Raw genomic sequence first — 288,358 nt, forward strand, 5'->3', positions numbered from 1 at the left:
CAGTTACCTGTGACCACACCCTGCTCTCTCACACCGTTACCTGTGACCACTCTCCGCTCTCTCAAGCAGTTTCCTGTGACCACTCTACATCTCTCTCCCACAGTTACCTGTGATCACTCCCTGCCCTCTCACACAGTTACCTGTGACAACTCCCCGCTCTCCCACACAGTTACCTGCGACCACTCCCCACTTTGTCCCAAACAGTTACCTGTGACAAATCCCCACTCTCACCCACACAGTTACCTGTGACCACTCCCCGCCTACCACACAGTTGCCTGTTACCACTCCCCACTCTCTCCCACACAATTACGTGTGACCACTCCCCACGATCTCACAGACAGTTCTCTGTGACCACTCCCCACTCTCTCCCACACAGTTACCCGTGACCACTCCCCACTCTCTCACACACTTACCTGTGACCACTCCCCACTCTCTCCCATACAGTTACCCGTGACCACTCCCCACTCTCTCCCTCACAGTTACCCGTGACCATTCCCCACTCTCTCCCACACAGTTCCCTCTGACCCCTCCCCAATTTGTCCCACACAGTTACCTGTGACCACTCCCCACTCCCTCCCACACAGTTACCTGTGACCACTCCCCACCTTGTCCCAAACAGTAACCTGTGACCACTTCCTGCTCTCCAACACAGTTACCTGTGACCGCACGCCGCTCTCTCCCACACAGTTACCTGTGACCACTCCCCACTCTCTCACACAGTTACCTGTGACCACTCCCCACTCTCTCCCACACAGTTACCCGTGACCACTCCCCACTCTCTCCCACACAGTTCCCTCTGACCCCTCCCCAATTTGTCTCACACAGTTACCTGTGACTACTCCCCGCTCTCTCACACAGTGACCTGTGATCACTCCCAGCTCTCTCACACAGTTGCCTGTGACAACCCACCACCCCCTCTCACACAGTTGCCTGCGACAACCCACCACCCCCTCTCACACAGTTACCTGTGACAACCCCCTACTCTCTCCCACTCAGTTATCTGTGACCACTCCCCACTCTATCCCACACAGTTACCTGTGACCACTCCCCACCTTGTACCAAACAGTAACCTCTGACGACTTCCTGCTCTCCAACACAGTTACCTGTGACCGCACGCCGCTCTCTCCCACACAGTTACCTGTGACCACTCCCCACTCTCTCACACAGTTACCTGTGACCACTCCCCACTCTCTCCCACACAGTTACCCGTGACCACTCCCCACTCTCTCCCACACAGTTCCCTCTGACCCCTCCCCAATTTGTCCCACACAGTTACCTGTGACTACTCCCCGCTCTCTCACACAGTGACCTGTGATCACTCCCAGCTCTCTCACACAGTTACCTGTGACAACCCACCACCCCCTCTCACACAGTTACCTGTGACAACCCCCCACTCTCTCACACTCAGTTACCTGTAACTACTCCCCACACTCTCCGACACAGTTAACTGTGACCACTCCCCACCTTTCCCAACCAGTAACCTGTGACCACTCCCTGCTCTCCCACACAGTAACCTGTGACCACTTCCCACTCTCCAACACAGTTAACTGCGACCAATCCCCGCTCTCCCACACAGTGACCTGTGATCACTCCCCGCTCTCTCACACAGTTACCTGTGACCACTCCCACTCTCTCCCACATAATTACCTGTGATAACTCTCCGCTCTCTCACGCATTTACCTGTGACCACTCCCCGTGCTCTCACACAGTGAGCTGTGATCATTCCCCGCTCTCTCACATTTATCTGTGCTCACACCCCACTCCCTCCATGTGATGACGTGGTGCTGTCTAACAGGTACGTCTGATCACGTTGCACTCTCCCACAGTTACCTGTGATTACGTGGTACTCTCCCACACCCACCTCTGATTATGTAGCACTCTCCACGGTTACTTTTGATTACATGGCGCTCTCTAACAGTTACCTGTGATTATGTGGCACTCTCCCACAGTTACCTGTGATTACGTGGCACTCTCCCACACCCACCTCTGATTATATAGCACTCTCCACGGTTACTTGTGATTACATGGCGCCTTCTAACAGTTACCTGTGATTACGTGGCACTCTCCCACAGTTGCCAGTGATTACGTGGCACTCTCCCACAGTTCCCTGTGATTATGTGGCACTCTCCCACAGTTACCTGTGATTACGTGGCACTCTCCCACAGTTACCTGAGATTACGTGGCACTCTCCCACACCCACCTCTGATTATATAGCACTCTCCACGGTTACTTGTGATTACATGGCGCTCTCTAACAGTTACCTGTGATTACGTGGCACTCTCCCACAGTTGCCAGTGATTAAGTGGCACTCTCCCACAGTTCCCTGTGATTATGTGGCACTCTCCCACAGTTACCTGTGATTACGTGGCACTCTCCCACAGTTACCTGTGATTACTTGGCACTCTCCAACAGTTACCTGTGGTTACGTGGCACTCTCTCACAATAATCTTGTCCTCAGGTGAGAAAGAATCATTCCAACAGCTCCACAAACGCTTGCTCCAAAATGTCTATTAAATATTCTCTGATATCTTGAAGATAGATGGAGATGTCCAGTATATTTTTGCATACTGCTTAAATTGACTTAAATCAAAGTCTTGATATCATTATGTCACTGGTCTTATCTCAGTCACAGTTTGTATTGGAAATTTGGGGCACTTTAGTAATTCAATGTTATTAGTATTGTCACATTGCAGTCTAATCATCAGCATCATCATAGGCAGACCCTCGAAATCGAGGAAGACTTGCTTCCACTCTAAAAGTGAATTCTCAGGTGACTGTACAGTCCAATACAGGAATTACAGTCCGGTCACAGTTGGAACAGTTGAAGGAAGGGGTGGGTGGGACTCGATTGCCGCACGCTCCTTCCGCAGCCTACACTTGATTTCTGCATGCTCTCAGTAATGAGACTCGAGGTGCTTAGCGCCCTCCAGGATGCACTTCCTGCAATTAGGGCAGTCATTGGCCAGGGACTCCCAGGTGTCAGTGGGGATGTCGGGTTTTATCATGGAGGCTTTGCGAGTGTCCTTGAAACATTTCCTCTGCCCAGCTTGTGTTCGCTTGCCGTGTCGGAGTTCAGAGTAGAGCACTTGCTTTGGGAATCTTGTGTCAGGAATGCGAACAATGTAGCTCACCCAGCGGAGCTAGTCGAATGTGGTCAGTGCTTTGATGCTCGGGATGTTGGCCTGATCGAGGACGCTAACATTGGTACATCTGTCCTCCCAGGAGCCTTTGAGACTTCCAAGCACGAGGGACAATGGAGCGACCTCTTTCATTTTGGATTCCCCAAAAGTTTGTCACCATCCTCTGCCTGCTCCACGACGACATGCAGGCTGTGATCCTGAACAATGGATCCATTACAGATCCAATCCACGTCCGGACCAGGGTCAAACAGGGCATTATCATCGCCCCAGCTCTGTTCTCGATCTTCCTGGCTGCAATGCTCCATCCCACAATCAGCAAGCTACCCGCTGGAGTGGGACTAAACTACAGAATCGGGTCGAACTTGTTCAACTTTCCTCGCCTCCAGGCCAGATCGAAGATCACCCCAATCTCTATCATCGAGCTATTATGTGGAAGGCGCCTGTGTCTGCACATATACAGAGTCTGAAATCCAAGTCATAGTCAACATCTTCACCGAGGCGTACGAAAGTATGGGCCTTACACTAAACATCTGTAAGACATCGGTCCTTCACCAACCTGACCCCGCCACACAGCACTGCCCCCCAGTCATCAAGATCCATGGCACGGCCCTGGACAACCTGGACCATTTCCCATACCTCGGGAGCCTATTATCAACAAGTGCATACATCGACGATGAGATTCAACAATCTGATCAGGTTCTGATTATCAATCATTGCCGATTACTGCTGACCCCCTCGGCTAATGTTTTCTCCTAATACTCTTTAATTTCCTTCTTGGTAATTTTTATGTTTTTATTTATGAAATATAAATCATCACAGTTTGGAAATGATTCAATTATTTAGTGACTATTACATTACCATTTATTGAAAACGCAATGTACAACCACACCAATCCTAATGATAATAAATATTCAATGACTCTATCCTTCCACTCACTGCATTACACATCACTGTCTCCGAAAATAAACTATTGTTTGTCTGTCATGGAAATTTTGAACAATGCAAATGCGTAATTGATTTAAAAAAGTAAACAATACGACTTTAATTTATATAGCGCCTTTCAGGACCACCGGAAGTCCCAAAACGCTTTGCAGCCAACGCAGGACGTTTTGGAGTGTTTTCATTGTTGTAATGTGGGAAACACGGCAGCCAATTTGCGCACAGCAAGCTCCCATAAACAGGAATATGATAATGACCAGATAATCTATTTCAGTGATGCTGATTGAGGGATAAGTATGTGCCAGGACACCAGGGATAACTCCCCTGCTTCTCTTCGACAAAGTGCATTTGGATCTTTTATGTCCACCTCAGAGAGCAGGCGGTGCCTCGGTTTAATGTCTCACCCGAAAGACAGTGCAGCACTCCCTCAGTACTGCCCCTCTGACAGCACAGCACTCCGTCAATACTGTCTCTCCGTGAGTGCAGCACTCCCTCAGTACTGCTCCTCTGACAGTGCAGCACTCCCTCAGCACTGCCCCTCCAGCAATGCAGCGCTCCCTCAGTACTGCCCCTCCGACAGTGCAGTGCTCCCTCAGTACTGCACTGGAGTGCCAGCCTGGATTTTTGTGCTGAAGTCTCTGGAGTGGGTATTGAATCCTTGACCTTCTGATTCGGAGGCGAGAGTGCTGCCCACTGAGCCACGCCTGGCACTAACTGAGTTTTGGCAGAAAGCCAATATCTGTTTGAAAATGGAGCAGACTTATTATCTGGAGCAGTAAGTGCACGGCCTAATGCCGACTGAAGAAGTCAGACCAGCATGTTCCCAGGTCTGTACTCGATGAACTAATGTTGGCTTGGCAGCATGATAACTGGCCTCAAAGTCAATAGTCTGTGACTGGGAAAACTCCTGATCTCTGTCCAATATGTGGCTTGGTGACAACTGAGCACAGGATCAATTTTGCCTGTCCTTCTATCAGAGGTGGGTTTATATACAACTCTCACATTCCAGGCCCCAAGAATGTCCACGCAACTATATCTGAGTAAGAGCCAGAAGATTCATCCTGACCATCCTGGTCTTCCCGCTTGCTGTGGCTTTCGTGTCTTTGTATAATGTGGTGTCCAGCACTGCACTCAATCTCCAACTGTGATCTGAACATTGGTCTGTATAATCTGGTATACTCCGTTTATTGCTCACGATTGTCGTTTCCTCTGCATTGAGGAGACCAAACGTAGGTTGGGTGAACGCTTTGCGGAAAACCTTCGTTTGGTCTGCAAGTTTGACCCTAAGCTTCCGGTCGCCTGTCACTTTAATTCTCCACTCCACTCCCACTCCGACATCTCCATCCTCAGCCTCCAACATTGTTCGAATGAAGCTCAGCATAAGATCAAGGAACCGCACCTCATCTTTGCCTTAGGCACTTTACAGCCTTCTGGACTCAACATCGAGTTCACTAATTTCGGAGCATAACCACTGCCCCTATTTTTTTTAATTCTGTTTCCCACAACAGCTGTCGATGATTCTGCCATATCCATTTAAAACCTATCCAGACTAATTTTTTGTTTCTTTTCTTATCTCATTTCCATCTCCCTTTTGCCTTGCACGATCATACATTTTGTCTCTTAATCTCTACTGCCTGCCACCCTATCACAGACCTTCCCTTTTCATCTTTCCTCCCCTCCCCCCTTTCCTCCCCTGCTTAAAAGCATGTTTCAGCCCTAAGTAAGACAGTAAGAGCATCTACGTATACGATCAGGAATAGAGTGGCTAAAGTAAGTGTCGGTCGCTTAGAGAATGAGACAGGAGAATTAATATTGACAAACAAGGAGATGGCAAAGACGCTGAACAAATATTTTTAAATCTGTCTTCATGGTAGAAAATAAAAGCATCCCAATAATAGTCGAAAATCAGGGGGCAAAGGGAGGGACAAAATTAAAACAATCACTGTCAATGGAGAAAAAGTACTCGACAAACTAATGGGACTGAAGGTTGACAAGTTCCTTGGATTTGACGACCTTCATCCGAAGGACTTAAAATGAGTGACTGCAGAGATAGTGCATGCATTGGTTGTAATCCACCAAAGTTCCGTTTATTCTGGAGATGTCCCAGTGGATTGGAATCCTCAAATGTGTCTCACCTATTTACAAAAAGCGTGGAGAGAGCAAGCAGGAAACAATAAGCCAGTTAGCCTACTATCTACCATTGATAAAATGCTGGACTCCATTATTCATACTAGCAAGACATTTGGAAAATCATGATATAGTCATGCAGAGTCAGTATGGTTTTATGAAAGGGAAATCGTGTTTGACAAATTTATTAGAGTTTTTTGAGGTTGTAAAGAGCAGGGTGGATAAAAGGGAACCAGCAGATGTAGTGTATTTGGATTTCCAAAAGGCATTTGATAAGGTGCCACGTATAAGATTATTATACAAAATAACAGCTCTTGGGGTTGGGGTTAATATATTAGCATGCATAGAGGATTGGCTAACTAAATGAAAACAGAGAGTCGGGATAAATGGGTAATTTTTAGGTTGGTAAACAGTAACTACTGCGGTGCCACAGGGATCGATTCTGGGGACTTAAATATTTACAATCTATATTAATGACTTGGATGAACGGACCGAGTGTAGTGTCGCCAAATTTTCTGACGATACAAAGATAGGTGGGAAACATAGAAACATAGAAAATAGGTGCCGTAGTACGCCATTCACCCTTCGAGCCTGCACTGCCATTCAATATGATCATGGCTGATCCTCTATCTCAAAACCATATTCCCGCTTTTCCCCCATACCATTTGATATCTTTAGTTTCCAGAAATCTCCTCCATCTCCTTCTTAAATATATTCAGGTACTTGCTCTCCACAGCCTTCTGTGGTAGAGAATTCCAGAGTTTCACCACCCTCTGAGTGAAGACATTTCTCCTCATTTTGGTCCTACATTTCCTACCCCGTATCCTGAGACTGTGACCCCTTGTTTTAGACTTCAAGGCCAGGGGAAACATCCTCCCCGCATCCAGTCTATCCAAACCAGTCAGAATTTTATATATTTCAATGAGATCCCCTCTCGTTCTCCTAAACTCAAGTGAATACAGGCATAGTCGATCCAATCTCTCCCTTACGACAGTCCTGCCATTCCAGGAATCAGTTTGGTGAACCTTTGCTTCACTCCCTCTATGGCAAGGATATCCTTTCTGAGGTAAGGAGACGAAAACTGCACAACATACTCCAGGTGCAGGCTCAACAAGGACCCGTATAACTGTAGTAAGACATCCTTGCTCCTGTACTCAAATCCTCTTGCAATGACGGCCAACATACCATTTGCCTTGCTAACACTTGCTGCACCTGCATGTTTGCTTTTAATGATTGGTGTACAAGGATTTGTACCATCTACCAATTTAAACCATCTACCAATTAAAATAAATGGTAGATGGTTTAGAGGGGATTTGAGGGGAAATGTCTTCACGCGGAGGGTAGTGGGGGTCTGTAACTCACTGCCTGAAAGGTGGTAGAGGCAGAAACCCTCACCACATTTTAAAAGTATCTGTTTGTGCACTTGAAGTGCCATAAGCTACCAAGCTACGGACCTAGAGAAGGAAAGTGGGATTAGGCTAGATTGCCTCTTGTTGGCCGGCGCGGACACGATGGGCCGAAATAGCCTCCTTCTGTGCTGTAAACTTGTGTGATTCTATGATTCCATGACATCCAGGTCCCTCTGTACATCGATACTTCCCTAACCATCACCATTTAAATAATACTTTGTCCTTATATTTTTCTTCCCAAAGTGGATAACTTCACATTTATCCACGTGAAATTGCATCTGCCATGTGTTTGCCCACTCACTCAACCTATCTAAATCGCCTTGCAGTGTCTTTGCATCCTCCTCAAAACTCACAATCCCACCTAGTTTTTTGTTGTCAGCAAACTTGGAAATATTACATTTGGTTCCCTCATCCAAATCATTTATATATATTGTGAATAGCTGGGGCCCCAGCACTGATGCCTGTGTTACCCCTCCAGTCACTGCTCGCCACTCCCTAAAAATGCCCGTTAATTCCTACTCTCTGTTTCCTGTCAGTTAACCAATTTTCAATCCATGCCAATACATTACCCCCAATCCTATGTGCTTTTATTTTGCACACTAATCTCTTATGTGGGACTTTATCAAGGGCCTTCTGAAAATCTAAATACACTACATCCACAGGTTCGCCCTTATCTATTCTATCAGTTACATCCTGAAAACATTTCAGTAGGTTTGTCAAACATGATTTTCCTTTCATAAATCCATGTTGATTTTGTTTAATCCAGTTGATATTATCTAAGTGTGCCGTTTTCACATCATTTATAATTTTTTCGACTACAGATGTCAGGCTAACCGGTCTGTAGTTCCCTGTTTTCTCTCCCCCCTTTTTTAATTAGTGGGGTTACATTTGCCACCCTCCAATCTGCAGCAACTGATCCATAATCTATAGAATTTTGGAAGATCACAATGCATTATCTACTATTTCCATGGCTACAGCTTTTAGTACTCTGGGATGCAGATCATCAGGCCCTTGGGATTTATCGGCCCTCAGTCCCATTAGTTTGTCCAGCACTATTTTCTTACTAATAATCATGTCCTTTAATTCCTCTTGCTCACCAGATCGTTGGTTCCCGAGAATTTCTGAGACATTATTTCTGTCCTCTTCCGCGAATGCAGAACCGAAGTATTTATTTATGGTTCTGCCATTTCCTTGTTCCCCATTATAAATTCTCCCATTTCTGTCTGTAAAGGACCTACATTTGTCTTCAGTAATCTTTTTCTATTTACATACTTGTAGAAATTTTTGCAGGTGTTTTTTATTTTCCTTGAAGTTTACTCCCATACTCCATTTCCCCCCTCTTAATCAATTTGTGAGGAGGACACAAAGAATCTGCAAAGATATAGAGCTAGGTTAAGTGTATGGGGACAAATTTGTTAAATGGAGTATAATGTGGGAAAATGTGAGCTTATCCACTTTCGTTGGAAGAATAAAAATGTAAAATATTAATTAAATGGAGAGAGATTACAGAATGCTGCGGCACTGAGGTATCTGGGGGTCCTTGTATATGAAACACAAAAAGTTAGCATGCAGGTACAGCAAGTGATCAGGAAGGCAAATGGAATGTTGTTCTTTATTGCAAAGGGGATCAAGTATAAAAGTAGGGAAGTCTTGCTACAACTGTAGTGCAGTTTTGGTCTCTGTATTTAACGAAGGATATACTTGCAATGGAGACAATTCAGAGAAGGTTCACTTGGTTGATTCCGTAAATGAAGGGGTTGTCTATGAAGAAAGGTTGAGCAGATTGCGCATTTACTCATTGGAGTTCAGAAGAATGAGAGGTGATCTTAATGAAACCTATAAGATTCTGAAGGGGCTTGACAGGGTAAATGCTGAGAAGATTTTTCCCCTTGGGGGGAATGTCGAACTAGGTGGCAGAGTTCAGAATAAGGGATCGCCCATTTAAAACTGAAATAAGATGGAATTTCTTCTCTGAGGGTCATAAATCTGTGGAATTCTCTGCCCCCAGAGAATTGTGGAGGATGGGTCATTGAACATATTTAAGGTGAAGATAGACAGATTTTTGACCGATAAGGGAGTAAAGGGTTATGGGGAGCGGGTGGGGAAGTGGAGCTGAGTTCAAGATTAGATTAGCCATGATCTTATTGAATGGCGGAGCATGCTCGAGGGTCCAAATGGCCTACTCCTGATCCTATTCCTTATGTTCTTATGTTTTGCACACCTCCTCGTCATACACCCTCCCCTCACACCCCTCACCCTCACTCCCCCTCACGCTCACACCCGCTCACCCTCACACAAACTCACACCCCCTCACCAATCACGCCCCCTCTCCCTCATACCCCTCACACCCCTGGCCCTCACACTCCTCGCCCTCACACCGCTTCCGTCACACTCCCTCACCCTCACAACCCCTCCCCCTCACAATCCTCACCCTCACACTCCTCACTCTCACACACCTCCCCCTCACACCTCTCAACGTATCACGTCCCTTAGAAGATGAAAAGGGGGATTTAATAATGGGAAATGTGGAAATGGCTGAGACATTAAACAATTATTTTTCTTACGTCTTCACAGTGGAAGACACAAAAACCATGCCAAAAATTGCTGGTCATAGGAATGTGGGAAGCGAGGACCTTGAGATGATCACTATCACTAGGGAGGTAGTGCTGGACAGACTAATGGGACTGAAGGTAGACAATTCCCCTGGTCTTGATGAAATGCATCCCAGGGTATTAAAATAGATGGCGGAAGTTATAGCAGATGCATTTGTTATAATCTACCAAAATTCTCTGGACTCTGGGGAGGTACCAGCGGATTGGAGAGAAGCTAATGTAACGCCTCTGTTTAAAAAAGGGGGCAGGCAAAAGGCAGGTAACTATAGGCCGGTTAGTTTAACATCTGTCGTGGGGAAAATGCTTAAAACTATCATTAAGGAAGAAATAGCGAGACATCTGGATAGGAATAGTGCAATCAAGCAGACGCAGCATGGATTCATGAAAGGGAAATCATGTTTAACCAACTTACTGGAATTCTTGGAGGATATAACGAGCATGGTGGATAGAGGTGAACCGATGGATGTGGTGTATTTAGATTTCCAAAAGGTATTCGATAAGGTGCTACACAAAAGGTTACTGCAGAAGATAAAGGTACACGGAGTCAGAGGAAATGTATTAGCAAGGATAGAAAATTGGCTGGCGAACAGAAAGCAGAGAGTCGGGATAAATGGGTCCTTTTCCGGTTGGAAATCAGTGGTTAGTGGTGTGCCACAGGGATCAGTGCTGGGACCACAACTGTTTACAATATACATAGATGACCTAGAAGAGGGGACAGAGCGTAGTGCAACAACATTTGCAGATTACTCTAAGAGTAGTGGGAAAGCGGGTTGTGTGGAGGACTCAGAGAGGCTGCAAGGAGATTTGGATAGGTTAAGCGAATGGGCTCAGGTTTGGCAGATGGAATACAATGTCGGAAAGTGTGAGGTCATCCACCTTGGGAGAAAAAACAGTAAAAGGGAATATTATTTGAATGGGGAGAAATTACAACATGCTGTGGTGCAGAGGGACCTGGGGGTCCTTGTGCATGAATCCCAAAAAGTTAGTTTGCAGGTGCAGCAGGTAATCAGGAAGGCAAATGGAATGTTGGCCTTCATTGCGAAAGGGATGGAGTACCGAAGCAGGGAGGTGTTGCTGCAACTGTATAAGGTAATGGTAAAGCCGCACCTGTAGTACTGCGTGCAGTTTTGGTCACCTTACTTAAGGAAGGATATACTAGCTTTGGAAGGGGTACAGAGACGATTCACTAGGCTGATTCGAGAAATGAGGGGGTTACCTTATGATGATAGATTGAGTAGACTGGGTCTTTACTCCTTGGAGATCAGAAGGATGAGGGGTGATCTTATAGAAACATTTAAAATCATGAAAGGGATAGACAAGATAGACGCAGAGAGGTTGTTTCCATTGGTGGGGGAGACTAGAACTATGGGGCACAGCCTCAAAATACGGAGGAGCCAATTTAAAACCGAGTTGAGAAAGAATTTCTTCTCCCAGCAGGTTGTGAATCTGTGGAATTCTCTGCCAAGGAAGCAGTTGAGGCTGGCTCATTGAATGTTTTTAACTCGAAGATAGATAGGTTTTTAAGCAATAAGGGAATTAAGGGTTACGGGGAGAGGGCGGGAAAGTGGAGCTGAGTCCACGACCAGATCAGCCATGATCTTATTGAATGGCGGAGCAGGCTCGAGGGGCGAGGTGGCCTACTCCTGTTCCTAATTCTTATGTTCCCGTCACACGCCCTCACCCTCACGCCCCCTCTCCCTCAAACCACACCCCCTCACACACCTCCCCCTCACACTCCGTCCCATCACACCCTCCCCCTCACATCCCCGCACCCTCATGCCCCCTCTTCGTCACACCCCTCCCCCACAAACCCCTTCCCCTTACACCGCTCCCCCCAAACACCCTCACACTCACGAACCCTCTCCCACACCCCTCACCCTCACGCCCCCTCTCCCGTACATCTCTACCGCTCACACCGCTCCCCCTCACACGCCTTCCGCGTCATACCCCTCACACACCTTCCCCCTCACACTCCTTCTCCCTGACACACACATTCCCCCTCACACCTCTCACCCCCCTCACCCTCACACTCCTCACCCTCGCACCGCTCAACCTCACACCCTTCTCCGTCACACCCCTCCCTCTTAAACCTCCTCCCCCTCACACCCCTCCTCCTCACACCAATCCCCCACGTCGCACCCACCCCTCACCCTCTGACTCCTCACACTCACACTCTTCCCAGTTACACCCCTCCCTCTCACGCCCCCGCACCCTCACACACCTCACCCTCACCACCCCCTCCCCTCACACCTGCTCGCCATCACACTCCACCCCTCAAACCCCTCCCCCTCACATCAGTCCCAATCACACACCTCCCCCTCACCCCCTCTCCCTCATACCCCTCACATCACCTTCCCCCTCACAACCCCACATCACACCCCTCCCGCTCACACAGAATTCCCCTTCACACCCGCACCCCCTCACAATACTCACACTCACACCCTTCCCCATCACACCCCTCGCCCTCACACGTCCCCTCACACCCCCTACCTCTAACACCACCTTACACCCCCTCACCCTCACACTCCTCACCCTCACCACCCCCTCCCCACACACCTGCTCCCCATCACACACCAGCACCCAAAACCCTCCCCCTCACATCGCTCCCAATCCCACACCTCCCCCTCACCCCACTCTCCCTCATACCCCTCACACCGCCTTCCCTCTCACAACCCCCCATCACATCCCTCCCCCTCACACAGAATTCCTCTTCACGCCCGCACCCCCTCACAATACTCACACTCACATCCTCCCCATCAGCCCCCTCGCCCTCACACCTCCCCCTCACACCCCCTACCTCTAACACCACCTTACATCCCCTCACCCTCACACTTCTCACCCTCACCACCCCCTCCCCTCACAGCTGCTCCCCATCGCACTCCACACCCAAACCCCTCCCCCTCACATCCCTCCCCATCACACACCTCTCCCTCACCCCCCTCTCCCTCATACCCCTCACACCGCCTTCCCCCTCACAACCCCCCATCACACCCCTCCCCCTCACACAGAATTCTCCTTCAACTCCTTACACCCCCTCACCCTCAACCCTCCCCTCACAGCCCCTCCCCTTCTCAGATTCACATCCCCTCCCCCTCACACCCCCTCCCCCACTCCTCTCCCCTCACATCCCTCCCCATCACACACCCTCAAGCCCCACCCCCTCACACCCCTCACACTCACATCCCTCCCCATCATACACCCTCCCCCTCGCGCCCGTTCCTCTTACACCCCTCCCCACCACCCCTTCCTGCAAATTCTCCGCAACACCTTCAGCAATGGACGGCAGGAAATATAACTTTTTGATATGTTGCCAATTCTTAAAAAAGCAAACCAGTTTTATTGATAATGGGATTCATCCCTTGATGATACTTCTCTTACCTCAGTCTCCCATCAGCCCGACACAGTCTATTGACACATCAGTTGTGGATAATCAGCAGTTACTGTTTAATTGCTGGTTATTCATATTCTCTCAGCTCTGGCCCGTGATAAGCAACAATCATCTTATTTAATATTAATTTCAGAAGCACAAAATACAAAACTGATTCGATACATGATTGTAAGTTGAACAAATGCTTCTCCCTGACTGGACCAGTAATGGACAACCATAACAATTGACAATTAACTTCATAAATTATATACATGCATAGCACGTTTCAGGAGGTGATCACCCCGCAGCATAAAGGTGTGCAGGTAGAAGGGAAGTGGCTGACCACCAGACGTAGTAAGTGTGCTAGGCAGGTAGCGCAGGAGTCCACCTGTGAGTCCATCTCGCTTTCATATCGATATTCACCTGAGCAGCGGTGAGGGTAGCAGTCCCTCTGGTGAGTGCAACCAGAGCCAATTCCAAGGCAACTTGGGTGGCTCAGCTGCACAGGGAGGAGGGACAAAGAACAAAAGAGCCCCAGAGTTAGGGGATTCTATAGTAAGGGGAACAGACAGACGTTTCTACGGCCGTTGACGTGACTCCCGAATGGTTTTGTGCCTCCATGATGCCAGGGTCAAAGATGTCACAGAGCGAACACAGGGAATCCTACCGGGGGAGGGTAAACAGCTTGAGGTCGTGGTCGATATCGGGACAAACGACATAGGTAAAATACTGGATGAGGTTCTACAGGAAGAATTCCGTGAGCTGTGAAGAAAATTGAAGGGTAGAACCTTAAAGGTAATAATCTCCGGGTTACTACCGGCAGCACGTGCTAATCAGTACAATAATAGAAGGGTAGAGTGGATGAACACATGGCTGGAAAGTTAGTGTAGGAGGAAGGGTTTTAAATTCCTCAAGCATTGGTACCGCTTCTGGCGGAGTTGGGGGCTGTACAAAGTGGATGGGTTGCACCTCAACAGCGCCGGGACCAATATCCTCGCGGGGACTTTTACTAGTGCTGTTGGGGAGAGTTTAAACTAGCTTGGCAGGGGGATGGGAACCTGAGAATGAATTCAATAGGGAAGGAAGTAAAGTAGAAATTGGATAGCTAGTATGTAGAAAGCGAATCTGTAAGGCAGAGGAAAGTAGTTATCGAAGAGGTCTTCCTGTGCTGAATGGTACATACTTTAAAGCAAGGAGTATAGTGAATACAGCGGATGAGCTAAGTGCAGAGGTGTATACTTGGGAATATGACATTATAGCTATTGCAAAACATGGCTGAAAGAGGGGCAGGTTTGGCATATCAATATTACTGGTTACAGGATTTTTAGACAAGACAGCGAGGGGGTAAAAAGGGGTGAGGGGGAGTCACGGTATTGATTAAATAAACTATTACAGTGGTGAGGAGGGATGATATGTTAGAGGAATCATCAAATGAGGCGATATGGGTCAAATAAAAAAATAAAAAAGGGGCAATCACACTGCTGGGCGTGTATTATAGACCCCCAAACAGTGGGAGGGAGATGGAGGAGCAAATATGTAGACAAATTGTTGTGGAGTCCAAAAGCCATAGGGTAGTAATAGTATCCAAACATTGATTGGGATAAATATACTGTGAAGTGTATAGATGGGTGTGGATTCTTAAAATGCATTCAAGAGAATGGTTCTAATCAGTATGTGGCAAGCCCAACAGGAGAGGGGGCGGTCTTGGAATTAGTTTTGCGAATGAAGCTGCGCAGGTTGAAGGGGTATTAGTGGGCGAGCACTTGTGTGCCAGTGACCACCATCAGTCAGATTCAAGTTGATTCTGGATAAGGACAAGGATAGACCTGGAATTTAAGATCCGAATTGGGGAAAAGCTAAATGCTGAGGAGTGATTGGGCCACAGTGGACTGTAAACAGCTACTTGTGGGTAAATCAATGTCGGAACTGTGGGAGGCATTCAAGGAGGAGATCTGGAAAGCTCAGGCCAAACATGTGCTCTTAAAAAGAAAGGCTGGGAATACAAATTCTACAGCACCCTGGATATCTAGGGACTTACAGGGGAGGATAAAGAAAAAAAAGGAAGCGTATGTCATATACCAACAGCTAAATACAAAAGAATCTTTGGAGGAATATAAAAAGTTAAGAGGCAAAAAAAAAGGATATTAGGAATGCTAAGAGAGAGCATGAAAAATTTTCCGCTAGTAAAATTAAGGAAAATACAAATATGTTCTTTAAATCTATTAAGAGTAAGAGGGTAACTAAAGAAAGGGTAGGGCCTATTACAGACCATGAGGGTAATCGTTGTGCCGAGGCGGAAGTTGTTGGTAAGGTTCTTAATGAATACTTTGCATCTGTTTTAACAAAGGAAAGGGACAATGCTGTTACTACTATCGAGGAGGAGTGTGATATTCTGGATTACATAAATATAGTGAGAGAGGAAGTATTAAGTTGTCTAGCAGCTTTGAAATTAGATAAATCTCCAGGCCCGGATGAAATCCATCTCAGGCAGTTGAGCGAGGAATAGCAGAGGCCTTGACCATTATTTTCCAGTGCTCTTTGGATCAGGGCATGGTGCCGGAGGATTGGACGACTGCTAATGTAGTACCCTTGCGTAAGAAGGGAGAACGGGATAGGCCGAGTATTTACAGGCCTGTCAGCCTAAATTTAGTGGTGGAAAATTATTGGAAATTATCCTGAAAGACCGGTCAAATCCAGATTTGGAAAGGCAAGGATTAATTCGGGACAGTCAGCATAGATTTGTTCAGGGAAGATCCTGCTTGACTCAATTGACTGAATTTTTTGTGCAGGTAACCAAGAGGGTCAATGAGGGTAGTGCATACGATGTAGTATATATTGACTTTCGAAAAACATTTGATAAGGTCCTACATGGAAGAGTAGTCAAGAAGGATAAAGTCATGGGATCCAGGGCAAATACTGACACGCTCCAGGCGACCTTCTGTAAATACTAACAACACTCCCAGGGACCACCTGTGGATACAGACACAATCCCAGGGACCCCCAGTAAATACTGACACACTCCCAGGGCCCCCTGTAAATACTGACATACTCCTAGAGACCCCCTGTAAATACTGACACACTCCCAGGTACCGCCTGTAAATACCAACACACTCCCAGGGACCCCCTGTAAATACTGACACACTCCCAGGGACCGCCTCTAAATACACTCGCGGGAACCCCCTGTAAACAATTACACAATCCTGGGGACAAGCTGTAAAAACTGGCACATTCGAGGGAAGCTCATTTAAATACTGACACAATGCCAGGGACACCTTGTAACTAATGACACACCCCCGGGATTCCCTGTGAATACTGACACACTCCTGGCAACACACTGTAAATATTGTCACTCTCCCGGAAACCTTATACGTAATGACACATTCCAGGGGACCCCCTGCAAATAGTGACACACTTCCAGAGACAACCTGTAAATAATGATACACTCCCCGCGACCCCTATGAATACTGACACACCCCCGGAACCGCTGCAAACACAGTCTTACTCCCGGGAACCACATGTAAATACTGACACAATCCCAACGACCCCCTCTAAATACTGATACTCTCAAAAGGACCCCCTGTAGATGCTGACACACTCCCGGGGACTCCCTGTAAAAACGAACAGACTCCCGACGACACCCTGTAAATACTGACCCACTCCCGAGGACTGCCTCCGAATACTGACACATTCCCAGCGACCCCCTGTAAATACTGACACACTCCCAGGGACCGCCTGTGAATACTGACACACTCCCGGGGACTGCCTGTGAATACTGACACACTCCCGGGGACCCTCTGTAAAAACTGACACAATCCCAGGGACACCCTGTAAATACAGACATACTCCCAGGGTCCACCTGTAAATACTGACACAATCCCGGGGACTGCTTTTAAATACTGACACTCTCCTGGGGACTGCCGGTGAATAGTGACACACTCCCGGGGACCCCCTGTGAATACTCACAGACTCCCGGAGTCCTCCAGACAATATTGACAAACTCCCGGGGACACTGAAAATACTGACCCACTCTCGGGGATCCTGTAAATATTGATACACGCTGGGGGACGCCTTGTAAATACTGACCCACTCACGGGGACCCCTGTAAACACTGACACACTCCCGGGGCCACCCTGTAAATACTGACACACTCCTGGGGACGCACTGTAAAACTGACACACTCCCGGGAACTCCCTATGAATACTGACACACTCCTGGGGACCCCTGTAAACACTGACACACTCCCTTTGACCTCCGTTAAATATGACACACTCCTGGGGCCGCCCTGCAAATACTGACACACTCCCGGGGACTCCGTGAAAATCCTGAGACACTCGCAGGGACTCCCTGTAAACACTGAAACACTCCCGGGGACCCCCTGTAAATTTTGAAATGCTCTGGAACTCCTTGTAAATAATGACACACTCCCGGGGACACCCGGTCAATCCTGACAGACTCCCGGGAACCCGCTATAAATAATGCCGCACTCCTGGTGATCCCCTGTAAATATTGACACACTCCTTGGGACTCCCTGTTAAATGACACACTCCGAGGGAACTCATGTAAATACAGAGACAATGCCGGAACCCCTGTAAAAACTGACTAACTCCCGCGAACATCCTGTAAATACTCATACACTCCCCGTGAACTCACTGTATATATTGACATTCTCCCTGGGAACGCATGTAAATACTGAAACACTCCCAGGAACGCCATCTAATTCATAACATATTCCCGAGAACCCGCTGTATATATTGACACACTCCCAGGGATCCCCTGTAAATACCAACACTCCCAGCGACTACCTGTAAATACTGACACACACCCGGGGTCACTCCGTAAATACTGACACACTCCCGAGGACCACCTGTACATACTGACACACTCCCAGGGACAACCTGTAAATACTGGCACACACACGAGGACCCCCTTTAAACACTGACACACTCCCGGAGACACCCTGTAAATACTGAAACTCCCAAGGACTACCTGTAAATACTGACAGATTCTCAACGACCCCCTCTAAATACTGATACTCTCAAAAGGACCGCCTGTAAATACTGACACACTCCCGGGGACTACCTGTAAAAACGAACGGACTCCCGGCGACACCCTGTAAACACTGACATACTCCGAGGGACCGCTTGTGAATACTGACACACTCCCGGGGAACCCTTGTAAATACTGACCCACTCCCGGGGACTGCCTGTGAATACTGACACACTACCGGGGACTGCCTGTGAATACTGACACACTCCCGGGGACACTCTGTAAAAACTGACACACTCACAGGGACCGCCTGTGAATACTGACACACTACCGGGGACTGCCTGTGAATACTGACACACTCCCGGGGACACTCTGTAAAAACTGACACAATCCCAGGGAAACCCTGTAAATACAGACAAACTCCCAGGGTCCACCTATAAATACTAACAGAATCCCGGTGACTGCTTTTAAATACTGACACAATCCTGGGGACTGCCGGTGAATAGTGGCACACTTCCGGGGTCCCCCTGTGAATACTCATACACTCCCAGAGTCCTCCAGACAATATTGACACACTCCCGGGGACCCTGAAAATACTAACCCACTCTCGGGGATCCTGTAAATATTGATACACGCTGGGAGACGCCTTGTAATTACTGACACACTCACGGGGACCCCTGTAAACACTGACACACTCCTGGGACCCCCCTGTAAATACTGACACACTCCTGGGGACGCACTGTAAAACTGACACACTCACGGGAAACCCCTATGAATAATGACAGAATCCTGGGGACCCCTGTAAACACTGACACACTCCATTTGACCCCCATTAAATAATGACACACTCCTGGGGCCGCCCTGTAAATACTGACACACTTCCGGGGACTCCCTGAAAATACTGACACACTCGCAGGGACCCCCTGTAAACACTAACACAACCCCGGGAACCCCCTGTAAATTTTGAAATGCTCTGGAACTCCTTGTAAATAATGACACACTCCCGGGGACACCCGGTCAATCCTGACAGACTCCCGGGGACCCGCTATAAATAATGCCGCACTCCTGGTGATCCCCTGTAAATATTGACACACTCCTGGGGACTCCCTGTTAATTGTAACACTCCGAGGAAACTCATGTAAATACAGACACAATGCCGGAACCCCTGTAAAAAATGACTAACTCCCGCGAACATCCTGTAAATACTCACACACTCCCCGTAAACTCACTGTATATACTGACAATCTCCCACTGTAAATAATGGCACAATCCCGGGGACCCCCAGAAAATACTGACAAACTCCCATGAGCCCAAGTAAATATTGACACATTTAGGGGTCCGCTGTCAATATTGACACATTCCTGAGAATCTCCTCTAAATGCTGACACTGTCCCGGGGACACATGTGAATATTGACAGATTCCAGGTGACCCCCTGTAAATACTGACACACTCCCGAAACCTCTGCAAATATTGACTCACTCCTGGGAAGCGACTTTAAATGTTGACACATTCCTGCCAACCTCGTGTAAATGCTGACACTCTCCCGGGACCAACGTGAATACTGACACACTCCCGGGGACTTCCTGTAAATACTGACACACACACGGGGACCCGCTGCAAATTCCGACACACACCCGCGGACACCCTGCAAATACTGACACACCCCCGAGACCGATTGCAAATAATGAGAGACTCCCGTGGACCGCTTGAAAATACTGAGATACTCCCGGGACCCCCTGTAAATACTGACACACTCCCAGGGATCCCCTGTAAATACTGACACATTCCCGGAGACTCCCTGTAAATACTGATACACTCACGGAGACTCCTGTGAATACTGACACACTCTCTGAGACCTCTTGTAAATACTCACACACTCTCGGGGACCTCCTGTGCATACTGACACACTCCCAGGGACCCCCTGCAAATACTGACACACCCAAGGGGACCCGCTGTAAATTCTGACATACACCCGCGGACACACTGTAAATACTGACACACTCCCGGGGACCCCTTGTAAATACTGACACACTCACGTGGTCCCCCTGTAAATTCTGACACACACCCGCGGACACCCTGTAAATACTGACACACTCCTGGCAACAAACTGTAAATATTGACACTCTCCTGGAACCCCTATAAGTAATGACACATTCCAGGGGACCTCTACAAATAGTGACACACTCCCAGGGACAACCTATAAATAATGATACACTCCCAGGGACCCCTATGAATACTGACACACGCCCGGAATCCCTGTAAACACAGTCACGCTCCCTGGAACCCTATGTAAGTACGGACACACTCCCAACGACCCCTTCTAAACAATGATACTCTCACAAGGACCACCGGAAAATACTGACACACTCCCGGGGATTCCCTGTAAATACCAACGCACTCCCGGCGACACCCTGTAAATACTGACTCACTCACGGGGACCCACTGTAAATACAGACACAAACCCAAGAAACACCTGTCAATACTGATACACTCCCGGGGACCACCTGTAAAAACTGACACTCCCGGAGACACCCTGTAAATACTGACACTGCTGGGGACGGCCTGTAAATATTGACACACTCCCGGTGACCGCCTGTAAATATTGACACACTCCCCGGGACCGCCTGTAAGTACTGACACTCCCAGGGACTACCTGCAAATATTGACAGACTCCTGGGGACACCTTGTAAATACTGACACTCACAGGGACTACCTGTAAATACTGACACACTCCCGGGCACACCGTGTAAATATTGAGACACTCCCGGGGACTCCCTGTAATACTGACACAATCCCGAAATCCATGTAAATATTAACTGGGGAAGCCCTGTAAATACTGACGCACTCCAGGGGACACACTGCAAATGCCAACACACTCAAAGGGGCCACTTGTATGTACTGACACATTCCCAGGGCCCACTGTAAATACTGGCACAATCCCAGTGACCCCCAGTAAACACTGACAGACTCCCATGAACCCATGTAAATATTGACACATTTCGTGGACCGCTGTCAATATTTACACATTCCTGGGAATCTCCTCAAAGTGCTGACACTGTCCCGGGGATGCATGTGAATATTGACAGAATCCAGCTGACCCCCTGTAAATACTGACACAATCCCGAAACCCATGTAAATATTAACTCACTCCTGGGAACAGACTGTAAATACTGACACACTCCTGGCAACCTCGTGTAAATGCTGCCACTCTCCCGGGACCAACGTGATTATCGACACACTCCCGGGGACACCCTGTAAATACTGAAACAGTCAAGGGGCCCCTCTGTAAATTTTGACACACACCCGCGGACACCCTGTAAATACTGAGACACTCCCGGGGATCCCTTGTAAATACTGACACACGCCCGCGGACCCCTTGTAAATACTGAGACAACCGCGGGGACCCTCTGTAAATACTGACACACTCTCGGGGAACCCCTGCAAATACTGACACACTCCCGGAGATTCCCTCAAAATACTGATACACTCCCGGGGACCATTGTGAATACTGACACACTCCCCGAGACCCCTTTTAAGTACTGACACAATCCCGGGGACCACCTTTGAATATTGACACACTCTCAGGGACCGCCGGTAAAAATTGACATGCTCCCAGAACCTATGTAAACACAGACACACTCCCGGGAACCCTCTGTAAACATAGACATAATCCCGGGGACCGCCTGTAAATACTGACACACTCCTGGGGACCAGCTGCAAATACTGGCACACTCAAAGGAAGCTCATTTAAATACTAACAGAATCTCGGGGACCAACTGTAAATGCTGACAAATTTCCGGGAACACCATGTAAAAACTGACACACTCCTGGGTACCCCTTGTAAATAATGACACATCCCCGGGAACTCTGTGAATACTGGCACAATTCTTGCAACACACTGTAAATATTGACACTTCTCGGAACCCCTATAACTAATGACACATTCCAGGGGAACCCCTTCAAAGAGTGACACACTACCACGAACAACCTGTAAATAATGATACACTCCCTGAAACCCCATGTAAATACTGACACACTCCCAACGACCCCCTCTAAATACTGATACTCTCAACAGGACCCCCTGTAGACACTGATACACTCCGGGGGACTCCCTGTAAATACGAACGGACTCCCGGCGACACCCTGTAAATATTGACTCACTCATGGGGACCCGCTGTAAATACAGGCACAATCCCAAAAAACACCTGTAAATACAGATGCATTCCCAGGGATCAATGTACATATTGACACACTCCCCGAGAACCCCCCTCAACACTGACACACCGGGGGACTCCCTGTGAATACTGACAAACTGCCAGGGACGCCTGTAAATACTGACACAGTCCCGGGAACCTCCTGTGAATACTGACACACTCCCAGGGACCGCCTGTAAATAATGGCACACTCCCGGAGACCCACTGTAAATACAGAAACGCTCCCGGGAACAGCCTGTGAATACTAACACACTCCCAGGGACTGCCGGTAAAAACTGACAAACTCCTGGGGACACCCTACAGATACTGACACACTCCTGGGGACGCCTGTAAGTACTGGCACACTCCCAGGGACACACTGCACATACAAACACACTCTCGTGGACCCTTTGTATATACTGACACACTCCTGAGAACCATCTCTAAATACTGACACACTCCCGGGGACACCCGGTAAATATTGACACACTCCTGGGGACGCCCTGTAAATACTGACACACTCCCGGTGCCACCCTGTAAATACTGATACACTCTTGCGGACCCCATGTAAACACTGACACACTCCCGGGCCCTCTGTAAATACTGACACTTTCATGGGAATACCATGTAAATATTAACACTATCCGTCTGACCACCTGTAAATACTGACACACTCCCGGGGACACCCATAAAATACTGACACACACCTGCAGATGCCGTGTAAGTACTAACACATTCCAGGGGATCCCCTGTAAATACTGACACACTCCCGGGGACACACTGGACATACAGACACACTCAAAGGTGCCGCTTGTAAATAATGACACATTCCGAGGGTCCACTTTAAATACTGGCACAATCCCGGGGACCACCAGTAAATACTGACAGACTCCCATGAGGCCTTGTTAATATTGACATATTCCCGGGGACCTCTGTCAATATTGACACATTCCTGGGAATCTCCTCTAAATGCTGACACTGTCCGGGGACCCATGTGAATATTGACAAATTCCAGGTGACTCTCTGTAAATAATGGCGCACTCCCGAAACCCCTGTAAACATTGACTCACTCCTGGGAACCGACTGTAAATACTGACCTTCTCCCGCCAACCTCTTGTAAATGCTGACACTCTCCCGGGACCAATGTGAATACTGACACATTCCCGGGGACCCCCTGTAAATATTGACACACTCACGGGGGCCCCCTGTAAATTCTGACACACACCCGCGGACACCCTGTAAATACTGACACACACCCGGGGACCCCCTGTAAATACTGACATACGCCCGGGGATAACCTATAAATACTGACCCACTTCCGGAGACTCCCTTTAAATACTGATACACATCCGAGGATGCCTGTGAATACTGACACACTCCGGGACACCCCCTGTAAATACTGACACACTCCCGGGGACCCCTTGTAAATCCTGACACAGTCCCGGGACGCCATGTAAATATTGAGACACACCCGGGGATTCCCTGTGAATACTGACACATTCCCAGTGACCGCCTGTAAATACTGACACACTCTCGGAGACCCCCTGTAAATACTGACACACTCCCGGGGACCTCCTGTGAATACTGACACATTCCCAGGGACCGCCAGTAAAAAGTGACTTACTCCCGGGGACACCCTGTAGATACTGACACACACCTGGGTTCGCCTGTAAGTACTGGCACACATCCGAGGACACACTGTACATACAAACACACTCTCATAGACTCCTTGTATATACTGACACGCTCCCGAGAATCACCTCTAATTCCTGACATACTCCCCGTGAAATCAATGTTCATACTGACATTCTTGCTGGGATCCCATGTAAATACTGAAACACTCCAGCTGACCCTATGTAAATCCTGACACACTCCAGGGGACCCCCTGTATATATTTGCACACTCCAGGGGACCAGCTGCAAGTAGTGATACACTCCTAGGGACCGGCTGTTAATACTGACATAATCACAGGGACTCCCTGTTAATACCGACTCACTCCCGGTGACCTCTGTAAATACAGACACACTCCCGGGGACCTCCTGTAAATACTGACACATTCTTGGGGACCGCTGTAAACACTGATACACTCCCTTGGACACCCTGTAAATACTGACACACTCCCGGGGACCGCCCGTAATACTGACATACTCCCGGGGACCACTTGTAAATACTGACACACTCCCGGGGACACCCTGTAAATACTGAAACACTCCCGGGTATCTCCTGTAAATACTGACGCACTCCCGGAGACTCCCTGTAAATACTGACACACTCGCGGGGACACCCTCTAAATACTGACACACTACCGAGGACCCTCTGTAAATAATGACACACTCCCGGCGACTCCCTGTAAATACTGACACACTCCTGGGGACCGCCTGTAAATACTGACACACTCCCGGAGACCCCTGCAAATACTGAGAAACTCCTGGGGATCCCCTTTATATACTGACACACTCCCGGGGACACACTGCACATACAGACACACTCAAAGGTGCCGCTTGTAAATAATGACACATTCCGAGGGTCCACTGTAAATACTGGCACAATCCCGGAGACCCCCAGTAATTACTGACAGATTCCCGTGAGGCCTTGTTAATATTGACATATTCCTGGGGACCGCTGTCAATATTGACACATTCCTGGGAATCTCCTCTAAGTACTGACACTGTCCGGCGACCCATGTGAATATTGACAAATTCCAGGTGACCCTCTGTAAATAATGACGCACTCCCGAAACCCCTGTAAACATTGACTCACTCCTGGGAACCGACTGTAAATACTGACACACTCCCGGGACTAATGTGAATACTGACACATTCCCGGGGACCCCCTGTAAATACTGACCCATTCACGCGGGCCCCCTTTAAATTCTGACACACACCCGCGGACACCCTGTAAATACTGACACACACCCGGGGACCCCTTGTAAATACTGACACACACCCGGGGACCCCCTGTAAATACTGACACACTCCCGGGGATGCCCTATAAATACTGACCCACTTCCGGAGACTCCCTTTAAATACTGATACACATCCGGGGACCCCGGTGAATACTGACACACTCCCGGAGATTCCCTGCAAATACTGACAAACTCTCGGACCGCCTGTGAATACTGACATACTCCCAGGGAGCGCCGGTAAAATTTGACATGCTCCCAGAACCTATGTAAACACAGACACGCTCCAGGGAACCCCCTGTAAACACAGACACAATCCCGGGGACCCCTTGTAAATACTGACACACTCCTGGGGACCAGCTGTAAATACAGGCACACTCGAGGGAAGCTCATTTAAACACTGACACAATCTCGGGGACCACCTGTAAATGCTGACACACTCCTGGCAACAAACTGTAAATATTGACACTCTCCCGGAACCCCTATAAGTAATGGCACCTTCCAAGGGATCCCATGCAAATAATGACACACTCCCGCGGACAACCTGTAAATAATTATATACTCCCCGCGACCCATATGAATACTGACACACCCCCGGAACCCCTGTAAACACAGTCGCACTCCCGGGAACCCCATGTAAATACTGACACATTACCAACGACCCCGTCTAAATACTGATATTCTCACAAGTACCCGCTGTAAATACTGACACGCTCTCAGGGACTCCCTGTAAATACTAACGCACTCCCAGCGACATCCTGTAAATACTGATTCACTCATGGGGATTCGCTGTAAATACCGACACAATCCCAAGAAACACCTGTAAATACTGATACACTCCCGGGGACCACCTGTAAAAACTGACACTCCCGGAGACACCCTGTAAATACTGACACTGCTGGGGACGGCCTGTAAATATTGACACACTCCCGGTGACCGCCTGTAAATATTGACACACTCCTCGGGACCGCCTGTAAGTACTGACACTCCCAGGGACTACCTGCAAATATTGACAGACTCCTGGGGACACCTTGTAAATACTGACACTCACAGGGACTACCTGTAAATACTGACACACTCCCGCGGACACCCTGTAAATACTGACACACTCCCGGGGACCCCTTGTAAATACTGACACACACCCGGGGACCCCCTGTAAATACTGACACACTCCCGGGGATGCCCTATAAATACTGACCCACTTCCGGAGACTCCCTTTAAATACTGATACACATTCGGGGACCCCTGTGAATACTGACACACTCCCGGAGATTCCCTGTAAATACTGACAAACTCTCGGACCGCGTGTGAATACTGACATACTCCCAGGGAGCGCCGGTAAAATTTGACATGCTCCCAGAACCTATGTAAACACAGACACGCTCCAGGGAACCCCCTGTAAACACAGACACAATCCCGGGGACCCCTTGTAAATACTGACACACTCCTGGGGACCAGCTGTAAATACAGGCACACTCGAGGGAAGCTCATTTAAACACTGACACAATCTCGGAGACCACCTGTAAATGCTGACACACTCCTGGCAACAAACTGTAAATATTGACACTCTCCCGGAACCCCTATAAGTAATGGCACCTTCCAAGGGATCCCATGCAAATAATGACACACTCCCGCGGACAACCTGTAAATAATTATATACTCCCCGCGACCCATATGAATACTGACACACCCCCGGACCCCCTGTAAACACAGTCGCACTCCCGGGAACCCCATGTAAATACTGACACACTACCAACGACCCCGTCTAAATACTGATATTCTCACAAGTACCCGCTGTAAATACTGACACGCTCTCAGGGACTCCCTGTAAATACTAACGCACTCCCAGCGACATCCTGTAAATACTGATTCACTCACGGGGATTCGCTGTAAATACCGACACAATCCCAAGAAACACCTGTAAATACTGACCCATTCCCAGGGAACAAGGTATATACTGACACACTCCCGGAGAACCCCCTTAATACTGACACACCCGGGGACTCCCTGTGAATGCTGACACACTCCCAGGAACCGCCTGTAAATACTTACAAACACCCGGAGAGCCCCGGTAATACTGACACCCTCTGGGGACCTACTGTGAATACTGACACACTCCCAGGGACCGCTGGTAAAAAATTGACACACTCTCGGGGACCCCTTGTATTACTGCCACACTACCGGGGACCCGCTGTAAATACTGACACACTCCCGTGGATCTCCTGTAAATACTGACGCACTCCCGGAGACTCCCTGTAAATACTGACACACTCCCGGCGACCCCTGTGAATACTGACACACTCCCGGAGACCCCCTGTAACTACTGACACACTACCGGGGACCTCCTGTGAATATTGCCACACTCCCAGGGACCGCCGGTATAAAACCGACATTCTCCCGGAACCTATGTACACACAGACACACTCCCGGGAACCCCATGTAAACACAAACACAATCCCGGGGAACCCCTGTAAATCCTGACACACTCCTGGGGACCAGCTGTAAAAACTGGCACACTCGAGGGAAGCTCATTTAAACACTGACACAATCCCGGGGACCACCTGTAAATGCTGACACACTACCGGGAACACCATGTGAACACTAACACACTCCTGCGGAACCCCTGTAAATACGGACACACTCCTGGCAACAAGCTGTAAATATTGACACTCTTCCGGAACCCCTATAAGAAATGACACATTCTAGGGGACCCCCTGCAAATAGTGACATATTCCCGGGGATAACCTGTAAATAATGATACACTCCCCGGTGATCCTATGAATACTGACACACCCCCGGAACTCCTCAAAACACAGTCACACTCCCGGGAAACCCATGTAAATACTGACACACTCTCAACGACCCCCTCTAAATACTGATACTCTCACAAGGATCCCCTGTAAATACCGACACAATCCCGGGGACTTCCTGTAAATACTAACGCACTCACGCCGACACCCTGTAAATCCTGACACACTCCCGGAGACACCCTATAAATACTGACACACTCCTGGGGACGCCCTGTAAATACTGACATACTCCCGGGGACACCCTGTAAATACTGATAAACTCCCGGGGACCGCCTGTAAATAATGACACACCCTCGGAGACCCCTGTAAATACTGACACACTCCCGGGACCACCTGTAAGTCATGACACTCCCAGGGACTACCTGTAAACACTGAAACACTCCTGGGGGCACCCTATAAATACTGACACTCCCAGGGACTACCTGTAATTAATGACACACTCCCGGGCACACCCTGCAAATACTGAGACATTCCCGGGGACCCCCTGTAATACTGACACACGCCTTGGGATGCCCTGTAAATACTGACACACTCCCGGGGACACATTGCACATACAGACAAACTCAAAGGTGCCGCCTGTAAATAATGTCAAATTCCCAGGGCCCACTGTTAATATTGGTACAATCCCGGGGACCCCCAGTAAATACTGACAACCTCCCATGACGCCAAGTAAATATTGACACATTCCCGGGGACCACTGACAATATTAACACATTGCCGGGAAACTCCTCTAAATGCTGACACTGTCCCAGGGACGCATGTGAATATTGACAGACTCCAGGTGACCCCCTATAAATACTGACTCATTCCCGAAACCCCTGTAAATATTGACTCATTCCTGGGAACCGCCGGTAAAATCTGACACACTCCTGGGGACACCCTGTAGATACTGACACACTCCTGGTGACGCCTGGTAGTACTGGCACACTCCCGGGGACACCGTGTATATACAAACACACTCTCGTGGACCCTCTGTATACACTGACACACTCCAGAGAAGCATCTCTAAATACTGACACACTCCCGGGGATCCTTTGTAAATATTGACACACTGCTGAGAACAACCTCTAAATCATGACGCACTCCCCGTGAAATCATTGTACATACTGACATTCTCACTGGGATCCCATGTAAATACTGAAACACTCCCGTGGACCCTATGTAAATCGTGACCCACTCCAAGGGACACCCTGTATATATTGACACACTCCAGGGAACCCGCTGTTTGTAGTGACTCACTCCTAGGGCCGGCTGTAAATACCGACAAACTCCCAGTGACCCTCTGTAAATACTGACACACTCGCGGGTACAACCCGTAAATACTGACACACTCCCGGAGAACCTGTAAGTACTGACACACTCCCGGGGACCCCCTGTAAACACTGACACACTCCTGGGGACCCCTGTAAAGACTGACACACTCCTGGGGACCCCAGTAAATACTGACACACTCCTGGCGGCGCCCTGTAAATACTGACACACTCCCGGGGATTCCTGTAAACACTGACACACTCCCGGGACCACCTGTAAATACTGACACTCTCTTATGGACCGCTGTCAACACTGACACAATCCAGGGGACCCCCTATAAATACTGACACACTCCTGGGGATGCCCTGTATATACTGACACACTCTGGCGAACAACATGTTAATATGAACACACTCCCGCGGCCCTCTGAAAATACTGACACTTTCATGGGGATACCTGTAGATATTAACACTCTCCATGAGACCCTCTGTAAATACTGACACACTCCCGGGGACACCCTCTACATACTGACACATTCATGGAGACTACCTGTAAATACTGACATACTCCCGGGGACCCCTGAAAATACTGACACACTCCCCGGGACCCACTGTAAATACTGGCACACTCCCGGCAATCCCTTGCAAATACTGACACTTCCAGGGACTACCTGTAAATATTGGCACACTCCCGGGGGCACCCTGTAAATACTGGCACTGCAGGGGACTGCCTGAACATAGTGACACACTCGCGGGGGCACCCTGTAAATACTGGCACTGCAGGGGACTGCCTGAATATAGTGTCACACTCGCGGCGCCACCCTGTAAATACTGACACATTCCCGGGGACCGCCTGTAAATACTGACACACTCCCGGGGACGCCGTGTAAATACTGAGGCACTCCCGGCGACCCCTGTAAACACTGACACACTCCCGGGGACCCCCTCTAAATACTGACACACCCCGGGGGACGCCTGTAAACACTGACCTACTGCCGGAGACCCACTGTATATGTTGACATAACCCTGGGGACCCCTGTAAACATGGACACACTCCCGCGGACCCCCTGTAATCACTGACACACTCCTGGGGATGCCCTGTAAATACTGACACATTCCCGCCGACCCACTGTAAATGCTGACACACCCCTGGGGACCGCTGTAAACACTGACACACTCCCGCGGACTTCCCAGCAAACACTGACACACTCCCGCGAACCACCTGTAAATACTAACACACTCACGGGGACCTCTGTAAATACTGACACTTTCAAGGGGATACCCTGTAAATATTAACACTCTCCGTGTGACACCCAGTAAAAACTGACACACTCCCGGGGTCACCCTCCAAATACTAACACACTCCTGCAGATGCAATGTAAGTACTGACACACTCCCGGTGACAGCCTGTACATATTGACACATTAATGGGGACCCCTGTAAATAATGACACACTTCCAATGAGCCCTGTAAATACTGACACACTCCTGAGAAACCCCTGTAAAAATTGAAATGCTCCGGAACTCCTTCTAAATAATGACACACTCCCCGGGAGACCCGGTCAATGCTGACACACTCCCAGGGACCCTCTATAAATACGGCGGCACACCGATGACCCCCTGTAAATATTGACGCACTCGCGAGGACACCCTGCAAATACTGACACACTCCCGGAGACACCTGTAAATACTGACACACTCCCAGGGACCCCTGTAAATACTGACACCCTCCTGGGGACCCCTGTAAACACTGACACACTCCCGGGGACCCTCTGTAAATACTGACTCACGCATGGGGACGCCCTGTAAATACTGACACACTCCCGGGGACCCCTGTAAACACTGACACATTCCCGGGGACCCCCTGTAAATACAGACACACCTCGGGGGACCCCTGTAAAAACTGACACAATGCCGGAGACGCCCTGTAAATGTTGACACTCCCCTGAGGACCCCTGTAAACACAGACACAATCCCCCGGATCCGCTGTAAACACTGACACACTCCTGGGGATGCCCTGTAAATCCTGACTCAATCCTGGGGACGCCCTGTAAATACTGACACACTCCCGGGGACCCCTGTAAACACTGACACACTCCCGCGGACCCCCTGCAAACACTGACACACTCCCGTGAACCAGCTGTAAATACTAACACACTCACGGGGCCCTCTGTAAATACTGACACTTTCAAGGGGATACCCTGTAAATATTAACACTCTCCGTGTGACCCTCTGTAAAAACTGACGCACTCCCAGGGTCAACCTGTAAATACTGACACACTCCTGCAGATGCAATGTACATACTGACACACTCCCGGTGACACCCTGTACATAATGACACATTAATGGGGACCCCTGTAAATAATGACACATTCCCAATGAGCCCTGTTAATACTGACACACTCCTGGGGAACCCCTGTAAATATTGAAATGCTCCAGAACTCCTTCTAAATAATGACACACACCGGGAGACCCGGTCAATCCTGACACATTCCCAGGGACGCTCTATAAATACTGCGGCACACGGATGACCCCCTGTAAATACTGACACACTCGCGGGGACACCCTGTAAATACTGACACACTCCCGGGGACCCCTGTAAATAATGACACACTCCCGGGGACCCCCTGTAAATACTGACAAACCCCGGGGGACCCCTGTAAACACTGACACACTCCCCGGGACCCCCTGTAAATGTTGACACACCCTGGGGACCCCTGTAAACACTGACACACTCCCGCGGACCCCCTGTAAACACTGACACACACCCGCGAACAACCTGTAAATATTAACACACTCACGGGGCCCTCTTTAAATACTGACACATTCAAGGGGATACCCGGTAAATATTAACACTCTCCATGTGACCCCATGTAAATACTGACACACTCCCGAGGACACCCTGTAAATACTGACACACTCCTGCAGATGCACTGTAAGTACTGACACACTCCCGGTGACACCCTCTACATACTGACACATTCATGGGGACCTCTTGTAATTACTGACACACTCCTGCAGATGCACTGTAAGTACTGACACACTCCCGGTGATACCTGTACATACTGACACATTAATGGGGACAACCTGCAAATACTGACACACTCCCAATGAGCCCTGTAAATACTGACACACTCTTGGGGAACCCCTGTAAATATTGAAATGCTCCGGAACTCCTTCTAAATAACGACACACTCCCCGGGAGACCGGGTCAATGCTGACACACTCCCAGGGACCCTCTATAAATACTGTGGCACACCGATGACCCTTGTAAATACTGACACACTCGCGGGGACACCCTGTAAATACTGACACAATCCCGGGGACACCTGTAAATACTGACACACTCCTGGGGACCCCTGTAAATACTGAGACCCTCCTGGGGATGCCCTGTAAATACTGACACACTCCCGGGGACCCCTGTAAACACTGACACATTCCCGAGGACCCCCTGTAAATAATGACACACCCCGGGGAACCGCTGTAAACACTGACACACTGCCGGAGACAACCTGTAAATGCTGACACACCCCTGGGGACCCCTGTAAACACTGACACACTCCCGCGGACCCCCTACAAACACTGACACACTCCCGTGAACCACCTGTAAATACTAAGACACTCACGGGGCCCTCTGTAAATACTGGCACTTTCAAGGGGATACCCTGTAAATATTAACACTCTCTGTGTGACCCTCTGTAAAAACTGACGCCTCCCGGGGTCACAATGTAAATACTGACACACTCCTGCAGATGCAATGTAAGTACTGACACAATCCCGGTGACAGCCTGTACATACTGACACATTAATGGGGACACCTGTAAATAATGACACATTCCCAATGAGCCTGTTAATACTGACACACTCCCCGGGAGACCTGGTCAATCCTGACACATTCCCAGGGACCCTCTATAAATACTGCGGCACACCGATGACCCCCTGTAAATACTGACACGCTCACGGGGACACCCTGTAAATACTGACACACTCCTGGGGACCCCTGTAAATAATGACACACTGCCGGGGACCCCCTGTAAATACTGACACACCCCGGGGGACCCCTGTAAACACTGATACACTCCCCGGGACCCCCTGTAAATGTTGACACACCCTGGAGACCCCTGTAAACACTGACACACTCCCGCGGACCCCCTGTAAACACTGACATACACCCGCGTACAACCTGTAAATATTAACACACTCACGGGGCCCTCTTTAAATTCTGACACATTCAAGGGGATACCAAGTAAATATTAACACTCTCCATGTGACCCCATGTAAATACTGACACACTCCCGAGGACACCCTGTAAATACTGACACACTCCTGCAGATGCACTGTAAGTACTGACACACTCCCGGTGACACCCTCTACATACTGACACATTCATGGGGACCCCTTGTAATTACTGACACACTCCTGCAGATGCACTGTAAGTACTGACACACTCCCGGTGATACCTATACATACTGACACATTAATGGGGACAAGCTGCAAATACTGACACACTCCCAATGAGCCCTGTAAATACTGACACACTCTTGGGGAACCCCTGTAAATATTGGAATGCTCCGGAACTCCTTCTAAATAATGACAACTCCCCGGGAGACCGGGTCAATGCTGACACACTCTCAGGGACCCTCTATAAATACTGCGGCACACCGATGACCTCTTGTAAATACTGGCACACTCGCGGGGACACCCTGTAAATACTGACACAATCCCGGGGACACCTGTAAATACTGACACACTCCTGGGGACCCTTGTAAATACTGAGACCCTCCTGGGGACCCCTGTAAACACTGACACACTCCCGGGGATCCCATGTAAATACTGACACACTCCCGGGGACCCCCTGTAAATAATGACACACCCCGGGGAACCCCTGTAAACACTGACACACTGCCGGAGACAACCTGTAAATGCTGACACACCCCTGGGGACCCCTGTAAACACTGACACACTCCCGCGGACCCCCTGCAAACACTGACACACTCCCGTGAACCACCTGTAAATACTAAGACACTCACGGGGCCCTCTGTAAATACCGACACTTTCAAGGGGATACCCTGTAAATATTAACACTCTCTGTGTGACCCTCTGTAAAAACTGACGCCTCCCGGGGTCACAATGTAAATACTGACACACTCCTGCAGATGCAATGTAAGTACTGACACAATCCCGGTGACAGCCTGTACATACTGACACATTAATGGGGACACCTGTAAATAATGACACATTCCCAATGAGCCTGTTAATACTGACACACTCCCCGGGAGACCTGGTCAATCCTGACACATTCCCAGGGACCCTCTATAAATACTGCGGCACACCGATGACACCCTGTAAATACTGACACAATCCCGGGGACACCTGTAAATACTGACACACTCCTGAGGACCCCTGTAAATACTGAGACCCTCCTGGGGATGCCCTGTAAATACTAACACACTCCCGGGGACCCCTGTAAATAATGACACACCCCAGGGAACCGCTGTAAACACTGACACACTGCCGGAGACAACCTGTAAATGCTGACACACCCCTGGGGACCCCTGTAAACACTGACACACTCCCGCGGACCCCCTACAAACACTGACACACTCCCGTGAACCACCTGTAAATACTAAGACACTCACGGGGCCCTCTGTAAATACTGGCACTTTCAAGGGGATACCCTGTAAATATTAACACTCTCTGTGTGACCCTCTGTAAAAACTGACGCCTCCCGGGGTCACAATGTAAATAATGACACACTCCTGCAGATGCAATGTAAGTACTGACACAATCCCGGTGACAGCCTGTACATACTGACACATTAATGGGGACACCTGTAAATAATGACACATTCCCAATGAGCCTGTTAATACTGACACACTCCCCGGGAGACCTGGTCAATCCTGACACATTCCCAGGGACCCTCTATAAATACTGCGGCACACCGATGACCCCCTGTAAATACTGACACGCTCACGGGGACACCCTGTAAATACTGACACACTCCTGGGGACCCCTGTAAATAATGACACACTGCCGGGGACCCCCTGTAACTACTGACACACCCCGGGGGACCCCTGTAAACACTGACACACTCCCCGGGACCCCCTGTAAATGTTGACACACCCTGGAGACCCCTGTAAACACTGACACACTCCCGCGGACCCCCTGTAAACACTGACATACACCCGCGTACAACCTGTAAATATTAACACACTCACGGGGCCCTCTTTAAATTCTGACACATTCAAGGGGATACCAAGTAAATATTAACACTCTCCATGTGACCCCATGTAAATACTGACACACTCCCGAGGACACCCTGTAAATACTGACACACTCCTGCAGATGCACTGTAATTACTGACACACTCCCGGTGACACCCTCTACATACTGACACATTCATGGGGACCGCTTGTAATTACTGACACACTCCTGCAGATGCACTGTAAGTACTGACACACTCCCGGTGATACCTATACATACTGACACATTAATGGGGACAACCTGCAAATACTGACACACTCCCAATGAGCCCTGTAAATACTGACACACTCTTGGGGAACCCCTGTAAATATTGAAATGCTCCGGAACTCCTTCTAAATAATGACAGACTCCCCGGGAGACCGAGTCAATGCTGACACACTCTCAGGGACCCTCTATAAATACTGCGGCACACCGATGACCTCTTGTAAATACTGACACACTCGCGGGGACACCCTGTAAATACTGACACAATCCCGGGGACACCTGTAAATACTGACACACTCCTGGGGACCCCTGTAAATACTGAGACCCTCCTGGGGACCCCTGTAAACACTGACACACTCCCGGGGATCCCATGTAAATACTGACTCAATCCTGGGGATGCTCTGTAAATACTGACACACTCCCGGGGACCCCTGTAAACACTGACACACTCCCGGGGACCCCCTGTAAATAATGACACACCCCGGGGAACCCCTGTAAACACTGACACACTGCCGGAGACAACCTGTAAATGCTGACACACCCCTGGGGACCCTGTAAACACTGACACACTCCCGCGGACCCCCTGCAAACACTGACACACTCCCGTGAACCACCTGTAAATACTAAGACACTCACAGGGCCCTCTGTAAATACTGACACTTTCAAGGGGATACCCTGTAAATATTAACACTCTCTGTGTGACCCTCTGTAAAAACTGACGCCTCCCAGGGTCACAATGTAAATACTGAAACACTCCTGCAGATGCAATGTAAGTACTGACACACTCCCGGTGACAGCCTGTACATACTGACACATTAATGGGGACACCTGTAAATAATGACACCTTCCCAATGAGCCCTGTTAATACTGACACACTCCCCGGGAGACCTGGTCAATCCTGAACCATTCCCAGCGACCCTCTATAAATACTGCAGCACACCGATGACCCCCTGTAAATACTGACACGCTCACGGGGACACCCTGTAAATACTGACACACTCCTGGGGACCCCTGTAAATAATGACACACTGCCGGGGACCCCCTGTAATTACTGACACACCCCGGGGCACCCCTGTAAACACTGACACACTCCCCGGGACCCCCTGTAAATGTTGACACACCCTGGGGACCGCTGTAAACACTGACACACTCCCGCGGACCACCTGTAAACACTGACATACACCCGCGTACAACCTGTAAATATTAACACACTCACGGGGCCCTCTTTAAATACTGACACATTTAAGGGGATACCCGGTAAATATTAACACTCTCCATGTGACCCCATGTAAATACTGACACACTCCCGGGGACACCCTGTAAATACTGACACACTCCTGCAGATGCAATGTAAGTACTGACACACTCCCGGTGACAGCCTGTACATACTGACACATTAATGGGGACCCCTGTAAATAATGGCACATTCCCAATGAGCCCTGTTAATACTGACACACTCCCCGGGAGACCTGGTCAATCCTGACACATTCCCAGGGACCCTCTATAAATACTGCGGCACACCGATGACCCCCTTTAAATACTGACACGCTCGCGGGGACACCCTGTAAATACTGACACACTCCTGGGGACCTCTGTAAATAATGACACACTGCCGGGGACCCCCTGTAAATACTGACACACACCGGGGGACCTCTGTAAACACTGACACACTCCCGCGGACCCCCTGTAAACACTGACACACACCGCGTACAACCTGTAAATAATAACACACTCACGGGGCCCTCTTTAAATACTGACACATTCAAGGGGATACCCGGTAAATTTTAACACTCTCCATGTGACCCCATGTAAATACTGACACACTCCCGGGGACACCCTGTAAATACTGACACACTCCTGCAGATGCACTGTAAGTACTGACACGCTACCAGTGACACCCTCTACATACTCACACATTCATGGCGACCCCTTGTAAATACTGGCACACTTCCAGGGAGCCCTGTAAATACTCTTACACTCCCGGGGCCACCACGTAAATATTGAAATGCTCATGAACTCCTTCTAAATAATGACACACTCCTGGGGACACCCGGTCAATCATGACACACTCCCGGTGACCCACTATAAATACTGCCGCATTCCCGGTGATCCCCTGCAAATATTGACACACTCCTGGGGAATCCCTGTAAATATGACACGCTCCTCGGGAACTACTGCAAATACAGACACACTCCTGGAACCCCTGTAAAAACTGACACACTCCCGCGACCATCCTGTAAATACTGACACACTCTCCGTGAAATCACTGTATATACTGACATTCTACCTGGGAAACAATGTAAATACTGAAGCTCTCCCGGGGACGGCATCTAAATCCTCACATATTCGCGAGATCCCGCTGTATATATTGACACACTCCCAGGGATTTTATGTAAATACCAACACTCCCAGGGACTAGCTGTAAATACTGACACACCTCCGGGGACACGCTGTAAATACTGGCACACTCCTGAGGACACCCTGTATATACTAACGCAGGCCCGGAGACAACCTGTCAATACAGGCACACCCCCGAGAACCCCCTGTAAATATTGACACACTCCCGGAGATACCCTGTAAATACTGACACTCTCCAGGGGATCCCCTGTAAATCGAGTAACATTCGCGGGGACTCCCTGTAAAGCATGACACACTCCCGGGGACCCCCTGAAAATACTGACACATTCCCGGGGAACCCCTGTAATTACTGGCACACTCCGGGGAACCCGCTGTAAATAGTGAAACATCCAACAAATTGTAAATACTGACAAGCTCCGGGGGACACCCTGTAAATACTGACACACTCGCGGGGACCCCCTTGTAAATACTGACACACCCAGGGACTATTGCAAATACTGGTACACTCCTGGAGACACCCCGTAAATACTGACACTCCCAGGGACTACCTGTAAATACTGACAAACTGCCGGGGACCCCTTGTAAATATTGATGTGCTTCCGGGACCAACTGTAAATACTGACACACGCCCGGGGAACCCCTCTAAATACTGACGCATTCCCAGGGAACAATGTACAAACCGACACACTCCCAGAGAATCCCCCTAAACACTGACACACCCGGGGACACCCTGTAAATACCGACAAACTCCCAGTGACCCCCTGTAAATACTGACACACTCGCGGGGACACCATGTAAATACTGACACACTCCCGCAGACCCCTTGTATAAACTGACACACTCCCGATAACAATCTCTAAATACTGACACACTCCCGGGGACCCTCTGTAAATATTGACACACTACAGACAACAACCTCTAAATCCTGACACACTCCCCGTGAAATCACTGTACATACTGACATTCTCCCTGGGATCACATGTAAATACTGACACACTCCCGGTGACACCCTGTACATACTGACACATTCATGCGGTCCCCCTGTAAATACTGACACACTCCCAGTGAGCCCTGTAAATACTGACACACTCCTGGGGAACCCCTGTAAATATTGAAATGCTCCCGAAGTCCTTCTAAATAATGACACACTCCTGGGGACACCCGGTCAATCCTGACACACACCCAGGGACCCTCTATAAATGCTGCGGCACACCGATGACCCCCTGTAAATACTGACACACTCCTGGGGACCCCTGTAAAGACTGACACACTCCCGGCGACTCCCTGTAAATACTGATTTACTCCTGGGGACGCCCTGTAAATACTAACACACTCCCGCGGACCCCTGTAAACACTGACACACTGCCGGAGACCACCTGTAAATGCTGACACACCACTGGAGACCCCTGTAAACTCTGACACACTCCCGCTGACCCCCTGCAAACACTGACACACTCCCGTGAACCACCTGTAAATACTAAGACACTCACGGGGCCCTCTGTAAATACTGACACTTTCAAGGGGATACCCTGTAAATATTAACACTCTCCGTGTGACCCTCTGTAAAAACTGACGCCTCCCGGGGTCACAATGTAAATACTGACACACTCCTGCAGATGCAATGTAAGTACTGACACACTCCCGGTGACAGCCTGTACATACTGACACAGTAATGGGGACCCCTGTAAATAATGACACATTCCCAATGAGCCCTGTAAATACTGACACACTCCTGGGGAACCTCTGTAAATATTGAAATGCTCCAGAACTCCTTCTAAATAATGACACACTCCCCGGGAGACCCGGTCAATCCTGACATATTCCCAGGGACCCTCTATAAATACTGCGGCACACCGATGACCCCCTGTAAATACTGACACACTCGCGGGGACACACTGTAAATACTGACACACTCCTGGGGACCCCTGTAAATAACGACACACTCCCGGGGACCCCCTGTAAATACTGACACACCCCGGGGGACCCCTGTAAAAACTGACACACTCCCCGGGACCCCCTGTAAATGTTGACACACCCTGAGGACCCCTGTAAACACTGACACACTCCCGCGGACCCCCTGTAAACACTGACACACACCCGCGTACAACCTATAAATATTAACACACTCACGGGGCCCTCTTTAAATACTGGCACATTCAAGGGGATACCCGGTAAATACTAACACTCTCCATGTGACCCTATGCAAATACTGACACACTCCCGGGGACAACCTGTAAATACTGACACACTCCTGCAGGTGCACTGTAAGTACTGACACACTCCCGGTGACACCCTCTACATACTGACACATTCATGGGGACCCCTTGTAAATACGGGCACACTTCCAGGGAGCCCTGTAAATACTTTTACACTCCCGGGGCCACCCCGTAAATATTGAAATGCTCCGGAACTCCTTCTAAATAATGACACACTCCTGGGGACACCCGGTCAATCCTGACATACTCCCGGTGACCCACTATAAATACTGCCGCATTCCCGGTGATCCCCTGCAAATATTGACACACTCCTGGGGACTCCCTGTAAATATGACACACTCCTCGGGAACTACTGTAAATACAGACACACTCCTGGAACCCCTGTAAACACTGACCCACTCCCACGACCATCCTGTAAATACTGACACACTCTCCGTGAAATCACTATATATACTGACATTCTACCTGGGAAACCATGTAAATACAGAAGCACTTCCGGGGACGCAATCTAAATCCACACATATTCGCGAGTTCCCGCTGTATATATTGACACACTCCCAGGGACCCCCTGTAAATACCAACACTCCCAGGGACTAGCTGTAAATACTGACACACCTCCAGGGACACGCTGTAAATACTGGCACACTCCCGAGGACAACCTGTGTATACTAACACAGGCCCAGGGACAAGCTGTCAATACAGGCATACCCCGGAGAACCCCCTGTAAATATTGACACACTCCCGGAGATACCCTGTAAATACTGACACTCTCCACGGGACCCCCTGTAAATCGAGTAACATTCGCGGGGACTCCCTGTAAATCATGACACACTCCCGGGGTCCCCCTGAAAATACTGACACACTCCCGGGGAACCCCTGTAATTACTGGCACACTCCCGGGAACCCGCTGTAAATAGTGAAACTCCCGACAACCTGTAAATACTGACAACCTCCCAGGGACATCCTGTAAATACTGACACAGTCGCGGGGACCCCCTTGTAAATATTGATGTACTTCCGGAACCACCTGTAAATACTGACACACTCCCGGGGAACCCCTCTAAATACTGACGCATTCCCAGGGAACAATGTACAAACCGACACACTCCCAGAGAATCCCCTTAAACACTGACACACCCGGGGACTCCCTGTAAATACCGACAAACTCCCAGTGTCCCCCTGTAAATACTGACACACTCGCAGAGACACCTTGTAAATACTGACACACTCCCGGGGACCCCTTGTATAACCTGACACACTCCCGATAACCATCTCTAAATACTGACACACTCCCGGGAACCCTCTGTAAATATTGACACACTGCAGACAACAACCTCTAAATCCTGACACACTCCCCGTGAAATCACTGTACATACTGACATTCTCCCTGGCATCACATGTAAATACTGACACACTCCCGGTGACACCCTGTACATATTGACACATTCATGGGGTCCCCCTGTAAATACTGACACACTCCCAGTGAGCCCTGTAAATTTTGACACACTCCTGGGGAACCCCTGTAAATATTGAAATGCTCCAGAAGTCCTTCTAAATAATGTCACACTCCTGGGGACACACGGTTAATCCTGACACACACCCAGGGACCCTCTATAAATACTGCGACACACCGATGACCCCCTGTAAATACTGACACACTCCTGAGGACCCCTGTAAACACTGACACACTCCCGGGGACTCCCTGTAAATACTGATTCACTCCTGGGGACGCCCTGTAAATACTGGCACACTCCCGGGGACCCCTGTAAACACTGACACATTCAAGGGGATACGCTGTAAATATTAACACTCTCCGTGTGACCCCATGTAAATACTGACACACTCCTGGGGACACCCTGTAAATACTGGCACACTCCTGCAGATGCACTGTAAGTACTGACACACTCCCGGTGACACTCTGTACATAATGGCACATTCATGGGGACCCCTTGTAAATATTGACACACTTCCGAGGAGCCCTGTTGATACTGACACACTATCGGGGACACTCTTTAAATATTGAAATGCTCCGGGACTCCTTCTAAATAATGACACACTCCTGGTGATCCCCTGTAAATATTGACACACTCTAGGGGACTCCCTGTAAATATGACAAACTCCTCGGGAACTACTGCAAATAAAGACACACTCCTGGAACGCCTGTATAAACTGACACACTCCCGCGACTATCCTGCAAATACTGACACACTCTCCGTGAAATCACTGTATATACTGACATTCTCCCTGGGAAGCCATGTAAATAATGAAGCACTCCCGGGGACGCTATCTAAATCCTGACATATTCGCGAGGACCCGCTGTATATATTGACACACTCCCCGGGACTCCCGGTAAATACTGGCACTCTCCACGGGACCCCCTGTAAATCGAGTAACATTCGCGGGGACTCCCTGTAAATCATGACACACTCCCGGGGACCCCGTGAAAATACTGACACACTCCCGGGGAACCCCTGTAATTACTGGCACACTCCCGGGAACCCGCTGTAAATAGTGAAACTCCCGACAACCTGTAAATACTGACAAGCTCCCGGGGACACCCTGTAAATACTGACACACTCGCGGGGACACCCTTGTAAATGCTGACACACCCAGGGACTACTGTAAATACTGACACACTCCTGGAGACACCCCTTAAATACTGACACTCCCAGGGACTTCCTGTAAATACTGAAAAACTCCCGGGGACCGCTTGTAAATATTGATGTACTTCCCGGACCACCTGTAAATACTGACACACTCCCGGGGAACCCCTCTAAATACTGACGCATTCCGAGGGAACAATGTACAAACCAACACAGTCCCAGAGAATCCCCCTAAACACTGACACACCCGGGGAGTCCCTGTAAATACCGACAAACTCCCAGTGACCCCCTGTAAATGCTGACACACTCGCGGGGACATCCTGTAAATACTGACACACTCCCGGGGACCCCTTGTTTAAACTGACACACTCCGGATAACCATCTCTAAATACTGACACACTCCCGGGGACCCTCTGTAAATATTGACACACTGCAGACAAAAACCTCTAAATCCTGACACACTCCCCGTGAAATCACTGTACATATTGACATTCTCCCTGGCATAACATGTAAATACTGAGACACTCCCGGTGACACCCTGTTCATACTGACACATTCATGGGGTCCCCCTGTAAATACTGACACGCTCCCAGTGAGCCCTGTAAATACTGACACACTCCTGGGGAACCCCTGTAAATATTGAAATGCTCCCGAAGTCCTTCTAAATAATGTCACACTCCTGGGGACACCCGGTCAATCCTAACACACACCCAGGGACCCTCTATAAATACTGTGGCACACCGATGACCCCCTGTAAATACTGACACACTCCTGGGGACCCCTGTAAACACTGACACACTCCCGGGGACTCCCTGTAAATACTGATTCACTCCTGGGGACGCCCTGTAAATACTGGCACACTCCCGGGGACCCCTGTAAACACTGACACATTCAAATGGATACCCTGTAAATATTAACACTCTCCGTGTGACCCCATGTAAATACTGACACACTCCTGGGGACACCCTGTAAATACTGGCACACTCCTGCAGATGCACTGTAAGTACTGACACACTCCCGGTGACACTCACTACATAATGGCACATTCATGGCGACCCCTTGTAAATATTGACACACTTCCAAGGAGCCCTGTTAATACTGACACGCTACCGGGGACACTCTGTAAATATTGAAATGCTCCGGGACTCCTTTTAAATAATGACACACTCCTGGGTACACCCGGTCAATGCTGACACAGTCCCGGGGACCCTCTATAAATACTGCCGCACTCCCGGTGATCCCTGGAAATATTGACACACTCTACGAGACTCCCTATAAATATGACAAACTCCTCGGGAACTACTTTTAATAAAGACACACTCCTGGAACGCCTGTATAAACTGACACACTCCCGCGACCATCCTGCAAATACTGACACACTCTCCGTGAAATCACTGTATATACTGACATTCTCCCTGGGAACCAATGTAAATACTGAAGCACTCCCAGGGACGCCATCTAAATCCTGACATATTCGCGAGGACCCGCTATATATATTGACACACTCCCAGGGACTCCCGGTAAATACCAACACTCCCAGGGACTAGCTGTAAATACTGGCACACCCCCGGAGACACGCTGTAAATACTGGCACACTCCCGAGGACCCCCTGTATATACTAACACACTCCTGGGGACAACCTGTCAATACAGGCACACCCCCGAGAACCCCCTGTAAATATTGACACACTCACGGAGACATCCTATAAATATTGACACACACCCGGGGACACCCTGGAAACACTGAGACACTCCCGAGGACCCCCTGCTAATACTGACACTCTACCGGGGACTCCCTGTAAATAGAGTAACATTCCCGAGGACTCCACATAAATCATGACACACTCCCGGGGACCCCCTGAAAGTACTGACACACTCCCAGGGAACCCCTGTAATTACTGGCACACTCCCGGTAACCGCTGTAAATACTGATGCTCACGACAACCTGAAAATACTGACACGCTCCCGGGGACATTCTGTCAATACTGACACTTATGCGGACTGCCTGTAATTACTGACACACTCCCGGAGACCCCTGTAAATACTGACACACTCGCGGGGATCCCCTGTAAAGACTGACACTCCCAGGGACGACCTGTAAATACTGACACACTCCTGGAGACACTCTGTAAATACTGACACTCCCAGTGACTACCTGTAATTACTGACACACTCCCGGGCATCCCCTATAAATACTGACGCATTCCCAGGGAACAATGTACATACCGAGAATCCCCCTAAACACTGACACACCCGGGGACTCCCTGGGAATACTGACACACTCCCAGGGACCGCCTGTAAATACTGACACACTCCCGGGGACCTCCAGTGAATGCTAACACACTCCCACGGACTGCCGGTAAAAACTGTCACTCTCCCGGGGAAACCCTGCAGATATTGACACACTCCTGTGGACGCCTGTAAGTACTGGCACACTCCCGGGAACACCCTGTACATACAAACACAATCTCGTGGACCTCTTGTATATACTGACACACTCCCGAGAAGCATCTCTAAATACTGACAAATCATGGGTACCTTCATTAAATATTGACACACTGCTGAGAACAACCTCTAAATCCTGACACAATCCCCGTGAAATCAATGTACATGCTGACATTCTCCCTGGGATCCCATGTAAATACTGAAACACTCCCGCGGGCCCCATGTAAATCTTGACACCTTCCAGGGGACACCCTGTATGCATTGAAACACTCAAGTGGAACCGCTGTAAGTTGTGACACACTCCTCGGGACCGGCTGTAAATACTGACATAATCCCAGAGACTCCCTGTAAATACCGACAAACTCCCAGTGACCCCCTGTAAATACTGACACACTCACGGGGACACCCTGTAATTACTGACACACTCCCGGGGACCCCTTTAATATACTGACACACTCTCGAGAAGCATCTCTAAATACCGACACACTTCCGGGGACCCTCTGTAAATATTGACAAACTGCTGAAAACAGCCTCTAAATCCTGACACACTCCCCGTGAAATCACTGTACATACTGACATTCTCCCTGGGATCACATGTAAATACGGAAACACTCCTGCGGACCCTATGTAAATCCTGACACACTCCAGAGGACCCACTGTATATATTGACACACTCCAGGGGACCCGCTGTAAGTAGTGACACACTCCTAGGGACCGGCTGTAAATACGGACACAATGCCTGGGACTCCCTGGAAATAGCGACAAACTCCCAGTGACACCCAGTAAATAATGATACACTCACGGGGACACCCTGTAAACACTAGCACACTCCCGCGGAACCCCTGTAAATACTGACACACTCCTGGGGATGCCCTGAAAATAGCGACACATTCTCGGGGACACCCTGTGAACACTGACACACTCAATCGGACCCCGGGAAACACTGACACACTCCGGCAGCGAGAACCAAGGCAGCGATCACAGGCAGCGAGCCCCGAGGCAGCTAAACCCTGGGTAGCGAAAAGCTATGCATCGAGACCGTGGGCAGAGAGATCCTCGGCAGCGAGAACCTAGGCAGCGAGACCCTTGGCAGCTAGTCCCTGGGCAGCGAAACCCTGGGCAGCAAGAGCCTGGGCAGCGAGTCCCGAGGCAGTGAGTCGCTAGGCATCGAGACCCCTGGGAGCGAGACCTTGGCAGCGAGACCTTAAACAGCGAGAGCCTCGGCATCGAGAACTGGGGCAGCGAGAACCGGGGCAGCGAGGCCCAAGGACTCGAGACCCGGAGCAGCGAGACCCTGGGCAATGACACCCGAGGCAGATATAACTTGTACCCGAGACCCTCGGTAGCGAGACCGGAGGCAGCGAGACACTAGGCAGCGAGACATTAACAGCGAGCCCAGGCAGCTAGAACCTACGCAGCTATACCCTGGGCAGGGATACCCTGGGCAGCAAACCCTCGGCAGCTGGACCCTGGGCAGTGAGACACTGGGCAGCGAGACCCTTGGCAGCTAGTCCCTGGGCAGCGAGACCCTGGGCAGCAAGAACCTAAGCAGCAAGACCCTCGGCAGCGAGAATCTGTGCAGCGAAACCCTGGGCAGCGAGAACGTGAGCAGTGAGACTCTCGGCAGCGAGACCTTTGGACACAAGACACTAGGATCGGAGAACCTAGGAAGCGAGAGGCTGGGCTGTGAGTCCTTACGACCGAGATCCGAGCAAATGAATTCCGATGCAGCGAGACGCTAGTCAGCGAGAGTCTAGCAAGCGAAAATTTAGGACTCGAGACCCTTGAATTCATCACCCTTGCAGCGAGAACCTGGGCAGCGAGACGCTCGGCAGCGAGACCCGAGCCAGCGACTTCCTGGGCAGCGAATGCCTGGACAGCGAGACGCTAAGCAGAGATACCCTCGGCAGCGAGACCCTAGGCAGCGGATCCCTGGGCAGCGAGAGCCTGGGCAGCGAGACCCTAGGCAGCGAATCCCTGGGAAGCGAGAGCCTGGGCAGCGAGACGCTGGGCAGTGAGACGATAGGTAGAAATACCTTAGGAAGCGAGACCCTAGCCAGCGAGAACCTGGGCAGCGAGACCCTTGGAAGCGAGACCCTGGGCATCGAGATCCAAGGCAGGGAGAACCTGGGCAGCGAGACTCTGGTAGCAGCGATAACTTGGGAAGCGAGACCCTCGGACTCGAGATCCTAGGATCCGAGACTAGAGGCACCAAAACGCTGGGCAACGAGACCCAAGGTTACGAGACCCTAGGACCCGAGACATTAGCACCCGTGATCCGAGGCAGTGAGACACTAGGCACAAAGACCCTAGGCAACGTGACACTAAGCATCGATATATTGGCAGCGAGACCCTGGGCGGATAAACCCTGGGCAGCAAGATACTAGGCAGCGAGTCCCTGGGCAGCGAGAGCCTGGGCAGCGAGACGCTAGGCAGAGATACCCTCGGCAGCGAGAACCTAGGCAGCGAGTCCCTGGGCAGCGAGTGCCTGGGCAGCGAATACCTGGGCAGCGAGACGCGAGGCAGAGATATCCTAAGCAGCATGACACTAGGCAGCGAGACCCTGGGCAGCGATGCCCTAGGCAGTGAATCCCTGGGCAGAGAGTCCCTGGGCAGCGAGACGCTCGGCAGAGATACCCTAGGTAGCGAGACCCGAGGCAGCGAGTCCCTGGGCAGCAAGAGCCTGGGCCGCGAGTCCGTCGGCAAAGAGTTCCTGGGAAGGGAGTGCCTCGGCAGCGAGATGCTGGACTATGAGACGATAGGTAGCAAGACCATAGGAAGCGAGAGCCTAGGCAGCGAGGCCTTAAGCTGCGAGACTTGGGAAGTGAGACATTAGGCAGTGAGACCTTGGACAGCGAGACCCAAGGCAGCGAGACCCTGGGCAGCGAAACCCAATGCAGCGAGACCCTGGGCAGCTAGGCCCTAGCATCGAGACCCGGGGCAGACAGAGCCAAGGACTCGAGACCTTGGGCAGCGAAACCCTTGGCAGCGAGACCTTGAGCAGCGAGACCCTGTGCAGCGAGACCCTCGGTAACGAGACACTGGGCAACGATATGCGGGCAGCATGACATTTGGACTCGAGACCCTGGACAGCGAGACGCTCGGCAGTAAGACCTGAGGCAATGAGGCTTTAGGGAGTGAGACCTTGGCAGCGAGACACTATATAGCGAGAGCCTCGGCATCGTGATCTGGGACAGCGAGAACCGGGGCAGTGAAACCCAAGGACTCGAGACCCAAGGCAGTGAGACCCTGGGCAGTGAGACCGTAGGCAGAGATACCTTGGACCCGAGACCCTAGGCAGCGAGACCCGATGCAGCGGGACCCTCGGCAGCGAGACCCAAGGCAGCGAGACCCTAGGCAGCGAGACCGGATGTAGCGACCGCAGGAAGCTATAACCTGGGCAGGGAGACCCTGGGCAGCAAGAACCTAGGCAGCGGGACCCTAGACAGGGAGACCCCAGGACCCAAGACACGATGATACGTGAATCTGGAAAGCGAGACGCTGGGCAGCGAGAGTCCAGGTAGCGAGACACTGTGCAGCAAGACCGTGGGCAGCAAGAACCTGGGCAGTGAGACAATAGGCAGCTAGACCCGAGGACCGGAGAACCTAGGACCCGAGACTCAAGGCACCAAGACGCTGGGCAGCGAGACCCTAGGTAGCGAGACCCAAGGACTCGAGTCCCAAGCACCCGTGACCCTAGACAATGATACACTCGGCACTGAGACCCTAGGCAACAAGACCATAAGCAGCGAGACCTGGGCAGAGAGACCTTGGGCAGCGAAACCCTTTGCAGCGAGACGCTAGGCAGCGAGACGCTAGGCAGTAATACACCAGGCAGCGAGACCATGAACAGCGAGTCCCTGGGCAGCTAAAGCCTGTGCAGCGAGATTCTGGGCAGTGGGACACGAGGCAGCAAGACTGACGAAGCGAGACCATAGGCAGCGAGACACGATGCATTCAGACCTGGGCAACGAGACCCAAGGAACCGAGACATTGGGCAGCGAGACACTAGGCAGCGGGACCCTAGGTAATGAAACACTTGGCAGCGATATGCGGGCAGCGTGATCCTAGGACCCGAGACGCTGGGCAGCGAGACGCTCGGCAGTTAGACACTAGGCAGTTAGACCCTCGGCACCGAGACTTGGCAACGAGATCCAAGACAGCGAGAGCCTAGGCATCGAGAACTGGGACAGCGAGAACCGGGGGCAGCGAGACCCACGGACTCGAGACCCTGGGTAGTGAGACTGTAGGCAGCAAGACAATAGGCAGCGAGAAGCTAGGCAGCGAGAACCGAGGCGGCGAGTCCTGAGGCAGCCAGAAACAAGGCATCGACAAACGGGGCAATGAGAACTGGGTCAATGAGAACTGGGGCAGCGAGACGCAAGGAAGCAAGACGCTAGGTAGCGAGACCCTAGGCAGCGAGGCCCGGGACAGTGAGACACTAGGCAGCGATACGTTCGGAAGTTAGACCCGAGGCAGCGAGACCCTAGGCAGCGAGACAGTAGGCAGCAAGACACTAGTGCGTGAGAGCATAGGGAGTGAGGCTCCTGGCAGTGAGAACCTGTGCAGCGAGTCCCGAGAACCGAAGACGCTTGGCAGAGAGAGCCTAGGCATCGAGAACCGGGGCAGCGAGTAACGAAGGAGTGAGGCCAAATGACTCAAGACCCTGGGCAGCAAGACCCTGGGCAGCGAAACCCTAGGCACCGAGATCCTAGGCAGCGAGACGAGGGCAGCATGACACTAGGACACGAGACCTGAGGCAGCGATACTCTGGAACATGAGACCTTAGTTAGCGAGACCCTAGGCAACAAGACCGTCGACAGGGAGACGCTTGGACGCGAGATCCAAGCAGGCAAGAGCCTGGGCAGCGAGAACCAGGGCAGTGCAACCCGAGGCAGAGAGACACCGGGCAGCGAGACCCTAGACAGTGAGACCCTAGGCAGCAAAACACTGGGCAGCGAGACCCTAAGCAGCGAGACCTCGGCAGCGCGTCCCTGGGCAGCGAGTACTTGAGCAATTAGAACCCAGGACCCGAGACCATGGACAGTGTGACACGAGGATCCTAGATCATGTGCAGCGAGATCCTAGGACCGCGACCCAAGTACCCGTGATCCTAGGCAGTGAGACACTAGGCACAGAGCCCCTGGGCAACAAGACCCTAAGCAGCGAGACCAGGCAACAAGACCCTGGGCAGCGAAACCCTGGGCAGCGAGAACCTAGGCATCGAGACCGAGGTCCGGAAACCAAGACCAATGAGCCTGGGCAGCGAGTGCCCGGGCAGAGAGCCCCGAGGCATCGAGACCCTGGGCAGCGAGACCCTGGGCAGCGAGGCCATGGGCAGCGAGACCCTAGACAGCGAGATCTTGGGCACCGAGACCCTGGGCAGCGAGACCTTGGACAGCGAGAACTGGGGCAGCGAGACCCAAGGACTCAACTCCCTGGGCAGCAAAACCATGGGCAACGGGACCCTAGGCACGGTGACACTTGGACCCGAGACCCTGAGCAGCGAGACCTCAGGCAGCGAGACCCGAGGCTGCGAGACATTGGGCAGCGAGACCTTAGGCAGTGAGACGCTGGGCAGCGAGAAGTTGGGCAGCGAGAACTTAGGCAGCGAATGCCTGGGCAGCGATACCCGAGGCAGCAAGACCCTAGGCAGCGACATCCAAGGCAGCGAGACATTAAGCTGTGAGGCCCTAGCATCGAGAACTGGGGCAGCGAGAAAAGGGGCAGCGAGACCCAAGGACTCGAAACTCTGAGCAGTGAGACCCTTGGCAGTGAGACCCGAGGCAGCTAGAGTGTAGGCAAGGAGATCCTAGGGAGCGAGATGCGGGCAGCATGACTCTTTGACCCGAGATGCAAGGCAGCAAGACGCTCGGCAATTAGATCCGAGGCAACGAGACCAAAGGCAGCGAGACCATAGGCAACTAGATCATGGGCAGGGAGACCCTGGGCAGCGAGAACCTGGGCAGCGAGAAACTGCGCAGCGAGACCCCTGGTCAGCGATACCCAAGGACCCGTGACGCAAGCAGCGTGACCCTCGGCAGCGAGATCCTAGGTCCCAAGACACTGGGACCTGAGATCCAAGGAAGCGAGACACTGGGCAACAAGATCATAGGACCGAGTCCCGAGGACATGAATCCCTAGGCAGCGAGACGCTGGGCAGCGAGACGCTAGGCAGCGAGACCCTAGGAGCCAGGACCCGAGGACCAAAAACTCAAGGCACCAAGATGCTGGGCAGCTAGACATTTGGTAGCGAGACCCTGCCACCCGAGAGCCAAGGCAGCAAAACCCGAGGCAGTGAGACGCTGTGCAGCGAGACACTGTGCAGCGAGAGACCAGGAACCGAGACACTAGCACCCATGATGCTCAGCAGAGAGACATTAGGCACAGAGACCGTGGACAACGAGACGCTAAGCAGCGAGAACTGGCAGGGATACCCTGGGAGGCGAGACCTGGACAACGAGACCTCGGACCCGAGAGCCTTGGCAGCGGGACATTAGGCAGCGAGACCTGGACAAAGAGACCTAGGAACCGAGAGCCTAGAAAGCGGGACACTAGGCAGCGAGACCTGGACAACGAGACCTGCGACCCAAGAGTCTATGCAGCGGGTCACGAGGCAGCAAGACCTGGACAGCGAGACCTAGGACCCAAGAGCCTAGGCAGCAAGACCCTAGGCAGCGAGACCCAAGGACTCAAGACGCTTGCCAGCAAGACCCTAGGGAGCGTGACCGTGGGCAGCGAAACCCTGGACAGCGAAACCCTAGACAGCGAGACTTTGGGCAGCGAGACCCGAGGCAGCGAAACCCTGGGCAGCGAGATCGAAGGCAGCGAGACATTGGGCAGTGAGACACTAGGCAGCGAGATCCTGGGCAGCGAGTCTCTTGGGCAGCGAGACCCTGTGCAGTGAGACCCTGGGCAGCGAGACTCTAAGCAGTGAGACCCTGGGCAGCGAGACCCTGGGCAGCTAGAGCCTGGGAAGCGTGTCCCTCGGATCTGAGACCTAGGCAGCAAGACCCTGGGAAGCGAGGCAATGAGATTCTAGGCAGCGAGTGTCTTGTTAGCGAGAGCCGGTGCAGTGAGACACCAGGCAGCGAGATCTTGGGCAGCGAGACCCCAGGCAGCGGGACCTTGGGCAGCGGGACCTCGGGCAGTGGGACCATAGACATCGAGACCCGAGGCAGCGAGACCCTGTGCAGCAAGAGCCTAGGCAGCGAGACCCTAGGCAGCGAGACCGTAGGCCGCGACCCCAGGCAGCGAGACCCTAGACAGCTAGACCCTGGGCAGGGAGACCATTTGCAGCGAGAAGCTAGGCGGCGAGTCACGAGGCATCGAGACCCTAGGCAGCGAGACCCTAGGCAGCAAAACCTTAGGCAGCGATACTCTGGACAGCGCGACCCTGGGCAGTGAGACCTTGAGCAGCGAGACCTTGGGCAGCGTGTCCTTGGCCAACGAGAACCGAGGACCCGAGACTATGGGAAGTGAGACACGAGGACCCGAGACACTGGGCAATGAGAACCTTGACAGTGACACACTTGTCAGCGAGACCCTGGGCAACAAGACTCTTGGGCAGCGAAATCTTGGGCAGCGAGATCCTGGGCAGAGAGACCCTGGGCAGCGAGACGCTGGCAATGCGAATCCCTAGGCAATGAGATGCTAAGTAGCAATAGTCTCGGTAGCGAAAGACTAGGCAGCGAGATCCGAGGCAGCGAGACCCTGGGCGGCGAAACACTGGGCAGCGGGATGCTAGGCAGCGAGGAGCTAGGCAGAGCTACGCTATGCAGCGAGACCTTAGGCAGTGAGACCCTACGCAGAGAGACCCTGGGCAGTGAGACCCAAGGGAGAGAGACACCGAGCAGCGAAGCCCTAGGATGCGAGATCCTAGGCAGAAAAACCATGGGCAGAGAGACCTTAGAACCCGAGATGCTCGGCAGCGATACCCTAAGCAGCGAGATCCTGGGCACCGAGACACTGGGCAGCGAGTCCTTGGACAGCGAGACTCTTGGGCTGCGAGATCATGGGCAGCGAGACAATGGGCAGCGAGATCCTAGGCAGCTAGACTTTGGGCAGCGAGAACTTAGTACCAGAGTCCATAGGAAGCGAGAGCCTAGGAGGCAAAACTCAGGCAGCGAGAACTCGGGCAGCGCCACCCCGGGCAGCGAGACCCGGGCACCGAGACCCTGGGGAGTGAGACTCTCGGCAGCGGGACTCTTGGCAGCAAGACGTTGGGCAGCGAGATCTTAGGCCACGACAGCTTAGGCAGAGAGACCCGAGGCAGCGAGACTTTGGGCAGCAAGACCCAAGTCCGCGAGGCCCCAGGCAGCAAGACCTTAGGCAGCGATACCCTGGACAGCGCGACCCTGGTCAGTGAGACCTTGAGCAGCGAGACTCTGGGCAGCGTGTCCTTGGGCAACGAGAACCTAGGACCCGAGACTATGGGAAGTGAGACACGAGGACCCGAGACACTAAGCAATGAGAACCTTGACCGTGCCACGCTTGACAGCGAGACCCTGGGCAACAAGACTCTTGGGCAGCGAAATCCTGGGCAGCGAGATCCTGGGCAGAGAAACCCTGGGGACCGAGACGCTGGCAAAGCGAATCCCTAGGCAGTGAGACGCTAAGCAGCAAGAGTTTCGGCAGCGAGAGCCGAGGCAGCGATATATTGGGCAGCGAGACTCTGGGCAGCGAAAAACTGGGCAGCGAGATGCTCGGCAGCGAGAAGCTAGGCAGAGTTACGCTAGGCAGCGAGGCTCTTGGTAGCAAGACGTTGAGCAGCGAGGACATGGCGGCGACAGCCTGGGCAGCGAGACTCGAGGCAGCTAGACCCTAGGCAGTGAGACCCTAGGCAGCGAGACGGTAGGCAGCGACACCAAGCAGCGAGACCCTAGGCAGCTAAACCCTGGACAGCGAGAACCTATGCATTTAGACCCTGGGCAGGGAGAACCTGGGCAGCGAGAACCTAGGAAGAGATGCCCTAGGCAGCGAGAACCTGGGCATCGAGAACCTGGGCAGCAAAACCCTGGATAGCGAGACGCAAGGCAGTGAGAGGCTAGGCAGAGATACCCTAGGCAGCGAGACTCTAGGCAACTATACCGTGGGCAGTTAGACCCTGGGCAGCGTGACCCAAGGCATCGAGACCCTGGGCAGCGAGAAACTGGGCAGCAAGAACCTGGGCAGCGTGACCCAAGCATCGAGACCCTGGGCAGCGAGAACCTGGGCAGCAAGAACCTAGGCAGCGTGACCCGAGGCAGCGAGACCCTATGCAGCGAAACCCTGGGCAGCGAGAACCTGGGCAGCGAAACCCTGGGTAGTGAGACGCAAGGCAGCGAGAGGCTAGGCAGAGATACCCTAGGCAGCGAGACCCGAGGCAGCTATACCCAGGGCAGTGAGACCCTGGCAGCATGACCCAATGCATCGAGACCTTGGGCAGCGAGAAACTGGGCAGCAAGAACCGAGGCAGCGTGACCCGAGGCAGCGAGACCCTATGCAGCGAAACTCTGGGCAGCGAGAACCTGGGCAGAGATACCCGATGACCCAAGACACGAGGATACGAGAACCTAGGAAACGAGACGCTGGGCTGCGAGACCATAGGACCGAGAGCCGAGCACATGAATCCCTAGGCAGTGACACGCTAGTCAGCGAGAGTCTCGGCAGCGAGAACATAGGACCCGAGACCCTAGGACTCATGACGCTGGGCAGCGAGACCCTGGGCAGCGAGACCCTGGGCACCGAGACCCGAGGTAGGGAGATCCTAGGACCCGACACCCTAGCACCCGTGATCCTAGGCAGTGAGGCACTCGGCACAGGGAGCCTAGGCAACAAGACCCTATGCATAGAGACCTGGATAGCGAGACCCTGTGCAGCGAGATGTTAGGCAGCGAGACGCTAGGCAGCGAGTCCCTGGGCAGCGATAGCCAGGACAGCGAGACGCTAGGCAGAGATGATCTAGACAGCGAGTCCCTGGGCAGCGAGAGCCTGGGCAGCGAGACGCTGGGCAATGAGATGCTAGGCAGCAAGACCCGAGGAAGTGAGACCCTAGGCAGCGAGACCGTAGGCAGCGAGACCCTAGGAACCGAGATGCGAGGACCAATGAGCTTGGGAAGAGAGCCCCTAGGCATCGAGACCCTGGGCAGCGAGACATTCGGCAGCGATCCCTTGGGCAGCGAGCCCCGAGGCAACGGAAGCCTAGGCAGTGAGACCCTCGGAAACGACACCCTCAGCAGCAATATGCGGGCAGCGTTACCCTAGGACCCGAGATGCTGGGCAGCGAGACGCTCAGCAGCGTGATCCTCGGAAGCGAGACCTTGGCAGCGAGATCCTGGACAGCGAGAGCCTAGGCATCGAGAACTGGGGCAGTGGGAACCGGGGGCAGCGAGAACCAAGTACTCGAGACCCTGGGCAATGAGTCCCTAGACATCGAGACCTTGGACCCGAGACCCTAGTCAGTGAGACCTCAGGCAGCGAGACCCTAGGCAGCGAGATACTAGGAAGCGAGACCCGAGGCGGCGAGACCTGAGGCAGCGTAGCCTAGGCATCGAGAAACGGGGCAATGAGAACCGAGGCAGTGAGAACCGGGGCAGAGAGACCCAAGCAATCAAGGCCCTGGGCAGCGAGACCCTAGGCAGCGAGGTGCGGGACAGTGAAACGCGAGGCAGCAATACCTTGGGCAGCGAGACCCTAGGCAGCGAGACCCTAGGCAGCAAAATCCTGGGCTTCGGGACTCTAGGACTCGAGATCCTAGGCAGCGATACTCGAAGCAGCGAGAGGCTGGGCAGCGAGAACCTGGGTTGCAAGTCCTTGGGCAACGAGACCTTAGGTCCCGAGACCAGGGGCAGTGAGTAACTAGAACTCGAGACCTTGGGCAACGAAACCCTTGGCAGTGACACCCTAGTCAGCGAAACCCTGCGCAGCGAGACTCTTGGACAGCGAGACACTGTGCATCGAGACCCTAGGAAGCGAGACCCTCGGACGAATGAGCGTGGACAGCGAGACCAAGGCAGTGCCGCCTTGAGCAGTGACACCCTAGGCAGCGAGACCCTGGGCAGCGTGACCCTACGCACCGAGACTCTTGGCAGGGAGACGCTCGGCGGTTAGAACCTAGGAAACGAGACCCGAGGCAGGGAGAACCTAGGCATCGAGAAACGGGGCGGCGAGAACCGGAGCAGCGCGTCCCATAGACTAGTGACCCTGTGCAGCGAGACCCTAGGCGGCGAGACCATGGGCAGCGAGACACTAGGCAGCAATACCCTGGGCAGCGAGACCCTAAACAGCGACACCTGGGCAGCGAGATGCAGCGTGACACTAGAACCCGAGATGCGAGGCAGCGAGACGCTCGGCAGTTAGACACTCGGCAGCGACACCCCGGGCAGCGAGACCCTGGGCAGTGAAACCTTGAGCAGCGAGGCGCCGGTCAGAGGGAACCTGGGCAGTGAGACACAAGGCAGCGAGACCCTAGTCAGCAAACCCTGGGCAGCGAGACCCTGTGCAGCAAGACCCTAGGCAGCGAGACCCAAGGCAGCGAGATCTTAGGCAGCGAGACCCTGGGCAGCGAGAACCTAGGTAGCGAGACTCTGGGCAGCGAGACCCTGGGTAGCGAGACTCTGGGCAGCGAGAACCTGGGCAGCGCGAACCTGTGCAGCGAAACCCTGGGCAGCGAGACCCTAGGACCCGTGACACAAGAACACGAGAACCTGGGAAGCGAGACGCTGGGCTGTGAGACCATCGCACCGAGACCCGAGCACATGATATCCTACGCAGCGAGATGCTATGCAGCGAGAACTTAGGCAGCGAGAAATTAGAACCCGAAAGCCTCGGCAGCGGGACACAAGGCAGCGAGACTCTGGGCAGTGAGATACTAGGACCCGAGACCCTAGGACCGGAGACTCCAGGCACCAAGACGCAGAGCAGCGAGACCCTGTGACCCTGTGAGCGAGACCCTTGGACCCGAGAACCTAGCACCCATGATCCGAGGCAGAGAGACACTAGGCACAGAGACCCTTGCCAACGGGACCCTAAGCAGAGAGACCTGGGCAGCGAGACCATGGGCAGCGAAACACTGGGCAACAAGATGCTCGGCAGTGAGACGCTAGGCAGAGATAACCTTGGCAGCGAGACCCTCGGAAGCGAGACTCTAGGCAGCGAGACCTGGGCAACGAGACCTCGGACCCGAGAGCCGGGGCAGCGGGACACAAGGCAGCAAGACACTGTGCATCGAGACCCTAGGAACCGAGAACAGTGGAACAATGAGCGTGGGCAGAGAACCCCTAGGCATCGAGACCCTAGGCAGCCAGACCCTGCGCAGCGAGACCCTAGGTATCGAGCCACTGGACAGCAAGACCTTGGGCAGCGAAACCCTGGGCAGCGAGACCCTCGGCATCGAGATCCTGGGCAGCGTGACCCTCGGCACTGAAATCCTAGGACCCAAGACAAGTGAACACGAGAACCTGGGAAGCGAGACGCTGGGCTGCGAGACCATCGGACCGAGATCCGAGCACATGATTTCCTAGGCAGCGAGATGCTAGGCAGCGAGACCCTAGGCAGCGAGAACTTAGAACCCGAAAGTCTCGGCAGCGGGACCCGAGGCAGCAAGACCATGGGCAGCGAGATACTAGGATCCACGGAGACTCCAGGCACCAAGACACATTTGCAGCGAGACCCTGTGAGCGAGACACTAGGACCCGAGACCCTAGCACCCGTGATCCTCGGCAGAGAGACACGAGGCACAGAGACCCTTGGCAACGAGGCCAGAAGCAGAGAGACCTGGGCAGCGAGACCCTGGGCAGCGAAACTCTGGGCAACAAGATGCTCGGCAATGAGATGCTAGGCAGAGATAACCTTGGCAGCGAAACCCTCAGAAGCGAGACCCGAGGCAGCGAGACTTGGGCAAAGAGACTTAGGACCCGAGAGCCGAGGCAGCGCGACAATAGGCAGCAAGACACTGTGCATCGAAATCCTAGGAACTGAGACCAGAGGAACAATGAGCGTGGTCAGAGGGCCCCTTGGCATCGAGACCCGAGGCAGCGAGATACTGCACAGAGAGATCCTAGGCAGCGATACCTTGGGCAGAGAGACCATAGCCAGCGAAACCCGCGACAGCGAGACCTTGGGCAGCGAGACCCTAGGCAGCAATACGTTGGGCAGCGAGACCCCTGGACAGCGAGACCCAAGGATCCGTGATGTTAGGCAGCGTGACCCTCGGCAGCGAAACCCTAGAAACCAAGACACTCGGACCCCAGAACCTAGGAAGCGAGACGCTGGGCTGCGAGACCGTAGGACTGAGAACCGAGGACATGAATCCCGAGACAGCGAGAGTCTAGGCAGCGAGGCCTTAGGACCCGAAAGCCTAGGCAGCGAGACCCTAGGCAGCGAGACACTGTGCAGAGAGACCCTAGGACCCGAGACGCTCGGGCCCATGATCCTTGGTAGTGAGACCCTCGATAAATGAACCTAGGCAGCGAGACCCTAGAGGAATGAATCTGGGCAGCGACATCCTAGGCAGTGAGACGCCGGGCTGCGAGATGCGAGCCATCGAGACAAAAGGCAGCGAGACCCTGGGACCCGAGACCCAAGGCAGCAAGACGCTGGGCAGAGAGAGCCTAGGTAGCGGGAACCTACCACCCAAAAGCCGAGGCAGCGAGAACTTGGCAGCGAGCCCCTGGTCAGCGAGACCCCAGCACCGGTGATCCTAGGCAGTAAGATACGAGGATGAGTCACTTGGCAAAGAGACCGTAAGCAGCGAGACCTGGGCAGCGAGACCCTGGGCAGCGAGACCCGAGGCAGTGCGTCCCTGGGCAGCGAGAGCCTGGGCAGCGAGACTCTAGGCAATGAATCTCTAGCTATCAAGTCCCTAAGCAACGAGACGATGAGCAGCGAGACCCTGGGAAGCGAGACGCTAGGCAGCAAAACGCTTGGCAGAGATACCTAGCCAGCGTGACCCGAGTCAGTGCGTCCCTGGGCAGCGAGAGCCTGGGCAGCGAGACGCTAGGCAGTGAGACCCTAGGTAGCGAGTTCCTAAGCAGCGAGATGCTGGGCAGCGAGAGCCTTGGGCAGCGAGCCATTGAGCAGCAAGACCCTTGGCAGCAAAAAGCAAGGAAGCGGCACCATAGGCCGCGAGACCCTAGGCAGAGAGACACCGGGTAGTGAGACCCTTGCAGCGAGACCAAAGGCAGCAAATCCCTGGGCAGCGAGACCTTAGAACCCGAGTCCCTGGGCAGCGAGTCACTGGGCAGCGAGACGCTAGGCAGTGAGGCCTTAGGACCCTCGACCCCGTGCAGTGAGTCCCTGGGTAGCCAGACCCTAGGCAGCGAGACCGTAGGACCCGAGACCCAAGGCAGAAAGACCCTTGGCAGCGACACCCTAGTCAGCGAGACCCGAAGCAGCGATATCTTTGGGCAGCGAGACACTGGGCAGCAAGACCCTAGGCAGTGAGAACCTAGGCAGCGAGACCCAAGCACTCGAGACCCTAGGCAGTGACACAATATGCTGTGAGACGCTGGGCAGCAAAACCCTGGTCATCCATAAGATGGACACGAGACACTGGGACCAGAGACCCTCGGCATCGAAACCATAGGCCGCGAGACACTGCGCAGTGAAATCCTCGTGAGCGAGACCCTCGACAGCGGGACCCTGGGCAGTTAGGCACGAGGCAGCGAAACTCTAGGCAGCGAGACCGTGGGCAACGACACACTAGGACCCGAGACCCGAGTCAGTGAGAACCTTGGCAGTGAGACCCTGGGCAGTGAGACCCTGAGTAGCGAGACCATAGGCAGCGAACCCCTCCGCAGTGAGACCTTAGGACCCGACAACATAGGCAATGAGACCCTCGGCAACGAGATCCTAAGCAGTGAGACCCTGGGCAGCGAGATCCTAGGCAGCGAGAGCCTCGGTAATAAGAGCCTTTGCAGCGAGACACTGGGCAGCGAGACATTAGGACCCGAGACCCCGTGCAGTGAGACTGTGGGCATCCAGACCCTAGGCAGCGAGCACCAGGGCAGTAAAACGCTAGGCAAGTAGACCCTGGGGAGCGAGACACATGGCAGCGAGACCCTGGGCAGCGAGACACTTGGCAGCGAGATCTTGGGCAGCGAGCATCTGGGGAGCGAGACAATTGGCAGCGAGAACGTGGCAACGAGAGCCTAGGCAGCGAAACCCTAGGTTGTGAGAAGCTAGGCAGCGAGAGCCGAGGCATCGAGACCCTGGCCAGTGAGACCCTAGGCAACGAGAGGCGGGCAGCGAGACACTGGACAGCGAGATGCTAGACAGCCAGAGGCGGGTAGCGAGACCTTAGGACCCGAGACCGTAAGCAGCGAGACCCCGGGCAGCGAGAACCAGGGCAGTGAGAACCAGGGCAGCGAGACCCGGGGCAGCGAGACCACGGGCAGCGAGATCATAGGTAGCGAGACGCTAGGCAGCGAGATCCCAGGCAGTGAGATGTTGGGCAGCGAAAACTTAGCCAGCGACACCCGGGGCAACGAGACCCGAAGCAGCGAGGCACAAGGCAGGGAGAACCTGTGCCGCGATACCCTATGACCCGAGACCCAAGGCAGCGAGGCCCTAGGCAGTGAGACCCTCGGCTGCGTGACACTAAGACCCAAGGCGCTCGGCAGCAAGATCCTAGGTAACGAGACACACGGCAGCGAGACTCTAGGCAGAGAGACCATAGGATCCAAGATGCTAGTCAGTGAGACCCAAAGCAGCGATACGCTAGGCAGCGAGACACTCGGCCGCGAGTTCCTAGGCTGCAAGACCCTGGGCAGCGAGACTCTGTGCAGCGAGACCCTAGGCAGCGAGACACTAGGACGTGAGACCATCGGGAGTGAGAGCGAAGGCACTGAGACCTAAGCAGCGAGACCCTGTGCAGCAAGATTCTCGGAAGCGTGACCCTAGTCAGCGGGATCTTGGTTGCGAGACACTAGGCAACGAGACCTTGGCAGCGACACCCAAGGCAGCGAGACCCTATGCAGCGAGACACTAGGACGTGAGACCATAGGGAGTGAAACCAAAGGCAATAAGACCCATGCAGCGAGACGCTGTGCAGCAACATCCTTGGAAGCGTGACCTTAGGCAGCGAGAACTTGGTAGCGAGACACTAGGCAGCGAGACCTTGGCAGCAACATCCTAGGCAGCGAAACCCTGTGCAGCGAGACCCTGGGCTGCGAGACCCTAAGACAAGAGACCCTGGACAGCAAGACCCTAGGAAGCGAGATCCAGGGCAGCGAGACACGAGGCAGCGAAAACCTAGGCATCTAGAAACGAGGTAGCGAGAACCAGGGCAGCGAGACACAAGGACTCGAGACACTGGGCAGTGATACCGAGGCAGCGAGATACGGGCAGCGTGAACCGGGCACCCGAATCCCTAGGCAGTAGGATACTGGGCAATGAGACCCTAGGACCCGGGACTCGAGGCAGCCGGACCCTAGGCAGTGAGACACTCGGCAGCCATACCTTGGGCAGCGAGACAATATGCAGCCAGAACCTAGGACCCGGGACCCGAGACAGCAAGACCTTACGCAGCGAGACGCTAGGACGTGAGACCATAGGGAGTGAGACCCGAGGCAGCGAAACCCTGGGCAGTGAGACACTAGGCAGCGATATCTTGGGCAGCGAGACCTGACACAGCGACACCCAAGGACCCGGGACCCTAGGCTGCGAGACCATAGGCAGCGCAACACTAGGACGTGCGACCATAGGGAGTGAGACCCTAGGCAGCGACACCCTTGGCAGTGAGACGCTGGGCTGCGAGACCATCGGACCGAGATCCGAGCACATGATTTCCGAGGCAGCGAGAAGCTAGGCAGCGAGACCCGAGGCAGCGAGAACTTAGAACCCGAAAGCCTCGGCAGCGGGACCCGAGGCAGCAAGACCATGGGCAGCGAGATACTAGGAGCCAAGACCCTAGGAGCGGAGACTCCAGGCACCAAGACACATTTGCAGCGAGACCCAGTGAGCGAGACACTAGGACCCGAGACCCTAGCACCCGTGATCCTCGGCAGAGAGACACGAGGCACAGAGACCCTTGGCAACGAGACCAGAAGCAGAGAGACCTGGGCAGCGAGACCCTGGGCAGCGAAACTCTGGGCAACAAGATGCTCGGCAATGAGATGCTAGGCAGAGATAACCTTGGCAGCGAAACCCTCAGAAGCGAGACCCGAGGCAGCGAGACCTGGGCAAAGCGACTAGGACCCGAGAGCCGAGGCAGCGCGGCAATAGGCAGCAAGACACTGTGCATCGAAATCCTAGGAATTGAGACCAGAGGAACAATGAGCGTGGTCAGAGGGCCCCTTGGCATCGAGACCCGAGTCAGCGAGACACTGCACAGAGAGATCCTAGGCAGCGATACCTTGGGCAGCGAGACCCTAGCCAGCGAAACCCTCGACAGCGAGACCTTGGGCAGCGAGACCCTAGGCAGCAGACCCTGGACAGCGAGACCTTGGGCAGCGAGACCCTAGGCAGCGATACGTTGGGCAGCGAGACGCTAGGCAGCGAGACCCTAGGCAACGAGAGGCGGGCAGCGTGGCACTAGGACCCGAGAGACGAGGCAGCAAGACACTAGGCAGCAAGACAGTAGGGCGTGAGAGCACAGGGAGTGAGAACCCAGGTATTGAGAATCAGTGCAGCGAGTCCCGAGGACCCAAGACGCTAGGCAGAGGGAGGCTCGTCATCGAGAACCGGGGCAGCGAGAAATGAAGCAGTAAGGCTCAAGAACTCAAGTCCCTGGGCAGCGAAACCCTAGGGAGGGAGACCCAGGGCATTGAGATCCTAGGAAGCGACACCCGAGGCAGCGAGACGCGGGCAGCGTGACCCGAGCACAGGATACCCTAGGCAGCGAGACCCGAGGATCTGAGACGCTAGTTAGCGAGACCCTAGGCATCAAGATCCTAGACGGGGAGGTGCTAGGATGCGAGACCCTAGTCCGTAACAACCTGGGCAACGAGATCCTGGGCAGCGCGACCCGAGCCACAGAGAGAAAGGGCAGCAAGAACCGAGGTAGCGAGACCCTGTACAGCAATACTCTGGACAGCGAGACCCAAGGACCCGAGAACCTAGGCAGCGATACCCTAAGCAGCGAGGGCCTGGGAAGGGAGACCCGGGGCAGCGAGTCCTTCGGCATCGAGACCCTAGGACACTAGACCATGGGAAGTGAGGCCATAGGACCTGAGACCCTATGCAGTGAGAACCTACGAAGCGAGTCCTTGGCAATGAGATGCAAGTCAGCGAGAGTCTCGGCAGCGAGAGCCGAGGCAGCGAGATTCTAGGCAGCGAGATCCTGGGCAGCAAAACCTTTTGGCCCGAGACCCTTGGCTGCCAGACCCCGGGCAGCGAGAAACTGGGCAGCAAAACGTTGCGCAGTGAGAACTTAGGCAACGAAAGACTGGGCAGCGAGACCCGAGGCAGCGAGACCCGAGGAAGCGAGACGTTGGGCAGCAAGACACGAGGCAGCGAGACCTTGGGCAGCGAGACCCAGGCAGCGAGACCCCAGGCAGCGAGACGCTAGGTAGAGACACCCTGGGCAGCGAGACCTTGAGCAACGAGACGCCGGGTATCTAGACCCTAGGCAGCGAGTGCATAGGCAGCGACCCCAGGCAGCGGAACGCTAGGCAGCTAGAACCTGGGCAGGGCGATCCAGGGCAGCGAGAACCTAGGCAGCGAGACCCGAGGCAGCGAAACTCTGGGCAGCGAGAACCTACGCAGCGAGACCCGAGGCAGCGAGACCCGAGGAAGCGAGACGTTGGGCAGCAAGACACGAGGCAGCGAGACCTTGGGCAGTGATATTCTTGGCAGCGAGACTCTGGCCAGTGGGAACCTGGCCAGCGACACCCCTGGACAGCGAGAACTTAGGACCCACGACGCGAGGCAGCATGACCCTCGGACGCGTGACCCTAGCACCCAAGACACTAGGATCCGAGATCCTAGGACCCATGACCCTCGGCAGCAACACCAAAGATGAATGACCCGAGGCAGCGAGACGATGGGCAACCAGACCCTGAGTCTCGAGACCCTACCACCCGAGAACCTAGGCAGGTAGACCCGAGGCAGCGAGACCCTGTGCAGCTTGAATCTAGGACCCAAGACCCGTGATCCTCGGCAGTGAGACACTAGGCACAGAGACCCTGGGCATCAAGACCCTAAGCAGCGAGAATGGCCAGCAAGACCCGGGGCAGCGCAACACTGGGCAGCGAGATGCCAGGCAGTGAGTCGCTGGGCAGCGAGAACCTAAGCATCGAGAACTAGGACCCGTGACACAAGGCAGCGTGACACTAGGCAGCAAGACTCTAGGACCCAAGACACTAGTACCCGAGATCCTAGGAAGCGGGACGCTGGGCAACGAGACCATAGGACCGAGACTCGAGGACATGAATCCCTCGGCAGTGAGATGCTCGTCAGCGAGAATCTAGGCAGCGAAACTTTAGGATGTTAAAGCATAGACAGCGAGTAACTACGCAGCGAACCACTGTGCAGCGAGACCTTGCACCCATTACCCTTGGCAGCGAGACCCTAGGCAGCGAGACCCTGGGCAGCGAGACCTGGGCAGGGAGACATAGGGCAGCGAGACACAGGGAAGCGTGACCCCGGGCAGCGAGACACTTGGCTGCGAGATCCTAGGCAACGAGACCCGAGGCAGTGAGTCCCTGGGCAGCTAGACCCTAGACAGTGAGATCTCAGACAACGAGACCCTGTGAAGCGAAACCCGAGCACTCGAGATGCTGGGAGGCGAGACACTAGGCAGCGCGACCCGATTCCGCGAGACCCGAGGCAGCGAGACCCTGGGCAGCGAGACACTGGCAGAAAGACCTTGGGCAGCGATGCCATGGGAAGTGAGTCCCTCGGACCTGAGACAACAGGCAGCGAGAGCCTACCAACCGAGTCCCGAGGCAATGAGATACTCGGCAGCGAGAGTCTTGGCAGCGAGAGCCGAGGCAGCAAAATCCTAGGCAGCGAGACCCTGGCAGCGAAATCTTTGGGCCCAAGACCCTTGGCAGCTAGATTCCGGCAGCGAGACACAGGTTAGAAAAACGTTGCGCAGTGAGAACTTAGGCAGCGACAGCCTGGGCAGCGAGACCAGAGGCATCGAGACTCATGGAAGTGAGACCTTAGGCAGCAAGACCCGAGGCAGCGAGATCTTGGGCAGAGAGACCCAGACAGCTAGACCCCAGCAGCGAGACCATAAGTGGCGACACCCTGGGCAGCGATACCTTGAGCAATGAGACGCCGGGTAGCGAGACCGTAGGCAGCGAGTGCGTAGGCAACGACCCCAGGCAGCGGGACGCTAGGCAGCTAGAACCTGGGCATGGAGACCCTGGGCAGTGAGAACCTAGATAGCGTGACCTGAGGCACCGAAATCCTGGGCAGCGAGAACCTAGGCAGCGAGACCTTATGCAGCGAGACCCTAGGCAGTGAGATTCTGGGCAGCGAGACTCTGGGTAGCGGGAACCTGGGCAGTGATACCCCTGGACAAATGGGACCTGAGGACCCGCGACGCTAGGCAGCGTGACGCTCGGTCGCGAGACCCTGGGACCCAAGACACGAGGATCCGAGATCCTAGGACCCATGACCCTTGGCAGTGACATCCAAGATGAATGACCCTAGGCAGCGAGACTATGGGCAGCGAGAATCTAGGATCCGAGACTCTAGTACCCGTGATCCTAGGCAGTGAGACACTAGGCACAGAGGCCCTGGGCATCAAGACCCTAAGCAGCGAGATCTGGGCAGCAAGACGCTGGGCAGCGAAACCCTGGGCAGAGAGATATTAGGCAGTGAGTCCCTGGGCAGCGAGAACATAGGCAGCGAGATCCGAGGCAGCAAAACACTGGGCAGCAAGAACCTCGGCAGCGTGACCCAGGCAGTGAGACTCTGGGCAGCGAGACTCTGGGCAGCGGTAACCTGGGCAACGACACTCCTGGACAGCGAGACCTTAGGACCCAAGACACCAGGTCCGAGATCCTAGGACCCATGACCTTTGGCAGCGATACCCAAGATGAATGAACCTAGGCAGCGAGACTCTGGGCAACGAGAACCTGGGTCGCGAGACCCTACCACCCGAGAGCCGAGGCAGGTTGACCCGAGGCAGCGAGACCCTGTGCAGCGAGAATCTAGGACCCGAGACTCTAGTACCCGTGATTCTAGGCAGTGAGACACTAGGCACAGAGACACTGGGCATCAAGACCCTAAGCAGCGAGACCTGGGCAGCAAGAGCCTGGCCAAAGAAACCCTGGGCATCGAGATGCTAGGCAGTCAGTCCCTGGGCAACGAGAACCTAAGCATCGAAACCTAGGACCCGTGACACAAGGCAGCGTGAGCCTCGGCAGCGAGACCCTAGGACTCAAGCCACTAATATCCGAGATCCAAGGAAGCGAGACGCTGGGCAACGAGACCATAGGACCAAGACTCGAGGACATGAATCCCTTGGCAGTGAGACGCTCGGCAGCGAGAGTCTAGGCAGCGAGACTTTAGGACGTTATGGCCTAATCGGTGGCACTATGCAGCGAGCCATGGTGCATCGAAACTCTCGCACCCATGACCCTTGGCAGCGAGACCCAGGCAGCGAGACCCTGGGCAGGGAGACACAGTGTAGCGAGACACGGGGCAGCGTGACTCTGGGAAGCGAGACATTGGCAGCGAGACCCGAGGCAACGAGATCCTAGGCAGTAAGTCCCTGGGCAGCGAGAGCCTGGGCAACAAGACCCTGTCCTGCGAGACCCTAGGCAGTGAGATCCCAGGCAACGAGACCCTGTGCAGCGAAACCCTAGCACCCGAGAAGTTAGTAGTCGAGACACTGGGCAGCGAGACGCTATGCAGCGAGAGCCTAGGCACCGAGACACTGGGCAGCGGAACCCTAAGCAGCTAGATGCTGGGCAACGAGACCCAAGTCCACGAGACCCTAGGCAGCAAGACCCTGGGCAGCGAGACCCTGGGCAGAGAGACCCTGGGCAGTGATTCATGGGAAGTAAGTCCCTAGGACTTGAGACCCGAGGCAGCGAGACCCAACGAAGCGAGTCCCTAGGCAATGAGATGCTAGGCAGCGAGAGTCTCGGCAGCGAGATCCTGGGCAGCAAAACCTTTGGGCCCAAGACCCTTGGCTGTTAGACACCGGACAGCGAGACCCTGAGCAGCAAAACGTTGCGCAGTGAGAACTTAGGCAGCGACAGCCTGGGCAGCGAGACCCGAGGCAGCGAGACCCTCTGAAGTGATACCTTGGGCAGCAAGATCCGAGGCAGCGAGACCTTGAACAGTGAGACCCAGGCAGCGACACCCCAGGCAGCGAGACCCGAGGTGGCAACACCCTGTGCTACTAGACCTTGAGCAACGAGACGCCGGGTAGCTAGACCCGAGGCAGCGAGTGCGCAGGCAGCGACTCCAGACAGCGGGATGCTAGGCAGCTAGAACCTAGGCAGGGAGACACTGAGCAGTGAGAACCTTGGCAGCGAGACCCGAGGCAGCGAAACACTGGGCAGCGAGAAACGAGGCAGCGAGTCCCTCGGCAGTGTGATTCTGGGCAGCGAGACTCTGGGCAGCGGGATCCTGGGCAGCGGCACTCCTGGACAGCGAGACTTTAGGACACGCGACGCTAGGCCGCGTGACCCTCGGCCGCGAGAACTCAGGACCCAAGTCACTAGGTCCGAGATCCTAGGACCCATGACCTTTGGCAGCGACATCCAAGATGAATGAAACAAGGCAGCGAGATCCTGGGCCACGAGACCCTGGGTTGCAAGATCCTACCACCCGAGAGTTTAGGCAGGTAGACCCTTGGCAGCGAGACCCTGAGCAGCTAGAATCTAGGACCCGAGACCCTATTACCCGTGATCCTAGGCAGTGAGACACAAGGCACAGAGACCCTGGGCATCAAGACCCGAAGCAGCGAGACCTGGGCAGCAAGTCATTGGGCAGCAAAACCATGGGCAGCGAGATGCTAGGCAGTGAGTCCCTGGGCAGCCAGAACCTAAGCATCGAGAACGAGGACCCCTGACACAAGGCAGCGTGACCCTCGGCAGCGAGACCCTAGGACCCAAGACAGTAATATCCGAGATGCTAGGAAGCGAGACGCTGGGCAACGAGACCATAGGACCGAGACTGGAGGACATGAATCACTCGGCAGTGAGATGCTCCGCAGCGAGAGTCTAGGCAGCGAGACTTTAGGACGTTAAAGTCTGGTCGACTAGACACTATGCAGCGAGCCACTGTGCAGCGAGACCTTAACACGCATGACCCTTGGCAGTGAGATCCCAGGCAACGAGACCCTGTGCAGCGAAACCCTAGCACCCGAGGCATTAGTCGTCGAGACACTAGGCAGCGAGACCCTAGGCAGCAAGAGCCTCGGCACCGAGATACTGGACAGCAGAACCCTAAGCAGCTAGATGCTGGGCAACGGGACTCTAGTCCGGGATACCCGAGGAAGCGAGACCCTGGGCAGCGAGACCCTGGGCAGAGAGACCCTGGGCAGTGATACCATTGGAAGTGAGTCCCTAGGACCTGAGACCCGATGCAGTGAGACCCTATGAAGCGAGTCCCTCGGCAACGGGATTATAGGCAGCGAGAGTCTCGGCAGCGAGAGCCGAGGCAGCGTGATCCTAGGCAGCGAGACCTTGGGCAGCAAATTCCGAGGCAGCGCGACCTTGGGCAGCATGATCCAGGCAGCGAGACCCCAGGCAGCGAGACCTGAGGTAGCGACACCCTGGGCAGCGAGGCCTTGAGCAATGAGATACCGGATAGCGAGACCCTCGGCAGCGAATGCGTAGGAAGCGACCACCGGCAGCGGGATGCAAGACAGCTAGAACCTGGGCAGAGTGACCCTGGGCAGCGAGAACTTAGGCAGCGAGACCCGAGGCAGCGAAACCCTGGGCAGCGAGAACCGAGGACCCGATACCCAAGTACCCTTGATCCTAGGCAGTGAGACACTAGGCACAGAGACCCTGGGCATCAAGAACCGAAGCAGCGAGACCTGGGCAGCCAGACCCTGGGCAGTGAAACCCTGGGCATCGAGATGCTAGGCAGTCAGTCCCTGGGCAGCGAGAAACTTAGCATCGAGACCTAGGACCCGTGACACAAGGCAGCGTGACCCTCGGCAGCGAGACCCTAGGATCCAAGACACTAGTACCCGAGATCCTTGGAAGCGAGACGCTGGGCAACGAGACAATAGGACCGAGACTCGACGACATGAATCCCTTGGCAGTGAAATGCTCGGCAGCCAGAGTCTAGGCAGCGAGAATTTAGGACGTTAAAGCCGAGGCAACGAGACACTACGCAGCGAACCACTGTGCAGTGAGACCCTAGCACCCATGACCCTTGGCACATAGACCCTAGGCAGCGAGACCCTGGACAGCGAGACCCTGGGCAGGGAGACAAAGGGCAGCGAGACACAGGGCAGCGTGACCCCGGGCAGCGAGACACTTGGCAGCGAGACCGTAGGCAACGAGACCCTAGGCAGTGAGTACCTGGGCAGCGAGAGCCTGGGCAACGAGACCCAGGGCAGCGAGACCCGAGGCAGTGAGATCTCAGGCAACGACACCCTGTGCAGCGAAACCCTAGCACCCGAGACACTGGGAGTCGAGACACTAGGCAGCGAGACCCTCGGCAGCGAGAGCCTAGGCACCGAGTCAATGGGCAGCGAAACCCTAAGCAGCTAGATGCTGGGCAACGAGACCCTAGTCAGCGAGACACTCGGCAGCGAAACCCTGGGCAGCGAAACTCTGGGCTGCGGGTCCCGAGGACCCGAGGCCCAATCAACAAAACACTAGGCAGCGAGACCGAGGGCAGCGAGACTCTAGGCAGCGAGACCCTAGGACCCGGGACCCTTGTCAACGAGACCCTTGGCAGCGAGATCCTAGACAGTGAAACTCTAGGCAGCGAGACCTGAGAGATCGAGACATGGGCAGCATAACCCCATGTACCGCGATATTATTCAGCGAGACAATCGGCAATTAACCCTCGGCAGCGAGACATAAGGCAACGAGACACTAGGACCTGAGACTATAGGGAGTGAGACTCTACTCAGTAGCACACTAACCAGCGAGACCTGAGGCAGCGAGACGCTCGGACACGAGACGCTATGAAGCGAGACCCTCGGACCCGAGACACAAGCTTCGTCACCCTAGGCAGCGAGACCCTGGGCAGCAAGAGGCTAGGACCCGAGACCCTTGAAAGCAAGACCATAGGCAGCGAGACCACGTGCAGTGAGACCCCGTGCAGCGAGACCCCGTGCAGCGAGCCCTGAGGCATCGAGACCCTAGGCAACAAGACCCTAAGCAGCAAGGCCCTAGGTAGGAAGACCCTAGGCAGACAGACCCTGTAGAGTGAGATCGTAGGACCCAAGACACTGGGTAGTGAGTTCGTGGGCGGCAGCGAGACCCTATCCAGCGAGACGTTGGGCAGCAAGAACTTGGGCAGCAATATCCTGGGCAGCGATACCCTAGGTAACGAGAACCTGGGCAGCGAGAACCTCGGACCCGAGACTGTAGGCAGCGAGACCCGAGGCAGCGAAACTCTAATCAGCGAGACCCGAACACCCGGAACCTTAGACAGTGACATGCTAGGCCGCGAGACCCTGGGAAGCGAGACCCCGGGGAGCAAGACTCGAGGCAACGAGACACCGTGTAGCGAGATCCTCGGCAACGAGATCCTAGGCAGCGAAACCCTGAACAGCGAGACGCCAGTACACGAGACCCTAGGCAGCGAGACCCTGGGCAGCGAGTCTCTAGGCAGCGAGACGCACGGCAGTTAGACCCTTGGCTGCGAGACCCTAGGCAGCGAGATCCGAGGCAGCGAGATCCTAGGAACGGAGACACAAGCATCGTGACGCTCGGCAGCGAGACCCTAGGCAGTGAGACGTGGGCAGCCTGACCCTAGGAGCCGAGATTCTAGGCAGCGAGACGCTCGGCAGTTAGACCCTAGGCAGCGAGTCCGAGGCAGCGAGACACGAGGATGTGAGACCATAGGCAGTGAGACCCTAAGCAGCAAGACCCTAGGCAGCTAGACCCTGGAAAGTGAGATCCGAGTACCCAAGACACTGGGCAGAGAGTTCGTAGGAAGCTAGAACCTGGGCAGTGAGACCCTAGGACCCGAGACCTTAGGCAACGAGACCCTAGGCAGCGAGACACTATATTGCGAGACGTTGGGCAGCGAGAACCAGGTCAGCGAGAACCTAGGAGCTGATAACATAGGCAGCGAGACCAGAGGACCCGGAACCTTAGACAGTGACACGCTAGGCCATTAGAGCTTTTGCAGCGAGATCCTAGACAGCGAGTGCCTGGGCAGCAGGATCTTAACACCCGACACCTAGGCAGTGAAACCCTAGGCTGCGAAACCCTGGGCAGCGAGAACCTGGGCAGCGACACGTTGGACAGCGAGACCCTAGGCAGCGAGACGTTGGTCAGTGAGGCACTGGGTAGCGAGCCCCGATGCATCGAGAACCTGGACAGCGAGACCCGAAGCAGCAAGACCCTAGGCAGCAAGAAACAAGGCAGCTAGACCCTGGGAAGCGAGATCCTAGGACTCAAGACACTGGGCCATGAGTTACTGGGCAGCTAGAACCTGGGCAGCGAGAAACTAGGTAGCGAGAACCTTGGGACCCGAGACCTGAGGCAGCGAGATTCTGGGCAGCGAGAGCCCAGGCAGCTAGACTGGGGGCATGAAGACCCTGGGCTGCGAGTCCCTGAGCAGCGAGACCCTAGTCAGCTGGAACCTAGGCAACGGGACCAGAGGCTGCGACACCTTGGGCAAGGTGACGCTAGGCACAGAGACCATGCGCAGCGAGACCCTAGGCAGCTAGAACCTAGGTAAACAGACCCGAGGCAACGAGACCCAAGGCAGCGAGACCCTGGGCAGGGAGACCGGAGGCACGAGACCCTAGACAGTGAGACACTGGGCAGAGAGACCCTGGGCTACGAGACCCTTGTAACCGAGACCCTTGTCAGCGAGACATTCGGCCACGAGACCCAAAGACCCGAGACCCGAGTCAGCGACAAGCTAGGCCGTGAGAGCCTGAGCAGCGAGACCCTAGGCAGCAACATGCTAGGCTGCGAGACCCTGAGCTGTGAAACAACAGGCCGCGAGACATTGGGCAGCGAGACCCAAGGCAGAGAGACACCGGGTAGCGAGACTCTGGGCAGCGAGACCCGAGGCTGTGAGAATCTAGGCAGCGAGACCCTAGGCAGTGAGATTCTAGGACGCGAGATGCTAGGCAGCTACTCCATCGGCCGCGAGACCCTGGGCCGCGAGACCGTGGGCAGCAACACCCAAGGCAGAGAGACATCGGGCAGCGAGACCCTAGGACCCGGGACCTTAGGGAGTGACACCATAGGCCACGAGGCCCTGGGAATCGAGAACAAGGGCAGCGAGACCCTGGGCTGCGAGACTCGAGGCGAGACACTGGCCAGCGAAACCAGAGGCTGCAAGATCCTAGGCAGCGAAACCCTGGGGAGCGAGACCCTAGGACCCGAAACCCGAGGCAGCGACACCCTATTCAGCGAGACTCGAGGCAGCGAGACGCTGGGCATAGAGCCCGTGTGTAGCGAGACACTGGGAAGCATGTCCCTGGGACCGGAAACCCTAGGCAATGAGACCCTCGGCAGTGAGAGCCGAGGCAATGACAGCCGAGGCTGTGAAACCTGGGCAGCGAGACCCTAGGCAGCGATAACCTGCTCAGCAAATCACTCCGCAGCGAGACACTGGGCAGTGAGATCCTGGGCAGTGAGACCCTGGGCAGCGAATCCCTGGGACCCAAGACATCAGGCAATGAGACCATAGGCAGCGAGAGCCTAGGCAGCGAGACTCTGGGCAGCAGGACATTAGGACCCGAGAGTCGAGGCAGCGAGACCTTAGGCAACCAGAACAGGGCAGCGAATCCCTGGGCAGAGAGAACCTAGGCAGCGAGACCCTGGTCAGCGATATGTTGGGCAGCGAGAACATGGGCAGCGAGACTTTGGGCAGCGAGGCGCTGAGCAGCGAGTCGCTCGGACCCGAGACGCTAGGCAGCGAGTCCCTAGGCAGCGAGACCCAGTGCAGCGAGACTATAGGCTGCGAGACACAAGACAATGAGACCCTAGGCAGCGAGACCCTAAAACACGAGACCCTGGGCAGCGAGACCCTGTGCTGCGAGAATCTAGGCAGCGAGACCCTCGGACCCGAGATACAAGCAGCGATCATTAGGCAGCGAGATGCTCGGACATGAGACCCTAGGATGCGAGACCCTGGGCAGAAAGACACTGGGCAGCAAGTCCTCTGGGTGACAGTATTACTCGACAGTATTACCCCTCTGGGTGACGGTTTTACTCCTCTGGGTGTCGTTATTGCTCCTCTGGGTGTCGCTATTACTCATCTGGGTGACGGTATTACTCATCTGGGTGTCAGTATTACTCCTCTAGATATCTGTATTAATCCTCTGGGTGACAGTATTACTCCTTTGGGTGTCGCTATTACTCCTCTGTGTGTCGGTATTACAACTCTGGGTGAAAGTATTAATCATCTGGGAGTCGGTATTACACGTCTTGATGTCGGCATTACTTCTCTGCGTTGGTATTACTCGTCTGGGTGTCAGTATTACTCCCCTGGGTGACAGTATTAGTCCTCTGATTTATGACATTATTCATCCAAGGGTGCCGGTATTACTCGTCTGGATTTCGGTATTACTCCACTTGGTGACGGTATTACTCCTCTGGATGTCGGTATTACGCCACTGGGTGACAGTATTACTCCTCTGGGTGACGGTATTACTCCTCTGTGTGTCGGTATTACTCCTCTGGATGTCGGTATTACTCCTCTGTGTTACTATGTTACTCCTCTGTGTGTCGCTATTACTCATCTGGATGTCGGTATTACTGCTCTGGGTGACGGTATTACTCACATGTGTGTCGGTATTACTCCCATGGGTGTCGGTATTACTCCTCTGGGTGTCGGTATTACTGATCTCGATGTCGGTAATACTCTTCTGGGTGGCATTATTACTAGACAGTATTACTCCTCTGGGTCACGGTATTGCTCCTGTGGATGTCGGTATTACTCCTCTTGGTGTCGGTATTATTCCTCTCGTTTCGGAATTACTCATCCGGATGTCGGTATTACTCCTCTCAATGAAGGTATTACTCATCTGGGTGACAATATTACTCCACTGGGTGACAGTATTACTCGACAGTATTACTTCTCTGGGTTACAATATTACTCCTCTGGGTGATGGCATTGTTCTGAGCTTCGATATTACTCCTCTGGGTGAAGGAATTACTCCTCTGGATGTCGGTATTACACACCTGGGTGACAGTATTACTCCTCTGGATGACATTATTGCTCCTCTATGTGACGGCATTAGTTTGGGTGTCGATATTACTCCTCTGGGTGACGGTATTACTCCTCTGGATGTCGGTATTACTTAGCTGGGTGTCGGTATTGCTGCTGTCGGTGAGGGGCTAACTCCCCTGGGTGACCGTATTACTCCTCTGGATATCGGTATTACTCCACTGGGTGAAAGAATTACATGTCTGCGTGTCGGTATCACTCCTCCGGGTGACGCTATAACTCCGCTGGATGTCGCTATTACTCGTCTGGCTGTCGGTATTACACCTCTGGGTGAAAGTATTACTCATCTGGGTGTCAGGATTACACCTCTGGATGTCGGTACTACTCCAAGGGTTGATATTACTCGTCTTGAGGTTGATATTACTCCTCTGCTTGTCGGTATTACTCCTCTGGTGACGGTATTCCTCTTCTAGGTGTCGATATTACTACTCTGGATGTCGGTATTACTCCTTTGGATGGCGGTAGTTCTCCTCTGGCTGTCACTATTACTCCTCTGGGCGAATGTATTACTTATTTGGGTTTCTGTATTCCTCCTCCGGATGAAGGTATTAATCCTCTGAGTGAACTTATTACTCCTCCGTGTTTCGACATTCCTCCTCTGGGTTCAGTATTACTCCTCTGCATGTCGGTATTACTCCTCTGGATGTCGCTACTACTCCTCTGGGTGTCGGTACTACTCATCTGAGTGTCGGAATACGCCTCTGAGTGTCAGTATTACTCCTGTGGATGTCAGTATTACTCCTCTTGGTGCAGGTATTACCACCTTGGATGTCGGTTTACTGCTCTGGGTGACTATATTACTCTTCTGTCTGCCGGTATTACTCCTCTGGATGTCGGTATTACACCTCTGAGTGACGGTATTACTCCTCTGGGTGTCGGTAATACTCCCCTGGGTGTCCGTATTAATCCTCTGGGTGCCAGTATTACTCCTCTTGGTGAAGGAATTGCCCCTCTGGGTGTCAATATTATTCGTCTGGGTGAAAGTATTACTCCTGTGGGTTTCGGTATCACTCCTCTGGATAACGGTATTAATCATCTGGATTTCGCTATTACTCCTATGGATGTAGGTATTACTCCTCTGGGTGACAGTATTACTCGACTGTATTACTCCTCTGTGTTACAGTATTATACCTCTGGGTGTCGGTATTACTCGTCTGGGTGCCGGTATTATTCCTCTGGTTTCGGAATTATTCATCTCGATGTCACTATTACTCCTCTCAGTGTCGGGATTAATGCTCTGAGTGACGGTATTACTCCAGTGGTGACAGTATTACTCGACAGTATTACACCTCTTGGTGACGGTATTACTCCTCTAAGTGTCGGTATTACTCCTTTGGGTGACGGTATTACTCCTGTGGATGTCGCTATTACTCCTCTGGGAGACAGTATTAATCGACAGTATTAACCCTGTGGGTGACGATATTACTCCTTTGGATGTCGATATCACTCCTCTGGTGACATTATCACTCCTCTGGGTGACGGCATTACTCTGGGTGCCGATATTACTCCTCTGGATATCGGTATTACTCATCTGGATGGCGATATTACACGTCTGAGGTTCGGTATTACGCCTCTGGATGACGGTATTACTCCTCCGGGTGTCGGTATTACTCCTCTGGTTGACGTTATTACTCCACTGGATGTCGGTATTACTCCTCTGGGTGCCGATATTACTCCTTTGGATGTCGGTATTACTCCGCTGGGTGACGGTATTACTTTGCTGGGTGTCGGTATTACTCCTCTGGGTGTCGATATTACTCCTCTGGACGTCGGTATTACTCCCCTGGGTGACAGTATTACTCATCTGGATATCGGTATTACTGCTCTGTGTGACGGTATTACTCAGCTGGGTGAAAGTATTACTCCTCTGTGTGTCGGTATTACACCTTTAAATGTCGGTATTACTCCTCTGGCTTGGTATTACTCGTCTGAGTGTCAGTATTACTCATCTGCCTATCGGTATTACTCCTCTGGGTAGCGGTATTACTCCTCTGGGTATCGGTATTACTCATGTCGATGTAGGTATTAATACTCCGGATGTAGGTATTACTCCTCTGGATTTCGGTATTCCTCCTCTGGGTGTCAGTATTACTCCTCTGGGTGAAATTTTGCTCCACTGTGTGTCGGCATTGCTCCTCTGGGGGCCAATATTACTCCTCTGGGTGAAAGTATTACTCCCCTGGGTTTCGGTATTACTTCTCTGGATGGCGTTATTATTCCTCTAGACTTCCCTATTAATCCTCTGGGTGTCGGTATTACTCATATGGATGTCGGTATCACTCCTCTGGGCGACAGCATTGTTCTGGGCGTCGATATTACTCCTCTGGGTGACTGTGTTATTCCTCTAGATTTCGGTATTACACACCTGGGTGACAATATTACTCCTTTAGGTGGCAATACTACTCCTCTTTGTGACAGCATTGCTCTGGGTGTCGATATTACTCCTCTGGGTGATGGTATTACTCCTCTGGATGGCGGTATTACTTTGTTGGGTGTCGGTATTACTCCTGTCGGTGACGGTATAACTCCCCTGGGTGACCGTATCACTCCTCCGGATCTCGGTATTACTCCACTGGGTGACAGTATTACTCGACTATATTACTCCTCTGGGTTACAGTATTATACATCTGGGTGTCGGTATTACTCCTCTGGGTGTCGATATTACTCCTCTGGACGTCGGTATTACTCCCCTGGGTGACAGTATTACTCCTCTGGATATCGGTATTACTGCTCTGTGTGACGGTATTACTCAGCTGGGTGAAAGTATTACTCCTCTGTGTGTCGGTATTACACATTTAAATGTCGGTATTACTCCTCTGGCTTGGTATTACTCGTCTGAGTGTCAGTATTACTCATCTGCCTATCGGTATTACTCCTCTGGGTGGCGGTATTACTCCTCTGGGTATCGGTATTACTCATGTCGATGTAGGTATTAATACTCCGGATGTAGGTATTACTCCTCTGGATGTCGGTATTGCTCCTCTGGGTGTCAGTATTACTCCTCTGGGTGAACTTTTACTCTACTGGATGTCGGCATTGCTCCTCTGGGGTCAATATTACTCCTCTGGGTGAAAGTATTAGTCCCCTGGGTTTCAGTATTACTTCTCTGGATGGCGTTATTATTCCTCTAGATTTCCCTATTAATCCTCTGGGTGTCGGTATTACTCATCTGGATGTCGGTATCACTCCTCTGGGTGACAGCATTGCTCTGGGCGTCGATATTACTCCTCTGGGTGACTGTGTTATTCCTCTGGATTTCGGTATTACACACCTGGGTGACAATATTACTCCTTTAGGTGGCAATACTACTCCTCTTTGTGACAGCTTTGCTCTGGGTGTCGATATTACTCCTCTGGGTGATGGTATTACTCCTCTGGATGGCGGTATTACATTGTTGGGTGTCGGTATTACTCCTGTCGGTGACGGTATAACTCCCCTGGGTGACCGTATCACTCCTCTGGATCTCGGTATTACTCCACTGGGTGACGGTATTACTCGACTATATTACTCCTCTGGGTTACAGTATTATACCTCTGGGTGTCGGTATTACTCGTCTGGGTGCCGGTATTATTCCTCTGGTTTCGGAATTATTCATCTCGATGTCACTATTACTCCTCCCAGTGTCGGGATTAATGCTCTGGTTGACGGTATTACTCCAGTGGGTGACAGTATTACTCAACAGTATTGCACCTCTTGGTGACGGTATTACTCCTCTAAGTGTCGTTATTACTCCTTTGGGTGACGGTATTACTCCTGTGGATGTCGCTATTACTCCTCTGGGAGACAGTATTAATCGACAGTATTACCCCTGTTGGTGACGATATTACTCCTTTGGATGTCGATATTACTCCTCTGGTGGCATTATCACTCCTCTGGGTGACGGCATTACTCTGGGTGCCGACATTACTCCTCTGGATATCGGTATTACTCATCTGGATGGCGATATTACACGTCTGAGGTTCGGTATTACGCCTCTGGATGACGATATTACTCCTCCGGGTGTCGGTATTACTCCTCTGGTTGAGTTTCTTACTCCACTGGATGTCGGTATTACTCCTCTGGGTGCCGATATTACTCCTTTGGATGTCGGTATTACTCAGCTGGGTGACGGTATTACTTTGCTGGGTGTCGGTATTACTCCTCTGGGTGTCGATATTACTCCTCTGGACGTCGGTATTACTCCCCTGGGTGACAGTATTACTCCTCTGGATATCGGTATTACTGCTCTGTGTGACGGTATTACTCAGTTGGGTGAAAGTATTACTCCTCAGTGGGTCGGTATTACACCTTTAAATGTCGGTATTACTCCTCTGGCTTGGTATTGCTCGTCTGAGTGTCAGTATTACTCATCTGCCTATCGGTTTTACTCCTCTGGGTGGCGGTATTACTCCTCTTGGTATAGGTATTACTCATATTTATGTAGGTGTTAATACTCCGGATGTAGGTATTACTCCGCTGGATGTCATTATTGCTCCTCTGGGTGTCAGTATTACTCGTCTGGGTGAAGTTTTACTCCACTGGGTGTCGGCATTGCTCCTCTGGGGGTCAATATTACTCCTCTGGGTGAAAGTATTACTCCCCTGGGTTTCGGTATTACTTCTCTGGATGGCGTTATTATTCCTCTGGATTTCGCTATTAATCCTCTGGGTGTCGATATTACTCATCTGGATGTCGGTATCACTCCTCTGGGTGACAGCATTGCTCTGGGCATCGATATTATTCCTCTGGGTGAATGTTATTCCTCTGGATTTCGGTATTACACAGCTGGGTGACAATATTACTCCTGTAGGTGGAAATACTACTCCTCTTTGTGACAGCTTTGCTCTGGGTGTCGATATTACTCCTCTGGCTGATGGTATTACTCCTCTGGATGTCGGTATTACTTTGTTGGGTGTTGGTATTACTCCTGTCGGTGATGGTATAACTCCCCTGGGTGACCGTATCACTCCTCTGGATCTCGTTATTACTCCACTGGGTGAAAGTATTACTCGTCTGGGCGTCGGTATTACTCCTCTGGGTGACGTTACTACTCCTCTGGATGTCACTATTACTCCTCTGGCTGTCGGTATTACTCTCTGGGTGACGGTATTACTCATCTGGGTGACAGTATCACAAATCTGGATGTCGGCATTACTCCTCTGGGTGACGGTATTATTCCTTTGGGTGTCGCTATTACTCCTCTGGGATCGGTATTACTCCTGTGGGTGAAAGTGTTACTCATTGTTGGTGTCAGTATTACACCTCTGGATGTCGGTATTACTTCTCTGGGTTGATATTAATCGTCTCGATTTCGATATTAGTTTTCTGCGTGTCGGTATTACTCCTCTGGTGACGGTATTCCTCCTCTGAATGAAGGTATTACTTCTTTGGATGTCGGGGTGACGACATTACTCTGGGTGTCGCTAGTACTCCTGTGGGTGACGGTATTAGTCCTCTGGATGTCGGTAGTGATCCTATGGGTTTCAGTATTACTCCTCTGGGTGTCGGTATTGCTCCTCTGGGTGTAAATATTACTCCTCTGGATGTCGTTATTAATCCCCGGGTGTCAGTATGTCTCCTCTGGGTGAAAGTATTGTTCCTCTGGGTTTAGGTATTGCTCCTCTGGTGTCGGTATAACTCCTCGGGACGTCGGTATTACTCCCCTGGGTGACAGTATTACTCCTCTGGGTGACAATATTACTCCTCGGGGTGACGGCATTGCTCTGGGCGTGGATATTACTACTCTGGGTGACGGTATTACTCATCAAGATGTCGGAATTACACACCTGGCTGACATTATTACTCCTCTGGGTGACTGAATTACTCCTCTCTGTGACGACATTACTCTGCGTGTCGATATTACTCCTGTGGGTGACGGTATTACTCATTTGGGTGTCCCTATTACTCCTTTGGGTTTCGGTATTATTCCTCTTGGTGAAAGTATTACTCATCTTGGTATCAGTATTACACCTCTGGATGTCGGTATTACACGTCTGGTTTGATATTACTCGTCTGGATATAGATATTACTGCTCTGCGTGTCGGTATAACTATTCTGGTGACGGCATTCCTCCTCTTGGTGTCGGTATTACTCCTCTGGATGTCGGTATTACTCCCATGGATGTCGGTAGTGCTCCTATGGGTTTCAGTATTACTCCGCTGAGTATCGGTATTGCTCCTCTGGTTGCCAATATCACTCCTCTGCGAGTAAGTATTACTCCTCTGGGTTTCGGTATTACTCCTCTGGATGAAGGTATTACTCCTCTGTGTGAAAGTATTGCTCCTCTGGGTGTCGGTATTACTCCTATGGGTTTCGGTATTACTCATCTGCATGTCGGTATTACTCCTCTGGTGACGGTATTCCTCCTCTGGCTGTCGGTATTATTCCTCTGGGTGTCAATATTACTCCTTTGGGAGGAAGTATTACTCCTCTGGGTTTCGGTATTACACCTCTGGATGAAGGTATTACTCCTCTGAGTGAAAGTATTACTCCTCTGGGTGTCGGTATTCCTCCTCTGGGTTTCGGTATTAGTCCTCTGTGTGGCGGCATTACTCCTATGGATATCGGTATTACTCCTCTGACTCTCGATATTATTCCTTAGCATGTCGGTTTTACACCGCTTGGTGACTGTATTACTCCTATGGATGTCGGTATTACTCCTCTGAGTGTCGATATTACTCCGCTGGACGTAGGTATTACTTCCGTGGGTGACAGTATTACACTTATGGATGTCAGTATTACTCCTCTGGGTGAAAGTATTACTCCTCTGGATGTCGATATCTCTCCTCTGGGTATCGGTATTAATCCTCTGGATGGCGGTATTACTGTTCTGGGTGTCGATATTACACCTCTGGATGTTGGTATTAATCCTCTGGTTGCTATTACCCGTCTGGGTGTCAGTATTACTCCTCTGCGTATCGATATTACTCATGTGGCTGACGGTATTACTCCTCCGGGTGTCGCTATTACTACTGCCGAAGTAGATATTACTCCTCTGGATGTCGGTATTACTCATCTGGGTGTCGGTATCGCTACTCTGGGTTCCGGTATTGCTCCTCTGGGTGTCGGTATTACTCCTCTGGGAGACAGTATTAATCGACAGTATTACACCTGTGGGTGACGATATTACTCCTTTGGATGTCGATATTACTCCTCTGGTGCCATTATTACTCCTCTGGGTGACGGCATTACTCTGGTGTCGATATTACTCCTCTGGATATCGGTATTACTCATCTGGATGGCGTTTTTACACATTCTGAGGTTCGCTATTACGACTCTGGATTACGATATCACTCCTCTGGATGTCGGTATTACACCTCTGGCTGCCGATACTACTCCTTTGGATGTCGGTATTACTCCACTGGGTGACGGTATTATTTTGCTGGGTGTCGGTATTACTCCTCTGGGTGCCGATATTACTCCTCTGAACGTCGGTATTACTCCCCTGGGTGACAGTATTACTCCTCTGGATATCGGAATTACTCCTCTGTGTGACGGTATTAATCTGCTGGGTGAAAGTATTACTCCTCTGGATGTCGCTATTACACCTCTGGGTTGGTATTACTCGTCTGGGTGTCATTATTACTCATCTGCCTATCGGTATTACTCCTCTGGGTGGCGGTATTACTCCTCTGTGTATCGGTATTTCTCCTGTCGACATAGGTATTAATACTCTGGATGTCGGTATTACTCCTCTGGATGTCGGTATTGCGCCTCTGGGTGTCAGTAGTACTCCTCTGCGTGAGATTCCACTCCACTGGGTGTCGGTATTGCTCCTCTGTGTGTCAATATTACTCATCTGGGTGAAAGTATTACTCCACTGAGTGTCGGTATTACTCCTCTGGATGGATTTCTTATTCCTCTGGATTTCGCTATTAATCCTCTGGGTGTCGGTATTTCTCCTCTGGATGTCGGTATAACTTCTCTGGGTGACAGCATTGCTCTGCGCGTCGATATTACTCCTCTGGGCGACTATATTATTCCTCTGTATTTCGGTGTTACACAACTGGGTGACATTATCACTCCTCTAGGTGGCAATATTACTCCTCTTTGTGACAGCATTACTCTGGGTGTCGATATTATTCCTCTGGGTGACGGTATTACACCTCTGGATGTCGGTTTTACTTTGCTGGATGTCGGTAATACTCCTGTCGCTGACGGTATAACTCCCCTGGGTGATCATATTACTCCTCTGGATCACGGTATTACTCCACGGGGTGAAGGTATTACTCCTCTGGATGTCGCTATTACTCCTCTGGCTGTCGGTGTTACTCTCTGGGTGACGGTATTACTCGTCTGGGTGACAGTATTACAAATCTGGATGTCAGCATTACTCATCTGGGTGACCGTATTACCCCTTTGGGTGTCGCTATTACTCCTCTGGGTTTCGGTATTACTCCTCTGGGTGAAAGTATTACTCATTTTGTTGTCAGTATTACATCTATGGATGTCGGTATTACTCCTCTGGGTTGTTATTACTCGTCTCGATGTCGATAATACTTTTCTGCGCGTCGGTATTATTCGTCTGGTAACGGCATTCCTTCTCTGAATGAAGGTATTACTTCTCTGGATGTCGGTATTACTCCTCTGGACGTCGGTAGTGATCCTTTGGGTTCCAGTATTACTCCTCTGGGTGTCGGTATTGCTTCTCTAGGTGTCAATATTACTCCTCTGGATGTCGTTATTAATCCTCTGGGTGTAGGTATTACTCCTCTGGGAGACAGTATTAATCGACAGTATTACACCTGTGGGTGACGATATTACTCCTTTGGATGTCGACATTACTCCTCTGGTGACATTATTACTCCTCTGGGTGACGGCATTACTCTGGTGCCGATATTACTCCTCTGGATATCGGTATTACTCATCAGGATGGCGCTATTACACCTCTGAGGTTCGGTATTACGAATCTGGATTACTATATCACTCCTCTGGATGTCGGTATTACTCCTCTGGCTGCCGATACTACTCCTTTGGATGTCGGTATTACTCCACTGGGTGACGGTATTACTTTGCTGGGTGTCGGTATTACTCCTCTGTGTGCCGATATTACTCCTCTGGATATCGGTATTAATCCTCTGTGTGACGGTATTAATCTGCTGGGTGAAAGTATTACTCCTCTGGATGTCGATATTACACCTCTGGGTTGGTATTACTCGTCTGGGTGTCAGTATTACTCATATGCCTATCGGTATTACTCCTCTGGGTGGCGGTATTACTCCTCTGTGTTTCGGTATTTCTCCTGTCGACATAGGTATTAATACTCTGGATGTCGGTATTACTCCTCTGGATGTCGGTATTGCGCCTATGGGTGCCATTAGTACTCCTCTGCGTGCGATTTCACTCCACTGGGTGTCGGTATTGCTCCTCTGTGTGTCAATATTACTCATCTGGGTGAAAGTATTACTCCACTGAGTGTCGGTATTACTCCTCTGGATGGCGTTCTTATTCCTCTGGATTTCGCTATTAATCCTCTGGGTGTCGGTATTTCTCCTCTGGATGTCGGTATAACTTCTCTAAGTGACAGCATTGCTCTGCGCGTCGATATTACTCCTCTGGGCGACTATATTATTCCTCTGTATTTCGGTGTTACACAACTGGGTGACATTATCACTCCTCTAGGTGGCAATATTACTCCTCTTTGTGACAGCATTACTCTGGGTGTCGATATTATTCCTCTGGGTGACGGTATTACACCTCTGGATGTCGGTTTTACTTTGCTGGATGTCGGTAATACTCCTGTCGCTGACGGTATAACTCCCCTGGGTGATCATATTACTCCTCTGGATCACGGTATTACTCCACGGGGTGAAGGTATTACTCCTCTGGATGTCGCTATTACTCCTCTGGCTGTCGGTGTTACTCTCTGGGTGACGGTATTACTCGTCTGGGTGACAGTATTACAAATCTGGATGTCAGCATTACTCATCTGGGTGACCGTATTACCCCTTTGGGTGTCGCTATTACTCCTCTGGGTTTCGGTATTACTCCTCTGGGTGAAAGTATTACTCATTTTGTTGTCAGTATTACATCTATGGATGTCGGTATTACTCCTCTGGGTTGTTATTACTCGTCTCGATGTCGATAATACTTTTCTGCGCGTCGGTATTATTCGTCTGGTAACGGCATTCCTTCTCTGAATGAAGGTATTACTTCTCTGGATGTCGGTATTACTCCTCTGGACGTCGGTAGTGATCCTTTGGGTTCCAGTATTACTCCTCTGGGTGTCGGTATTGCTTCTCTAGGTGTCAATATTACTCCTCTGGATGTCGTTATTAATCCTCTGGGTGTAGGTATTACTCCTCTGGGAGACAGTATTAATCGACAGTATTACACCTGTGGGTGACGATATTACTCCTTTGGATGTCGACATTACTCCTCTGGTGACATTATTACTCCTCTGGGTGACGGCATTACTCTGGTGCCGATATTACTCCTCTGGATATCGGTATTACTCATCAGGATGGCGCTATTACACCTCTGAGGTTCGGTATTACGAATCTGGATTACTATATCACTCCTCTGGATGTCGGTATTACTCCTCTGGCTGCCGATACTACTCCTTTGGATGTCGGTATTACTCCACTGGGTGACGGTATTACTTTGCTGGGTGTCGGTATTACTCCTCTGTGTGCCGATATTACTCCTCTGGATATCGGTATTAATCCTCTGTGTGACGGTATTAATCTGCTGGGTGAAAGTATTACTCCTCTGGATGTCGATATTACACCTCTGGGTTGGTATTACTCGTCTGGGTGTCAGTATTACTCATATGCCTATCGGTATTACTCCTCTGGGTGGCGGTATTACTCCTCTGTGTTTCGGTATTTCTCCTGTCGACATAGGTATTAATACTCTGGATGTCGGTATTACTCCTCTGGATGTCGGTATTGCGCCTATGGGTGCCATTAGTACTCCTCTGCGTGCGATTTCACTCCACTGGGTGTCGGTATTGCTCCTCTGGGTGCCAATATTACTCCTCTGGGTGAAAGTATTACTCCCCTGGGTTGCAGTATTAATCCTCTGGATGACGTTCTTATTCCTCTGGATTTCGCTATTAATCCTCTGGATGTCGGTATTACTCCTCTGGACGTCGGTAGTGATCCTTTGAGTTCCAGTATTACTCCTCTGGGTGTCGGTATTGCTTCTCTAGGTGTCAATATTACTCCTCTGGATGTCGTTATTAATCCTCTGGGTGTAGGTATTACTCCTCTGGGAGACAGTATTAATCGACAGTATTACACCTGTGGGTGACGATATTACTCCTTTGGATGTCGACATTACTCCTCTGGTGACATTATTACTCCTCTGGGTGACGGCATTACTCTGGTGCCGATATTACTCCTCTGGATATCGGTATTACTCATCTGGATGGCGCTATTACACCTCTGAGGTTCGGTATTACGAATCTGGATTACTATATCACTCCTCTGGATGTCGGTATTACTCCTCTGGCTGCCGATACTACTCCTTTGGATGTCGGTATTACTCCACTGGGTGACGGTATTACTTTGCTGGGTGTCGGTATTACTCCTCTGTGTGCCGATATTACTCCTCTGGATATCGGTATTAATCCTCTGTGTGACGGTATTAATCTGCTGGGTGAAAGTATTACTCCTCTGGATGTCGATATTACACCTCTGGGTTGGTATTACTCGTCTGGGTGTCAGTATTACTCATATGCCTATCGGTATTACTCCTCTGGGTGGCGGTATTACTCCTCTGTGTTTCGGTATTTCTCCTGTCGACATAGGTATTAATACTCTGGATGTCGGTATTACTCCTCTGGATGTCGGTATTGCGCCTATGGGTGCCATTAGTACTCCTCTGCGTGCGATTTCACTCCACTGGGTGTCGGTATTGCTCCTCTGGGTGCCAATATTACTCCTCTGGGTGAAAGTATTACTCCCCTGGGTTGCAGTATTAATCCTCTGGATGACGTTCTTATTCCTCTGGATTTCGCTATTAATCCTCTGGATGTCGGTATTTCTCCTCTGGATGTCGGTATAACTCCTCTGGGTGACAGCATTGCTCTGCGCGTCGACATTACTCCTCTGGGCGACTATATTATTCCTCTGTATTTCGGTTTTGCACACCTGGGTGACATTATCACTCCTCTAGGTGGCAATATTACTCCTCTTTGTAACAGCATTACTCTGGGTGTCGATATTATTCCTCTGGGTGACGGTATTACACCTCTGGATGCCGGTATTACGTTGCTGGGTGTCGATAATACTCCTGTCGCTGACGGTATAACTCCCCTGGGTGATCATATTACTCCTCTGGATCTCGGTATTACTCCACGGGGTGAAAGTATTACTCCTCTGGATGTCGCTATTACTCCTCTGGCTGTCGGTGGTACTCTCTGGGTGACGGTATTACTCGTCTGGGTGACAGTATTACAAATCTGGATGTCAGCATTACTCCTCTGGGTGACCGTATTACCCATTTGGGTGTCGCTATTACTCCTCTGGGTTTCGGTATTACTCCTCTGGGTGAAAGTATTACTCATTTTGGTGTCAGTATTACATCTATGGATGTCGGTATTACTCCTCTGGGTTGTTATTACTCGTCTCGATGTCGATATTACTTTTCTGCGCGTCGTTATTATTCCTCTGGTGACGGTATTCCTCCTCTGAATGAAGGTATTACTTCTCTGGATGTCGGTATTACTCCTCTGGACGTCGGTAGTCATCCTTTGGGTTCCAGTATTACTTCTCTGGGTGTCGGTATTGCTTCTCTAGGTGTCAATATTACTCCTCTGGATGTCGTTATTAATCCTCTGGGTGTCGGTATTACTCCTCTGGGAGACAGTATTAATCGACAGTATTAAACCTGTGGGTGACGATATTATTCCTTTGGATGTCGATATTACTCCTCTGGCGACATTATTACTCCTCTGGGTGACGGCATTACTCTGGTGCCGATATTACTCCTCTGGATATCGGTATTACTCATCTGGATGGCGTTATTACACCTCTGAGGTTCGGTATTACGACTCTGGATTACGATATCACTCCTCTGGATGTCGGTATTACTCCTCTGGCTGCCGTTACTACTCCTTTGGATGGCGGTATTACTCCACTGGGTGACGGTATTACTTTGCTGGATGTCGGTATTACTCCTCTGGGTGCCGGTATTACTCCTCTGAACGCCGGTATTACTCCCCTGGGTGACAGTATTACTCCTCTGGATATCGGTATTACTCCTCTGTGTGACGGTATTAATCTGCTGGGTGAAAGTATTACTCCTCTGGATGTCGATATTACACCTCTGGGTTGGTATTACTCGTCTGGGTGTCAGGATTACTCATCTGCCTATCGGTATTACTCCTCTGGATGGCGGTATTGCGCCTCTGGGTGTCAGTAGTACTCCTCTGCGTGAGATTTCACTCCACTGTGTGTCGGTATTGCTCCTCTGGGTGTCAATATTACTCCTCTGGGTGAAAGTATTACTCCCCTGGGTTTCGGTATTACTCCTCTGGATGGCGTTCTTATTCTTCTGGATTTCGCTATTAATCATCTGGGTGTCGGTAGTTCTCCTCTGGATGTCGGTATAACTCCTCTGGGTGACAGCATTGCTCTGCGCGTCGATATTACTCCTCTGGGCGACTATATTATTCCTCTGTATTTCTGTATTACACACCTGGGTGACATTATCACTCTCTAGGTGGCAATATTACTCCTCTTTTTGACAGCATTACTCTGGGTGTCGATATTATTCCTCTGGGTGACGGTATTACACCTCTGGATGTCGGTATTACTTTGCTGGGTGTCGGTAATACTCCTGTCGCTGACGGTATAACTCCCCAGGGTGATCATATTACTCCTCTGGATCTCGGTATTACTCCACGGGGTGAAAGTATTGCTCCTCTGGGTGTCGCTATTACTCCTCTGGCTGTCGGTGTTACTCTCTGGGTGACGGTATTACTCGTCTGGGTGACAATATTACAAATCTGGATGTCGGTATTACTACTCCTCTGGGTTGTTATTACTCGTCTCGATGTCGATATTACTTTTCTGCGTGTCGGTAATATTCCTCTGGTGACGGTATTCCTCCTCTGAATGAAGGTATTACTTCTCTGGATGTCGGTATTACTCCTCTGGACGTCGGTAGTGATCCTTTGGGTTCCAGCATTGCTCCTCTGGGTGTCGGTGTTGCTTCTCTGGGTGTCAATATTACTCCTCTGGATGTCGTTATTAATCCTCTGGGTGTCTGTATTTCTCCTCTGGGTGAAATTATTGTTCCTCTGGGTTTAGATATTGCTCCTCTGGTGTCGGTATTACTCCTCTGGACGTTGGTATTACTCCCCTGGGTGACAGTATTATTCCTCTGGGTGAAAATATTACTCCTCGGGGTGACGGCATTGCTCTGCGCATCGAAATCGCTCCTCTGGGTGATGGTATTACTCATCTGGATGTCGGAATTACACACCTGGGTGACATTATTACTCCTCTGGGTGACTGAATTACTCCTCTGTGTGACGACATTGCACTGGGTGTCGATATTACTCCTCTGGGTGACGGTATTACTCCTCTGGATGTCGGTATTACGGTGCTGCGTTTCGGTATTACACCTGTCGGTGACGGTATAACTCCCCTGGGTGACCGTATTACTCCTCTGGATATCGGTATTACTCCTCTGGGTGTCGGGATTACTCCTCTGGGTGACGCTATTATTCCTCTGGATGGCACTATTACTCATCTGGCTGTCGGCATTACTCCTCTGGGTGAAGGTATTCCTCATCTGGGTTACTGTATTACTCCTCTGGATGTCGGCATTACTCCTCTGGATTATGGCATTACTCCTTTGAGTATACCTATTACTCCTTTGGGTTTCGGTATTACTCCCCTTGGTGAAAATATTACTCATCTGGGTATCAGTATTACACCTCTGGATGTTGGTATTACACGTCTGGTTTGATATTACTCGTCTGGATGTAGATATTACTGCTCTGCGTGTCGGTATAACTACTCTGGTGACGGCATTCCTCCTCTTGGTGTCGGTAGTACTCCTCTGGATGTCGGTATTACTCCCATGGATGTCGGTAGTGCTCCTATGGGTTTCAGTATTACTCCTCAGAGTATCGGTATTGCTCCTCTGGATGCCAATATTACTCCTCTGCGAGAAAGTATTACTCTTCTGAGTTTCGGTATTACTCCTCTGGATGAAGGTATTACTCCTCTGTGTGAAAGTATTACTCCTCTGGGTGTCGGTATTACTCCTCTGGGTTTCGGTATTAATCATCTGCGTGTCAGTATTACTCCTCTGGTGACGGTATTCCTCCGCTGGGTGAAAGTATTGCACCTCTGGGTGTCGATATTACTCCTCTGGGTGACGGTATTGCTCCTCTGGGTGTCGGTATTGTTCCTCTGAGTGTCAGTATTACTCCTTTGGGAGAAATTATTACTCCTCTGTTTCGGCATTACTCCTCTGGATGAAGGTATTACTCCTCTCAGTGAAAGTATTACTCGTCTGGGTGTCGGTATTCCTCCTCTGGGTTTCGGTATTATTCCTCTGTGTGGCGGCATTACTCCGATGGATATCGGTATTACTCCTCTGGCTGTCGATATTACTCCTTTGGATGTCGGTATTACTCCTCTGGGTGACTGTATTACTCCTATGGATGTGGGTATTACACCTCTGAGTGTCGATATTACTCCTCTGGACATAGGTATTACTTTCCTGTGTGACAGTATTACTCCTATGGGTGTCAGTATTACTCCTCTGTGTGACGCTATTACTCCTCTGGATGTCGATATTTCTACTCTGGGTATCGATATTACTCCTCTGGGTGCCGGTATTATTCCTCTGGGTGATAGTATTACTCCTCTAGATGTGGGTATTTGTAGGAGCGGATTTTTGGTCAGAAACTGGACTAGTATACGGGACCAAACATTTGTTTTATATTCCCCTATAATGAATTTTGTAAGGTTCAATACTGATGCATTATGCTTTATATAAAAAAACAGTTAGACTTCAAGGTATGCTGGCCTTGAGTTATGGAGATAGGAAAGTGAGATTATGAACACTGGAGAGTTAATTGCTGGGTATGTTTGTTTATACCGGTGCCAAAAGACCTGCTCTTGTTTATACTGCCCTGTCACAATGCAGAATGGTTTATATCAAAAGCTCAGACTTCGATAGTAAAAGCTTTGTAGTGCTAAAGCATGTGTTGTAAAGTGACATAATTTGTAAGATAGATGAACTTCACTGGAGATAACAATTTGAGAAGCTGGTTCGAAGACAGGGGCCTTTAACACTTCTCCCAAAGTTTTGTCTCCGATTTCATAAACCTCTCTTTATACATTATACAGTCTCGGAAATATTTTTCCACAACAAAATGGCGTCACTGGAACAGGATACTGTCCGATCGGACGTGATCACTTAAGACAGTATCTGGAACCTGGTGTTAGAGACTGAAAAGAGAGGTGTACGGAACTACGGGATAGTGTATAAGATATGAGTAAGTAGATAGCGGGAAGAGGCAGACTAACCAGTTTGAGTTGTTCCTTTAGTAAATAAGGTCGGTGCGGAAGGGAACTGATCATTCCAACCTAGAGCCGAAAGCTCCGGTGGTAAGGAAACACGCTAGCTTTGCTGCGAAGACAAATGGTCTCCACAGAGTAGTCGTGGCTGTGAGTATTGCAGAAACAAAGGGACGCGTCCGAGACTGGCGAACATCGAAGGTAAGGAAGGGAATATAAAACGCGGATGCCCGGGTCATTAATTAATTCCTATCATTAATTGTAACTTGCGTAAATACGTAATTCCATAAAAAAAAACTGATAGTGACTATCTTAAGTGACATATCGATCCAGACATAAGCTTTGTTGAATGAAGAGAGATTTTGAGAGTGTCTATTTTGAATGAAGAGAGTACTCGAGTGATTTTGACTGTGGGATGAATGAAAGCCTGCTTGGGAAGGTGTGGAGTTGCCTGCCTGTTTTAGCTCCACCCACTCTTTCCAAACAGAGTAAAAAATAATTAACCCTTCGTAGTGTTGTCCTGTATGTGGGAAGTTTAAGAAACTGTGAACCTTATGGTATTACATTTTAAGTTAGAAACGAAGGTGTGGATATATTCGGATGATAAGTTATGGAGCTAGGAAATGCACAAAGGGTAGGTTTGTTAAGTAAAAGATAAAAAAAATACATGCTCCCGGTAGTAAAAAAAAAGAAGAATTTATTTGACACGTTCACTTACTTGTCGAAAGAAAACATGCAATTGTGTTGAAAGACATAAATTTAGTCCATGAATGAGATAAAGTATGCCTTTTAAAACGCTCCCATTTTCCTTTGTGTAAAACCTTGACACGAAAGCTTCTAGCTCAGTAAAGAAAAAAGAGTTTTAAATTTAGAAATACCTTCAGGGATCAGGTCAACCTCCTGGGGGAGTGATGAGCTATTTGTGAAGGTGTAAAAGGGACATTTGAAAAAGGCTGAATCAGCAAGCTTTAGCAGTTTAGAAAATAAAACGACAAGGCAGGAAAAGGTCTCTGCCACGGGAACAGAAGGAGGGCAGAATAGGGAGACTTGCCATAATTGTGGAAAACCGGGCCATTTTTGACATCGAATGCAAAGGGAAAGGCAGTGAAAAGCACTGTACGTATTGTGGTAAGAAAGGGCACCTGGAAGCGACATGCTATAGTAAAAATGGCTATCCGAATAAGGCAAGGACGCTGTCAGAACAGGAATACCAGAAGTGGCAGGCATACAAAGCCACCCGGTGATGTCCGGCGGCCTCTGTACAAAGTAAAAAGGAGGGAAGGATATATGTGTCTGCACTAGTAGGGGGCCGACAGTGTGAGATGCTAGTGGACACGGGAGCCTCAATATCCATTACCAATATGTCCCTTCCCGTCACCGAGAAGAAGGCTCTGATAAACAGAATAGATGGACGGCCAACACTGGCCTACCTGAGCATCACCCAATTGGTGGAAATTGATAACTTATATATACCCATGAGATTTTACGCATGCAAGAATCGTGAGGGAAAAATACTGGGCGGTAAAATTTAAGCGAGCCTGTGGTGATGACTGGAAACATCATTCTACACACTAAACACACATTGGTAGAAATGTTCAACACAGGAAAACTGAGAACCATATCTAATATGAAACGGGCAAAGTGGGAAGCAGTCCTCTTAACACCCAACAAAGCGGTAACCATAATTAGGGATATCAGAAACAACCCCGCAGAAGGTATGATGGGTGAAGGGGAACCCCACTTTTGTGAAGACGTATGTGAGGATATGGAAGAGGATAGAATAAAAGACGCCCCCCTTCAAACCGCAGAACAAACCTTGTTTGTGGACGGCTCACGAAAATACGTAGAGGGACTACCTCGTTCCGGATGGGCCGTAGTTAACCAGGATATAGAGACAGTTGAATCAGGGCGAATTAATGGGGGGTCGTCAGCTCAAGTGGCAGAATTGGTAGCCCTCACCCAGGCACTCGAATTATCGGAAAATAAGATTGTTAATATCTATACGGACAGTAGATATGCATTCGGGGTCGTACACGATTATATGACAGCATTGGGGAGATGGTTTGTTTGCGATGGATAAAGCCATAACTTACTAAATACCAGTTGATATCAGCTGTGAAAAAGATATTGGTTTAATTGAAAAAAAAAGAATTTGAAGAGGTAAAAAACACTCTCCATTGATAATGATTTTAAATTATTAAAATTAAGTCAGTGCTGCTGGGACCCGAGACAAACAGATAAGTATTGAGAAACTACACCAGGACACTTCTGAGGAGGAAATAGGTATGTGAACAAAGCAGGGCGCAACGCAAGGGAAGGATAATGTTTGGAGACGAAACGACAAGGTAATGGCACCTGAATGCATACAGAATACCTTATCGGAGTTGTATCATGGCCTGTCTCATTCAGGCTGAGAGGCCATGATCGGAAGTGTTGGGAGAGATTGGTGGTGGAAAGAGATGGGGAAAGATATTGCCATCGGTGCGTTACGTGCGCACAATATAATCCAGGCAGGCCCATTAAAATTAAAATGAGACACCAGCCCCATCCACGGGTGCCATGGGAACACGTACAAATTGATTTCACAGGTCCTTTGCCTCCATCCCATGGAAAAATATATTGCCTAGTTATTATAGATCAATTTACCCGGTGGGTGGAAGCTTTCACCACACGTGATTGCACTGCCTCAACAGTAGCAAGGATATTCTGACCAAGGCACCCACTTCACCGGAAAAATTGTAAAAACGATATGCCAGCTGATGGGCATAAAACAATAATTCCACATCCCCTACCACCCGCAGAGTTCTGGAATGGTAGAGCGCATGAACCGTACCCTTAAGAATGCCCTGGCAATTGCATGCAAATATTCGGAAAAACGTGGACAGAAATATTACCCATTATATTGATGAAGTTAAGAGCCACGACAAACCGGACAACCGGATTAACCCCTTATGAACTAATGACAGGAAGGGCGATGCAATTACCAGAGAACATCATAACAGGGGGGGGGGCGATGTAGGGCCATTAAAAGACAAAATAAAACAGTATGTTGTGGAATTAAGTACTCAATTAAAAGGGATGCGTAAATTAGTTAGGGACAATCAGGAAGAAAGAGACGCGGAAGCAGAGCTTACAAAGCTCATTGAAGTCCCGTTGGCGGGAAGTCGCGGTATGGTAAGGGTCCTGCCGGGAAAACCGGGATTTGCCCCAATAATGGATAGGACCGTATGAGGTTACAATCAGCAGGGACCAGGGACACTTGTGCCTGCATCGATGTTAAAGGGAACGGACAATGGAAGCATCAGACCCAGCTTAAGGTTTTTGAACCAGCCGTTTAGCACACGTATTAGTTGTTGTTGTTTGTCTATTTACAGATTGACAGCGAGAGATTCTTCAAGCAAGCCATACGGCCATTTTGCCTTTGACTATTTGTTAATTATAGGGTAATAAGATGAAACTATATATTGCGATCGGTGCGATTATCATAGTTCGTGTTAGGTCCGGCCTGCTAGCTAGACCGAAACGAGAGTTACATGTAAATACCTTCTTGTACATGTCTTATGTTTATGCGCAAAATGAGAACTTTTCCAGTTGCTGGGTATGTTCGCACATCCCCATACATAGCAAAGGAGGCATCCCTTTGAGGTCAACCTCCCTTAACATTTCGGAAGTAGCAGAGTGGGTAATGCGACAAAACGGTACAGGGGAAGTAAATGATACTTGGAACCAGAGTGGGAATAAGGAAACGTGGAAATCGGGGGGTTACCTTTTGGATGCATTTGACGGATGGTACCCGCCGGAATACAGTAGGTCGGTACGAACCCCGTTCCTGGTTTTGAACAACACCTCAGTAGTTGGAAGGCCCACTGCTGACATTTGGTTCACTAGAAACCTGACTGGTGAGGAAACAGGTTTTGTAGCAGGATACTTTAACCTCACCAGGAGGAACATAATAGCCAGCGGAACAACAAACCAGGGGTTCTTTGAAATAGAAGGTTTGAAGAATCAGGCAAGTAGCCAGCACTGGGACACTAAGATTAGGTGGCGACGGAGGCTGAGAGAGACTGGGATCGAATCTAACAGCATACAATGGCACTTATTTTGTGTGCGGGCACATGGCCTACCCCTGGTTGCCACAGGACGGAGGGGTCCTGTTATTTGGGACATGTGGTCCCCTTTTGTCAGATGGGTACGTGCATTAGCAGAAGTACAGACACCACGTCGACTAAGGCGAGATCTTGCCCCGGTAGAGAGGCTATTTGGGGTCATGATGCTCCTATTCGGGATAGGACGCACCATGGATGAATTACGTAAACTAGAGAGGGTTAACGACACTGCTGAAGCAATAGAGGGCATAACGGCTGAAATGGTAGCCATACGCACAATGGTACTCCAGAACAGAATGGCCCTAGGTTATATACTAGCACAAAGTGGGGGCACATGTGCCTTAATTGGAGCTGAATGTTGCACTTACATTCCCGATAATTCAGAAAACATAACCAACCTCGCTGATCTCATAAGAAGGGAGCTAATGAAGTTATCCATAACAGCAGCAGGATCTGGCTGATTTGACTCGCTATTAGGGGGATCCTGGGGATCCTATCTTATGCATGGAGCAATTATTCTGGTTACAATAATAATTACTTGCTGTCTGATTATCGGGTGTTTTGATATCTGCTGTAAAGTTATGATGGCTCGACTGATGCCAGTAGCCAGTGTAATCGCCGAAGAAGAAGCACACCTGATGGAAATACCTGACACCATGGATAACGAAACAGACGACGAAGACACCGACCACTATCTTTGAAAGGTAGCCTAGAGCTACAGGCAAGGTGGACATACGAAATATCAGGGAAGTAACATACCCCAAAGGACGAATATATGACATCATACTATTATCATTGTGGTCATCTGGATTTCGTGAACATCATCCAGGACCAAAAGGGGGAATATTGTTAGAGCGGATTTTTGGACATATACTGGACTAGTATCGGGGACCAAACATTTGTTTAATTTTCCCCTTTAATGAATTTTGTAAGGGACAATACTGATGCATTATGCTTTATATAAAAAACAGTTAGACTTAAAGGTATGCTGGCCTTGAGTTATGGAGATAGGAAAGTGAGATAATGAACACTGGAGAGTTAAGTTCTGGGTATGTTTGTTTATACCGGTGCCAAAAGACCTGCTCTTGTTTATACTGCCCTGTCACAATGCAGGATGGTTTATATCAAAAGCTTAGCCTTCGATAGTAAAAGTATTGTAGTGCTAAAGCATGTGTTGTAAAGTGACATAATTTGTAAGATAAATGAACTTCACTGGACATACCAATTTGAGAAGCTGGTTCAATGACAGGGGCCTTTAACAGTTCTCACAACTTTGTCTCCGATTTAATAAACCTCTCTTTATATATTATACAGTCTCGGAAATATTTTTTCACAACAAAATGGCATCACGGGAACAGGATACTGTCCGATCAGACGTGGTCGCTTAAGACAGTATCTGGAATCTGGTGTTAGAGACTGAAAAGAGAGGTGTACGGCACTACGGGATCGTGTATAAGATATGAGTAAGTAGATATCGGGAAGAGGCTGACTAACCAGTTTGAGATGTCCCTTTAGTAAATAAGGTCGGTGCGGAAGGGAACTGATCATCCCAACCTAGAGCCGAAATCTCCGGTGGTAAGGAAACACGCTAGCTTTGTTGCGAAGACAAAGGGTCTCCACAGTGTAGTCGTGGCCGTGAATATTACAGAAACAAAGGGAAACGTCTGAGACTGGGGAACATGGAAGGTAAGGAAGGGAATGTAAAACGCAGGCTGCCCGCGTCATTAATTAATTTCTATCATTAATTGTAACTTGCGTAATTACGTAATGCCATAAAAAAAGCTGATAGTGACTATCTTAAGTGACATATGGATCCAGACAAAAGCTTTGTTGAATGAAGAGAGACTTTTGTGAGTGTCTATTTTGACTGTGGAATGAATGAAAGTCTGCTTGGGAAGGTGTGGAGTTGCCTGCGTGTTTTAGCTCCACCCACTCTTTTCAAACAGAGTAAAAAAAATGTTAACCCTTCGTAGTGTTGTCCTGTATGTGGGAAGTTTAAGAAACTGTGAACCTTATGGTATTCCTTTTATGTTAGAAACGAAGGTGTGGATATATTCGGATGATAAGTTACTGAGCTAGGAAATGCACAAAGGATAGGTTTGTTGAGTAAAAGATAAAAAAATACATGGTCCCGGTAGTAAAAAAAAAAGAAGAACTTATTTGACACGTTCACTTACTTGTCGAAAGAAAACATGCAATTGGGTTGAAATACATAAATCTAGTCTAGGAATGAGATCAAGAATGCCTTTTAAAACGCTCCCATTTTCCTTTGTGTAAACCCTTGACACGAAAGCTTCTAGCTCAGTAAAGAAAAAAGAGTTTTAAATTTAGAAATACCTTCAGGGATCAGGTCAAACTCCTGGGGGAGTGATGAGCTATTTGTGAAGGTGTAAAAGGGACATTTGAAAAAGGCTAAATCAGTAATGTTTAGCAGTTTAGAAAAGAAAACGATAAGGCAGGAAAAGGTCTCTGCCACGGGAACAGGAGGAGGGCAGAAAAGGGGGAGTTGCCATAATTGTGGAAAACCGGGCCATTTTTGGGATCGAATGCAAAGTGAAAGGCAGTGAAAAGCAATGTACGTATTGTGGTAAGAAAGGGCACCTGGAAGCGACATGCTATAGTAAAAATGATTATCCGAATAAGGCAAGGACCCTGTCAGAACAGGAATACCAGAAGTGGCAGGCATACAAAGCCACCCGGTGATGTCCGGCGGCCTCTGTACAAAGTAAAAAGGAGGGAAGGATATATGTGTCTGCACTAGTAGGGGGCCGACAGTGTGAGATGCTAGTGGACACGGGAGCCTCACTATCCATTACCAATATGTCCCTTCCCGTCACCGACAAGGAGGCTCTGATAAACAGAATAGATGGACGGCCCAAACTGGCCTACCTTAGCATCACCCAATTGGTGGAAATTGATAACTTATATATACCCATGAGATTTTACGTATGCAAGAATCTTGAGGGAACAATATTGGGCGGTAAAATTTAAGCGAGCCTGTGGTGATGACTGGAAACATCATTCTCCACACTAAACACACATTGATAGAAATGTTCAAGACAGGAAAACTGAGAACCGTATCTAATATGAAACGGGCAAAGTGGGAAGCAGTCCTCTTAACACCCAACAAAGCGGTAACCATAATTAGGGATGTCAGAAAAAACCCCGCAGAAGGTATGATGGGTGAAGTGGAGCCCCACTTTTGTGAAGAGGTATGTGAGGATATGGAAGAGGATAGAATAAAAGACGTCCCCCTTCAAACCACAGCACAAACCTTGTTTGTGGACGGCTAACGAAAATACGTAGAGGGACTACCTCGTTCCGGATGGGCCGTAGTTAACCAGTACCTAGAGACAGTTGAATCAGGGCGAATTAATGGGGGGTCGTCAGCTCAAGTGGCAGAACTGGTAGCCCTCACCCAGGCACTGGAATTATCGGAAAGTAAGATTGTTAATATCTATACGGACAGTAGATATGCATTCGGGGTCGTACACGATTATATGACAGCATTGGGGAGATGGTTTGTTTGCGATGGATAAAGACATAACTTACTAAATACCAGTTGATATCAGCTGTGAAAAAGGTATTGGTTTAATTGAAAAAAAAATAATTTGAAGAGGTAAAAAACACTCTCCATTGATAATGATTTTAAATTATTAAAATTAAGTCAGTTCCGCTGGGACCCGAGACAAACAGATAAGTATTGAGAAACTACAGTAGGACACTTCTGAGGAGGAAATAGGTATGTGAACAAAGCAGGGCGCAACGCAAGGGAAGGATAATGTTTGGAGACGAAAAGACAAAGTAATGGCACCTGAATGCATACAGAATACCTTATTGGAGTTGAATCATGGCCTGTCTCATTCAGGCTGAGAGGCCATGACCGGGAGTCTTGGGAGAGATTGGTGGTGGAAAGGGATGGGGAGAGATATTGCCATCGGTGCGTTACGTGCGCACAATATAATCCAGGCAGGCTAATTAAAACTAAAATGAGACAGCAGCCCCATCCACGGGGGCCATGGGAACACGTATAATTGATTTCACAGGTCCTTTGCCCCCATCCCATGGAAAAATATATTGCCAAGTGATTATAGATCAATTTACCCGGTGGGTGGAAGCTTTCCCCACACGTGATTGCACTGCTTCAACAGTGGCAAGGATATTCTGACCAACGCACCCACTTCACCGGAAAAATTGTAAAAACAATATGCCAGCTGATGGGCATAAAACAATAATTCCACATCCCCTACCACCCTCAGAGTTCTGGAATGGTAGAGCGCATGAACCGTACCCTTAAGAATGCCCTGGCAATTGCCATGCAAACGTCAGGAAAAACGTGGACAGAAGTATTACCCATTATATTGATGAAGTTAAGAGCCACGACAAACCGGACAACCGAATTAACCCTTATGAACTAATGACAGGAAGGGCGATGCAATTACCAGAGAACATCATAACAGGGGGGGCCGATGTAGGCCCATTAAAAGAAAAAATAAAACGGTATGTTTAGGAATTGAGTACTCAATTAAAAGGGATGCGTAAATTAGTTAGGGACAATAAGGAAGAAAGAGACGCGGAAGCACAGCTTACAAAGCTCCTTGAAGTCCCGTTGGCGGGAATTCGCGTTATGGTAAGGGTCCTCCCGGGAAAACCGGGATTTGCCCCAATAATGGATAGGACCGTATGAGGTTACAATCAGCAGGGACACTTGTGCCTGCATCGATGTTAAAGGGAACGGACAATGGAAGCATCAGACCCAGCTTAAGGCTTTTGAACCAGCCGTTTAGCACACGTATTAGTTGTTGTTGTGTGTCTATTTACAGATTGACAGCGAGAGATTCTTCAAGCAAGCCATACGGCCCTTTTGCCTTTGACTATTTGTTAATTCTAGGGTAATAAGATGAAGCTATATATTGCGATTGGTGCGATTATCATAGTTCGTGTTAGGTGCGGCCTGCTAGCTAGACCGAAACGAGAGTTACATGTAAATACCTTCTTGTACATGTCTTATGTTTATGCGCAAAATGAGAACTTTTTCAGTTGCTGGGTATGTTCGCACATCCCCATACATAGCAAAGGAGGCATCCCTTTGAGGTCAACCTCCCTTAACATTTCGGAAGTAGCAGAGTGGGTAATGCGACAAAACGGTACAGGGGAAGTAAATGATACTTCGAACCAGAGTGGGGATAAACAAACGTGGAGATCGGGGGGTTTATCTTTTGGATGCATTTGACGGATGGTACCCGCCGGAATACAGTAGGTCGGTACGAACCCCGTTCCTGGTTTTGACTAACACCTCAGCATTTGGAAGGCCCACCGCTGACATTTGTTTCACTAGAAACTTGACTGGTGAGGAAACAGGTTTTGTAGCAGGATACTTTAACCTCACCAGGTGGAACATAATAGCCAGCGAAACAACAAATCAGGGGTTCTTTGAAATAGAGGGTTTGAAGAATCTGACAAGTAGCCAGGACTGGGACACTAAGATTAGGTGGCGACGGAGGCTGAGAGAGATTGGGATCGAATCTAACAGCATGCAATGGCCCTTATTTTGTGTGCGGGCACATGGCCTACCCCTCGTTGCCACAGGACGGAGGGGTCCTGCTATTTGGGATATGTCGTCCCCTTTTGTCAGACGGGTACGTACCTTCGCAGAAGTACAGACACCAGGTCGACTAAGACGAGATCTTACCACGGTTGAGAGGCTATTTGGGGTCATGATGCTCCCATGCGGGACAGGATGCACCATGGATGAATTACGTAACCTAGAGAGTGTACTCGAACAGATAGTTAACGACCCAGCTGAAGCAATAGAGGGCATAACGGCTGAAATGGTAGCCATACGCACAATTGTACTCCAGAACCGAATGGCCCTAGATTATATACTAGCACAAAGTGGGGGCACATGTGCCTTAATTGGAGCTGAAAGTTGCACTTACATTCCCGATAAATCAGAAAACATAACCAAGCTCGCTGATCACATAAGAAGGGAGCTAATGAAGTTTTACATAACAGCAGCAGGATCTGGCTGATTTGACTGGCTGTTAGGGGGATCCTGGGGGTCCTATATTATGGATGGAGTAGTTATTCTGGTTATAATAATAATTACTTGCTGTCTGATTATCCGGTGTTTTGATATCTGCTTTAAAGTTATGATGGCTCGACTGATGCCAGTAGCCAGTTTAATCGCCGAAGAAGAAGCACACCTGATGGAAATACCTGACACCATGGATGAAGAAACATACGACGATGACACCGATCACTATCTTTGAAGGGTAGCCTAGAGCTACAGGCAAGGTGGACATACGGAACATCAGGGAAGCAACATACCCCAAAGGACGAATATATGACATCATGCTATTATCATTGTGGTCATCTGGATTTAGTGAACATCATCCAGGACCAAAAGGGAGAATATTGTTGGAGCGGATTTTTGGACATATACTAGTATATGGGACCAAACATTTGTTTTATTTCCCCCTTTAATGAATTTTGTAAGGGATAATACTGATGCATTATGCTTTGTATAAAAAAACAGTTAGACTTCAGGGTATGCTGGCCTTGAGTTATGGAGATAGGAAAGTGAGATAATGAACACTGAGTTAAGTGCTGGGTATGTTTGTTTATACCGGTGCCAAAAGATCTGCACTTGTTTATACTGCCCTGTCACAACGCAGGATGGTTTATATCAAAAGCTTAGCCTTCGATAGTAAAAGCTTTGTTTTGCTAAAGCATGTGTTGTAAAGTGACGTAATTTGTAAGATAAAAGATCTTCACTGGGGGATACCAATTTTAGAAGTTGGTTCAAAGACAGGGGTCTTTAGCACTTCTCTCAAAGCTTTGTCTCCGATTTAATAAACCTCTCTTTGTATTTTACACAGTCTCGGAAATATTTTTCCACAACAGTATTACTCCTCTGGGTGACAGTATTACTCCACTGGGTGAAAGTATTACTCGTCTGGGTGTCGGTATTACACCTCTGGATGTTGGTATTAATCGTCTGGGTTGGTATTACTCCTCTGGGTGTCAGTATTACTCCTCTGTGTATCGGTATTACTCATGTGGCTGACAGTATTACTACTCCGGGTGTCGGTATTACTCCTGTCGACATAGATGTTACTCTTCTGGATGTCGGTATTACTCCACTGGGGGTCGGTATCGCTACTCTCGGTGCCGGTATTGCTCCTCCGGGTTTCGGTATTACTCCTCTGGGTGCAAATATTGCTCCTCTGGGTGTCGGTATTGATTATATGGGTTTCAATATTACTCATTTGGGTGAAAGTATTACTCCTCTGGGTGACGGTATTGTTTCTCTGGATTTCGCTATTACTTCTCTGGGTGTCGGTATTACTCGCTTGATGTCGGTATCACTCTTCTGTGTGACGGCATTGCCTTGGCGTCGATATTACTATTCTGGGTGACGGTATTACTCCTCTGGATGTCGGTATTACACACCTGGATGACAGTATTACTCCTCTAGGTGACAGTATTACTCCTCTGTGTGACGGCATTATTCTGGGTGTCGATATTACTCCTCTGCATGACGGTATTACTCCTCCGGATGTCGGTATTACTTTTCTCGTTGACGGCGACGGTATAACTCTCCTGCGTGGCTGTATTACTCCTCTGGATATCGGTATTAGTCCACTGGGTGAAAGTATTACGCCTTTGGATGTCGGTATTGCTCCTCTTGGTGACGCTATTGCTCCTCTGGTTGCCTCTATTTATCCTCTGGATGTCGGTATTACTCCTCTGGGTGACCGCATTACTCCTCTAGGTGACAGTATTGCTCCTCTGGATGTAGGTATTATTCCTCTGGGTGAAGGTATTACTCCTTTGGGTGTCTCTATTACTCATCTGGGTTTCGGTATTACTACTCTGGGTGAAAGTATTACTCCTTTGGGTTTCGGTATTACTCCTCTGGATTAAAGTATTACTCCTCTAGGTGACAGTATTACTCCTCTGTGTGCCGGCATTACTCTGGGTGTCGATATTACTCCTCTTGATGACGGTATTACTCCTCTGGATTTCGGTATTACTTTTCTCGTTGACGGCGACGGTATAACTCACCTGGGTGACTGTATTACTCCTCCGGATATCGGTATTAGTCCACTGGGTGAAAGTATTACTCCTCTGGATGTCGGTATTACCCCTCTTGGTGACGCTATTGCTCCTCTGGATGCCTCTATTTCTCCTCTGGCTGTCGGTATTACTCATCTGGGTGACCGCATTACTCCTCTGGGTGACAGTATTACTCCTCTGGATGTCGGTATTATTCCTCTGGGTGACGGTATTACACCTTTGGGTGTATCTATTACTCATCTGGATGTCGGTATTACTCCTCTGGGTGAAAGTATTACTCATCTGGGTGTCAGCATTACACCTCTGGGTGTCAGTATTACTCCTATGGGTTGATATTACTCGTCTGGACGTCGATATTACATATCTGCGTGTCGGTATTACTCGTCTATTGACGGTATTACTCCTCTAGATGTCGGTAGTGCTCCTATGGGTTTCAGTATTACTCCTCTGGATCTCGGTATTGCAACTCTGGGTGTAAATATCACTCCTCCGGGAGAAAGTATTACTCCTCTGGGTTTCGGTATTACTCCTCTGGATGACGGTATTACTCCTCCGAGTGAAAGTATTACTCCTCTGGGTCTCGGTATTACACCTCTGGGTTTCGGGATTACTCCGCTACATGTCGGTATTACTCCTCTTGATGTCGCTATTACTCCCCTGGCTGTCGGTATTGCGCCATTGGGTATCAATATTACTCCTCTGGGTGACAGTATTACTCCACTGGGTGACAATATTACTCGACATTCTTACTCCTCTGGGTGACGGTATTACTACTCTGGGTGTCGGTATTAGTCCTATGAATGTTTATATTACTTCTCTGGGTGCCAGCATTACTCGACTGTATTACCCCTCGGGGTGACGGTATTACCCCTCTGGTTGTCGTTATTATTCCTCTAGGTGTCGGTATTTATCCTCTGGATGAATATATTCTGCCTCTGGGTGTCGGTATTACTCCTCTGGTGTCGGTATTACTCTTCTGGACGTCGGTATTGCTCTCCTCGCTAACAGTATTATGCCCCTGGGTGACAATATTACTCCTCTGGGTGACGGCATTGATTTGAGCTTCGATATTACTCCTCTGGGTGAAGGTATTACTCCTCTGGATATCGGCATTACACACCTGGATGACAGTATTACTCCTCTGGGAGAAAATATTGCTCCTCTGTGTGACGGCATTACTTTGGGTGTCGATATTACTCCTCTGGGTGACGGTATAACTCCTCTGAATGTCGGTATTACTTTGCTGGGTGTCGGTATTACTGCTGTCGGTGACGGTATAACTCCCCTGTGTGATCGTATTGCTCCTCTGGATAGCGGTATTACTCCACTAGGTGAAAGAATTACACGTCTGCGTGTCGGTATTACTCCTCCGGGTGACGCTATTACTCCTGTGGATGTCGCTATTACTCGTCTGGCTGTCGGTATTACTCATCTGGGTGACGGTTCTACTCCTCTGGGTGACAGTATTACTCCTCTGGATGTCGGTAGTACTCCTCTGGGTGACGGTATTACTCCTCTGATGACGATATTACTCCTCTGGATGTCGGTATTGCTCCTATGGGTTTCAGTATTACTCCTCTGGATCTCGGTATTGCACCTCTGGGTGTAAATATTACTCCTCCAGGAGAAAGTATTACTCCACTGGGTTTCGGTATTACTCCTCTGGATGATGGTATCACTGCTCCGAATGAAAGTATTGCTCCTCTGGTTCTCGGTATTACACCTCTGGGTTTCGGGATTACGCCTCTGCATGTCGGTGTTACTCATCTTGATGTCGCTATTACACCCCTGGCTCTCGGTGTTGCTCCTCTGGGTATCACTATTACTCCTCTGGGTAACAGTATTACTGCACTGGGTGTCAGTATTACTCGACAGTATTACTCCTCTGGGTGAAGGTATTGCTCCTCTGGGTGTCGGTTTTACTCCTAGGAATGTTTCTATTACTTCTTTGGGTGAAAGTATTACTCGACAGTATTACCACTCGGGGTGACGGTATTACTCCTCTGGGTGTCGTTATTACTCCTCTAGGTGTCGGTATTTATCCTCTGAATGAATATATTCTGCCTCTGGGTGTCGGTAATGCTCCTCTGGTGTCGGTATTACTCTTCTGGACGTCGGTATTACTCTCGTGGGTGACAGTATTACTCCTCTGGGTGACAATATTACTCCTCTGGGTGAGGCATTGCTCTGAGCTTCGATAGTATTCCTCTGGGTGAAGGTTTTACTCCTCTGGATGTCGTTATTACACACCTGGATGACATTATTACTCCTCTGGGTGACAGTATTGCTCCTCTGTGTGACGGCATTACTTTGGGTGTCGATATTACTCCTCTGGGTGACGGTATTACTCCTCTGGATATCGGTATTACTTTGCTGGGTGTCGGTATTACTGCTGTCGGTGACGGTATAACTCCCCTGTGTGACCGTATTTCTCCTCTGGATATCGGTATTACTCCACTGGGTGAAAGAATTACACGTCTGCGTGTCGGTATTACTCCTCTGGGTGACGCTATTACTCCTCTGAATGTCGCTATTACTCGTCTGGTTGTCGGTATTACTCCTCTGGTGACGGTATTCCTCTTCTTGGTATCGGTATTACTCCGCTGGATGTCGGTATTACTCCTTTGGATGGCGGTAGTTCTCCTCTGGCTGTCAATATTACTCCTCTGGGCGAATGTATTACTCCTTTGGGTTTCGGTATTCCTCATCCGGATGAAGATATTACTCCTCTGAATGAAAGTGTTACTCCTCTGGGTGTCGACATTACTCATCTGGTTTCGGTATTAGTCCTCTGCATGTCGGCATTACTCCTCTGGATGTCGCTACTACTCCTCTGGGTGTCAGTACTACTCATCTGGGTGTCGGAATACGCCTCTGGGTGACAGTATTACTCCTCTGGATATCAGTATTACTCTTCTGGGTGCAGGTATTGCCCCCTGGATGTCGATGTACTGCTCTGGGTGACTATATTACTCTTCTGTGTGTTGGTATTACTCTTCTGGATGACGGTATTACTCCTCTGAGTGACGGTATTACTCCTCTGGGTGTCGGTATTACTCCCCTGGGTGTCGGTATTACCCCTCAGGGTGCCACTATTACTCCTCTTGGTGAAGGAATTGCTCCTCCGTGTGTCAATATTACTCGCCTGGGTGAAAGTATTACTCCACTGGGTTTCGGTATCACTCCTCTGGATAACGGTATTAATCCTCTGGATTTCGCTATTACTCCTCTGGATGCAGGTATTAGTCCTCGGGATGAAAGTATTACTCGACAGTATTACTCCTCTGGGGTACGGTATTATTCCTCTAGGTGTCGTTATTACTCGTCTGTGTGCCGGAATTATTCCTCTGGTTTCGGAATTATTCTTCTCGATGTCACTATTACTACTCTCAGTGTCGGGATTAATGCTCTTGGTGACGGTATTACTCCAGTGGGTGACAGTATAACTCGACAGCATTACACCTCTGGGTGACGGTATTACTCCTCTAAATGTCGGTATTACTCCTTTGGGTGTCGGTATTACTCCTGTGGATGTCGCTATTACTCCTCTGGGAGACAGTATTAATCGACAGTATTACCCCTGTGGGTGACGATATTACTCCTTTCGATGTCGATATTACTACTCTGGTGACATTATTAATCCACTGGGTGACGGCATTATTCTGAGTGCCGATATTACTCCTCTGGATATGGGTATTACTCATCTAGATGGCTATATTACACCTCTGAGGTTCGGTATTACGCCTCTGGATGACGATATTACACCTCTGGGTGTCGATATTACTCCTCTGGTTATCGTTATTACTCCACTGGATGTCGGTATTACTCCGCTGGCTGCCGATATTACTTCTTTTGATGTAGGTATTACTGCGCTGGGTGACGGCATTACTTTGCTGGGTGTCGGTATTACTCCTCTGGGTGTCGATATTACTCCGCTGGACGTCGGTATTACTCCCCTGGTTGACAGTATTACTCCTCTGGATGTCGCTATTACTCATCTGTGTGACGGTATTACTCCGCTGGGTGAAAGTATTACTCAACTGCCTATCGGTATTACTCCTGTCGACATAGGTATTAATACTCTGGATGTCGGTATTACTCCTATGGATGTCGGGATTGCTCCTCTGGGTATCAGTATTACACCTCAGGGTGATTTTTTACTCCACTGGCTGTCGGTATTGCTCCTCTGTGTGTCAATATTACTCCTCTGGGTGAAAGTATTACTCCCCAAGGTTTCGGTATTACTTCTCTGGATGGCGTTATTACTCCTCTGGATTTCGCTATTAATCCTCTGGATGTCGGTATCACTCCTCTGGGTGACAGCACTGCTCTGGGCGTCGATATTACTCCTCTGGCTGACTGTGTTATTCGTCTGTATTTCGGTATTACACACATGGGTGACAGTATTACTTCTCTAGGTGGCAATATTACTCCTCTTTATGACAGCATTACTCTGGGTATCGATATTACTCCTCTGGGTGATGGTATTACTCCTCTGGATATCGGTATTACTTTGCTGGGTGTCGGTACTACTCCTGTCGGTGACGGTATAACTCCCCTGGGTGATCGTATTAATCTTCTGGAGCTCGGTATTACTCAACTTGGTGAAAGTATTACTCATCTGGGTGTCGGTATTACACCTCTGGATGTCGGTATTACTCCTCTGGGTTGATATTACTCGTTTGGACGTCGCTATTATTATCTGCGTGTCGGTATTACTCCTCTGTTGACGGTATTACTCCTCTGCATGTCGGTATTGCACCGCTGGGTGTAAATATCACTCCTCCGGGAGAAAGTATTACTCCTCTGGGTTTCGGTATTACTCCTCTGGATGACGGTATTACTCCTCCGAGTGAATGTATTACTCCTCTGGATCTCGGTATTGCACCTCTGGGTGTAAATATTACTCCTCTGGGAGAAAGTATTACTCCTCTGGGTTTCGGTATTACTCCTCAGGATGACGGTATTACTCCTCCGAGTGAAAGTATTACTCCTCTGGGTCTCGGTATTACACCTCTGGGTTTCGGGATTACTCCTCTACATGTCGGTATTACTCCTCCTGATGTCGCTATTACTCCCCTGGCTGTCGTTATTGCTCCATTGGGTATTAATATTACTCCTCTTAGTGACAGTATTACTCCACTGGGTGACAGTATTACTCGACAGTATTACTCCTCTGGGTGACGGTATTACTACTCTGGGTGTCGGTATTACTCGAGAGTATTACCCCTCGGGGTGACGGTATTACTCCTCTGGTTGTCGTTATTACTCCTCTAGGTGCCGTTATTTATCCTCTGGATGAATATATTCTGCCTCTGGGTGTCGGTATTACTCCTCTGGTGTCGGTATTACTCTAATGGACGTCGGTATTCCTCTCCTCGCTAACAGTATTATGCCTCTGGGTGACAATATTACTCCTCTGGGTGACGGCATTGATCTGAGCTTCGATATTACACCTCTGTGTGAAGGTATTACTCCTCTGGATGTCGGCATTACACACCTGGATGACAGTATTACTCCTCTGGGTGACAGTATTGCTCCTCTGTGTGACGGCATTACTTTGGGTGTCGTTATTACTCCTCTGGGTGACGGTATAACTCCTCTGGATGTCGGTATTACTTTGCTGGGTGTCGGTATTACTGCTGTCGGTGACGGTATAACTCCACTGGGTGATCGTATTACTCCTCTGGTTATCGGTATTACTCCACCAGGTGAAAGAATTACACGTTTGCGTGTCGGTATTACTCCTCCGGGTGACACTATTACTCCTGTGGATGTCGCTATTACTCGTCTGGCTGTCGGTATTACTCATCTGGGTGACGGTTTTATTCCTCTGGGTGACAGTATTACTCCTCTGAATGTCGGTAGTACTCCTCTGGGTGACGGTATTACTCCTCTGGTGACGGTATTACCCCTCTGGATGTCGGTAGTGCTCCTATGGGTTTCAGTATTACTCCTCTGGATCTCGGTATTGCACCTCTGGGTGTAAATATTACTCCTCCAGGTGAAAGTATTACTCCTCTGGGTTTCGGTATTACTCCTCTGGATGACGGTGTTACTCCTCCGAGTGCAAGGATTACTCATCTGGGTCTCGGTATTACTCCTCTGGGTTGCGGGATTACTCCTCTGCATGTCGGTGTTAGTCCTCTTGATGTCGCTATTACACCCCTGTCTCTCGGTATTGCTCCTCTGGGTATCAATATTACTCCTCTGGGTGACAGTATTACTGCACTGGGTGACAGTATTACTCGACAGTATTACTCCTCTGGGTGACGGTATTATTACTCTGGGTGTCCTTATTACTCCTCTAGGTGTCGGTATTTATCCTCTGAATGAATATATTCTGCCTATGGGTGTCGGTATTACTCGTCTGGTGTCGCTATTACTCTTCTGGACGTCGGTATTACTCTCGTGGGTGACAGTATTACTCCTCGGGGTGACAATATTACTCCTCTGGGTGACAGCATTGCTCTGAGCTTCGATATTACTCCTCTGGGTGACAGTATTGCTCCTCGGGGTGACGGCATTACTTTGGGTGTCGATATTGCTCCTCTGGGTGACGGTATTACTCCTCTTGATATCGGTATTACTTTGCTGGGTGTCGGTATTACTGCTGTCGGTGACGGTATAACGACCCTGGGTAACCGTATTACTCCTCTGGATATCGGTATTACTCCACTGGGTGAAAGAATTACACGTCTGCGTGTCGGTATTGCTCCTACGGATGACGCTATTACTCCTCTGGATGTCGCTATTACTCGTCTGGCTGTCGGTATTACTCCTCTGGTGAAAGTATTCCTCTTCTGGGTATCGGTATTACTCCTCTGGATGTCGGTATTACTCCTCTGGGTTGCGGGATTACTCCTCTGCATGTCGGTGTTACTCCTCTTGATGTCGCTATTACACCCCTGTCTCTCGGTATTGCTCCTCTGGGTATCAATATTACTCCTCTGGGTGACAGTATTACTGCACTGGGTGACAGTATTACTCGACAGTATTACTCCTCTGGGTGACGGTATTACTACTCTGGGTGTCGACATTACTGCTCTGGGTTCGGTATTACTCCTCTGCATGTCGGTATTACTCCTCTGGATGTCGCTACTACTCCTCTGGGTGTCGGTACTACTCATCTGGGTGTCGGAATACGCCTCTGGGTGACAGTATTACTCCTCTGGATGTCGGTATTACTCCACTGGGTGCACGTATTACCACCCTGGATGTCGGTGTACTGCTCTGGGTGACTATATTACTCTTCTGTGTGTCGGCATTACTCCCCTGATTGTCGGTATTACTCCTCTGAGTGACGGTATTACTCCTCTGGGTGTCGGTATTACTCCGCTGCGTGTCGGTATTACCCCTCTGGGTGCCACTATTACTCCTATTGGTGAAGGAATTGCTTCTTCTGGTGTCAATATTACTCGCCTGGGTGAAAGTATTATTCATCAGTGTTTCGGTATCACTCCTCTGGATACCGGTATTAATCATCTGGATTTCGCTATTACTCCTCTGGATGTAGGTATTACTCCTCGGGATGAAAGTATTACTCGACAGTATTACTCCACTGGGGTACGGTATTATTCCTCTAGGTGTCGTTATTACTCGTCTGTGTGCCGGTATTATTCCACTGGTTTCGGAATTATTCATCTCGATGTCACTATTACTACTCTCAGTGTCGGGATTAATGCTCTGGCTGACGGTATTACTCCTCTGGGAGACAGTATTAATCGACAGTATTACCCGTGTGGGTGACATTATTACTCCTTTGGATGTCGATATTACTCCTCTGGTGACATTATTACTCCTCTGGGTGACGGCATTATTCTGAGTGCCGATATTACTCCTCTGGATATCGGTATTACTCATCTAGCTGGCTATATTACACCTCTGAGGTTCGGTATTACGCCTCTGGATGACGATATTACACCTCTTGGTGTCGGTATTGCTCCTCTGGTTAACGTTATTACTCCACTGGACGTCGGTATTACTCCGCTGGCTGCCGATATTACTCCTTTGGATGTCGGTATTACTCCGCTGAGTGACGGCATTAATTTGCTGGGTGTCGGTATTACTCCTCTGGGTGTCGATATTACTCCTCTGGACGTCGGTATTACTCCCCTGGTTGACAGTATTACTCCTCTGGGTGTCGGTATTACTGCTCTGTATGACGGTATTACTCCGCTGGGTGAAAGTATTACTCCTCTGGGTGTCGGTATTACACCTCTGGAAGTCGGTATTACTCCTCTGGGTTGGTATTACTCATCTGCGTATCATTATTGCTCAACTGCCTATCGTTATTACCCCTCTGGGTGGCGGTATTACTCCTCTAGATATCGGTATTACTCCTGTCGACATGGGTATTAATACTCTGGATGTCTGTATTACTCCTCTTGATGTCGTTATTGCTCCTCTGGGTATCAGTATTACTGCTCAAGGTGAGATTTTACTCCACTGGGTGTCGGTATTGCTCCTCTGGGTGTCAATATTACTCCTCTGGGTGAAACTATTACTCCCCAGGGTTTCGGTATTACTTCTTTGGATGGTGTTATTACTCTTCTGGATTTCGTTATTAATCCTCTAGATGTCGGTATCACTCCTCTGGGTGACAGCACTGCTCTGGGCGTCGATATTACTCCTCTGGATGACTGTGTTATTCGTCTGGATTTCGGTATTACACACATGGGTGACATTATTACTCCTCTAGGTGGCAATATTACTCCTCTTTGTGACAGCATTACTCTGGTTGTCGATATTACTCTTCTGAGTGATGGTATTACTCCTCTGGATGTTGGTATTACTTTGCTGGGTGTCGGTATTACTACTGTCGGTGACGGTATAACTCCCCTGGGTGATCGTATTACGATTCTGGAGCTCGGTATTACTCCACTGGGTCAAAGTATTACTCATCTGTCTGTCGGTATTACTCCTCTGGGTGACGCTACTACTCCTCTGGATGTCGCCATTACTCCTTTGGATGTCGGTATTACTCTCTGGGTGACGGTATTACTCATTTGGGTGACTGTATCACACATCTGCATGTCGGCATTACTCCTTTGGGTGACGGCATTACTCCTTTGGGTGTCGCTATTACTCCTCTGGGTTTCGGAATTACTCGTCTTGGTGAAAGTATTACTCATTTTGGTGTTAGTATTAGACCTCTGGATGTCGGTATTACTTCTCTGGGTTGATATTACTCGTCTCGATGTCGATATTACTTCTCTGCGTGTCGGTTTTACTCCTCTGGTGACGGTATTGCTCCTCTGAATAAAGATATTACTTCTCTGGATGTCGGTATTAGTCCTCTGGATGTCGGTAGTGATCCTATGCGTTTCAGTATTACACCTCTGTGTGTCGGTATTGCTCCTCTGGGTGTCAATATTACTCCTCTGGATGTTGTTATTAATCCTCTGGGTGTCTGTATTTCTCCTCTGGTTGAATGTATTGTTCCTCTAGGTTTAGCTATTGCTCCTCTGGTGTCGGTATTACTCCTCTGGACATTGGTATTACTCCCCTGGGTGACAGTATTACTCCTCTGGGTGACACTATTACTCCTCGGGGTGACGGCATTGCTCTGGTCGTCGATATTACTCCTCTGGGTGACGGTATTACTCCTCTGGATGTCGGTATTACGTTGCTGCGTGTTGGTATTACACCTGTCGGTGACGATATAACTCCCCTGGGTGACCGTATTAATCCTCTGGATATCGGTATTACTCCTCTGGGAGTCGGTATTTCTCCTCGGGGTGACGCTATTCCTCCTCTGGATGTCCCTACTATTCATCTGGCTGTCGGTATTACTCCTCTGGGTGACGGTATTCCTCCTCTGCGTGATGGTATTACTCCTTTGGATGTCCCTATTACTCCTTTGGGTTTCGGTATTACTCCTCTTGGTGAAAGTATTACACATCTAGGTATCAGTATTACACCTCTGGATGTCGGTATTACACGTCTGGTTTGATATTACTCGTCTGGATCTAGATATTACTGCTCTGCGTGTCGGTATAACTACTCTGGTGAAGGCATTCCTCCTCTTGGTGTCGGTATTACTCCTCTGGATTATGGTATTACTCCCATGGATGTCGGTAGTGCTCCTATGGGTTTCAGTATTACTCCTCAGAGTATCGGTATTGCTCCTCTGGATGCCAATATTACTCCTCTGCGAGAACGTATTACTCCTCTGGGTTTCGGTATTACTCCTCTGGATGAAGGTATTACTCCTCTGTGTGATAGTATTACTCCTCTGGGTGTCGGTATTACTCCTCTGGGTTTCGGTATTACTCATCTACATGTAGGAATTACTCCTCAAGTGACGGTATGCCTCCTCTGGGTGTCGGTATTGTTCCTCTGGGTGCCAATATTACTCCTTTGGGAGGAAGTATTACTCCTCTGGGTTTCGGTATTACTCCTCTGGATGAAGGTATTACTCCTCTGAGTGAAAGTATTACTCGTCTGGGTGTCGGTATTACATCTCTGGATGTCGGTATTAATCCTTTGGGTTGCTATTACTCGTCTGGGTGTCAGTATAACTCCTCTGCGTATCGATATTTCTCCCGTGGCTGACAGTATTACTCCTCCCCGTGTCGGTATTACTCCTGTCGAAGTAGATATTACTCCTCTGGATGTTGGTATTACTCGTCTGGGTGTCGGTATCTCTCCTATGGGTGCTGGTATTGCTCATCTGGGTGTCGGTATTACTCCTCTGGGAGACAGTATTAATCGACAGTATTACCCCTGTGGGTGACGATATTACTCCTTTGGATGTCGGTATTACTCCTCTCTATGACGGTATTGCTCCGCTGCGTGAAAGTATTACTCCTCTGGATGTCGGTATTACTCCTCTAGGTTGGTATTACTCGTCTGGGTGTCAGTATTACTCATCTGCCTATCGGTATTACTCATCTGGGTGGCGGTATTACTCCTCTGGGTATCGGTATTACTCCTGTCGACATCCAGAGGTGTAATAGTGACATCCAGAGGAGTAATACTTGCACCCAGCAGAGTAATACCGAAAGCCAGAGGAGTAATAACGACACCCAGATGAGTAATATTGACACCCAGAGGAGCGATACCGACATCCAGAGGAGTAATATTTTCAACCAGAGGACTAATAATGGAACCCATAGGAGTAATACCGTCACCCAGTGGAGTAATGCTGAGATCCAGAGGTGTAATACCGACACACAGAGGCGTAATATAGTCACCCAGAGCAGTAATACCGACATCCAGAATAGTAATACCTACACCCAGAGGAGTTATACCGACATCCAGTGGAGTAATATCGTCACCCAGAGGGGTATTCCGACAGCCAGATGAGTAGTACCGAAACCCAGACGAGTAAGAGCGACATACACAGGAATAATACCGACATGCAGAGGATAAATACCGAAACCCGGAGGAGTGATACCGACACACAGAGGAGTAATACTTTCATTCAGAGGAGTAATACCTCCATCCAGAAGAGTAATACCAAAACCTAGAGGAGTAATACCAACATCTAGAGGAGTAGTATCTCACCCAGAGGAGTAATACCGTCACCCAGAGGAGTAATACCGCCCTTCAGAGGAGTAATACCGACACCCAGAGGAGTAATACTGTCACCCAGATGAGTTATACTGTCGAGTAATAGTGTCACCCAGAGGAGTAATACCTACACCCAGAGGAGTAATACTGTTAACCTGACGAGTAATACAGTCACACAGAGGAGTACTACCGACAGCCAAAGGTGTAATAGCGACTTCCAGAGTAGTAATAGCGTCAGCCAGAGGAGTAATACTGACACTCAGAGGAGTAATACTTTCACTCAGAGGAGAAATATCGACACACAGACCAATGCCGTCATCCAGAGTAGTAATACTTTCACCCAGAGAAGTAATACCGACACCTGAGGAGTACAACCGACAACCAAAGGAGTAATATTGACACCTAAGGAACAATACCGACATCCCGAAGAGTAATAATATTTTCTCTCAGAGGATTAATGCTGGCACCCAGAGGAGTAATACCGACACTGAGAGGAGTAACACAGTCACTCAGGAGTAAACCCGTCTTCCAAAGGAGTAATACCGGCTCACAGAGGAGTAATATAGTCACCCAGGGCAGTAATGCTGACATCCAGAGTAGTAATACCTACACCCAGAGGAGTAATGCCGATATCCATTGGAGTATTACCGTCACCCAGGGGAGTTATACCTTCGAGTAATACTGTCGCCCAGAGGAATAATACCGACCTGCAGAGGAGTAATACCGACAACCAGAGGAGTAATACTGTCACCCTGACGAGTAATACCGTCACACAGAGGAGAAATACCGACAGCCAGAGGAGTATTAGCGACTTCCAGAGGAGTAATAGCGGCACCGTGAGGAGTAATACCGATACCCAGAGGAGTAATACTTTGACTCAGTGGAGTAATACCGATATCCAGAGGAGTAATACCGTCACCCAGAGGAGTAATATCGACACCAGAGTAATGCCGCCACACAGCGTAGTAATACTGTCACCCAGAGGATTAATACCGACAACCAGAGGAGTAATACCTTCACCGAGTGGAGTAATATCGACGCCCAGAGCAATGCCGCTGCCCATAGGAGTAATACTGTCACCCAGGGGAGTAATACCGACGACCAGAGGAGTAATAACGAAACCACAGATGTAATACCAACACCAAGCGGTGTAATACTTTAGACCAGAGGAGAAATACCGATATCCCGAGGAGTAATACCTACACCGAGGGGAGTAATACCGACACCCAGAAGAGTAACAGCTTCACTCAGGAGTAATACCGACATCCAAAGGAGTAATACCGGCACACAGAGGAGTAATATAGTCACCCAGAGCCATAATGCTGACATCCAGATTAGTAATACCTACACCCAGAGGAGTAATGCCGATATCCAGAGCAGTAATACCGTCACCCAGAGGATTATTCCGACACCCAGATGAACAGTGCCAACAGCCAGGAGAGCAACAGCGCAATACAGAGGAGTAATACCGACATGCAGAGTACTAATTCCTAAACCCAGAGGAGTAATGTCGACACCCAGAGGAGCAATAGTTTCACTTAGAGGAGTAATATTGACACCCAGAGGAGCAATACCGACACCCAGAGAATTGATACTGAAACCATTGGAGCTCTACCGACATCCAGAGGAGTAATACCGACATCCAGAGGAGTAATGCCGAAATCCAGAGGAGGAATACCGTCACCAGTGGAGTAATACCGACATGGAGAGAAGTAGTATCGACATCCAGACGAGTAATATCAACCCAGAGGAATAATACCGACATCCAGAAGTGTAATAGTGACATCCAGATGAGTAATACTTTCACCCAGAAGAGTAATGCCTAAATGCAGAGAAGTAATAGCGACATCCAGAGGAGTAATAGCTTCACCCAGAGGAGTAATACCGACCTTCAGAGAAGTAATACCGACACCCACAGGAGTAATACTGTTACCCTGACGAGTAATACAGTCACACAGAGGAGCAATACCGACAGCCAGAGGTGTAATAGCGACTTCCAGAGTAGTAATAACGTCAGCCAGAGGAGTAAACCGACACCCATACGAGTAACACTTCCACCCAGTGGAGCAATACCGATATCCAGAGGAGTAATACCGTCACCCAGAGGAGTAATATCGACAGCCAGAGTAATGTCGTCACACAGAATAGTAATACTGTCACCCAGAGGAGTAATACTGTCAACCAGGTATGTAATACCAATATCCAGAGGAGTAATACCGTCAGCCAGAGGAGTAGTATCGACACTCAGACCAATGCCGTCATCCAGTGGAGTAATACTTTCACCCATAGAAATAATACTGTCAACCGGGAGGGTAATACCGTCGTCCAGAGGAGGAATACCGACACCTGAGGAGTAATACCGACAAAGAGAGGAGTAATACTTTCTCCCAGAGGAGAAATATCGACATCCCGAGGAGTAATAACGACACCCAGAGGAGTAATATTGACACCCAGAGGAGCAATACCGAACACCCAGAGGAATAATATTTTCACTCAGAGGCGTAATACTGGCACACAGAGGAGTAATACCGACACCGAGAGGAGTAACACAGTCACTGAGGAGTAATACCGACTTCCAAAGGAGTAATACTGACACACTGAGGAGTAATATAGTCACCCAGAGCAGTAATGCTGACATCCAGATATGTAGTACCTACACCTAGAGGAGTAATGCCGACATCCATTGGAGTATTACCGTCACCCAGAGGAGTTATACTGTCGATTAATACTGTCGCCCAGAGGAGTAATACCGATCTGCAGAGGAGTAATACCGACACACAGAGAGGTAATACTGTCACCCTGACGAGTGATACCTTCACACAGAGGAGAAATACCGACAGCCAGAGGAGTAATAGCGGCACCCTGAGGAGTAATACCGACACCCAGAGGATTAATACTTTCACCCAGTGGATTAATACCGATATCCAGAGGAGTAATACGGTCAACCAGAGGAGTAATCTCGACACCCAAACGAGTAATAATTTCACCCAGTGGATTAATACCGGTATCCAGAGGATTAATAACGTCACCAAGAGGAGCAATATCGACAGCCAGAGTAATGCCGCCACACAGATTAGTAATACTGTCACCCAGAGGAGTAATACTGTCACCCAGGTATGTAATATCGACATCCGGAGGAGTAATGCCACTGGGTAAAAGTATTACTCGTCTGGGTGTCGGTTTACTCCTCTGGCTGACGCTATTACTACTCTGGAAATCGCTATTACACCTCTGGCTGTCGGTATTGCTCCTCTCTGTGACTGTATTACTAGTCAGGGTAACAGTATTACTCCTGTGGGTGTCGGTATTACTCCTCTGAAGGTCGGTATTACTCCTCTGGATGACGCTATTACTCCTCTGGATGTCGCTATTACTCCTCTGCGTTTCGGCATTACTCTTCAGGGTGAAAGTATTACTCATATGGATGTGACTATTACACCTCTGGATGTCGGTATTATTCCTCTGGGTTGATCTTACTCGTCTGGATGTCGATATTACTTCTCTCCGTGTCGGTATTACTCCGTGGTGATGGTATTCCTCCTCTGGATTTCGGTATTACTCCTCTGGATGCCGTTATTACTCCTCTGGATGTCGGTAGAGCTCCAATGGTTTCAGTATTAATTCTCTGGGTGTCGGTATTGCTCCTCTAGATGTTTGTATTACTCCTCTGGGTTTTGGTATTTCTCCTCTGGATGGAGGTATTAGTCCTCTGAATGAAAGTATTACTCCTCTGTGTGTCGGAATTACTCCTCCGGGTTTCGGTATTAATCCTCTGCATGTCGGTATTACTCCTGTGTATGTCGCTATTACTCCTCTGGTTTTCGGTACTACTCATCTGGCTGTCGGAATACTCCTCTGGGTGACAGTATTACTCCACTGGATGTTGGTATTGCTATTCTGGATGTCGGTATTACTGCTCTGGGTGACTATATTACGCCTATGTGTGTTGGTATTACTCCTCTGATTGAGGGTATTACTCATCTGGGTTTCAGTAGTACTCCACTTGGTGTCTGTATTACTCCTCTGGGTGCCAATATTACTCCTCTGGTTGAAATTATTACTCCTCTGAGTGTCGTTATTACTCCTCTGGCTGTCGGTATTACTCTGCTGGGTGAAAGTATTACTCCTCTGGGTGTCGCTATTACACCTATGGATGTCGGGATTACTCCTCTGGGTTGGTATTACTAGTCTGCGTGTCAGTATTACTCCTCTGCATATCGGTAATACTCCTCTTGGTGACTGTGTTACTCCTGGGGGTGTCGGTTGTACGCCGCTGGAAGTAGGTATTACTCCTCTGGAAGTAGGAGTTACTACTCTGGGCGTTGGTATTGCTCCTTTGGTGTGAGCATTACTCCTCTGGGTGAAAATATTACTCCTCTGGGTGTCGGTATTGCTCCTCTGGGTGTCAATATTACTCATCTGGGTGAAAGTATTACGCCTCTGTATTTCGGTATTTCTCCTCTGGATGGCGGTATTATTTGTCTGGATTTCTCTATTAAACATAGAAACATAGAAACATAGAAAATAGGTGCAGGAGTAGGCCATTCGGCCCTTCTAGCCTGCACCGCCATTCAATGAGTTCATGGCTGAACATTCAACTTCAGTACCCCAATCCTGCTTTCTCGCCATACCCCTTGATCCCCCTAGTAGTAAGGACCTCATCTAACTCCTTTTTGAATATATTTAGTGAATTGGCCTCAACAACTTGCTGTGGTAGAGAATTCCACAGGTTCACCACTTTCTGGGTGAAGAAGTTCCTCCGCATCTCGGTCCTAAATGGCTTACCCCTTATCCTTAGACTGTGACCTCTGGTTCTGGACTTCCCCAACATTGGGAACATTCTTCCTGCATCTAACCTGTCGAACCCCGTCAGAATTTTAAATGTTTCTATGAGGTCCCCTCTCATTCTTCTGAACTCCAGTGAATACAAGCCCAGTTGATCCAGTCTTTCTTGATAGGTCAGTCCCGCCATCCCGGGAATCCGTCTGGTGAACCTTCGCTGCACTCCCTCAATAGCAAGAATGTCCTTCCTCAGGTTAGGAGACCAAAACTGTACACAATATTCCAGGTGTGGCCTCACCAATGCCCTGTACAACTGTAGCAACACCTCCCTGCCCCTGTACTCAAATCCCCTTGCTATGAAGGCCAACATGCCATTTGCTTTCTTAACCGCCTGCTGCACCTGCATGCCAACCTTCAATGACTGATGTACCATGACACCCAGGTCTCTCTGCACCTCCCCTTTTCCTAATCTGTCACCATTCAGATAATAGTCTGTCTCTCTGTTTTTACCACCAAAGTGGATAACCTCACATTTATCCACATTATACTTCATCTGCCATGCATTTGCCCACTCACCTAACCTATCCAAGTCGCTCTGCAGCCTCACAGCATCCTCCTCGCAGCTCACATTGCCACCCAACTTAGTGTCGTCCGCAAATTTGGAGATACTACATTTAATCCCCTCATCTAAATCATTAATGTACAGTGTAAACAGCTGGGGCCCCAGCACAGAACCTTGCGGTACCCCACTAGTCACTGCCTGCCATTCTGAAAAGTACGCATTTATTCCTACTCTTTGCTTACTGTCTGACAACCAGTTCTCAATCCATGTCAGTACACTATCCCCAATCCCATGTGCTCTAACTTTGCTCATCAATCTCTGGTCGTCGCTATTACTCCTCTGGTTGTCGGTATCACTCCTCTGGGTGACGGTATTGCTCTGGGCGTAAATGTTACTCCGCTGGGTGACGGTATTACCTCTCTAGATGTCGTATTACACGCCTGGGTGACAGTATTACTCCTCAAGGTGACAATATTACTTCTCTGTGTGACGGCATTACTCTGCGTGTCGATATTACTCCTCTGGGTGTCAGTATTACTGCTCTGGTTGAAAATATTACTCCTCTGGACGTCGGTATTGCTCATCTGGGTGTCAATATTACTCAACTGAGTGTCGCTATTACTCCTCTTGCTATCGGTATTACTCTGCTGGGTGAAAGTATTACACCTCTGGGTGTCGCTATTACACCTCTGGATGTCGGGATTACTCTTCTGGGTTGGTATTACTCGTCTGCGTGTCCGTATTACTCCTCTGCATATCGGTAATACTCCTCTTGGTGACTGTGTTACTCCTGGGGTTGTCGGTTGTACCCCGCTGGAAGTAGGTATTACTCCTCTGGTTGTCGGTATCACTCCTCTGGGCGACGGCATTGCTCTCGTCGTAAATGTTACTCCGCTGGGTGACAGTATTACCTCTCTGGATGGCATATTACACACCTGGGTGACAGTATTATTCCTCAAGGTGACAATATTACTTCTCTGTGTGACGGCATTACTCTGGGTGTCGATATTACTCCTCTGGGTGTCAGTATTACTGCTCTGCTTGAAAATATTACTCCTCTGGGCGTCGGTATTGCTCCTCTGGGTGTCAATATTACTCATCTGGGTGTCGCTATTATGCCTCTGGCTGTCGGCATTACTCTGCTGGGTGAAAGTATTACTCCTCTGGGTCTCGCTATTACACCTCTGGATGTCGGGAATACTCCTCTGGGTTGGTATTACTAATCTGTGTGTAAGTATTACTCCTCTGCGTATCAGTAAAACAACTGTGGGTGACGATATTACTCCTGGGGGTGGCGGTATTACCCCGCTGGATGTAGATATTACTCCTCTGCAAGTAGGAATTACTACTCTGGGTGTCGGTATTGCTCCTCTGGGTGTCAATATTACTCGTCTGGGTGAAAGTATTACTCCTCTGGGTTTCGGCATTTCTCTCTGGATGGCGGTATTACTCCTCTGGGTGTCGGTATTACTCCTCTGGTTGTCGGTATCACTCCTCTGCGTGATGGCATTAATCTGGGTGTCGATATTACTCCTCTGGGTGACGATATTACTCCTCCGGATGTCGGCATTACTTTGCTGGATGTCGGTATTACACCTGCCGGTAAAGGTATAACTCCCCTGCGTGACCGTATTACTCCTCTGGATATCGGTATCACTCCCCTGGGTGAAAGTATTACTCCTCTGGGTGTCCGTATTACTCCTCGGGTTGACGCTATTACTCATCTGGATGTCGCTATTAGTCCTCTGTATGTCGGTATTACTCCTCTGGGTGATGCTATTGCTCCTCTGGGTGACGTTATTACTCCGCTGCGTGAAAGTATTCATCCTCTGGGTGTCGTATTACACCTCTGGATGTCGGTATTACTCATCTGGGTTGATATTAATCGTCTGGTTGTCAGTATTACACCTTTGCGCATCGGTATTACTCCTCTGGGTGTCGGTATTACTCATCCTGGTGCCGGTATTACTCCTGTCGGCGTAGGTATTACTCCTCTGGATGTCGATATTACTCCTCTTGGTGTCGGTAGCGCTCCTCTGGGTGTCGGTACTGCTGCTCTGCGTGAGCATGTTTCTCCACTGGTGTCGGTATTGCTCCTCTGGTCGTCCATATTATTCATCAGGGTGAAAGTAATACTCCTCTGGATGGTGGTATTATTCCTCTGGATTTCGCTATTACGCCTCTGGGTATCGGCATTTCTCCTCTGGATGTCGGTATCACTCCACTGGGTGACGGCATTGCTATTGGCGGCAATATTACTCTTCTGGGTGACAGTATTACTCCTCTGGAAATCGGTATTTCACACCTGGGTGACAGTTTTACTCCTCTAGGTGACAGTATTACTTCTTTGTGTGACGGCATTACTCTGGGTGTCGATATTACTCCTCTGGGTGACGGTATTACTCCTCTGAATATCGGTTAGCTTTGCTGGGTGTCGGTATTACTGCTGTCGGTGATGGCATATCTCTGCTCGGTGACCGTATTACTCCTCTGGATTTCGGTATTACTCCACTGCGTGAAAGTATTACTCCTCTGGGTTTCGGTATTGCTCCTCTTGGTGACGCTATTACTCCTCTGGATATATCGCTATTACTCATCTGGATGTCGGTATTACTCCTTTGGGTGACGATATTACTCCTATGGGTGACAGTAAAACTCCACTGGATGTCGGTAATACTCCTCTGGGTGACGGTATTACTCCTTTTGGTGTCGCTATTACTCCTCTGGCTTTTGGTATTACTCCACTGGGTAAAAGTATTACTCGTCTCGGTGTCAGCATTACACCTCTGGATGTCGGTATTACTCCTCTGGATTGATTTACTCGTCTGGATGCCGATATTACTTCTCTGCGAGTCGGTATTACTCCTGTGGTTGTCGGCATTGCTCCACTGCGTGTCAATATTACTCCTCTGGGAGAAAGTATTACTCCTCTGGGTTTCGGTATTACTCCTCTTGATGACGGCATTACTCCTCTGAGTGAAAGTATTACTCCTCCAGGTGTCGGTATTACTCCTCTGGGTTCAGGGATTACTTCTCTTTATGTCGGTATTCCTCCTCTGCGTTTCAGTATAACTCCTCTGGTGACGGTGCTCCTCCTCTGGGAGAAAGTATTACTACTCTGGGTTTCGGTATTACTCCTCTGGATGTTGGTATTACTCCTCTGAATGAAAGTATTACTCCACTGGGTTTCGGTATTACTCCTCTGTGTTTCGGTATTACTCCTCTGCATGTCGGTATTTCTCCTCTGCATGTCGCTATTACTCCTCTGGTTTCGGTACTACTCATCTGGCTGTTGGAATACTCCTCTGTGTGTCGATATTACTCCTCTGGATGCCGGCATTACTCCTCTGATTCGATGGTATTACTCCTCTGGGTGTCGGTATTACTCCACTGGATGTCGTATTACTCCTCTGGGTGGCAGTATTACTCCCATGGTTGAAAATATTACTCCTCTGGGTGTCAGTATTGCTCCTCTGGGTGTCAATATTACTCCTCTGGGTGTCGTTATTACTACTCTGGCTTTTGGTATTACTCCACTGCGTGAAAGCATTACTCCTCTGGGTGTCGGTATTACACCTCTGGATGTCGGTATTACTCCTCTGGATGTCGGTATTACTCCTCTGAGTTGGTATTACTCGTCTGCGTGTCAGTATTACTCTTCTGCGTATCAGCAATACTCATCTGGCTGACATTATTACTCCTCTGGGTGTCGGTATTACTCCTCTGGGTTTCAATATTACTCACCTGGGTGAAAGTGTTACTCCTCTGGTTTACGGTATTTCTCTTCTCGATGGTGGTATTATTCGTCTGGATTTCGCTATTATTCCTCTGGGTGTCGGTATTACTCCTGTGGATTTCGGTATCACTCCTCTGGGTGACGGCATTGCTCTGGGTGTCGATATTACTCTGCTGGGTGAAGGTAATTCCTCTGAGGATGTAGGTATTTCCACAACTTGGGGACAGTATTACTCCTCTAGGTGACAGTATTACTTCTCTGTGTGACGGAATTACTCTGGGTGTCTATATTACTCCTTTGGGTGACGGTATTACACGTCTGGGTGACAGTTGTACTCCTATAGATATCGGTATTACTCGTCTGTGTGAAGCTATTACTCATTTGGGTGTCGCTACTATTCATCTGGATGTCGGCATTGCTTATCTGGGTGAAAGTATCACTCCTCTGGGTGTCGGTATTACACCTTTGGATGCTGGCATTACTCCTCTGGGTTAGTATTACTCCTCTGGGTGTCGGTATCACTCCTCTGCGTTTCGGTATTACTCGTCTGGGTGACGGGATTCCGTCTCTGGGTGTCGGCATCACTCACTGGATGTCGGTATTATTCCTCTCGATGTCGGTATTACTCCTCTGGGTGTCGGTAATGATCCTCTCCGTGTCGGTATTGCTCCTACTGGTGTCAATATTACTACTCTGGGTGAAAGTATTACTCCTCTGGGTATTGGTATTACTCCTCTGGATGTCGTTATTACTCCTCTGAATGACTATATTACGCCTCTGTGTATCGTTATTACTCCTCTGGATGTCGGTATTACTCCTCTAAGTGACGGTATTACGCAAATGGGTGTCGGTATTACTCCCCAGGGTGTCGGTATTACTCCTCTGGGTGCCAGTATTACTCCTCTGGGTGAAAATATTACTCCTCTGGATGTCGGTCTTACTCATCTGGATGGCGATATTACTCCTGTGAGGTTGACTATTACTCCTCTGGAAGAAAGTATTCCTCCTTTGCGTGTCGGTATTACTCATCTGGGTGACGGTATTACTCCTTTGGGATCGATATTACTCCTCTGGGTTTCAGTATTACTCCTCTGTGTGACGGTATTACTTTCTGGATGTCGGTATTACTCCTCTGGCTGTCGGTATTACTTCGCTGGACGTCGGCATTACACCCCTGGGTGAGAGTATTACTCATCTGGATTTACTGCTCTGGGTGACGCTATTACTCAACTGGGTGCCGGTATTACTCCTCTGGGTGACGGTATTACACCTCTGGGTGGCAGTATTACTCCTCTAGATATCGGTATTACTCCTCTGGGTGAAGTTATTACTCAGTTGGGTGTCGCTATTATTCATCTGTATGTCGGTATTACTCATCTGGGTGAAAGTATTACTTCTCTGGGTGTCGGTATTACACCTTTGGATGTCGGCATTACTCCTCTCGGTTGGTATTACTCCTCTGGGTGTCGGTATCACTCCTCTGCGTTTCGGTATTTTTCGTCTGGGTGACGGTATTCCATCTCTGGGTGTCGGCATCACTCCCTGGATGTCGGTATTATTCCTGTGGATGTTGGTATTACTCCTCTGGGTCTCGGTAATGATCCTCTCCGTATTGTTCCTCCGGGTCTCAATATTACTAATCTGGGTTAAAGTATTACTCCTCTGATTTTCGGTCTTACTCCTCTGGATATCGGTATTACTCCTCTGAGTGAAAGTATTACTCCTCTGGATGTCGGTATTACACCTTTGGATGTTGGCATTACTCCTCTGGGTCGGTATTACTGCTCTGGGTGTCGGTATTACTCCTCTGCGTTTTGGTATTACTCGTCTAGGTGATGGTATTCCGTCTCTGGGTGTCTCGTTTACTCCCAGGATGTCGGTATTACTCCTCTGGATGTCGCTATTACTCCTCTGGGAGTCGGTAATGATTCTTTCCGTGTCGGTATTGCTCCTCCGAGCGGCAATATTACCACTCTCGGTGAAAGTATTACTCATCTGGGTTTCGGTATTACTTCTCTGGATCACGGTATTACTCCTCTAAGTGAAAGTATTACTCATCTGGGTGTTGGTATTACTCCTCTGGTTTTCAGTATTACTCTGCCGCATGTCGGTATTACTCCTCTGGATGTCGCCATTACTCCTCTGCATTTCGGTATTGCTCCTCTAGTGACGGTGTTCCTCCTCTGGGAGAAAGTATTACTTCTCAGGCTTTCGGTATTACTCCTCTGAGTGGTTGTATTACTCCTCTGAATGAAATTATTACTTCTCTGGGTGTCGGTATTACTCATCTGGGTTTCGGTATTACTCCTCTGCATGTCGGTATTTCTCCTCTGCATGTCGCTATTACTCCTCTGGGTTTCAGTACTACTCATCTGGCTGTCGGAATACTCCTCTGGGTGACGGTATTACTCCTCTTGATGTCGGTATTACTCCTCTGGAAGTAGGTATTACTATTCTGGATGTCGGTATTACTGCTCTGGGTGACTATATTACGCCTCTGGATGTCGGCATTACTCCTCTGATTGACGGTATTGCTCCACAGGGTGTCGGTATTACTCATCTGGGTGTCAGTATTACTCCCCTGGTTGAAAATATTACTTCGCTGGGTGTCAGTATTGCTCCTCTGGGTGTCAATATTACTCCTCTTGTTATCGTTATTACTCCTCTGGCTTTTGGTATTACTCCACTGCGTGAATGTATTACTCCTCTGGGTGTCGGTATTACACCTCTGGATGTCGGTATTACTCCTCTGTGTTGGTATTACTCGTCTGCGTGTCAGTATTACTCTTATGCGTATCAGTAATACTCATCTGGCTGACGGTATTACTCCTCTGGGTGTCGGTAGTACTCCTCAGGGTTTCAATATTACTCATCTGGGTGAAAGTGTTACTCCTCTGGTTTACGGTATTTCTCTTCTCGATGGCGGTATTATTCGTCTGGATTTCGCTATTATTCCTCTGGCTGTCGGTATTACTCCTCTGGATGTCGGTATCACTCCTCTGGGAGACGAATTGCGTTGGGCGTCGATATTACTCTGCTTGGTGAAGGTAATTCCTCTGAGGATGTAGGTATTCCACACCTGGGGGACAGTATTACTCCTCTAGATATCGGTATTACTCCTCTGGGTGAAGCTATTACTCATTTGGGTGTCGCTACTATTCATCTGGATGTCGGCATTACTTATCTGGGTGAAAGTATTACTCCTCTGGGTGTCGGTATTACACCTTTGGATGTTGGCATTAGTCCTCTGGGTTAGTATTACTCCTCTGTCTGTCGGTATCACTCCTATGCGTTTCGGTATTACTCGTCTGGGTGTCGGTATTCCGTCTCTGGGTGTCGGCATCACTTACTGGATGTCGGTATTATTCCTCTGGATGTCGGTATTTCTCCTCTTGGTGTCGGCAATGATCCTCTCCGTGTCGGTATTGCTTCTCCTGGAGTCAATATTACTACTCTGGGTGAAAGTATTACTCTTCTGGGTATTGGTATTACACATCTGGATGTCGGTATTACTCCTCCGAGTGACTATATTACGCATCTGTGTGTCGGTATTACTCCTCTGGATATCGGTATTACTCCTCTAAGTGACTGTATTACGCCAATGAGTGTCGGTATTACTCCCAAGGGTGTCGGTATTACTCCTCTGGGTGCCAGTATTACTTCTCTGGGTGAAAATATTACTCCTCTGGATGTCGGTCTTACTCATCTGGATGGCGATATTACTCCTGTGAGGGTGGGTATTACTCCTCTGGAAGAAAGTATTCCTCCTTTGCGTGTCGGTATTACTCCTCTGGGTGACGGTATTACTCCTTTGGGATCGATATTACTCCTCTGGGTTTCAGTATTACTCCTCTGTGTGACGGTATTACTTTCTGGATGTCGGTATTACTCCTCTGGTTGTCGGTATTACTTCGCTTGACGTCGGCAATACACCACTGGGTGAGAGTATTACTCATCTGGATGTCGGTATTACATCTCTGGGTGCCGGTATTACACCTCTGGATGGCAGTATTACTCCTCTAGATATCGGTATTACTCCTCTGGGTGAAGTTATTACTCAGTTGGGTGTCGCTATTATTCATCTGGATGTCGGTATTACTCATCTGGGTGAAAGTATTACTCCTCTTGGTGTCGGTATTACACCTTTGGATGTCGGCATTACTCCTCTCGGTTGGTATTACTCCTCTGGTTGTCGGTATCCCTCCTCTGCGTTTCGCTATTTTTCGTCTGCGTGACGCTATTCTATCTCTGGGTGTCGGCATCACTCCCTGGATGTCGGTATTATTCCTCTGGATGTCGGTATTACTCCTCTGTGTGTCGGTAATGATCCTCTCCGTGTCGGTATTGCTCCTCCGGGTGTCAATATTACTACTCTGGATGACAGTATTACTCCTCTGGGTTTCGGTATTACTCCTCTGGATGTCGCTATTACTCCTGTGAGTGAAAGTATCACTCCTCTGGGTGTTGGTATTATTCCTCTGGGTTTCGGAATTGCTCTGCTGCATGTCGGTATTACTCCTCTGGATGACGCTATTACTCCTCTGCATGTCGGTATTGCTCCTCTAGTGACGCTGTGCCTCCTCTGGGAGAAAGTATTAATCCTCAGGCTTTCGGTATTACTCCTCTGAGTGGTTGTATTACTCCTCTGAATGAACGTATTACTCCTCTGGGTGTCGGTATTACTCATCTGTGTTTCGGTATTACTCCTCTGCATGTCGGTATTTCTCCTCTGCATGTCGCTATTACTCCTCTGGGTTTCAGTACTACTCATCTGGCTGTCGGAATACTCCTCTGGGTGACGGTATTACTCCTCTTGATGTCGGTATTACTCCTCTGCATGTCGGTATTTCTCCTCTGCATGTCGCTATTACTCCTCTGGGTTTCAGTACTACTCATCTGGCTGTCGGAATACTCCTCTGGGTGACGGTATCACTCCTCTTGATGTCGGTATTACTCCTCTGGAAGTAGGTATTCCTATTCTGGATGTCGGTAGTACTGCTCTGGGTGACTATATTATGCCTCTGTGTGTCGGTATTGCACCTCTGGATCTCAGCATTACTCCTCTGATTGACGGTATTACTCCTCTGGGTGTCGGTATTACTCCACTGGGTGTCGGTATTACTCATTTGGGTGTCAGTATTACTCATCTGTGTGAAAGTGTTACGTCTCTGGCTTACGGTATTTCTCTTCTCGATGGCGGTATTATTCGTCTGGATTTCGCTATTATTCCTCTGGGTGTCGGTATTACTCCTCTAGATGTCGGTATAACTCCTCTGGGTGACGACATTGCTCTGGGCGTCGATATTACTCTGCTGGGTGAAAGTAATTCCTCTGAGGATGTAGGTATTCCACACCTGGTGGACAGTATTACTCCTCTAGGTGACAGTATTACTTCTCTGTGTGACGGATTTATTCTGGATGTCTATATTACTCCTCTGGGCGACGATATTATTCCTCTGGATGTCAGTATTACTTTGCTGGATGTCGGTATTACTCCTGGGTGTGTCGGTATTACTCCTCTGGACGTAGGTATTACTCCTCTGGATGTCGATATTGCTCCTCTGGGTTTCAGTATTACTCCGCTGGTTGGAAATATTACTCCTCTGTGTGTCGGTATTGCTCCTCTGGGTGTCAATATTACTCATCTGTGTGAAACTATTACTCCTCTGGGTTTCGGTATTTCTCAAAGGATGGCGATATTATTCATCTGGATTTCGCTATTACTCCTCTGGGAGTCGGTATTGCTTCCCTGGATGTCGGTAGCACTCCCCTGGGTGGCGGCATTGCTCTGGGCGTCGGAATTACTTTTCAGAGTGACGGTATTATTCCTCTGTATGTCGGTATTACACACCTGGATGGCAGTATTACTCCTCTAGTTGACAGTATTACTTCTCTGTGAGACGGCATTACTCTGGGTATCGATATTATTCCTCTGGGTGACGATATTCCTCCTCTGGCTGTTGGAATACTCCTCTGGGTGACGTATTACTCATCTATATGTCGGTATTACTCCTCTGGATGTAGGTATTACTATTCTGGATTTCGGTATTACTGCGCTGGGTGACTATATTATGCTTCTGTGTGCCGGTATTACTCCTCTGGATGCCGACATTACTCTTCTGATTGACGGTATTACTCCTCTGGGTGTCGGTATTACTCCACTGGGTGTCGGTATTACTCATGTGGGTGCCAGTATTACTCCCCTGGTTGAGAATATATCTCTTCTGGGTGTCAGTGTTGCTCCTCTGGCTTTTGGTATTGCTCCACTGCGTGAAAGTATTACTCCTCTGGGTGTCGGTATTACACCTCTGGATGTCGATATTACTCCTCTGGGTTGGTATTACTCGTCTGCGTGTCAGTATTACTCTTCTGCGTATCGGTAATACTCATCTGGCTGACGGTATTACTCCTCTGTGTGTCGGTATTGCTACTCTGGGTTTCAATATTACTCATCTGGGTGAAAGTGTTACTCCTCTGGCTTACGGTATTTCTCTTCTCGATGGCGGTATTATTCGTCTGGATTTCGCTATTATTCCTCTGGGTGAAGGTATTACTCCTCTGGATGTCGGTATCACTCCTCTGGGTGACGGCATTGCTCTGGGCGTCGATATTACTCTGCTGGGTGAAGGTAATTCCTCTGAGGATGTAGGTATTCCACACCTGGGTGACAGTATTACTCCTCTAGGTGACAGTGTTACTTCTCTGTGTGACGGAATTACTCTGGGTGTCTATGTTACTCCTCTGAGTGATGGTATTACTCCTCTGGATGTCAGTATTACTTTGCTGGATATCGGTATTACTCCTGGGTGTGTCGGTATTACTCCTCTGGACGTAGGTATTCCTCCTCTGGATGTAGTAATTACTCCTCTGGGTGTCGACATTGCTCCACTGGGTGTCAATATTACTCATCTGTGTGAAAGTATTACTCCTCTGGGTTTCGGTATTTCTCTTCTGGATGGCGGTATTATTCGTCTGGATTTCGTATTACTCCTCTGGGTGTCGGTATTACTCCCCTGGATGTCGGTATCACTCCTCTGGGTGGCGGCATTGCTCTGGGCGTCGATATTACTCCTCTGGGTGACGTTATTACTCCTCTGGATGTCGGTATTACGCACCTGGATGGCAGTATTACTCCTCTAGTTGACAGTATTACTTCTCTGTGTGACGGCATTACACTGGGTGTCGATATTACTCCTCTGGGTGACGATACAACTCCTCTGTATGTCGGTATTACTTGCTGGGTGTCGGTAGTACTCCTGTCGGTGACGGTATAACTCCCCTCCGTGACTGTATTACTCCTCTGGATATCGGTATTGCTCCCCTGGGTGAAAGTATTACTCATCTGGGTGTCCGCTTTACTCCTCTGGCTTACACCATTACTCCTCTGGATGTCGCTATTAGTCCTCTGGCTGTCGGTATTACTCCTCTGGGTGACGCTATTACTCCTCTGGGTGACAGTATTACTCCTCTAGATATCGGTATTACTCGTCTCGGTGACGGTTTTACTCCGCTGGGTGAAAGTATTAATCCTCTGGGTGTCGGTATTAAACCTCTGGATGTCGGCATTACTCATCTGGGTTGATATTACTGGTCTGGGTGTCAGTATTACTCCTCTGCGTATCGGTATTACTCCTCTGGGTGTCGGTATCACTCTTCCGGGTGCCGGTATTGCTCGTGTCGACATAGGTATTACTCCTCTGGGTGGCGGTATTACTCCTCTGGTTGTCGGAATCACTCCTCTGCTTGATGGCATTAATCTGGGTGTCGATATTACTCCTTTGGGTGACGATATTACTCCTGCCGGTGAAGGTATAACTCCCCTGGGTGACCTTATTACTCCTCTGGAATTCGGTATTACACCACTGGGTGAAAGTATTACTCCTCTGCGTGTCTGTATTACTCCTCTGGGTGACGCTATTACTCTTCTGGATGTCGCTATTACTCCTCTGGCTGTCGGTATTACTCCTCTGGGTGATGCCATTACTCCTCTTGGTGACGCTATTACTCCGCTGGGTGAAAGTATTCATCCTCTGGGTGTCGGTATTACACCTCTGGATGTCGGTATTACTCATCTGGGTTGATATTAATCGTCTGGATGTCAGTATTACTCCTTTGCATATCGGTATTACTCCTCTGGGTGTCGGTATTACTCATCCGGGTGCCGGTATTACTCCTGTCGGCGTAGGTATTACTCCTCTGGATGTTGATATTACTCCTCTGGGTGTCGGTAGCGCTCCTCTGGATGTTGGTACTGCTCCTCTGCGTGGAAATGTTTCTCCACTGGTGTCGTTATTGCTCCTCTGGTCGTCCATATTACTCATCAGGGCGAAAGTAGTACTGCTCTGTGTTTCTGTATTACTCCTCTGGATAGCGGTATTATTCCTCTGGATTTCGCTATTACGCCTCTGGGTGACGGTACTACTGGTGTCGGTGATGGCATATCTCTCCTGGGTGACCGTATTACTCCTCTGGATATCGGTATTACTCCACAGGGTGAAAGTATTACTCCTCTGGGTGTCGGTATTGCTCCTCTGGGTGACGCAATTACTCCTCTGGATATCGCGAGTACTCATCTGGATGTCGGTATTACTCCTCTGGGTGTCGGTATTACTCCCCTGGATTTCGGTATCACTCCTCTGGGTGGCGGCATTGCTCTGGGCGTCGAAATTACTCCTCAGGGTGACGGTATTACTCCTCTGGATGTCGGTATTACACACCTGGATGGCAGTATTACTCCTCTAGTTGACAGTATTACTTCTCTGTGTGACGGCATTACTCTGGGAGTCGATATTACTCATCTGGGTGACGATATTACTCCTCTGTGTGTCGGTATTCCTTGCTGGGTGTCGGTATTACTCCTGTCGGTGACGGTATAACTCCCCTCTGTGACTGTATTACTCCTCTGGATATCGGTATTGCTCCCCTGGGTGAAAGTATTACTCATTGGGTGTCCGCTTTACTCCTCTGGGTGACGCTATTACTCCTCTGGGTGACAGTATTACTCCTCTAGATATCGGTATTACTCCTCTCGGTGACGGAATTACTCCTGTCGACATAGGTATTACTCCTCTGGATGTCGGTATTACTTCTCTGGCTGTCGGTATCACTCCTCTGCGTGATGGCATTAATCTGGGTGTCGATATTACTCCTCTGGGTGACGATATTACTCCTGCCGGTGAAGGTATAACTCCCCAGGGTGACCGTATTACTCCTCTGGATATCGGTATTACTCCCCTGGGTGAAAGTATTACTCCTCTGCATGTCTGTATTACTCCTCTGGGTGACGTTATTACTCTTCTGGTTGTCGGTATTACTCATCTGGGTTGATATTAATCGTCTGGATGTCAGTATTACTCCTTTGCATATCGGTATTACTCCTCTGGGTGATGCCATTACTCATCTGGGTGACGCTATTACTCCGCTGGGTGAAAGTAATAATCCTCTGGGTGTTGGTATTACACCTCTGGATGTCGGTATTACTCATCTGGGTTGATATTAATCGTCTGGATGTCAGTATTACTCCTTTGCATATCGGTATTACTCCTCTGGGTGTCGGTATTACTCATCCGGGTGCCGGTTTATTCCTGTCGGCGTAGGTATTACTCCTCTGGATGTCGATATTACTCCTCTGGGTGTCGGTAGCGCTCCTCTGGATGGTGGTATTATTCCTCTGGATTTCGCTATTACGCCTCTAGGTGTCGGTATTTCTCCTCTGGATGTCGGTATCACTCCTCTGGGTGACGACATTGCTCTGGACGTCGATATTACTATTCTGGGTGACAGTATTACTCCTCTGGATATCAGTATTTCACACCTGGGTGACAGTTTTACTCCTCTAGCTGACAGTATTACTCTTTTGTGTGAGGGCATTTCTCTGGGTGTCGATATTACACCTCTGGGTGACGGTATTACTCCTCTGGATGTCGGTATAACTTTGCTGGGTGTCGGTATTACTGCTGTCGGTGATGGTATATCTCTCCTGGGTGACCGTATTACTCCTCTGGATATCGGTATTACTCCACTGGGTGAAATTATTACTCCTCTGGGTGTCTGCATTGCGCCTCTGGGTGACGCTATTACACATCTGGATATCGCGAGTACTCATCTGGATGTCGGTATTACTCCTCTGGGTGTCGGTATTACTCCCCTGGTTGTCGGTATCACTCCTCTGGGTGGCGGCATTGCTCTGGGTGTCGATATTACTCCTCTGGGTGACGGTATTACTCCTCTGGATGTCGGTATTGCACACCTGGATGGCACTATTACTCCTCTAGTTGACAGTATTACTTCTCTGTGTGACGGCATTACTCTGGGAGTCGATATTACTCATCTGGGTGACGATATTACTCCTCTGTATGTCTGTATTACTTGCTGGTGTCGGTATTACTCCTGTCGGTGACGGTATAACTGTCCTCTGTGACTGTATTACTCCTCTGGATATCGGTATTGCTCCCCTGGGTGAAAGTATTACTCATCTGGTTGTCTGCTTTACACCTCTGGTTGACGCCATTACTCCTCTGGATGTCGCTATTCCTACTCTGGGTGACGCTATTACTCCTCTGGGTGACAGTATTACTCCTCTAGATATCGGTATTACTCCTCTCAGTGACGGTTTTGCTTCGCTGGGTGAAAGTATTAATCCTCTGGGTGTCGGTATTACACCCCTGGATGTCGGTATTACTCATCTGGGTTGATATTACTCATCTGGGTGTCAGTATTACTCCTCTGCGTATCGGTATTATTCCTCTGGGTGTCGGTATCACTCTTCCGGGTGCCGGTATTACTCCTGTCGACATAGGTGTTACTCCTGTGGATGTCGGTATTACTTTTCTGGTTGTCGGTATCACTCCTCTGCGTGATGGCATTAATCTGGGTGTCGATATTACTCCTCTGGGTGACGATATTACTCCTGCCGGTGGAGGTATAACTTCCCTGGGTGACCGTATTACTCCTCTGGATATCGGTATTACTCCCCTGGGTGAAAGTATTACTCCTCTGCATGTCTGTATTACTCCTCTGGGTGACGTTATTACTCTTCTGGTTGTCGCTATTACTCCTCTGGCTGTCGGTATTACTCCTCTGGGTGATACCATTACTCCTCTGGGTGACGCTATTACTCCACTGGGTGAAAGTAAAAATCCTCTGGGTGTTGGTATTACTCCTCTGGGTGTCGGTATTACTCATCCGGGTGCCGGTATCACTCCTGTCGGCGTAGGTATTACTCCTCTGGATGTCGATATTACTCCTCTGGGTGTCGGTAGCGCTCCTCTGGTGTGTCGGCACTGCTCCTCTGCGTGAAAATGTTTCTCCACTGGTGTCGGTATTGCTCCTCTGGTCGTCCATATTACTCATCGGGGTGAAAGTAGTACTCCTCTGTGTTTCTGTATTACACCTCTGGATGGCGGTATTATTCCTCTGGATTTCGCCATTACGCCTCTAGGTGTCGGTATTTCTCCTCTGGATGTCGGTATCACTCATCTGGGTGACGGCATTGCTCTGGACTTCGATATTACTCTTCTGGGTGACAGTATTACTCCTCTGGATATCGGTATTTCACACCTGGGTGACAGTTTTACTCTTCTATGTGACAGTATTACTCCTTTGTGTTGACGGCATTACTCTGGGTGTCGATATTACTCCTCTCGGTGACGGTATTACTCCTCTGGATGCCGGTATTACTTTGCTGGGTGTCGGTATTACTGCTGTCGGTGATGGCATATCTCTCCTGGGTGACCGTATTACTCCTCTGGATATCGGTATTACTCCACTGGGTGAAAGTATTACTCCTCTGGGTGTCGGTATTGCTCCTCTGGGTGACGCTATTACTCCCCTGGATAACGCGAGTACTCATCTGGATGTCGGTATTACTCCTCTGGGTGTCGGTATTACTCCCCTGGATGTCGGTATCACTCATCTGGGTGGCGGCATTGCTCTGGGCGTCGATATTACTCCTGTGGATGTCGGCATTACAAACCTGGATGGCAGTATTATTTCTCTAGTTGACAGTATTACTTCTCTGTGTGACGGCATTATTCTGGGAGTCGATATTACTCATCTGGGTGACGATATTACTCCTCTGTGTGTCGGTATTCCTTGCTGGGTGTCGGTATTACTCCTGTCGGTGACGGTGTAACTCCCCTCTGTGACTGTATTACTCCTCTGAATATCGGTATTGCTCCCCTGGGTGAAAGTATTACTCATCTGGGTGTCCGCTTTATTCCTCTGGGTGACGTCATTACTCCTCTGGATGTCGCTATTACTCCTCTGGGTGACGCTATTACTCCTCTGGGTGACAGTATTACTCCTCTAGATATCGGTATTACTCCTCTCGGTGACGGATTTGCTCCGCTGGCTGAAAGTATTAATCCTCTGGGTGTCGGTATTACACCTCTGGATGTCGGTATTACTCATCTGGGTTGATATTACTCGTCTGGATGTCAGTATTACTCCTCTGCGTATCGGTATGACTCCTCTGGGTGTCGGTATCACTCTTCCGGATGCCGGTATTACTCCTGTCGACATAAGTGTTACTCCTCTGGATGTCGGTATTACTTCTCTGGTTGTCGGTATCACTCCTCTGCGTGATGGCATTAATCTGGGTGTCGATATTACTCCTCTGGGTGACGATATTACTCCTGCCGGTGAAGGTATAACTCCCCTGGGTGACCTTATTACTCCTCTGGATATCCGTATTACTCCCCTGGGTGAAAGTATTACTCCTCTGCATGTCTGTATTACTCCTCTTGGTGACGTTATTACTCTTCTGGTTGTCGCTATTACTCCTCTGGCTGTCGGTATTACTCCTCTGGGTGATGCCATTACTCCTCTGGGTGATGTCAGTACTCCTCTGGGTGACGCTATTATAGCGCTGGGGGAAAGTAATAATCCTCTGTGTGTTGATATTATACCTCTGGATGTCGGTATTACTCATCTGGGTTGATATTAACCGTCTGGATGTCAGTATTACTCCTTTGCGTATCGGTATTACTCCTCTGGGTGTCGGTATTACTCATCCGGGTGCCGGTATTACACCTGTCGGCGTAGATATTACTCCTCTGGATGTCGGTATTACTCCTCTGGATGTCGGTAGCGCTCCTCTGGTGTGTCGGTACAGCTCCTCTGCGTGAAAATGTTTCTCCACTGGTGTCGGTATTGCTCCTCTGGTCGTCCATATTACTCATCAGGGTGAAAGTAGTGCTCCTCTGTGTTTCGGTATTACTCCTCTGGATGGCGGTATTATTCATCTGGATTTCGCTATTACACCTCTGGGTGTCGGTATTTCTCCTCTGGATGTCGGTATCACTCCTCTGGGTGACGGCATTGCTCTGGACGTCGATATTACTCTTCTGGGTGACAGTATTACTCCTCTGGATATCGGTATTTCATACCAGGGTGACCGTTTTACTCCTCTAGGTGACAATATTACTCCTTTGTGTGACGGCATTACTATGGTTGTCGATATTACTCCTCTGGGTGGCGGTATTACTCCTATGGATATCGGTATTACTTTGCTGGGTGTCGGTATTAATGCTGTCGGTGATGGCATATCTCTCCTGTGTGACCGTATTACTCCTCTGGATATCGGTATTACTCCACTGGGTGCAAGTATTACTCCTCTGGGTGTCGGTATTGCTCCTCTGGGAGACGATATTACTCCTCTGGATATCGCTATTACTCATCTGGATGTCGGTATTACTCCTCTGGGTGACGATATTACTCCTATGAGTGACAGTAAAACTCCTCTGGATGTCGGTATTACACATCTGGGTGACGGTATTGCACCTTTTGATGTCGTTATTACTCATCTGGCGTTTGGTATTACTCCTCTGGGTAAAAGTATTACTCATCTGGATGTCAGCATTACACCTCTGTATGTCGTTTTTACTCCTCTGGTTGATTTTACTCGTCTGGATGCCGATAATACTTCTCTGCGAGTCGGTATTACTCCTCTGGTTGTCGGTATTGCTCCACTGAGTGTCAATATTACTCCCCTGTGGGAAAGTATTACTCCTCTGGGTTTCGGTATTACTCCTCTGGATGACGGCATTACTCCTCTGAATGAAAGTATTACTCCGCTGTGTGTCGGTATTACTCCTCTGGGTTTAGGGATTACTTCTCTGCATGTCGGTATTCCTCCTCTGCGTTTCAGTATAACTCCTCTGGTGACGGTGCTCCTCCTCTGGGAGAATGTATTACTACTCTGGGTTTCGGTATTAGTCCTCTGGATGTTGGTATTACTCCTCTGAATGAAAGTATTACTCCACTGGGTGTCGGTATTACTCCTCTGTGTTTCGGTATTACTCCTCTGCATGTCGGTATTTCTCCTCTGCATGTCGCTAGTACTCCTCTGGATTTCGGTACTACTCATCTGGCTGTTTGAATACTCCTCTGGGTGACGGTATTACTTCTCTAGATGTCGGTATTACTCCTCTGGATGTAGATATTACTATTCTGGATGTCGGTATAACTGCGCTGGGTGAATATATTACTCTTCTGTGTGTCGGTATTACACCTCTGGATGCCAGCATTACTCCTCTGATTGACGGTATTACTCCTCTGTGTGTCGGTATTGCTCCACTGGTTGTCGGTATTACTCCTCTGTGTTTAGTGATTACTTCTCTGCATGTCGGTATTCTTCCTCTGCGTTTCAGTATAACTCCTCTGGTGACGGTGCTGCTCCTCTGGGAGAAAGTATTACTACTCTGGGTTTCGGTATTACTCCTCTGGACGTTGGTAATACTCCTCTGAATGAAAGTATTACTCAACTGGGTGTTGGTATTACTCGTCTGTGTTTCGGTATTACTCCTCTGCATGTCGGTATTTCTCCTCTGCATGTCGCTATTACTCCTCTGGGTTTCGGTACTACTCATCTGGCTGTTGGAATACTCCTCTGGATGACGGTATTACTCCTCTAGATGTCGGTATTACTCCTCTGGATGTAGGTATTACTATTCTGGATGTCGGTATAACTGCGCTGGGTGAATATATTACGCTTCTGTGTGTCAGTATTACTCCTCTGGATGCCGGCATTACTCATCTGATTGACCGTATTACTCTTCTGTGTTTCGGTATTACTCCACTGGGTGTCGGTATTACTCCTCTGGATGCCGGCGTTACTCCTCTGATTGACGGTATTACTCCTCTGTGTGTCGGGTATTACTCCACTGGGTGTCGGTATTACTCCTCTGGGTTTAGGGATAACTTCTCTGCATGTCGGTATTACTCCTCTGCGTTTCAGTATAACTCCTCTGGTGACGGTGCTCCTCCTCTGGGAGAAAGTATTACTCCTCTGTGTTTCGGTATTACTCCTCTGCATGTCGTTATTTCTCCTCTGCATGTCGCTATTACTCCTCTGGGTTTCGGTACTACTCGTCTGGCTGTTGGAATACTCCTCTGGGTGACGGTATTACTCCTCTAGATGTCGGTATTACTCCTCTGGTTGTAGGTATTACTGTTCTGGATGTCGGTATAACTGCGCTGGGTGAATATATTACGCTTCTGTATGTCAGTATTACTCCTCTGGATGCCGGCATTACGCATCTGATTGACCGTATTACTCTTCTGTGTGTCGGTATTACTCCACTGGGTGTCGGTATTACTCCTCTGGCTGCCGGCATTACTCCTCTGATTGACGGTATTACTCCTCTGTGTGTCGGTATTACTCCACTGTGTGTCGGTATTACTCCTCTGGGTTTAGGGATTACTTCTCTGCATGTCGGTATTCCTCCTCTGCGTTTCAGTATAACTCCTCTGGTGACGGTGATCCTCCTCTGGGAGAAAGTATTACTACTCTGGGTTTCGGTATTAGTCCTCTGGATGTTGGTATTACTCCTCTGAATGAAAGTATTATTCCACTGGGTGTCGGTATTACTCCTCTGTGTTTCGGTATTACTCCTCTGCATGTCGATATTTCTCCTCTGCATGTCGCTAGTACTCCTCTGGATTTCGGTACTACTCATCTGGCTGTTGGAATACTCCTCTGGGTGACGGTATTACTTCTCTCGATGTCGGTATTACTCCTCTGGCGTTTGGTATTACTCCTCTGGGTAAAAGTATTACTCATCTGGATGTCAGCATTACACCTCTGTATGTCGTTTTTACTCCTCTGGTTGATTTTACTCGTCTGGATGCCGATAATACTTCTCTGCGAGTCGGTATTACTCCTCTGGTTGTCGGTATTGCTCCACTGAGTGTCAATATTACTCCCCTGCGGGAAAGTATTACTCCTCTGGGTTTCGGTATTACTCCTCTGGATGACGGCATTACTCCTCTGAATGAAAGTATTACTCCGCTGTGTGTCGGTATTACTCCTCTGGGTTTAGGGATTACTTCTCTGCATGTCGGTATTCCTCCTCTGCGTTTCAGTATAACTCCTCTGGTGACGGTGCTCCTCCTCTGGGAGAATGTATTACTACTCTGGGTTTCGGTATTACTCCTCTGGATGTTGGTATTACTCCTCTGAATGAAAGTATTACTCCACTGGGTGACGGTATTACTCCTCTGTGTTTCGGTATTACTCCTCTGCATGTCGGTATTTCTCCTCTGCATGTCGCTAGTACTCCTCTGGATTTCGGTACTACTCATCTGGCTGTTTGAATACTCCTCTGGGTGACGGTATTACTTCTCTAGATGTCGGTATTACTGCTCTGGATGTAGATATTACTATTCTGGATGTCGGTATAACTGCGCTGGTTTAATATATTACTCTTCTGTGTGTCGGTATTACACCTCTGGATGCCAGCATTACTCCTCTGATTGACGGTATTACTCCTCTGTGTGTCGGTATTGCTCCACTGGTTGTCGGTATTACTCCTCTGTGTTTAGGGATTACTTCTCTGTATGTCGGTATTCCTCCTCTGCGTTTCAGTATAACTCCTCTGGTGACGGTGCTCCTCCTCTGGGAGAAAGTATTACTACTCTGGGTTCGGTATTACTCCTCTGGACGTTGGTAATACTCCTCTGAATGAAAGTATTACTCAACTGGGTGTCGGTATTACTCGTCTGTGTTTCGGTATTACTCCTCTGCATGTCGGTATTTCTCCTCTGCATGTCGCTATTACTCCTCTGGGTTTCGGTACTACTCATCTAGCTGTTGGAATACTCCTCTGGGTGACGGTATTACTCCTCTAGATGTCGGTATTACTCCTCTGGATGTAGGTATTACTATTCTGGATGTCGGTATAACTGCGCTGGGTGAATATATTACGCTTCTGTGTGTCAGTATTACTCCTCTGTATGCCGGTATTACTCATCTGATTGACCGTATTACTCTTCTGTGTGTCGGTATTACTCCACTGGGTGTCGGTATTACTCCTCTGGATGCCGGCATTACTCCTCTGATTGACGGTATTTCTCCTCTGTGTGTCGGTATTACTCCACTGGGTGTCGGTATTACTCCTCTGGTTTTAGGGATAACTTCTCTGCATGTCGGTATTACTCCTCTGCGTTTCAGTATAACTCCTCTGGTGACGGTGCTCCTCCTCTGGGAGAAAGTATTACTCCTCTGTGTTTCGGTATTACTCCTCTGCATGTCGTTATTTCTCCTCTGCATGTCGCTATTACTCCTCTGGTTTTCGGTACTACTCGTCTGGCTGTTGGAATACTCCTCTGGGTGACGGTATTACTCGTCTAGATGTCGGTATTACTCCTCTGGATGTAGGTATTACTGTTCTGGATGTCGGTATAACTGCGCTGGGTGAATATATTACGCTTCTGTATGTCAGTATTACTCCTCTGGATGCCGGCATTACTCATCTGATTGACCGTATTACTCTTCTGTGTGTCGGTATTACTCCACTGGGTGTCGGTATTACTCCTCTGGATGCCGGCATTACTCCTCTGATTGACGGTATTACTCCTCTGTGTGTCGGTATTACTCCACTGTGTGTCGGTATTACTCCTCTGGGTTTAGGGATTACTTCTCTGCATGTCGGTATTCCTCCTCTGCGTTTCAGTATAACTCCTCTGGTGACGGTGCTCCTCCTCTGGGAGAACGTATTACTACTCTGGGTTTCGGTATTAGTCCTCTGGATGTTGGTATTACTCCTCTGAATGAAAGTATTACTCCACTGGGTGTCGGTATTACTCCTCCGTGTTTCGGTATTACTCCTCTGCATGTCGGTATTTCTCCTCTGCATGTCGCTAGTACTCCTCTGGATTTCGGTACTATTCATCTGGCTGTTGGAATAGTCCTCTGGGTGACGGTATTACTTCTCTAGATGTCGGTATTACTCCTCTGGATGTAGATATTACTATTCTGGATGTCGGTATAACTGCGCTGGGTGAATATATTACTCTTCTGTGTGTCGGTATTACACCTCTGGATGCCAGCATTACTCCTCTGATTGACGGTATTACTCCTCTGTGTGTCGGTATTGCTCCACTGGTTGTCGGTATTACTCATCTGGGTTTAGGGATTACTTCTCTGTATGTCGGTATTCCTCCTCTGGTGACGGTGCTCCTCCTCTGGGAGAAAGTATTACTACTCTGGGTTTCGGTATTACTCCTCTGGACGTTGGTAATACTCCTCTGAATGAAAGTATTACTCAACTGGGTGTCGGTATTACTCGTCTGTGTTTCGGTATTACTCCTCTGCATGTCGGTATTTCTCCTCTGCATGTCGCTATTACACCTCTGGGTTTCGGTACTACTCATCTGGCTGTTGGAATACTCCTCTGGATGACGGTATTACTCCTCTAGATGTCGGTATTACTCCTCTGGATGTAGGTATTACTATTCTGGATGTCGGTATAACTGCGCTGGGTGAATATATTACGCTTCTGTGTGTCAGTATTACTCCTCTGGATGCCGGCATTACTCATCTGATTGACCGTATTACTCTTCTGTGTGTCGGTATTACTCCACTGGGTGTCGGTATTACTCCTCTGGATGCCGGCATTACTCCTCTGATTGACGGTATTACTCCTCTGTGTGTCGGTATTACTCCACTGGGTGTCGGTATTACTCCTCTGGGTTTAGGGATAACTTCTCTGCATGTCGGTATTACTCCTCTGCGTTTCAGTATAACTCCTCTGGTGACGGTGCTCCTCCTCTGGGAGAAAGTATTACTCCTCTGTGTTTCGGTATTACTCCTCTGCATGTCGGTATTTCTCCTCTGCATGTCGCTATTACTCCTCTGGGTTTCGGTACTACTCGTCTGGCTGTTGGAATACTCCTCTGGGTGACGGTATTACTCCTCTAGATGTCGGTATTACTCCTCTGGATGTAGGTATTACTGTTCTGGATGTCGGTATAACTGCGCTGGGTGAATATATTACGCTTCTGTGTGTCAGTATTACTCCTCTGGATGCCGGCATTACTCATCTGATTGACCGTATTACTCTTCTGTGTGTCGGTATTACTCCACTGGGTGTCGGTATTACTCCTCTGGATGCCGGCATTACTCCTCTGATTGACGGTATTACTCCTCTGTGTGTCGGTATTACTCCACTGTGTGTCGGTATTACTCCTCTGGGTTTAGGGATTACATAGAAACATAGAAACATAGAAAATAGGTGCAGGAGTAGGCCATTCGGCCCTTCTAGCCTGCACCGCCATTCAATGAGTTCATGGCTGAACATTCAACTTCAGTACCCCTTTCCTGCTTTCTCGCCATACCCCTTGATCCCCCTAGCAGTAAGGACCTCATCTAACTCCTTTTTGAATATATTTAGTGAATTGGCCTCAACAACTTTCTGTGGTAGAGAATTCCACAGGTTCACCACTCTCTGGGTGAAGAAGTTCCTCCGCATCTCGGTCCGAAATGGCTTACCCCTTATCATTAGACTGTGACCTCTGGTTCTGGACTTCCCCAACATTGGGAACATTCTTCCTGCATCTAACCTGTCTAACCCCGTCAGAATTTTATATGTTTCTATGAGGTCCCCTCTCATTCTTCTGAACTCCAGTGAATACAAGCCCAGTTGATCCAGTCTTTCTTGATAGGTCAGTCCCGCCATCCCGGGAATCAGTCTGGTGAACCTTCGCTGCACTCCCTCAATAGCAATAATGTACTTCCTCAGGTTAGGAGACCAAAACTGTACACAATACTCCAGGTGTGGCCTCACCAATGCCCTGTACAACTGTAGCAACACCTCCCTGCCCCTGTACTCAAATCCCCTTGCTATGAAGGCCAACATGCCATTTGCTTTCTTAACCGCCTGCTGCACCTGCATGCCAAACTTCAATGACTGATGTACCATGACACCCAGGTCTATTTGCACCTCCCCTTTTCCTAATCTGTCACCATTCAGATAATAGTCTGTCTCTCTGTTTTTACCACCAAAGTGGATAACCTCACATTTATCCACATTATACTTCATCTGCCATGCATTTGCCCACTCACCTAACCTATCCAAGTCGCTCTGCAGCCTCACAGCATCCTCCTCGCAGCTCACACTGCCACCCAACTTAGTGTCATCCGCAAATTTGGAGATACTACATTTAATCCCCTCATCTAAATCATTAATGTACAGTGTAAACAGCTGGGGCCCCAGCACAGAACCTTGCGGTACCCCACTAGTCACTGCCTGCCATTCTGAAAAGTACCCATTTACTCCTACTCTTTGCTTCCTGTCTGACAACCAGTTCTCAATCCATGTCAGTACACTACCCCCAATCCCATGTGCTCTAACTTTGCACATCAATCTCTTGTGTGGGACCTTGTCGAACGCCTTCTGAAAGTCCAAATATACCACATCAACTGGTTCTCCCTTATCCACTCTACTGGAAACATCCTCAAAAAATTCCAGAAGATTTGTCAAGCATGATTTCCCTTTCACAAATCCATGCTGACTTGGACCTATCATGTCACCTCTTTCCAAATGCACTGCTATGACATCCTTAATAATTGATTCCATCATTTTACCCACTACCGATGTCAGGCTGACCGGTCTATAATTCCCTGTTTTCTCTCTCCCTCCTTTGGTATTACTCCTCTGAATGAAAGTATTACTCCACTTGGTGTCGGTATTACTCCTCTGTGTTTCGGTATTACTCCTCTGCATGTCGGTATTCCTCCTCTGCGTTTCAGTATAACTCCTCTGGTGACGGTGCTCCTCCTCTGGGAGAAAGTATTACTACTCTGGGTTTCGGTATTAATCCTCTGGATGTTGGTATGACTCCTCTGAATGAAAGTATTACTCCACTGGGTGTCGGTATTACTCCTCTGTGTTTCGGTATTACTCCTCTGCATGTCGGTATTTCTCCTCTACATGTCGCTATTACTCCACGGGTTTCGGTACTACTCATCTGGCTGTTGGAATACGCCTCTGGGTGACGGTATTACTCCTCTGGATGTCAGTATTACTTTGCTGGATGTCGGTATTACTCCACTGGGTGTCGGTATTACTCCTCTGGGTTTAGGGATTACTTCTCTGCATGTCGGTATTACTCCTCTGCGTTTCAGTATAACTCCTCTGGTGACGGTGCTCCTCCTCTGGGAGAATGTATTACTACTCTGGGTTTCGGTATTAGTCCTCTGGATGTTGGTATTACTCCTCTGAATGAAAGTATTACTCCACTGGGTGTCGGTATTACTCCTCTGCATGTCGGTATTTCTCCTCTGCATGTCGCTATTACTCCTCTGGGTTTCGGTACTACTCATCTGGCTGTTGGAATACTCCTCTGGGTGACGGTATTACTCCTCTAGATGTCGGTATTACTCCTCTGGATGTAGGTATTACTATTCTGGATTTCGGTATAACTGCGCTGGGTGAATATATTACGCTTCTATGTGTCGGTATTACTCCTCTGGATGCCGGCCTTACTCCTCTGATTGACGGTATTACTCCTCTGGGTGTCGGTATTACTCCACTGGGTGTCGGTAGTACTCATGTGGGTGCCAGTATTACTCCCCTGGTTGAAAATATTACTGCTCTGGGTGCCAGTATTGCTCCTCTGGGTGTCAATATTACTCCTCTGGGTGTCGTCATTACTCCTCTGGCTTTTGGTATTGCTCCACTGCGTGAAAGTATTACTCCTCTGGGTGTCGGTATTACACCTCTGGATGTCGGTATTTCTCCTCTGGGTTGGTATTACTCTTCTGCATGTCAGTATTACTCTTCTGCGTATCGCTAATACTCATCTGGCTGACGGTATTACTCCTCTGGGTGTCGGTATTGCTACTCTGGGTTTCAATATTACTCATCTGGGTGAAAGTGTTACTCCTCTGGCTTACGGTATTTCTCTTCTCGATGGCGGTATTATTCGTCTGGATTTCGCTATTATTCCTCTGGGTGTCGGTATTATTCCTCTGCATGTCGATATCACTCCTCTGGGTGTCGGCATTGCTCTGGGCGTCGATATTACTGCTGGGTGAAGGTAATTCCTCTGAGGATGTAGGTATTCCACACCTGGGTAACAGTATTACTTCTCTGTGTGAAGTAATTACTCTGGGTGTCTATGTTACTCCTCTGGGTGACGGTATTACTCCTCTGGATGTCAGTATCACTTTGCTGGATGTCGGTATTACTCCTGGGTGTGTCGGTATTACTCCTCTGGACATAGGTATTACTCCTCTGGATGTAGGAATTACTCCTCTGGGTGTCGACATTGCTCCACTGGGTGTCAGTATTAGTCCGCTGGGTACAAATATTACTCCTCTGGGTGTCGGTATTGCTCCTCTGGGTGTTAATATTACTCATCTGTGTGAAAGTATTACTCCTCTGGGTTTCGGTATTTCTCTTCTGGATGGCGGTATTATTCGTCTGGATTTCGCTATTACTCATCTGGGTGTCGGTATTACTCTCCTGGATGTCGGTATCACTCCTCTGGGTGGCGGCATTGCTCTGGGCGTCGATATTACTCCTCTGGGTGACTGTATTACTCCTCTGGATGCCGGTATTACACACCTGGATGACAGTATTACTCCTCTAGTAAACAGTATTACTTCTCTGTGTGACGGCATTACTCTGGGTGTCGATATTACTCCTCTGGGTGACGATATTACCCCTCTGTATGTCGGTATTACTTGCTGGGTGTCGGTATAACTCCTGTCGGTGACGGTATAACTCCCCTCCATGACTGTATTACTCCTCTGGATATCGGTATTGCTCCCCTGGGTGAAAGTATTACTCATCTGGGTGCCTGCTTTACTCTTCTGGGTGACGCCATTACTCCTCTGGATGTCGCTATTACTCCTCTGGCTGTCGGTATTACTCCTCTGGGTGACGCTATTACTCCTCTGGGTGACAGTATTACTCCTCTAGGTATCGGTATTACACCTCTCGGTGACGGTTTTACGCCGCTGGGTGAAAGTATTAATCCTCTGGGTGTCGGTATTACACCTCTGGATGTCGGTATTACTCATCTGGGTTGATATTACTGGTCTGGGTGTCAGTATTACTCCTCTGCGTATCGGTATTACACCTCTGGGTGTCGGTATCACTCATCCGGTGCCGGTTTTACTCCTGTCGACATAGGTATTACTCCTCTGGATGTCGGTATTACTCCTCTGGGTGTCGGTAGCGCTCCTCTGGGTGTCGGTACTGCTCCACTGGGTGAAAATGTTACTCCTCTGGGTGTCGGTATTGCTCCTCTGGGCGCCAATATTACTCATCTGGGTGAAAGTATTACTCCTCTGGGTTTCGGTATTACGCCTCTGGGTGTCGGCATTAATCCTATTGATATCGGTATCACTCCTCTGGGTGACGGCATTGCTATGGGCGTCGATATTACTCTTCTGGGTGACAGTATTACTCTTCTGGATATCGGTATTACACACCTGGTTGACAGTATTACTCCTCAAGGTGACAGTATTACTCCATTGTGTGACGGCATTACTCTGGGTGTCGATATTACTCCTCGGTGTGACGTTATTACTCCTCTGGATGTCGGTATTACTTTGCTGGGTCTCGGTATTACTCCTGTCGGTGATGGTATAACTCCCCTGGGTGACCGTATTACTCCTCTGGATATCGGTATTACTCCACTGGGTGCAAGTATTACTCCTCTGGGTGGCCCTATTACTCCTCTGGGTGACCTTATTACTTCTCTAGACGTCGCTATTACTCATTTGGATGTCGGTATTACTCCTTTGGGTGACGATATTATTCCTCTGGGCGTCGGTATTGCTCCTCTGGGTGTCAACATTACTCATCTGGGTGCCGTAATTACGCCTCTGGGTGTCGGTATTACTCTGCTGGGTGAAGGTATTACTCCTCTGGGTGGCTCTATTACACCTCTGGATGTCGGGAATACTCCTCTGGGTTGGTATTATTAATCTGCGTGTAAGCATTACTCCTCTGCGTATCGGTAATACTACTTTGGGTGAATGTATTACTCCTGAGGGTGGCGGTATTACCCCGCTGGACGTAGGTATTACTCCTCTGTAAGTAGCAATTACTACTCTGGGTCTAGGTATTGCTCATCTGGGTGTCACTATTACTCTCCTGGGTGGAAGTATTACTCCTCTGAGTTTCGGCATTGCTCCTCTGGATGGCGGTATTATTCGTCTGGACTTCGCTATTACTCCTCTGGGTGTCGGTATTACTCCTCTGGTTGTCGGTATCACTCCTAGGCGTGATGACATTACTCTGGGTGTCGATATTACTCCTCTGGGTGACAATATTACTCCTCTGGATGTCGGCATTACTTTGCTGGATGTCGGTATTACTCCTGCCGTTGAAGGTATAACTCCCCTGGGTGACCGTATTACTCCTCTGGATATCGGTATTACTCCCCTGGGTGAAAGTATTACTCCTCTGCGTGTCCGTATTACTCCTCTGGGTGACGCTATTACTCATCTGGATGTCGCTATTACCACTCTGGCTGTCGGTATTACTCCTCTGGGTGTCGGTACTGCTCCTCTGCATGAAAATGTTACTCCACTGGTGTCGGCATTGCACCTCTGGTCGTCCATATTACTCATCAGGGTGAAAGTAGTACTCCTCTGTGTTTCGGTATTACTCCTCTGGATGGCGGTATTATTCCTCTGGATTTCGCTATTGCGCCTCTGGGTGTAGGTATTTCTCCTCTGGATGTCGGGATCACTCCTCTGGGTGACGGCATTGATCTGGGCGTCGATATTACTCTTCTGGGGGACAGTATTACTCCTCTGGATATCGTGTTTCACACCTGGGTGACAGTTTTACTCCTCTAGGTGACAGTATTACTCCTTTGTGTGACGACATTACTCTGGGTGTCGATATTACTCCTCTGTGTGACGGTATTACTCCTCTGAATGTCGGTATTACTTTGCTGGGTGTCGGTATTACTGCTGTCGGTGATGGCATATCTCTCCTGGGTGACCGCATTACTCCTCTGGATATCGGCATTACTCCCCTGGATGAAAGTATTACTCCTCTGCATGTCTGTATTACTCCTCTGGATGACGCTATTACTCTTCTGCATGTCGCTATTACTCCTCTGGCTGTCGGTATTACATACTCTGGGTGATGCCATTACTCCTCTGGGTGACGCTATTACTCCGCTGGGTGAAAGTATTAATCCTCTGGGTGTCGGTATTACACCTCTGGATGTCGGTATTACACATCTGGGTTGATATTAATCGTCTGGATGTCAGTATTACTCCGTTGCGTATCGGTATTAATGCTCTGGGTGTCGGTATTACTCATCCGGGTGCCGGTATTACTCCTGTCGGCGTAGGTATTACTCCTCTGGATGTCGATATTACTCCTCTGGCTGTCGGTATTACTCCTCTGGATGATGCCATTACTCCTCTGGGTGACACTATTACTCCGCTGGGTGAAAGTATTACTCCTCTGCATGTCTGTATTACTCCTCTGGGTGACGCTATTACTCTTCTGGATGTCGCTATTACTCCTCTGGCCATCGGTATTACTCCTCTGGGTGATGCCATTACTCCTCTGGGTGACGCTATTACTCAGCTGGGTGAAAGTATTAATCCTCTAGGTGTCGGTATTACACCTCTGGATGTCGGTATTACTCATCTGGGTTGATATTAATCGTCTGGATGTCAGTATTACTCCTTTGCGTATCGGTATTACTCCTCTGAGTGTCGGTATTACTCATCCGGGTTCCGATATTACTCCTGTCGGCGTAGGTATTACTCCTCTGGATGTCGATATTACTCCTCTGGGTGGCGGTAGCGCTCCTCTGGTGTGTCGGTACTGCTCCTCTGCGTGCAAATGTTTCTCCACTGGTGTCGGTATTGCTCCTCTGGTCGACCATATTACTCATCGGGGTGAAAGTTGTACTCCTCTGTGTTTCGGCATTACTCCTCTGGATGGCGGTATTATTCCTCTAGATTTCGCTATTACCCCTCTGGGTGTCGGTATTTCTCCTCTGGATGTCGGTATCACTCCTCTGGGTGACGGCATTGCTCTGGACGTCGATATTACTCTTCTGGGTGACAGTATTACTCCTCTGGATATCGGTATTTCACACCAGGGTGACAGTTTTTCTCCTCTAGGTGACATTATTACTCCTTTGTGTGACGGAATTACTCTGGGTGTCGCTATTACTCCTCTGGGTAGCGGCATTACTCCTCTGGATGTCGGTATTACTTTTCTGGGTATCGGTATTACTGCTGTCGGTGATGGCATATCTCTCCTGGGTGACGGTATTACTCCTCTGGATATCGGTATTACTCCACTGGGTGCAAGTATTGCCCCTCTGGGTGTCGGTATTGCTGCTCTGGGTGACGCTATTACACCTCTGGATATCGCTATTACTCATCTGGATGTCGGTATTACTCCTCTGGTTGTCGGGATTACTCCCCTGGATGTCGGTATCACTCCTCTAGGTGGCGGCATTGCTCTGGGCGTCGCTATTACTCATCTGGGTGACGGTATTACTCCTCTGGATGTCGGTATTACACCCCTGAGTGGCAGTATTACTCCTCTAGTTAACAGTATTACTTCTCTGTGTGACGGCATTACTCTGGGAGTCGATATTACTCATCTGGGTGACGATATTACTCCACTGTATGTCGGTATTACTTGCTGGGTGTCGGTATTATTCCTGTCGGCGACGGTATAACTCCCCTCCGTGACTGTATTACTCCTCTGGATATCGGTATTGCTCCCCTGGGTGCAAGTATTACTCATCTGGGTGTCCGCTTTACTCCTCTGGGTGACGCCATTACACCTCTGGATATCGCTATTACTCCTCTGGTTGACGCTATTACTCCACTGGGTGACAGTATTACTCCTCTAGATATCGGTATTACTCCTCTCGGTGAAGGTTTTACTCCGCTGGGTGAAAGTATTAATCCTCTGGGTGTCGGTATTACATCTCTGGTTGTCGGTATTACTCATCTGGGTTGATACTACTCGTCTGGGTGTCAGTATTACTCCTCTGCGTATCGGTATTAATCATCTGGATGTCGGTATCACTCTTCCGGGTGCCGGTATTACTTCTGTCGACATAGGTATTACTCCTCTGGATGTCGGTATTACTGCTGTCGGTGTCGGTAGCGCTCCTCTGGTGTGTCGGTATTGCACACCTGGATGGCAGTAATACTCCACTAGTTAACAGTATTACTTCTCTGTGTGACGGCATTACACTGGGAGTCGAGATTACTCATCTGGGTGACGATATTACTCCTCTGTATGTCAGTATTAATTACTGGGTGTCGCTATTACTCCTGTCGGCGACGGTATAACTCCCCGCCGTGACTGTATTACTCCTCTGGATATCGGTATTGCTCCCCTGGGTGAAAGTATTACTCATCGGGGTGTCCGCTTTACTCCTCTCGGTAACGCCATTACTCCCCTGGAGGTCGCTATTACTCCTCTGGGTGACGCTATTACTCCTCTGGGTGACAGTATTACTCTTCTAGATATCGGTATTACTCCTCTCGGTGACGGTTTTACTCCGTTGGGTGAAAGTATTAATCCTCTGGGTGTCGGTATTACACCTCTGGATGTCGGTATTACTCACCTGGGTTGATATTACTCATCTGCATGTCTGTATTACTCCTCTGGGTGACGCTATTACTCATCTGGATGTCGCTATTACTCTTCTGGCTGTCGGTATTACTCCTCTGGGTGATGCCATTACTCCTCTGGGTGACGCTATTACTCCGCTGGGTGAAAGTATTCATCCTCTGGGTGTCGGTATTACACCTCTGGATGTCGGTATTACTCATCTGGGTTGATATTAATCGTCTGGATGTCAGTATTATACCTTTGCGTATCGGTATTACTCCTATGGGTGTCGGTATTACTCATAAGGGTGCCGGTATTACTCCTGTCGGCGTAGGTATTACTCCTCTGGATGTCGATATTACTCCTCTGGGTGTCGGTAGCGCTCATCTGGGTGTCGGTACTGCTCCTCTGCGTGAAAATGTTTCTCCACTGGTGTCGGTATTGCTCCTCTGGTCGTCAATATTACTCATCAGGGTGAAAATGGTACCCCTCTGTGTTTCGGCATTACTCCTCTGGATGGCGGTATTATCCCTCTGGATTTCGCTATTACCCCTCTGGGTGTCGGTATCTCTCCTCTGGATGTCGGTATCACTCCTCTGGGTGACGGCATTGCTCTGGACGTCGGTATTACTCTTCTGGGTGACAGTATTACTCCTCTGGATATCGGTATTTCACACCTGGTTGACAGTATTACTCCTCTAGGTGACAGTATTACTCCTTTGTGTGACGGCATTACTCTGGGTGTCGATATTACTCCTCTGGGTGATGGTATTACTCCTCTGGATGTCGGTATTACTTTGCTGGGTGTCGGTATTACTGCTGTCGGTGATGGCATATCTCTCCTGGGTGACCACATTACTCCTCTGGATATCGGTATTACTCCACTGGGTGCAAGTATTACTCCTCTGGGTGTCGGTATTGCTCCTCTGGGAGACGCTATTACTCCTCTGGATATCGCTATTACTCATCTGGATGTCGGTATTACTCCTCTGGGTGACGATATTACTCCTATGGGTGACAGTAAAACTCCTCTGGATGTCGGTATTACTCCTCTGGGTGACGGCATTACTCCTCTGAGTGAAAGTATTACTCCTCTGGGTGTCGGTATTACTCCTCTGGGTTTAGGGATTACTTCTCTGCATGTCGGTATTCCTCCTCTGCGTTTCAGTATAACTCCTCTGGTGACTGTGCTCCTCCTGTGGGAGAAAGTATTACTACTCTGGGTTTCGGTATTACTCCTCTGGATGTTGGTATTACTCCTCTGAATGAAAGTATTGCTCCACTGGGTGTCGGTATTACTCCTCTGTGTTTCGGTATTACTCCTCTGCATGTCGGTATTTCTCCTCTGCATGTCGCTATTACTCCTCAGGGTTTCGGTACTACTCATCTGGCTGTTGGAATACTCCTCTGGGTGACTGTATTACTCTTCTAGATGAAGGTATTACTCATCTGGATTTAGGTATTACTATTCCGGATGTCGGTATTACTGCGCTGGGTGAATATATTACGCTTCTGTGTGTCGGTATTACTCCTCTGGATGCCGGCATTACTCATCTGATTGACGGTATTACTCCTCTGTGTGTCGGTATTACTCCACTGGGTGTCGGTATTACTCATGTGGGTGCCAGTATTACTCCCCTGGTTGAATATATTACTCCTCTGGGTGTCAGTATTGCACCTCTGGGTGTCGTTATTACTCCTCTGGCTTTTGGTATTACTCCACTGCGTGAAAGTATTACACCTCTGGATGTCGGTATTACTCCTCTGGGTTGGTATTACTCGTCTGCGTGTCAGTATTACTCTTCTGCGTATCGGTAATACTCATCTGGCTGACGGTATTACTCCTCTGGGTGTCGGTATTGCTAATCTGGGTTTCAATATTACTCATCTGGGTGAAAATGTTACTCCTCTGGCTTACGGCATTTCTCTTCTCGGTGGCGGTATTATTCGTCTGGATTTCGCTATTATTCCTCTGGGTGTCGGTATTACTCCTCTGGGTTTCAATATTACTCATCTGGGTGAAAGTGTTACTCCTCTGGCTTACGGCATTTCTCTTCTCGACGGCGGTATTATTCGTCTGGATTTCGCTATTATTCCTCTGGTGTCGGCATTACTCCTCTGGATGTCAGTATCACTTTGCTGGATGTCGGTATTACTTCTGGGTGTGTCGGTATTACTCCTCTGGACATAGGTTTTACTCCTCTGGATGTAGGAATTACTCCCCTGGATGTCGGTATCACTCCTCTGGGTATCAGTATTACTCCGCTGGGTACATATATTACTCCTCTGTGTGTCGGTATTGCTCCTCTGGGTGCCGGTATTACACACCTGGATGGCAGTATTACTCCTCTAGTTGACAGTATTACTTCTCTGTGTGACGGCATTACTCTGGGTGTCGATATTACTCCTCTGGGTGACGATATTACTCCTCTGTATGTCGGTATTACTTGCTGGGTTTCGGTATTACTCCTGTCGGTGACGGTATAACTCCCCTCCGTGACTGTATTACTCCTCTGGATATCGGTATTGCTCCCCTGGGTGAAAGTATTGCTCATCTGGATGTCCGCTTTACTCCTCTAGGTGACGCCATTACTCCTATGGATGTCACTATTACTCCTCTGGCTGTCGGTATTACTTCTCTGGGTGACGCTATTACTCCTCTGGGTGACAGTATTACTCCTCTAGATATCGTTATTACTCCTCTCGGTGACGGTTTTACTGCGTTGGGTGAAAGTATTAATCCTCTGGGTGTCGGTATTATATGTCTGGATGTCGGTATTACTCATCTGGGTTGATATTACTGGTCTGGGTGTCAGTATTACTCATCTGCGTATCGGTATTACTCCTCTGGTTGTCGGTATCACTCATCCGATGCCGGTTTTACTCCTGTTGACATAGGTATTACTCCTATGGATGTCGATATTACACCTCTGGGTGTCGGTAGCGCTCCTCTGGGTGTCGGTACTGCTCCACTGGGTGAAAAAATTACTCCTCTGGGTGTCGGTATTGCTCCTCTTGGCGTCAATATTACTCATCTGGGTGAAAGTATTACTCCTCTGGGTTTCGGTATTACGCCTCTGGGTGTCGTCGGCATTAATCCTGCTGATGTCGGTATCACTCCTCTGGGTGACGGCATTGCTCTGGGCGTCGATATTACTCTTCTGGGTGACAGTATTACTCCTCTGGATATCGGTATTTCACACCTGGTTGACAGTATTACTCCTCTAGGTGACAGTATTACTCCTTTGTGTGACGGCATTACTCTGGGTGTCGATATTACTCCTCGGTGTGACGTTATTACTCCTCTGGATGTCGGTATTACTTTGCTGGGTGTCGGTATTACTTCTGTCGGTGATGGTATAACTCCCCTGGGTGACCGTATTACTCCTCTGGATATCGGTATTACTCCACTGGGTGAAAATATTACTCATCTGGGTATCGGTATTACTCCTCTGGGTGGCCCTATTACTCCTCTGTGTGGCAATATTACTCCTCTGGACGTCGCTATTACTCATCTGGATGTCGGTATTACTCCTTTGGGTGACGTTATTACTCCTCTGGGCGTCGGTATTGCTCCTCTGGGTGTCAATATTACTCATCTGGGTGTCGTAATTACGCCTCTGGGTGCGGTATTACTCAGCTGGGTGAAGGTATTACTCTTCTGGGTGTCGCTATTACACCTCTGGATGTCGGGAATACTCCTCTGGGTTGGTATTACTAATCTGCGTGTAAGTATTACTCCTCTGCGTATCGGTTATACTACTTTGGGTGACTGTATTACTCCTGAGCGTGGCGGTATTACCCCGCTGGACGTAGGTATTACTCCTCTGGAAGTAGGAATTACTACTCTGGGTGTAGGTATTGCTCCTCTGGGTGTCAATATTACTCGCCTGGGTGGAAGTTTTACTCCTCTGAGTTTCGGCATTTCTCCTCTGGATGGCGGTATTATTCGTCTGGATTTCGCTATTACTCCTCTGGGTGTCGGTATTACTCCTCTGGTTGTCGGTATCACTCCTATGCGTGATGGCATTAATCTGGGTGTCGATATTACTCCTCTGGGTGACGATATTACTCCTCTGGATGTCGGCATTACTTTGCTGGATGTCGGTATTACTCCTGCCGTTGAAGGTATAACTCCCCTGGGTGACCGTATTACTCCTCTGGATATCGGTATTACTCCCCTGGGTGTAAGTATTACTCCTCTGCGTGTCCATATTACTCCACTGGGTGACGCTATTACTCATCTGGATGTCGGTATTACACCTCTGGATATCGGTCTTACTCATCTGGGTTGATATTAATCGTCTGGGTTCAGTATTACTCCTTTGCGTATCGGTATTACTCCTCTGGGTGTCGGTATTAATCATCCGGTGCCGGTATTACTCCTGTCGACGTAGGTATTACTCTTCTGGATGTCGGTATTACACCTCTGGGTATCGGTAGCGCTCCTCTGGGTGTCGGTACTGCTCCACTGGGTGCAAATGTTACTCCTCTGGATGTCGGTATTGCTCCTCTGGGCGTCAATATTACTCATCTGGGTGAAAGTATTACTCCTCTCGGTTTCGGTATTACTCCTCTGGGTGTCGGCATTAATCCTATTGATGTCGGTATCACTCCTCTGGGTGACGGCATTGCTCTGGGCGTCGATATTACTCTTCTGGGTGACAGTATTACTCCTCTGGATATCGGTATTTCACACCTGGTTGACAGTATTACTTCTCTAGGTGACAGTATTACTCCTTTGTGTGACGGCATTACTCTGGGTGTCGATATTACTCCTCGGTGTGACGGTATTACTCCTCTGGATGTCGGTATTACTTTGCTGGGTGTCGGTATTACTTCTGTCGGTGATGGTATAACTCCCCTGGGTGACCGTATTACCTCTCTGGATATCGGTATTGCTCCCCTGGGTGAAAGTATTACTCATCTGGGTGCCTGCTTTACTCTTCTGGGTGACGTCATTACTCCTCTGGATGTCGCTATTACTCCTCTGGCTGTCGGTATCACTCCTCTGAATGACGCTATTACTCCTCTGGGTGACAGTATTACTCCTCTGGGTATCGGTATTACTCCTCTCGGTGACGGTTTTACTCCGCTGGTGAAAGTATTAATCCTCTGGGTGTCGGTATTACGCCTCTGGATGTCGGTATTACTCATCTAGGTTGATATTACTGGTCTTCGTTTCAGTATTACTCCTCTGCGTATCGGTATTGCTCCTCTGGGTGTCGGTATCACTCATCCGGTGCCGGTTTTACTCCTGTCGACATAGGTATTACTCCTCTGGATGTCGGTATTACTCCTCTGGGTGTCGGTAGCGCTCCTCTGGATGTCGGTACTGCTCCACTTGGTGAAAATGTTACTCCTCTGGGTGTCGGTATTGCTCCTCTGGGCGTCAATATTACTCATCTGGGTGAAAGTGTTACTCCTCTGGGTTTCGGTATTACGCCTCTGGGTGTCGGCATTAATCCTATTGATGTCGGTATCACTCCTCTGGGTGAGGGCATTGCTATGGGCGTCGATATTTCTCTTCTGGGTGACAGTATTACTCCTCTGGATATCGGTATTTCACACCTGGTTGACAGTATTACTCCTGAAGGTGACAGTATTACTCCATTGTGTGACGGCATTACTCTGGGTGTCGATATTACTCCTCGGTGTGACGTTACTACTCCTCTGGATGTCGTTATTACTTTGCTGGGTGTCGGTATTACTCCTGTCGGTGATGGTATAACTCCCCTGGGTGACCGTATTACTCCTCTGGATATCGGTATTACTCCACTGGGTGTCGGTATTACTCCTCTGGGTGGCCCCATTACTCCTCTGGCTGGCCCTATTACTCCTCTGGGTGACCCTAGTACTCCTCTGGACATCGATATTACTCATCTGGATGTCGGTATTACTCCTTTGGGTGACGATATTACTCCTATGGTTGACGGTATTACTACTCTGGATATCGGTATTACTCCTCTGGGTGAAAGTATTACTCCTTTGGGCGTCGGTATTACTCCTCTGGGTGTCAATATTACTCATCTGGGTGTCGTAATTACGCCTCTGGGTGTTGGTATTACTCTGATGGGTGAAAGTATTACTCGTCTGGGTGTCGCTATTACACCTCTGGATGTCGGGAATACTCCTCTTGGTTCGTATTATAATCTGCGTGTAAGTATTACTCCTCTGCGTATCAGTAATACTAATTTGGGTGACTGTATTACTCCTGAGCGTGGCGGTATTACCCCGCTGGACGTAGGTATTACTCCTCTGGAAGTAGGAATTACTACTCTGGGTGTAGGTATTGCTCCTCTGGGTGTCAATATTACTCGCCTGGGTGGAAGTATTACTACTCTGAGTTTCGGCATTTCTCCTCTGGATGGCGGTATTATTCGCCTGGATTTCGCTATTACTCCTCTGGGTGTCGGTATTACTCCTCTGGTTGTCGGTATCACTTCTATGCGTGATGGCATTAATCTGGGTGTCGATATTACTCCTCTGGGTGACGATATTACTCCTCTGGATGTCGGCATTTCTTTGCTGGATGTCGGTATTACTCCTGCCGTTGAAGGTATAACTCTCCTGGGTGACCGTATTACTCCTCTGGATATCGGTATTAATCCCCTGGGTGTAAGTATTACTCCTCTGCGTGTCCGTATTACTCCTCTTGGTGACGCTATTACTCATTTGGATGTCACTATTACTCCTCTGGCTGTCGGTATTACTCCTCTGGGTGAGGCCATTACTCATCTGGGTGACGCTATTACTCCGTTGAGTGAAAGTATTAATCCTCTGGATGTCGGTATTACACCTCTGGATGTCGGTATTACTTATCTGTGTTGATATTAATCGTCTGGGTTCAGTATTACTCCTTTGCGTATCGGTATTACTCCTCTGGGTGTCGGTATTACTCATCCGGTATTGCTCCTGTCGACGTAGGTATTACTCCTCTGGATGTCGACATTACACCTCTGGGTGTCGGTAGCGCTCCTCTGGGTGTCGGTACTGCTTCTCTGCCTGAAAATGTCTCTCCACTGATGTCGGCATTGCACCTCTGGTCGTCCATATTACTCATCAGGTTGAAAGTAGTACTCCTCTGTGTTTCGGTATTACTCCTCTGGATGGCGGTATTATTCCTCTGGATTTCGCTATTGCGCCTCTGGGTGTAGGCATTTCTTCTCTGGATGTCGGTATCACTCCTCTGGGTGACGGCATTGCTCTGGGCGTCGATATTACTCTTCTGGGTGGCGGTATTACTCCTTTGGATTGATTTACTCGTCTGGATGCCGATATTACTTCTCTGCGAGTCGGTATTACTCCTCTGGTTGTCGGCATTGCTCCACTGATTGTCAATATTACTCCTCTGGGAGAAAGTATTACTCCTCTGGGGTTCGGTATTACTCCTCTGGATGACGGCATTACTCCTCTGAGTGAAAGTATTACTCCTCTGGGTGTCGGTATTACTCCTCTGGGTTTAGGAATTACTTCTCTGCATGCCGGTATTCCTCCTCTGCGTTTCAGTATAACTCCTCTGGTGACGGTACTCCTCCTCTGGGAGAAAGTATTGCTACTTTGGGTTTCGGTATTACTCCACTGGATGTTGGTATTACTCCTCTGAATGAAAGTATTACTCCACTGGGTGTCGGTATTACTCCTCTGTCTTTCGGTATTACTCCTCTGCATGTCGGTATTTCTCCTCTGCATGTCGCTATTACTCATCTGGGTTTCGGTACTACTCATCTGGCGGTTGGAATACTCCTTTGGTTGACAATATTACTCCTCTGGATTTCGGTATTTATTACTCATCTGGGTTTCGGTACTACTCATCTGGCGGTTGGAATACTCCTTTGGTTGACAATATTACTCCTCTGGATTTCGGTATTATTCCTCTGCAGGTCGGTATTACTCGTCTGGGTGACAGTATTACTCGACAGTATAACTCATCTGCATGACGGTATTACTGTTCTGAGTGTCGGTGTTACTCCTCTGGGTTTCGGTATTACTCCTCTGCGTGTCTGTATTACTCCTCTGGTGATGGTATTCCTCCTCTGGGTGTCGCCATTGCTTCTCTGGGTGTCAATATTACTCCTCTGGGAGAAAGTATTACTCCTCTCGGTTTCGGTATTACTCCTCTGGGTGGAAATATTACTCCTCTGAATGAAAGTATTACTCCACTGGGTGTCGGTATTACTCCTCTGTCTTTCGGTATTACTCCTCTGCATGTCGGTATTTCTCCTCTGCATGTCGCTATTACTCATCTGGGTTTCGGTACTACTCATCTGGCGGTTGGAATACTCCTTTGGTTGACAATATTACTCCTCTGGATTTCGGTATTTATTACTCATCTGGGTTTCGGTACTACTCATCTGGCGGTTGGAATACTCCTTTGGTTGACAATATTACTCCTCTGGATTTCGGTATTATTCCTCTGCAGGTCGGTATTACTCGTCTGGGTGACAGTATTACTCGACAGTATAACTCATCTGCATGACGGTATTACTGTTCTGAGTGTCGGTGTTACTCCTCTGGGTTTCGGTATTACTCCTCTGCGTGTCTGTATTACTCCTCTGGTGATGGTATTCCTCCTCTGGGTGTCGCCATTGCTTCTCTGGGTGTCAATATTACTCCTCTGGGAGAAAGTATTACTCCTCTCGGTTTCGGTATTACTCCTCTGGGTGGAAATATTACTCCTCTGAATGAAAGTATACTCCTCTGGGTGTCGGTAATACTCCTCTGGGTTTCAGTATTACTCCTCTGCAGGTCGGTATTACTCGTCTGGGTGACAGTGTTACTCGACAGTATAACTCATCTGCATGACGGTATTACTGTTCTGAGTGTCGGTGTTACTCCTCTGGGTTTCGGTATTACTCCTCTGCGTGCCTGTATTACTCCTATGGTGATGGTATTCCTCCTCTGGGTGTCGGCATTGCTTCTCTGGGTGTCAATATTACTCCTCTGGGAGAAAGTATTACTCCTCTCGGTTTCGGTATTACTCCTCTGGGTGGAAATATTACTCCTCTGAATGAAAGTATACTCCTCTGGGTGTCGGTAATACTCCTCTGGGTTTCAGTATTACTCCTCTGCATGTCGGTATTACTCCTCTGGATGACGCTATTACTCCTCTTGGTTTCGGTACTACTCATCTGGCTGTCGGAATACTCCTCTGGGTGACGGTATTACGCCTCTGGGTGTCGGTATTACTCCTCAGAGTGTAGTTATTACTATTCTGGATGTCGGTGTTACTGCTCTGGGTGACTATATTACGCCTCTGTGTGTCGGTATTACTCCTCAGGCCCCAGTATTCCTCCACTGGTTGAAAGTATTAATCATCTGGGTGTCAGCATTACACCTCTGGATGTCGGTATTACTCCTCTGGATTGATGTTACTCGTCTAGATGCCGATATTACTTTTCTGCGAGTCGGTATTACTACTCTGGTTGTCAGCATTGCTCCACTGCGTGTCAATATTACTCCTCTGGGAGAAAGTATTATTCCTCTGGGTTTCGACATTACTCCTCTGGATGACGGCATTACTCCTCTGAGTGAAAGTATTACTCCTCTGGGTGTCGTTATTACTCCTCTGAGCTTAGGGATTACTTCTCTGCATGTCGGTATTCCTCCTCTGCGTTTCAGTATAACTCCTCTGGTGACTGTGCTCCTCCTCTAGGAGAAAGTATTACTACTCTGGGTTTCGGTATTGCTCCTCTGGATGTTGGTATTACTCCTCTGAATGAAAGTATTACTCCACTGTGTGTCGGTATTACTCCTCTGTCTTTCGGTATTACTCCTCTGCATGTCGGTATTTCTCCTCTGCATGTCGCTATTACTCCTCTGGGTTTCGGTACTACTCATCTGGCTGTTGGAATACCCCTCTGGGTGACAATAGCACTCCTCTGGATGTCGGTATTACTCCTCTGCAGGTCGGTATTACTCCTCTGGGTGACAGTATTACTCGACAGTAGAACTCATCTGCATGACGGTATTACTGTTCTGGGTGTTGGTGTTACTCCTCTGGGTTTCGGTATTACTCCTCTGCGTGTCTATATTCCTCATCTGGGTGTCGGCATTGCTTCTCTGGGTGTCAATATTACTCCTCTGGGAGAAAGTATTACTCCTCTCGGTTTCGGTATTACTCCTCTGGGTGGAAATATTACTCCTCTGAATGAAAGTATACTCCTCTGGGTGTCTATAATACTCCTCTGGGTTTCGGTATTACTCATCTGGAGGTCGCTATTACTCCTCTTGGTTTCGGTACTACTCATCTGGCTGTCGGAATACTCCTCTCGGTGACGGTATTACGCCTCTGGATGTCGGTGTTACTCCTCTGGACGCCAGTATTCCTCCCCTGGTTGAAAATATTACTCCTCTGGGTGTCGGTATTGCTCCTCTGAGTGTCAATATTACTCTTCTGGGTGTCGTTATTCCTCCTCTGGCTGTCCGTATTACTCCGCTGGGTGAAAGTATTACTCTTCTGCGTGTCAGTATTACACATCTGGATGTCGGCATTACTCCTCTCGGTTGGTAATACTCGTCTGCGTGTCAGTATTACTCCTCTGTTTATCGGTAATACTACTCTGCGTGTCAGAATTACTGCTCTGGGTGAAAGAATTACTCCTCTGGGTGTCAGTATTACACCTCTGGATGTCGGCATTACTCCTCTGGTTTGATATTACTCGTCTGGATGTCGATATTACTTCTCTGCGTTTCGGTATTACTCCTCTGGTGACGGTATTCCTAATATGGGTGTCGGTATTACTCCTCTGGATGTCGGTCTTACTCATCTGGATAATGATATTACTCCTGTGAGGTTGGGTATTACTCCCCTGGATGAAAGTATTCCTCCTTTGCGTGTCGGTATTACACCTCTGGGTTTCGGTATTACTCCTCTGGATGACGATATTACTACTCTGAATGAAAGTATTACTCCTCTGGGTATCAGTATTATTCCTATGGGTTTAGTGATTACTCCTCTGCATGCCAGTATTACTCTTCTGGATGTCGCTATTACTCCGCTGGCTGTTGGTACTACTCACCTAGGTTTCGGAATAGTCCTCTGGGTGACGATAGTACGCCTCTGGATGTCGGTATTACTCCTCTGGCTGTAGGTATTACTACACTGGATGAAAGTATTACTCCCCTGGGTGAGAGTATTACTCCTCTGGATGTCGGTATTACTGCTCTGGGTGACGCTATTACTCAATTGGGTTTCGGTATTACTCCTCTGGGTGAAGGTATTACACGTCTAGGTGACAGTATTACTCCTCTAGATATCGGTATTACTCCTCTGGGTGAAGCCATTACTCATTTGGGTGTCGCTATTATTCATCTGGATGTCGGTATTACCCATCTGGGTGAAATTATTACTCCTCTGGGTGTCGGTATCATTCCTCTGCCTTTCGGTAGTACTCGTCTGGGTGATGGTGTTCCGTCTCCGGGTGTCGGCATCACTCACTGGATGTCGGTATTACTCCTCTGGGTGTCGGTAATGATCCACTCCGTGTCGGTATTTCTCCTCCTGGTGTCAATATTACTACTCTGGGTGAAAGTATTACTCCTATGGGTATTGGTATTACTCCTCTGGATGTCGGTATTACTCCTCTGAGTGACTATATTACGCCTATGTGTGTCGGTATTACACCTCTGGATGTCGGTATTACTCCTCTAAATGACGGTATTACGCCAATGGGTGTCGGTATTACTCCCCAGGGTGTCGGTATTACTCCTCTGGGTGCCAGTATTACTCCTCTGGGTGAAAATATTACTCCTCTGGATGTCGGTCTTACTCATCTGGATAATGATATTACTCCTGTGAGGTTGGGTATTACTCCCCTGGATGAAAGTACTCCTCCTTTGCGTGTCGGTATTACTCCTCTGGGTGACGGTATTACTCCTTTGGTATCGATATTACTCCTCTGGGTTTCAGTATTACTCCTCTGTGTGACGGTATTACTCTGCCGGTTGTCGGTATTACTCCTCTGGTTGTCGGTATTACTTCGCTGGACGTCGGCATTACACCCCTGGGTGAGAGTATTACTCCTCTGGATGTCGGTATTACAGCTATGGGTGACGCTATTACTCAACTGGGTGTCGGTATTACTCCTCTGGGTGACGGTATTACACCTCTGGGTGGCAGTAGTACTCCTCTAGATATCGGTATTACTCCTCTGGGTGAAGTTGTTACTCATTTGGGTGTCGCTATTATTCATCTGGATGTCGGTATTACTCATCTGGGTGAAAGTATTACTCCTCTGGGTGCCGGTATTACACCGTTGGATGTCGGCATTACTCCTCTGGGTTAGTGTTACTCCTCTGGGTGTCGGTATCACTCCTCTGTGTTTTGATATTACTCGTCTAGGTGATGGTATTCCGTCTCTGGGTGCCTCTTTCACTCCCTGGATGTCGGTATTATTCCTCTGGATGTCGGTATTACTCCTCTGGGTGTCGGTAATGATCCTCTCCGTGACGGTATTGCTCCCCCGGGTGTCAATATTACTACTCTGGGTGAAAGTATTACTCCACTGATTTTCGGTATTACTCCTCTGGATGTCGGTATTACTCCTCTGGGTGAAAGTATTACTCCTCTGGGTGTCGGCATTACACCTTTGGATGTCGGCATTACTCCTCTGGGTTGGTATTACTCCTCTGGGTGTCGGTATTACTCCTCTGCGTTTTGATATTACTCGTCTAGGTGATGGTATTCCGTCTCTGGGTGTCTCTTTCACTCCCTGAATGTCGGTATTACTCCTCTGGATGTCGCTATTACTGCTCTGGGTGCCGGTAATGATCCTTTCCGTGTCGCTATTGCTCCTCCGGGTGTCAATATTACAACTCTGGGTGAAAGTATTACTCCTCTGGGTTTCGGTATTACTTCCCTGGATCACGGTATTACTCCTCTAAGTGAAAGTATTACTCATCTGGGTGTTGGTATTACTCCTCTGGGTTTCGGTATTACTCTGCTGCATGTCGGTATTACTCCTCAGGATGTCGCCATTACTCATCTGCATTTCGGTATTGCTCATCTGGTGACGGTTTTCCTCCTTTGGGAGAAAGTATGACTCCTAAGGCTTTCGGTATTACTCCTCTGAGTGGTTGTATTACTCCTCTGAGTGAAAGTATTACTCCTCTGGGTGTCGGTATTACTCCTCTGGGTTTCGGTATTACTCCTCTACATGTCGGTATTTCTCCTCTGCATCTCGCTATTACTCCTCTGGGTTTCAGTACTACTCATCTGGCTGTCGGAATACTACTCTGGGTGACGATATTACTCCTCTTGATGTCGGTATTACTCCTCTGGATGTAGGTATTACTGTTCTGGATGTCGGTATTACTGCTCTGGGTGACTCTATTACGCCTCTGTGTGTCGGTATTACACCTCTAGATGTCGGCATTACGCCTCTGATTGACGGTATTACTCCTCTGGGTGTAGGTATTACACCACTGGGTGTCGGTATTACTCATCTGGTTGTCAGTATTACTAACCTAGTTGAAAATATTACTCCTCTGGGTGTCGTTATTACACCTCTGGCTGTCGGTATTACTCCGCTGGGTGAAAGTATTACTAATCTGGGTGTCGCTATTACACCTCTGGATGTTAGTATTGCTCATCTGAGTTGGTATTACTCGTCTGCGTGTCAGTATTACTCCTCTGCGTATCGGTAACACTCATTTGGCTGAAGGTAGTACTCCTGGGGATGTCGGTATTATTCCTCTGGACGTAGGTATTACTCCTCTGGATGTAGGAATTACTCCTCTGGGTTTCGGTATTGCGCCTCTGGGTGTCAGTATTACTCTGCTGGGTTAACATATTACTCCTCTGGGTGTTGGTATTGCTCCTCTGGGTGTCAATATTACTCATCTGGGTGAAATTATTACTCCTCTGGACGTCGGTATTACTTTGCTGGGTGTCGGTATTACTCCTGTCGCTGATGGCATAACTCCGCTGGGTCACCGTATTACTCCTCTGGATATCGGTATTACTCAACTGTGTGAAAGTATTACTACTCTGGGTGACCATATTACTCGTCTGGATTTCGCTATTACTCATCTGGATGTCAATATTACTCCTCTGGGTGACGATATTACTCCTATGGGTGACAGTATTACTACTCTGGATTTCGGTCTTACTACTCTGGGAGAAAGTATTACTGTTCTGGATTTCGGTATTACTCCTCTGGATGACGGCATCCCTCCGCTGAGTGAAAATATTACTCCTCTGCGTGTCGGTATTACTCCTCTGGGTTTAGGGATTGCTCCTCTGCATATCGGTATTACTCATCTAGATGTCGCTATTACTCCACTGGATGTCGGTATTACTCCTCTGGGTGACTGTATTACTCCTTCGGGTGTCGCTATTACTCCTCTAGGTTTCGATATTACTCCTCTCGGTGAAAGTATTACTCATCTTGGAGTCAGCATTACACCTCTGGATGTCGGTATTACTCCTCTGGGTTGACATTACTCGTCTGGATGTCGATATTACTTCTCTGCGAGTCGGTATTACTCCTCTGCTTGTCGGTATTGCTCCACTGAGTGTCAATATCACTCCTCTGGGAGAAAGTATTACTCCTCTGGATTTCGGTATTACTCCTCTGGATGACGGCATTACTCCGCTGATTGAAAATCTTACACCTCCGGGTGTCGGTATTACTCCTCTGGGTTTAGGGATTACTCCTCTGCATGTCGGTATTGCTCCTCTGGATGTCGCTATTACTCGTCTGGGTATCGGTATTACTACTCCGGATGTTGGAATTACTATTCTGGGTGATTATATTACTCCTCTATGTGTCGGTATTACTTCCCTGGGTGACAGTAATGCTTCTCTGGGTTTCGGTATTACTCCTCTGGATGACGTTATTACTCCTCTGAGTGAAAGTATTACTCCCTCTGTGTGTGGGAATTACTCCTCTGTGCTTCGGTATTACTTTGCTGCTTGTCGATATTACTCCTCTGGATGTCGCCATTACCCCGCTACGTGTCGGTACTTTTCCTTTGGGTGTCGGTATTACTCAACTGGGTAATGACATTACTCGTCTGCGTGACAGTATTACTCCTCTGGATGTCTGTATTCCTCTCCTGGGTGACAGTATTACTCCTCTGGCTGACGATACTACTCATCAGTATGTCGGTATTACTCCTCTGGTTGACAGTATTACACCTCTGGGTGTCGGTATTACTCCACTGGGTGTCGGTATTACTCGTCTGGGTGTCGGTATTACTCCTCTGGTTGTCGGAATTACTCGCCTGGGTGAAAGTATTACTCGACAGTATTACTCCTCTCAGTGACCGTATTACACCTCTGGGTGACGGTATTACTCCACTGGGTGACAGTTTTGCTCGACAGTATTATTCCTCTATTTGACGGCATTATTCCTCTGGTTGTCGGTATTACTCCTCTGGGTGTCGATATTGCTCCTAAGGATGTCGCTATTACTCCTCTGGTTGGCACTATTACTCGACAGTATTACCCCTCTGGGTCACGATATTACTCATTTGGGTGTCGGTATTGCTCCTCTGGGTGTTGGTATTTCTCCTCTGGGTGAACATGTTACTCCCCTGGGTGTCAGTATTACTCCTCTGGCTTTCGGTATTACTCCTCTGGATGTCGCTATTACTCATTGCGGTGACTGAATTACTCCTCTGGGTGATGGTATTATTCATCTGCGTGGCGATATTACTCCTCTGGTGACAGTATCGCTCCTCTGGGCGACGGCATTACTCTGGATGTCGATATTACTCCTCTAGATGTCGGTATTGCTCATCTGAATGGCGATATTACTCCTCTGATGTTCGGTATTACTCTTTTGGATAACGGACTTACTCTTCTGGGTGTTGGTAGCATTCCTCTGCATGACGGTATTATTCCCTGTGTGTCGCTATTACTCCTCTGTGTGACGTTATTAATCGTCTGGATATCGGTATTACTACTTTGGTTATCGTCATTACTCCTCTGGACATCGTATTACTCCACTGGGTGCCGGCATTAATCCTCTGCATGTCGGCATTACTCTGCTCCGTGTCGGTATTACTCCTCGTGTTGACGGTATAACTCCCGTGGGTGACCATATTACTCCTCTGGATATCGGTATTACTCCACTGGGTGAGAGTATTCTTCCTCTGGGTGTCGGTAGTACTCCTCTGGATGTCGGTATTACTCCTCTGAGTGAAAGTATTACTCCTCTGGGTGTCGGTATTACACCTTTGGATGTCGGCATTACTCCTCTGGGTTGGTATAACTCCTCTGGGTGTCGGTATTACTCCTCTGCGTTTTGATATTACTCGTCTAGGTGATGGTATTCCGTCTCTGTGTGTCTCTTTAACTCCCTGGATGTCGGTATTACTCCTCTGGATGTCGCTATAACACCTCTGGGTGCCGTTAATGATCCTTTCCGTGTCGGTATTGCTCCTCTGGGTGTCAATATTACAACTCTGGGTAAAAGTATTACTCCTCTGGGTTTCGGTATTACTTCTCTGTATCACGGTATTACTCCTCTAAGTGAAAGTATTACTCATCTGGGTGTTGGTATTACTCCTCTGGGTTTCGGTATTACTCTGCTGCGTGTCGGTATTACACCTCAGGATGTCGCCATTACTCCTCTGCATTTCGGTATGGCTCATCTGGTGACGGTGTTCCTCCTCTGGGAGAAAGTATTACTCCTCAGGCTTTCGGTATTATTCCTCTGAGTGGTTGTATTACTCCTCTGAATGAAAGTATTACTCCTCTGGGTGTCGGTATTACTCCTATGGGTTTCGGTATTACTCCTCTACATGTCGGCATTTCTCCTCTGCATCTCGCTATTACTCCTCTGGGTTTCAGTACTACTCATCTGGCTGTCGGAATACTCCTCTGGGTGACGGTATTACTCCGCTTGATGTCGGCATTACTCCTCTGGGTGTAGGTATTACTGTTCTGGATGTCGGTATTACTGCTCTGGGTGACTCTATTACGCCTCTGTGTGTCGGTATTACACCTCTAGATGTCGGCATTACGCTTCTGATTGACGGTATTACTCCTCTGGGTGTCGGTATTACCCCACTGGGTGTCGGTATTACTCATCTGGTTGTCAGTATTACTCACCTAGTTGAAAATATTACTCTTCTGGGTGTCAGTATTGCTCCTCTGGTTGTCAATATTACTCCTCTGGGTGTCGTTATTACACCTCTGGTTGTCGGTATTACTCCGCTGGGTGAAAGTATTACTAATCTGGGTGTCGGTATTACACCTCTGGATGTTGGTAATACTCATCTGAGTTGGTATTACTCGTCTGCGTGTCAGTATTACTCCTCTGCGTATCAGTAACACTAATTTGGCTGAAGGTAGTACTCCTGGGGATGTCGGTATTACTCCTCTGGACGTAGGTATTACTCCTCTGGATGTAGGAATTACTCCTCTGTGTGTCGGTATTGCGCCACTGGGTGTCAGTATTACTCCGCTGGGTGAACATATTGCTCCTCTGGGTGTCGGTATTGCTCCTCTGGGTGTCAATATTACTCATCTGGGTGAAAGTATTACTCCTCTGGACGTCGGTATTACTTTGCTGGGTGTCGGTATTACTCCTGTCGCTGATGGCATAACTCCCCTGGGTCACCGTATTACTCCTCTGGATATCTGTATTACTCAACTGGGTGAAAGTATTACTACTCTGGGTAACCATATTACTCGTCTGGATTTCGCTATTACTCATCTGGATGTCAATATTACTCCTCTGGGTGACGATATTATTCCTATGGGTGACAGTATTACTACTCAGGATTTCGGTCTTACTACTCTGGGAGAAAGTATTACTGCTCTGGATTTCGGTATTACTCCTCTGGATGACGGCATCCCTCCGCTGAGTGAAAATATTACTCCTCTGCGTGTCGGTATTACTCCTCTGGGTTTAGGGATTGCTCCTCTGCATATCGGTATTACTCATCTAGATGTCGCTATTACTCCACTGGATGTCGGTATTACTCCTCTGGGTGACTGTATTACTCCTTCGGGTGTCGCTATTACTCCTCTAGATTTCGATATTACTCCTCTCGGTGAAAGTATTACTCATCTTGGAGTCAGCATTACACCTCTGGATGTCGATATTACTCCTCTGGGTTGACATTACTCGTCTGGATGTCGATATTACTTCTCTGCGAGTCGCTATTACTCCTCTGCTTGTCGGTATTGATCCACTGAGTGTTAATATCACTCCTCTGGGAGAAAGTATTACTCCTCTGGATTTCGGTATTACTCCTGTGGATGACGGCATTCCTCCGCTGATTGAAAATATTACACCTCCGGATTTCGGTATTACTCCTCTGGGTTTAGGGATTACTCCTCTGCATGTCGGTATTGCTCCTCTGGATGTCGCTATTACTCGTCTGGGTATCGGTATTACTACTCCGGATGTTGGAATTACTATTCTGGGTGATTATATTACTCCTCCATGTGTCGGTATTACTCCCCTGGGTGACAGTAATGCTTCTCTGGGTTTCGGTATTACTCCTCTGGATGACGTTATTACTCCTCTGAGTGAAAGTATTACTCCTCTAGGTGTGGGAATTACTCCTCTGTGCTTCGGTATTACTTTGCTGCTTGTCGATATTACTTCTCTGGATGTCGCCATTACCCCGCTACATGTCGGTACTACTCCTTTGGGTGTCGGTATTACTCCACTGGGTAATGGCATTTTACTCGTCTGCGTGACAGTAACACTCATTTGGCTGAAGGTAGTACGCCTGGGGATGTCGGTATTACAACTCTAAACGTAGGTATTACTCCTCTGGATGTAGGAATTACTCCTCTGGGTGTCGGTATTGCGCCTCTGGGTGTCAGTATTACTCCGCTGGGTGAACATATTACTCCTCTGGGTGTCGGTATTGCTCCTCTGGGTGTCAATATTACTCATCTGGGTGAAATGATTACTCCGCTGGACGTCGGTATTACTTCGCTGGGTGTCGGTATTACTCCTGTCGCTGATGGCATAACTCCCCTGGGTCACCGTATTACTCCTCTGGATATCGGTATTATTCAACTGGGTGAAAGTATTACTTCTCTGGGTGACCATATTACTCGTCTGGATTTCGCTATTACTCATCTGGATGTCGATATTACTCCTCTGGGTGACGATATTACTCATATGGGTGACAGTATTACTACTCTGGATTTCGGTCTTACTACTCTGGGAGAAAGTATTACTGCTCTGGATTTCGGTATTACTCCTCTGGATGACGGCATTCCTCCGCTGAGTGAAAATATTACTCCTCTGGGTGTCGGTATTACTCCTCTGGGTTTAGGGATTGCTCCTCTGCATATCGGTATTACTCATCTAGATGTCGCTATTACTCCACTGGATGTCGGTATTACTCCTCTGGGTGACTGTATTACTCCTTCGGGTGTCGCTATTACTCCTCTAGGTTTCGATATTACTCCTCTCGGTGAAAGTATTACTCATCTTGGAGTCAGCATTACACCTCTGGATGTCGATATTACTCCTCTGGGTTGACATTACTCGTCTGGATGTCGATATTACTTCTCTGCGAGTCGGTATTACTCCTCTGCTTGTCGGTATTGATCCACTGAGTGTTAATATCACTCCTCTGGGAGAAAGTATTACTCCTCTGGATTTCGGTATTACTCCTGTGGATGACGATATTCCTCCGCTGATTGAAAATATTACACCTCCGGGTTTCGGTATTACTCCTCTGGGTTTAGGGATTACTCCTCTGCATGTCGGTATTGCTCCTCTGGATGTCGCTATTACTCGTCTGGGTATCGGTATTACTACGGATGTTGGAATTACTATTCTGGGTGATTATATTAATCCTCCATGTGTCGGTATTACTCCCCTGGGTGACAGTAATGCTTCTCTGGGTTTCGGTATTACACCTCTGGATGACGTTATTACTCCTCTGAGTGAAAGTATTACTCATCTGGGTGTGGGATTTACTCCTCTGTGCTTCGGTATTACTTTTCTGCTTGTCGATATTACTCCTCTGGATGTCGCCATTACCCCGCTACATGTCGGTACTACTCCTTTGGGTGTCGGTATTACTCCACTGGGTAATGGCATTACTCGTCTGCGTGACAGTATTACTCCTCTGGATGTCTGTATTCCTCTCTTGGGTGACAGTATTACTCCTCTGGCTGACGATATTACTCATCAGTATGTCGGTATTGCTCCTCTGGTTGACAGTATTACTCCTCTGGGTGTCGGTATTACTCCGCTGGGTGTCGTTATTACTCGTCTGGGTGTCGGTATTACTCCTCTGGTTGTCGGAATTACTCGCCTGGGTGAAAGTATTACTCGACAGTATTACTCCTCTCAGTGACCGTATTACACCTCTGGGTAACGGTATTACTCCACTGGGTGACAGTTTTGCTCGACAGTATTATTCCTTTATTTGACGGCATTACTCCTCTGGTTGTCGGTATTGCTCCTCTGGGAGTCGATATTGCTCCTAAGGATGTCGCTATTACTCCTCTGGTTGGCACTATTACTCGACAGTATTACCCCTCTGGGTCACGGTATTACTCATTTGGGTGTCGGTATTGCTCCTCTGGGTGTTGGTATTTCTCCTCTGGGTGAACGTGTTACTCCTCTGAGTGTCGGTATTACTCCTCTGGCTTTCGGTATTACTCCTCTGGATGTCGCTATTACTCATTGCGGTGACTGAATTACTCCTCTGGGTGATGGTATTATTCACCTGCGTGTCGATATTACTCCTCTGGTGACAGTATCACTCCTCTGGGCGACGGCATTACTCTGGATGTCGATATTTCTCCTCTAGATGTCGGTATTGCTCGTCTGAATGGCGATATTACTCCTCTGATGTTCGGTATTACTCTTCTGGATAACGGACTTACTCTTCTGGGTGTTGGTAGCATTCCTCTGCATGACGGTATTATTCCTCTATGTGTAGCTATTACTCATCTGGGTGACGTTATTAATCCTCTAGATGTCGGTATTACTACTTTGGTTATCGTTATTACTCCTCTGGACATCGTATTACTCCACTGGGTGACGGCATTAATCCTCTGCATTTCGGCATTACTCTGCTCCGTGTCGGTATTACTCCTCTTGTTGACGGTATAACTCCCGTGGGTGACCATATTACTCCACTGGATATCGGTATTACTCCACTGGGTGAGAGTATTCTTCCTCTGGGTGTCGGTAGTACTCCTCTGGGTGACGGTATTACTCCACTGGGTGAGAAAATTACTCGACATTATTACTCCTCTGGGTGACGGTACTCGTCAATTGGGTGTCAGTTTACTCCAATGGAAGTTGCTATTACTCCGCTGCGTAAAAGTATTACCCCTCGAGGTGACGGTATTACTCCACTGGATATCGGTATTATTCCGCTGGATATCGGCATTACTCCTCTGGGTGGCTGCATTATTCCTCTAGGTGAAGGTATTACTCCTCTGGTTGTCATTATTACTCCTCTGGGTGAAAGTATTGCTCCTGTGGGTGTCGGTATTACTCCTCTGGTTGACCGTATTACTCCTCCGGATATCGGTATGACTCCACTGAGTGAAAGTATTACTCCTCTGGGAGTCGGTATTATTCCTCTGGATTACGCTATTACTCATCTGGGTGAAAGTATTACTCCTCTAGTTTTCGGTATCACTCCTCTGGATGGCGGTATTATTCTTCTGGATTTCGCGATTACGCTTCTGGGTGTCGGTACTACTCCTTTGTGTTTCTGTATTAATCCTCTGTTTGGCGGTATTACTCCTCTGGATGTCGATATTACTCCTCTGGGTGTCGGTATTATTCCTCTGGATGTCGGTATCACACCTCTGGGTGATTATATTACTCCTCTGTGTGTCGGTATTACTTCTCTGGATATCGGTCTTACTCTCCTGAGTGACGGTATTACTCCTCTAGGTTTCGGTATTACTCCTCTGGAAATCGATATTACTCCACTGAGTGACAGTATTACTCCTTTGAGTGAAGATATTACTCCTCTGCATGTCGGTATTATTCCTCTGGTGTCGGAATTAATCATCTGGATGTCGGTATTACTCCTGTCAGTGTCGGTATTACTCATCTGCGAGGCGGTATTACTCCACTGGGTGACGGTATTCATCCTCTGGGTGTCGGTCATTACTGCTCTGGTTGACGGTATTACTCCTCTGGATGTCGGTATTACTCCTCTTGGTGTCGATATTGCTTCTCTTCGTGTCGGTATTACTTCTATGGGTGTCGGTATTACTCCACTAGGTGAAGGTATTACTCCTCTGGATGTCGGTATTACATTTCTGTGTTACTGATTTACTCCTCTGGGTGACGGTATTGCTCCTCTCGTTGTTGGTATTACTCCTCTGGGTGTCGGTCTTACGCCTCTGAGTGCCGGCATTACTCCTCTGGGTGTCGGTATTACTCCTCTGGCAGTCGTTATTACAGCTCTGCGTGTCCATATTACTCCTCTGTTGACAGTATTACTTCTCTGTATGACGGCACTACTCTGGATGTCGATATTACTCCTCTGGGTGTCGCTGTTACTCGACTGGATTGCAAAATTCCACCTCTGGGGTTCGGTATCACTCCTCTGGACGAAGCTATTACTCCTAAAGGTGTCGGTATTACTACTATGGGTGACGGCATTACCCATATGGATGTCAGCATTACTCGTCTGGGTGTCGATATTACTCCCCTGGGTGTCGGTATTACTTCTATGGGTGACGGTATTACTCCTCTGGATTTCGGTATTAATCCTCTGGTTGAAGGTATTACTCCTCTGAACGTCGGATTTGCTCCCCTGGGTGACAGGATTACTCCTCTGGGTGACGGGATTACTCCTCTGGACGTCGGTATTACACTGTTGTGTGTCGGTATTACTCCTCTCGGTGACGGTATATCTCCCCTGGGTGACTGCATTGCTCCTCTGGAAATCGGTATTACTCCTCTTGTTGACAGTATTACTCCTCTGGGTGTTGGTTCTATTCCACTGACTGTCGGATTTACTCCCCTGGGTGACGGTATTACTCCTCTGGATATTGGTATTACTCCTCTGGTTGCCGGTGTTACTCCTATGGGTGAGAGTATTATCCCGCTGGGTGTCGGTATTACAGCCCTGGATATCGGTATTAGTTCTCTGAGTTGGTATTACTCCACTGGGTGATGGTATTACTCCACTGGTTGACGGTATTACTCATCTGGATGTTGGTATTATTTCCCTGGTTGCCGGTATTACTCCTCTGGGTTAAGGTATTACTCCTTTGGATGTCGGTATTAAATTTCTGTGTGACTGATTTACTCCTCTGGGTGACGGTATTGCTCCTCTCGTTGTTGGTATTAGTCCTCTGGGTGTCTGTCTTACACCTCCGAGTGTCGGCATTACTCCTCTGGGTGTCGGTATTACTCCTCTGGGAGTCGTTATTACAGCTCTGCTTGTCCATATTACACCTCTGTTGACAGTATTACTCCTCTGGATGACGGCAGTACTCTGGATGTCGATATTACTCATCTTGATTTCGCTGTTACTCGACTGGATTGCAAAATTCCACCTCTGGGGTTCAGTATCACTCCTGTGGATGAAGCTATTACTCCTCTAGGTGTAGGTATTACTACTATGTGTGACGGCATTACCCCTCTGGATGTCGGCATTACTCGTCTGGGCGTGGATATTACTCACCTGTGTGTCGGTATTACTTCTATGGGTGACGGTATTACTCCTCTGGATTTCGGTATTAATCCTCTGGTTGAAGGTATTACTCCTCTGAACGTCGGATTTGCTCCCCTGGGTGACAGGATTACTCCTCTGGGTGACGGGATTACTCCTCTGGACGTCGGTATTACACTGTTGTGTGTCGGTATTACTCCTCTCGGTGACGGTATAACTCCCCTGGGTGACCGCATTGCTCCTCTGGAAATCGGTATTACTCCTCTTGTTGACAGTATTACTCCTCTGGGTGTTGGTTCTATTCCAATGACTGTCGGATTTACTGCTGTAGCTGAATGTATTACTTCTCTGGATGTCGGCATTACTCATCTGGATGTCGATATTACACCTCTGGTGTTCGGTATTACTCCATTGGGTGACGGTATTAATCCTCTGGGTATCGGTATTACTCCTCTGAGTGATGGTATTTCTCCTCTGGATGTCGGTATTACTCCACTGGGCGTTGATATTACTGCTCTGGTATCGGTATACTCCTCTGGATGTCGGTATAACTCAACTGCGTGTCTGTATTACTCCTCTAGGTGACGGTATTACTCCCCTGGGTGATGGTATTACTCTTCTGGATGTCGGTATTATTTCTTGGGTGTCGTTATTACTCCTCTCGGTGAAGGTACAACTCCCCTGGTGACCGTATTACTCCTCTGGATATCGGTATTACTCCTCTGGGTGACAGTATTACTACTCTGTATGTAGGTACTACTACTCGGGGTGACGCGATTACTCCTCTTGGTGGCGGTATTACTGCTCTGGTTTGGTATTACTCGTCTGGGTTTCGATATTACTTCTCTGGGTGTCGGTATTACTCCTCTGTCTGTCGGGATTACTCCTCCGGGTGACTGTATTACTCAACTGAGTGTCGGTATTTCTCCTCTGGGTCTCGGTATTGCTCCGCTGCGTGTCGGTATTACTCCTCTGGGTATCGGTATTACTCTTCTGGGTTCCAGATTTACTCCTCTGGGTGACGGTATTACTCCTTTGGTGTTGGTATTACATCTCTGCATGTCGGTATTACTCCTATGCATGTCGGTACTACTCCACTGGCTGACGTTATTACTTCTCTGGATGTCGGTATTATTACTCTGGGTGTCGGTATTACTCCTCTGCGTGTCGGTATTACTCCTCTTGATGAAAGTATTACTCCTCTGGATGTCGGCATTGCTTCTGTGGATGTCGGTATCATATCTCCGGATGATTATATTACTCCTCTGTGTGTCGGTATTACTCCTCTGGATGCTGGTATAACTCCCCTGAGTGACGATATTTGTCCTCTGGGTGTCGGTATTACTCGTCTGGATGTCGGTATTACTCCTCTGGCTGTCGGGATTACTCCTCCGGGTGACTGTATTACTCAACTGAGTGTCGGTATTTCTCCTCTGGGTCTCGGTATTGCTCTGCTGCGTGTCGGTATTACTCCTCTGGGTATCGGTATTACTCTTCTGGGTTCCAGTTTTACTCCTCTGGGTGACGGTATTACTCCTTTGGTGTTGGTATTACATCTCTGCATGTCGGTATTACTCCTATGCATGTCGGTACTACTCCACTGGCTGACGTTATTACTTCTCTGGATGTCGGTATTACTCCTCTGGGTGTCGGTATTACTCCTCTTGATGAAAGTATTACTCCCCTGAGTGACGATATTTGTCCTCTGGGTGTCGGTATTTCTCGTCTGGATGTCGGTATTACTCCTCTGGCTGTCCGGATTACTCCTCCGGGTGACTGTATTACTCAACTGAGTGTCGGTATTTCTCCTCTGGGTCTCGGTATTGCTCCGCTGCGTGTCGGTATTACTCCTCTGGGTATCGGTATTACTCTTCTGGGTTCCAGTTTTACTCCTCTGGGTGACGGTATTACTCATTTGATGTTGGTATTACATCTCTGCATGTCGGTATTACTCCTATGCATGTCGGTACTACTCCACTGGCTGACGTTATTACTTCTCTGGATGTCGGTATTATTCATCTGGGTATCGGTATTACTCCTCTGGGTGTCGGTATCACGCCTCTTGATGAAAGTATTACTCCTCTGGATGTCGGCATTACTTCTATCGATGTCGGTATCACATCTCTGGGTGATTATATTACTCCACTGTGTGTCGGTATTACTCCTCTGGATGCTGGTATTACTCCCCTGAGTGACGATATTTGTCCTCTGGGTGTCGAAATTACTCGTCTGGATGTCGGTATTACTCCCCTGAGTGATGCTTTTACTCATCTGGGTGTCGGTATTATTCCGCTGGTTTCGGAATTACTCATCTGGACGGCGGTATTACTCCTCTCAATGTCGGTATTACTCCTCTGCGTGACGGTATTACTCCACTGGTTGACAGTATTACTCGACTGTATAAATCCTCTGGGTGTCGGTATTATTCCTATGGGTGCCGGTATTACTCCTATAGATGTCGATATTACTCCTGTGTGTGACAGTATTACTCGAAAGTATTACCCCTCTGGGTGACGTTATTATTCCTCTGAGTGTCGGTATTATTCGTCTGGATGTCGGTATTAAACCTCTGTGTGACTGGGTTACTCCTCTGGCTGACGGTATTGCTCCTCTGGTTGTTGTTATTACACCTCTGCGTGTTGGTATTACTCCTCTGGGTGTCGGTATTACTCCTCCGGCAGGCGCTATTACAGCTATGCGTGTCCATATTACTCCTCTGTTGACAGTATTACTCCTCTGGATGACGGCATTGCTCTGGATATCGATATTATTCTTCTGGATGTCGGTGTTACTCGTCTGGATTGCACAATTCCTCCTCTGGGGTTCGGTATTACTCCTCTGGGTGAAGGTATTGCTCCTCTAGGTCTCGGTATTCCTCCTATGGGTGACGGCATTACTCCTCTGGGTGATGGTATTACTCCTCTGGGTGTCGGTATTGCTCCTCTGGTTGACCGTGTTACTCCTAGGGATATCGATATTACTCCTCTGGGCGAACGTATTACACCTCTGGGTGTCGGTATTACTCCTCTGGATGACGCTATTACTCATCTATATGAAAGCATTACTCCTCTGGTTTTCGGTATTACTACTCTGGATGGCGGTATTACTCCTCTGGGTGTCGGTATTACTCCTCTTGATGTCGGTATCACGCCTCTGGGTGATTATATTATTCCTCTGTGTGTCGGTATTACTTCTCTGGATGTCGGTCTTACTCCCCTGAGTGACGGTATTACTCCTCTAGGTTTCGGTATTACTCCTCTGGATATCGATATCACTCCCCTGTGTGACAGTATTACTCCCTTGAGTAAAGCTATTGCTCCTCTGCGTGTTGGTATTATTCCTCTATTGTCGGAATTACTCATCTGGATGTCGGTATTACTCCTGTCAGTGTCGGTATTACTTCTCTGGATGTCGGTCTTACTCCCCTGAGTGACGGTATTACTCCTCTAGGTTTCGGTATTACTCCTCTGGATATCGATATCACTCCCCTGTGTGACAGTATTACTCCCTTGAGTAAAGCTATTGCTCCTCTGCGTGTTGGTATTATTCCTCTATTGTCGGAATTACACATCTGGATGTCGGTATTACTCCTGTCAGTGTCGGTATTACTTATCTGCGTGGCGGTATTACTCCACTGGGTGACAGTGTTACTCCTCTGGGTGACGCTTTCACTCCTTTGGGTGACAGCATTACTCCTCTGGGTGAAAGTATTATTCCTCTGGGTGTCGGTATTACTCCTCTGCGTTGGTATTACTCCTCTGGCTGACGGGATTACTCTTCCGGGTGACTGTATTACTCAACAGAGTGTCGGTATTGCTCCTATGGGTCTCGGTATTGCTCAGCTGCTGTCAGTATTACTCTTCTGGGTATCTGTATTACTCTTCTGGGTTCCAGTTTTGCTCCTCTGGGTGACGGTATTACTCCTTTGGTGATGGTATTAATTATCTGAATGTTGATATTACTCCTATACGTGTCGGTACTACTCCACTGGCTGACGGTATTACTTCTCTGGATGTCGGAATTATTCCCCTGGATGTCGGTATTACTCCTCTTGATGAATGTATTACTCCTCTTGATGTCGGCATTAACTCTGTGGATGTCGGTATCACACCTCTGGGTGATTATTTTACACCTCTGTGTGTCGGTATTACTCCTCTGGATGCCGGTATTACTCCCTGAGTGACGGTATTACTCATCTGGGTGTCGGTATTCTTCTGCTGGTTTCGGAATTACTCATCTGGATGGCGGTATTACTCCTCTCAGTGTCGGTATTACTCCTCTGCGTGACGGTATTACTCCACTGGGTGACAGTATTACTCGACTGTATAACTCACCTGGGTGTCGGTCTTAGTCCTATGTGTGTCGGTATTACTCCTATTTATGTCGATATTACTCCTGTGTGTGACAGTATTACTCCAAAGTATTACACCTCTGGGTGACGTTATTATTCCTCTGGGTGTCGGTATTATTCATCTGGATGTCGGTATTAAACCTCTGTGTGACTGAATTACTCCTCTGGCTGACGGTATTGCTCCTCTGGTTGTTGGTGTTACACCTCTGGGTGACGGTATTACTCCTCTGGGTGTCGGTATTACTCCTCCGGCAGGCTTTATTACAGCTCTGCGTGTCCATATTACTCCTCTGTTGACAGTATTACTCCTCTTGGTGACGGCATTACTCTGGATATAGATATTATTCTTCTGGATGTCGGTGTTACTCGTCTGGATTGCAAAATTCCTCCTCTGGGGTTCGGTATTACTCCTCTGGGTGAAGGTATTGCTCCTCTAGGTGTCGATATACCTCCTATGGGTGACGGCATTACTCCTCTGGGTGAAGGTATTACTCCTCTGGGTGAAAGTATTACTCCTATGGGTGTCGGTATTACTCCTCTGATTGACCGTGTTACTCCTACGGATATCGATATTACTCCTCTGGGTAAAAGTATTACACCTCTGGGTGTCGGTATTACTCCTCTGGATGACGCTATTATTCATCTGGGTGAAAGCATTACTCCTCTGGTTTTCGGTATTACTACTCTGAATGGCGGTATTACTCCTCTGGGTGTCGGTATTACTCCTCTGGATGTCGGTATCACATGTCTGGGTGATTATATTATTCCTCTGTGTGTCGGTATTATTTCTCTGGATGTCGGTCTTACTCCCCTCAGTGACGGTATTACTCCTCTAGGTTTCGGTATTACTCCTCTGGATATCGATAATACTCCCCTGTGTGACAGTATTACTCCCTTGAGTGAAGGTATTACTCCTCTGCGTGTCGGTATTATTCCTCTGGTGTCGGAATTACTCATCTGGATGTCGGTATTACTCCTGTCAGTGTCGGTATTACTCATCTGCGTGGCGGTATTACTCCACTGGGTGACAGTGTTACTCCTCTGGGTGACGTTTTCACTCCTTTGGGTGACGGAATTACTCCTCTGGGTGAAAGTATTATTCCTCTGGGTGTCGGTATTACTCCTCTGCGTTGGTATTACTCCTCTGGCTGTCGGGATTACAATTCCGGGTGACTGTATTACTCAACTGAGTGTCGGCATTGCTTCTCTGGGTCTCGGTATTGCTCAGCTGCGTGTCAGTATTACTCCTCTGGGTATCGGTATTACTCTTCTGGGTTCCATTTCTACTCCTCTGGGTGACGGTATTACTCCTTTGGTGTTGGTATTAATTCTCTGCATGTCGGTATTACTCCTATACGTGTCGGTACTACTCCACTGGCTGACGGTATTAATTCTCTCGATGTCGGTATTATTCCTCTGGGTGACAGTATTACTCGACTGTAAAACTCACCTGGGTGTCGGTATTAGTCCTATGTGTGTCGGTATTACTCCTAGTTATGTGGATATTACTCCTGTGTGTGACAGTATTACTCGAAAGTATTACCCCTATGGGTGACGTTATTATTCCTCTGGGTGTCGGTATTATTCGTCCGGATGTCGGTATTAAACCTCTGTGTGACTGAATTACTCCTCTGGCTGACGGTATTGCTCCTCTGGTTGTTGGTATTACACCTCTGGGTGTTGGTATTACTCCTCTGGGTGGCGGTATTACTCCTCCGGCAGGCGTTATTACAGCTCTGCGTGTCCATATTACTCCTCTGTTGACAGTATTACTGCTCTCGATGACGGCATTACTCTGGATATCGATATTATTCTTCTGGATGTCGGTGTCACTCATCTGGATTTCAAAATTCCTCCTCTGGGGTTCGGTATTACTCTTCTGGGTGAAGGTATTGCTCCTCTAGGTGTCGGTATTCCTCCTATGGGTGACGGCAATACTCCTCTGGGTGATGGTATTACTCCTCTGGGTGAAAGTATTACTCCTATGGGTGTCGGTATTACTCCTCTGGTTGACCGTGTTACTCCTACGGATATCGATATTACTCCTCTGGGTGAAAGTATTACACCTCTGGGTGTCGTTATTACTCCTCTGGATGACGCTATTATTCATCTGGGTGAAAGCATTACTCCTCTGTATTTCGGTATTACTACTATGGATGGCGGTATTACTCCTCTGGTTGTCGGTATTACTCCTCTGGATATCGGTATCACACCTCTGGGTGATTATATTATTCCTCTGGGTGTCGGTATTACTTCTCTGGATGTCGGTCTTACTCCCCTCAGTGACGGTATTACTCCTCTAGGTTTCGGTATTACTTCTCTGGATATCGATATTACTCCCCTGTGTGACAGTATTACTCCCTTGAGTGAAGGTATTACTCCTCTGCATGTCGGTATTATTCCTCTGGTGTCGGAATTACTCATCTGGATGTCGGTATTACTCCTGTCAGTGTCGGTATTACTCATCTGCGTGGCGGCATTACTCCACTGGGTGACAGTGTTACTCCTCTGGGTGACACTTTCACTCATTTGGGTGACAGAATTACTCCTCTGGGTGAAAGTATTATTCCTCTGGGTGTCGGTAATTCTCCTCTGCGTTGGTATTACTCCTCTGGCTGTCGGGATTACTCTTCCGGGTGACTGTATTACTCAACTGAGTGTCGGCATTGCTCCTCTGGGTCTCGGTATTGCTCAGCTGCGTGTCAGTATTACTCCTCTGGGTATCGGTATTAATCTTCTGGCTTCCATTTTTACTCCTCTGGGTGACGGTATTACTCCTTTGGTGTTGGTATTACTTCTCTGCATGTCGGTATTACTCCTATACGTGTCGGTACTACTTCACTGGCTGACGGTATTACTTCCCTGGATGTCGGTATTCTTCCTCTGGGTGTCGGTATTACTGCTCTGGATGTCGGTATTACTCCTCTTGATGAATGTATTACTCCTCTGTATGTTGGCATTACATCTGTGGATGTCGGTATCACATCTCTGGGTGATTATATTACACCTCTGTGTGTCGGTATTACTCCGCTGGATGTCGGTATTACTCCCCTGAGTGAAGGTATTACTCATCTGGGTGTCGGTACTATTCTGCTGGTGTCGGAATTACTCATCTGGATGGCGGTATTACTCTTCTCAGTGTCGGTATTACTCCTCTGCGTGATGGTATTACTCCAGTGGGTGACATTATTACTCGACTTTATAACTCCTCTGGGTGTCGGTATTAGTCCTATGGTTGTCGGTATTACTCCTATGGATGTCGATATTACTCCTCTGGGTGACATTATTACCGGAAAGTATTACCCCTCTGGGTGAAGTTATTATTCCTCTGGGTGTCGGTATTATTCCTCTGGATGTCGGTATTAAACCTCTGTGTGACTCAAATACTCCTCTGGCTGACGGTATTGCTGCTCTGATTGTTGGTATTACTGCTCTGGGTGAAAGTATTACTCCTATGGGTAACGGTATTACACCTCTGGGTGTTGGTATTACTCCTCTGGGTGTCGGTATTACTCCTCCGGCAGTCGTTATTACAGCTCTGCGTGTCCATATTACTCCTCTGTTGACAGTATTATTCCTCTGGATGACGGCATTACTGTGGATATCGATATTACTCCTCTGGATGTCGGTGTTACTCGTCTGGATTGCGAAATTCCTCCTCTGGGGTTCGGTATTACTCCACTGGGTAAAGGTATTGCTTCTCTAGGTGTCGGTATTCCTCCTATGTGTGACGGCATTACTCCTCTGGGTGATGGTATTACTCCTCTGGGTGAAAGTATTACTCCTCTGGTTGACCGTCTTACTCCTACGAATATCGATATTGCTCCTCTGGGTGAAAGTATTACACCTCTGGGTGTCGGTATTACTTCTCTGGATGACACTATTACTCATCTGGGTGAAATCATTACTCCTCTGGTTTTCGGTATTACTACTCTGGATGGCGTTATTCCTCCTCTGGTTGTCAGTATTACTCCGCTGGATGTCGGTATCACACCTCTGGGTGATTATATTACTCCTCTGTGTGTCGGCATTACTTCTCTGGATGTCGGTATTACTCCTCTGGATATAGATATTACTCCCCTGAGTGACAGTATTATACACCTGAGTGAAGATATTACTCCTGTCAGTGTCGGTATTACTCATCTGCGTGGCGGTATTCCTCCACTGGGTGACGGTATTCCTCCTCTGGGTGACGGTATTACTCCTCTGGGTGTCGGCCATTACTCCTCTGTTTGACGGTATTACTCCTCTGGATGTCGATATTACTACTCTTGGTGTCGATATTACTACTCTTCATGTCGGTATTACTTCTATGGGGGTCGGTATTACTCCACTGGGTGACGGTATTACTCCTCTGGATGTTGGTATTATTCCCCTGGTTGCCGGTATTACTCCTCTGGTTTACCGTCTTACTCCTCTGGATGTCGGTATTACATTTCTGTGTGACTGATTTACTCCTCTGGGTGACGGTATTGCTCCTCTGGGTGTTTGTATTACTCCTCTGGGTGTCGGTATTACTCCTATGGGTGACGGTATTACTCCTCTGGATTTCGGTATTAATCCTCTGGTTGAAGGTATTACTCCTCTGAACGTCGGATTTACTCCCCTGGGTGACAGGATTGCTCCTCTGGACGTCGGTATTACACTGTTGTGTGTCGGTATTACTCCTCTCGGTGACCGCATATCCCCCGTGGGTGACCGCATTACTCCTCTGGAAATCGGTATTACTCCTCTGGTTGAGAGTATTACTCCTCTGGATTTCAGTATTACTCCTCTGGGTGTCGGTTCTATTCCACTGAATGTCGGATTTACTCCCCTGGGTGACAGTATTACTCCTCTGTGTGACGGTATCACTCCTCTGGGTGACTGTATTACTCCTCTGGATGTCGGTATTACTCCTCTGGTTGTCGGTGTTACTCCTATGTGTGAGAGTATTATCCCGCTGGCTGTCGGTATTACCGCTCTGGATATCGGTATTATCCTCTGGGTTGGTATTACTCGTCTGGGCGTCGGTAATACTCCTCTGCGTTTCGGTATTGCCCCTCTGGGTGTCGATATTACTCCTCTGGTTGTCGGCATTGCATCACTCGATCTCGGTATTACACATCTGGTTGTATGTAATACTACTCTTGTTGCCGGTATTATTCCTCTGGATGTCGCTATTACTCCTCTGTGGTGTCGTTACTACACCTCTGGCTGACGATATTACTGCTGTAGATGATCGTATTACTTCTCTGGATGTCGGCATTACACATCTGGATGTCGATATTACTCCTCTGGTGTTCGGTATTACTCTTCTGGGTGACGGTATTACTCCTCTGAGTGATGGTAATACTCCTCTGGATGTCGGTATTACTCTTCTGGGTGTCGATATTACTGCTCTGGGTATCGGTATACTCCTCTGGATGTCGGTATAACTCTTCTGCGTGTCTGTATTACTCCTCTGGATGTCGGTATTACTCCCCTGGGTGACGGTATTTCTCCTCTAGGTAACGGTATTACTCCCCTTGGTGATGGTATTACTCCTCTGGATGTCGGTATTATTTCTTGGGTGTCGGTATTACTCCTCTCGGTGAAGGTACAACTCCCCTGGTGACCGTATTACTCCTCTGGATATCGGTACTACTCCACTGGGTGTCGGTATTACTTCGCTGGATGTCGGTATTATTCCTCTGGGTGTCGGCATTACTCCTCTGGGTGTCGGTATTACTCCTCTTGGTGAGAGTATTACTCCTCTGGATGTCGGTATTACATTTCTGTGTGACTGATTTACTCCTCTGGGTGACGGTATTGCTCCTCTGGGTGTTTGTATTACTCCTCTGGGTGTCGGTATTACTCCTATGGGTGACGGTATTACTCCTCTGGATTTCGGTATTAATCCTCTGGTTGAAGGTATTACTCCTCTGAACGTCGGATTTACTCCCCTGGGTGACAGGATTGCTCCTCTGGACGTCGGTATTACACTGTTGTGTGTCGGTATTACTCCTCTCGGTGACCGCATATCCCCCGTGGGTGACCGCATTACTCCTCTGGAAATCGGTATTACTCCTCTGGTTGAGAGTATTACTCCTCTGGATTTCAGTATTACTCCTCTGGGTGTCGGTTCTATTCCACTGAATGTCGGATTTACTCCCCTGGGTGACAGTATTATTCCTCTGTGTGACGGTATCACTCCTCTGGGTGACTGTATTACTCCTCTGGATGTCGGTATTACTCCTCTGGTTGTCGGTGTTACTCCTATGTGTGAGAGTATTATCCCGCTGGCTGTCGGTATTACCGCTCTGGATATCGGTATTATCCTCTGGGTTGGTATTACTCGTCTGGGCGTCGGTAATACTCCTCTGCGTTTCGGTATTGCCCCTCTGGGTGTCGATATTACTCCTCTGGTTGTCGGCATTGCATCACTCGATCTCGGTATTACACATCTGGTTGTATGTAATACTACTCTTGTTGCCGGTATTATTCCTCTGGATGTCGCTATTACTCCTCTGTGGTGTCGTTACTACACCTCTGGCTGACGATATTACTGCTGTAGATGACCGTATTACTTCTCTGGATGTCGGCATTACACATCTGGATGTCGATATTACTCCTCTGGTGTTCGGTATTACTCTTCTGGGTGACGGTATTACTCCTCTGAGTGATGGTAATACTCCTCTGGATGTCGGTATTACTCTTCTGGGTGTCGATATTACTGCTCTGGGTATCGGTATACTCCTCTGGATGTCGGTATAACTCATCTGCGTGTCTGTATTACTCCTCTGGATGTCGGTATTACTCCCCTGGGTGACGGTATTTCTCCTCTAGGTAACGGTATTACTCCCCTTGGTGATGGTATTACTCCTCTGGATGGCGGTATTATTTCTTGGGTGTCGGTATTACTCCTCTCGGTGAAGGTACAACTCCCCTGGTGACCGTATTACTCCTCTGGATATCGGTACTACTCCACTGGGTGTCGGTATTACTTCGCTGGATGTCGGTATTATTCCTCTGGGTGTCGGCATTACTCCTCTGGGTGTCGGTATTACTCCTCTTGGTGAGAGTATTACTCCTCTGGATGTCGGCATTTCTTCTGTGGATGTCGGTATCACATTTCTGGGTGATTATATTACTCTTTTGTGTATCGGTATTACTCCTCTGGATGCCGGTAATACTCCCCTGAGTTTTGGTATTAGTCCTCTGGGTGTCGGTATTACTCCTCCGGATGTCCGTATTACTCCCCTGAATGACGGTATTACTCATCTGGGTGTCGGTAGTACTCTGCTGGTGTCGGAATTACACATCTGGATGGCAGTATTACTCCTCTCAGTGTCGGTATTACTCCTCTGCGTGACGGTATTACTCAACTGGGTGACAGTATTACTCGACTGTATAACTCATCTGCGTGTCGGTATTTGTCCTATGGGTGTCGGTATTACTCCTATTGATGTCGATATTACTCCTCTGGGTGACAGTATTACTCGAAAGCATTACCCCTCTGGGTGACGTTATTATTCCTCTGGGTGTCGGTATTATTCGTCTGGATGTCGGTATTAAACCTCTGTGTGACTGAATTACTCCTCTGGCTGACGGTATTGCTCCTCTGGTTGTTGGCATTACTGTTCTGGGTGAAAGTATTACTTCTCTGGGTGTCGGTATTACACCTCTGGGTGTTGGTATTACTCCTCTGGGTGTCGGTATTACTCCTCCGGCAGGCCTTATTACAGCTCTGCGTGTCCATATTACTCCTCTGTTGACAGTATTACTATCTGGATGACGGCATTACTCTGGATATCGATATTACTCTTCTGGATGTCGGTGTTACTCGTCTGGATTGCAAAATTCCTCCTCTAGGGTTTGGTATTACTCCTCTGGGTGAAGGTATTGCTCCTCTAGGTGTCGGTATTCCTCCTATGGGTGACGGTATTACTCCTCTGGATGTCGGTATTACTGCTCTTGATGAATGTATTACTCCACTGGATGTCTGCATTACTTCTGTGGATGTCGGTATCACACCTCTGGTTGATTATATTACACCTCTGTGTGTCGGTATTACTCCTTTGGATGCCGTTATTACTCCCCTGAGTGACGGTATTACTCATCTGGGTGTCGGTATTCTTCTGCTGGTGTCAGAATTACTCATCTGGATGGCGGTATTTCTCCTCTCAGTGTCGGTATTACTCCTCTGCGTGACGGTATTACTCCACTGGGTGACGGTATTACTCGACTGTATAACTCACCTGGGTGTCGGTATTCGTCCTATGTGTGTCGGTATTACAGCTATTTATGTCGATATTACTCCTGTGTGTGACGGTATTACTCGAAAGTATTACCCCTCCTATGGGTGACGGCATTACTCCTCTGGATGTCGGTATTACTCCTCTGGGTGAAAGTATTACTTCTATGGGTGTCGGTATTACTCCTCTGGTTGACAGTGTTACTCCTACGGGTATCGATATTACTCCTCTGGGTGAAAGTATTACACCTCTGGGTGCCGTTATTACTCCTCTGGATGACGCTATTATTCATCTGGGTGAAAGCATTACTCCTCTGGTTTTCGGCATTACTACTCTGGATGGCGGTATTACTCCTCTGGGTGTCGGTATTACTCCTCTGGATGTCGGTATCACACCTCTGGGTGATTATAGTATTCCTTTGTGTGTCGGTATTACTTCTCTGGATGTCAGTCTTACTCCCCTCAGTGACGGTATTACTCCTCTCGGTTTCGGTATTACTCATCTGGATATCGATATTACTCCCCTGTGTGACAGTATTACTCCCTTGAGTGAAGTTATTACTCCTCTGCGTGTCGGTATTATTCCTCTGGTGACGGAATTACTCCTCTGGATGTCGGTATTACTCCTGTTATTGTCGGTATTACTCATCTGCGTGGCGGTATTACTCCACTGGGTGACAGTGTTACTCCTCTGGGTGACGCTTTCACTCCGTTGGGAGAAAGCATTACTCCTCTGGGTGAAAGTATTATTCCTCTGGGTGTCGGTATTACTCCTCTGCGTTGGTATTACTCCTCTGGTTGTCGGGATTACTCTTCCGGGTGACTGTATTACTCAACTGAGTGTCGGCATTGCTGCTCTGGGTCTCGGTATTGCTCAGCTGCGTGTCAGTATTACTCTCTGGGTATCGGTATTACACTTCTGGGTTCCATTTTTACTCCTCTGGGTGACGGTATTACTCCTTTGGTGTTGGTATTATTTCTCTGCATGTCGGTATTACTCCTATACGTGTCGGTACTACTCCACTGGCTGACGGTATTACTTCTCTGGATGTCGGTATTATTCCTCTGGGTGACGTTATTATTCCTCTGGGTGTCGGTATTATTCCTCTGGTTGTCGGTATTAAACCGCTGTGTGACTCAATTACTCCTCTGGCTGACGGTATTGCTCCTCTGGTTGTTGGTATTACTGCTCTGGGTGAAAGTATTACTCCTCTGGGTGTCGGTATCACACCTTTGGGTGTCGGTATTACTCCTCTGGCAGTCGTTATTACAGCTCTGCGTGTCCATATTACTCCTCTGTTGACAGTATTATTCCTCTGGATGACGGCATTACTCTGGATATCGATATTACTCCTCTGGATGTCGGTGTTACTCGTCTGGATTGCGAAAGTGCTCTTCTGGGGTTCGGTATTACTCCTCTGGGTGAAGGTATTGCTCCTCTATGTGTCGGTATTCCTCCCTTGGGTGACGGCATTACTCCTCTGGGTGATGGTATTACTCCTATGGGTGAAAGTATTACTCTTCTGGTTGACCGTGTTACTCCTACGGATACCGATGTTACTCCTCTGGGTGAAAGTATTGCACCTCTGAGTGTCGGTATTACTTCTCTGGATTACACTATTACTCATCTGGGTGAAATCATTACGCCTCTGGTTTTCGGTATTACTACTCTGGATGGCGTTATTACTCCTCTGGGTGTCGGTATTACTCCTCTTGATATCGGTATCACACCTCTGGGTGATTATATTACTCCTCTGTTTGTCGGTATTACTTCTCTGGATGTCGGTATTACTCCTCTGGATATAGATATTACTCCCCCGAGTGACAGTGTTACTCCCCTGAGTGAAGGTATTACTCCTCTGCGTGTCGGTATTATTCCTCTGGTGTCGGAATTACTAATCTGGATGTCGGCAATACTCCTGTCAGTTTCGGTATTACTCATCTGTGTGGCGGTATTACTCCACTGGGTGACGGTATTCCTCCTCTGGGTGAATGTATTACTCCTCTGGGTGTCGGTCATTACTCCTCTGGTTGACGGTAAAACTCCTCTGGATGTCTGTATTACTCCTCTTGGTATCGACATTACTTCTCTTCATGTCGGTATTACTTCTATGGGTGTCGGTATTACTCCACTGGGTGGAGGTATTACTCCTCTGGATGTTGGTATTATTCCCCTGGTTGCTGGTATTACTCCTCTGGGTTACCGTCTTACTCCTCTGGATGTCGGGATTAAATTTCTGTGTGACTGATTTACTCCTCTGGGTGACCGTATTGCTCCTCTCGTTGTTGGTATTACTCCTCTGGGTGTCGTTCTCACACCTCTGCGTGTCGGCATTACTCCTCTGGGTGTCGGTATTACTCCTCTGGCAGTCGTTATTACAGCTCTGCGTGTCCATATTACTCCTCTGTTGACAGTATTACTCCTCTGTATGACGGCATTACTCTGGATGTCGATATTACTCTTCTTGATGTCGCTGTTACTCGACTGAATTGCAAAGTTCCACCTCTGGGGTTCAGTATCACTCCTCTGGATGAAGCTATTACTCCTCTAGGTGACGGTATTACTACTTTGGGTGACGGCATTACCCCTCTGGATGTCGGCATTACTCGTCTGGGTGTCGATATTACTCCCCTGGGTGTCGGTATTACTCCTATGGGTGACGGTATTACTCCTCTGGATTTCGGTATTAATCCTCTGGTTGAAGGTATTACTCCTCTGAACGTCGGAATTACTCCCCTGGGTGACAGGATTGCTCCTCTGGGTGACGATATTACTCATCTAGGTGACGGTAGTACTCCTCTGGACGTCGGTATTACACTGTGGTGTGTCGGTATTACTCCTCTCGGTGACGGTATATCTCCCCTGGGTGACCGCATTACTCCTCTGGAAATCGGTATTACTCCTCTGGTTGACAGTATTACTCCTCTGGATTTCAGCATTACTCCTCTGGGTGTCGGTTCTATTCCACTGAATGTCGGATTTACTCCGCTGGGTGACAGTATTACTCCTCTGGGTGACGGCATCACTCCTCTGGGTGACTGTATTATTCCTCTGGATGTCGGTATTACACCTCTGGTTTTCGGTGTTACTCCTATGGGTGAGAGTATTATCCCCCTGGCTGTCGGTATTACAGCTCTGAATATCGGTATTAATCCTCTGGGTTGGTATTACTCGTCTGGGCGTCGGTAATACTCCTCTGCGTTTCGGTATTGCTCCTCTGGGTGTCGATATTACTCCTCTGGTTGTCGGCATTGCACCACTCGATCTCGGTATTACACATCTGGTTGTCGGTAATACTAATCTTGATGTCGGTATTAGTCCTCTTGATGTCGCTAATACTCCTCTGTGTGTCGTTACTACACCTCTAGCTGAAGGTCTTACTACTGTAGATGACCGTATTACTTCTCTGGATGTCGGCATTACTCATCTGGATGTCGATATTACTCCGCTGATGTTCGGTAATACTCTTCTGGGTGACGGTATTATTCCTCTGAGTGATGGTATTACTCTTCTGGATGTCGGTATTACTCCTCTGGGTGTCGATATTACTGCTCTGGGTATCGGTATACTCCTCTGGATGTCGGTATAACTCATCTGCGTGTCTGTATTACTCCTCTGGATGTCGGTATTACTCCCCTGGGTGACGGTATTACTCCTCTAGGTGACGGTATTATTCCTCTTGGTGATGGTATTACTCCTCTCGGTGAAGGTACAACTCCCCTGGTGACCGTATTACTCCTCTGGATATCGGTATTACTCCTCTGGGTGACAGTATTACTCCTCTGGATGTAGGTACTACTACTCGGGGTGACGCGATTACTCCTCTGGGTGGCGTTATTACTACTCTGGGTTGGTATTACTCGTCTGGGTTTCGGTATTACTTCTCTGGGTGTCGGTATTATTCCTCTGCGTGTCCGTAATACTCCTCTGCGTTGGTATTACTCCTCTGGCTGTCGGGATTACTCCTCCGTGTGACTGTATTACTCAACTGAGTGTCGATATTTCTCCTCTGGGTCTCGGTATTGCTCCGCTGCCTGTCGGTATTACTCCTCTTGGTGAAAGTATTACTCCTCTGGATGTCGGCATTACTTCTATCGATGTCGGTATCACATCTCTGGGTGATTATATTACTCCTCTATGTGTCGGTATTACTCCTCTGGATGCCGGTATTACTCCCCTGAGTGAAGGTATTAGTCCTCTGGGTGTCGGTATTACTCCTCTGGATGTCGGTATTACTCCCCTGAGTGACGGTATTACTCATCTGGGTGTCGGTACTGTTCTGCTGGTGTCGGAATTACTCATCTGGATGGCGGTATTACTCCTCTCAGTGTCGGTATTACTCCTCAGCGTAACGGTATTACTCCACTGGGTGACAATGTTACTCGACTGTATAACTCATCTGTGTGTAGGTATTTGTCCTATGGGTGTCGGTATTACTCCTATTGATGTCGATATTACTCCTCTGGGTTACAGTATTACTCGAAAGTATTACCCCTCTAGGTGACGTTATTATTCCTCTGGGCGTCGGTATTATTCGTCTGGATGTCGGTATTGAACCTCTGTGTGAATAAATTACTGCTCTGGCTGACGGTATTGCTCCTCTGGTTGTTGGTATTACTGCTCTGGGTGAAAGTATTACTTCTCTGGGTGTCGGTATTACACCTCTGGGTGTTGGTATCAGTCCTCTGGGTGTCGGTATTACTCCTCCGGCAGGCCTTATTACAGCTCTGCGTGTCCATATTACTCCCCTGTTGACAGTATTACTATCTGGATGACGGCATTACTCTGGATATCGATATTACTCTTCGGGATGTCGGTGTTACTCGTCTGGATTGCAAAATTGCTCCTCTGGGGTTTGGTATTACTCCTCTGGGTGAAGGTATTGCTCCTCTAGGTGTCGGTATTCCTCCTATGGGTGACGGCATTACTCCTCTGGGTGATGGTATTACTCCGCTGGGTGAACGTATTACTCCTCTTCTTGTCGGTATTATTCCTCTGGTTGACCGTGTTAATCCTACGGATATCGATATTACTCCTCTGGGTGAAAGTATTATACCTCTGTGTGTCGGTATTACTCCTCTGGATGACGCTATTACTCATATGGGTGTCGGTATTACTCCTCTGGATGTCGGTATCACACGTCTGGGTGATTATATTACTCCTCTGTGTGTCGGTATTACTTCTCTGGATGTCGGTCTTACTCCCCTGAGTGACTGTATTACTCCTCTAGGTTTCGGTATTACTCCTCTGGATATCGATATTATTCCCCTGTGTGACAGTATTACTCCCCTGAGTGAAGGTATTACTCCTCTGCGTGTCGGTATTATTCCTCTGGTGTGGAATTACTCATCTGGATGTCGGCATTACTCTTGTCAGTGTCGGTATTACTCATCTGCGTGGTGGTATTACTCCACTGGTTAACAGTGTTACTCCTTTGGGTGACGCTTTCACTCTTTTGGGTGACAGCATTACTCCTTTGGGTGAAAGTATTATTCCTCTGGGTGTCGGTATTACTCTCTGCATTGGTATTACTCATCTGGCTGTCGGGATTACTCTTCCGGGTGACTGTATTAATCAACTGAATGTCGGTATTGCTCCTCTGGGTCTCAGTATTGCTCACTTGCGTGTCGGTATTACTCCTCTGGGTATCGGTACTACTCTTCTGGGTTCCATTTTTACTGCTCTGGGTGACGGTATTACTCCTTTGGTGTTGGTATTACATCTCTGCATGTCGGTATTACTCCTATGCCTGTCGGTACTACTCCACTGGCTGGCGGTATTGCTGCTCTGGATGTCGGTATTATTCCTCTGGGTGTCGGTATTACTCCTCTGGATGTCGGTATTACTCCTCTTGATGAAAGTATTACTCCTCTGGATGTCGGCATTACTTATGTGGAAGTCGGTATCACATCTCCGGGTAATTATATTACACCTCTGTGTGTCGGTATTACTCCTCTGGATGCCGGTATTACTCCTCTGTGTGTCGGTATTACTCCCCTGTGTGACAGTATTACTCCCCTGAGTGAAGGTATTGCTCCTCTGCGTGTCGGTATTATTCCTCTGGTGTCGGAATTACTCATCTGGATGTCGGTATTACTCCTGTCAGTGTCGGTATTACTCATCTGCTTGGCGGTATTACTCCACTGGGTGACAGTGTTACTCCTCTGGGTGACGCTTTCAATCCTTTGGGTAACAGCATTACGCCACTGGATGAAAGTATTTTTCCTCTGGGTGCCGGTATTATTCCTCTCCGTTGGTATTATTCCTCTGGCTGTCGGGATTACTCTTCCGGGTGACTGTATTACTCAACTGAGTGTCGGTATTGCTCCTCTGGGTCTCAGTATTGCTCAGTTGCGTGTCGGTATTACTCCTCTGGGTATCGGTACTACTCTTCTGGGTTCCATTTTTACTCCTCTGGGTGACGGTATTATTCATTTGGTGTTGGTATTACTTCTCTGCATGTCGGTATTACTCCTATCCATGTCGGTACTACTCCATTGGCTGACGGTATTACTTCTCTAGATGTCGGTATTATTCCTCTGGGTGTCGGTATTACTCCTCTGGGTGTCGGTATTACTCCTCTTGGTGAAAGTATTACTCCTCTTGATGTCGGCATTACTTCTGTGGATGTCGATATTACTCCCCTGAGTGACGGTATTAGTCCTCTGGGTGTCGGTATTACTCCGCTGGATGTCGGTATTACTCCCCTGAGTGAAGGTATTACTCATCTGGGTGTCGGTACTATTCTGCTGGTGTCGGAATTACTCATCTGGATGGCGGTATTACTCCTGTCAGTGTCGGTATTACTCCTCAGCGTGACGGTATTACTCCACTGGGTGACAGTATTACTCGACTGTGTAACTCATCTGGGTGTCGGTATTTGTCCTATGGGTGTCGGTATTACTCCTATTGATGTCGATATTACTCCTCTGGGTGACAGTATTACTCGAAAGTATTACCTCTCTAGGTGACGTTATTATTCCTCTGGGTGTCGGTATTATTCGTCTGGATGTCAGTATTAAACCTCTGTGTGACAGAATTACTCCTCTGGCTGACGGTATTGCTCCTCTGGTTGTTGGTATTACTGCTCTGGGTGAAAGTATTACTTCTCTGGGTGTCAGTATTACACCTCTGGGTGTTGATATTAGTCCTCTGGGTGTCGGTATTACTCCTCCGGCAGGCATTATTACAGCTCTGCGTGTCCATATTACTCCCCATTTGATAGTATCACTATCTGGATGACGGCATTACTCTGGATATCGATATTACTCTTCTGGATTTCGGTGTTACTCGTCTGGATTGCAAAATTGCTCCTCTGGGGTTTGGTATCACTCCTCTGGGTGAAGATATTGCTCCTCTAGGTGTCGGTATTCCTCCTATGGGTGACGGCATTTCTCCTCTGGGTGATGGTATTACTCCTCTGGGTGAACGTATTACTCCTCTTGTTGTCGGTATTATTCCTCTGGTTGACCGTGTTACTCCTACGGATATCGATATTACTCCTCTGGGTGAAAGTATTACACCTCTGGGTGCCGGTATTACTCCTCTGGATGACGCTATTACTCATATGGGTGAAAGCATTACTCCTCTCGTTTTCGGTATTACTACTCTGAATGGCGGTATTACGCCTCTGGGTGTCGGTATTACTCCTCTGGATGTCGGTATCACACCTCTGGGTGATTATATTACTCCTCTGTGTGTCGGTATTACTTCGCTGGATGTCGGTCTTACTCCCCTGAGTGACGGTATTACTCCTCTAGGTTTCGGTATTACTCCTCTGGATATCGATATTATTCCCCTGTGTGACAGTATTACTCCTCTGAGTGAAGGTATTACTCCTCTGCGTGTCGGTATTATTCCTCTGGCGTGGAATTACTCATCTGGATGTCGGGAGTACTCTTGTCAGTGTCGGTATTACTCATCTGCGTGGTGGTATTACTCCACTGGTTGACAGTGTTACTCCTCTGGGTGACGCTTTCACTCTTGTGGGTGACAGCATTACTCCTCTGGGTGAAAGTATTATTCCTCTGGGTGTCGGTATTACTCCTCTGCGTTGGTATTACTCATCTGGCTGTCGGGATTACTCTTCCGGGTGACTGTATTAATCAACTGAGTGTAGGTATTGCTCCTCTGGGTCACGGTATTGCTCAGCTGAAAGTAGGTATTACTCCTCTGGGTATCGGTATTACTCTTCTCGGTTCCATTTTTACTCAACTGGGTGACGGTATTACTCCTTTGGTGTTGGTATTACTTCTCTGCATGTCGGTATTACTCCTATGCCTGTCGGTACTACTCCACTGGCTGGCGGTATTGCTGCTCTGGATGTCGGTATTATTCCTCTGGGTGTCGGTATTACTCCTCTGGATGTCGGTATTACTCCTCTTGATGGAAGTATTACTCCTCTGGATGTCGGCATTACTTCTGTGGAAGATGGTATCACATCTCCGGGTAATTATATTACACCTCTGTGTGTCGGTATTACTCCTCTGGATGCCGGTATTACTCCTCTGAGTGAAGGTATTAGTCATCTGGGTGTCGGTATTACTCATCTCGATGTCGGTAGTACTCCCTTGAGTGACAGTATTACTCATCTGGGTGTCGGTGTTATTCTGCTGGTGTCGGAATTACTCATCTGGATGGCGGTATTACTCCTCTCAGTGTCGGTATTACTCCTCTGCGTGACGGTATTACTCCACTGGGTAACATTATTACTCGACATTATATCTCCTCTGGGTGTCGGTATTAGTCCTATGGGTGTCGGTATTACTCCTATGGATGTCGATATTACTCCTCTGGGTGATATTATTACTCGAAATTATTACCCCTCTGGGTGACGTTATTATTCCTCTGGGTGTCGGTATTATTCCTCTGGATGTCGGTATTAAACCTCTGTGTGCCTCAATTACTCATCTGGCTGACGGTATTGCTCCTCTGGTTGTTGGTATTATTGCTCTGAGTGAAAGTAGTGCACCTCTGGGTGTCGGTATTACTCCTCTGGATGACGCTATTACTCATCTGTGTGAAAGCATTACTCCTCTGGTTTTCGGTATTACTATTCTGGATGATTATATTACTCCTCTGTGTGTCGGTATTACTTCTCTGGATGTCGGCCTTACTCCGCTGAGTGACGGTATTACTCCTCTAGGTTTCGGTATTACTCCTCTGGATATCGATATTACTCCCCTGTGTAACTGTATTACTCCCCTGAGTGAAGGTATTACTCCTCTGCGTGTCGGTATTATTGCTCTGGTGTCGGAATTACTCATCTGGATGTCGGTATTACTCCTGTCAGTGTCGGTATTACTCATCTGCTTGGCGCTATTACTCCACTGGGTGACAGTGTTACTCCTCTGGGTGACGCTTTCAATCCTTTGGGTGACGGCATTACGCCACTGGGTGAAAGTATTATTCCTCTGGGTGCCGGTATTAATACTCTGCGTTGGTATTACTCCTCTGGCTGTCGGGATTACTCTTCCGGGTGACTGTATTACTCAACTGAGTGTCGGTATTGCTCCTCTGGGTCTCAGTATTGCTCAGTTGCGTGTCAGTATTACTCCTCTGGGTATCGGTACTACTCTTCTGGGTTCCATTTTTACTCCTCTGGGTGACGGTATTACTCTTTTGGTGTTGGTATTACTTCTCTGCATGTCGGTATTACTCCTATGCATGTCGGTACTACTCCACTGGCTGACGGTATTACTTCTCTGGATGTCGGTATTATTCCTCTGGGTGTCGGTATTACTCCTCTGGGTGTCGGTATTACTCCTCTTGGTGAAAGTATTACTCCGTTGGATGTCGGCATTACTTCTGTGGATGTCGGTATCACATCTCTGGGTGATTATATTACTCCTCTGTGTTTCGGTATTACTCCTCTGGATGCCGGTATTACTCCCTTGAGTGACGGTATTAGTCCTCTGGGTGCCGGTATTACTCCTCTGGATATCGGTATTAATCCCCTGAGTGACGGTATTACTCATCTGGGTGTCGGTACTATTCTGCTGGTGCCGGAATTACTCATCTGGATGGCGGTATTACTCCTCTCAGTATCGGTATTACTCCTCAGCGTGACGGTATTACTCCACTGGGTGACAGTATTACTCGACTGTATAACTCATCTGGGTGTCGGTATTTGTCCTATGGGTGTCGGTATTATTCCTATTGATGTCGATATTACTCCTCTGGGTGACAGTATTTCTCGAAAGTATTACCTCTCTAGGTGACGTTATTATTCCTCTGGGTGTCGGTATTATTCATCTGGATGTCGGTATTAAACCTCTGTGTGACTGAATTACTCCTCTGGCTGACGGTATTGCTCCTCTGGTTGTTGGTATTACTTCTCTGGGTGAAAGTATTACTTCTCTGGGTGTCGGTATTACACCTCTGGGTGTTGGTATTAATCCTCTGGCAGTCGGTATTACTCCTACGGCAGGCCTTATTACAGCTCTGCGTGTCCATATTACTCCCCTGTTGATCGTATCACTATCTGGATGACGGCATTACTCTGGATATCGATATTACTCTTCTGGATTTCGGTGTTACTCGTCTGGATTGCAAAACTGCTCCTCTGGGGTTTGGTATCACTCCTCTGGGTGAAGGTATTGCTCCTCTAGGTGTCGGTATTCCTCCTATGGGTGACGGCATTACTCCTCTGGGTGATGGTATTACTCCTCTGGTTGACCGTGTTACTCCTACGGATTTCGATATTACTCCTCTGGGTGAAAGTATTACACCTCTGGGTGTCGGTATTACTCCTCTGGATGACGCTATTACTCATATGGGTGAAAGCATTACTCCACTGGTTTTCGGTATTACTACTCTGAATGGCGGTATTACGCCTCTGGGTGTCGGTATTACTCCTCTGGATGTCGGTATCACACCTCTGGGTGATTATATTACTCCTCTGTGTGTCGGTATTACTTCTCTGGATGTCGTTCTTACTCCCCTGAGTGAAGGTATTACTCCTCTAGGTTTCGGTATTACTCCTCTGGATATCGATATTATTCCCCTGTGTGACAGTATTACTCCCCTGAGTGAAGGTATTACTCCTCTGCGTGTCGGTATTATTCCTCTGGTGTCGGAATTACTCATCTGGATGTCGGTATTACTCTTGTCAGTGTAGGTATTACTCATCTGCCTGGTGGTATTACTCCACTGGTTGACAGTTTTACTCCTCTGGGTGACGCTTTCAATCTTTTGGGTGACAGCATTACTCCTCTGGGTGAAAGTATTATTCCTCTGGGTGTCGGTATTACTCCTCTACGTTGGTATTACTCCTCTGGCAGTCGGAATTACTCTTCCGGGTGACTGTATTAATCAACTGAGTGTCGGTATTGCTCCTCTGGGTCTCGGTATTGCTCAGCTGCATGTAGGTATTACTCCTCTGGGTATCGGTATTACTCTTCTCGGTTCCATTTTTACTCAACTGGGTGACGGTATTACTCCTTTCATGTTGGTATTACTTCTCTGCATGTCGGTATTACTCCTATGCCTGTCGGTACTACTCCACTGGCTGGCGGTATTGCTTCTCTGGATGTCGGTATTATTCCTCTGGGTGTCGGTATTACTCCTCTGGATGTCGATATTACTCTTCTTGATGAAAGTATTACTCCTCTGGATGTCGGCATTACTTCTGTGGAAGTCGGTATCACATCTCCGGGTAATTATATTACACCTCTGTGTGTCGGTATTACTCCTCTGGATGCCGGTATTACTCCTCTGAGTGACGGTATTAGTCCTCTGGGTGTCGCTATTACTCCTCTGGATGTCGGTATTACTCCCTTGAGTGACAGTATTACTCATCTGGGTGTCGGGATTATTCTGTCGGTGTCGGAATTACACATCTGGATGGCGGTATTACTCCTCTCAGTGTCGGTATTACTCCACTGCGTGACGGTATTACTCCACTGGGTAACATTATTACTCGACATTATAACTCCTCTGGGTGTCGGTATTAGTCCTATGGGTGTCGGTATCACACCTCTGGGTGATTATATTACTCCTCTGTGTGTCGGTATTACGTCTCTGGATGTCGGTCTTACTCCCTTGAGTGACAGTATTACTCATCTGGGTGTCGGGATTATTCTGTCGGTGTCGGAATTACACATCTGGATGGCGGTATTACTCCTCTCAGTGTCGGTATTACTCCTCTGCGTGACGGTATTACTCCACTGGGTAACATTATTACTCGACATTATAACTCCTCTGGGTGTCGGTATTAGTCCTATGCGTGTCGGTATCACACCTCTGGGTGATTATATTACTCCTCTGTGTGTCGGCATTACGTCTCTGGATGTCGGTCTTACTCCCCTGAGTGACGGTATTACTCCTCTAGGTTTCGGTATTACTCCTCTGGATATCGATATTATTCCACTGTGTGACAGTATTACTCCCCTGAGTGAAGGTATTACTCCTCTGCGTGTCGGTATTATTGCTCTGGTGTCGGAATTACTCATCTGGATGTCGGTATTACTCCTGTCAGTGTCGGTATTACTCATCTGCTTGGCGCTATTACTCCACTGGGTGACAGTGTTACTCCTCTGGGTGACGCTTTCAATCCTTTGGGTGACGGCATTACGCCACTGGTTGAAAGTATTATTCCTCTGGGTGCCGGTATTAATACTCTGCGTTGGTATTACTCCTCTGGCTGTCGGGATTACTCTTCCGGGTGACTGTATTACTCAACTGAGTGTCGGTATTGCTCCTCTGGGTCTCAGTATTGCTCAGTTGCGTGTCAGTATTACTCCTCTGGGTATCGGTACTACTCTTCTGGGTTCCATTTTTACTCCTCTGGGTGACGGTATTACACCTTTGGTGTTGGTATTACTTCTCTGCATGTTGGTATTACTCCTATGCATGTCGGTACTACTCCACTGGCTTACGGTATTACTCCTCTGGGTGTCGGTATTACTCCTCTTGGTGAAAGTATTACTCCGTTGGATGTCGGCATTACTTCTGTTGATGTCGGTATCACATCTCTGGGTGATTATATTACTCCTCTGTGTTTCGGTATTACTCCTCTGGATGCCGGTATTACTCCCTTGAGTGACGGTATTAGTCCTCTGGGTGTCGGTATTACTCCTCTGGATATCGGTATTACTCCCCTGAGTGACGGTATTACTCATCTGGGTGTCGGTACTATTCTGCTGGTGCCGGAATTACTCATCTGGATGTCGGTATTACTCCTCTCAGTATCGGTATTACTCCTCAGCGTGACGGTATTACTCCACTGGGTGACAGTATTACTCGACTGTATAACTCATCTGGGTGTCGGTATTTGTCCTATGGGTGTCGGTATTATTCCTATTGATGTCGATATTACTCCTCTGGGTGACAGTATTTCTCGAAAGTATTACCTCTCTAGGTGACGTTATTATTCCTCTGGGTGTCGGTATTATTCATCTGGATGTCGGTATTAAACCTCTGTGTGACTGAATTACTCCTCTGGCTGACGGTATTGCTCCTCTGGTTGTTGGTATTACTTCTCTGGGTGAAAGTATTACTTCTCTGGGTGTCGGTATTACACCTCTGGGTGTTGGTATTAATCCTCTGGCAGTCGGTATTACTCCTCCGGCAGGCCTTATTACAGCTCTGCGTGTCCATATTACTCCCCTGTTGATCGTATCACTATCTGGATGACGGCATTACTCTGGATATCGATATTACTCTTCTGGATTTCGGTGTTACTCGTCTGGATTGCAAAACTGCTCCTCTGGGGTTTGGTATCACTCCTCTGGGTGAAGGTATTGCTCCTCTAGGTGTCGGTATTCCTCCTATGGGTGACGGCATTACTCCTCTGGGTGATGGTATTACTCCTCTGGGTGAACGTATTACTCCTCTTGGTGTCCGTATTACTCCTCTGGTTGACCGTGTTACTCCTACGGATTTCGATATTACTCCTCTGGGTGAAAGTATTACACCTCTGGGTGTCGGTATTACTCCTCTGGATGACGCTATTACTCATATGGGTGAAAGCATTACTCCACTGGTTTTCGGTATTACTACTCTGAATGGCGGTATTACGCCTCTGGGTGTCGGTATTACTCCTCTGGATGTCGGTATCACACCTCTGGGTGATTATTTTACTCATCTGTGTGTCGGTATTACTTCTCTGGATGTCGTTCTTACTCCCCTGAGTGAAGGTATTACTCCTCTAGGTTTCGGTATTACTCCTCTGGATATCGATATTATTCCCCTGTGTGACAGTATTACTCCCCTGAGTGAAGGTATTACTCCTCTGCGTGTCGGTATTATTCCTCTGGTGTCGGAATTACTCATCTGGATGTCGGTATTACTCTTGTCAGTGTAGGTATTACTCATCTGCCTGGTGATATTACTCCACTGGTTGACAGTTTTACTCCTCTGGGTGACGCTTTCAATCTTTTGGGTGACAGCATTACTCCTCTGGGTGAAAGTATTATTCCTCTGGGTGTCGGTATTACTCCTCTGCGTTGGTATTACTCCTCTGGCAGTCGGGATTACTCTTCCGGGTGACTGTATTAATCAACTGAGTGTCGGTATTGCTCCTCTGGGTCTCGGTATTGCTCAGCTGCATGTAGGTATTACTCCTCTGGGTATCGGCATTACTCTTCTCGGTTCCATTTTTACTCAACTGGGTGACGGTATTACTCCTTTCATTTTGGTATTACTTCTCTGCATGTCGGTATTACTCCTATGCCTGTCGGTACTACTCCACTGGCTGCCGGTATTGCTTCTCTGGATGTCGGTATTATTCCTCTGGGTGTCGGTATTACTCCTCTGGATGTCGGTATTACTCTTCTTTATGAAAGTATTACTCCTCTGGATGTCGGCATTACTTCTGTGGAAGTCGATATCACATCTCCGGGTAATTATATTACACCTCTGTGTGTCGGTATTACTCCTCTGGATGCCGGTATTACTCCTCTGAGTGACGGTATTAGTCCTCTGGGTGTCGCTATTACTCCTCTGGATGTCGGTATTACTCCCTTGAGTGACAGTATTACTCATCTGGGTGTCGGGATTATTCTGTCGGTGTCGGAATTACACATCTGGATGGCGGTATTACTCCTCTCAGTGTCGGTATTACTCCTCTGCGTGACGGTATTACTCCACTGGGTAACATTATTACTCGACATTATAACTCCTCTGGGTGTCGGTATTAGTCCTATGGGTGTCGGTATCACATCTCTGGGTGATTATATTACTCCTCTGTGTGTCGGTATTACGTCTCTGGATGTCGGTCTTACTCCCCTGAGTGACGGTATTACTCCTCTAGGTTTCGGTATTACTCCTCTGGATATCGATATTATTCCACTGTGTGACAGTATTACTCCCCTGAGTGAAGGTATTACTCCTCTGCGTGTCGGTATTATTCCTCTGGTGTCGGAATTACTCATCTGGATGTCGGTATTATTCTTGTCAGTGTCGGTATTACTCATCTGCGTGGTGGTATTACTCCACTGGTTGACAGTGTTACTCCTCTGGGTGACGCTTTCACTCTTTTGGGTGACAGCATTACTCCTCTGGGTGAAAGTATTATTCCTCTGGGTGTCGGTATTTCTCCTCTGCGTTGGTATTACTCCTCTGGCTGTCGGGATTACTCTTCCGGGTGACTGTATTGATCAACTGAGTGTCGGTATTGCTCCTCTGGGTCTCGGTATTGCTCAGCTGCATGTAGGTATTACTTCTTTGGGTATCGGTATTACTCTTCTCGGTTCCATTTTTACTCAACTGGGTGACGGTATTATTCCTTTGGTGTTGGTATTACTTCTCTGCATGTCGGTATTACTCCTATGCCTGTCGGTACTACTCCATTGGCTGGCGGTATTGCTTCTCTGGATGTCGGTATTATTCCTCTGGGTGTCGGTATTACTCCTCTGGATGTCGGTATTACTCCTCTTGATGAAAGTATTGCTCCTTTGGATGTCGTCATTACTTCTGTGGAAGTCGGTATCACATCTCCGGGTAATTATATTAAACTTCTTTGTGTCGGTATTACTCCTCTGGATGCCGGTATTACTCCTCTGAGTGACGGTATTAGTCCTCTGGGTGTCGCTATTACTCCTCTGGATGTCGGTATTACTCCCTTGAGTGACAGCATTACTCATCTGGGTGTCGGTAGTATTCTGCTGGGGTCGGAATTACACATTTGGATGGCGGTATTACTCCTCTCAGTGTCGGTATTACTCGTCTGCGTGACGGTATTACTCCACTGGGTAACATTAATACTCGACATTATAACTCCTCTGGGTGTCGGTATTAGTCCTATGGGTGTCGGTATTACTCCTATGGATGTAGATATTACTCCTCTGGGTGACATTATTACTCGAAAGTATTACCCCTCTGGGTGACGTTATTATTCCTCTGGGTGTCGGTATTATTCCTCTGGATGTCGGTATTAAACCTCTGTGTGCCTCAATTACTCCTCTGGCTGACGGTATTGCTCCTCTGGTTGTTGGTATTACTGCTCTGGGTGAAAGTATTGCACCTCTGGGTGTCGGTATTACTCCTCTGGGTGACGCTATTACTCATCTGTGTGAAAGCATTACTCCTCTGGTTTTCGGTATTACTACTCTGGATGGCGGTATTACTCCTCTGGGTGTCGGTATTACTCCTCTGGATGTCGGTGTCGCACGTCTGGATGATTATATTACTCCTCTGTGTGTCGGTATTACTTCTCTGGATGTCGGCCTTACTCCCCTGAGTGACGGTATTACTCCTCTAGGTTTCGGTATTACTCCTCTGGATATCGATATTACTCCCCTGTGTGACAGTATTACTCCCCTGAGTGAAGGTATTACTCCTCTGCGTGTCGGTATTATTCCTCTGGTGTCGGTATTACTCATCTGGATGTCGGTATTACTCTTGTCAGTGTAGGTATTACTCATCTGCCTGGTGGTATTACTCCACTGGTTGACAGTTTTACTCCTCTGGGTGACGCTTTCAATCTTTTGGGTGACAGCATTACTTCTCTGGGTGAAAGTATTATTCCTCTGTGTGTCGGTATTACTCCTCTGCGTTGGTATTACTCCTCTGGCTGTCGGGATTACTCTTCCGGGTGACTGTATTAATCAACTGAGTGTCGGTATTGCTCCTCTGGGTCTCGGTATTGCTCAGCTGCATGTAGGTATTACTCCTCTGGGTATCGGTATTACTCTTCTCGGTTCCATTTTTACTCAACTGGGTGACGGTATTACTCCTTTCGTGTTGGTATTACTTCTCTGCATGTCGGTATTACTCCTATGCCTGTCGGTACTACTCCACTGGCTGGCGGTATTGCTTCTCTGGATGTCGGTATTATTCCTCTGGGTGTCGGTATTACTCCTCTGGATGTCGGTATTACTCTTCTTGATGAAAGTATTACTCCTCTGGATGTCGGCATTACTTCTGTGGAAGTCGGTATCACATCTCCGGGTAATTATATTACACCTCTGTGTGTCGGTATTACTCCTCTGGATGCCGGTATTACTCCTCTGAGTGACGGTATTATTCCTCTGGGTGTCGCTATTACTCCTCTGGATGTCGGTATTACTCCCTTGAGTTACAGTATTACTCATCTGGGTGCCGGGATTATTCTGTTGGTGTCGGAATTACACATCTGGATGGCGGTATTACTCCTCTCAGTGTCGGTATTACTCCACTGCGTGAGGGTATTACTCCACTGGGTAACATTATTACTCGACATTATAACTCCTCTGGGTGTCGGTATTAGTCCTATGGGTGTCGGTATCACACCTCTGGGTGATTATATTACTCCTCTGTGTGTCGGTATTACGTCTCTGGATGTCGGTCTTACTCCCCTGAGTGACGGTATTACTCCTCTAGGTTTCGGTATTACTCCTCTGGATATCGATATTATTCGACTGTGTGACAGTATTACTTCCCTGAGTGAAGGTATTACTCCTCTGCGTGTCGGTATTATTCCTCTGGTGTCGGAATTACTCATCTGGATGTCGGTATTACTCTTGTCAGTGTCGGTATTACTCATCTGCGTGGTGGTATTACTCCACTGGTTGACAGTGTTACTCCTCTGGGTGACGCTTTCACTCTTTTGGGTGACAGCATTACTCCTCTGTGTGAAAGTATTATTCCTATGGGTGTCGGTATTTCTCCTCTGCGTTGGTATTACTCCTCTGGCTGTCGGGATTACTCTTCCGGGTGACTGTATTGATCAACTGAGTGACGGTATTGCTCCTCTGGGTCTCGGCATTGCTCAGCTGCATGTAGGTATTACTTCTTTGGGTATCGGTATTACTCTTCTCGGTTCCATTTTTACTCAACTGGGTGACGGCATTACTGCTTTGGTGTTGGTATTACTTCTCTGCATGTCGGTATTACGCCTATGCCTGTCGGTACTATCCATTGGCTGGCGGTATTGCTTCTCTGGATGTCGGTATTATTCCTCCGGGTGTCGGTATTACTCCTCTGGATGTCGGTATTACTCCTCTTGATGAAAGTATTGCTCCTTTGGATGTCGGCATTACTTCTGTGGAAGTCGGTATCACATCTCCGGGTAATTATATTAAACCTCCTTGTGTCGGTATTACTCCTCTGGATGCCGGGATTACTCCTCTGAGTGACGGTATTAGTCCTCTTGGTGTCGCTATTACTCCTCTGGATGTCAGTATTACTCCCTTGAGTGACAGTATTACTCATCTGGGTGTCGGTAGTATTCTGCTGGGGTCGGAATTACACATTTGGATGGCGGTATTACTCCTCTCAGTGTCGGTATTACTCGTCTGCGTGACGGTATTACTCCACTGGGTAACATTAATACTCGACATTATAACTCCTCTGGGTGTCGGTATTAGTCCTATGGGTGTCGGTATTACTCCTATGGATGTAGATATTACTCCTCTGGGTGACATTATTACTCGAAAGTATTACCCCTCTGGGTGACGTTATTATTCCTCTGGGTGTCGGTATTATTCCTCTGGATGTCGGTATTAAACCTCTGTGTGCCTCAATTACTCCTCTGGCTGACGGTATTGCTCCTCTGGTTGTTGGTATTACTGCTCTGGGTGAAAGTATTGCACCTCTGGGTGTCGGTATTACTCCTCTGGATGACGCTATTACTCATCTGTGTGAAAGCATTACTCCTCTGGTTTTCGGTATTACTACTCTGGATGGCGGTATTACTCTTCTGGGTGTCGGTATTACTCCTCTGGATGTCGGTATCGCACGTCTGGATGATTATATTACTCCTCTGTGTGTCGGTATTACTTCTCTGGATGTCGGCCTTACTCCCCTGAGTGACGGTATTACTCCTATAGGTTTCGGTATTACTCCTCTGGATATCGATATTACTCCCCTGTGTGACAGTATTACTCCCCTGAGTGAAGGTATTACTCCTCTGCGTGTCGGTATTATTCCTCTGGTGTCGGAATTACTCATCTGGATGTCGGTATTACTCTTGTCAGTGTAGGTATTACTCATCTGCCTGGTGGTATTACTCCACTGGTTGACAGTTTTACTCCTCTGGGTGACGCTTTCAATCTTTTGGGTGACAGCATTACTTCTCTGGGTGAAAGTATTATTCCTCTGTGTGTCGGTATTACTCCTCTGCGTTGGTATTACTCCTCTGGCTGTCGGGATTACTCTTCCGGGTGACTGTATTAATCAACTGAGTGTCGGTATTGCTCCTCTGGGTCTCGGTATTGCTCAGCTACATGTAGGTATTACTCCTCTGGGTATCGGTATTACTCTTCTCGGTTCCATTTTTACTCAACTGGGTGACGGTATTACTCCTTTCGTGTTGGTATTACTTCTCTGCATGTCGGTATTACTCCTATGCCTGTCGGTACTACTCCACTGGCTGGCGGTATTGCTTCTCTGGATGTCGGTATTATTCCTCTGGGTGTCGGTATTACTCCTCTGGATGTCGGTATTACTCTTCTTGATGAAAGTATTACTCCTCTGGATGTCGGCATTACTTCTGTGGAAGTCGGTATCACATCTCCGGGTAATTATATTACACCTCTGTGTGTCGGTATTACTCCTCTGGATGCCGGTATTACTCCTCTGAGTGACGGTATTAGTCCTCTGGGTGTCGCTATTACTCCTCTGGATGTCGGTATTACTCCCTTGATTGACAGTATTACTCATCTGGGTGCCGGGATTATTCAGTTGGTGTCGGAATTACACATCTGGATGGCGGTATTACTCCTCTCAGTGTCGGTATTACTCCACTGCGTGACGGTATTACTCCACTGGGTAACATGATTACTCGACATTATAACTCCTCTGGGTGTCGGTATTAGTCCTATGGGTGTCGGTATCACACCTCTGGGTGATTATATTACTCCTCTGTGTGTCGGTATTACGTCTCTGGATGTCGGTCTTACTCCCCTGAGTGACGGTATTACTCCTCTAGGTTTCGGTATTACTCCTCTGGATATCGATATTATTCCACTGTGTGACAGTATTACTTCCCTGAGTGAAGGTATTACTCCTCTGCGTGTCGGTATTATTCCTCTGGTGTCGGAATTACTCATCTGGATGTCGGTATTACTCTTGTCAGTGTCGGTATTACTCATCTGCGTGGTGGTATTACTCCACTGGTTGACAGTGTTACTCCTCTGGGTGACGCTTTCACTCTTTTGGGTGACAGCATTACTCCTCTGGGTGAAAGTATTATTCCTCTGGGTGTCGGTATTTCTCCTCTGCGTTGGTATTACTCCTCTGGCTGTCGGGATTACTCTTCCGGGTGACTGTATTGATCAACTGAGTGACGGTATTGCTCCTCTGGGTCTCGGCATTGCTCAGCTGCATGTAGGTATTACTTCTTTGGGTATCGGTATTACTCTTCTCGGTTCCATTTTTACTCAACTGGGTGACGGCATTACTCCTTTGGTGTTGGTATTACTTCTCTGCATGTCGGTATTACGCCTATGCCTGTCGGTACTACTCCATTGGCTGGCGGTATTGCTTCTCTGGATGTCGGTATTATTCCTCTGGGTGTCGGTATTATTCCTCTGGATGTCGGTATTAAACCTATGTGTGCCTCAATTACTCCTCTGGCTGACGGTATTGCTCCTCTGGTTGTTGGTATTACTGCTCTGGGTGAAAGTATTGCACCTCTGGATGGCGGTATTACTCCTCTGGGTGTCGGTATTACTCCTCTGAATGTCGGTATCACACGTCTGGATGATTATATTACTCCTCTGTGTGTCGGTATTACTTCTCTGGATGTCGGCCTTACTCCCCTGAGTGACGGTATTACTCCTCTAGGTTTCGGTATTACTCCTCTGGATATCGATATTACTTCCCTGTGTGACAGTATTACTCCCCTGAGTGAAGGTATTACTCCTCTGCGTGTCGGTATTATTGCTCTTGTGTCGGAATTACGCATCTGGATGTCGGTATTACTCCTGTCAGTGTCGGTATTACTCATCTGCTTGGCGCTATTACTCCACTGGGTGACAGTGTTACTCCTCTGGGTGACGCTTTCAATCCTTTGGGTGACAGCATTACGCCACTGGGTGAACGTATTATTCCTCTGGGTGCCGGTATTAATACTCTGCGTTGGTATTACTCCTCTGGCTGTCGGGATTACTCTTCCGGGTGACTGTATTACTCAACTGAGTGTCGGTATTGCTCCTCTGGGTCTCAGTATTTCTCAGTTGCGTGTCAGTATTACTCCTCTGGGTATCGGCACTACTCTTCTGGGTTCCATTTTTACTCCTTTGGGTGACGGTATTACTCCTTTGGTGTTGGTATTACTTCTCTGCATGTCGGTATTACTCCTATGCATGTCGGTACTACTCCACTGGCTGACGGTATTACTTCTCTGGATGTCGGTATTATTCCTCTGGGTGTCGGTATTACTCCTCTGGGTGTCGGTATTACTCCTCTTGGTGAAAGTATTACTCCGTTGGATGTCGGCATTACTTCTGTGGATGTCGGTATCACATCTCTGGGTGATTATATTACTCCTCTGTGTTTCGGTATTACTCCTCTGGATGCCGGTATTACTCCCTTGAGTGACGGTATTAGTCCTCTGGGTGTCGGTATTACTCCTCTGGATATCGGTATTACTCCCCTGAGTGACGGTATTACTCATCTGGGTGTCGGTACTATTCTGCTGGTGTCGGAATTTCTCATCTGGATGGCGGTATTACTCCTCTCAGTATCGGTATTACTCCTCAGCGTGACGGTATTACTCCACTGGGTGACAGTATTACTCGACTGTATAACTCATCTGGGTGTCGGTATTTGTCCTATGGGTGTCGGTATTATTCCTATTGATGTCGATATTACTCCTCTGGGTGACAGTATTACTCGAAAGTATTACCTCTCTAGGTGACGTTATTATTCCTCTGGGTGTCGGTATTATTCGTCTGGATGTCGGTATTAAACCTCTGTGTGACTGAATTACTCCTCTGGCTGACGGTATTGCTCCTCTGGTTGTTGGTATTACTTCTCTGGGTGAAAGTATTACTTCTCTGGGTGTCGGTATTACACCTCTGGGTGTTGGTATTAATCCTCTGGCTGTCGGTATTACTCCTCCGGCAGGCCTTATTACAGCTCTGCATGTCCATATTACTCCCCTGTTGATAGTATCACTATCTGGATGACGGCATTACTCTGGATATCGATATTAATCTTCTGGATTTCGGTGTTACTCGTCTGGAATTGCAAAATAGCTCCTCTGGGGTTTGGTATCACTCCTCTGGGTGAAGGTATTACTCCTCTAGGTGTCGGTATTCCTCCTATGGGTGACGGCATTACTCCTCTGGGTGATGGTATTACTCCTCTGGGTGAACGTATTACTCCTCTTGGTGTCGGTATTACTCCTCTGGTTGACCGTGTTACTCCTACGGATTTCGATATTACTCCTCTGGGTGAAAGTATTACACCTCTGGGTGTCGGTATTACTCCTCTGGATGACGCTATTACTCATATGGGTGAAAGCATTACTCCTCTGGTTTTCGGTATTACTACTCTGAATGGCGGTATTACGCCTCTGGGTGTCGGTATTACTCCTCTGGATGTCGGTATCACACCTCTGGGTGATTATATTACTCCTCTGTGTGTCGGTATTACTTCTCTGGATGTCGGTCTTACTCCCCTGAGTGACGGTATTGCTCCTCTAGGTTTCGGTATTACTCCTCTGGATATCCATATTATTCCCCTGTGTGACAGTATTACTCCCCTGAGTGAAGGTATTACTCCTCTGCGTGTCGGTATTATTCCTCTGGTGTCGGAATTACTCATCTGGATGTCGGTATTACTCTTGTCAGTGTAGGTATTACTCATCTGCCTGGTGGTATTACTCCACTGGTTGACAGTTTTACTCCTCTGGGTGACGCTTTCAATCTTTTGGGTGACAGTATTACTTCTCTGGGTGAAAGTATTATTCCTCTGGGTGTCGGTATTAATCCTCGGCTTTGGTATTACTCCTCTGGCTGTCGGGATTACTCTTCCGGGTGACTGTATTAATCATTTGAGTGTCGGTATTGCTCCTCTGGGTCTCGGTATTGCTCAGCTGCATGTAGGTATTACTCCTATGAGTATCGGTATTACTCTTCTCGGTTCCATTTTTACTCAACTGGGTGACGGTATTACTCCTTTCGTGTTGGTATTACTTCTCTGCATGTCGGTATTACTCCTATGCCTGTCGGTACTACTCCACTGGCTGGCGGTATTGCTTCTCTGGATGTCGGTATTATTCCTCTGGGTGTCGGTATTACTCCTCTGGATGTCGGTATTACTCTTCTTGATGAAAGTATTACTCCTCTGGATGTCGGCATTACTTCTGTGGAAGTCGGTATCACATTTCCGGGTAATTATATTACACCTCTGCGTGTCGGTATTACTCCTCTGGGTGCCGGTATTACTCCTCTGAGTGATGGTATTAGTCCTCTGGGTGTCGCTATTACTCCTCTGGATGTCGGTATTACTCCCTTGAGTGACAGTATTACTCATCTGGGTGTCGGGATTATTCTGTTGGTGTCGGAATTACACATCTGGATGGCGGTATTACTCCTCTCAGTGTCGGTATTACTCCTCTGCGTGACGGTATTACTCCACTGGGTAACATTATTACTCGACATTATAACTCCTCTGGGTGTCGGTATTAGTCCTATGGGTGTCGGTATCACACCTCTGGGTGATTATATTACTCCTCTGTGTGTCGGTGTTACGTCTCTGGATGTCGGTCTTACTCCCCTGAGTGACGGTATTACTCCTCTAGGTTTCGGTATTACTCCTCTGGATATCGATATTATTCCACTGTGTGACAGTATTACTCCCCTGAGTGAAGGTATTACTCCTCTGCGTGTCGGTATTATTCCTCTGGTGTCGGAATTACTCATCTGGATGTCGGTATTACTCTTGTCAGTGTCGGTATTACTCATCTGCGTGGTGGTATTACTCCACTGGTTGACAGTGTTACTCCTCTGGGTGACGCTTTCACTCTTTTGGGTGACAGCATTACTCCTCTGGGTGAAAGTATTATTCCTCTGGGTGTCGGTATTTCTCCTCTGCGTTGGTATTACTCCTCTGGCTGTCGGGATTACTCTTCCGGGTGACTGTATTGATCAACTGAGTGTCGGTATTGCTCCTCTGGGTCTCGGTATTGCTCAGCTGCATGTAGGTATTACTTCTTTGGGTATCGGTATTACTCTTCTCGGTTCCATTTTTACTCAACTGGGTGACGGTATTACTCCTTTGGTGTTGGTATTACTTCTCTGCATGTCGGTATTACGCCTATGCCTGTCGGCACTACTCCATTGGCTGGCGGTATTGCTTCTCTGGATGTCGGTATTATTCCTCTGGGTGTCGGTATTACTCCTCTGGATGTCGGTATTACTCCTCTTGATGAAAGTATTGCTCCTTTGGATGTCGGCATTACTTCTGTGGAAGTCGGTATCACATCTCCGGGTAATTATATTAAACCTCTTTGTGTCGGTATTACTCCTCTGGATGCCGGTATTACTCATCTGAGTGACGGTATTAATCCTCTGGGTGTCGCTATTACTCCTCTGGATGTCGGTATTACTCCCTTGAGTGACAGTATTACTCATCTGGGTGTCGGTAGTATTCTGCTGGGGTCGGAATTACACATTTGGATGGCGGTATTACTCCTCTCAGTGTCGGTATTACTCGTCTGCGTGACGGTATTACTCCACTGGGTAACATTAATACTCGACATTATAACTCCTCTGGGTGTCGGTATTAGTCCTATGGGTGTCGGTATTACTCCTATGGATGTAGATATTACTCCTCTGGGTGACATTATTACTCGAAAGTATTACCCCTCTGGGTGACGTTATTATTCCTCTGGGTGTCGGTATTATTCCTCTGGATGTCGGTATTAAACCTATGTGTGCCTCAATTACTCCTCTGGCTGACGGTATTGCTCCTCTGGTTGTTGGTATTACTGCTCTGGGTGAAAGTATTGCACCTCTGGGTGTCGGTATTACTCCTCTGGATGACGCTATTACTCATCTGTGTGAAAGCATTACTCCTCTGGTTTTCGGTATTACTACTCTGGATGGCGGTATTACTCCTCTGGGTGTCGGTATTACTCCTCTGGATGTCGGTATCGCACGTCTGGATGATTATATTACTCCTCTGTGTGTCGGTATTACTTCTCTGGATGTCGGCCTTACTCCCCTGAGTGACGGTATTACTCCTCTAGGTTTCGGTATTACTCCTCTGGATATCGATATTACTCCCCTGTGTGACAGTATTACTCCCCTGAGTGAAGGTATTACTCCTCTGCGTGTCGGTATTATTCCTCTGGTGTCGGAATTACTCATCTGGATGTCGGTATTACTCTTGTCAGTGTAGGTATTACTCATCTGCCTGGTGGTATTACTCCACTGGTTGACAGTTTTACTCCTCTGGGTGACGCTTTCAATCTTTTGGGTGACAGCATTACTTCTCTGGGTGAAAGTATTATTCCTCTGGGTGTCGGTATTACTCCTCGGCTTTGGTATTACTCCTCTGGCTGTCGGGATTACTCTTCCGGGTGACTGTATTAATCATTTGAGTGTCGGTATTGCTCCTCTGGGTCTCGGTATTGCTCAGCTGCATGTAGGTATTACTCCTATGAGTATCGGTATTACTCTTCTCGGTTCCATTTTTACTCAACTGGGTGACGGTATTACTCCTTTCGTGTTGGTATTACTTCTCTGCATGTCGGTATTACTCCTATGCCTGTCGGTACTACTCCACTGGCTGGCGGTATTGCTTCTCTGGATGTCGGTATTATTCCTCTGGGTGTCGGTATTACTCCTCTGGATGTCGGTATTACTCTTCTTGATGAAAGTATTACTCCACTGGATGTCGGCATTACTTCTGTGGAAGTCGGTATCACATCTCCGGGTAATTATATTACACCTCTGCGTGTCGGTATTACTCCTCTGGGTGCCGGTATTACTCCTCTGAGTGACGGTATTAGTCCTCTGGGTGTCGCTATTACTCCTCTGGATGTCGGTATTACTCCCTTGAGTGACAGTATTACTCATCTGGGTGTCGGGATTATTCTGTTGGTGTCGGAATTACACATCTGGATGGCGGTATTACTCCTCTCAGTGTCGGTATTACTCCTCTGCGTGACGGTATTACTCCACTGGGTAACATTATTACTCGACATTATAACTCCTCTGGGTGTCGGTATTAGTCCTATGGGTGTCGGTATCACACCTCTGGGTGATTATATTACTCCTCTGTGTGTCGGTGTTACGTCTCTGGATGTCGGTCTTACTCCCCTGAGTGACGGTATTACTCCTCTAGGTTTCGGTATTACTCCTCTGGATATCGATATTATTCCACTGTGTGACAGTATTACTCCCCTGAGTGAAGGTATTACTCCTCTGCATGTCGGTATTATTCCTCTGGTGTCGGAATTACTCATCTGGATGTCGGTATTACTCTTGTCAGTGTCGGTATTACTCATCTGCGTGGTGGTATTACTCCACTGGTTGACAGTGTTACTCCTCTGGGTGACGCTTTCACTCTTTTGGGTGACAGCATTACACCTCTGGGTGAAAGTATTATTCCTCTGGGTGTCAGTATTTCTCCTCTGCGTTGGTATTACTCCTCTGGCTGTCGGGATTACTCTTCCGGGTGACTGTATTGATCAACTGAGTGTCGGTATTGCTCCTCTGGGTCTCGGTATTGCTCAGCTGCATGTAGGTATTACTTCTTTGGGTATCGGTATTACTCTTCTCGGTTCCATTTTTACTCAACTGGGTGACGGTATTACTCCTTTGGTGTTGGTATTACTTCTCTGCATGTCGGTATTACGCCTATGCCTGTCGGCACTACTCCATTGGCTGGCGGTATTGCTTCTATGGATGTCGGTATTATTCCTCTGGGTGTCGGTATTACTCCTCTGGATGTCGGTATTACTCCTCTTGATGAAAGTATTGCTCCTTTGGATGTCGGCATTACTTCTGTGGAAGTCGGTATCACATCTCCGGGTAATTATATTAAACCTCTTTGTGTCGGTATTACTCCTCTGGATGCCGGTATTACTCCTCTGAGTGACGGTATTAATCCTCTGGGTGTCGCTATTACTCCTCTGGATGTCGGTATTACTCCCTTGAGTGACAGTATTACTCATCTGGGTGTCGGTAGTATTCTGCTGGGGTCGGAATTACACATTTGGATGGCGGTATTACTCCTCTCAGTGTCGGTATTACTCGTCTGCGTGACGGTATTACTCCACTGGGTAACATTAATACTCGACATTATAACTCCTCTGGGTGTCGGTATTAGTCCTATGGGTGTCGGTATTACTCCTATGGATGTAGATATTACTCCTCTGGGTGACATTATTACTCGAAAGTATTACCCCTCTGGGTGACGTTATTATTCCTCTGGGTGTCGGTATTATTCCTCTGGATGTCGGTATTAAACCTCTGTGTGCCTCAATTACTCCTCTGGCTGACGGTATTGCTCCTCTGGTTGTTGGTATTACTGCTCTGGGTGAAAGTATTGCACCTCTGGGTGTCGGTATTACTCCTCTGGATGACGCTATTACTCATCTGTGTGAAAGCATTACTCCTCTGGTTTTCGGTATTACTACTCTGGATGGCGGTATTACTCCTCTGGGTGTCGGTATTACTCCTCTGGATGTCGGTATCGCACGTCTAGATGATTATATTACTCCTCTGTGTGTCGGTATTACTTCTCTGGATGTCGGCCTTACTCCCCTGAGTGACGGTATTACTCCTATAGGTTTCGGTATTACTCCTCTGGATATCGATATTACTCCCCTGTGTGACAGTATTACTCCCCTGAGTGAAGGTATTACTCCTCTGCGTGTCGGTATTATTCCTCTGGTGTCGGAATTACTCATCTGGATGTCGGTATTACTCTTGTCAGTGTAGGTATTACTCATCTGCCTGGTGGTATTACTCCACTGGTTGACAGTTTTACTCCTCTGGGTGACGCTTTCAATCTTTTGGGTGACAGCATTACTTCTCTGGGTGAAAGTATTATTCCTCTGTGTGTCGGTATTACTCCTCTGCGTTGGTATTACTCCTCTGGCTGTCGGGATTACTCTTCCGGGTGACTGTATTAATCAACTGAGTGTCGGTATTGCTCCTCTGGGTCTCGGTATTGCTCAGCTGCATGTAGGTATTACTCCTCTGGGTATCGGTATTACTCTTCTCGGTTCCATTTTTACTCAACTGGGTGACGGTATTACTCCTTTCGTGTTGGTATTACTTCTCTGCATGTCGGTATTACTCCTATGCCTGTCGGTACTACTCCACTGGCTGGCGGTATTGCTTCTCTGGATGTCGGTATTATTCCTCTGGGTGTCGGTATTACTCCTCTGGATGTCGGTATTACTCTTCTTGATGAAAGTATTACTCCTCTGGATGTCGGCATTACTTCTGTGGAAGTCGGTATCACATCTCCGGGTAATTATATTACACCTCTCTGTGTCGGTATTACTCCTCTGGATGCCGGTATTACTCCTCTGAGTGACGGTATTAGTCCTCTGGGTGTCGCTATTACTCCTCTGGATGTCGGTATTACTCCCTTGAGTGACAGTATTACTCATCTGGGTGCCGGGATTATTCTGTTGGTGTCGGAATTACACATCTGGATGGCGGTATTACTCCTCTCAGTGTCGGTATTACTCCACTGCGTGACGGTATTACTCCACTGGGTAACATTATTACTCGACATTATAACTCCTCTGGGTGTCGGTATTAGTCCTATGGGTGTCGGTATCACACCTCTGGTTGATTATATTACTCCTCTGTGTGTCGGTATTACGTCTCTGGATGTCGGTCTTACTCCCCTGAGTGACGGTATTACTCCTCTAGGTTTCGGTATTACTCATCTGGATATCGATATTATTCCACTGTGTGACAGTATTACTTCCCTGAGTGAAGGTATTACTCCTCTGCGTGTCGGTATTATTCCTCTGGTGTCGGAATTACTCATCTGGATGTCGGTATTACTCTTGTCAGTGTCGGTATTACTCATCTGCGTGGTGGTATTACTCCACTTGTTGACAGTGTTACTCCTCTGGGTGACGCTTTCACTCTTTTGGGTGACAGCATTACTCCTCTGGGTGAAAGTATTATTCCTCTGGGTGTCGGTATTTCTCCTCTGCGTTGGTATTACTCCTCTGGCTGACGGGATTACTCTTCCGGGTGACTGTATTGATCAACTGAGTGACGGTATTGCTCCTCTGGGTCTCGGAATTGCTTAGCTGCATGTAGGTATTACTTCTTTGGGTATCGGTATTACTCTTCTCGGTTCCATTTTTACTCAACTGGGTGACGGTATTACTCCTTTGGTGTTGGTATTACTTCTCTGCATGTCGGTATTACGCCTATGCCTGTCGGTACTACTCCATTGGCTGGCGGTATTGCTTCTCTGGATGTCGGTATTATTCCTCCGGGTGTCGGTATTACTCCTCTGGATGTCGGTATTACTCCTCTTGATGAAAGTATTGCTCCTTTGGATGTCGGCATTACTTCTATGGAAGACGGTATCACATCTCCGGGTAATTATATTAAACCTCCTTGTGTCGGTATTACTCCTCTGGATGCCGGTATTACTCCTCTGAGTGACGGTATTAGTCCTCTGGGTGTCGCTATTACTCCTCTGGATGTCAGTATTACTCCCTTGAGTGACAGTATTACTCATCTGGGTGTCGGTAGTATTCTGCTGGGGTCGGAATTACACATTTGGATGGCGGTATTACTCCTCTCAGTGTCGGTATTACTCGTCTGCGTGACGGTATTACTCCACTGGGTAACATTAATACTCGACATTATAACTCCTCTGGGTGTCGGTATTAGTCCTATGGGTGTCGGTATTACTCCTATGGATGTAGATATTACTCCTCTGGGTGACATTATTACTCGAAAGTATTACCCCTCTGGGTGACGTTATTATTCCTCTGGGTGTCGGTATTATTCCTCTGGATGTCGGTATTAAACCTATGTGTGCCTCAATTACTCCTCTGGCTGACGGTATTGCTCCTCTGGTTGTTGGTATTACTGCTCTGGGTGAAAGTATTGCACCTCTGGGTGTCGGTATTACTCCTCGGGATGACGCTATTACTCATCTGTGTGAAATCATTACTCCTCTGGTTTTCGGTATTACTACTCTGGATGGCGGTATTACTCCTCTGGGTGTCGGTATTACTCCTCTGAATGTCGGTATCACACGTCTGGATGATTATATTACTCCTCTGTGTGTCGGTATTACTTCTCTGGATGTCGGCCTTACTCCCCTGAGTGACGGTATTACTCCTCTAGGTTTCGGTATTACTCCTCTGGATATCGATATTACTTCCCTGTGTGACAGTATTACTCCCCTGAGTGAAGGTATTACTCCTCTGCGTGTCGGTATTATTGCTCTTGTGTCGGAATTACGCATCTGGATGTCGGTATTACTCCTGTCAGTGTCGGTATTACTCATCTGCTTGGCGCTATTACTCCACTGGGTGACAGTGTTACTCCTCTGGGTGACGCTTTCAATCCTTTGGGTGACAGCATTACGCCACTGGGTGAAAGTATTATTCCTCTGGGTGCCGGTATTAATACTCTGCGTTGGTATTACTCCTCTGGCTGTCGGGATTACTCTTCCGGGTGACTGTATTACTCAACTGAGTGTCGGTATTGCTCCTCTGGGTCTCAGTATTGCTCGGTTGCGTGTCAGTATTACTCCTCTGGGTATCGGCACTACTCTTCTGGGTTCCATTTTTACTCCTTTGGGTGACGGTATTACTCCTTTGGTGTTGGTATTACTTCTCTGCATGTCGGTATTACTCCTATGCATGTCGGTACTACTCCACTGGCTGACGGTATTACTTCTCTGGATGTCGGTATTATTCCTCTGGGTGTCGGTATTACTCCTCTGGGTGTCGGTATTACTCCTCTTGGTGAAAGTATTACTCCGTTGGATGTCGGCATTACTTCTGTGGATGTCGGTATCACATCTCTGGGTGATTATATTACTCCTCTGTGTTTCGGTATTACTCCTCTGGATGCCGGTATTACTCCCTTGAGTGACGGTATTAGTCCTCTGGGTGTCGGTCTTACTCCTCTGGATATCGGTATTACTCCCCTGAGTGACGGTATTACTCATCTGGGTGTCGGTACTATTCTGCTGGTGTCGGAATTACTCATCTGGATGGCGGTATTACTCCTCTCAGTATCGGTATTACTCCTCAGCGTGACGGTATTACTCCACTGGGTGACAGTATTACTCGACTGTATAACTCATCTGGGTGTCGGTATTTGTCCTATGGGTGTCGGTATTATTCCTATTGATGTCGATATTACTCCTCTGGGTGACAGTACTACTCGAAAGTATTACCTCTCTAGGTGACGTTATTATTCCTCTGGGTGTCGGTATTATTCGTCTGGATGTCGGTATTAAACCTCTGTGTGACTGAATTACTCCTCTGGCTGACGGTATTGCTCCTCTGGTTGTTGGTATTACTTCTCTGGGTGAAAGTATTACTTCTCTGGGTGTCGGTATTACACCTCTGGGTGTTGGTATTAATCCTCTGGCTGTCGGTATTACTCCTCCGGCAGGCATTATTACAGCTCTGCGTGTCCATATTACTCCCCTGTTGATAGTATCACTATCTGGATGACGGCATTACTCTGGATATCGATATTAATCTTCTGGATTTCGGTGTTACTCGTCTGGATTGCAAAATAGCTCCTCTGGGGTTTGGTATCACTCCTCTGGGTGAAGGTATTACTCCTCTAGGTGTCGGTATTCCTCCTATGGGTGACGGCATTACTCCTCTGGGTGATGGTATTACTCCTCTGGTTGACCGTGTTACTCCTACGGATTTCGATATTACTCCTCTGGGTGAAAGTATTACACCTCTGGGTGTCGGTATTACTCCTCTGGATGTCGGTACCACACCTCTGGGTGATTATATTACTCCTCTGTGTGTCGGTATTACTTCTCAGGATGTCGGTCTTACTCCCCTGAGTGACGGTATTACTCCTCTAGGTTTCGGTATTACTCCTCTGGATATCGATATTATTCCCCTGTGTGACAGTATTACTCCCCTGAGTGAAGGTATTACTCCTCTGCGTGTCGGTATTATTCCTCTGGTGTCGGAATTACTCATCTGGATGTCGGTATTACTCTTGTCAGTGTAGGTATTACTCATCTGCCTGGTGGTATTACTCCACTGGTTGACAGTTTTACTCCTCTGGGTGACGCTTTCAATCTTTTGGGTGACAGCATTACTCCTCTGGGTGAAAGTATTATTCCTCTGGGTGTCGGTATTACTCCTCTGCGTTGGTATTACTCCTCTGGCTGTCGGGATTACTCTTCCGGGTGACTGTATTAATCAACTGAGTGTCGGTATTGCTCCTCTGGGTCACGGTATTGCTCAGCTGCATGTAGATATTACTCCTCTGGGTATCGTTATTACTCTTCTCGGTTCCATTTTTACTCAACTGGGTGACGGTATTACTCCTTTCGTGTTGGTATTACTTCTCTGCATGTCGGTATTACTCCTATGCCTGTCGGTACTACTCCACTGGCTGGCGGTATTGCTTCTCTGGATGTCGGTATTATTCCTCTGGGTGTCGGTATTACTCCACTGGATGTCGGTATTACTCCTCTTGATGAAAGTATTGCTCCTTTGGATGTCGGCATTACTTCTGTGGAAGTCGGTATCACATCTCCGGGTAATTATATTAAACCTCTTTGTGTCGGTATTACTCCTCTGGATGCCGGTATTACTCCTCTGAGTGACGGTATTAGTCCTCTGGGTGTCGCTATTACTCCTCTGGATGTCGGTATTACTCCCTTGAGTGACAGTATTACTCATCTGGGTGTCGGGATTATTCTGTCGGTGTCGGAATTACACATCTGGATGGCGGTATTACTCCTCTCAGTGTCGGTATTACTCCTCTGCGTGACGGTATTACTCCACTGGGTAACATTATTACTCGACATTATAACTCCTCTGGGTGTCGGTATTAGTCCTATGGGTGTCGGTATCACACCTCTGGGTGATTATATTACTCATCTGTATGTCGGTATTACGTCTCTGGATGTCGGTCTTACTCCCCTGAGTGACGGTATTACTCCTCTAGGTTTCGGTATTACTCCTCTGGATATCGATATTATTCCACTGTGTGACAGTATTACTCCCCTGAGTGAAGGTATTACTCCTCTGCGTGTCGGTATTATTCCTCTGGTGTCGGAATTACTCATCTGGATGTCGGTATTACTCTTGTCAGTGTCGGTATTACTCATCTGCGTGGTGGTATTACTCCACTGGTTGACAGTGTTACTCCTCTGGGTGACGCTTTCACTCTTTTTGGTGACAGCATTACTCCTCTGGGTGAAAGTATTATTCCTCTGTATGTCGGTATTTCTCCTCTGCGTTGGTATTACTCCTCTGGCTGTCGGGATTACTCATCCGGGTGAGTGTATTGATCAACTGAGTGTCGGTATTGCTCCTCTGGGTCTCGGTATTGCTCAGCTGCATGTAGGTATTATTTCTTTGGGTATCGGTATTACTCTTCTCCGTTCCATTTTTACTCAACTGGGTGACGGTATTACTCCTTTGGTGTTGGTATTACTTCTCTGCATGTCGGTATTACTCTATTGCCTGTCGGTACTACTCCATTGGCTGGCGGTATTGCTTCTCTGGATGTCGGTATTATTCCTCTGGGTGTCGGTATTACTCCACTGGATGTCGGTATTACTCCTCTTGATGAAAGTATTGCTCCTTTGGATGTCGGCATTACTTCTGTGGAAGTCGGTATCACATCTCCGGGTAATTATATTAAACCTCTTTGTGTCGGTATTACTCCTCTGGATGCCGGTATTACTCGTCTGAGTGACGGTATTAGTCCTCTGGGTGTCGCTATTACTCCTCTGGATGTCGGTATTACTCCCTTGAGTGACAGTATTACTCATCTGGGTGTCGGTATTATTCTGCTGGGGTCGTAATTACACATTTGGATGGCGGTATTACTGCTCTCAGTGTCGGTATTACTCCTCTGCGTGACGGTATTACTCCACTGGGTAACATTAATACTCGACATTATAACTCCTCTGGGTGTCGGTATTAGTCCTATGGGTGTCGGTATTACTCCTATGGATGTAGATATTACTCCTCTGGGTGACATTATTACTCGAAAGTATTACCCCTCTGGGTGACGTTATTATTCCTCTGGGTGTCGGTATTATTCCTCTGGATGTCGGTATCAAACCTCTGTGTGCCTCAATTATCCTCTGGCTGACGGTATTGCTCCTCTGGTTGTTGGTATTACTGCTCTGGGTGAAAGTATTGCACCTCTGGTTGTCGGTATTACTCCTCTGGATGACGCTATTACTCGTCTGTGTGAAAGCATTACTCCTCTGGTTTTCGGTATTACTACTCTGGATGGCGGTATTACTCCTCTGGGTGTCGGTATTACTCCTCTGGATGTCGGTATCACACGTCTGGATGATTATATTACTCCTCTGTGTGTCGGTATTACTTCTCTGGATGTCGGCCTTACTCCCCTGAGTGACGGTATTACTCCTCTAGGTTTCGGTATTACTCCTCTGGATATCGATATTACTCCCCTGGGTGACAGTATTACTCCCCTGAGTGAAGGTATTACTCCTCTGCGTGTCGGTATTATTGCTCTGGTGTCGGAATTACTCATCTGGATGTCGGTATTACTCCTGTCAGTGTCGGTATTACTCATCTGCTTGGCGCTATTACTCCACTGGGTGACAGTGTTACTCCTCTGGGTGACGCTTTCAATCCTTTGGGTGACAGCATTACGCCACTGGGTGAAAGTATTATTCCTCTGGGTGCCGGTATTAATACTCTGCGTTGGTATTACTCCTCTGGCTGTCGGGATTACTCTTCCGGGTGACTGTATTACTCAACTGAGTGTCGGTATTGCTCCTCTGGGTCTCAGTATTGCTCAGTTGCGTGTCAGTATTACTCCTCTGGGTATCGGCACTACTCTTCTGGGTTCCATTTTTACTCATCTGGGTGACGGTATTACTCCTTTGGTGTTGGTATTACTTCTCTGCATGTCGGTATTACTCCTATGCATGTCGGTACTACTCCACTGGCTGACGGTATTACTTCTCTGGATGTCGGTGTTATTCCTCTGGGTGTCGGTATTACTCCTCTGGGTGTCGGTATTACTCCTCTTGGTGAAAGTATTACTCCGTTGGATGTCGGCATTACTTCTGTGGATGTCGGTATCACATCTCTGGGTGATTATATTACTCTTCTGTGTTTCGGTATTACTCCTCTGGATGCCGGTATTACTCCCTTGAGTGACGGTATTAGTCCTCTGGGTGTCGGTATTACTCCTCTGGATATCGGTATTACTCCCCTGAGTGACAGTATTACTCATCTGGGTGTCGGTACTATTCTGCTGGTGTCGGAATTACTCATCTGGATGGCGGTATTACTCCTCTCAGTATCGGTATTACTCCTCAACGTGACGGTATTACTCCACTGGGTGACAGTATTACTCGACTGTATAACTCATCTGGGTGTCGGTATTTGTCCTATGGGTGTCGGTATTATTCCTATTGATGTCGATATTACTCCTCTGGGTGACAGTATTACTCGAAAGTATTACCTCTCTAGGTGACGTTATTATTCCTCTGGTTATCGGTATTATTCGTCTGGATGTCGGTATTAAACCTCTGTGTGACTGAATTACTCCTCTGGCTGACGGTATTGCTCCTCTGGTTGTTGGTATTACTTCTCTGGGTGAAAGTATTACTTCTCTGGGTGTCGGTATTACACCTCTGGGTGTTGGTATTAATCCTCTGGCTGTCGGTATTACTCCTCCGGCAGGCCTTATTACAGCTCTGCGTGTCCATATTACTCCCCTGTTGATAGTATCACTATCTGGATGACTGCATTACTCTGGATATCGATATTACTCTTCTGGATTTCGGTGTTACTCGTCTGGATTGCAAAATTGCTCCTCTGGGGTTTGGTATCACTCCTCTGGGTGAAGGTATTGCTCCTCTAGGTGTCGGTATTCCTCCTATGGGTGACGGCATTACTCCTCTGGGTGATGGTATTACTCCTCTGGGTGAACGTATTACTCCTCTTGGTGTCGGTATTACTCCTCTGGTTGACCGTGTTACTCCTACGGATTTCGATATTACTCCTCTGGGTGAAAGTATTACACCTCTGGGTGTCGGTATTACTCCTCTGGATGACGCTATTACTCATATGGGTGAAAGCATTACTCCTCTGGTTTTCGGTATTACTACTCTGAATGGCGGTATTACGCCTCTGGGTGTCGGTATTACTCCACTGGATGTCGGTATCACACCTCTGGGTGATTATATTACTCCACTGTGTGTCGGTATTACTTCTCTGGATGTCGGTCTTACTCCCCTGAGTGACGGTATTACTCCTCTAGGTTTCGGTATTACTCCTCTGGATATCGATAGTATTCCCCTGTGTGACAGTATTACTCCCCTGAGTGAAGGTATTACTCCTCTGCGTGTCGGTATTATTCCTCTGGTGTCGGAATTACTCATCTGGATGTCGGTATTACTCTTGTCAGTGTCGGTATTACTCATCTGCCTGGTGGTATTACTCCACTGGTTGACAGTTTTACTCCTCTGGGTGACGCTTTCACTCTTGTGGGTGACAGCATTCCTCCTCTGGGTGAAAGTATTATTCCTCTGGGTGTCGGTATTACTCCTCTGGATGTCGGTATCACACGTCTGGATGATTATATTACTCCTCTGTGTGTCGGTATTACTTCTCTGGATGTCGGCCTTACTCCCCTGAGTGACGGTATTACTCCTCTAGGTTTCGGTATTACTCCTCTGGATATCGATATTACTCCCCTGGGTGACAGTATTACTCCCCTGAGTGAAGGTATTACTCCTCTGCGTGTCGGTATTATTGCTCTGGTGTCGGAATTACTCATCTGGATGTCGGTATTACTCCTGTCAGTGTCGGTATTACTCATCTGCTTGGCGCTATTACTCCACTGGGTGACAGTGTTACTCCTCTGGGTGACGCTTTCAATCCTTTGGGTGACAGCATTACGCCACTGGGTGAAAGTATTATTCCTCTGGGTGCCGGTATTAATACTCTGCGTTGGTATTACTCCTCTGGCTGTCGGGATTACTCTTCCGGGTGACTGTATTACTCAACTGAGTGTCGGTATTGCTCCTCTGGGTCTCAGTATTGCTCAGTTGCGTGTCAGTATTACTCCTCTGGGTATCGGCACTACTCTTCTGGGTTCCATTTTTACTCATCTGGGTGACGGTATTACTCCTTTGGTGTTGGTATTACTTCTCTGCATGTCGGTATTACTCCTATGCATGTCGGTACTACTCCACTGGCTGACGGTATTACTTCTCTGGATGTCGGTGTTATTCCTCTGGGTGTCGGTATTACTCCTCTGGGTGTCGGTATTACTCCTCTTGGTGAAAGTATTACTCCATTGGATGTCGGCATTACTTTTGTGGATGTCGGTATCACATCTCTGGGTGATTATATTACTCTTCTGTGTTTCGGTATTACTCCTCTGGATGCCGGTATTACTCCCTTGAGTGACGGTATTAGTCCTCTGGGTGTCGGTATTACTCCTCTGGATATCGGTATTACTCCCCTGAGTGACAGTATTACTCATCTGGGTGTCGGTACTATTCTGCTGGTGTCGGAATTACTCATCTGGATGACGGTATTACTCCTCTCAGTATCGGTATTACTCCTCAACGTGACGGTATTACTCCACTGGGTGACAGTATTACTCGACTGTATAACTCATCTGGGTGTCGGTATTTGTCCTATGGGTGTCGGTATTATTCCTATTGATGTCGATATTACTCCTCTGGGTGACAGTATTACTCGAAAGTATTACCTCTCTAGGTGACGTTATTATTCCTCTGGTTATCGGTATTATTCGTCTGGATGTCGGTATTAAACCTCTGTGTGACTGAATTACTCCTCTGGCTGACGGTATTGCTCCTCTGGTTGTTGGTATTACTTCTCTGGGTGAAAGTATTACTTCTCTGGGTGTCGGTATTACACCTCTGGGTGTTGGTATTAATCCTCTGGCTGTCGGTATTACTCCTCCGGCAGGCCTTATTACAGCTCTGCGTGTCCATATTACTCCCCTGTTGATAGTATCACTATCTGGATGACTGCATTACTCTGGATATCGATATTACTCTTCTGGATTTCGGTGTTACTCGTCTGGATTGCAAAATTGCTCCTCTGGGGTTTGGTATCACTCCTCTGGGTGAAGGTATTGCTCCTCTAGGTGTCGGTATTCCTCCTATGGGTGACGGCATTACTCCTCTGGGTGATGGTATTACTCCTCTGGGTGAACGTATTACTCCTCTTGGTGTCGGTATTACTCCTCTGGTTGACCGTGTTACTCCTACGGATTTCGATATTACTCCTCTGGGTGAAAGTATTACACCTCTGGGTGTCGGTATTACTCCTCTGGATGACGCTATTACTCATATGGGTGAAAGCATTACTCCTCTGGTTTTCGGTATTACTACTCTGAATGGCGGTATTACGCCTCTGGGTGTCGGTATTACTCCACTGGATGTCGGTATCACACCTCTGGGTGATTATATTACTCCACTGTGTGTCGGTATTACTTCTCTGGATGTCGGTCTTACTCCCCTGAGTGACGGTATTACTCCTCTAGGTTTCGGTATTACTCCTCTGGATATCGATATTATTCCCCTGTGTGACAGTATTACTCCCCTGAGTGAAGGTATTACTCCTCTGCGTGTCGGTATTATTCCTCTGGTGTCGGAATTACTCATCTGGATGTCGGTATTACTCTTGTCAGTGTCGGTATTACTCATCTGCCTGGTGGTATTACTCCACTGGTTGACAGTTTTACTCCTCTGGGTGACGCTTTCACTCTTGTGGGTGACAGCATTCCTCCTCTGGGTGAAAGTATTATTCCTCTGGGTGTCGGTATTACTCCTCTGCGTTGGTATTACTCATCTGGCTGTCGGGATTACTCTTCCGGGTGACTGTATTAATCAACTGAGTGTCGGTATTGCTCCTCTGGGTCTCGGTATTGCTCAGCTGCATGTAGGTATTACTCCTCTGGGTATCGTTATTACTCTTCTCGGTTCCATTTTTACTCAACTGGGTGACGGTATTACTCCTTTCGTGTTGGTATTACTTCTCTGCATGTCGGTATTACTCCTATGCCTGTCGGTACTACTCCACTGGCTGGCGGTATTGCTTCTCTGGATGTCGGTATTATTCCTCTGGGTGTCGGTATTACTCCCTTGAGTGACAGTATTACTCATCTGGGTGTCGGTATTATTCTGCTGGGGTCGGAATTACACATTTGGATTGCGGTATTACTCCTCTCAGTGTCGGTATTACTCCTCTGCGTGACGGTATTACTCCACTGGGTAACATTAATACTCGACATTATAACTCCTCTGGGTGTCGGTATTAGTCCTATGGGTGTCGGTATCACACCTCTGGGTGATTATATTACTCCTCTGTGTGTCGGTATTACGTCTCTGGATGTCGGTCTTACTCCGCTGAGTGACGGTATTACTCCTCTAGGTTTCGGTATTACTCCTCTGGATATCGATATTATTCCACTGTGTGACAGTATTACTCCCCTGAGTGAAGGTATTACTCCTCTGCGTGTCGGTATTATTCCTCTGGTGTCGGAATTACTCATCTGGATGTCGGTATTACTCTTGTCAGTGTAGGTATTACTCATCTGCCTGGTGGTATTACTCCACTGGTTGACAGTTTTACTCCTCTGGGTGACTCTTTCAATCTTTTGGGTGAAAGTATTATTCCTCTGGGTGTCGGTATTTCTCCTCTGCGTTGGTATTACTCCTCTGGCTGTCGGGATTACTCTTCCGGGTGACTGTATTGATCAACTGAGTGTCGGTATTGCTCCTCTGGGTCTCGGTATTGCTCAGCTGCATGTAGGTATTACTTCTTTGGGTATCGGTATTACTCTTCTCGGTTCCATTTTTACTCAACTGGGTGACGGTATTACACCTTTGGTGTTGGTATTACTTCTCTGCATGTCGGTATTACTCCTATGCCTGTCGGTACTACTCCATTGGCAGGCGGTATTGCTTCTCTGGATGTCGGTATTATTCCTCTGGGTGTCGGTATTACTCCTCTGGATGTCGGTATTACTCCTCTTGATGAAAGTATTGCTCCTTTGGATGTCGGCATTACTTCTGTGGAAGTCGGTATCACATCTCCGGGTAATTATATTAAACCTCTTTGTGTCGGTATTACTCCTCTGGATGCCGGTATTACTCCCCTGAGTGACGGTATTAGTCCTCTGGGTGTCGGTATTACTCCTCTGGATGTCGGTATTACTCCCCTGAGTGACGGTATTACTCATCTGGGTGTCGGTACTATTCTGCTGGTGTCGGAATTACTCATCTGGATGGCGGTATTACTCCTCTCAGTGTCGGTATTACTCCTCAGCGTGACGGTATTACTCCACTGGGTGACAGTATTACTCGACTGCATAACTCATCTGGGTGTCGGTATTTGTCCTATGGGTGTCGGTATTACTCCTATAAATGTCGATATTACTCCTCTGGGTGTCAGTATTACTCGAAAGTATTACCCCTCTAGGTGACGTTATTATTCCTCTGGGTGTCGGTATTATTCGTCTGGATGTCGGTATTAAACCTCTGTGTGACTGAATTACTCCTCTGGCTGACGGTATTGCTCCTCTGGTTGTTGGTATTACTTCTCTGGGTGAAAGTATTACTTCTCTGGCTGTCGGTATTACACCTCTGGGTGTTGGTATTAGTCATCTGGGTGTCGGTATTACTCCTCCGGCAGGCCGTATTACAGCTCTGCGTGTCCATATTACTCCCCTGTTGACAGTATTACTATCTGGATGACGGCATTACTCTGGATATCGATATTACTCTTCTGGATGTCGGTGTTACTCGTCTGGATTGCAAAAATGCTCCTCTGGGGTTTGGTATCACTCCTCTGGGTGAAGGTATTGCTCCTCTAGGTGTCGGTATTCCTCCTATGGGTGACGGCATTACTCCTCTGGGTGATGGTATTACTCCTCTGGGTGAACGTATTACTCCTCTTGGTGTTGGTATTACTCCTCTGGTTGACCGTGTTACTCCTACGGATATCGATATTACTCCTCTGGGTGAAAGTGTTACACATCTGGGTGTCGGTATTACTCCTCTGGATGACGCTATTACTCATGTGGGTGAAAGCATTACTCCTCTGGTTTTCGGTATTACTACTCTGAATGGCGGTATTACGCCTCTGGGTGTCGGTATTACTCCTCTGGATGTCGGTATCACACCTCTGGGCGATTATATTAATCCTCTGTGTGTCGGTGTTACTTCTCTGGATGTCGGTTTTACTCCCCTGAGTGACGGTATTACTCCTCTAGGTTTCGGTATTACTCCTCTGGATACCGATATTATTCCCCTGTGTGACAGTATTACTCCCCTGAGTGAAGGTATTACTCCTCTGCGTGTCGGTATTATTCCTCTGGTGTCGGAATTACTCATCTGGATGTCGGTATTACTCTTGTCAGTGTCGGTATTACTCATATGCGTGGTGGTATTACTCCACTGGTTGACAGTGTTACTCCTCTGGGTGACACTTTCACTCTTTTGGGTGACAGCATTACTCCTCTGGGTGAAAGTATTATTCCTCTGGGTGTCGGTATTACTCCTCTGCGTTGGTATTACTCCTCTGGCTGTCGGGATTACTCTTCCGGGTGACTGTATTACTCAACTGAGTATCGGTATTGCTCCGCTGGGTCTCGGTATTGCTCAGCTGCAAGTAGGTATTACTCCTCTGGCTATCGGTATTACTCTTCTGGGTTCCATTTTTACTGCTCTGGGTGACGGTATTACTCCTTTGGTGTTGGTATTACATCTCTGCATGTCGGTATTACTCCTATGCCTCTCGGTACTACACCACTGGCTGGCGGTATTGCTTCTCTGGATGTCGGTATTATTCCTCTGGGTGTCGGTATTACTCCTCTGGATGTCGGTATTACTCCTCTTGAAGAAAGTATTACTCCTCTGGATGTCGGCATTACTTCTGTGGAAGTCTGTATCACATCTTCGGGTAATTATATTACACTTCTGTGTGTCGGTATTACTCTTCTGGATGCCGGTATTACTCCTCTGTTTGACGCTTTTAGTCCTCTGGGTGCCGGTATTACTCCTCTGGAGGTCGGTATTACTCCTCTGGATGACGCTATTACTGCTATGGGTGAAAGCATTACTCCTCAGGTTTTCGGTATTACTGCTCTGAATGGCGGTATTACTCCTCTCAGTGTCGGTATTACTCCTCTTCGTGACGGTTTTACTCCACTGGGTAACATTATTACTCGACATTATAACTCCTCTGGGTGTCGGTATTAGTCCTATGGGTGTCGGTATTACTCCTATAGATGTCGATATTACTCCTCTGGGTGACATTATTAATCGAAAGTATTACCCCTCTGGGTGACGTTATTATTCCTCTGGGTGTCGGTATTATTCCTCTGGATGTCGGTATTAAACTTCTGTGTGGCTCAATTACTCCTCTGGTTGACGGTACTGCTCCTCTTGGTGTTGGTATTACTGCTCTGGGTGAAAGTATTGCACATCTGGGTGTCGGTATTACTCCTCTGGATGACGCTATTACTCATCTGGGTGGCAGCATTACTCCTCTGGGTGAAAGTATTATTCCTCTGGGTGTCGGTATTTCTCCTCTGCGTTGGTATTACTCCTCTGGCTGTCGGGATTACTCTTCCGGGTGACTGTATTGATCAACTGAGTGTCGGTATTGCTCCTCTGGGTCTCGGTATTGCTCAGCTGCATGTAGGTATTACTTCTTTGGGTATCGGTATTACTCTTCTCGGTTCCATTTTTACTCAACTGGGTGACGGTATTACTCCTTTGGTGTTGGTATTACTTCTCTGCATGTCGATATTACTCCTATGCCTGTCGGTACTACTCCATTGGCTGGCGGTATTGCTTCTCTGGATGTCGGTATTATTCCTCTGGGTGTCGGTATTACTCCTCTGGATGTCGGTATTACTCCTCTTGATGAAAGTATTGCTCCTTTGGATGTCGGCATTACTTCTGTGGAAGTCGGTATCACATCTCCGGGTAATTATATTAAACCTCTTTGTGTCGGTATTACTCCTCTGGATGCCGGTATTACTCCTCTGAGTGACGGTATTAGTCCTCTGGGTGTCGCTATTACTCCTCTGGATGTCGGTATTACTCCCTTGAGTGACAGTATTACTCATCTGAGTGTCGGTATTATTCTGCTGGGGTCGGAATTACACATCTGGATGGCGGTATTACTCCTCTCAGTGTCGGTATTACTCCTCTGCGTGACGGTATTACTCCACTGGGTAACATTAATACTCGACATTATAACTCCTCTGGGTGTCGGTATTAGTCCTATGGGTGTCGGTATTACTCCTATGGATGTAGATATTACTCCTCTGGGTGACATTATTACTCGAAAGTATTACCCCTCTGGGTGACGTTATTATTCCTCTGGGTGTCGGTATTATTCCTCTGGATGTCGGTATTAAACCTCTGTGTGCCTCAATTACTCCTCTGGCTGACGGTATTGCTCCTCTGGTTGTTGGTATTACTGCTCTGGGTGAAAGTATTGCACCTCTGGGTGTCGGTATTACTCCTCGGGATGACGCTATTACTCATCTGGGTGAAAGCATTGCTCCTCTGGTTTTCGGTATTACTACTCTGGATGGCGGTATTACTCCTCTGGGTGTCGGTATTACTCCTCTGGATGTCGGTATCACACGTCTGGGTGATAATATTACTCCTCTGTGTGTCGGTATTACCTCTCTGGATGCCGGCCTTACTCCCATTAGTGACGGTATTACTCCTCTAGGTTTCGGTATTGCTCCTCTGGATATCGATATTACTCCCCTGTGTGACAGTATTACTCCCCTGAGTGAAGGTATTACTCCTCTGCGTGTCGGTATTATTCCTCTGGTGTCGGAATTACTCATCTGGATGTCGGTATTGCTCCTGTCAGTGTCGGTATTACTCATCTGCTTGGCGGTATTACTCCACTGGGTGACAGTGTTACTCCTCTGGGTGACGCTTTCAATCCTTTGGGTGACAGTATTACGCCACTGGGTGAAAGTATTATTCCTCTGGGTGTCGGTATTACTCCTATGCGTTGGTATTACTCCTCGGGCTGTCGGGATTAATCTTCCGGGTGACTGTATTACTTAACTGAGTGTCGGTATTGCTCCTCTTGGACTCAGTATTGCTCAATTGCGTGTCGCTATTACTCCTCTGCGTATCGGTACTACTCTTCTGGGTTCCATTTTTACTCCTCTGGGTGACGGTATTACTCCTTTGGTGTTGGTATTACTTCTCTGCATGTCGGTATTACTCCTATGCATGTCGGTACTACTCCACTGGCTGACGGTATTACTCCCATTAGTGACGGTATTACTCCTCTAGGTTTCGGTATTACTCCTCTGGATATCGGTATTATTCCTCTGGGTGTCTTTTACTCCTCTGGGTGTCGATATTTGTCCTATGGGTGTCGGTATTACTCCTATTAATGTCGATATTACTCCTCTGGGTGTCAGTATTACTCGAAAGTATTACCCCTCTAGGTGACGTTATTATTCCTCTGGGTGTCGGTATTATTCATCTGGATGTCGGTATTAAACCTCTGTGTGACGGAATTACTCCTCTGGCTGACGGTATTGCTCCTCTGGTTGTTGGTATTACTTCTCTGGGTGAAAGTATTACTTCTCTGGGTGTCGGTATTACACCTCTGGGTGTTGGTATTAATCCTCTGGCAGTCGGTATTACTCCTCCGGCAGGCCTTATTACAACTCTGCGTGTCCATATTACTCCCCTGTTGACAGTATTACTATCTGGATGACGGCATTACTCTGGATATCGATATTACTCTTCTGGATGTCGGTGTTACTCGTCTGGATTGCAAAATTGCTCCTCTGGGGTTTGGTATCACTCCTCTGGGTGAAGGTATTGCTCCTCTAGGTGTCGGTATTCCTCCTATGGGTGACATCATTACTCCTCTGGGTGATGGTATTACTCCTCTGGGTGAACGTATTACTCCTCTTGGTGTCGGTATTACTCCTCTGGTTGACCGTGTTACTCCTACGGATATCGATATTACTCCTCTGGGTGAAAGTGTTACACATCTGGGTGTCGGTATTACTCCTCTGGATGACGCCATTACTCATGTGGGTGAAAGCATTACTCCTCTGGTTTTCGGTGTTACTACTCTGAATGACGGTATTACGCCTCTGGGTGTCGGTATTACTCCTCTGGATGTCGGTATCACACCTCTGGGCGATTATATTAATCCTCTGTGTGTCGGTGTTACTTCTCTGGATGTCGGTTTTACTCCCCTGAGTGACGGTATTACTCTTCTAGGTTTCGGTATTACTCCTCTGGATACTGATATTATTCCCCTGTGTGACAGTATTACTCCCCTGAGTGAAGGTATTACTCCTCTGCGTGTCGGTATTATTCCTCTGGTGTCGGAATTACTCATCTGGATGTCGGTATTACTCTTGTCAGTGTCGGTATTACTCATATGCGTGGTGGTATTACTCCACTGGTTGACAGTGTTACTCCTCTGGGTGACACTTTCACTCTTTTGGGTGACAGCATTACTCCTCTGGGTGAAAGTATTATTCCTCTGGGTGTCGGTATTACTCCTCTGCGTTGGTATTACTCCTCTGGCTGTCGGGATTACTCTTCCGGGTGACTGTATTACTTATCTGAGTATCGGTATTGCTCCGCTAGGACTCGGTATTGCTCAGCTGCAAGTAGGTATTACTCCTCTGGCTATCGGTATTACTCTTCTCGGTTCCAGTTTTACTCAACTGGGTGACGGTATTACTCATTTGGTGTTGCTATTACTTCTCTGCATGTCGGTATTACTCCTATGCCTCTCGGTACTACACCACTGGCTGGCGGTATTGCTTCTCTGGATGTCGGTATTATTCCTCTGGGTGTCGGTATTACTCCTCTGGATGTCGGTATTACTCCTCTTGATGAAAGTATTACTCCTCTGGATGTCGGCATTACTTCTGTGGAATTCGGTATCACATCTTCGGGTAATTATATTACACCTCTGTGTGTCGGTATTACTCTTCTGGATGCCGGTATTACTCCTCTGTTTGACGCTATTAGTCCTCTGGGTGCCGGTATTACTCCTCTGAATGTCGGTATTACTCCTCTGGATGACGCTATTACTCCTATGGGTGAAAGCATTACTCCTCAGGTTTTCGGTATTACTACTCTGAATGGCGGTATTACTCCTCTCAGTGTCGGTATTACTCCTCTGCGTGACGGTATTACTCCACTGGGTAACATTATTACTCGACATTATAACTCCTCTGGGTGTCGGTATTAGTCCTATGGGTGTCGGTATTACTCCCATGGATGTCGATATTACTCCTCTGGGTGACATTATTACTCGAAAGTATTACCCCTCTGGGTGACGTTATTATTCCTCTGGGTGTCGGTATTATTCCTCTGGATGTCGGTATTAAACTTCTGTGTGGCTCAATTACTCCTCTGGTTGACGGTAATGCTCCTCTTGGTGTTGGTATTACTGCTCTGGGTGAAAGTATTGCACCTCTGGGTGTCGGTATTACTTCTCTGGATATCGGCCTTACTCCCCTGAGTGACGGTATTACTCCTCTAGGTTTCGGTATTACTCCTCTGGATATCGATATTACTCCCCTGTGTGACAGTATTACTCCCCTGAGTGAAGGTATTACTCCTCTGCGTGTCGGTATTATTCCTCTGGTGTCGGAATTACTCATCTGGATGTCGGTATTGCTCCTGTCAGTGTCGGTATTACTCATCTGCTTGGCGGTATTACTCCACTGGGTGACAGTGGTACTCCTCTGGGTTACGCTTTCAATCCTTTGGGTGACAGCATTACGCCACTAGGTGAAAGTATTATTCCTCTGGGTGTCGGTATTACTCCTATGCGTTGGTATTACTCCTCTGGCTGTCGGGATTACTCTTCCGGGTGACTGTATTACTCAACTGAGTGTCGGTATTGCTCCTCTGGGTCTCAGTATTGCTCAGTTTCGTGTCGGAATTACTCCTCTGGGTATCGGTACTACTCTTCTGGGTTCCATTTTTACTCCTCTGGGTGACGGTATTACTCCTTTGGTGTTGTTATTACTCTTCTGCATGTCGGTATTACTCCTATGCATGTCGGTACTACTCCACTGGCTGACGGTATTACTTCTCTGGATGTCGGTATTATTCCTCTGGGTGTCGGTATTACTCCTCTGGGTGTCGGAATTACTCCTCTTGGTGAAAGTATTACTCCTCTGGATGTCGGCATTACTTCTGTGGATGTCGGTATCACATCTCTGGGTGATTAACTTACTCCTCTGTGTGTCGGTATTACTCCTCTGGATGCCGGTATTACGCCCCTGAGTGACGGTATTAGTCCTCTGGGTGACGGTATTAGTCCTCTGGGTGTCGGTATTACTCATTTGGGTGTCGGTACTATTCTGCTGGTCTCGGAATTACTCATCTAGATGGCGGTATTACTCCTCTCAGTGTCGATATTACTCCTCTGCGTGACGGTATTACTCCACTGGGTGACAGTATTACTCGACTGTATAACTCATCTGGGTGTCGGTATTTATCCTATGGGTGTCGGTATTACTCCTATTGATGTCGATATTACTCCTCAGGGTGACAGTATTACTCGAAAGTATTACCCCGCTAGGTGACGTTATTATTCCTCTGGGTGTCGGTATTATTCGTCTGGATGTCGGTATTCAACCTCTGTGTGACTGAATTACTCCTCTGGCTGACGGTATTGCTCCTCTGGTTGTTGGTATTACTGCTCTGGGTGAAAGTATTACTCCTCTTGGTGTATTACTTCTCTGGGTGTCGGTATTACACCTCTGGGTGTTGGCATTAGTCCTCTGGGTTTCGGTATTACTCCTGCGGCAGGCCTTATTACAGCTCTGCGTGTCCATAGTACTCTCCTGCTGACAGTATTACTATCTGGATGACGGCAATACTCTGGATATCGATATTACTCTTCTGGATATCGGTGTTACTCGTCTGGATTGCAAAATTCCTCCTCTGGGGTTTGGTATTACTCCTCTGGGTGAAGGTATTGCTCCTCTAGGTGTCGGCATTCCTCCTATGGTTGACGGCATTACTCCTCTGGGTGATGGTATTACTCCTCAGGGTGAACGTATTACTCCTCTGGGTGTCGGTAGTACTCCTCTGGTTGACCGTGTCACTCCTACGGATATCGATGTTACTCCTCTGGGTGAAAGTAGTAGACCTCCGGGTGTCGGTATTACTCCTCTGGATGACGCTATTACTCCTATGGGTGAAAGCATTACTCCTCTGGTTTTCGGTATTCCTACTCTGAATGGCGGTATTACTCCTCTCAGTGTCGGTATTATTCCTCTGCGTGACGGTATTACTCCACTGGGTAACATTATTACTCGACATTATAACTCCTCCGGGTGTCGGTATTAGTCCTATGGGTGTCGGTATTACTCCTATGGATGTCGATATTACTCCTCTGGGTGACATTATTACTCAAAAGTATTACCCCTCTGGGTGACGTTATTATTCCTCTGGGAGTCGGTATTATTCCTCTGGATGTCGGTATTAAACCTCTGTGTGCCTCAATTACTCCTCTGGCTGACGGTAATGCTCCTCTGATTGTTGGTATTACTGCTCTTGGTGAAAGTATTGCACCTCTGGGTGTCGGTATTACTCCTCTGGATAACGTTATTACTCATCTGGGTGAAAGCATTACTCCTCTGGTTTTCGGTATTACTACTCTGGATGGCGGTATTACTCCCCTGTGTGACAGTATTACTCCCCTGAGTGAAGGTATTACTCCTCTGCGTGTCGGTATTATTGCTCTGGTGTCGGAATTACTCATCTGGATGTCGGTATTACTCCTGTCAGTGTCGGTATTACTCATCTGCTTGGCGGTATTACTCCACTGGGTGTCGGTATTACTCCTCTGGATGACGCTATTACTCCTATGGGTGAAAGCATTACTCCTCTGGTTTTCGGTATTCCTACTCTGAATGGCGGTATTACTCCTCTCAGTGTCGGTATTATTCCTCTGCGTGACGGTATTACTCCACTGGGTAACATTATTACTCGACATTATAACTCCTCCGGGTGTCGGTATTAGTCCTATGGGTGTCGGTATTACTCCTATGGATGTCGATATTACTCCTCTGGGTGACATTATTACTCAAAAGTATTACCCCTCTGGGTGACGTTATTATTCCTCTGGGAGTCGGTATTATTCCTCTGGATGTCGGTATTAAACCTCTGTGTGCCTCAATTACTCCTCTGGCTGACGGTAATGCTCCTCTGATTGTTGGTATTACTGCTCTTGGTGAAAGTATTGCACCTCTGGGTGTCGGTATTACTCCTCTGGATGACGTTATTACTCATCTGGGTGAAAGCATTACTCCTCTGGTTTTCGGTATTACTACTCTGGATGGCGGTATTACTCCCCTGTGTGACAGTATTACTCCCCTGAGTGAAGGTATTACTCCTCTGCGTGTCGGTATTATTGCTCTGGTGTCGGAATTACTCATCTGGATGTCGGTATTACTCCTGTCAGTGTCGGTATTACTCATCTGCTTGGCGGTATTACTCCACTGGGTGACAGTGTTACTCCTCTGGGTGACACTTTCAATCATTTGGCTGACAGCATTACACCACTAGGTGAAAGTATTATTCCTCTGGGTGTCGGTATTACTCCTCTGCGTTGGTATTACTCCTCTGACTGTCGGGATTACAACTCCGGGTGACTGTATTACTCAACTGAGTGTCTGTATTTCTCCTCTGGGTCTCGGTATTGCTCCGCTGCGTGTCGGTATTACTCCGCTGGGTATCAGTATTCCTCTTCTGGGTTCCAGTTTTACACCTCTGGGAGAGGGTATTACTCCTTTGGTGTTGGTATTACATCTCTGCATGTCGGTATTACTCCTATACATGTCGGCACTACGCCACTGGCTGACGGTATTACTTCTCTGGATGTCGGTATTATTCCTCTGGGTGTCGGTATTACTCCTCTGGGTGTCGGCATTACTTCTGTGGATGTCGGTATCACATCTCTGGGTGATTATATTACTCCTCTGTGTGTCGGTATTACTCCTCTGGATGCCGGTATTACTCCCCTGAGTGACGGTATTACTCATCGGGGTGTCGGTATTATTCCGCTGGTGTCGGAATTACTCATCTGGATGGCGGTATTACTCCTATCAGTGTCGGTATTACTCCTCTGCGTGACGGTATTACTCCACTGGGTGACAGTATTACTCGACTGTATAACTCCTCTGGGTGCCGGTATTAGTCCAATGGGTGTCGGTTTTGCTCCTATTGATGTCGATATTACTCCTCTGGGTGACAGTATTACTCGAAAGTATTACCCCTCTGGGTGACATTATTATTTCTCTGTGTATCGGTATTATTCGTCTGGATGTCGGTATTAAACATCTGTGTGACTGAATTACTCCTCTGGCTGACGGTATTGCTCCTCCGGTTGTTGGTATTACTGCTCTGGTTGAAAGTATTACTTCTCTGGATGTCGGTATTACACCTCTGGGTGTTGGTGTTACTCATCTGGGTATCGGTATTACTCCTCCAGCAGCCGTTATTACAGCTCTGCGCGTCCATATTACTCCTCTGTTGACAGTATTACTCCTCTGGATGACGGCATTGCTCTGGATATCGATATTACTCTTCTGGATGTCGGTGTTACTCGTCTGGATTGCAAAATCCCTCCTCTGGGGTTCGGTATTACTCCTCTGGGTGAAGGTATTGCTCCTCTAGGTGTCGGTATTCCTCCTATGGGTGACGGCATTACTCCTCTGGGTGATGGTATTACTCCTCTGGGTGAAAGTATTACTCCTCTGGGTGTCGGTATTACTCCTCTGGTTGAACGTGTTACTCCTACGGATATCGATATTACTCCTCTGGGTGCAAGTATTACACCTCTGGGTGTCGGTATTACTCCTCTGCATGACGCTATTACTCATCTGGTTGAAAGCATTACTCTCTCGTTTTCGGTATTACTACTCTGGATGGCGGTATTACTCCTCTGGGTGTCGTGATTACTCCTCTGGATGTCGGCATCACACCTCTGGTTGATTATATTACTCCTCTGTGTGTCGGTATTACTTCTCCGGATGTCGGTCTTACTCCCCTGAGTGACGGTATTACACCTCTAGGTTTCGGTATTACTCATCTGGATATCGATATTACTCCCCTGTGTGACAGTATTACACCCCTGAGTGAAGGTATTACTCCTCATGCGTGTCGGTATTATTCCTCTGCTGTCGGAATTACTCATCTGGATGTCGGTATTACTCCTGTCAGTGTCGGTATTACTCATCTGCGTGGCGGTATGACTCCACTGGGTGACGGTATTACTCCTCTGGGTGACGGTATTCCTCCTCTGGTTATCGGTCATTACTCTTCTTGTTGAAGGTATTACTCCGCTGGATGTCGGTATTACTCCTCTTGGTGTCGATATTACTTATCTTCATGTCGGGATTACTTCTATGGTTGTCGGTATTACTCCACTGCGTGACGGTATTACTCCTCTGGATGTTGATATTATTTCCCTGGTTGCCGGTATTACTCCTCTGGTTGTCGGTATTACTCCTCCGGGTGTCGATATTACTCCACTTGGTGAAAGTATTACTCCTCTTGTATTTGGTATCACTTCTCTGGATGTCGGTATCACTCCTCTGGGTGATTATATTACTCCTCTGTGTGTCGGTATTGCTCCTCTGTATGTGGTATTACTCCCCAGAGTGACAGTATTACTCCGCTGAGTGAAGGGGTATTATTCCTCTGGGTGTCGGTATCATTCCTCTGTTGTCGAAATTGTTCATTCTTAGTGTCGCTATTACTCCTGCCAGTGTCGTTATTACTCCTCTGCGTGGCGGTATTACTCCACTGGGTGACAGTATTACTCCTCCGGGTGACGGTATTACTCCTCTGGGTGTCGGTGTTACACCTCTGTGTGTCGGTATTACTGCTAGGGATGACGATATTACTCCTCTGGTTGACAGTATTACTCGAAAGTGTTAACCACTCTGGGTGATGTTATTACTCCTCTGGGTCTCAGTATTATTCCTCTGGATGTCGGTATTAAATCTCTGTGTGACTGATTTACTCCTCTGGGTGTCAGTATTACTCCTCTGGCAGTCGTTATTACAGCTCTGCGTGTCCATATTGCTACTCTGTTGACAGTATTACTCCTCTGGATGACGACATTACTTTGGTTGTCGATATTACTCATCTGGATGTCGCTGTTACTCGAATGGATTTCAAAATTCCTCCTCTGGGGTTCGGTATCACTCCTCTGGACGAAGGTATTACTCCTCTAGGTGTCGGTATTACTACTATGGGTATCGGCATTACCCCTCTGGATGTCGGCATTACTCCTCTGGGTGTCGATAATTATCCCCTGCGTGTCGGTATTACTCCTATGGGTGACGGTATTACTCCTCTGGATGTCGGTATTACACTGTTTTATGTCGGTATTACTCCTCTCGTTGACGGTATAACTCCCCTGGGTGACCGCATTACTCCTCTGAAAATCGGTATTACTCCTCTGGTTGACAGTATTACTCCTCTTTATTTCAGTATTACTCCTCTGGGTGTCGGTTCTATTCCACTGAATGTCGGATTTACTCCCCATGGGTGACAGTATTACTCCTCTGGGTGTCGGTAATACTCCTCTGCGTTTCGGTATTGCTCCTCTGGGTGTCGATATAACTCCTCTGGTTGTCGGCATTGTATCACTGGATCTCGGTATTACACCTCTGTTTGTCGGTAATACTAATCTGGATGTCGGTATTATTCCTCTGGATGTCGCTATTAATCCTCTGTGTGTCGTTACTACACTTCTGGCTGACGGTATTACTGCTGTAGCTGACGGTATTACTCATCTGGATGTCGATATTACTCCTCTGGTGTTCGGTATTACTCCTCTGGGTGACGGTATTACTCCTCTGGGTGTCGGTATTACTCCTCCGAGTGATGGTATTACTCCTATGGATGTCGGTATTACTCCTCTGGGTGTCAATATTACTGCTCTGGGTATCGGTATACTCCTCTGGATGTCGGTATAACTCATCTGCGTGTCTGTATTACACCTCTGTATGTCGGTATTACACCCTGGGTGACGATGTTACTCCTCTGGGTGACGGTATTACTCCTCTGGGTGATGGCATTACTCTTCTGGATGTCGGTATTATTCCTCTGGGTGTCGGTATTACGCCTCTCGTTGGAGGTACAAGTCACCTGGTGACCGTATTACTCCTCTGGCTATCGGTATTACCCCCTGGGTGACAGTGTTACTACTCTTGGTAACACTTTCACTCCTCTGTGTATTACTCCTCTGGACGTCGGTATTATAGCTCCGGATATCGGTATTGCTCCTCTGGGTTGGTGTTACTCGTCTGGGTGTCGGTATTACTCCTCTGCGCTTCGGTATTGCTACTCTGTGTGTCGATATTACGCCTCTGGTTGTCGGTATTGCAGCACTGGATCTTGGTATTACTCCTCTGGTTGTCGGTATTACTCCTCTGGATGCGTGTATTATTCCTCTGGATGTCGCTATTAGTCCTCTGTGTGGCGGTACTACACCTCTGGCTGAGGGTATTACTGCTCTGGCTGTCCGTATTACTTCTCTGGCTGTCGATATTACTCATGTGGATGTCGATATTACTCCTCTGGGTGTCGGGATTACTCCTCCGGGTGACGGTATTATTCCTCTGGATGACGGTATTACTCCTCTGGGTGTCGATATTACTGCTGTGGGTATCGGTATGACTCCTCTGGATGTCGGTATTACTCATCTGCGTGTCTGTATTACCCCCGCTTGATATCGGTATTACTCGCCTAGGTGACGGTATTACTCCTCTAGGTGACGGTATTACTTCACTGCGTGACAGTGGTACTCCTTTGTGAGACGTTTTCACACCCCTGGGTGTCGGTATTACTCCTATGGGTGACGGTATTACACCTCTGTATGTCGGTATAACTTATCTGCGTGTCTTTATTACTCCTCTTGATGTCGGTATTAACCCCCTGGGTGACGGTTTTACTCCTCCGGGTACAGTATTACTCCTCTGGGTGATGGCATTACTCCTCTGGATGACGGTATTATTCCTCTGGGTGTCGGCATTACTCCTCTCGTTGGAGATACAACTCACCTGGTGACCGTATTACTCCTCTGGATATCGGTATTACCCTACTGGGTGACAGTGTTACTCCTCTTGATGACGCTTTCACTCCTCTGTGTGACTGTATTACTCCTCTGGACATCGGTATTTCTCCTCTGGGTGACGGTATTACTCATCTGGGTAATGGTATCACTCCTCTGGTTGTCGGTATTATTCCTCTGTGTGTCGGTATTACTCCTCTCTTTGGATGTACAACTCACCTGGTGACCGTATTACACCTCTGGATATTGGTATTACTCCTCTGGGTGACAGTGTTACTCCTTTGGGAGACGCTTTCACTCCTCTGGGTGACTGTATTACTCCTCTGGATGTCAGTATTTCTCCTCTGGGTGTCGGTGTAGCTCCTATGGGTGACGGCATTACTCCTCTGGTTGAGAGTATTACTCCTCAAGGTGAAAGTATTACTCCTCTGCGAGTCGGTATTATAGCCCCGGATATCGATATTGCTCCTCTGGGTTGGTATTACTCGTCTGGGTGTCGGTATTACTCCTCTGCGTTTCGGTATTGCTACTCTGGGTGTCGATATAACGCCTCTGGTTGTCGGTATTTCACCACTGGATCTTGGTATTACTCCTCTGGTTGTCGGTATTACTGCTCTGGGTGTGTGTATTATTACTCTGGATGTCGCTATTAGTCCTCTGTGTGTCGGTACAACACCTCTGGCTGAGGGTATTACTGCTCTGGATGTCCGTATTACTTCTCTGGATGTCGGTATTACTCATCTGGATGTCGATATTACTCTCTGGTTGTCGGGATTAATCCTCCGGGTGATGGTATTACGCCTCTAGGTGAAGGTATGACTCCGCTGTGTGACAGTGTTACTCCTTTGGGAGACGCTGTCACTCCCCTGTGTGTCGGTATTACTCCTATGGGTGACGGTATTACTCCTCTGGATTTCGGTATTAATCCTCTGGTTGAAGGTATTACTCCTTTGAACATCGGACTTCCTCCCCTGGGTGGCAGGATTACTCCTCTGGGTGACGATATTACTCATCTGGGTGACGGTATTACTCCTCTGGACGTCGGTATTACACTGTTGTATGTCGGTATTACTCCTCTCGGTGACGGTATAACTCCCCTGGGTGACCACATTACTCCTCTGGAAATCGGTATTACTCCTCTGGTTGAGAGTATTGCTCCTCTTGATTTCAGTATTGCTCCTCTGGGTGTCGGGTCTATTCCACTGAATGTCGGATTTACTCCCCATGGGTGACAGTATTACTCCTCTGGGTGACGGTATTACTCCTCTGGATGTCGGTATTACTCCTCTGGGTGTCGGTGTTACTCCTATGGGTGAGAGTATTACTCCGCTGGGTGTCGGTATTACAGCTCTGGATTTCGGTATTAATCATCTGGGTTGGTATTACTCGTCTGGGTGTCGATATTACTCGTCTGCTAGTCGATATTGCACCACTGGATCTCGGTGTTACACCTCTGGTTGTCGGTAATACGACTCCGGATGTCGGTATTATTCCTCTGGATGTCGCTATTACTCCTCTGTGTGTCGTTACTACACCTCTGGCTGACGGTATTACTGCTGTAGCTGACCGTATTACTTCTCTAGATGTCGGCATTACTCATCTGGATGTCGATTGTACTCCTCTGGTGTTCGGTATTACTCCTCTGGGTGACGGTATTACTCCTCTCGCTGTCGGTATTACTCCTCTGAGCGATGGTATTACTCATCTGGATGTCGGTATTACTCCTCTAGGTGTCGACATTACTGCTCTGGGTATCGGTATACTCCTCTGGATATCGGTATAACTCATCTGCGTCTCTGTATTACTCCTCTTGATGTCGCATTTACCCCCCTGGGTGACGGTTTTACTCCTCCGGGGGACGGTATTACTCCTCTGGGTGATGGCATTACTCCTCTGGATGACGGTATTATTCCTCTGGGTGTCGGCATTACTCCTCTTGTTGTGGATACAACTCATCTGATGACCGTATTACTCCTCTGGATATCGGTATTACCCCCTGGGTGACAGTGTTACTCCTCTTTGTGACGCTTTCACTCCCCTGTGTGACTGTATTACTCCTCTGGACGTCGGTATTTCTCCTCTTGCTGAGGTTATTACACCTCTGGGTGATGGTATTACTCCTCTGGATATCGGTATTATTCCTCTGTGTATCGGTATTACTCCTCTCGTTGGAGGTACAACTCACCTGGTGACCGTATTACTCCTCTGGATATCGGTATTACTCCGCTGGGTGACAGTGTTACTCCTTTGGGAGACGCTTTCACTCCTCTGGGTGACTGTATTACTCCTCTGGATGTCAGTATTTCTCCTCTGGGTGTCGGTGTTACTCCTATGGGTGACAGTATTACTCCTCTGGTTGAGAGTATTACTCCTCTGGGTGAAAGTATTAATCCTCTGAGAGTCGGTATTATAGCTCCGGATATCGGTATTGCTCCTCTGGGTTGGTATTACTCCTTTGCGTTTCGGTATTGCTACTCTGGGTGTCGATATTACGCCTCTGGTTGTCGATATTGCACCACTTGATCTTGGTATTACTCCTCTGGTTGTCGCTATTACTCCTCTGGATGTGTGTATTGTTCCTCTGGATGTCGCTATTAGTACTCTGTGTGTCGGTACTACATCTCTGGCTGAGGGTATTACTGCTCTGGCTGTCCGTATTACTTCTCTGGATGCCGGTATTACTCATCTGGATGTCGATAGTACTCCTCTGGGTGTCGGGATTACTCCTCCGGTTACAGTATTACTCCTCCGGATGTCGGTATTACTCCTCTGGGTGTCGATATTACAGCTCTGGGTATCGGTATGTCTCCTCTAGATGTCGGTATTACTCATCTGCTTGTCTGTATTACACCGCTGGATGTCGGTATCACTCCCCTGGGTGACGGTATTACTCCTCTAGGCGACGGTATTAGTCCTCTGGGTGATGGTATTACTCCTCTGGATGTCGGTATTATTTCTTGGGTGTCGGTATTACTCCTCTCGGTGAAGGTACAACGCCCCTGGTGACCGTATTACTCCTCTGGATTCGGTATTACTCCTCTGGGTGAAAGTATTACTCCTCTGGATGAAGGTACTACTATTCGGGGTGACGCCATTAATCCTCTGGGTGGCAGTATTACCGCTCTGGTTTGGCATTACTCGTCTGGGTGTCGGTATTACTTCTCTGGGTGTCGGTATTATTCCTCTGGATGTCGGTATTACTCCTCTGCGTTGGTATTACTCCTCTGGCTGTCGGGATTACTCATTTGGGTGACTGTATTACTCAACTGAGTGTCGGTATTGCTCCTCTGGGTCTCGGTATTGCACCGCTGCGTGTCTATATTACACCTCTGGGTATCGGTATTACTCCTCTGGGTTCCAGTTTTACTCCTCTGGGTGACGGTATTAGTCCTATGGTGTTGGTATTACTTCTCTGCATGTCGGTATTACCACTATGCATTTCCGTACTACTCCACTGACTGATGGTATTACGTCTCTGGAGGTCGGTTTTATTCCTCTGAGTGTCGGTATTACTCCTTTGGGTGCCGGTATTACTCCTCTTGGTGCAAGTATTACTCCTATGGATGTCGGCATTACATCTGTGGATGTCGGTATCACATCTCTGGGTGATTATATTACTCCTCTGTGTTTCGGTATTACTCCTCTGGATGCCGGTATTACTCCCCTTAGTGAGGGTATTATTCCTCTGGGTGTCGGTATTACTCCTCTGGATGTCGGTATTACTCCCCTGAGTGACGGTATTACTCATCAGGTTGTCGGTATTATTCCGCTGGTGTCGGAACTACTCATCTGGATGGCGGTATTACTCCACTCAGTGTCGGTATTACTCCTCTGCACGACAGTATTACTCGACTGTATAACTCCTCTGGGTGTCGGTATTAGTCCTATGGGTGTCGGTATTACTCCTATGGATGTCGATATTACTCCTCTGGGTGACAGTATTACTCGAAAGTTTTACCCCTCTGGGTGACGTTATTATTCCTCTGGGTGTCGGTATTACTCCTTTGCGTTTCGGTATTGCTACTCTGGGTGTCGATATTACGCCTCTGGTTGTCGATATTGCACCACTTGATCTTGGTATTGCTCCTCTGGTTGTCGCTATTACTCCTCTGGATGTGTGTATCGTTCCTCTGGATGTCGCTATTAGTACTCTGTGTGTCGGTACTACACCTCTGGCTGAGGGTATTACTGCTCTGGCTGTCCGTATTACTTCTCTGGATGCCGGTATTACTCATCTGGATGTCGATAGTACTCCTCTGGGTGTCGGGATTACTCCTCCGGTTACAGTATTACTCCTCCGGATGTCGGTATTACTCCTCTGGGTGTCGATATTACAGCTCTGGGTATCGGTATGTCTCCTCTAGATGTCGGTATTACTCATCTGCTTGTCTGTATTACACCGCTGGATGTCGGTATCACTCCCCTGGGTGACGGTATTACTCCTCTAGGCGACGGTATTACTCCTCTGGGTGATGGTATTACTCCTCTGGATGTCGGTATTATTTCTTGGGTGTCGGTATTACTCCTCTCGGTGAAGGTACAACGCCCCTGGTGACCGTATTACTCCTCTGGATTCGGTATTACTCCTCTGGGTGAAAGTATTACTCCTCTGGATGAAGGTACTACTACTCGGGGTGACGCCATTAATCCTCTGGGTGGCAGTATTACCGCTCTGGTTTGGCATTACTCGTCTGGGTGTCGGTATTACTTCTCTGGGTGTCGGTATTATTCATCTGGATGTCGGTATTACTCCTCTGCGTTGGTATTACTCCTCTGGCTGTCGGGATTACTCATTTGGGTGACTGTATTACTCAACTGAGTGTCGGTATTGCTCCTCTGGGTCTCGGTATTGCACCGCTGCGTGTCTATATTACACCTCTGGGTATCGGTATTACTCCTCTGGGTTCCAGTTTTACTCCTCTGGGTGACGGTATTAGTCCTATGGTGTTGGTATTACTTCTCTGCATGTCGGTATTACCACTATGCATTTCCGTACTACTCCACTGGCTGATGGTATTACGTCTCTGGAGGTCGGTTTTATTCCTCTGAGTGTCGGTATTACTCCTTTGGGTGTCGGTATTACTCCTCTTGGTGCAAGTATTACTCCTATGGATGTCGGCATTACATCTGTGGATGTCGGTATCACATCTCTGGGTGATTATATTACTCCTCTGTGTTTCGGTATTACTCCTCTGGATGCCAGGATTACTCCCCTTAGTGAGGGTATTATTCCTCTGGGTGTCGGTATTACTCCTCTGGATGTCGGTATTACTCCCCTGAGTGACGGTATTACTCATCAGGTTGTCGGTATTATTCCGCTGGTGTCGGAACTACTCATCTGGATGGCGGTATTACTCCACTCAGTGTCGGTATTACTCCTCTGCACGACAGTATTACTCGACTGTATAACTCCTCTGGGTGTCGGTATTAGTCCTATGGGTGTCGGTATTACTCCTATGGATGTCGATATTACTCCTCTGGGTGACAGTATTACTCGAAAGTTTTACCCCTCTGGGTGACGTTATTATTCCTCTGGGTGTCGGTATTATTCCTCTGGATGACGGATTAAACCTCTGTGTGACTGAATTACTCCTCTGGCTGACTGTATTGCTCCTCTGCTTGTTGGTATTACTGCTCTGGGTGAAATTATTACTTATCTGGGTGTCGGTATTACACCTCTGGGTGTTGGTATTACTCGTCTGGGTTTCGGTATTACTCCTCCGGCAGTCGTTATTACAGATCTGCGTGTCCATGTTACTCCTCTGTTGACAGTATTACTCCTCTGGATGACTGAATTACTCTGGATATCGATATTCTTCTTCTGGATGACGGTGTTACTCGTCTGGATTGCAAAATTCCTCCTTTGGGGATCGGTATTACTCCTCTGGTTGAAGTTATTGCCCCTCTAGGTGTTGGTATTCCTCCTGTGGGTGACGGCATTACTCCTCTGGATGTCGGTATTACTCCTTTGGGTGACGGTATTATTCCTCTGTATATCGCTATTACTCCTCTGCGTGTCGGTTTTACTCCTCTGAACGTCGGATTTACTCCTCTGGATGTAGGTATTACACTGCTGGTTGTCGGTATTACTCCTCTCGGTGACGGTATCACTCACCTGGGTCACCGCATTACTTCTCTGGATATCGGTATTACTCCTCGGGGTGGCGGTTTCACTTCTCTGAACGTCGGATTTACTTCTCTGGTTTTAGGTATTACACTGCTGGTTGTCGGTATTACTCCTCTCGATGACGGTATCACTCACCTGGGTCACCGAATTACTCCTCTGGATATCGGTATTACTCATCTGCGTTTCGGTATTACTCCTCTGGATGTCGATATTACTCATCTTGGTGTCGGTATTGCATAACTGGATCTCGGTATTACTCCTCTGGTTGTCGGTATTACTCCTCTGGATGCCGGTATTATTCCTCTGGCAGACCGCATAAATTCTCTAGGTGTCTGTATTGCAGCTCTGCATATCGGTATTACTCCTCTGGGTTGGTATTACTCCTCTGGATGTCGATATTACTCCTCTGATGTTCGTTATTACTCCTCCGATTGACGGTATTACTCCTCTGGATGCCGATATTACTACTCAGGGTGTCGGTATTACTGCTCTGGGTGCCGGGATTACTCCCCTGGGTGACGGTATTAATCATCTGGATGTCGATATTACTCCTCTGGATGTCGGTATTACTCCTCTGGGCGATGGTATTACGCCTCTGAATGTCGGTATTACTCCTCTGGATGTCGATATTACTCCTCTCGGTGAAGGTACAACTCCCCTGGGTGACGGTATTGCTTCTCTGCGTTGGTATTACTCCTCTGGCTGTCGGGATTACTAATGCCGGTGACTGCCTTACTCAACTGAGTGTCGGTATTGCACCTCTGGGTCTTAGTATTGCTCCGCTGCGTGTCGGTATTACTCCTCTGGGTATCGGTATTACTCTTCTGGGTTTCAGTTTTACTCCTCTGGGTGACGGTATTACTCCTTCGGTGTTGGTATTACTTCTCTGCATGTCGGTATTCCTCCTATGCGTGTCGGTACTACTCCACTGGCTGACTTATCTCAATGTCGGTATTATTCCTCTGGGTGTCGGTATTACTCCTCTGGGTGTCGGTATTACTCCTCTGGATGGCGGTATTACTCCTCTTAGTGACGGTATTAGTCCTCTGCGTGTCGGTATTACTCCTCTGGATGTCGGTATTACTCCCCTGAGTGACGGTATTACTCATCTGGGTGTCGGTATTATTCCGCTGGTTTCGGAATTACTCATCTGGATTGCGGTATTACTCCACTCAGTGTCGGTATTACTCCTCTGCGCGACAGTATTACTCGACTTTATGACTCCTCTGGGTGTCGGTATTAGTCCTATGGGTGTCGTTATTACTCCTATGGATATCGATATTACCCCTCTGGGTGACAGTATTACTCGTAAGTATTACCCCTCTGGGTGACGTTATTATTCCTCTGTGTGTCGGTATTATTCCTCTGGATGTCGGTATTAAAACTCTGTGTGACTGCATTACTCCTCTGGCTGACGGTATTGCTCCTCTAGTTGTTGGTATTACTGCTCTGGGTGAAAGTATTACTCATCTGGGTGTCGGTATTACACCTCTGGGTGTTGGGATTACTCATCTGGGTGTCGGTATTACTTCTCCGGCAGTCGTTATTACAGATCTGCGTGTCCATCTTACTCCTCTGTTGACAGTATTACTCCTCTGGATGACGGCATTACTTTGTATATCGCTATTACTCCTCTGGGTGTCGATTTTACTCCTCTAAACGTCGGATTTACTCCTCTGGATGTAGGTATTAAACTGCTTGTTGTCGGTATTACTCCTCTCGGTGACGGTATCACTCACCTGGGTCACCGCATTACTTCTCTGGATATCGGTATTACTCCTCTGGGTGTCGGTTTCACTCCTCTGAACGTCGGATTTAATCCTCTGATTTTAGGCATTAATCTGCTGGTTGTCAGTATTACTCCTCTCGGTGACGGTATCACTCACCTGGGTCACCGCATTACTCATCTGGATATCGGTATTACTGCTCTGGATGTCGATATTACTCATCTGGGTGTCGGTATTGCACCACTGGGTATCGGTATTACTCATCTGGTTGTCGGTATTATTCCTCTGGGTGACGGTATTACTCCTCTGGATGTCAGTGTTACTCCTCTGGGTGTCGGTGTTACTCCTCTCGTTGATGGTGTTACTCCTCTGGTGGAAAGTATTGTTCCTCTGGGTGAAAGTATTACTCCTCTGGGTGTCGGTTTTACAGCTCTGGATATCGGTATTACTCCTGTGGGTTGGTATTACTCGACTGGGTGTCGGTATTACTCCTCTGCGTTTCGGTATTACTCCTCTGGATGTCGATATTACTCATCTGGGTGTCGGTATTGCATCACTGGATCTCGGTATTGCTCCTCTGGTTGTCGGTATTACTGCTCTGGATGCCGGTATTATTCCTCTGGCAGACCGCATAAATTCTCTGGGTGCCTGTATTACAGCTCTCGATATCGGTATTACTCCTTTGGGTTGGTATTACTCTTCTGGATGTCGATATTACTCCTCTGATGTTCGGTATTACTCATCCGATTGACGGTATTACTCCTCTGGATGCCGATATTACTACACTGGGTGTCGGTATTACTGCTCTGTGTGTCGGGATTACTCCCCTGGGTGACGGTATTACTCATCTGGATGTCGACATTACTCCTCTGGATGTCGGTATTACTCCTCTGTGTGTCGGTAACACTCCTCTGGATGTCGGTATTACTCCCCTGGGTGAAGGTATTACTGATCTGGGTGACAGTATTACTCCTCTGGGTGATGGTATTACTCCTCTGAATGTCGGTATTACTCCTCTGGGTGTCGATATTACTCCTCTCGGTGAAGGTACAACTCCCCTGAGTGACGGTATTACTCCTCTGCGTTGCTATTGCTCCTCTGGCTGTCGGGATTACTCCTCCGGGTGACTGCCTTACTCAACTGAGTGTCGGTATTGCACCTCTGGGTCTCAGTATTGCTCCGCTGCGTGTCAGTATTACTCCTCTGGATGCCGATATTACGACACTGGGTGTCGGTATTACTGCTCTGTGTGTCGGGATTACTCCCCTGGGTGACGGTATTACTCATCTGGATGTCGACATTACTCCTCTGGATGTCGGTATTACTCCTCTGTGTGTCGGTAGCACTCCTCTGGATGTCGGTATTACTCCCCTGGGTGAAGTTATTACTGCTCTGGTTGACAGTATTACTCCTCTGGGTGATGGTATTACTCCTCTGAATGTCGGTATTACTCCTCTGGATGTCGATATTACTCCTCTCGGTGAAGGTACAACTCCCCTGAGTGACGGCATTACTCCTCTGCGTTGCTATTGCTCCTCTGGCTGTCGGGATTACTCCTCCGGGTGACTGCCTTACTCAACTGAGTGTCGGTATTGCACCTCTGGGTCTCAGTATTGCTCCGCTGCGTGTCAGTATTATTCCTCTGGGTAGCGGTATTACTTTTCTGGGTTTCAGTTTTACTCATCTGGGTGACGGTATTACTACTTCGGTGTTGGTATTACTTCTCTGCATGTCGGTATTACTCCTATGCGTGTCGGTACTACTCCACTGGCTGACGGTATTACTTCTCTCAATTTCGGTATTATTCCTCTGGGTGTCGGTATTACTCCTCTGGGTGTCGGTTTTACTCCTCTTGATCAAAGTGTTAATCCTCTGGATGTCGGCATTACTTCTGTGGATGTCGGTATCACATCTCTGGGTGATTATATTATACCTCTATGTGTCGGTATTACTCCTCTGGATGCCGCTATTACTCCCCTTATTGACGGTATTAGTCCTCTGGATGTCGGTATTACTCCTCTGGATGTCGGTATTACTTCCCTGAGTGACGGTATTACTCGTCTGGGTATCGGTATTATTCTGCTGGACTCGGAATTACGCATCTGGATGGCGGTATTACTCCACTCATTGTCGGCATTACTCCTCTGCGTGACGGTATTACGCCACTGGGTGACAGTATTACTCGACTGTATAACTCCTCTGGGTGTCGGTAATAGTCCTATGGGTGTCGCTATTACTCCTATCGATGTCGATATTACTCCTCTGGGTGACAGTATTACTCGAAAGTATTAACCCTCTGGGTGACGTTAATATTCCTCTGGGTGCCGATATTATTCCTCTGGATGTCGGTATTAAACCTCTTTGTGACTGAATTACTCCTCTGGCTGACGGTATCGTTCCTCTTGTTGTTAGTATTACTGCTCTGGTGAAAGTATTACTCCTCTGGATGTCGGTATTACACATCTGGGTGTTGGTATTGCACCACTGGATCTTGATATAATTCCTCTGGTTGTCGGTATTACTCCTCTGGATGTGTGTATTATTCATCTGGATGTCGCTATTAGTCCTCTGTGTGTCGTTACTACACCTCTGGCTGAGGGTGTACTGCTCTGGCTGTCCGTATTACTTCTCTGGATGTCGGTATTACTCATATGGATGTCGATAGTACTCCTCTGGGTGTCGGAATTACTCCTCCGGGTGACGGTATTTCTCCTCTAGGCGACGGTATTACTCCTCTGGGTGATGGTATTACTCCTCTGGATGTCGGTATTATTTCGTGGGTGTCGGTATTACTCCTCTCGGTGAAGGTACAACTCCCCGGTCACCGTATTACTACTCTGGATATCGGTATTACTCCTCTGGGTGACAGTATTATTCCTCTGGATGTAGGTACTACTGCTCGAGGTGACGCTATTAATCCTCTGGTTGGCGGTATTACTGCTCTGGTTAGGTATTACTCGTCTGGGTGTCGGTATTACTTCTCTGGGTGTCGGTATTATTCCTATGGGTGTCGGTATTACTCCTCTGCTTTGGTATTACTCCTCTGGCTGTCGGGATTACTTCTCTGGGTGACTGTATTACACAACTGAGTGTCGGTATTGCTCCTCTGGGTCTCGGTATTGCACCGCTGCGTGTCTATATTGCTGCTCTGGGTATCGGTATTACTCTTCTGGGTTCCAGTTTTAATCCTCTGGGTGACGGTTATACTCCTTTGGTGTTGGTATTACTTCTCTTAATGTCGGTATTACTCCTATGCATGTCGGTACTACTCCACTGGCTGACGGTATTACGTCCCTGGATGTCGGTTTTATTCCTCTGGGTGTCGGTATTACTCCTCTGGTTTTCGGTATTACTCCTCTTGGTGAAAGTATTATTCCTATGGATGTCGGCATTACATCTGTGGATGTCGGTATCACATCTCTGGGTGATTATATTACTCCTCTGTGTGTCGGTATTACTCCTCTGGATGCCGGTATTACTCCACTTAGTGAAGGTATTAGTCATCTGGATGTCGGTATTACTCTTCTGGATGACGGTATTACTCCCCTGAGTGACGGTATTACTCATCTGTGTATCAGTATTATTCCGCTGGTGTCGGAATTACTCATCTGGACGGCGGTATTACTCCACTCAGTGTCGGTGTTACTCCTCTACGCGACAGTATTACTCGACTTTATAACTCCTCTGGGTGTCGGTATTAGTCCTATGGGTGTCGGTATTACTCCTATGGATGTCGATATTACTCCTCTGGGTGACAGTATTACTCGAAAGTATTACCCCTCTCGGTGACGTTATTATTCCTCTGGGTGTCGGTGTTATTCCTCTGGATGTCGGTATTAAACCTCTGTGTGACTGAATTACACCTCTGGCTGACGGTATTGCTCCTCTGGTTGTTGGTATTGCTGCTCTGGGTGAAAGTATTACTCATCTGGGTGTCGGTATTGCACCTCTGGGTGTTGGTATTACTCATCTGGATGTCGGTATTATTCCTCTGGCAGTCGTTATTACAGATCTGCGTGTCCATGTTACTCCTCTGTTGACAGTATTACTCCTCTGGATGAAGGCATTACTCTGGATATCGATATTATTCTTCTGGATGTCGGTGTTACTCGTCTGGATTGCAAAATTGCTCCTTTGGGGTTCGATATTACTCCTCTGGTTGTTGGTATTGCACCACTGGATCTTGATATTACTCCTCTGGTTGTCGGTATTACTCCTCTGGATGTGTGTATTATTCATCTGGATGTCGCTATTAGTCCTCTGTGTGTCGGTACTACACCTCTGGCTGAGGGTGTTACTGCTCTAGCTGTCCGTATTACTTCTCTGGATGTCGGTATTACTCATCTGGATGTCGATAGTACTCCTCTGGGTGTCGGGATTACTCCTCCGGGTGACGGTATTTCTCCTCTAGGCGACGGCATTACTCCTCTGGGTGATGGTATTACTCCTCTGGATGTCGGTATTATTTCGTGGGTGTCGGTATTACTCCTCTCGGTGAAGGTACAACTCCCCGGTCACCGTATTACTACTCTGGATATCGGTATTACTCCTCTGGGTGACAGTATTATTCCTCTGGATGTAGGTACTACTGCTCGGGGTGATGCTATTAATCCTCTGGGTGGCGGTATTACTGTTCTGGTTTGGTATTACTCGTCTGGGTGTCGGTATTACTTCTCTGTGTGTCGGTATTATTCCTCTGGGTGTCGGTATTACTCCTCTGCTTTGGTATTACTCCTCTGGGTGACTGTATTACACAACTGAGTCTCGGTATTGCTCCTCTGGGTCTCGGTATTGCACCGCTGCCTGTCTATATTACTGCTCTGGGTATCGGTATTACTCGTCTGGGTTCCAGTTTTAATCCTCTGGGTGACGGTTTTACTCCTTTGGTGTTGGTATTACTTCTCTGCATATCGGTATTACTCCTATGCATGTCGGTACTACTCCACTGGCTGACGGTATTACGTCTCTGGATGTCGGTTTTATTCCTCTGGGTGTCGGTATTACTCCTCTGGTTTTCGGTATTACTCCTCTTGGTGAAAGTATTATTCCTATGGATGTCGGCATTACATCTGTGGATGTCGGTATCACATCTCTGGGTGATTATATTACTCCTCTGTGTTTCGGTATTACTCCTCTGGATGCCGGTATTACTCCTCTTAGTGACGGTATTAGTCCTCTGGATGTCGGTATTACTCTTCTGGATGACGGTATTACTCCCCTGAGTGACGGTATTACTCATCTGTGTATCGGTATTATTCCGCTGGTGTCGGAATTACTCATCTGGATGGCGGTATTACTCCACTCAGTGTCGGTGTTACTCCTCTGCGCGACAGTATTACTCGACTTTATAACTCCTCTGGGTGTCGGTATTAGTCCTATGGGTGTCGGTATTACTCCTATGGATGTCGATATTGCTCCTCTGGGTGACAGTATTACTCGAAAGTATTACCCCTGTCGGTGACGTTATTATTCCTCTGGGTGTCGGTATTATTCCTCTGGATGTCGGTATTAAACCTCTGTGTGACTGAATTACACCTCTGGCTGACGGTATTGCTTCTCTGGTTGTTGGTATTACTGCTCTGGGTGAAAGTATTACTCATCTGGGTGTCGGTATTACACCTCTGGGTGTTGGTATTACTCATCTGGATGTCGGTATTACTCCTCTGGCAGTCGTTATTACAGATCTGCGTGTCCATGTTACTCATCTGTTGACAGTATTACTCCTCTGGATGAAGGCATTACTCTGGATATCGATATTATTCTTCTGGATGTCGGTGTTACTCGTCTGGATTGCAAAATTGCTCCTTTGGGTTTCGGTATTACTCCTCTGGGTGAAGGTATTGCTCGTCTAGGTGTTCGTATTCCTCCTATGGGTGACGGCATTACTCCTCTGGATTTCGGCATTACTCATCTGAGTGTCGATATTACTCCCCTGGGTGTCGGTATTACTCTTTTGGGTGACGGTATTATTCCTCTGTATATCGCTATTACTCCTCTGGGTGTCGCTTTTACTCCTCTGAACGTCGGATTTACTCCTCTGGATGTAGGTATTACACTGCTGGTTGTCGGTATTACTCCTCTCGGTGACGGTATCACTCACCTGGGTCACCGCATTACTTCTCTGGATATCGGTATTACTCCTCTGGGTGTCGGTTTCACTCCTCTGAACGTCGGATTTACTCCTCTGGTTTTAGGTATTACTTCTCTGGGTGAAGGTATTACTCCTCTGGATGTCAGTGTTACTCCTCTGGGTGTCGGTGTTACTCCTGTGGGTGATGGTTTTACTCCTCTGGTGTAAAGTATTATTCCTCTGGGTGAAAGTATTACTCCTCTGGGTGTCGGTATAACAGCTCTGGATATCGGTATTACTCCTGTGGGTTGGTATTACTCGACTAGCTGTCGGCATTACTTCTCTGCGTTTCGGTATCACTCCTCTGGATGTCAATACTACTCATCTGGGTGTCGGTATTGCATCACTGGATCTCGGTATTACTCCTCTGGTTGTCGGTATTACTCCTCTGGATGCCGTATTATTCCTCTGGCTGACCGCATAACTTCTCTGGGTGTCTGTATTACAGCTCTGGATATCGGTATTACTCCTTTGGGTTGGTATTACTCTTCTGCATGTCGATATTACTCCTCTGATGTTCGGTATTGCTCCTCCGATTGACGGTATTACTCCTCTGGATGCCTATATTACTCCTCTGGGTGTCGGTATTACTGCTCTGGGTGTCGGGATTACTCCCCTGGGTGATGGCATTACTCATCTGGATGTCGATATTACTCCTCTGGATGTCGGTATTACTCCTCTGCGTGTCGGCAACACTCCTCTGGATGTCGGTATTACTCCCCTGTGTGACGGTATTACTGCTCTGGGTGACAGTATTACTCCTCTGGGTGATGGTATTACTCCTCTGAATGTCGGTATTACTCCTCTGGATGTCGATATTACTCCTCTCGGTGAAGGTACAACTCCCCTGGGTGACGGTATTACTCCTCTGCGTTGGTAGTACTCCTCTGGCTGTCGGGATTACTCCTCCGGGTGATTGCCTTACTCAACTGAGTGTCGGTATTACTCCTTTGGTGTTGGCATTACTTCTCTGCATGTCGGTATTACTCCTATGCGTGTCGGTACTACTTAACTGGCTGACGGTATTACTTCTCTCGGGTGAGAGGGGAGCGACCTGTCAAAAGCCCAGCGGGAGATCGAGAGCCAGCGGCAGTTGGTGAGAGGGGAGCGACCTGTCAAAAGCCCAGCGGGAGATCGAGAGCCAGCGGCAGTTGGTGAGAGGGGAGCGACCTGTCAAAAGCCCAGCGGGAGATCGAGAGCCAGCGGCAGTTGGTGAGAGGGGAGCGACCTGTCAAAAGCACAGCGGGAGATCGAGAGCCAGCGGCAGTTGGTGAGAGGGGAGCGACCTGTCAAAAGCCCAGCGGGAGATCGAGAGCCAGCGGCAGTTGGTGAGAGGGGAGCGACCTGTCAAAAGCCCAGCGGGAGATCGAGAGCCAGCGGCAGTTGGTGAGAGGGGAGCGACCTGTCAAAAGCACAGCGGGAGATCGAGAGCAAGCGGCAGTTGGTGAGAGGGGAGCGACCTGTCAAAAGCCCAGCGGGAGATCGAGAGCCAGCGGCAGTTGGTGAGAGGGGAGCGACCTGTCAAAAGCCCAGCGGGAGATCGAGAGCCAGCGGCAGTTGGTGAGAGGGGAGCGACCTGTCAAAAGCCCAGCGGGAGATCGAGAGCCAGCGGCAGTTGGTGAGAGGGGAGCGACCTGTCAAAAGCCCAGCGGGAGATCGAGAGCCAGCGGCAGTTGGTGAGAGGGGAGCGACCTGTCAAAAGCCCAGCGGGAGATCGAGAGCCAGCGGCAGTTCGTGAGAGGGGAGCGACCTGTCAAAAGCATACCGGTGCAGCTACAGCGGGAGAGAAAGCAAAATAGAAGTAGAAAGTAATCAAAAAGTGACGTCACAGCCAATGGGGTAAGTGATTGGCTGGTGATTGGTGAGTAGCTTTTCTTTTCTTTTTTTTATCAGTAAGTGAACTGTAACATTGTTATTACCAATTTAAGGGTATCTAAGGTTAAGACATGGCAGGAGAGCTCGGCCATGTGATATGCTCCTCCTGTACCATGTGGGAACTCGGGGACACTTCCGGTGTCCCTGGGCGCTACGTGTGTAGGAAGTGTATCCGCCTCGAGCTCTTGACGGTCCGCGTTGCAGAATTGGAGCTGAGGGTGGATTCACTCTGGAGCATCCGCGATGCTGAGAATGACGTGAGTATCACGTGTAGTGAGTTGGTCTTACCGCAGGAGAAGGGTCCACAGCCAGATAGGGAATGGAAGACCAGCAGGAAGAGCAGTGCAAGAAAGGTAGTGCAGGGGTCCCCTGTGGTCATCCCCCTGCAAAACAGATACACTGCTTTGAGTACTGTTGGGGAGGATGACTCATCAGGGGAGGGCAGCAGCAGCCAAGTTCATGGCACCGTAGGTGGCTCTGCTGCAAAGGAGGGCAGGAAAAAGAGTGGGAGCGCGATAGTGATAGGGGATTCGATGGTGAGGGGAATAGATAGGCGTTTCTGCGGACGCAACCGAGACTCCAGGATGGTATGTTGCCTCCATGGTGCAAGGGTCAAGGATGTCTCGGAGCGGGCGCAGGACATTCTGAAATGGGAGGGAGAACAGCCAGTTGTCGTGGTGCACATTGGTACCAACGACATAGGTAAAAAAAGGGATGAGGTCCTACGAAAAGAATTTAAGGAGCTAGGAGCTAAATTAAAAAGTAGGACCTCAAAAGTAGTAATCTCGGGATTGCTACCAGTGCCACGTGCTAGTCAGAGTAGGAATCGCAGGATAGCGCAGATGAATACATGGCTTGAGCAGTGGTGCAGCAGGGAGGGATTCAAATTCTTGGGGCATTGGAACCGGTTCTGGGGGAGGTGGGACCAGTACAAACCGGACGGTCTGCCCCTGGGCAGGTCCGGAACCAATGTCCTAGGGGGAGTGTTTGCTAGTGCTGTTGGGGAGGAGTTAAACTAATATTGCAGGGGGATGGGAACCTTTACAGGGAGACAGAGGGAGACAAAAAGGTGGCAAAAGCAAAAGACAGAAAGGAGATGAGGAAAAGTGGAGGGCAGAGAAACCCAAGGCAAAGAACAAAAAGGGCTACTGTGCAGCAAAATTCTAAAAGGACAAAGGGTGTTAAAAAAGCAAGCCTGAAGGCTTTGTGTCTTAATGCAAGGAGTATCCGCAATAAGGTGGATGAATTAATTGTGCAAATAGATGTTAACAAATATGATGTGATTGGGATTACGGAGACGTGGCTCCAGGATGATCAGGGCTGGGACCTCAACATCCAGCGGTATTCAACATTCAGGAAGGATAGAATAAAAGGAAAAGGAGGTGGGGTAGCATTGCTGGTTAAACAGGAGATTAATGCAATAGTTAGGAAAGACATTAGCTTGGATGATGTGGAATCTATATGGGTAGAGCTGCAGAACACTAAAGGGCAAAAATCGTTAGTGGGAGTTGTGTACAGACCTCCAAACAGTAGTAGTGATGTTGGGGAGGGCATCAAACAGGAAATTAGGAGTGCATGCAATAACGGTGCAGCAGTTATAATGGATGACTTTAATATGCACATAGATTGGGCTAGCCAAACTGGAAGCAATACGGGGGAGGAGGATTTCCTGGAATGCATAAGGGATGGTTTTCTGGACCAATATGTCGAGGAACCAACTAGGGGGGAGGCCATCTTAGACTGGGTGTTGTGTAATGAGAGAGGATTAATTAGCAATCTCATTGTGCGAGGCCCCTTGGGGAAGAGTGACCATAATATGGTGGAATTCTGCATTAGGATGGAGAATGAAACAGTTAATTCAGAGACCATGGTCCAGAACTTAAAGAAAGGTAACTTTGAAGGTATGAGGCATGAATTGGCTAAGATAGATTGGCTAATGATACTTAAGGGGTTGACTGTGGATGGGCAATGGCAGACATTTAGAGAACGCATGGATGAATTACAACAATTGTACATTCCTGTCTGGCGTAAAAATAAAAAAGGGAAGGTGGCTCAACCGTGGCTATCTAGGGAAATCAGGGATAGTATTAAAGCCAAGGAAATGGCATACAAATTGGCCAGAAATAGCAGCGAACCTGGGGACTGGGAGAAAGGTAGAACTCAGCTGAGGAGGACAAAGGGTTTGATTAGGGCAGGGAAAATGGAGTACGAGAAGAAGCTTGCAGGGAACATTAAGGCGGATTGCAAAAGTTTCTATAGGTATATAAAGAGAAAAAGGTTAGTAAAGACAAACGTAGGTCCCCTGCAGTCAGAATCAGGGGAAGTCATAACGGGGAACAAAGAAATGGCAGACCAATTGAACAAGTACTTTGGTTCAGTATTCACTAAGGAGGACACAAACAACCTTCCGGATATAAAAGTGGTCAGAGGGTCTATTAAGGAGGAGGAACTGAGGGAAATCTTTATTAGTCGGGAAATTGTGTTGGGGAAATTGATGGGATTGAAGGCCGATAAATCCCCAGGGCCTGATGGACTGCATCCCAGAGTACTTAAGGAGGTGGCCTTGGAAATAGCGGATGCATTGACAGTCATTTTCCAACATTCCATTGACTCTGGATCAGTTCCTATCGAGTGGAGGGTAGCCAATGTAACCCCACTTTTTAAAAAAGGAGGGAGAGAGAAAGCAGGGAATTATAGACCGGTCAGCCTGACCTCAGTAGTGGGTAAAATGATGGAATCAATTATTAAGGATGTCATAGCAGCGCATTTGGAAAATGGTGACATGATAGGTCCAAGTCAGCATGGATTTGTGAAAGGGAGATCATGCTTGACAAATCTTCTGGAATTTTTTGAGGATGTACCAATGAAGTGGACAAAGGAGTACCAGTTGATGTGGTATATTTGGACTTTCAGAAGGCTTTCGACAAGGTCCCACACAGGAGATTAATGTGCAAAGTTAAAGCACATGGGATTGGGGGTAGTGTGCTGACGTGGATTGAGAACTGGTTGTCAGACAGGAAGCAAAGAGTAGGAGTAAATGGGTACTTTTCGGAATGGCAGGCAGTGACTAGTGGGGTACCACAGGATTCTGTGCTGGGGCCCCAGCTGTTTGCATTGTACATTAATGATTTAGACGAGGGGATTAAATGTAGTATCTCCAAATTTGCGGATGACACTAAGTTGGGTGGCAGTGTGAGCTGCGAGGAGGATGCTATGAGGCTACAGAGTGACTTGGATAGGTTAGGTGAGTGGGCAAATGCGTGGCAGATGAAGTATAATGTGGATAAATGTGAGGTTATCCACTTTGGTGGTAAAAACAGAGAGACAGACTATTATCTGAATGGTGACAGATTCGGAAAAGCGAAGGTGCAACGAGACCTGGGTGTCATGGTACATCAGTCATTGAAGGTTGGCATGCAGGTACAGCAGGCGGTTAAGAAAGCAAATGGCATGTTGGCCTTCATAGCGAGGGGATTTGAGTACAGGGGCAGGGAGGTGTTGCTACAGTTGTACAGGGCCTTGGTGAGGCCACACCTGGAGTATTGTGTACAGTTTTGGTCTCCTAACTTGAGGAAGGACATACTTGCTATTGAGGGAGTGCAGCGAAGATTCACCAGACTGATTCCCGGGATGGTGGGACTGACCTATCAAGAAAGACTGGATCAACTGGGCTTGTATTCACTGGAGTTCAGAAGAGTGAGAGGGGACCTCATAGAAACGTTTAAAATTCTGACGGGTTTGGACAAGTTGGATGCAGGAAGAATGTTCCCAATGTTGGGGAAGTCCAGAACCAGGGGTCACAGTCTAAGTATAAGGGGTAAGCCATTTAGGACCGAGATAAGGAGAAACTTCTTCACCCAGAGAGTGGTGAACCTGTGGAATTCTCTACCACAGGAAGTAGTTGAGGCCAATTCACTAAATATATTCAAAAGGGAGTTAGATGAAGTCCTTACTACTCGGGGGATCAAGGGGTATGGCGTGAAAGCAGGAAGTGGGTACTGACGTTTCATGTTCAGCCATGAACTCGTTGAATGGCGGTGCAGGCTAGAAGGGCTGAATGGCCTGCTCCTGCACCTATTTTCTATGTTTCTATGTTTCTATGTCGGTTTTATTCCTCTGGTTGTCGGTATTACTCCTCTGGGTGTCGGTATTACTCCTCTTGATCAAAGTGTTAAACCTCTGGATGTCGGCATTACTTCTGTGGATGTCGGTATCACATCTCTGGGTGATTATATTATACCTCTGTGTATCGGTATTACTCCTCTGGATGCCGATATTACTACTCTGTGTGTCGGTATTACTGCTCTGGGTGTCGGGATTACTCCCCGGGATGACGGTATTTCTCCTCTGGATATCGGTATTACTCCTCTGGGTGTCGACTTTACTCCTCTGAACGTCGGATTTACTCCTCTGGATGTAGGTATTACACCGCTGGTTGTCGGTATTAGTCCTCTCGGTGACGGTATCACTCTGGGTCACCACATTGCTCCTCTGGATATATCGGTATTACTCCTCTGGGTGTCGCTTTTATTCCACTGAACGTCGGATTTACTCCCCTGGGTGACAGCATTACTCCTCTGGGTGACGGCATTACTCCTCTGGATGTCAGTGTTACTCCTCTGGGTGACGGTGTTGCTCCTCTGGTTGAAAATATTATTCCTCTGGGTGAAAGTCTTATTCCTCTGAGTGTCAGTCTTACAGCTCTGGATATCGATATTACTCCTCTGAATGTCGTTATTACTCCTCTTGATGAAAGTGTTACTCCTCTGGATGTCGGCATTACTTCTGTGGATGTCGGCATCCCATATCTGGGTGATTATATTACTCCTCTGTGTGTCGGTATTACTGCTCTGGATGCCGGTATTACTCCCCTGATTGACGGTATTAGTGCTCTGGGTGTCGATATTAATCCTCTGGATGTCGGTATTACTCCCCTGAGTGACGGTATTACTCATCTGGGTGGCGGTATTATTCCGCTGGTGTCGGAATTACTCAACTGGATGGCGGTATTACTCCTCTCAGTGTCGGTATTACTCCTCAGCGTGAAGGTATTGCTCCACTGGGTGACAGTACAACTCGACTGTATAACTCCTGTGGGTGTCGGTATATGTCCTATGGGTGTCGGTAATTACTCTTATGGATGTCGATATTACTCCTCTGGGTGACAGTATTACGCGAAATTATATTACCCCTCTGGGTGACGTTATTATTCCTCTGGGTGTCGGTATTATTCCTCTGGATGTCAGTATTAAACCTCTGTGTGCCCGAATTACTCCTCTTACTGACGTTATTGCTCCTCTGGTTGTTGGTATTACAGTTTTGGGTGAAAGTGTTACACCTCTGTGTGTCGGTATTACAACTGTGTGTCGGTATTACCCTAAGGTTGTCGGTACTACTCTTCTCGCAGTCTTATTACAGCTCTGCGTGTCCATATTACTCCTCTGTTGACAGTACTACTTCTCTGGATGACGGCATTACTCTGGATGTCGAAATTACACCTCTAGGTGTCGGTGTTACTCGCCTGGATTGCAAAATTCCTCACCGGGGGTTCGGTATTACTCCTCTGGATGAAGGTATTACTCCTCTAGGTGTCGGTATTTCTCCTATGGGTGCTGGAATTACTCCTCTGGATGTCGGCATTATTCCTCTGGGTGTCGATATTACTGCCCTGGCTGTCAGAATAATTCCTCTGGGTGTCGGAAATACTCCTCTCGGTTAAGGTACAACTCCACTGGGTGACCGTATTACTCCTCTGGATATCGGTATTACTCCTCTGGTTGACAGTATTACTCCTCTGGAGGTAGGTACTACTACTCGGGGTGAAAGTATTACTCCCGTGGGTGACGGTATTACTCCACTGGTATGGTATTACTCCTCTGGGTGATGGCATTACTCCTCTAGATGTCGGTCTTATTCCTCCGGTTGTCGGTATTACTCCTGTGGGTGTCGGTATTATTCCTATGGGTGTCGGTAATTACTCCTATGGATGTCGATATTACTCCTCTGGGTGACAGTATTACGCGAACGTATTACCCCTCTGGGTGACGTTATTATTCCTCTGGGTGTCGGTAGTATTCCTCTGGATGTCAGTATTAAACCTCTGTATGACTGAATTACTCCTCTGGCTGACGTTATTGCTCCTCTGGTTGTTGGTATTACAGTTCTGGGTGATAGTGTTACTCCTCTGTGTGTCAGTATTACACCTCTGTGTGTCGGTATTACCCTAAGGGTGTCGGTATTACACTTCTGGCAGTCTTATTATAGCTCTGCGTGTCCATATTACTCCTCTGTTGACAGTACTACTCCTCTGGATGACGGCATTAGTCCTCCTGATGTCGGTATTGCTCCTCTGGGTGTCGGTTTTACTCCTTTGAGCTTCGGATTTATTCCTCTGGATCTAGGTATTACACTGCTGGTTGTCGGTATTACTCCTCTCGGTGACCGTATATATCACCTGGGTGACCGCATTACTCCTCTGGATATGTGTGTTACTCCTGTGGGTGCAGATTGTATTGCACTGAACGTCGGATTTACTCCCCTGGGTGACAGCATTACTATTCTGGGTGACGGTATTACTACTCTGGGTGGCGGTATTACTCTTCTGGACGTCGGTATTCCTCCAATGGGTGTCGATATTACTCCCCTGGCTCTCGGCATTACTCCTCCGGGTGACGGTATTACTCCTCTGGATATCAGTGTTACTCCGCTGGGTGTCGGTGTTACACCTCTGGGTGACGGTGTTACTCCTCTGGTTGAAAGTATTATTCCTCTGGGTGAAGGTATTCCTCCTCTAGGTGTCGGTATTCCTCCTATGGGTGTCGGTATTTCTCCTCTGGATGTCAGCATTACTCCTCTGCGTGTCGGTATTACTCCCCTGGGTGTCGGTATTATACCTTTGGGTGACGGTATTATTCCTCTGGATATCGGTATTACTCCTCTGGGTGTCGGGATAACTCACCTGGGTCACTGCATTACTCCTCTCTATATCGGTATTACTCCTCCGGGTGACGTTATTACTCCTCTGAACGTCGGATTTATTCCTCTGGGTGTAGGTATTACGCTGCTCGTTGTCGGTATTACTCCTCTCGGTGACGGGGTATCTCACCTGGGTAACTGCATTACTCCTCTGGATATCGGTATTACTCCTCTGGGTGTCGGTTTTATTCCACTGAGCGTCGGATTTACTCCCCTGGGTGAGGGCATTACTCCTCTGGATGATGGTATTATTCCTGCGGGTGACGGTATTACTCCTCTGGATGTCACTGTTACTCCTCGGAGTGTCAGTGTTACTCAGCTGGGTGACAGTGTTACTCCTCTGGATGTCTGCATTACTCCTCTGGGTGTCGGTATTACTCCCCTGGGTGTCGGTATTACTCCTTTGGGTGACGGTATTATTCCTCTGGATATCGGTATTACTCCTCTGGGTGTCGGGATAACTCACTTGGGTCACTGCAATAATCCTCTGTATATCGGTATTACGCCTCCGGGTGACGGTGTTACTCCTCTGGTTGAACGTATTATTCATCTGGGTGTCGGTATTACGGCTCTGGATATCGGTATTTCCCCCCCGGGGTGGTATTACTCGACTTGGTGTCGGTATTACTCCTCTGCGTTTCGGTATTGCTCCTTTGGATGTCGATATTACTCCTCTGGGTGTCGGTATTGCAACACTGGATCTCGGCATTACTCCTCTGGTTGTCGGTATTACTCCTGTGGATGTCGGTTGTATTCCTCTGGCTGTCCGTATTATTTCTCTGAGTGTCTGTATTACAGCTTTAGATATCGGTATTACTCATCTGGGTTGGTAATAATCATCTGGATGTCGATATTACTCCTCTGATGTTCGGTATTACTCCTCCGATTGACGGTATTACTTCTCTGGATGTCGTTATTACTCCTTTGGGTGTCGATATTACTGCTCTGGGTGTCAGTATTACTCCATTGGTTGACGGTATTACTCATGTGGATGTCGATATTACTCCTCTGGATGTCGGAATTATTCCTCTGCTTGTCGGTATAACTCCTGTGGATGTCGGTATTACTCCCCTGGGTGACGGTATTACTCCTCTGGGTGACGGTATTACTCCTCTGGGTGATGGTATTACTCTTCTGAATGTCGGTATTATTTCTCTGGGTGCCGATATTACTCATCTCGGTGAAGGTACAACTCCCCTGGGTGACTGTATTACTCCTCTGGATATCGGTATTACTCCTCTGGGTGAGAGTAGAGCTCCTCTTGATGTAGGTACTACTACTCGGGGTAACGCTATTACTCCTCTGAGTGGCGGTATTACTCCTCTGCGTTGGTATTACTCCTCTGGGTGTCGGGATTACTCCTGCGGGTGACTGTATTACTCAACTGGGTGTAGGCATTACTCCTCTGTGTCTCGGCATTGCTCCACTGGGTGTCGGTATTACTCCTCTGGGTGTCGGTATTACTCTTCTGGGTTTCTGTATTACTCCTCTGGGTGACGGTATTACTCCTTTGGTGTTGGTATTACTTCTCTGTATGTCGGTATTACTTCTATGGGTGTCGTTATAACTCCACTGGTTGATGGTATTACTCCTTTGGATGTCGTTATTAGTCCTCTGGATGCAGTTATTACTCCTCTAGGTGTCGGTATTACTCATCTGGTTGCCGGTATTACTTCTCTGGATGTCGGCATCACTCCTCTGGGTGATTATATTACTCCTCTTTGTGTCGGTATTACTCCCCTGAGTGACAATATTACTCCTCTGGGTGTTGGTATTGCTCCTCTGGATGTCGGTATTACTCCTCTGGGTGTCGGTATTACTCCTCTTGGTGAAAGTATTACTCATCTGGATTTCGGTATTACTTCTCTGGATGTCGGTATCACTCCTCTGGGTGATTATATTACTCCTCTATGTGTCGTTATTACTCCTCTGGATGTCGGTATTACTCCCCTGAGTGAACGTATTACTCCTCTGGGTGTCGGTATTATTCTGCTTGTGTCGGAATTACTCAGCTGGATGTCGGTATTAATCCTCTCAGTGTCGGTATTACTCCTCTGCGTGACGGTATTACTGCACTGGGTGACGGTAATACTCGACAGTACTACTCCTCTGGGTGACGGTATTACTTATCTGTGTATCGGTATTACTCCTCTGGGTGTCGATAATACTCATATGGATGTCGCTATTACTCATCTGGGTGACTGGAAAACTGACAGAATTACCCATCTGGGTGATGTTATTACTCCTCTCGGTGTCGGTATTACTCTTCTGGGCGTCGGTAGTTCTCCTCTGGGTGAAAATATTAGTCCTCTCGGTGTTGGTATTAGTCCTCTGGATGTCGCTATTTCTCCTTTGGTTGTCGATATTACTCCTGTGGGTGTCGATATTACTTCTCTGGGTGAGAGTATTACGCCAATGTATTACCCCTCTGGGAGACGTTATTATTCCTCTGGGTGTCGGTATTATTCCTCTGGATGTCAGTATTAAACCTCTGTCTGACCGAATTACTAATCTGGCTGACGTTATTGCTCCTCTGGTTGTTGGTTTTGCAGTTCTGGGTGATAGTGTTCCTCCTCAGTTTGTCGGTATTACAACTCTGTGTGTCGGTATTACCCTACGGGTGTCTGTATTACTCTTCTGGCAGTCTTATTACAGCTCTGCGTGTCCATATTACTCCTATGTTGACAGCACTACTCCTCTGGATGATGGCATTACTCTGGATGTCGATATTACACCTCTGGGTGTCGGTGTTACTCGCCTGGATTGCAAAATGCCTCCTCGGGGGTTCGGTATTACTCCTCTGGATGAAGGTATTACTCCTCTAGGAGTCGGTATTACTCCTACGGGTGCTGGAATTACTCCTCTGGATGTCGGCATTACTCCTCTGGGTGTCGATATTACTCCCCTGGGTGTCAGTATTAATCCTCTGGGTGACGATATTACTCCTCTCGATGTCGGTATTGCTCCTCTGGGTGTCGGTTTTACTCCTTTGAACTCCGGATTTATTCCTCTAGATCTAGGTATTACACTGCTGGTTTGTGGTATTACTCCTCTCGGTGACCGTATAAATCTCCTGGGTGACCGCATTACTCCTCTGGATATGTGTGTTACTCCTCTGATGCTGGTTGTATTGCACTGACCGTCGGATGTACTCCACCTGGGTGACAGCATTACTATTCTGGGTGACGGTATTACTCCTCTGGGTGGCGGTATTACTCTTCTGGACGTCGGTATTCCTCCAATGGGTGTCGATATTACTCCCCTGGCTGTCGGCATTACTCCTCTGGGTGACGGTATTACTCCTCTGGATGTCAATGTTACTCCTCTGGGTGTCGGTGATACTCCTCTGGGTGACGGTGTTACTCCTCTGGTTGAAAGTATTATTCCTGTGGGTGAAGGTATTCCTCCTCTAGGTGTCGGTATTCTTCCTATGGGTGTTGGTATTACTCCTCTGGATGTCAGCATTACTACTCTGGGTGTCGGTATTACTCCCTTGGGGGTCGGTATTACTCCTTTGGGTGACGGTATTATTCCTCTGGATATCGGTATTACTCCTCTTGGTGTCGGTGTTACTCCTATGAACGTCGGATTTAGTCCTCTGGATGTAGGTATTACGCTGCTGGTTGTCGGTATTACTCCTCTCGGTGACGGGATAACTCACCTGGGTCACTGCATTACTCCTCTGGATATCGGTATTACTCCTCTGGGTGTCGGTTCTATTACACTGAACGTCGGATTTACTCCCCTGGGTGACAGCATTTCTCCTCTGGATGATGGTATTACTCCTTCGGGTGACGGTATTACTCCTCTGGATATCAGTGTTACTCCTCGGAGTATCGGTGTTACTCCACCGGGTGACGGTGTTACTCCTCTGGTTGCAAGTGTTATTCCTGTGGGTGTCGGTATTACGGCTCTGGATATCGGTATTACTCCTCTGGGTTGGTATTACTCGACTTGGTGTCGGTATTACTCTTCTGCGTTTCGGTATTACTCCTCTGGATTTCGATATTACTCCTCTGGGTGCCGGTATTGCACCACTGGATCTCGGCATTTCTCCTCTGGTTGTCGGTATTACTCATGTGGGTGTCAGTATTACTCCGCTGGATGACGGTATTACTCATGTGGATGTCGATATTACTCCTCTGGATGTCGGACTTATTACTCTGCGTGTCGGTATTACTCCTGTGGGTGTCGGTATTACTCCCCTGGGTGACGGTTTTACTCCTCTGGGTGACGGTATTACTCCTCTGGGTGATGGTATTACTCTTCTGAATGTCGGTATTATTTCTCTGGGTGTCGATATTACTCATCTCGGTGAAGGTACAACTCCCCTGGGTGACCGTATTACTCCTCTGGATATCGGTATTACTCCTTGGGTGACAGTATTGCTCCTCTTGATGTAGGTACTACTACTCGGGGTGACGCTATTACTCCTCTGAGTGGCGGTATTACTCCTCTGCGTTGGTATTACTACTCTGTGTGTCGGGATTACTCCTGCGGGTGACTGTATTACGCAACTGGGTGTCGGTATTGCTCCTCTGTGTCTCGGCATTGCTCACCTGGGTGTCGGTATTACCCCTCTGCGTGTCGGTATTATTCTTCTGGGTTTCTGTATTACTCCTCTGGGTGACGGTATTACTCATTTGGTTATCGGTATTACTTCGCTGGATGTCAGCATCACTCCTCTGGGTGATTATATTACTCCTCTATGTGTCGGTATTACTACTCTGGATGTCGGTATTACTCCCCTGAGTGACGATATTAATCCTCTGGGTGTTGGTATTGCTCCTCTGGGTGTCGGTATTACTCCTCTGGGTGTCAGTATTACTCCTCTTGTTGAAAGCATTACTCCTCTGGTTGTCGGTATTACGTCTCTGGATGTCGGTATCACTCCTCTGGGTGATTATATTACTCCTCTCTGTCGGTATTACTCCTCTGGATGTCGTTATTACTCCCCTGAGTGAACGTATTACTCCACTGGGTGTCTGTATTATTCTGCTTGTGTCGGAATTACTCATCTGGATGTCGGTATTAATCCTCTCAGTGTCGGTATTACTCCTCTGCGTGACGGTATTACTGCACTGGGTGACGGCAATAGTCGACAGTATTACTCCTCTGGGTGACGGTATTACTTATCTGTGTGTCGGTATTACTCCTCTGGGTGTCGATAATACTCATATGGATGTCGCTATTGCACATCTGGGTGACTGAAAAACTGACAGAATTACCCATCTGGGTGATGTTATTTCTCCTCTCGGTGTCGGTATTACTCTTCTGGGTGTCAGTATTTCTCCTCTGAGTGAAGGTATTACTCCTCTCGGTGTCGGTATTGCTCCTCGGGTGTCGGTAATACTCCTCTGGAGATCGGTATACTCCTCTGTGAGATTTATTACTCCTCTGGGTGTCGGTATTATTCTTCTGGATTTCGGTATTACTCGTCTGTGTGACCGAATTACACCTCTAGGTGACGGTATTACTCCTCTGGATATCGGTATACTCCTCTGGGTGAAAATGTTAATCCTCTGGGTGTCGGTATTACTTCCCTGGATATCGATATTATTCCTCTGGGCGACCATATTACTCCTCTGTATATCGGTATTACTCCTCTGGGTGAAAGTATTACTCCTCTCGGTGTCGGCATTACTTCTCTGGGTGTCTGTATTATTCCTCTGGATTTCGGTATTACTCGTCTGGGTGACTGAATTACACCTCTATGTGACGGTATTACTCCTCTGGGTGTCGGTATTATTTATCTGGATGACGCTATTACTCCTCTGGGTTTTGGTATTACTGCACTGGGTGAAAGTATTACTCATCTGGGTGTCAGTATCACACTTCTGGATGTCGGTATTACTCCGCTGCCTTGATATTACTCGTCTGGTTTTTTGCTATTACCCCTCTGCACGTCGGTATTACTCCTCTGGTGAAGGTGTTCCTCCTCTGGGTGTCAGTATTACACCTCTGGATATCGGTATTACTCCTCTGGATGTCCGTAGTGCTCCTATGGCTTTCAGTAATACTCCTCTGGGTGTCGGGTATTGCTCCTCTGGGGAAAGTAGTACTCCTCTGGGAGTCGATATTACTCCTCTGGATATCGGTATTACGCCACTGGTTGAAAGTATTACACATCTGGGTGTCGGTATTACTCTTCTGGATGACGCTATTACTCATCTGGATGTCGCTATAACTCCTCTGGCTGCCGGTATTACTCCACTGGGAGACGGTATTACTCCTTCGGGTGTCGCTATTGCTCCTCTGGCTGTCGGTTTTACTCCACTGGGCGACGGTATACCTCATCTGGCTTTCGGTATTACTCCTCTGGGTGAAATATATTACTCATCTTGGTGTCAGTATCACACTTATGTATGTTGGTATTACTCCACTGCCTTGATATTACTCGTCTGGATGTCGATATTACTCCTCTGATGTTCGGTATTACTCTTCTGGGTGAAGGTATTACTCTCTGCTTGTCGGTATTAATCCTCTGAGTGATGGTATTACTCGTCTGGATGTCGCTTTTACTCCTCTGGGTGTCGATATTACTGCTCTGGGTATAGGTATTACACCTCCGGATGTCGGTATTACTCATCTGTGTGTCGGTACTACTCCTCTCGGTGAAGGTGCAACTTCCCTGGTGACCATATGAATCCTCTGGAAATCGGTATTACTCCCCTGGTGGCAGTATTACTCCTCTGGGTGACGGCATCTCTACTCGGGGTGACGGTATTACTATTTTGGATGTCGGCACTACTCCTCTGGGTGTCGATGTTACTCCTTTAGGTGATGGTATTACTCCTCTGGTTGACAGTATTACTTCTCTGTGTGAAAGTATTACTCCTCTGGGTGTCGGTATTACAGCTGTGGATACCGGTATTACTCCTCTGAGTTGGTATTACGCGTCTGGGTGTCGGTATTACTCCTCTGCGTTTCGGTATTGCTCCTCTGGGTGTCGATATTACTCATCTGGTTGTCGGTATTTCACCACTGGATCTCGGTATTACTCCTCTGGTTGCCGGTATTACTCCTCTGGATGTCGGTATTATTCCTCTGGATGTCGCTATTGCTCTTCTGTGTGTCGGTACTACACCTCTGGCTGAGGGTATTACTGCTCTGGCTGACCGTATTACGTCTCTGGATGTCGATATTACTCCTCTGGCTTTCGGTATTACTCCCCTGGGTGAAGGTATTACTCTTCTGGGTGTCGGAATTACTGCACTGACTGATGGTATTATCCTCTGGATGTCGGTATTACTCCTCTGGGTGTCGATATTACTTCTCTGGGTATCGGTATTACTCTTCTGGGTGTCGGTATTACTCACCTGCGTGTCTGTATTACTCCTCTGGATGTCGGTGTTACTCCCCTTGGTGACGGTATTACTCCTCTGGGTGACGGTATCACTCCTCTGGGAGATGGTATTCCTCCTCTGGATGTCGGTAGTATCCCTCTGGGTATCGGTATTACTCCTCTCGGTGAAGGTTCAACTCCCCTGGTGACCGTATTACTCCTCTGGATATCGGTATTACTCCTCTGGGTGACAGTATTACTCCTCTAGATGTAGGTACTACTACTCGGGGTGACGCTATTACTCCTCTGGGTGGCGGTATTACTCATCTGGTTTGGTATTACTCATCTGAGTGTCGGTATTACTTCTCTGGGTTGGTATTACTCCTCTGGATGTCGGGATTACTCCTCCGGGTGACTGTATTGCTCAACTGGATGTCGCTATTGCTCTTCTGGGTCTCGGTATTGCTCCGCTGCATGTCAGTATTACTCCTCTGTGTGTCGGTATAACTCTTCTGGGTTTCAGTGTTAGTCCTCAGGGTGACGGTATTACTGATTTGGTGTTGGTATTACTGCTCTGCATGTCGGTATTACTCCTATGTGTATCGGTATTACTCCACTGGCTGACGGTATTACTCCTCTGGATGTCGGTTTTACTCCTCTGGGTTTCGGTATTACTCCTCTCGTTGTCGGTATTACTCATCTGGGTGTCTTGTATTATTCCTCTTGTAGAAAGTATTACTCCTCTTGATGTAGGCATTACTTCTCGGGATGTCGGTATCACTCCTCTGGGAGATTATATTACTCCTCTGTGTGTCGGTATTACTCTTCTGGATGTCGGTATTACTCCCCTGAGAGACGGTATTATTCATCTGGGTGTCGGTATTACTCCACTGGATGACCGTATTATTCCTCTGGATGTCGTTATTACTCCTCTGGGTGTCGGTATTACTACCCTGGTTAAGGGTATTACTCGTCTGGGTGTCGGTATTACTCCTCTTGGTGAAAGTATTACTCCTCTGGATGTCGGCATTACTTCTGTGGATGTCGGTATCACTCCTCTGGGTGATTATATTGCTCATCTATGTGTCGATTTAATCCTCTTAATGTCGGTATTACTCCCCTGAGTGAAGTTATTACTCCTCTGGGAGTCGGTATTGCTCCTCTGGATGTCGGTATTACTCCCCTGAGTGACGGTATTACTCCTCTGGGTGTCTGTATTATTCTGCTTGTGTCGGAATTACTCATCTGGATGTCGGTATTACTACTCTGGGTGTCGATATTACTCCTCTGCGTTACGATATTACTGCACTCGGTGACGGTATTACTCGACAGTATTACTCCTCAGGGTGATGGTATTCCTTCTCTGTGTGTCGCTTTTAATCCTCTGGGTGTCGATAATACTCATATGGATGTCGCCATTACTCCTCTGGGTGACAGAAAAACTGACAGCATTACCAATCTGGGTGTTGTTATTACTCCTCTGGGTGTCAGTATTACTCTTGTGGGTGTCGGTATTTCTCCTCTGGGTGAAAGTATTACTCCTCTCGGTGTCGATATTACTCCTTTGGGTGTCGGTATTATTCCTCTGGATTTCCGTATTACTCGCCTGGGTGACTGAATTACCCCTCTATGTGACCGTATTACTCCTCTGGATATCGGTATTACTCCTCTGGGTGAAAGTATTACACCTCTAGGTGTCGGTATTACTCCCCTGAATGTCGATATTATTCCTCTGGGTGAACATATTACTCCTCTGGATAATGGTATTACTCCTCTGGGTGAAAGTATTACTCCTCTCGCTGTCGGCATTACTCCTCTGGGTGTAGTTATTATTCCTCTGGATTTCGGTATTACTCGTCTGGGCGACTGAATTGCACCTCTATGTGACAGTGTTTCTCCTCTGGGTGTCGATATTACTCCTCTTCATGACGCTATTCCTCCTCTGGGTTTCGGTATTACTCCACTGGGTGAAAGTACTGCTCATCTAGGTGTCAGTATCACACTTATGGATGTCGGTTTTACTCCTCTGCCTTGATATTACTCGTCTGGATTTCGCTATTACTCCTCTGCATGTCGGTATTACTCTTCAGGTGAAGGTAATCCTCTGTGCGTCGGTATTACACCTCTGGATGTCGGTACTACTCCTCTGGATGTCGGTAGTGCTCCAATTGCTTTCAGTATTACTCCTCTGGGTGTCAGTATCGCTCCTCTGTGTGGATGTATTACTCATCTGGGTGTCGATATTACTCCTCCAGATGTCGATATTACTCATCTGGATGACCGTATTGCTCCTCTGGATATCGGTATTACTCCACTGGGTGAAAGTATTACTGTTCTGGATGTAGGTATTACTGCTACGGGTGTTGGTATTCGTCCTCTGGATGAAGCTATTACTCCTCTGGATGTCGCTATTGCTCCTCTGGCTGCCGGTATTACTCTGCTGGGTGACGGTATTACTCCTCCCGGTGACAGTGTTACTGCTCCGGATATCGGTATTACTCCTCTGGGTGACGGTATTACTCCTTCGGGTGTCGCTATTACTCCTCTGGGTTTCGGTATTACTCCTCTGGGTGAAATATATTACTCATCTGGGTGTCAGTATCAAACGTATATATGTTGGTATTACTCCTCTGCCTTGATATTACTCGTCTGGATGTCGATATTACTCCTCTAGTGTTAGGTATTACTCCTCAGGGTGACGGTATTACACTTCTGGGTGTCGGTATTAATCCTTTGAGTGATGGTATTATTCCTCTGGATGTCGCTGTTACTTCTCTGGGTGTCGATATTACTGCTCTGGGTATCGGCATTACTCCTCTGGATGACGGTATTACTCATCTGCATGTCTGTAGTACTCCTCTGGATGTCGGTATTACTCCCCTGGGTGACGGTTTTACTCCGCTGGGTGTCGGTATCTATCCTCTGGGTGACGGTATTACTCTTCAGATTGTCGGTATTATTCCTCTAGGTGTCGGTGTTGCTCCTATGGGTGACAGTATTACTCCTCTGGTTGACAGTATTACTCCTCTGGGTGAAAGAATTACTCCTCCGCGTGTCGGTATTACAGCTCTGGATATCGGTATTACTCCTCTGAGTTGGTATTACTCGTCTGGGTGTCGGTATTACTCCTCTGCGTTTCGGTATTGCTCTTCTGGGTGTCGATATTACTCATCTGGTTGTCGATATTTCACCACTGGATCTCGGTATTACTCCTCTGGTTGTCAGTATTACTCCTCTGGATGTCGGTATTATTCCGCTGGATGTCGCTATTACTGCTCTGTGTGTCGGTACTACACCTCTGGCTGAGGGTATTACTGCTCTGGCTGACCGTATTACTTCTCTTGATGATGGCATTACTCATCTGGATATCGATGTTCCTTCTCTGGTGTTCGGTATTACTCCCCTGGGTGAAGGTATTACTCTTCTGGGTGTCGGTATTACTCCTCTGAGTGATGGTATTACTCCGCTGGATGTCGGTTTTACTCCTCTGGGTGTCGATATTACTGCTCTGGTTATCGGTATTACTACTCTGGATGTCGGTATTACTCACCTGCGTGTCTGTATTACTCCTCTGGATGTCGGGATTACTCGTCCGGGTGACTGTATTACTCAACTGGGCGTCGGTATTGCTCCTCTGGTCTCGCTACTTATCCGCTGTGTGTCGGTATTACTCCTCTGGGTGTCGGGATTACTCGTCCGGGTGACTGTATTACTCAACTGGGCGTCGGTATTGCTCCTCTGGTCTCGCTACTTATCCGCTGCGTGTCGGTATTACTCCTCTGGATGTCGGTATAACTCTTGTGGGTTTCAGTGTTCGTCCTCTGGGTGACGGTATTGCTCATTTGGTGTTGGAAGTACTTCTCTGCATGTCGCTGTTAATCCTATGGGTGTCGGTATTACTCCACTGGCTGACGGTATTAAATTTCTGTGTGACTGAAGTACTCCTCTGGCTGACGTTATTGCTCCTCTAGTTGTTGGTATTGCAGCTCTGGGTGAAAGTATTACTCCTCTGGGCGTCGGTATTACAACTCTGTGTGTCGGTATTACTCCTCTGGGTGTCGGTATTACTCTTCTGGCATTCGTAATTACAGCTCTGCGTGTCCATATTACTCCTCTGTTGACATTATTACTCCACTGGATTACGGCATTACTGTGGATGTCGATATTAATCCTCTGGATCTCGGTGTTACTCGTCTGGATTGCAAATTTCCTCCTCTGGGGTTCGGTATTACTCCACTGGATGAAGGTATTACTCCTCTAGGTGTCGGTATTACTCCTATGGGTGACGGAATTACTCGTCTGGATGTCGGCATTACTCTTCTGGGCGTCGATATTACTCCCCTGGGTGTCAGTATTATTCACCTCGGTGACGGTGTTACTCCTCTGTATGTCGGTATTACTCCTCTGGTTGTCGTTTTTACTCCTCTGAACGTCGGATTTACTCCTCTGGATGTAGATATTACACTGCTGGTTGTCGGTATTACTCCTCTCGGCGTTCATATAAATCACCTGGGTGACCGCATTGTTCCACTGTATATCGGGGTTACTCCTCTGGGTGTAGGTTGTATTCCACTGAACGTCGGATTTACTACCCTGGGTGACAGCATTACGACTCTGGGTGACGGTATTACTCCTCTGGGTGACGGTATTACTCCTCTGGTTGAAAGTATTATTCCTCTGTGTGGAAGTATTTCTTCTCTGGGTGTCGGAAGTACAGCTCTGGATATCGGTATTACTCCCCTGGGTTGGTATTACTCGTCAGGGTGTCGGTATTACTTCTCTGGATGTCGGTATTATTCCTTTGGTTGTCGGTATTACTCCTCTGGGTTGGTATTACTACTCTAGCTGTCAGGATTACTCCTCCGGGTGACTGTATTACTCAACTGGGTGTCGGTATTGCTCATCAGGTTCTCGGTATTGCTCCGCTGCGTGTCAGTATTACTTCTCTGGATGTCGGCATAACACTTCTGGGTTTCAGTGTTCGTCCTCTGGGTGACATTATTACTCATTTAGTGTTGGTATTTCTTCTCTGCATGTCGGTATTACTCCTATGGGTGTCGGTATTACTCCACTGCTTGACGGTATTACTCCTCTGGATGTCGGTATTACTGCTCTGGATGTCGTTATTACTCCTCTGGGTTGGTATTACTCCTGTGGGTGACGGGATTACACATCCGGGTGACGGAATTACTCAACTAGGTGTCGGTATTGCTCCTCTGGGTCTCCGTATTGCTCTGCTGTGTGTCGGTATTACTCCTCTGGGTGTCGGTATTACTCTTCTTGGTTTCGGTATTACTCCTCTGGATGACGGTATTACGCATTTGGTGTTGGTATTACTCATCTACATGTCGGTATTACTCCTATTGGTGTCAGTATTACTCCACTGTGTGACGGTATTACTCCCCTGGATGTCGGTATTACTCCTCTGGGTGTCGGTATTACTCCTCTGTTGTCGGTATTACTCCTCTGGGTGTCGGTATTATTCCTCTTGGTGAAAGTATTACTCATCTCGATGTCGGTGTTACTTTTCTGGATGTCGGTATTACTCCTCTGGGTGTCGGTATTATTCCTCTTGGTGAAAGTATTACTCATCTCGATGTCGGTGTTACTTTTCTGGATGTCGGTATTACTCCTCTGGGTGATGGTATTACTCCTCTGAGTGTCGTTATTACTCCTCTTGATGTCGGTATTACTCCTCTGGATGTCAGTTACACTTTTCTGGTGTCGGTATTGCTCCTCTTGGCGACGGTATTACTCCTCTTCGCGACAGTTTTACTCCTCTGCTTTTCGGTATTAATCATCTTGGTGACAGTATTACTTCACTGGGTGAAGGTAATTCTCCTCTGGATGTCGCTATTACTAATCTGGGCGTCGGTATTACAACTCTGTGTGTCAGTATTACTCCTCTGGGTGTCGGTATTAGTCTTGTGGCATTCGTAATTACAGCTCTGCGTGTCCATATTACTCTTCTGTTGACAGTATTACTCCTCTGGATGACGGCATTACTGTGGATGTCGATATTACTCCTCTGGATCTCGGTGTTCCTCGTCTGGATTGCAAATTTCCTCCTCTGGGGTTCGGTATTACTCCACTGGATGATGGTATTACTCCTCTAGGTGTCGGCATTACTCGTATGGGTGACGGAATTACTCCTCTCGATGTCGGCATTACTCTCCTGGGCGTCGATATTACTCACTTGGGTGTCAGTATTACTCCTCTCGGTGACGGTATTATTCCTCTGTATTTCGGTATTACTCCTCTGGGTGTCGTTATTACTCCTCTGAACGTCGGATTTACTCCTCTGGATGTAGAAATTACACTACTGGTTGTCGTTATTACTCCTCTCGGCGTCCGTATAAATCACCTGGGTGACCGCATTACTCCTCTGGATATCGGTGTTACTCCTCTGGGTCTAGGTTGTATTCCACTGAACGTCGGATTTACTCCCCTGGGTGACAACATTACTACTCTGGGTGACGGTACTACTCCTCTGGGTGGCGGTATTACTCCTCTGGATGTCGGTGTTACTCCTCTGTGTGTCGGTGTTACTCCTCTGGGTAACGGTATTACTCATCTGGTAGAAAGTATTATTCCTCTGTGTGGAAGTATTTCTTCTCTGGTTGTCGGAATTACAGCTCTGGATATCGGTATTACTCCTCTGGGTTGGTATTACTCGTCTGGGTGTCGGTATTACTTCTTTGGATGTCGGTATTATTCCTTTGGGTGTCGATATTACTCCTCTGGGATGGCATTACTCCTCTGGCTGTCGGGAGTACTCCTCCGGGTGACTGTATTACTCAACTGGGTGTGGGTATTGCTCCTCTTGGTCTCGGTATTGCTCCGCTGCGTGTCGGTATTACTTCTCTGGATGTCGGTATAACTCTTCTGGGTTTCAGTGTTCGTCCTCTGGGTCACGTTATTACGCATTGGGTGTTGGTATTACTTCTCTGCATGTCGGTATTACTCCTATGGGTGTCGGCATTACTCCACTGGCTGAAGGTATTACTCCTCTGGATATCAGTATGCTCCTCTGGGTGAAAGTATTACTCCTCTGGGTATCGGTATTACTTCCCTGGATGTCGATATTTTCCTCTGGGTGACCATATTACTCCTCTGGATATCGGTATTACTCCTATGGGTGTCGGTATTACTCCTCTCGGTGTCGGTATTACTCCTCGGAGTGTGGGTATTATTCCTCTTGATTTCCGTATTACTCGTCTGGGTGACTGAATTATACCTCTATGTGACGGTATTACTCATCTGGGTGTCAGTAGCACACTTCTGGATGTCGGTATTACTCCTGTGCCTTGATATTACTCCTCTGGTTTTCGCTATTAATCCTCTACATGTCGGTATTACTCCTCTGGTGATGGTATTCCTTCTCTGGGTGTCGGTATTACACCTCTGGATGTCGGTATTACTCCGCTGGATATCGCTATTGCTCCTCTGGCTGTCGGTATTACTCCACTGGGCGACGGTATACCTCCTCTGGCTTTCGGGATTACTCCTCTGGGTGAAATATATTACTCATCTTGGTGTCAGTATCAAACTTATCTATGTTGGTATTACTCCTCTGCCTTGATATTACTCGTCTGGATGTCGATATTACTCTTCTGGTGTTCGGTTTTACTCCTCTGGGTGAAGGTATTACTCTCTGGGTGTCGGTATTAATCCTCTGAGTGATGTTATTACTCCTCCGGTTGTCGCTATTACTCCTCTGGATGTCGATATTACTTCTCTCGGTATCGGTAATACACCTCCAGATGTCGGTATTACTAATTTGTGTGTCTGTATTACTCCTCTGGATGTCGGTAATACTCCCCCTGGGTGACGGTTTTACTCCTCTGGGTGACGGTATTACTCCTCTGGGTGATGGTATTACTACTCTGGATGTCGGTATTATTCCTCTGTGTGTCGGTATTACTCCTCTCACTGAAGGTGCAACTCCCCTGGTGAACGTATTACTCCTGTGGATATCGGTATTACTCCCCTGCGTGTCAGTATTACTCCTCTGGGTGTCGGTCTAACTCTTCTGGGTTTCAGTGCTAGTCCTGTGGGTAACGGTATTACTGATTTGGTGTTGGTATTACTGTTCTGCATGTCGGTGTTACTCCTATGGGTATCGCTATTACTCCACTGGCTGACGGTATTACTCCTCTGGATGTCGGTATTACTCCTCTGGGTGTCGGTATTACTCCTCTGGTTGTCGGTATTACTCATCTGGGTGTCTTGTGTTACTCCTCTTGGTGAAAGTGTTACTCCTCTTGATGTAGGCATTACTTCTCTGGATGTCGGTCTCACTCCTCTGGGTGATTATATTACTCCTCTGTGTGTCGGTATTACTCTTCTGGATGACGGTATTACTCCCCTGAGTGACGGAATTACTCATCTGGGTGTCGGTATTATTATGCTGGTGCCGGAATTACTCATCTGGATGTCGATATTACTACTCTCAGTTTCTGTATTACTCCTCTGCGTGACGGTATTACCCACTTGGTGACATTATTACTCGACATATAATTCCTATGAGTGTCGGTATTAGTCCTATGTGTGTCGGTAATTAATCCTATGGATGTCGATATTACTCCTCTGGGTGACAGTATTACGCGGAAGTATTACCCCTCTGGGTGACGTAATTATTCCTGTGGGTGTCGGTATTATTCCTCTGGATGTCGGTATTTAACATCTGTGTGAATGAATTACTCCTCTGGCTGACGTTATTGCTCCTCTGGTTGTTGGTATTACAGCTCTGGGTGAAAGTATTACTCCTCTGGATGTCAGTATTACACCTCTGTGTGTCGGTATTACTCCTCTCGGTGAAGGTGCAACTCCCCTGGTGAACGTATTACTCCTGTGGATATCAGTATTACTCCCCTGCGTGTCAGTATTACTCCTCTGGGTGTCGGTAAAACTCTTCTGGGTTTCAGTGCTAGTCCTCTGGGTGACGGTATTACTGATTTGGTGTTGGTATTACTGTTCTGCATGTCGGTGTTACTCCTATGGTTATCGCTATTACTCCACTGTCTGACGGTATTACTCCTCTGGATGTCGGTATTACTCCTCTGGGTGTCGGTATTACTCCTCTGGTTGTCGGTATTACTCATCTGGGTGTCTTGTGTTACTCCTCTTGGTGAAAGTATTACTCCTCTTGATGTAGGCATTACTTCTCTGGATGTCGGTATCACTCCTCTGGGTGATTATATTACTCCTCTGTGTGTCGGTATTACTCTTCTGGATGCCGGTATTACTCCCCTGAGTGACGGAATTACTCATCTGGGTGTCGGTATTATTCTGCTGGTGCCGGAATTACTCATCTGGATGTCGATATTACTATCCTCTGTTTCTGTATTGCTCCTCTGCGTGACGGTATTACACACTTGGTGACATTATTACTCGACTGTATAATTCCTATGAGTGTCGGTATTAGTCCTATGGGTGTCGGTTATTACTCCTATGGATGTCGATATTACTCCTCTGGGTGACAGTATTACGCGAAAGTATTACCCCTCTGGGTGACGTAATTATTCCTGTGGGTGTCGGTATTATTCCTCTGGATGTCGGTATTTAACATCTGTGTGAATGAATTACTCCTCTGGCTGACGTTATTGCTCCTCTGGTTGTTGGTATTACAGCTCTGGGTGAAAGTATTACTCCTCTGGATGTCAGTATTACACCTCTGTGTGTCGGTATTACTCCTCTCGGTGAAGGTGCAACTCCCCTGGTGAACGTATTACTCCTGTGGATATCAGTATTACTCCCCTGCGTGTCAGTATTACTCCTCTGGGTGTCGGTAAAACTCTTCTGGGTTTCAGTGCTAGTCCTCTGGGTGACGGTATTACTGATTTGGTGTTGGTATTACTGTTCTGCATGTCGGTGGTACTCCTATGGGTATCGCTATTAGTCCACTGTCTGACGGTATTATTCCTCTGGATGTCGGTATTACTCCTCTGGGTGTCGGTATTACTCCTCTGGTTGTCGGTATTACTCATCTGGGTGTCTTGTGTTACTCCTCTTGGTGAAAGTATTACTCCTCTTGATGTAGGCATTACTTCTCTGGATGTCGGTATCACTCCTCTGGGTGATTATATTACTCCTCTGTGTGTCGGTATTACTCTTCTGGATGCCGGTATTACTCCCCTGAGTGACGGAATTACTCATCTGGGTGTCGGTATTATTCTGCTGGTGCCGGAATTACTCATCTGGATGTCGATATTACTATCATCTGTTTCTGTATTGCTCCTCTGCGTGACGGTATTACCCACTTGGTGACATTATTACTCGACTGTATAATTCCTGGGAGTGTCGGTATTAGTCCTATGGGTGTCGGTTATTACTCCTATGGATGTCGATATTACTCCTCTGGGTGACAGTATTACGCGAAAGTATTACCCCTCTGGGTGACGTAATTATTCCTGTGGGTGTCGGTATTATTCCTCTGGATGTCGGTATTTAACATCTGTGTGAATGAATTACTCCTCTGGCTGACGTTATTGCTCCTCTGGTTGTTGGTATTACAGCTCTGGGTGAAAGTATTACTCCTCTGGATGTCAGTATTGCACCTATGTGTGTCGGTATTACTCCTCTGGGTGTCGATATAACTCTTCTGGTATTTCAGTGTTAGTCCTCTGGGTGACGGTATTACTCATTTGGTGTTGGTATTGCTGCTCTGCATGTCGGTGTTACTCCTATGGATATCGGTATTACTCCACTGGCTGACGGTATTACTCCTCTGGATGTCTGTATTACTCCTCTGGGTGCCGTTATTACTCCTCTGGTTGTCGGTATTACTCATCTGAGTGTCCTGTATTACACCTCTTGGTGAAAGTATTACTCCTCTTGATGTAGGCATTACTTCTATGGATGTCGGTATCACTCCTCTGGGCGATTATATTACTCATCTGTGTGTCGTTATTACTCTTCTGGATGGCGGTATTACTCCCCTGAGTGACGATGTTACACATCTGGGTGTCGGTATTATTCTGCTGGTGTCGGAATTACTCATCTGGATGTCGGTATTACTACTCTCAGTTTCTGTATTACTCCTCTGCGTGACGGTATTACCCACTTGGTGACATTATTACTCGATTCTATAATTCCTATGAGTGTCGGTATTTGAACTATTGGTGTCGGTAATTACTCCTATAGATGTCGATATTACTCCTCTGGGTGACAGTATTACCTGAAAGAATTGCCCCTCTGGGTGACGTTATTATTCCTCTGGGTGTCGATATTATTCCTCTGGATGTCGGTAGTTAACAGCTGTGTGAATGAATTACTCCTCTGGCTGACGTTATTGCTCCTCTGGTTGTTGGTATTACAGCTCTGGGTGAAAGTATTACTCCTCTGGATGTCAGTATTACACCTCTGTGTGTCGGTATTACTCCTCTGGGTGTCGGTATTACTCTTCAGGCAGTCGTTATTACAGCTCTGAGTGTCTATATTACTCCTCTGTTGACAGTATTACTTCTCTGGATGACGGCATTACTCTGGATGCCAATAGTACTCCTCTGGATGTCGGTGTTACTCGTCTGGATTGCAAAATTCCTCCTCTGGGGTTCGGCATTACTCCTCTGGATGAAGGTGTTGCTCCTCTAGGTGTCGGTATTACTCCTATGGGTGACGGAATTACTCCTCTGGATGTCGGCATTACTCCTCTGGGTGTCGATATTACTCCCCTGGCTGTCGGTATTACTCCTTTGGGTGACGGTATTATTCATCTGGATATCGGTATTACTCCTCTGGGTGTCGGTTTTCTCATCTGAAACACGGATTTACTCCTCTGGATATAGGTATTACACTTCTGGTTGTCGGTATTACTCCTCTCGGTGACGGGATAACTCACCTGGGTGACCGCATTACTCCTCTGGATTTAGGTATTACTCCTCTGGGTGTCGATTTTATACCACTGAACGTCGGAATTACTCCCCTGGGTGACAGCATTACTCCTCTGGGTGACGGTATTACACCTCCGGGTGATGGTATTGCTCCTTGGATGTCAGTGTTACTCCTCTGGGTGTCGGTGTTACTCAACCGGGTGAGAGTGTTACTCATCTGGTTGAAAGTATTGTTCTTCTGTGTGAAGGTATTCCTCCCCTAGCTGTTCGTATTCCTCCTATGGATGTCGGTGTTACTCCTCTGGATGTCGGCATTACTCCTCTGGGTGTCGATATTACTCCCAAGGGTGTCGATATTACTCCTCCGATGTTCGGTATTACTCCTCCGATTGACGGTATTAACCCTCTGGGTGTCGATATTACTGCTCTGGGTGACGGCATTACTCCTCTGGGTGATGGTATTACTCCTCTGAATGTCGGTATTATTCCTCTGGGTGTCGATATTACTGATCTCGGTGAAGGTACAACTCCCCTGGTTGATCGTATTACACCTCTGGATATCGGTATTACTCCTCTTGGTGACAGGTGACGCTATTACTCCTCTGAGTGGCGGTATTACTCCGCTGGTTTGCTATCACTCGTCTTGGTGCCGGTATTACTCCTCTGGGTGTCGGTATTAATCCTCTGGGTGTCGTTATTACTCCTCTGGGTTGGTATTACACTTCAGGGTGTCGGAATTACACATCCGGGTGACTGTATTACTCAACTGGGTGTCGGTATTGCTCCTCTGTGTCTCGGCATTGCTCCGCTGGGTGTCGGCATTACTCCTCTCGGTGTCGGCATTACTCTACTGGGTTTCTGTATTACTCCTCTGGGTGACGGTATTACTCCTTTGGTGTTGGTATTACTTCTCTGTATGTCGGTATTACTTCTATGGGTGTCGGTATTACTCCACTGGATGACCATATTATTCCTCTGGATGTCGTTATTACTCCTCTGGGTGTCGGTATTACTCCTCTGGTTAACGGTATTAATCGTCTGGGTGTCGGTATTGCTCCTCTTGGTGAAAGTATTACTCTTCTGGATGTTGGTAATACTTCTCAGGATGTCGGTATCACTCCTCTGGGTAATTATATTACTCCTCTATGTGTCGGTATTACTCCTCTGAATGTCGATATTACTCCCCTGAGTGACGTTACTACTCCTCTGGGTGTCGGTATTGCTCCTCTGGATGTCGGTATTACTCCCCTGAGTGACGGTATTACTCCTCTGGGTGTCGGTATTATTCTGCTTGTGTCGGAATTACTCATCTGGATGTCGGTATTGCTCCTCTCAGTGTCGGTATTACTCCTCTGCGTGACGATATTACTGCACGCGGTGACGGTATTACTCAACAGTATTACTCCTCGGGGTGGTGGTATCCCTTCTCTGTGTGTCGCTTTTACTCCTCTGGGTGTCGATAATACTCATATGGATGTCGCCATTACTCCTCTGGGTGACAAAAAAACTGACAGCATTACCCATCTGGGTGTTGTTATTACTCCTCTGGGTGTCAGTATTACTCTTGTGGGTGTCGGTATTTCTCCTCTTGGTGAAAGTATTACTCCTCTCGGTGTCGATATTACTCCTTTGGGTGTCGGTATTATTCCTCTGGATTTCGGTATTACTCGCCTGGGTGACTGAATTACACCTCTATGTGACGGTATTACTTCTCTGGATATCGATATTACTCGTCTGGGTAACTTAATTACACCTCTATGTGACGGTATTACTCCTCTGGATATCGGTATTACTCCTCTGGGTGAAAGTATTAGTCATCTAGGTGTCGGTATTACTCCCCTGGATGTCGGTATTATTCCTCTGTGTGACCATATTACTACTCTGGATAACGGTATTGCTCCTCTGGGTGAAAGTATTACCCCTCTCGCTGTCGGCATTACTCCTCTGGGTGTAAGTATTATTCCTCTGAATTTCGGTATTACTCGTCTGGGTGACTGAATTACACCTCTATGTTACGGTATTACTCCTCTGGGTGTCGATATTACTCCTCTGGATGACGATATTACTCCTCTGGGTTTTGGTATTACTCCACTGGGTGAAAGTATTGCTCATCTAGGTGTCAGTATCACACTTCTGGGTGTCGGTATTACTCCTCTGCGTTCCGGTATTGCTCCTCTGGGTGTCGATATTAGTCATCTGGTTGTCGGTATTTCACCACTGGATCTCGGTATTACTCCTCTGGTTGTCAGTATTACTCCTCTGGATGTCGGTATTATTGCGCTGGATGTCGCTATTACTGTTCTGTGTGTCGGTACTACACCTCTGGCTGAGGGTATTACTGCTCTGGCTGAACGTATTACTTCTCTGGATGCCGGCATTACTCATCTGGATATCGATATTACTTCTCTGGTGTTCGGTATTACTCCCCTGGGTGAAGCTATTACTCTTCTGGGTGTCGGTATTACACCTCTGAGTGATGGTATTACTCCTCTGGATGTCGGTTTTACTCCTCTGGGTGTCGATATTCCTGCTCTGGTTATCGGTATTTACTACTTTGGATGTCGGTATTACTCACCTGCGTGTCTGTATTACTCCTCTGGATGTCGGTATTACTCCCCTGGGTGACGGTATTATTCTTCTGGGTGACAGTATCACTCCTCTTGGTGATGGTATTAATCCTCTGGATGTCGGTATTATTCCTCTGTGTATCGGTATTACTCCTCTCGGTGAAGGTTCAACTCCCCTGGTGACCGTATTACTCCTCAGGATATCGGTATTACTCCTCTGGGTGACAGTATTACTCCTCTGGATGTAGGTACTAATACTCGGGGTGATGCTATTACTCTTCTTGGTGGCGGTATTACTCCTCTGGTTTGGTATTACTCGTCTGGGAGTCGGTATTTCTTCCCTGGGTGTCGGTATTATTCCTCTGGGTGCCGGTATTACTCCTCTGAGTTGGTATTACTCCTCTGGCTTTCGGGACTACTCGTCCGGGTGACTGTATTACTCAACTTGATTTCGGTATAACTCTTGTGGGTTTCAGTGCTCGTCCTCTGGGTGACGGTATTACTCATTTGGTGTTGGTAGCACTTCTCTGCATGTCGCTATTAATCCTATGGGTGTCGGTATTACTCCACTGGCTGACGGTATTAAATCTCTGTGTGACTGAAGTACTCCTCTGGCTGACGTTATTGCTCCTTTGGTTGTTGGTATTACAGCTCTGGGTGAAAGTATTACTCCTCTGGGCGTCGGTATTACAACTCTGTGTGTCGGTATTACTCCTCTGGGTGTCGGTATTACTCTCCTGGCATTCGTAATTACAGCTCTGTGTGTCCATATTACTC

The sequence above is a fragment of the Pristiophorus japonicus genome, chromosome 8 (genome assembly GCF_044704955.1).
Source record: "Pristiophorus japonicus isolate sPriJap1 chromosome 8, sPriJap1.hap1, whole genome shotgun sequence".
Taxonomy (NCBI): domain Eukaryota; kingdom Metazoa; phylum Chordata; class Chondrichthyes; family Pristiophoridae; genus Pristiophorus; species Pristiophorus japonicus.